This window comes from Phragmites australis, chromosome 3 (assembly GCF_958298935.1).
Source record: "Phragmites australis chromosome 3, lpPhrAust1.1, whole genome shotgun sequence".
Lineage (NCBI taxonomy): Eukaryota > Viridiplantae > Streptophyta > Magnoliopsida > Poales > Poaceae > Phragmites > Phragmites australis.
The window spans coordinates 41,852,548-42,082,389 of NC_084923.1; the positions used below are offsets into that span (position 1 = coordinate 41,852,548).

At 45.0% G+C, this 229,842-nt stretch overlaps 11 protein-coding genes, 2 long non-coding RNA genes and 3 pseudogenes across 17 annotated transcripts; 10 read left to right on the plus strand and 6 right to left on the minus strand.

The window, feature by feature from the left end:
- Window positions 1–20,679: 20,679 nt before the first annotated feature.
- On the minus strand, window positions 20,680–40,417 carry LOC133913146 (phosphatidylinositol 4-kinase alpha 1-like). Its single transcript, XM_062356210.1, has 26 exons — window positions 39,342–40,417; window positions 38,865–39,206; window positions 38,628–38,786; window positions 34,735–34,905; window positions 34,451–34,609; window positions 34,224–34,351; window positions 33,347–33,653; window positions 32,172–32,340; window positions 31,200–31,417; window positions 30,381–30,539; window positions 30,117–30,299; window positions 28,715–29,191; window positions 28,271–28,630; window positions 27,410–27,624; window positions 26,271–26,448; window positions 26,002–26,138; window positions 25,756–25,909; window positions 25,164–25,430; window positions 24,930–25,007; window positions 24,726–24,773; window positions 23,858–24,030; window positions 23,545–23,740; window positions 23,034–23,174; window positions 21,977–22,185; window positions 21,741–21,902; window positions 20,680–21,268 (listed from the first exon to the last, which is right to left on the minus strand). Exons 1-26 carry the CDS (start codon window positions 40,083–40,085, stop codon window positions 21,010–21,012), a joined length of 5,793 nt encoding a protein of 1,930 aa, XP_062212194.1. The 5' UTR covers window positions 40,086–40,417; the 3' UTR covers window positions 20,680–21,009.
- Window positions 40,418–42,914: 2,497 nt separating this feature from the next.
- On the plus strand, window positions 42,915–43,419 carry LOC133910732 (uncharacterized). Its single transcript, XM_062353025.1, has 2 exons — window positions 42,915–43,024; window positions 43,107–43,419. The coding sequence occupies exons 1-2, from the start codon at window positions 42,915–42,917 to the stop codon at window positions 43,417–43,419; spliced, it is 423 nt and encodes a 140-aa protein (XP_062209009.1).
- Window positions 43,420–48,332: 4,913 nt separating this feature from the next.
- Window positions 48,333–59,914, minus strand: LOC133913147 (serine/threonine-protein kinase GRIK1-like). Of its 2 annotated transcripts, none has more exons than XM_062356211.1 (12): window positions 59,633–59,914; window positions 58,568–58,981; window positions 56,979–57,053; window positions 56,857–56,901; window positions 56,478–56,552; window positions 55,425–55,512; window positions 55,199–55,308; window positions 50,088–50,183; window positions 49,543–49,609; window positions 49,168–49,283; window positions 49,017–49,095; window positions 48,333–48,850 (listed from the first exon to the last, which is right to left on the minus strand). In XM_062356211.1, exons 2-12 carry the CDS (start codon window positions 58,955–58,957, stop codon window positions 48,711–48,713), a joined length of 1,281 nt encoding a protein of 426 aa, XP_062212195.1. In that variant the 5' UTR covers window positions 58,958–58,981; window positions 59,633–59,914; the 3' UTR covers window positions 48,333–48,710. The 2 variants fall into 2 exon arrangements, with proteins under 2 accessions (XP_062212195.1, XP_062212196.1); XM_062356212.1 differs by lacking the exon at window positions 59,633–59,914 and adding an exon at window positions 59,367–59,594.
- Window positions 59,915–83,905: 23,991 nt separating this feature from the next.
- On the plus strand, window positions 83,906–88,984 carry LOC133913148 (coatomer subunit alpha-3). The gene is made up of 3 exons (XM_062356213.1): window positions 83,906–84,324; window positions 84,931–85,425; window positions 85,875–88,984. The coding sequence occupies exons 1-3, from the start codon at window positions 84,117–84,119 to the stop codon at window positions 88,826–88,828; spliced, it is 3,657 nt and encodes a 1,218-aa protein (XP_062212197.1). The 5' UTR covers window positions 83,906–84,116; the 3' UTR covers window positions 88,829–88,984.
- Window positions 88,985–102,999: 14,015 nt separating this feature from the next.
- Window positions 103,000–105,670, plus strand: LOC133913149 (uncharacterized). Of its 2 annotated transcripts, XR_009908996.1 has the most exons (8): window positions 103,001–103,355; window positions 103,452–103,635; window positions 103,761–103,871; window positions 104,013–104,164; window positions 104,257–104,443; window positions 104,567–104,795; window positions 104,934–105,024; window positions 105,104–105,670. It is a non-coding gene; the product is annotated as an uncharacterized LOC133913149 (long non-coding RNA). The 2 variants fall into 2 exon arrangements; XR_009908995.1 differs by having other exon boundaries at window positions 103,000–103,355; window positions 104,567–105,024.
- A 2,256-nt stretch (window positions 105,671–107,926) lies between these two features.
- LOC133913151 (HMG-Y-related protein A-like) lies at window positions 107,927–109,111 on the minus strand. The gene is made up of 2 exons (XM_062356214.1): window positions 108,898–109,111; window positions 107,927–108,787 (listed from the first exon to the last, which is right to left on the minus strand). The coding sequence occupies exons 1-2, from the start codon at window positions 108,967–108,969 to the stop codon at window positions 108,239–108,241; spliced, it is 621 nt and encodes a 206-aa protein (XP_062212198.1). The 5' UTR covers window positions 108,970–109,111; the 3' UTR covers window positions 107,927–108,238.
- A 6,533-nt stretch (window positions 109,112–115,644) lies between these two features.
- Window positions 115,645–132,832, minus strand: LOC133913152 (probable serine/threonine protein kinase IREH1). Of its 2 annotated transcripts, XM_062356215.1 has the most exons (18): window positions 132,044–132,829; window positions 130,890–130,957; window positions 130,590–130,775; window positions 129,164–130,498; window positions 121,996–122,168; window positions 121,594–121,828; window positions 120,354–120,446; window positions 120,138–120,278; window positions 119,967–120,059; window positions 119,189–119,399; window positions 119,000–119,085; window positions 118,678–118,766; window positions 117,298–117,349; window positions 117,147–117,203; window positions 116,884–117,057; window positions 116,630–116,707; window positions 116,111–116,275; window positions 115,645–116,033 (listed from the first exon to the last, which is right to left on the minus strand). In XM_062356215.1, the coding sequence occupies exons 1-17, from the start codon at window positions 132,687–132,689 to the stop codon at window positions 116,192–116,194; spliced, it is 3,801 nt and encodes a 1,266-aa protein (XP_062212199.1). In that variant the 5' UTR covers window positions 132,690–132,829; the 3' UTR covers window positions 115,645–116,033; window positions 116,111–116,191. The 2 variants fall into 2 exon arrangements, with proteins under 2 accessions (XP_062212199.1, XP_062212200.1); XM_062356216.1 differs by lacking the exons at window positions 115,645–116,033; window positions 116,111–116,275; window positions 116,630–116,707; window positions 118,678–118,766 and having other exon boundaries at window positions 116,971–117,057; window positions 132,044–132,832.
- Window positions 132,833–135,640: 2,808 nt separating this feature from the next.
- LOC133910733 (uncharacterized) lies at window positions 135,641–142,099 on the plus strand (annotated as a pseudogene).
- A 117-nt stretch (window positions 142,100–142,216) lies between these two features.
- LOC133911214 (uncharacterized) lies at window positions 142,217–143,067 on the plus strand. Its single transcript, XR_009908619.1, has 3 exons — window positions 142,217–142,352; window positions 142,731–142,797; window positions 142,900–143,067. It is a non-coding gene; the product is annotated as an uncharacterized LOC133911214 (long non-coding RNA).
- A 4,374-nt stretch (window positions 143,068–147,441) lies between these two features.
- Window positions 147,442–147,902, plus strand: LOC133910734 (receptor-like protein 35). The gene is made up of 2 exons (XM_062353027.1): window positions 147,442–147,554; window positions 147,740–147,902. The coding sequence occupies exons 1-2, from the start codon at window positions 147,442–147,444 to the stop codon at window positions 147,900–147,902; spliced, it is 276 nt and encodes a 91-aa protein (XP_062209011.1).
- A 1,007-nt stretch (window positions 147,903–148,909) lies between these two features.
- On the plus strand, window positions 148,910–150,896 carry LOC133911215 (uncharacterized). Of its 2 annotated transcripts, none has more exons than XM_062353420.1 (8): window positions 148,910–149,092; window positions 149,192–149,447; window positions 149,536–149,722; window positions 149,851–149,921; window positions 150,013–150,090; window positions 150,182–150,269; window positions 150,369–150,424; window positions 150,507–150,896. In XM_062353420.1, the coding sequence occupies exons 1-8, from the start codon at window positions 149,027–149,029 to the stop codon at window positions 150,572–150,574; spliced, it is 870 nt and encodes a 289-aa protein (XP_062209404.1). In that variant the 5' UTR covers window positions 148,910–149,026; the 3' UTR covers window positions 150,575–150,896. The 2 variants fall into 2 exon arrangements, with proteins under 2 accessions (XP_062209404.1, XP_062209405.1); XM_062353421.1 differs by having other exon boundaries at window positions 148,926–149,099.
- Window positions 150,897–154,215: 3,319 nt separating this feature from the next.
- LOC133910735 (zinc finger protein VAR3, chloroplastic-like) lies at window positions 154,216–162,914 on the plus strand (annotated as a pseudogene).
- Window positions 162,915–164,135: 1,221 nt separating this feature from the next.
- On the plus strand, window positions 164,136–172,918 carry LOC133910736 (ubiquitin-conjugating enzyme E2 variant 1D-like; annotated as a pseudogene).
- Window positions 172,919–181,258: 8,340 nt separating this feature from the next.
- On the minus strand, window positions 181,259–186,034 carry LOC133913153 (probable inactive receptor kinase RLK902). The gene is made up of 2 exons (XM_062356217.1): window positions 184,382–186,034; window positions 181,259–182,257 (listed from the first exon to the last, which is right to left on the minus strand). Exons 1-2 carry the CDS (start codon window positions 185,781–185,783, stop codon window positions 181,572–181,574), a joined length of 2,088 nt encoding a protein of 695 aa, XP_062212201.1. The 5' UTR covers window positions 185,784–186,034; the 3' UTR covers window positions 181,259–181,571.
- Window positions 186,035–201,289: 15,255 nt separating this feature from the next.
- Window positions 201,290–207,510, plus strand: LOC133913154 (phosphoglucomutase, cytoplasmic 2). Its single transcript, XM_062356218.1, has 18 exons — window positions 201,290–201,579; window positions 203,040–203,121; window positions 203,434–203,489; window positions 203,643–203,756; window positions 203,874–203,936; window positions 204,024–204,143; window positions 204,241–204,341; window positions 204,474–204,533; window positions 204,616–204,715; window positions 204,792–204,949; window positions 205,045–205,140; window positions 205,597–205,660; window positions 205,727–205,808; window positions 206,089–206,267; window positions 206,346–206,422; window positions 206,605–206,737; window positions 206,973–207,089; window positions 207,190–207,510. The coding sequence occupies exons 1-18, from the start codon at window positions 201,313–201,315 to the stop codon at window positions 207,259–207,261; spliced, it is 1,941 nt and encodes a 646-aa protein (XP_062212202.1). The 5' UTR covers window positions 201,290–201,312; the 3' UTR covers window positions 207,262–207,510.
- A 353-nt stretch (window positions 207,511–207,863) lies between these two features.
- Window positions 207,864–211,860, minus strand: LOC133913155 (glutamine synthetase root isozyme 2-like). Its single transcript, XM_062356219.1, has 13 exons — window positions 210,992–211,860; window positions 210,511–210,550; window positions 210,198–210,301; window positions 210,041–210,089; window positions 209,835–209,941; window positions 209,633–209,720; window positions 209,174–209,302; window positions 208,993–209,067; window positions 208,832–208,885; window positions 208,726–208,763; window positions 208,416–208,575; window positions 208,249–208,309; window positions 207,864–208,148 (listed from the first exon to the last, which is right to left on the minus strand). The coding sequence occupies exons 1-13, from the start codon at window positions 211,186–211,188 to the stop codon at window positions 208,030–208,032; spliced, it is 1,221 nt and encodes a 406-aa protein (XP_062212203.1). The 5' UTR covers window positions 211,189–211,860; the 3' UTR covers window positions 207,864–208,029.
- Window positions 211,861–229,842: the final 17,982 nt, after the last annotated feature.

The window sequence follows — 229,842 nt, forward strand, 5'->3', positions numbered from 1 at the left end:
GTTCTATCTGTCCGACTGAAGTGCTACTAACATAGCCTGCTGCTGCTGCTGGATCGACTGCATAGCACCATATGCTGCTCCTGCTAGCGCAAATAGTCATCTTGAAGCTTTGCTTGCATCTCTACTTGAACTGCCATTTGCTGCTGCTGAATTGCCTAATGCTGCTGCATTTGCTGAAGAATGAGAGCAAGCTCGATAGACTGAGCAATAGGAGGTACAAGAGGTGTCGTCTCGGTGCTAAAGAAAGCGGAGTTGAAGTCTGCGGTGTAGCCTGAGAGGAACCACTTGCCTCTGCGTCATGAAACCTAGTAACTGGAGGGATGTATTCCACGTCATCTGAGTCACTGTCACTGTCCAGGTCAAAGAACGCTTGGGGTAACTCTGCATAGGCCTCAACTACGGCCTGGTCCTCAACTGCAACTCTCTCTCTCTCTCTCTCTCTCTCTCTCTCTCTCTCTCTCTCTCTCTCTCTCTCTCTCTCTCTCTCTCTCTCTCTCTCTGTGACTGGGACTCGCTCTTGAGCATGAAACATAGCACGTTGACCATGACGTCTGTTTGAAGGAGCAGTAGGAATATACTCCCTGAAGTAACTCGACCACTGCTTGTATGTCTATAGGAACTTCAGGAACCCGACAGAGTGAGCAAGCATATGAGATATCAAGCGGGCATATGGTTGTTGTCAGGACATAGTCATCCCGTCTGTTGTGACATCTTCTATCTCACACAATATCAAGTCTACAATGTCGAACTGCTGGTGTGTGAGAAAAGATAGGACGAGCCACTACTGCAAGTTGGTGATCAACTCAGCATATCTGATCCGTGGCAACAAACTGTACCTCATGGACATATGAATAGCCTTCGCCTCAGGTGTAAGCATGCCTGGCAAACAAGGATAACCTGGGACGAAGGGCTGCCTAAATAGAGATCGGATCTCCTCATATGTAGGAAAGACACCACCAACAAGACCACTACAAGGGGGGTTGGCGTTCGGATGAATGACCTCATGAAGACATCTATCACTTGCCTAGACCCCCAAAGCCTCAAGAATATTGCTCCTATACAGCCTCATCTGCTCTCCCTCAAGCATGAACTGAATGAAGTTGTGCTCTGGCTCAATCCACATTGTAGCATAAAAGACTCTGACCCACTCCTCAACATTTTTCTCCACATCTGTAAGCAGAGCCGAGAGTCCCAGGAAGACATTAAAGAGAGGTCTCAAGTCAACTCCTCTTGCAGCCAACTGCTTGTAGTGAGCGTATGATGCATGAAAACTCTCATGCAAAAGGGTCCAAAACCTGAGATTTACCCCTTCATATTTGTACGATGTAAATCACTCCGTGACTGGTACAAACTTCGGCTTCTTGATCCTTGGTTACTTAAAATACATCAAGTGACGCAAGTGAATCTCGCCTTATGTTGGAGGTTGCTGCTCTGGCTGCTGTTGGGGTTGCTCCCCCTGAGGCTACTCCTCCTCATATGTCTCTAACTCCTAATGAGCCATCTTCTAGCTACCTAACAGGCTAGAAGGCGTCAAGCCCGACCCTGTGGCAGGACGAGTGCGGGTGGATCGACGCGGCAGAGAGAGATCGTCTCTAATCTAAAATCCTCACTGAGTATCAGATGCATCTGCAGTAGAAATGGCATGATCCCATTCTTTTTGTGCCTTTGACTTCTTTTTCTTTGGCTGCTCAACGGCTTTTCTCTTGTCGCATCATCGTTTGGAAATTTCCCGCCCCCTCTGAAACAAGAAGTTCTAGCCCAGGAGGTATAGTATCAATCACTTGGCGTCCATCAGACGTACCCATCTGAGATATATAATTGACAACTAGATGAGCATGTGCTTTGGGTTTTAAAGAATATTGAGTGAATTTGACCCAAATTTGAATCCTAAGAAAGAATTTCATGTGGATTTGGATGAACATGCTATGGATTCAAATTTGCAACACTAGAAATAGTTCAATTTGCTAATATTTGACTCTAGTTGCAACAAATTGATCAAATTTGGCATGAATTTAAGTGAAATTTGCAAGAAATCAACTCGGATTTGAATGAATTTGAGCAATTTAGGCACAAATTGGATCAACATGCCCTAAATTCATGACCATTGAACTAAATTGCTACAAATTAAATGAGTTTGATGTCCCAGATTTAAAGGAATAAAACTGGGCACAACACATGTATGCCAGGATCAAGTTTCTATACATGCGTTACATCATCAGTGTATGATCACAGTGTCATTATTACAGTAACATTAATAACTTATTACAAAAGGACCCGAGGGTCTAAAAGAAAACACAATGGAACAAGAGAGCTTCAGTGCCAACGGGTCTTCCATTTTCCACAAGCGTCAACCGGAGGCACACCAGCCTAGAACAGGAGCTCCGTGTTGAAGTCGTTCTTATCGAAGGATGCAGCTTCATAGATGGCTTCTGAACAACAGAAAGATGCAAAAGAGGGAGCAACAGGTGTGAGTACATAATGTACTCCGCAAGCATGAGAAAACATAAAATGGGGCTTAAGTCAAGAAAAATCTAGACATTGGTTTACTGCACTACGCAACCTTGACCTATACTCCAACAACAAACATCCTATTTACTAAGTGAAGACATAACTATAACAAGAAAGATAACTCATCGGATTCCATCCGACTACCAAGACTCACTAGGCAATCCCATTACATGGCTACCCAACCATCCAATCCAAAACCCTGATCTCAACTAATCAAGAAAAAGTCCAAGCCACTCTTGACCATGAGCACGGCTGATCTATCAGTTTTATATTCTATAGAGTTTACACAGCTTTCCCTACGAGTCATGATTCCCTTGTTGCTTCACACTTGCAGCGTGTGGAGTCAAGATCTCACTACAAGGCCTTTACAAAGCTACCGCCGATCCGTAGGCATCCACTGAGGTTTCACCGCTAATAGATGATTCCATCGCTGCAGAAGCCCCCTCTTGTTTCACTCAACCATCCATTGGTGCCCACAGAACCGGAGGGGTGGCTAGTTAGTTGGCTAGGCCGTACCCATATAGGCCTTGTGGTTGTGCAGATTAGCTAGATTACATGTTCAAGAACCGGTCCTTAGGATTCCACACTGGAACAACCAAAAACCTGCTATGTAGCACCACCTCAAACCAACCATCCAGTTAGCATCCCTATACCATGTTGCTAAGAGATTATGATACTCAATTCTTGTTGCATAAACATTAGTCAAGATTAATATTTACCCAACTATGATAGCACTAGCATATCTACCCTTCCTTAACCATGACTCATCAACGATGACAAGAAATAATCATACAAAAGTAGTAAACCCTAACATGGGATTTCAATTTTTGACAAGCATGCAATGAAGGATAAATAATTACACATGAATCCTAAAACAGGAAAAAGATGTTCAAGGGCACTTGCTTTCATTTGAGGGTTACTCGAAGTCTTCAAAGGCTTGATCTAGCAGGCTCCCGAACTTCTCACCTCCTAATCGACACACCAAAAAATCAAACAAAGAAAACTACTAAGAACAGTATACCAAACAGTACTAAAACTAGGTTAAAAAACCCTATAAAAAGATTCTACATGTCGCTACAAGAATTTGAGCACAAAAATGACCCAAATCGGAGCTACGAGCAAAAAGTTATAAGCTTTTGAAGTTCTAGGGGCTTTTTTGCAAATTTTACTTGATTTCAGAGAATAAATCGAATAAATTGTATACTAAAAATCTTAATTATGATGTCATAAAGTGAAAAGGAATTATTTTTTATTGAAAACCCCACGAGATAGGTCCATGAGACCGTGGACCAAAGAAAAGGCCCTCAGTCCACTAGTCCACGGCGGACCAGAGGCGCCGGTGGGCTCGGCATGGTGACGGGCAGCCGGAACGGTGCTCTGGTGGACGAGAAGCTTTGATGAGTGGAGGAAAAGGGAGAGGGGAGGGTAGCGAGTTCACCCTGAGCGGAAACGGTTACGGAGCGAAGGCGAGGCGGCAGGGTGGCGGTGATGGCGACGGCGGAAATCAGAGGGGCGTCAGGGAGAGCTCCGGTGGGCTTACGATGATGACGTGCCCCGAGATCAGCTTCGCAGGGCCCTACGGTGCCGAATAGAGAGTTAGTTCAGTCAGAGATGGCGCATAGGAAAAGAAGGGCGGCGGCGACACAACCTCACCGGAGTTGAAGAAGATGAGGGCGCCAATGGCAAATTCGAGCGAGAGAGAGGGTGTGAGAGGGTGGTAGAGGTGGGGAACTTTGACGAGAAGGTTGAAGGCGGCTTAAATATGTGCGAGGTGAAGCAGAGCGACCGGGCCTCGGAGTTGAAACGGGCGGCGACCATGGCCATAAAGCCAGCGGTTTCAGGATTGATTGAGGGGGTTTGAAGGCGAGATTGAAGGGGGAATTGATGGGGGAAGTAGTGATGGGCATTAAGGACCTTAGATCTAGCCATTACCGAGCGAGGGAGGCAACGGGGAGGCTCAGAATCGAGCGACTAGCGCGGAGGGGATTGAGCCAGTGGAAGGTAGGAGAAGGGGAGCCGGCTCGGGTGGGGTGGCTCGGGCCGCTTGGCTGGCTTGAGCTAGTCCTGTGTGTCGGTGTTAGGCGGCAGTGCGCACGAGGGAGGCCGGCTCGGCAGGGCGGCTAGGGCCGAGAGAGTGAGGAGGGGAAGGGAGAACAGGTTGTGGCCCAAGAGGGAAGGGGGGAGGAAAACCGGCACAAGAGAGAAAAGGAGGGAGGGGAAGAGGGGGTTTTGGGCCGAGGGAAGCAAATCGGCCTCGGAAGCTTTTGCAAATTTGAAATTGCTTTTCTTTTATGATTTTGAACCATTTTCAGAAGAGATTTTAAAAAAGCGACTTCTAGTGATCTGTTGCAAATAATTTTCAAACATAAAACCATATTGCAACTACTGCAATATGAATGCATCAAACAAGAATATAACCTATGAAAATTTAAATTTAGAAATTAATTTCCTTCTATTTGAATAAAATTTTAAACTCCTATTTATATTCTAGCAAAATTTTACACTATTACAAAAAAATTTGAGCAATGATTGAATCAAAAAAATTAGAAATTTGCAGGAATTTGAATCTAGAGCTTGCAAATTGATGGACCGACCGAGATTGATGCTCACCATGATGATCTACAGAGAAAAACGATAGTGAGGGAGGAAGATCAACGACTAGAGGTAGCTAGCGACAACGCTGAAGTGACTGCAGTGGCTAGGGCATGGCGGTGGGGGGAGCCTATGGTAGCACGAAAACAGTGGTAGACTGGCGAGGGTGACACACTGGGCGACGGCGAGACTACTACAGCGCACGATGAGTGGCAACTGCCAGTGGCGACTCAGTGGGTCAGCGGGAGGAGCTCGTGCGTCAGCACATATTGAGAAGAGACGAGACGGTTGAGCCCGAAAGATTATATGACAAGTGGGACCCGTGAAATTTGCCAGACGATCCAGTGATGCACCATTTGTACGCTGAAAATAGCGCAGAACTAATATTTGTAGAGAGCTTGCAAACTAAGCCAAAAAACCAACTTTCACACGCCAGAATGTTTGTTGATCAAAGCACTGAACGACGGACCTATTCTGAGCAAAAACTGACTTCTGAATGTCAGAAGGTCCAGTGTTAATATTTTTGTTCTCACTGGACCATTTTTCTGTTCTTCTGATTTTGCTGCCATTGACTGAGCGTCGAAAGGTCCAGTGATGAACTTGAGCTGACACCAGACCAATTTCAAGTAAACGTGCAGCACTAGGAGAGCAGAACGCCAGATGATCCGTTGAGAAGAAAGAGTTGAACGCCGGACCATCCAGTGAGAAGAAAAAGACTTTGCTGAACTAAAATCTCTCACTGAGTCAACTGAACACACAATAAAAATACATATTTGGACCAGTTTGAGTGAAGACCTTATCCTCTCAAACACTCATTTCAAATATTTTCCCAAAAAGGCTATACCATATATAGTTTTTGCAATAGGCAATAAGAATAAAAAAAGGATGGAGAAAACTCCCAGGAAATGTATGAGCCATATTGTCTATGAATTCAAAGATTAAGGCTTTAAATTCGCTAGGAAATGACTCAATAGGTACGAAGCACAAACATCTATTTAATCACACTTATAGAGGTGTATGTTCACATTGAGAGTGAACAACAATCTCAAAGAGTGATATCCTCCTTTGTGATCTCTCTACCGCCAATGCACGTGCAATGCAAAATAAGTGCATAAAAGTAAACATGAGTGCACATTATATGACATGTGAATGCATAGCATAAATAAATCTATCTTGTCATATTACTTCCATTCTCAAGCTTCTTTATGGTGAACCCAATAACATGCCTTGAGAGAAACAAGGGGACCACCATCTCAAGCAAAACTCATGTTCACTACTATCTTAAGAATGTTAGATAAGCATGTATCATGAATGCATCTATATGACAAGGCAACACATGACGTTTGAAGCATCTATCACGTTTAACTCACTTCGCAATTTACAAAATATGGCTTCATCTAGAGGTTTTGTGAAGATATCAGCCAATTGATCTTTCGACCTTACACCACTAAGAGAAATATCATTTTTAGTCACATGATCTCTAAGGAAGTGATGGCGAATATCAATGTGTTTTGTGCGAAAGTGTTGAACGGGATTGTTTGCAAGTTTTACGGCACTCTCGTTGTCACAAAGGAGTGAAACCTTATCTAGACGAACATCAAAGTCTAATAAGATTTGCTTCATATAAAGGATTTGAGCACAACATACTTTGCCTATTATATAATTAGCTTTCACTGTGGACAAGGCTACATAATTTTGCTTCTTGAAACACCAAGAAACTAGGGATCGCCCTAGCAAGTGACACCCACCCGAAGTACTCTTGTGATCCACATAGCGTTTGGCAAAGTCCGAATATGATTAACCCAAGAGTAAGAAACAAGCACTTTTGGGGTACCACAAGCCTATGTTAGGTGTATGCTTTAAGCATCTTAGGGTCCTTTTAACCGTACTAAGATGTGACTCCTTAGTATTAGCTTGAAAATGAGTACACATGCATACATTAAACATAATATTTAGCCAAGATGCGATAAGGGAAAAAGTGACCCAATAATAGAACGATAAAGCTTTTGGTCAACTAGTTTACCCATTTCATCCATGTTGAGATGTCCATTAGTAGGCATTGAAGTCTTGCTTGGCTTGCTATCATCCATCTTGAACTTCTTGAGAATGTCCTTTGTGTACTTATCTTAATGGATGAACATCCCTTCCTTCAATTACTTGATTTGAAATCCAAGAAAATAGTTGAGCTCTTCAATCATTGAAATCTTAAACTCTCTAGACATCATATCACCAAATTCCTTACAAAACTTTTTGTTAATTGAACCAAAGATAATATTATCAACATAAATTTGACATAAGAAAAGTTCATTATCGATGATCTTTGTGAACAATGTAGTGTCACCCTTCTGATCTTGAATCCTTGATTGATGAGGAAGTCACGTAGGCATTCATACCAACCTTTTGGGGCTTGCTTGAGTCCATAAAACGCCTTGTGCAACTTATAAACATGATTAGGATATTTAGGATCTTCGAAACCTAGTGGTTGTTCAACATAAATGAATTCATTGATGGAACCATTTAAGAATGCACTCTTCACATCCATTTTATTAAACTTAATGTTATGATGTGAAGCAAATGCAAGAAGGATACAGATGACTTCATGTCACATCCCAATCCCTTAATCATATCATTAAGCCTAATCATGCATCATAAGCATCATGTTCAATTATTGAGTATTGTGGATTGTTTGTTATTTCATATGGTGCTTGTTAATTGCTTTGTTTTTTGAAAATAACCGATGATAGAATTGTCGCTAGTTGATTCTCACTTAGAAGTTATAATCGTTGCACATATTTTTATTATAGTTTAGCAGCAGTTTTAACTTGTCTCTCTAGCTCATGGGACGCACCTTGGGCTGACCCCACCTTTCCTCTCCTTCCCCACCAGCAGCCCCACCTCCCTCTCTCACCCTCACTCACTCCCCCCCCCCCCCTCAATCCAACCGACCAACACAGCAGCAGAGCTACTGCTCCTTCTCCCTCCCTCAAACTTTTCCTTTCTTCACTAAAATCCCACTCGAGAACAAGGATTCGAGGTTTGCATGTTATACCACTGTCCTCCCCTCCTTAGCTTCCCATCCAACTAACTCTTGTTCGCATGCATGAAGATTTGACGGTTTGGCAACTCAAATTCGTCACCTTTCCTAACTGAAATTTCAGCAGCGAGGTTTTCTCTTCTCCGAGCATTTCCCTTTGTTTTCTTCCACACCGAAGGTCTCCGACTACAACAAGAACCTTGGGTGAGTTCTCCTAGGTTTCTTTGGTGGGAATGCACATTTTAGGATGGATGAATTCAAGTTTAGGGGCTACAAATCGGGAGTTGCAACGCACCTTATGTTCTTGATGAAATGGATATGGCAGGAGGAGAATGGATGAGATAGCTAGTGAATTGAGTGTGTAGAGTGAGTAAATTAGGTAGAACCAATGCCTTAGTGCCATTTCATGTTTATGTGGTTTAGATTTCAACATGCAAGTCAAATTGATCGACAAATCATCGCGAACTCGAGTTCTGCAGGAACCCAAAGGTTCCGGGTTGAACCCGGAGGTTCCGGGTGAGCCATTTCAAATCTACTTGAGTTTTCATGTTGTTTAGCGTGTAAATTGGGTTTAGAATCCTTATATTGGTCCTTATACATGTTTAGGTGGGATAGGTTGTTACATGCACATTGAATCGACCGAGGAAATTACCGTGTAGTTCTAGTCTGCCAGAACCCGGAGTATCCGGGTACCAACCGGAGGTTCTGGGTAACTTGTATTAAAATTAACAGAGCACCTCGCTCGGAGTGAAACTCAAAATATTCCGGCAACCCAGATATTCTAGGTACAACCCGAATATTCCGGGTTAAATCGTTTAGGATTAACCGAGAACCCTACTCGGAACCTCACCTGGAGGTTCCAACCCAACCCAGAAGGTCCGAACCTGGAGGTTCTGGCTAGACCCTGATTATCCGGATGCCTGATAGAACTTCCAATGTAGTTGTTTCGCAAACTTTCGTTGTTCCTTCATATGTCTTGCACTCTTAGCTTGATGGTATGATGTATCCACTGCTGTTATGCATCATGTAGCACATTTCATTGCATCTCTTTCATGCTCATTATTGCACGCATTCTTCTTTAGTGAACGAAGGATCTGAGGGTGACATGGGTGTGATCGAGGGCGATCCGGATTTTATTGTTGTAAATTGTGATCAAGCTGAGCACCAAAGCAAGTATCTAAGCATACTCATCCTATTACTTTGTATGATATGTTGTGTTAAATTGATAAATTATGCTATATGTATGTTTTGCATGATGGCTAGTTAAATATCGGGTTTTAGGAGTAGATCCTAATTGTTGTATTACCCTTTCTTGGTATTGTTATCTCTTGATCCATTGTAACCCTAAGTATAGCACTCAATGGTCTAACTTAAAATGAATACGTCATGATTAGCAAGGCATAGGTCATTGGTAGAAGTCGAGCGATGGTTCAGCCATCGTTTGTGATCTTAGGGCTTACTCTTATTTCACAAATACAATAATGATGATGGGATGTGTAAGTTAGTGGGGATGTGGCGAGATTCGGGCGAGCAATAGGGATGGCTCGAGAAGAGAGTCTCAAATGCTATAGGCTCGCTTGAATCAATTAAACATCGTCTGTTGTTGTAGTTGGCTTTAGCATTTTTTGTACTTACTACATGTCGATATAATGGTAGATAAGCCGAATAACTTTTGTAGCTATGACCTTTTTGCTTGTGGGCCTATGGTGTCGTGGGCATAATAGGCTTGTAGAGATATCTAGTTTGCTCGAGGATTAGTTCTAGTTACCTCCACACCTTTAGGCGTAACTAGGGTGCTCGGGGAGTAGCTCTAGTGGACCTCCACACATATAAGTGTATGTTTAAACGGTCGGGCTAAATTGGAAAAGGTTGACATGGGTGCCCCCTTGTGTGTACTTTAGCGGGTGACACAAGCCAAATGGTCCTTGTGTCGTGTGGATAAAGATGTACCCCTGCAGGTGAAAGGACAATGATGTCGCCTAGAGGGGGGGTGAATAGGCATTTTTACAAAAATTCAATCCTTTCTACCGTTGGCCTAAACTTGCAGCGGAATATAAACTAACGAGTTTTTCACAAGAGAAAAACCTAAATATGCTAGGCTCAACTAGTGCACAATCACCCTAAAGAAGTGTGGAAATTACAATCCTAAGGTGACAAAAATTACTCAATTCTAGTAAGAGATATGCAATAAAACTTAGATTGAAAAAGGCTGAAAACACTGTTTATATGCCTGAAATTACTGTTCACCAGAGACTCCGGTGTAGTCCGGATACTCCGGTGTGTACAGGTCCGGAAACTCCGGTAAAGGCCGGATTCTCCGGGTTCTGTACAGAACTGAGCCCGAAACTGAATGAAATTAATGAGTAGAGGGTTCTAGCTCAAACCAAGTGATGTCGTGTGTTTCCGGAGATGATTCCAAATAGATTCACGAAGAACCTACACTCAAATACACACAAACAAGTAGATCGAGCAATATGCACAAAGATTTGAGTAAGAACATAAAAGTAAGGAAACAAGAGAGGAGACGCAAAGAATTGTTTCCCGAAGTTCGGATTCACCACCGTGAATCCTACGTCTCCGTTGAGGAAGCTCCAACGAGCCGGGTCTCTTTCAACCGCTTTCCTCGATCCACTAGCTTTATCTCTTCCCTTTCGGAGGTGAGATCGACCTTCACAAACTTTCCCGCGGCTCACCACATGTGCGGGAGCTCACCGGGCAACACCTAGCCGGCTAGGAGGCTTCACCTCCAAGAGTAACAAACGCAATCGAACTTCTTGCCGATGAACTCGAGTGCTCAAGAATGGATTTAGCTCACTTGCACTCAATCTTCCAATCTCTCAACCCAACTCACTTTTCTTCTCAAATCACACACTAGAATGGAGTGGGAAAGGTTCTTTTGGCTCTAAAAATATGTTCTTTCGTGCCCCTTGCAGCAGCCCCAAAGGATGGGGTGAGTGGGGTATAAATAGCCCACTCCAAACAACTAGCCATTACTGTTTTTGTCAGAACTGACCGGAGTATCCGGTGAACACCGAAGTATCCGGCCCTAAATCCAAATACGGCGTCAGAACGGTCACAGAATGTGTCAGAACTAGCCGTTATGCTCTTTTCTGGACTTTTACCGGAGTATCCGGCCTACACCGGAGTCTCCGGTCGGCACTTAACCCAGAAAACAGCCCCAGAGACTTCCCGGAGTCTCCGGCCACTCCAGGTACCGGAGTATCTGGACTTCACCGGAGTATCCGGACTTCACCGGAGTCTCCGGCCTTTCCAGGTACCGGAGTATCCGACCTACACCGGAGTCTCCGGCCACAGCACAGCTGACCTCCGAAAAACGACGATAACTTTTGATCCCGGAGTCCGATTTTGACGATTTTGGACTCTATGGAAAGCTTATTCAGAGGGCTACACATCCCAACTGAATTAATGACCTAAAACACATAGGATAAAATTAGGAACACTCCAAAACCCATTTTGGACACTTCCGCACTTTCCGCTCCGGACTCTTAACAACAAACTCTCACTTTGGGTTTGGTTGAGATTTCTTGAGCACTGAGATGCGACAATTAGCTCACGTTGCATCCCTCTTAATAGTGCGGCATACCTATACTCAAATTCAAAGATAAAACTCGTTTGAACCACTTTAAGCATTTGAAAACTTTCAAGTACCACTTCTTTTTCTTTCAAACCTTGAGGGTTGCTAACTTCCATATATTCTTCACTTCATCTCTTCTTGATTCTTCATATGATTGATGTGAATCATCCATAGCTTTCCATAGCCTCGCACGGTCCATCGGCGCAAAGCCTTCACTCGCTCTTCACCACCGCCTTGGTCCTTCGGCGCCAAGCCATTTGCTTGCCCTTCACCACGAATGGTCCATCGCAGCCAAGTCTTGCTTGCCCTTCACCATCTTGCCATAGAAAACCACTTTGTATTCGATATCTTCAAGAAATTCACTTTTTCATATATGGAGTCCACTCTTGTTCTTCACTCTTGGCATATATGATTTCAATTCAACTTATGCCTTTTTATGGATCCTAACCCCAACTCAATCTCAAGCACAAAGTACATGAGTTAGTCCATAAAACCTAAATGACAATATTTATACCTTAAGTTACTTGATCTCCACAAGTAGCTTAGCATTCAAGCTTATTGCTAATCTTATTGAGCTTCTTCTTCTTCTTATGAGCATCACTAAAAGCTCATTTATTTAGATGCATATTTCTCCTCCATGCATCACATCCAAGCATCACCTAGAGCTCATTCATCTTGATGTACTTTCAATCTTCCCATTCACCTAGAGTTCATGCATGTCTCTTCTCCATGCATCACCTATTGAACAACCTACTAACAATCTCAACAACATTGTTAGTCCATATGTATTGTCATTAATTACCAAAATCACACATAGGGGCTAGATGCACTTTCAGCAGGGTGTAAGATCAATTCGAATTGTCGTGCTCTCGGTTATGAGCATGCTTCTATCCATTTACATCAATCGTAGAGTTTCATTAGTGGGATGTTGTGATGGAATGTTGGGACATAGCTGGTGATGTTGACATGGTACAAGTTACAGTTAAGTTATGTTGATGTATCAGGATACAAGGGTGTTTTTGTTAGGTGTATATGCTTGCACTTGAGTCCAAATCGCTTTTGCATATGAAGTTACTTAAGCTTTATGGCCGAGTCCTTACTTATTACCCATATGCATTCGCCTTGGAGTTGGGCTATTTATAAGTGCCTATCATGGATTAAGTCTTGCAAGTACCTTCTTATTCATGTACTTTGTTTACTTTTCAGGTAAGGAAGATTTAGTTTTTGGCCACTTTACGCCCGTCGATGTTGGCGACGGGTAGGAGCAATGTTACTCATGTGTTGTTCTTTTGGGGTGGCGCCTTAGGGCAAACGGCGTCACCCGTCTTTTGCCGTCATGTAACTTATTCCCCTGCGTAACTACTCTAATAATTGTTCGGGTTATGTATTTTGTTGTAAAGTTTAATATAGTTAAAGACTTGTAACTTAATTTAATTACTCGCTCTTTATTATATCTTGTGATGATGTGCTTGTTGTAAAGGCATATGTTCCGATCCTGGAAGTAAACACATGTCGAGACTACCAAAATAGTATTCCAGTTAATCATTGTGGCTGTGATTATGGAAAATGATTGTCCTAATAATTAGCTTGAATACTATTTGGACAGTTCCCCTCACTTCAAGCCTTGCCATGGGAGCAAATGTTTCGTCAAAATCCAAACCTTCAGCTTGTGCAAAACCTTGTGCAACGAGTCATGTCTTATTGCATACAATTACACCATGTTCATATTGCTTGTTGTGGAAGACTCACTTGGTTCCAATCACATTCTTGTCTTAAGGTCACTCTTCAAGAATTCAAACTTCATTGCGGGTGAAGTTGTTGAGTTCTTCTTACATTGCCATCACGCAATCCGGATCCTTAAGAGCCTCATCTACATGTGTGGGTTCCAAATAAGTGACAAATGAGTAATATTCATAAAATAAAGTAAAGTATATTGACAAGAGCATATTCTTACTCCACTAGATGGACTCTCAATGATCAAGTCAATGGGATGATCTTTGGAAATATATGTTTACTTCACTTAGGGTTCTTGAGGTGTGTCTTGAGGTGGTCCAACATCTTGAACTTGAGCTTCTTCTTGAGAGATGTGTACATCATGTGATGAAAGTGGTTGATCATCCTTCTCATCATCTTGATCAACTTGGGGCATCATGAAGGTGTGTGGAGTGAAAGTAGAAGGTACATCTTCATCATCCTCATTTGGCTTCATATCCCAAATTGTCATCTTCTTCATTGCATCTCTCAAGGTTCATCACCTACATCATCACAAGAAATACCTTCTCCTTGAGAGCCATTAGATTCATCAAACTCCACATCACATGTTTCTTCAATAAAACTGGTGGCATTGTTGAATACTCAATATGCTTTGGAGTTAGATGCATAACCAATAAGAAAATCAATATAACAACGACACTCAAACTTTCCTATGTGTTCTCTTTTTTTAAAAATGAAGCACTTACATCCGAACACTCGGAAGTAGGAGATATTGAGCTTCCTCCAAATAAGAAGCTCGTATGGCGTCTTCTTTAAAAGTCGGTGGAGACACACTCGATTTGATACATGACACACCATATCGATTGCTTCCGCCCAAAATTTCTCCGGTGTACCATACTCATCTAACATAGCTCTTGCAAGTGTGATCAATATTTTATTCTTCCTCTCCACTGTAGCGAAAATAGCCCTATTAGGCCATGATTGTGATTTTGGTGATTAATGACAACATAATCATTGGGACTAACATGTTTATTAAGAATATATATTAGTAGATCTTATGGATACAATACATCAAGAAGCCACCACAGTCGGGACAAAATTTGATTGAATTGGAGAAGTTCCAAGAGAATTGACCTCACTAGAGTATTATGCACAGAGGCTGATAGCCTCACCGGATAGTCTGGTGCTCTATATGTTAAACTCACTGGAGCATTTCTGAAAGAAGGGAGAAGATTGAGGACCTCACCGGATAGTCTGGTGATCTGCACTGGATAGCACCAGAACATTTCTTACAGTATAGTTGTTATCTTTTTGTGTCCTATATAGAATTAAACTTGTAATATGTGGTTATAAAATAGGGTAGTCCTTGCTCTTTCAAAGTAAGTTTATTGTTGTTGTATGTTTATGTTCATGTCATCTCCACTTGAACATGAAGAAGAAATGGTGGGTATATGTGGATGGAAGTGGCTTATATTAATTATTTAGAAAATATCTTTATGTTGATGTATGTTCATGGTTGTAAACTATACGGTTTATATTTTGGCATTTGAAGTATATCATGTGCATTGCACTGCATTCCATTTCATATGTATTGGAAGTTATGTCATCATCTTAGGGTCACGACTGTACCGATACGTATGGTACATTGCCTAAGGAGGGGTGCGATATAAAATAAGACATGCCATTGCATCCATACGCATTGTTGTATGTAATTGAATGTTTGGATATGTTGAAATTGCATTGGAAGTTTATATGAGAAGTGACACTTCTCCGTTTATGTCCATTGTGATATGGCTTCCGGGTTTATGAAGATATTGAAGTCTTATGTTGATTTGCATTGCATACTATTCATGTGCATCGTATTAATGGTGAGTTGTATGCAGATGTTTGAGTAATATTATTAACTGCAAAAGTTATGTCATTATGAGTGGGTTATTCTTGTAAAACTTTCATTTATTATTAATGCGGTTTGAGCTCTATTCGTGATGACTTGGGTATTGATATTTTATTACAAGTCCTATTTAACTCTTAGAAGTTGAAGTCAATTATGATGTTAATATCTTGTTATATGGGATATATAGTTTCTTTATCTGGCTTATGTTACAGATAAATTCGCTATGAACATGTGATTATTGATTTTTTTTTCAAAAGTAACTATTTAACTTGCTTAAAAAAATAATATGTTTTGTAATGTAATATTTTTTATACATGTTAAAGTATTAAATTGATGCTTTAAATAATTTGGTTTAAATATTTTGTTAAAGTAGTTCGCTTGCTGAGATAGTCCAATCTCACCCTTGCATTTTTCCCTCCCCAGGTTGTCCTCCTGAAGCTAGCTTGGAGGGAAGGATTTAGTAGCACGTCTTATACGTTCATGACATCACTTACACCATACAAAGTAGTATTGCAATTATAATGTAATAGATAATAGTGTCATAGTTTGACTATCTTAAAAATGCATTAGAGCGGTCAAGCTCTTGTTCTTTTCTTTTACTAGGATATTGTTAAAAGTTAGTACGATGTTCTTTCATATTTTATACCTCTATATGTTGTTGCTTCCGCAATGGCTCTCATTTCAAAGGATGTGCTGTTAAATTTTTTTTATAGATCAGTATGCTTGTAGCGTAGTTAAGTAGCATCCTAGAGCATTTGTGGGTCCTAGGGTGTTACATCCTCATCCTCACTTGTATCAATCTTCTTACTCTTGTTTTTGTTTCTCTTGTCACGATGAGGGCAATTATATAGCATGTGACCATAGTCATCATAATTATAGTACTTCTTGTCTCTGTCATCGCACTTGTCAAATTTCTTTGAGAGAAATTTGTTCTTCTTAGTACTTCTTGTCTTCGTCATCGCACTTGTCAAATTTCTTTGAGAGAAATTTGTTCTTTTTGGGATCATAGTTGTAGCCTTTCTTGCCCAACTTGGATATCATCCTTGTGGTTCTTCTCATAAGAAGAGTAAGCTCAGTATTGGATTCATCACTCTCACTTGATTATTGAAGCTTCTACTTCTTCTTGTCAACCATCTTAGTCTTGAGAGCAAGATTCTTCTTGGATGAAGATTGATCACATTTATCTCCAAACAAGAACATCTCCTGAGCACAAATATTCCAAACGGCTCAGTGACGATCATGTCATTGATGTCCCTTACATAAGGCAGAGAAATTACAATATTGTATTGTGTCTTGGGAAGCAGCATCAAGATCATATGAATGATGTCTCCTTGAGACAATTGAATAACCTCAAGTGAATTAATTTTCTCAGCAAGCATGGTCATGTGATAATACATATAATTGTATAACTCATTGACAAACATCTTAAATTGATTAAGAGCGTTCGTAAACACATGATATTTTTCCTCCCGGATTTTCCTAAAATCCTAATGAATTTCATAAAGAGCGGTCCAAATATCATGAGCGAATTCATTGCTTCTAACTCTAGAGAAAACATCTTTAGTAATCCCTCAAATATAGCATTTTTAGCTTTAGCATTCTATCTAACTTGTTGTTTGGTAAAAGGTAGATCAAACCCAATAGAAGTGGCTAGCCAAACTTCAGAAGAAATAGCCTCAAGATAGCTCGTCATACGAACTTTCTAATAGGCGAAGTTCTTTCCCTCGAACCTTGGCACACTACTTTCATTCTCGGGGGTCATTTCTCTAGGATGTTAAGCCTATCAAAAGAATAAGACTCTGGTACCAATTAAAAGGATCAAATGACTCAAGATAGGGGTGAATTGGGCTCTAATTAAAAATACTTCTACCGAATACTAACACAAGTAGTAACCTTATCCTAGATAAAATATAATGCAACTATACAAACATGCTAGAGCAAGGAAACAAAATAAGCAAGCAAAGACACTAAGCAAATTGCGGAATTAAAGCTTGCAAAAATGTAATTGCTCAAAGTAAATGCTGAAAAGTAGAAAGATAGACAAGAGAACATGGATTTTTTTTTTTTGAGGTATCGAGGAGTTGGCACTCCCCCTATTCCTCGTTGGAGCATCAAGGATATCGCTCCCCCTTGAATCACCAAGACTCAAGTGCTCCCTCATAATTGCCATTTTTTCATCTTCGGATTGGCAGATATCAAACCAACTACATCGCACTTCTCAGGGCTCCCACAAGAACTCCAAGAGCTCACCGAGATAACTCCAATCACCTAAGACCGGCTTGATGTTGTCAACTACCAAGAGTAATAATCCAATAGCTTCACTTGACCAAGATCAAACCTAAACTACAGCTAGATGCACATTTGATACTCTCTAAGCACTAATGATATCCTTAATCTTCTAATTAGGGACTTTGCAAATCACTTAAGTGCTCTCTCTTGCTTCTTGGTGGCACACAGTGTATAGGCTCCTATGGGTTGCAAGAGATCAAAGTGAGACCGAGTGATGAGGTAGTTATAGGCTAGAGATCCAAACCTAGCTGTTGCCCAACCACCCACTTTTTCTGTGAACACCGGAAGGTTCGACGTGCACCAGCTCACACATGCTAGACCATCTAGTGTGTACCTTTTTCAAACACTGCCAGTGCCAGCTATCACTAGCTATTACTATTCTGAAATGCTCCGGTGAAGTCTCCGTTATACATGCCAGATCTTCCAGTAAGTATAATCGCAAAAAACCATCTGAGAAACCTTCTCTGCAATAAATGCTCTAGTGAAGCCATTCGGTCAACGTCGGACCATCCGCGCTTCAAATCAACGCGTCAAATGGTCCGGTGCTGAGGATGAAACACATCGGAGCATCCGGCGAGTACACTTGCTTTTTCAGTAGAAATTACAGCTCTATATAAAAAGCTCTAGCATGTTTGATCCTCAACACCAGACCATCCGGCGCGTTGATTTGAAGTGCCTCTTCAGAGTCAAAACACTATGGCATATTCAACCTGCAAAGCGTCGGACCATCTGATGTTGACTTAAACTTTTTCTAACTACGTCACCAGAAAAATACTCTGGTGTTAGAACCTTTTGTGTCACCGAACCATCTGGTGAACTCAAAGGATTTTTAACTTGAACCAACAATTCTCCGGTGAGTTCAACATGTTGAACGCTGGACCATCCGGTGTATGCATATTCTTCTGAACTCGTCCAATTCAACCATTCTCGAGTTCTAACTTCTCGATATCTCATCCATAGGCTTCTTTGAGCTACATAGTGTTAGAATTTCACAAGTATGTATCCAACCAAGTCTAGACTAAGCTAGGTCAAGCTACTACTCTTAGCTCATATTCGGTCAAAAGACTAAAAAAAGAGACATATACTACTCTAAGTGTCATTCACTCTCTTGTGACACTTAAAACTAGTAGAACTTTAATCTTGATGTATATGTCCTTTGATCGTCTAAAGAATCGCCTTAGGGATCAAGAATACCCAATCATCATTATGACCTAAATTTTTGATACCCTTCGAAGCACACTTGTTAGTCGCAATAATATGATTGTCATTAATCACCGAAACACTTACCACTTAACAAGGGGCATAGATGCTAAAGCTTGTAACTAGAACCAGCATTGATACTAAGTTATGAACCGGCACTAATAACTGATCGAGCGTAGGATGTTACGAACCGGCACGGATACTTCATCAGTGCTGGTTCTATCCTAACCGACATTGATGACCTGGCTCGAATGACCCTTTTTGTTGTAGTAGCAGATGCATGCTCTCTTTTTTTGCAAAAAGGGCTAGGTTATATTAAGAATTCAGTACAATACATCCCCATTTGCAACAAGGATCCTGAAACAGAAAGAAAATACAATGAAGCACAGCATGGTCCTCTTTGTCATCTTCTTTATATCCAGCCTCCAACGCGCATCGCAGCACTGCAAAGCAGAAGTCTGCCAACCACCGGAGCCGGATTCTAGTCCAAACAACCATCTCCAGCGAGAGTTCCAATCCTATTATTGAGCTGCAACATTCATCGGTAACAAACACACTGGATTTGGCTGAGGAAGTAAAGCTCTGCAACGACCGTCCATTGACCCAACGAAACCAGCCAACCATAAATGAAGTCCATTGTCGCCGTCGATCCAAAAGCACATCCCACAAATGGGAAAAAAACAGAGCTCCATCCCATTCGCAAAAAGAACCTCCCTCCCAGCCAGGCAGAAACGGCCCACCGAGCAGGACCACGACGTCCTTCCTCGCGTGTCGATCGCCCGCACGGTGCTAGAAGTCGTGGAAGGAGAACTCACCCATAGAACTCATCTTACCAGCGCCAGGAAGAACCGTGATGGTGGCATAAACCGAGGAGAAGAGCTTCAGCTAGGGATGTCAACTGGGAATTACCCATCGGGGAATGGTTCCCCATCCCCACCCCCAAACGAAGAAAAATTTCCCATCCCCGTCCCCACCTCCGCTCGCGGGGACTATTTTCTCCCTATCCCCATCTTCGCGCGTGGAATGGGGGCCCGACAAGGAACCCGTCCCTACTAACAATTGAAGAGTCAGCGACCCACCTAGACCTCTCCTGCATCCGTCAGCCCACCTAGCCGCTGGGCCGCAGCGCTCTGGCCTGGGCCACCCTGCTAGGCTCCCCCGCGCACGCCCACCTAGACTGGGCCACACACCTAGCTCCTGTCTAGGCCAACCGCGCACGCCTAGACCACCACCACCGGGCCGAAATAGGTCTCCGCTGGGAAACAGAGATGGAGAATATTTTTCTATACCCGTCCTGGGTAAACCCAACGGAATATAATTTCTACTATTTATATCCCTGCGAAGAATAAAATCTCCACATCCTCTAATAGAGGAATTCCTCACGGGGAATCGTGGATCGCTAATACAAGAAACAAAAAAGAGCCTAGATACAGGTAAACCAAATAGGCCTCTCATCCTATTCACGCCGCCGACAAACCAAAGACAGTAGGGTAGGGGTCATACTCTTGTTTCCACCTGTCTCTACTGTAGCATAAGGAAAGAAAATATCAGGAACGGTGATGCTCAGATTAGGTATGTAGGTATCCAGATGCATGCTCTTTAATGTACCTAGAGTTCACCTCCTGGCGTGCATCTTACATACACTTTCAGGAAAAAGCTTCGATCACAATGTTAGGAATATAGTTCTTATCCATATATTACATATAGATTACTACTACTAAAATATTTATCATGTACTTTCTTATACACTGTACATATTGTCCCATAAACTATAGTTAAATACAAGTTGCTATTCCTAATAGCCACAAAGTCCACGCAACACTGCACAGTACACACGCCCAACAACACCACGTCTAAGATTGAACAATATCTCGTAATGGAAAGAAAAAAGAATTCACATCACAAATCTACGAATCATACATGATACATCATACATGTCTGGTAAAACAATGGATTCTCTGGCCGTAATACAAAACTTTATGGTCTACGAGCTACTCGCTAGGCTGTCTTACAATACGAGAAAAAAGAATTGCCTGTGCAACGTACAACCTCTGTCAATCACTTGAAATCCCTCATCCTTACCATACAATGAAACGACTCAAAAAATTAATTCTATTTTTAAAAAAAATAGAGGCTACATACAATTGATGTACACGAACATACCATTTACAAACGAGAAATGAATTACTTCTCAATACCCTGCTGCAGGTACTGAATCAGGTCGTACCCTGCAGTAGTCCACTTGTTGTAGGCATCAACACATGTTCGTACCATGAAATTAGCAGCCTCACGCTCGTTCATCTCTGGATGAAACCGTTTCCGAAGATTATTAATAGGATCTCCCCTGCTAAAGCAAGGAAGCCCACTGTCCACCATCAGGTTGACTGTAGTTAAAATCCCATTCATGTGCCTTCTTGCTGCTAGGTATCCTTTGACACACAATCTGAAAGGACAATATTCGAATCAGAACATCATACTGTACATATCACTAAAAAAACAACACAAAATGCTTGCTAAATATTTTTTATAGCAGAGAATCACTTTATATTTGAACCACAGGTGAAAAAAAAAGACGAAAACATAACCACTCGGAAGGGAACTAACTAATGATCGGTAGGTTCTATATCATTTTAAAATTTCAACCTTACAAATGCTTTCTTGCTACAAAAAGCTAAATAAAGTAATTCAAATCATGTAAATTTTGAAACAATATCACCACACATAGATCCAGAAGAGCTTGCTTTCCTTCGTTCAGTCCTAAACTAATATGGCCCAGTATTCACAAGCTACATCAACCATGTGCTTACTAGATTACAAGTGCAGACTACTAAGCATACCACAGCGACCCAATATTCCAATTCATTAAAAGAAAATGTGCAGATTACTAAGCACAAAAGTCACCCAATATGCTTTACCTGAGAAACTGGTTCCAGGTGTCACTCTTCATAGTTCCAGAAGGATCGAGCAATTGAGTCATCTCATGGCTTAGTTTGAAATGTGCACTCTCAAACCCCATGTTTCCTCCAGGTGAAATCTCCAAAATAAATCCAAAATCAATATGAACTAGCCTCCCATAACTACACCAACAAGTGAAGGTTAAGCGAAATTCTACATTCACCCAATCATTTAAAAACAACAGAGCAAGACATACCTATCAAAGAGAAGATTGCCATTATGCCGATCCTTCGGTTGAAGAAGCAAGCTAGCAACAGCATATCCAGCACTACTGATCATAAACATTTCTCGAGCAGCTTCGAAAGAAGGTGAACCTACAGGGCCGTAGTCTTGCTGAAATATCTCTAATAAACCACCATCAGTTGTTTCACCCATTTGATTTCTACTCCGAGTATTCGGGACCACCTGCAGCATGTTCGGATTAAGATAGATAAATCATGGTGGAAACCAAAAAACTAGCCAATAAGAATGCTAGCGCCGCAATTTACAAATGGATGCGCACACTGGGAAACGGTGAGTATTTCCTATTTTTGACCAATAACTCCGAGTATAGAAGGAATATTCTAATATCTCCAAGAATCCAAAAGCAAATTAATGCACAATAGAATATACTGGAGTGCTGATTGCGGTTACAAATCTAAACTTCCGGTGGACTAACTAAATGCTAAAGCTGCCACAAGAATGCTAGCACCGCCATTAACAAATGTATGGACGCACTGGGAAACAGTGCAGTGAATCTATCCTAACTTTGACAAAAACACATGTTAGTCCCGCCATTTACAAATGTATGGACACGCTGGGAAACGATGCAGTGATTTTTTCCTAACTTTGACCAATAACACATATAAGTATTGAGATTGGCCACAAAGGAATAATATCAGTACTTTTAGCACCAAAATCACTGAGATCAATCGCTGAACTTAAATCTTGGAGATCATACAATGCTCAAAATGTCATATGGTTGTGAACAGAATGTACATTTTAGTTGATGAAAAGTCAAAACATCATGTACCAACAAACAAAGTTTAATTTACTCATGAACTTAGTGAAGTTGCAGTTGCAGGGAATTTTTCTTCTATACAAGTTACTAGGATTTTCACCTCAAGCACCTAGATCTTTAGTTTTAAAGTGTCTCGCAAAATTGTTTGAGTAGAAAACAATAAATTACACATGATTGTCTAAAATCAGTAATTGGTGATTCCATAGTCCATATAGGCACAAAAGAAACAGAACAATTGCAAATGCATGCTCACCTCAATTATGCCTCGTTCAGGTCCAGTGGGCAAAACACCATAAGGAAAGAGATATAGGTTTAATCCGACAGCCTGAAATATGTCCCTTAATAGAGCAATAACTTGGAGAGCCAGCACATCTTGTCTACAGTCATCACCAACCTGTTATAGCATAGAAACCAGCTTGTGTCAAGCATACTAGATGATAGAAAAGTAACAGGCATGAAAGATAAGGAATTACTAATCTACCTAAATGAAGACAGGAACAGTCAAAATACAGTTTGGATGAAAATGGATCCAACTACAGTACGCGTTGGTGGTGGTGGTTTGTACATGTACTACAATTCTTTTATAAGCACAAATTTTCGCACCTCAATGCAACTTTTAAGTTTTGTGGTAATATCTTTAGTCCTTAAAATTAGCTAATATTGAGGATTATAGCTTCATATGTGATAAAAAATCTAGATCTGCAGGTTACAACCATGACACACATTATTTGTGTAGACTGCAATGCAAAGAATATTTTATTTACCTTAAAAATGCAAGCCTGTGGTTTTACATCATTTGGGTTCCCATCACGATCAACCACGTTAAAAGTAATCATTATTGGAACTTTTGCAGCAGACTGGAGAGGGATACCACTATCCAGTTGTATACCCCATACTAATTTGTTTGTTGCAGTAGGTAGGTAGAGGTCATCACCTGGAACCGTGATCTTCTCCAGCTCCCTGCATGAAAGAGTTCAAAATCAAGTGCCCAAAAACACAGATGACAACATCGGAAGTTTTATGATAGTAAGTTCTCAGTTCTTGAATGAAACATTACAATAGCTCTTCTAGAATTACCTTCTAATACCCGCTCTACGCTCTTCCTTAGGAAGAGGGAAAAGAACACCAGAAATAGAGGTGACCTTGTCAAAGAAATCAAACTCTCTTTCAAACATATCACGAGCCTCTGGAGTGAAACTGTCAATAATTTTCTCCCTAACGGCAGGAAGCAAGGAGTGGAATGCACTGGCCTGAAAAGAAATGTAAACATGAACATTGTACTTGTGACCTTGAAAAGGCATTGTATGACAGATATAATCAACTAAAATAATGCAGGTTTCAGTACAAACAGAAAACATCAACTATATTACAAGGAACAAAATAGTAAGTGAGAGCTATAATTGTAGTCAGAAAAGCATCAAATTGAAAAGAAAACCATGATTTTATGTTTTAAACACAGCAACAAATCTTGTGCAATTATGCAATCAACTTTTCGTTTTGGCACCAAATAAACATGAAAAAAGTTCAAAAAAGAATTTATGCTGCAGCATCTGAAGTTTCGTTGCACCCTATAAAATTGCAACTTCAAACTTGTTAGAAGAAACAGAAATAAGTTTGCTGGGAACAGTAACATTCATCATTTTTTTCCATTTATTTTGATTTATCACTTGTCAGAGTTATCTCATTTTAGTTGCTCTTCACATGAAATGAAACTGCATACATGTGAAGAGTGAACTAAAAATGTTTTCTTTTGAAATCTTTTGTATTCGATTTGGTGCCAAAACCTGCATGATTGCAGCATAAGGCCTTAAGGGTGATAGCCTGAGAGCATCTTCTATTTAAACACACCATGCTTACCATAGTACTTGTTTGCTAATGCATATTTTGACAACAAAAAGACAAGGTACGGAAGAATCAAGCTATACAAAAATAAAAGATGAAATACCTTTTGAACAACTGCATCCTTCCCAGATTCCTCTGGAACACATTCTCCCTACATTTCAAGTTCCAAGACCAAAAAACAACTCAGTGAAAGAATTTGACATAAGGAATAAGTTACAGAACAAAAACATGAAATCTTATTTTATTTGAGAAAAAAGGAGGATATGAAATTCTAGATATAACAGAGTACAAGCGAAATAAATTTCACCTGCAGATGCCATATTAATATATGAGCAAATATATTACTTCGCCGAGCAGCTCCAAGCAAATATCCTTCAACCAATTTCTGATGAGTTAAAAGGTAAGAACAATGAGATACATTCGTTAACTAAGTAAACAATATAACTTCTATAAGCAATGTTAAAGCAAAAGATCAGATTGAGACAATTTGATACTTCTCAGCTGCATTCATGACAGAAATATCAATGAAAGAAATTCTTACCCCTTCGTCATATCTGAGAGACTGTACCAACTGTGGCATAAAAAAAGTGACAGTCTCAGGAGGGTAAGTCTCCAAGACACGAAGGACATATGCCATAACACGCGGATGTCCTTTATAAGGTGGAGTGAGAAACTCCAGTGCCTGTGTAACAGAACATGGAGCCCAGTGTGGAAGTTGCTGTAACAATGCTGAATTTTCATCCACTGCCTTTGGAGTGATGAAAAAGGGTAATGCTTCAGGGATTGTACGGAGCTCCAATAACCGCGTCTACAAAGAAAAAACATGATAAGATATAGGCATATAACATATAGCAACATCAGTCAGCCTTGTCACTGAAAGAAAGCAGCAGGCAGAAGGATTTTAAACATGCACAATAAGTCGATAAATAATCAAACCAATAACACAATCAACAGGTATGGATCCTAAGTTCACTAATATATTCCGACACTATTATAACAAGTCTCTATACACGTGCTAATGGAACAAGATGCAAAGCAGAGATAGAAACAGGACTTGAATGAGAAGAGAAAAAGGAACCCAGTAGAGATCTAATATCTGAAAAGGTAGCAGCTATAGGCAAGAAGAACCATACCTGTACCAACTGAGTAATTTCGGACTGCAATGCTGAATTTGTGGGGAACCTCAAAGTCATAGAGAGAGCAATTCGAGGATCAACAGCAAAAGCAGTTCTGGCATGATCAATCCATTTATCTGAGCTAATTTTACCACGAAACGTTGCCGTATCTCTGACATATATAAATGGGACACATGTGAATTCGAACTCAATAGCACCAGTAAAATATAAAAGAAGAATGAAGAGTATATGTATTATAATTACTTTGTATTTATTGGTTGTGCCCAGACTTCAAGCCTGTCTGCCTCATGCTGAGAAAGCATCAGCAGTAATTGCTTACGTTTTTCCCGTACAGTTGCATAGTTATCAACACAGCCCCAGACAGGGTGGATTTGATCCACCTGCAACCGAAGAAAAAAGACGGAGAGAAAGGTTAGGCATTTCCAAACATTTAGTGGACATAGGTGAGAGGAATATTTAATTCTCCAAGGAGGGGAAGGTTAATGGGGACACAACCGTTGGTCAAATCATACCATATTATGTTCACTTTCATGTCCCTGTGACTTTGAAACAGAATCAACGGAACCACTGGTGCGCTCATTTTGCAGAAAATGGACAAACACTGACACTGATTGAGCCTCTCTCTGAGCATAAGTTTTGTTTGGAGATTCATACCACTCAGGTGCATAAGCAAACCATCCCAAAGCAGCACTGAAACAAAAGATGTGACAAGCAAGGTGCATTAGCATGCAACCAAAGATGGTTGGCACAAACAACAAAGATGCAAATTTGACATTGCAAAGAAGTAAGCATGAAGTGTCAGAATATGATATTATTACATAACCATACTTAATGGTAATATATAGTTGAAGCATAAAAGATATTCCGTTGCCACATAATCACTCTTAATAACAAGAGAAAGGTATCAATGATTTTCTTGATGTTGCTAGAGATGTATCAACTGAATGTCTAAAACTAAGCAGAATGAAATGAATATCACCGAGATTTATGTTACCATATCAAAAATCAGCTTTGGTAATTAGTGACATTATAAAATAAGAATATATATGTCCTGTGACCAAGCAACCAAAATACAAACCAAAATCCTGTGACCAAGCAACTAAAACCTATAATTCTAATTCAAGATATTCCAAACAACTTTGAACTTTGTGTCAAGTGCAGGCGTTGGGGGTACTGTTCATGTGACAACTTAGAGGTAAGTCCCCTTACCTATTAATTAGTTATTTGGTTTGTTACCTAAGAGGATTAATTAGAGATAACAGATAGATTAGATTTGTTATCAGCTAGACATAAGAATATATTTGGTTTCTTAGACTCATGTGAAGCCCTATAAAAGGGCAGCTGGCATTTCATTATTCATCAGGCAGTAAGAAATATCAATCAGACCCGCATCCCTTTCTCTATCACGGTCCTTGTGGTGTGGCTGCCACTCACTGCCGAGGTCGCGATGTTTGGGTTCAGGGACATCTAAACCTAGCCTATGGCATTTTGTTTCACCTTATTATTCAAAGTATCAAGATTTTGCTAATGATTAATATTTACGCTAAAACAATTCAAGATACAGAAACTAGGAAAGCGATGTAACAGACACTGTATAAGCATATCATGAAACCCAACGAGTAAATAGATTAGGACACATGGTAATTTTTACCAGTATACCCTGTCCTCTAACAATTGAAGCCCCATATTACATTTCTGCAGGTTAGATTGAGACTGGCATGAGCAAAACTTCAGCCCAAGGAGCATTGCAGTAAAGAAAGTGCCAGTAGCAGCAGGATGGCGAGAAAAATGAGTTGGCGACTTCATTGTTCCTTGCAACATCCGAACTAGAAGTAGAAGTTGCTCAATGCTATCATGCCGAACCACCTGTCAGGATAATACTCGTATAAGGCTGCTAAGTTCCAGCTTTCAAAAGATACACGAAAGATGATAAAGCAACAAAACAAGATAACACAACCTAGATAGGAACCAATCTAAATATACATCCCTGACGGGAAAAGAGTACAGTAATGCTTCTTCAGAATATTATAGAACATTACAGGTTGACTCTTATATTGGAGAAACAGTGCAAATAAGTTTCTTTCAGTTCACAGGTGCAAAAGATTTAAAAGGGATTATCTTGAGTTTTCTTATCTTAATTCTTATCTTAAAAGATATAAAGATGATTTCAAGATCTTGAAGGATGAAAGAAACAGCTATCTAAAACATAAACATATTCTGGGGATATATCACAATAGGAGTTCCTTAAACAGTTTACATATAAAGATTTATCAAGTACATGGAAGTAAATAAGATATTTTATGAAAATTTAACATAAATTCCACCATATCGAACACACTCAAATGATACAGAAAAAAGAAGAAGTGCAATTCAGAAAAAGGTTCAACAGCTGTTATATACTTATATATGAACAAATGAAGATAGGTTGTTTGCACACCGATATCTTAGTTAGGCATAGAAAGGAACTGTAACAATTCATAACATAAAGAAAACGAAAAGGTGTGATTATAACCTCAAACCGATCAATAAAGAAGCCAAGCCAGAGTCTATGGGCTATTATTGCTTCAACTGGATCCTTTTCTGGTGGTGTCTCAGGCTCACCAGCAATTAGATGTGGCCTCAATTTTGCATCAGGGCCAGAATAATTCATATCTGATGCAAACAAGCCAAGCTTTGTATCTATTGTCCACAGCCATGCATCAACAAGTTCCGCAAGCACAAGAGGACCTAAAGAAGGTGCTGCCGATACTAGCCATGTCCAGATATATATTCCAGTCTCCATTGCATCAGGGGTAGAAATATAAGCAGGACACCAGCATAGAAGCCGTACAAGCTGAGAAAACCCTTCCAGATTTCCTCTAGAATCAGACACCTATGCATCACAGCAACAACAAAAAAATACAATCAAAGGAAAGAATTAAGGAAATAACAGGCCACCAAGGTGCAAACAATTTACCATGTGATCAAGAAGTAATGCTGTAGCCTGAGAACAAGTTTCACGAAATTGTGAATTGTCTATTGGTTGTTTCTCCGCAGTAACAACAAAATTCTGAAGAAGACAAACAAATTTGGACACAAAAACTTCATCAAATGACTGAAGGGGCTGGGCAGACTGCGTACCAAGAGGAGACAAGCCCATGTTTAAGCCTCCCATAGTACTGAACAACCTTCTCATACCGGCAATCTCACCAGCATGATTGCATTTCACAGTTGCACTCACTACTGCGGTAGAGAGTACTTCCAGAGTGAAATCAGGTGCTTCTTTTTTGGCTCCTGACGCTGCTGCAGCAGAATCCATAACTGCAGGAACGTTGGCTGTCCTGATCCCATTCCAATCATTCTTTCCACTACAAATACGTATCTCAGATAAAAGTGAGACGACATCTGCTGTATGTTGTGTTCTCTGTACTCCACTTGGCTTGCAAAAATTTTCCTGATCAATGCAATTAAAACCTCTTCAGTAGCTATATCAGGAATTCAGTGGGGGGGAAACAACAATTACAAACTTCTTATCCCAGCATGATGATGCCTGTGGCATAAGTTTGTAAAATAAAAATTCTAAACAAAGGCTGATTTAGAAATGTAGTATTCTGGGGGGAAATATAGAACACACAAACAGTCAAGCACTTTCTTCTCTGATCAGATTTTTTTTTTCCAGTAAACAACAGATGATAACGATGGACATCTTTTTGTCAATAAATGATGGGATAATGAGCTAGCGGGCTGATGCAGTGATGCACCACTTACAGAAGTGTAATGCCAGTATGCCACTAGTAAAAGGTTTTCAGTAATTTCTTTCTGGCAGTAATATTGATAGTGCTTGTTTATCTCATACTGACCCGTATTAGTACAATGTGGAAATTTCACTAATCAGATAATCAAAACATTCAGTTGGATCAGATAGCAAGAAGACCTATGTTCATTCAGTTGTGGTATGGGATGTGAAATTTATATGCAATAGTCAAAGTGAAAACGCAAACTTCATAGGTTTCATATATTCTGTTCAACCAAACAATTTATAGATGATTCCTGTATTACATTCAAGCAAACAATGGGCAAATACTCAAAATGTAGCAAGTTATTTTGGTTGGCAACATTATTTTCATAGACTTCTTCAGATAGGAAAGCTAGATCCAAAGGAAGAAGTGAAGTGTAGAAAAACATATTATAAAGGATATCTAATGTAGGAAAAAGGATCTAGGCAATCAGTAACCTTAAACCTCAACCAGACAAGCAAGGAGCAACCTTAATATTCACAGGACAGTGACCATCTACTAACAAGAAATAATGCATCAGCTTCACACAACCTCAGACCAATGGAATAAAACTTGGGCTAAATAATATCATATTCACTAAACCTGTATAAGGCCTTGGGTGGTACATGGAGCGTATGAAAGAGCACTAGTTAACCATTCCCTAGCAATCTTCTGATATAGTGAGCGTACAGTTGCAACCCAAGCAGGATCACTGACTGGACCAGAAGTCAACTCATTATGAACAGAAATAAGAAGTAAATCCAAGCATGACGAGTTCCAGAGGACCTGAAAATTCAGTATACTAGTGTCCATCAGTGTCTCAAATCAATAAATTAAAACACGACCAGCCAAATCGATGAAGCCAACCTGTGGAAACTTTTCCTTCAGCTGAGTTAACAGCTTAACACTCACATCACGAACATTTTCATCCCTCTGAGACATGCTCTTTATGAGGAAGCAAGCATGAACAGAAAGAACCAACTCTCTAACATCAGCTCCTTCACCTATGTCAGATATACGATCCTCCTGGGCACAAGAAAATATAATCATTCTGGTGCACAGCTACAAGTTACAGGTTTATCATTAGCTCTGAACATGACCCAATAAAATGAATATGATGCATGGTCAATGGATGGATGATGGAATATCTAAGTTATATGGAACAGGACGCAAAGAAAATTCCTGATATATGAAGCATGATCCAAAGCAGATGTCAATAATGGAACACAAAACGCAAGTGGTAGTCAGTGCTCCATTCATACTGATCAAACAGGAAAACTAAAACATCTTTTAGTCAATGGATGAGGCCTTTTCTTGTCGGTCAATGGATGAGGCCTTTTCTTGTCGGGCACGTCTTTACTTTAAGATCAACAAAGCAACCATTTGCACACTTTTAATGTATCATTTTTCTACAACACATTTCCTAACAACTTGACAGCTCAACAAGAATCCTAGATGTGACCATGCATCCAATGCGAAATGCAAGCACCTATCAAAAGCTATCAAGACACTAGCAATGACCTCGAGTGTGTGCTCCATCTAAATTCAGCAGAAAACAACACAGTGCATAGCTTATCACTGAACATGACTTCTAGTTTGCTACATATTTCAAAGTAAATGATGGGATACAAGACAAATATCACATGCCAAAGATATTCTCAAAACATGTTCAAGTGAGGAGTGTACCAGCCATGACAGCACTGTTTCAAAAGCTCTATGCACAACAGCCGTCAAACACTGAGATACTGCTGGTGTCAAGTTGGGAGTTAGCAGATATTCAAACACGCAACTGAATGCACTATTTGATTTATTCAATGTAGAAGTAGCTGAGAGTATGCCGCCATTGCAACTAAAACGCAATATCTCCAGGAAAGCAACTGCAAGGAGATATGTAGCTTTAACCCCTGAAAATGAAGTAAACAAGGATTAATGGAATACTTCAACAAAATTTCATTTGCTTAATAGACCACTTACTCAAAGAAAGCCGAGGATAAGTAACTAACAACAAATCCAATTTAGTTCCAACAAGGAAAATGAAGTGTATCTTTTGATTTCAACGACAGCAGATTTTTCCCTGTATAAGTTGGTCCCTGAAGAAATGCACTGGTACAGAACAATGCACAACAAAGTCTAATCTTCATTCCCTCAACCAGTCCCTTTACCTCTTCCATCACACCCAGGGGAAAGGTCTCTCTTGCAAAGTGCTAAAGTGACTGCCAAGGGGTGAAGCTTGGGTGTCTTGTATTCTCAGGAAGGCCAGGTGCTCCCCAAACATTCCTCGAACACAGGATCCACCCCAACACATTTTGAATCATCTACCAACATTTGGAGGAATGCCCTTGGGCTTCCACTAACAAAATGCTTGACTACAGGAGATCTGTCACAGATATCTGTGTGAGCCATTAAAAAGCTTCTATGCTTGCATGAAAACTGCGCAAGCAGATAGATTTACATGAGATTATCTGCAGGTATAGTGACCTGCCACGAAGACTGTGAAGTTTTCGGACCTTGTAAGACAAGGCTTTAAGGACCTATACAGTGCAATCACCTGGTTCTACAGTTATGTCTGTATTTGATCAGAGGGCAATATTGTATTTTCCAGAAATAAAATAAACAAAAAATAAGCTGTAAAGAACTCAACAGAGGATAAACACTGACCTGAAATTGTACTCATTGCTGCTACATCAACTCGACCTCCCAAAGCAGCAGAAAGTGCAGTTCTTTGTCCAACAGCAGCCTTTTCATTACCATTACCACGGCGGCTACCTGGGTTGTGCAGAGCATTTAACTCTAGTTCATCTTCAAGCCATTTCACTGAACTGACAACCTGAAATCAGGAAATCATACAGGATAAACAGGGTATTAATAAGCGCAGCAAGAGTACCAGACATCAGCACGGGATGATCAACAATGGTGTATCAATCCTAATTGCTAACTTCTACATAAAAGGAGGGAAAAGATAAGAGTCAACATATTCTTAATCCAAGAACACTAATTAATTACTATAAAAAAATAGCATTAGACTTTAGCAGATGGCACTTGAAAAATGGGAAACTGGCGTAAAACTGAACAATATCAATATGAAATAATATTTAAATGATTACAAGGGAAGGAGACGAAATAAGATATTTTCTCATCCATTCAACACAATTATCAACTGTGGTAATTTTGTATTTTGTAAGATACAGAAATCCATTGGGACCAATGACAAGTGCTGCCTATCGGAAAGGATATTAGCAGCGAGCATGGTTAAACCGCCTTTGAAACCAAGTTCATAGTAGAGGGGGTATTCTAGACTTTTGGGAAGGTAGACGGAGGTAACATGGCCTATTTCCTTGGAAATTTATTTGTTTAATTAAGGTGATGTGATTACCCCGCCCAAAAAGAGTTGATCAGCTAGAGCATATGCCATTTTAATTTGTTAACTTATGTGCCACAGTCTATCATGTTTCTATCTATTTTACCAAATATTGTTATTTGCAAATTATGATAAAACAAGCCTCTTTACTGAATAAATGAACAAAATTATTTTGTAATGAGTCTTGCAAAGCATTTATAAAATAACATACTACTACTGAATTCAGAATTTTATTGGCTAAGGCAAAGTTATCAAATGAACCTCTGACCCGGTCCTTCCGCAAAACAGAGTTAAGCTACATTTGTCCCAATAAATGGTCAACATAGTGTGAAAGCCACCAAAACTTTAGGGAGACATATGGCAAAAGTATATAACATGCAGGTACAAGATTTCACAAGTCCATGGAAAAGAAGTTCAAATTTCTAACCACACAGAAAACAAACTGTTTCCGGTTCTATGCCCCCAAATAACTTACCAGAGGAGGAGTTCCTTGCGCAATACGTTGCACCGCTACACACCATTCGCTATTCCACATGTATGGTCCAGCAACAGCTTGTAGAGCTATAGAACTGATGCTCTCCATTGTGCTTAATGAAGTGGAAACTGGTTTTGTAGGTATCTGATTGCTCTGTATGGGTGGAGCTAGCCCAAACAAGACGATGTAGAACCAAAGGTTTCGGAACAATTTCAATAATGATGGCTCGACAGTGGACACTGGATCGAAATCAGAACATATTTCAGCAACTGCAGGAAGCAACGGACCCATCAAATCAGCACCACTCCTGCATTAATGAAAATATCATGCTAAGCACACTGCTTCAGCTTAATTATGACAAGCTAAGTAGTAAAATTGTATAAAATGAATGAAGACAAAAAGGATACATACAGAATCAGACAATAAACAGACAACACTACAGGATGAAGATAAACCAGCATCCATAAATTGTTGCTTTCAAGATAAATAAACGCAGGCATATGCATTAGATTCTATACAAAACAAGAAAGTGTGTTGGCAACTTGGCATCCAGCAAATACACGACGTTTTGGACAAGACACGGTCTTCAATGCATAGCTTTAACCACTATTTTCTATTATGATATGTTTATAAAATCTAATAAATTTGTGATATTGTGGAAGCATTTTTCAAGACAAATCTACACATGATTGTAATGTTTCCAAACTAAATATTTTGAAAGCTTTTGTTAGTCAAAGTTGTAAAAGTTGGACCAAACCTTGTCCAAAACATCATGTTTTTATGACCAGAGGTAGTATGTACACCGGTCAAGACCCAATAATGCTTGAGCTTCATCTATAATATAAGACTGATAGAGACTAACAGCACAGCATCTTACCTCCCACTTTTAGATTCAGCAGCTAGCCCCACATCTGAGCACAGAGACAATAGCCTATGACGATAATCAGACCTGAGTTTTGTGCTTGTGAGGTTGGAAGCGACAAGTAGAAAGCCTGCAGGAAGAGTCTAGAATGTTGTTGACCTAGTTAGCATGGAACATGGAACAGAAGTTGAAATTACAACTTTTTAAGATACAGAAAATTTCTTACAGAACTCATCACATACCTCTATTCGCTCAGTTGTCGCTTCTGATGGCAATGTGTTGTTTTCTGAAGCCCCTGCAGCTTTAACTTTATCGAGATAGCTTCTTGTCATCAAGACAATGCTCTCACGGTATGACTTTTCAAAACCCAAGCATGCAACACGAGATATTGCATCTAATAACTGCAGTTGTTTAAAGCAACTGAGTTTCGAAAGGGTGCTTTTGTTTGACATGCAAACTTGCAAGAAACATAAACCAAAATTGAAAGACCAAAGTACGTAAATCAGTAAGAGACAAAGTGCCATACTCGTAGACGCAATGAACTTGGAGATGAAGCGTCACCCTCTTCTAGATGTTCAATGAAAAGGGGCAAAGTCATGTCTACAACTTCCCATTTTTTCAAGCATACACATAACTCAGCCAGAAGGCGTATGACATTAAGTCGAATAACCGGAACTGCCTCTTTTTCTTTGCCATCCTGTAATGGATTCACAGTCAAGTAAACAACCAGGAATTTACATTTAACCAATGCTGCTTGTAACAACCCGAATTTTGTAACCTAAATTTTTTTCTTCAAGAAATAAAAAAAATGAATGAATTGTTTGCCTTTGGAAAAAGAGAAAAGAAATAAAAGAGAAAGAGAAAACAAAATCCCTCCTGGGCCCTTTTTCTCTCTCCCTCAGCCTAATCCCTCTTCCCTCCCAGCCCAACACCTCCCCCTCCTCCTCCCTCTATGCGTCCGCCTCCCCTCGGCCTCCCTCTAGCCCAGCTCGCACAGTCGCTCCCTGTCCCGCACCTCCTCCCCCACTTCGCACACTCGCCTAGCCCAAGCCGCCTCAGCCCATCTCCCACACCTCTCCCTCCTCCCCGCGCTAACACGCTCGCGCCAGCCCGCGATCCCGCTCTCCCTCTCCCTCGCTGACGCACCGGGCCCGCCCGTCGGCTTCGTTTCCTCCTCCCACCCTCCTTCCTTTCTTCTCCCCTCTGTACCACGCCCGACAAACCACGTCAATCTCGCGCCAAAGGAAGGAAAGGGAATCACATGCGACCGTGAAGATGGAAGCCCGGGCCAAAGAAATGGAAAGAGGGATCAATCGCGCGAGGACTAGGGGCCTAGATTTTGGAAAGCGCTCGCGAGATTGCCACCAGCCACCAACCTCGATTCTGTACCCTTGAGCTATAAAAGGCCCCCCGAGACTCTCCCTGCAGCACCACACGCAAGGTTTCCCCTCGAATTCCAAAAGGCAATCGTTGCCCGAGAGCCCCTTTTCGCGCTCATGCCGCTGCCGGAGTAGCACGCTGCCGCCGCGACCAATCCCCGCCTCTAGAGCACTTCACCGTCACCAAAGGGGTCCCAGAGCATCGCAAGCTCGCAAGAAGGCTCCTCGTGGCTGTCTCGCCAACCGCCAGCCACCAGAGCACCATCGCAAGCTCGCAAGAAGGCTTGCCACCGCCCTTCTCTACCACCATCCTTCTGCGCAAAGCCCTGACATCCACATGTGCCTCAATCGAATTCGCTAGCGCTCAGAGAAGCTCTTACGCCGCTCGCCGGAGCACCTCGGTCACTATGACGCCTTCTCCGCCCTGCTCTGACCATGTGCCGCCGACGTCGTCCCGAGCCGAAGAGAGAAGGTAAGCCCCCACCGTTTGATCTCAAAGCAACGACTAGGATTAGATCGAGGATACCTCTTCGACCGAAGCCCAGTCAGCGTCTCTTAATCCACGTCAACAGGCCACATATGCGCATGTGTCCTACGTGGCAGCCTAGTCAGCAAAGTCCGGTCTAGTTAGCAGCCACATCAGCATAGCCTTTCCTTTTTTCTTTAATTCTCTCACTGACGTCAGCCTTGCGCAATAATCTTCTTTTTTTAGGAAAATAATTCATAAATTTGAAAATAGGGTTTTATAAAAAAAATTAAAATTTGGTAAATTCTTTAATAATTTATATAAAGGTATTTAAATATTTTCTTTGGTAAAATAAATAGAATAAATTTTTTAATTCTGTTTAGTGTTAAAAATAATAAATAAAGTTCTGAATAATGTTTTAATATTGAATAATGTTTTTAATAAATCTGAAATAATTGTTTAATGTTTAGATAAGTTTTCTTTCATGTTTTAAATTCTGGAAAAATGGTAAATTATTATGATAAATTAGAAAATGAGTTTTCTTTAGTAAAAAATTGGAATAATATGTTTTAATTCTTTTTAGTGTTTCTTTAATTCCTAAAAATCCTTTTTAATTCATAAAAATTGCTAGAAAATCCCAAGAAAATTCCTACACCCTTCTTTCACCCTTTCCAAGCCATATTTCCGCTGTCGCAACTTCGATCCAATCGTTTCCTTCACTAATAATTCACCAAAAATCACATAGATAATAAATTGAGTTGTTTGGTGTGTTTTTAGCTCTTTTCTTGGTTCTTGATGTTTATTCCCTTGTTTTCTTTTGCTATTAGACGCCGCTGTCTCGAAGGAAGATTTGCAGGTTTCCAGTGCCAGAAAAATTTGAAGACCCCACTGTGTACAACCTCTGCAAAGTATAAAAGTGATATATCACCATATTCACGGTCTTGAGCGGCGAGGAATGTCACGCATGATTAGAATACACTGTTTTTAGATAACCTTGGGTGGATAGGTCATTCATGGTTGTGTAAACCATGTTTGAGGTGGTCAACTTCAGTTGAGGTGTTCAACTTCGGTTGAGGTCAAGAGGGTCAACTCTTGAGGATGTTTACTTTCAGTCATTTACTTTCACTTTTATTAAATTATGTCTTTATGCAAATAAACCCTTGTAAGCTTTATTATCGTAAATAACTTCATATCATAATTTACCACAAATTGCATAGGTACGAGACATACTCACACTTGCTATAACCACACTGCTCAGTCGGGGAAAATTCTGAAGATTACTCTGAGGATGAAGGATTCTAAGGAGGTACTCTACATCGACTGCATGTGGGAGACGCGGAATGAGAAGATAGCGTTAGCCGCGGTGTTTATTTGCTTTTTGACCCTCAGAGGTCCTCTCCGTAAGAACAACTTTTCATGTTAAGTTAATGGCAGTGTGTTTTGTTATCATCTGTGAAGTCTCCATATATTAAGATTGATTCTTGGCTCAATATATGGCAAGGGATATGTTTTGTCACATTAAGTAGTCCGTGAAGTCCTAAAAAGTAAGTCACATTATACAGGTCCCGACACTACTGCAATGCATATGTTTTGTCACATTAAGTAGTCAGTGAAGTCCTAAAAAGTTAAGTCTGCCAGCAGCAGCCAAGCTTAATTCTGCAATAGAATGATGCTCTCAAGTCCCAAGCATAGACATAATTTAATTTTCAGAATGATCCCACCCAACAAACAATTTAACATGCTGAATTTTGCGGTGCTTGCAATCTGCATCATGTATCTGCATGCATAAAGAGATGGAAAGAAATATGCTAGCTCTACTACAACAGGTTGAACTGTTAAAATTGAAACAAAGTCCAACCAAATGGTAGTCTCGTTGCAGCTTGAAAGGTTTCAGAGAAACTGGTAAGTGTTATCTTAACATAAAACCCACCAATGCATCAGGTCACAAGTTGGAAATAACAACAGGTGCCCTTCTAATGCAGCATAGTAGCTTCAAGAGTGTTTTTTTATCAAATTTACACAATGTTACATGACCTGATCCATCTATTTGTTCGCCAAAACATTGCACTATCAAAACACCCCTACTTAAAATTCCTTTCGTCTCTCTTCTTCGGATCCTGTATTGGGAACCATTCTTTTCCTGGTCCTTTTGCTCTTCTAAGAACAATGGTTACCAGCCATTTGTCAAGGCCCGGAATCTGCTGGACATCCCGGCGGCGGGATTGGATACCCGCATCAGATCGGATGTTATATCAATTTATCACTCAAGGCTCGTGATATGTCTGTTAGAGTTTTTCTGCAAATAGACCCTGCTAGCCGGATTGCCATATCAGCATATCCAACTAGATCTATGACGCATTATGTCATGCTTGACTGCAACTGGGATTGCCTTGAGCAAAATATTTTCACACCACACGCAGGAGCAACATCTAATAAGGTTGTTTCGTGGATGCTATCCTAATATATGGTACAAAAAAACCCCAGTTTAAAACAGGAAGACTCCTGGATCTTAGCAAATCTTCATGGAGCACAGAGTTTTCCTGTTCTAATTAATAGAAGAGAAAAAAGGAATACCTCCTCATAGTCATTCTGTTCACGAACATATGCAGCTAGCCGCATAATGAATGTGTCAACAAGAGCCCTATCTTTTGTCCAGCCAAACTCTATGATCTCACAGCTCAATTTCACCACTGCCTCGAACAAAGCCCCAGGGCTACTGCCTGTCACATTAGCCTGCATGACGGCTTCGCATTAGACCGCACCACCATAAATTTCTATAGTCCAAGCAAGAGAGGCACAAAAGAAACATGCCTGCGAACACGTGCTCACAACAAGCGGTTTTAAGGGAATCAGCAGCACCGGCAGGAGCTGGCCCCCACGCGAAACAGTTATCTGGCTTATCCCATTGAGCAGCGTGCAGAATAGCTCCTCGCAGATCTTCAGCTTCCGCCAGGATGACAGGATGCATGACTTGGTGGCCTCGATGAACCAAGCTAGAGTCTGCTGGAGCATATCCTTGGAAGACTTGCTATCAGTATCCATGGCAGAAACGCTCCGGATCAGCACCACCACTGCAGCTTCGCAACACATCAATTTGGTGTTTATCCTTGCCCTCAGCTGTGCACCCTGCTCCCTCCAGTCCCGCTTTCTAATCTGCCAACCATCACCGCAATCATGAGCAAACCGCAACAAGCATCAACATGCACAGGCACGAAACAGAGAGAAGATACTCTCAGGTGGGCACACAAAACGCAATCAGGCGCAAACAGAGGGAAGACACCATCTCACCTTGAGGAAATCCGTGAGCGACCGGACCTGCCGCGCGGCGGCATTCCTGACCTTCCCTATCTGCTCGACCCCGAGCCCGCCCTCGCCCTCCATCATATGCACGATCAACCTGAATGCGACCTCCTTCCTCTCCAGCGCTTTGACCTCCTCCTCCTCGAACCTCCGCACCACCTCCCGGACCCCTCCGTTCTCCTCGGATGCCGCGTCCTCCCTCTTCCCCTTCGCCCTAGACGGCGTCTCCTCGGAGCCGGGGAACTCGAGGAGCAGCCGCGCGGCGATGGACGCGGCATCCATGGGGAGGAGAGGCAGGGGAGCCGCCGCCGCCGCGGTGGAGAGGAAAGCGCGGGCGAGCGGCGCGGAGGCCGGGCCGGCGACGTCGAGTGCAGCGAGGAGCGCGGCGGAGAGCGCGGATGACAGGGCGGGGGAGACGGGGGCCGCGGCAAGGAGCGGGAGGAGCCTGTTGAGAAACGGCGCGGGGGCGAAGGACTGGGGCCAGAAGGCCGGGGAGAGGAAGGCGTGGGAGGCGAGGAAGGCCAGGAGCGGGGGAGGGGGCGGCGCGTCGCCAGCGGCGGCACCCGCCGGGAGGAGCCGCGCGAGGGCGAGGAGCGAATGGAGGTGCGCCCTCGACGCGCGCGGCGGGGCCGGGGCGGCGACGCAGCGGGAGGAGAGCCATGCGAGCTTGTCGGCGAGGAGGAGATCCGGGTGTGCGGCCACTAGGTCGCAGAGCTCGTTAAGCGCCTCCATCCCGGGGGGGGGGGGTTCCGCAGCGGCAATGCGGTCAGATCATGGGGCAGATCGGGAGCGGAGACGGGGCGGGGGCGGAGGCGGAGATGCGCTCCTCCCTCCCCTTGTTTCCCACTGACGCGAGAGCAACTGGTGGAGCCGGGGGGGGGGGGGGTGGTTTGGGTGGATGGCTCGTGTTAAATTTTTCGATGTTGCTAGTGCTTGCACGTCCGATCCGGACTATCGTACATCCTATTATCGTAGGATTGATAAAAAAAAATCTCATCTTTCATTAGGTGTTTATCCTCGTACTCCACTGAGTGCTCATCCTAGAGTTACGGTGATAAAAATCTTCTAATAACTTAACTTCTCCTTATATCGATGATAAAAATCATTAAAAATATATGTTACTACTGATATAAAAAATATAGATTTTTAACAACTAAATCATCCATCTACTCCCTACTCTCAATACCACCAATTGTTAATTATCGAGTTTTGCTTCTTCCACCATGCCTCAACAAAAAATAAGAGAAAAATCAAACTCACCAACACATTTAACGAGCACAACAAGAAAAAATGATCTGTAACATAGAAATCCAATGCTCTCCATCATAATATTTGATATTAACTCATGAAACAATTTAGCTTCACGTGTGCAACAGTATGAAATACAGCTTGCAACATCCAAAATTTACTGAAACAATTACCAATTAGGTAACATCTAAGTACTCGTATTGCAACTAGAAAATTACTTCTATGTAATAAACCAAATATATAGTTGCAACACCACCAAAATTACATATCTATATGGTCTAAAATACGTAATGTTGCCTCCACATTTACAATAAATTTTAATTATAACAGAGACAAATAACCACTGCAACAAATCAAAAAACTTAGTGCAACAAATGACAGAACCAAAATAAAAATACAATAAAAGAAAAGTACCCAATGTAGTATTCAGAAATACCCAATGCAACACAAAGTTAATACTAGTGCAACATATTAAAATGTAGTATTCAGAAATCTTAAGAAACAAATATAGGATAATTCAACATAGAAAAACATAGGTGATAATATTGAGAACCATAATTGCAACATATAAAAAAAGAAGATGAAATATCTGCAATAAGTTAAATCTGTAGGAGGGTGCTCGAATTGCAATAAAAGAAAAGGAGAGGACAAAAGAAAGAGGAGGTCGTTATCAGCCACATTCTTCGTCATTACAACAAATCAAAACACCAATTACAACATATCAAAAAAACTATTTGCAACATGTCTACTCGAAATATGACTTATTGCAGATGGAGTCCTGTCAAAATAAGCATATCGCGAAGCCATCCTGTGAGGAATAAACTAGTCACCACCCAAATCAAAGCTCTGTCACCCACAAAGGTGTCTTCCTGCTAGTCTGGGTCAGTCGAGGGAGATGAGTACGGGGAGGAGTATCATTATATGGATGAGAGTTGTCTATATAGTGTTTGTTTTTTTTTCTTTATTAAGTTGAGTTCAGATATGAGATGTAAATTGATTTTTGTTCGAAAAGAGTTTGAGTCTATTATTTGAATAAAGTATAGTCAGCACGGTTAGTTCCGTGATCAGCCGTGATGACAACTTCCGAACAAATCATCAACGTCTGGACGTACGAAGGGAAACATTCTCGTAATTTTTTTTCGGCTGGCAGATGTTGGGGGTGGTATAGGAACCATCATCGTGACACGTATTTATGAGATGAATGGTATACGTAAGGTTTCATGAGAATGGACATAGTTCTATGTAATTTGCTTTCGGGGTGGAGGGGAAAGGAGGAAGAAAGCGACGTTGATGCGCCAGATGCGATGCGCCGGCCGCGCGGCCGGGGAGGAGCCCGACGCGAGAGACCGTGGGGGAGTTGCGTGAAGCTGTCACGCTGCTGTCTACGGGGAGTGGTCTGGACGTGTACGAAGCGTGATTACTACACCGAATCTTTTGGTCCGGTACGCTTGTTTCCTACTTGGAGTTGGAGAATGAATCGGATGCTGTTTGGAAATTTCACTAAAAAATTACAGTACAAATCTGCTCCTGAAGTAACCGAGCCTCTTTGGCATTGCCCATCATGACTGCGATGATTAATGTATCAATGTATTTTCAATCTACAAGACCGTAGCAAACTCGTCAGCTTAGGCCATCTCCAAATAGAAATCGTAAAATTTTATCTTTAAAATACTATTACAACATTCTCTATCACTATTACAGTAACCCTCATTTCCTCCATTTCCAATAGAAACTCTATATATCATCCACTATCTTCTCTTTCCTGTATTAAAATATTATGTGCCCAATCGCCATAACCGCCGTAGCAACATCTGGTTTCACCGGTTCCCGTTGCAACTGGTATTGTTTGGCACGGTTAAAATTAGTGGTATGAAATAATTGATTTTGTTTGGGGAAAAGTAAATATTTGTTCGACATATTTTTTTTGTCGGAGCTAATTTTTTCGCCCATGCAACTACGCAAGCAAAAAAGATTGTTTGCAACGTATGAAACGGTTGTGACTTGCACGACAATTTAGCTTGCAGAGGAAGGAAGAAGCAGTATTGCTGCGGAAGCCTCACCAGTAGTGGCTTGTAGGGGGAGGAAATATGGTGGATTCCTTCAGAAGGCTCAGCATCTCACTATATATATGAGGCTGAGGTACTCTCATTTGCAAGCCACGAAATGGATACTCGTTCAGCCTGAAAGCAGTACCTGAGAGACCTATGTTTCTCCAATGATTCTTCCGATGAGGAAAATGATTTGATCTTAGCGACTCTCAGCGCCTGGCATGCGGACGGGGAGGCATCACACCGAGGGCCGTGGGGCGGCTCCATGCCGGGTCATTGGCGTATCCACCGGAATCGGCTGGAGGGCCACAATAGGTTGTACAACGACTACTTTGCGGACCCCGCGGTGTACCCCGACTACATTTTTCGTCGCACGTAAAATTGTAAATAGAGGTTGTCATGTGTAAGTGTTATGTACAGAAGGTGTGTGAGGTAGTAATGCTCGGTGTTCGTGCAGGTTCAGGATGAAACGTGACCTTTACTTCAAGATTGTGCAGGCGGTTGAGGAGCATGACCCGTGGTTCCAGCAAAGGAGGAACGCTGCAGTCGAGCTGGGGCTGTCCTCTTTGCAAAAAGTTATTGCGGCATTTCGTATGCTTGCATACGATGCTGCTGCAGATTCTCTTGATGAGTGCCTCCGGCTAGGGGAGAGCACCATCATTGAGAGCATGAGGCGGTTTGTGCGTGCTATCATCGAGGTGTTCGGCAATGAGTACCTCCGTGCTCCGAACGAGGAGGACACTGCTCGCTTGCTTGATATGAACCAGTGAAGAGGATTCCCCGGGATGCTGGGAAGCATTGACTGCATGCATTGGAGGTGAAAGAACTGTCCGACGGCGTGGTTGGGTTCTTTCACTGGCCATGTGAACGCACCGACGATCATTCTAGAGGTAGTGGTGTCGCAGGACCTGTAGATTTGGCATGCCTTCTTTGGAATGCCAGGTTCTTTGAACGACATCAACGTGCTGCACCGTTCACATCTTCTCGACAACCTTGCCGCCGGTGAGGCACCCAAGGTACAATACTCCATTAATGGACACCATTACACCATGGGGTATTACCTTGCAGACCGCATCTATCCGAAGTGGGCTACGTTCGTCAAGCCCATACAATCTTCTGTTGGGAGGAAGCGGCAGCACTTCGTGGTCCAACAGGCGGCAACACGAAAGGATGTCGAACGGGCCTTCGGAGTCTTGCAGTCCCGATTTCCCATAGTCCGGGGAGCAACGAGATTCTGGGATCAGGAGACCCTTAATGATATCATGATCGCCTGCATTGTCATGCACAACATGATAATCGAAGATGAGAGACCGGAGGAGGAAATCGAACACGTGTGCGAGGGTGCTGGTGAGGAAGTGGTGCCGTCGCACGCCGCAACCCCCCCCCCCCCACTCGAAGCATTTATGCAAAGGTATGGTGAAATTAGAAGCAGACCGGGTCATCAGCAACTCCGTGATGACATTGTTGAGCATCTTTGGCAACTTCACAGAGGGGAGTAGTATGCACCTCTAGTAGTTCGATCAATTATATGGTACGTAATATGTCCTACGGAGCTATGTCGTATGTACGTGCGTATTATGGCAATGCGTGTTATGTTTGGTGATGGAATGGACCGTGCTTCTTGTGTGTGTAAGCAATTGTACTCAATGCATGGTTGTCTTTATGGTTCGCAGTACCAAGATAGCCAGAGGTAGAAATGTAACAACAACGTAATCTGGAATGGCAGGTTCTTTGAACGACACAACATAATACGGAAAAAATAACAAATTACAAACCAAATCTACGCAGACCGCGGTTCACAGACTCAACTAGACCTTATAGATCAGCTCCTACACACAATGTTCTGAGTCTTGCATACCAATGAACCTTACAGTACTTCAAACACAAATAAAGCTCAACATGTCTTAAATCATGCAATACATGAGGCTGTCTGTTACATTCAGGAAAGCTGAAATCTCAAACTTAGTTGAACCAAGTTGACAATTTAGCCGGATGGGCCAGATGCAGCACGACGAGCAGCAATAATGCTTTGCCGGAGGCTCTTGTAGTAGGTCTGCTGGTCCTCATCCATCTGCGAAAGGTCCATGTTCATTATCTCCCTCTCCTCCTTTACCTTTTCCCTCTCCTTTACCTTTTCCCTCTCCTCCTTGACTTTTTCCAATTGTACACACTCCTCCTCTAGCCTCAGCCTCTGCTGCTATATTCTCATCATCTCAGCAAATCTCTCAGCCCTCTCCTTCTCAACCTTCTCCTTCATGGCTATCTGGCGGTCAAAAATCTCAATCATTGGCCCAGATGCTGAGTTTGAGGACGAAGAACCGCGGGCTACCTCCTTGGAGCGGTTGCGGCCTGGTGGACGTTTCGGCCGTGGGCTGCCACTAGAAGGGTTTGCGGCTACACCGTCGGGTTCGTTCACCCCCAGACAAGACTCGATGTGCTGCGTCGATGCGGGGCTGCCCACGGCGGACATCTTCTGCTTCTTGCAGGAGGCCTCGGATTGGCACTTCGAATGATGCTGCAACTCCACCCAACAAGGCAGCAACGTGAACTCCTTTTCCACAGATTGGAACATCTGACATGCCGCCGCAATCTGAAACACAAACAACTCAATACTTATTGGACACTGCAATCATACAATGGCGCTTAGCTACATGAACAATAGAAATTAAATGTACTGTGTCGGGCTCGGTCGTCCCACTCCTCTTATTACAGAGGGCCTTAGCATAATGGCCGCAGAACCTCTGCACCATCCTGTTGATGAAGGTCCACCTCCCCTGCAGAGACTTCTTGTTGCGGGTGGAATGGAAGTCTTTATGCTCGTGGAAAAAGGTCTCGATCCTCTGCCAGAAAGCCCCTATACTCTGATTCGTCCCCACCACGGGATCCATACTGACATTAAGCCATGCCTTCACAAGATGAAAGTCCTCCTACATGGTGTAACTGCATCCACGGCCACCTGCAGCTGGCACCTCTCCTGGTCCCTCGGGTTGCTGCTCTTCTGCCACATGCGACCGTGTCCCGAAGATGTCTTCCTGGGTTGGCGCCACAACATCAGCCCAAGGAATCCCATCGTCGTCACCATGTAGGAACGGGGCGTACTCCATAGAGTCCCTGCAAACCATTAGAAATGCGATGAAATACAACAAAGCAGTACGACAGGTAACCAATGAAAACGGCAATATGGTGCACAAAATTATAAGCCATTCAAACGTTATGAACGGAACGAGGAATATGTCTTATGGAGGTACCCTTACATTATTTGCGAGTAACAGAGTACAAGACCACCAACTAGTTCATGAACTAGACTCAACAGCTGTCGAACAATTACCCTACATCATAGTACATACCCTACTGAACTACAGCCTCCAAGAGTGATCGGATTCTACGGACAAGGCGTCAACTGAATCGCTGCAAAGGAGGTCATCCGAATTGGCACACAGTATGTCATCGGGGCTCCAGTCAGCAGGAACAACGTCGTCGTCGTCAACGTCCTTTGAGCAGGATGCTTCAGCTTCGACATTAGCGCCGTGACATACATGGTTGCCCATGCCGTGGCCCCTCAAAGCATCTTCAACTTGGAACACGAGCTGCACCAAGTCCCCCGCTATGTTGTCGACCACAAGCAGTGCTCTGTTCAAATCCACGTCAGCTGGGGTATTGTCCGTACTCAAATTGTCCTTCACCACGTTCTTCAACACGGTGGCCATCTCTTGCACATGGTCCTGCATTTTTGACACAAGAGTGGCAAGCGATGCGGCGTCCATCTACAAGCACGGACATGGATGCCTAAACTGAGGAACTATATTTGAGCTCAAAGTGTACACTGCTTAAGCATTTCGGAAAAAATACATATACACACAACACTACACAGTAATATATTGGCCTTAAGCCAAAATGCCGAGTAATTCCACAACTAATCAGAAGATGTCACACCTCTTATTAAACTGCCATGTTTTACACCTCTTAGTGCTACAAGATAAGGAACTATGCATCTATGGATCTTGTCTGGTTTGACATGTAATGTACTAAGCCTATGCTTAGGGTTGGCGACAATGAGACTGAGCAGTAGACAATGTTTTTCATTCTATCAAATATGGTTTGGGGGCCTAGGATAAGGAATAGAGCAACATTAGTGCAGCAGAACAAAGTTTGGATATTCTATTTAGGACTTGTGAATCAGGATTCATTACTATGACTTCATGAGTCATGATTACTTTCCACCATCCTATCATATTTCATTGTTGCACAAAACAATTATAGGCAGGAAGGAGTTGTTGTTCATTGCATGCCATTTCAATTGATACAACTAATAAGTAGTGCAATAGTATGTCCTAAAGAACACTCGATCACACATGCTTCATCAACTATGGTTGTGTCCAAAGTTCATGCCTACATTCCTGTTATCAAACTCTATGCACCTAGGTCACCCCACAACATTCATTCATAGTTTTTCCACGTTTTGCAGACCTACAAGGTGCACTCACTTGGACTACAAGCTCATACAATCACCTTGCCACAATTCTGTCGACAAGTTCATCACATTCCTTCGAACCCCAACTCCACACTAATTGACACTCCATTTGACAACCCACTGAGGAACCTAATTTCATCTCAAAGATTGCATATTGCACAGGCATCATGCACTGATAATCATAGATCTACCAAATAAATAAGGCACATTCGTATCAAACCAAAATCTAAATCTCTGGTTATTGAAGCCAGAAGAGACATTTGGGCATACACTAGCAACTACATGGATCTGGCACGCCAAATCGCTAAATCAGTCCCGCCGCCTGGCGAGATTTATCAAATAAATAAGCCACATGCGCATGCAACCAAGTAACTCACTCCGTCCGGCAAGCAGGCCACGCTCACACAACAACCAATCCCTAAATCAGTCCCGCCACCGATAGGAACAATTACTCTGGCAACCAATCCCTAAATCAGCAACCAATCCCTAAATCAGTCCCGGCGGGGCGGCCGCTGGGGGTGAGTTGTCAGCCGTGGTGAGGCCCGGCATGGCAGGCACAGTTAAATGCCAAGGCGAGGCGAAGTAGGAGGAGAGATGGCCTTAGCGTTGCCGATCACTAGAACGCGCTACCACTCGGCGAAGGGAAGGGATCTGAGACCGGAGTACTTACCACAAGCTTGGGGACGACCTCGCTCCGGCTACTGCCGCCGAGCACACGGAGGGTGGGGAAGATTCCAGTGCGGTTGCCGGATCTGCGTCGCATGGGCCGTCCGTCGCGGGGGACGATGCAAAATCTCCCGGGTACCCTGATGGTATTCGCTTCCGCCGGACTCCGAAGCCGCCCGACTCGCCGCCACACGGGCTCACCAGCTCAACTTCTGCCGCTCCGCGGGAACAACCGACGCTTCTCCACTCCGCTCACGCACAGGGATGAGGACGCCGCATCACGCCACAACTTTGCCGACACCAAGCGCCTCCCCGCATCCCTGTTCCGCTCGATACCGAGTCCGTTGGAGTGGATTGCAGCCAGCTTCTGGTGTAAATCGATCACTACAATACTTTGCGGCGCGGATACGGACTCCGTTAGATAGCACGACTATGGATGTTTTGTTTGCGGCGCGCCTTACATTACTTCAAATATACGCTTTCCCCCCATTATCCGAGTCATAATGTATAACCGTCGAAGATCAACCACATAAACGCAACAATCAATGCAATTGTGGTAAGTTCGTGACAATTTTTTTGTTGCCGATACCCATCATTCAACCACGAGTCCATGAAACAAATATACTGAGTTTATACTACATTGTTTTCTTTTTGTATGTTAGGCCACGATCTAAGCACCTTGGCTTCCAAGTTGCAACAATGTTGATCCTACACGGGAAAAAACTTAACAGGTAATGGTTTTGCTCGCACGGGGTTGCACTCTATTCTGTACCAAAAATTGAAGAAGGACGGTCATCTGAGCACCTAATAGCTCAATTGGAAAGAAAAACAAAGGGGAACAGAAGACAATAGGTAACCATTTTCAGTCATCTCACTGGCTTGCTTTGCCACACTTTATCTACACAAACATCTGGGGATGCTTTGTTATTGTACTTCTTCCTGAAAATCATTCTTCTTCTTGCGGCCAAACCCACATCTGCAAATGTATTCAGGGACTGGGCCCTTGTCTGCAGCAACCCAAGCATGCTCAGCCGCAGCCTGCAAGGTGATTCGATCACCTGGATCTGCAAAGCAACCACGTGTGAAAACCAAAAGGATGTCAGTTAACAGAGCATATCAGCCACCAATACTCCAATTTATCATAATAATAGGAGGATAAAATGATTTAGAGAGAGAGAGAGAGAGAGAGAGAGAGAGAGAGAGAGAGAGAGAGAGAGAGAGAGAGAGAACCTTTGCAGAGAAGCCTTTGGAGCAAATCAGCAAGTTGGGGGTTCATGTCACCAGGTATTTGCACAGGATCATTGACAATCTATTCAGTAGAATGATTCAGTTAGTCTATGCATTCAGGTAAAAACAAAAGGGTTTTTTTTTTTTTTTGCACCTTATCATAAGTTTCCTGCAATGTATCTCCAAGAAATGGATAGTGCCCAGAAATCATGCAATATAAAGTTACACCAACTGCCCATGTATCAGATGCCCTACCATGGTAGGCTGAACCTGCAGTGAGGTAGAGAGAAATATTTTACCATATTTAGCAAGCCTATACCCAATAGACAGAGTAATTTTGAATCAATAACAAAAGAATCGAGATTATGCATTTTTGTTTATTTGCAATTCTGCAATCATGTAGCTATGAAAACAAAACATCCATAGTCGTGCTATCTAAAAACCACTGTTATATTCATAAACAATTTGGCGACTGACTGATTTTAAGTGCATAATTTAAAATTTAGATATCAAAGGCAGCTTGTCGTACCTTGACAGCACTCCGGTGCAGTAAAAACAGGAGTACCAGGAGATCTCCAAAGCATATCATCATCATCCTACAATGCAATCATGTAAGTATCACAGTATCACTTAACCAGTAAAGCACCAAGATATGAAATTAAACAATCATGAGGAATTAGCCCCAAAAACATACACATACTTTGAAAAGATCAAGTAGATTTACTTGTGCAATTGAAGAATGAAACTATCAAACAAAGTTGTGGGCCTACTGAACAAAGAAAATACTTCAAAAAGAACATGGAAGCATCTTAGTTCATTGTCCACTCAAGTTACCTTAAAAATCCTCGGGGAGGCAGAAAGTAAATATCATTTTTTTAAAGGTGTTTAGATCAATAAAAATCTGGCTTTAGAAATTCTGAATCCCAAGATTGCATTTTGTTAGAACATAGCAATAGAAACAACAAAATAGGCACTTATCTCTTTCAAGGGTTCATTCAACTCAAAAACCATTATTTGCTGACAAGAATAATGAAATCACTAAAATACACAGAGTTACATGAGTGTAGAAACAACCTCAAAAACCTGGCTAACACTGAAATCTCCTATCTTCACATTGCTAGTACTTGTAACCAAGAGATTGTCCGGTTTGATATCACCATGAATAATGTTCTGTGTATAAAGATGACAAGATTTAGTGCCTCAATCAAGCTGGGAAACACATAACACAGTGCAAACTGCAGAACATAGAGAATCAGAAACACATGTATACCACAACATGTAAATGTGTCCAAAAATTGGGGAAAGAAACATCAGCTGGGAGTCAGGGAACGGTGGGATTTATTTTTGTAGGTAAGCACGATCTATCATGCACCTCATTGCATGTTATTGTGAACCTTGATTTGCACTGAGATTACTAACATGCAAGGATGGCCAGACAGCGTTACTTGAATTAGGTTATTACATAATTGATGTCATGGATCAGGCCCATATGGGCCTGTTCGGCCGGCCCAGCAGAGAGGCGGCAATAGACAAGGCTAGGACCGTCACCGTCAAGTCGTCGTCGAGATCGAGTCATCATTAAGTCATTTTCAGATTAGGAAATAAATATCTTTTAAATAGGAATAGTTTATCTATAGATAGGAATAGTTTGGATTTAAATTAGGAAAGAGATTGTAGTTTGCTTGGTAGTCAAGTTGAGTCCTCTTTATATAATGAGATGTATTGTATCCTTTAGAATTAAGAAAGAAAAGAGACGTTGCATCTCTTATCCTTCTCCCTCTCCACTTGCGGGTACTGTTCACTGACACCACACCTCCAGCCGCACGCCATCATCTCCCCGCCTTCTTACAGCAGCCACCACGGGACGCAAGAAGGACCCCAAGTCTTGCCCTACGACCTCCTTCAACTAGACCTCCACTACCCTCCTACAAATCAGTGTCCACTACATCTGGTATCAGAGACCATGGGCTCCGGTGATGCTGGCGACCAGGATTTTGCCAAGCTCATGAAGGAGTTGCATGAGGAGACGCAGAACAACATCCGCACATTGACGGACTCGGTCAAGGACTTACAGATTCACATGGAGCGCCAGGAGGAACGCATGAAAGATGTCGACCACGGTAAGGCCAAGGTCGATAGCACGTCGACGGGCAACAAGGTAGCCGCGAGGAAGGAGGCCGAGACCGCACGCAAGGAGGCAGCTAGGCGCGCTGCCCGTGCGGCTGTGGCGGCCTCCCTAGGGGTGCCCGACGACAGCTCCTCCGCCGACGTGATCAACGCCATCCTCACTGATTTCCCCACACACGTCACTACGCTATCGCTCGGGATGCTTATCCCAATTTCTTCCTCCACGTCGGCGCACGGCGGGCAACTGCTGCATTACAACAACTTCATGGTTCCTAAGTACCATAAGTTGTCATTCCCCACCTTCAACAATAAAGACAATCCGCTTCCATGGCTTAATATGTGTGAGCACTTCTTCAACAGGCAACACAAGCCAAATGTGGGGAGGGTCTGGCTGTCTTCCTTCCACATGATAGGTGTTGCGCAGCAGTGGTATATGTGCTTGTCCAAGGACCATAACCCTTTCACCTAGGAGTCATTCTCTCGCCTCTTCAACATTCGTTTCGGCTCTCTAACACACCATAATCCGTTGGGCAAGCTTGCTGCCCTACGGAAGACGAGCTCCATGGGTGAGTATATGGAGAAGTTCCTTGCTCTCGTTGCTCGAGCTGGGAAACTGATGAGATTCAACAGGTAAACATCTATGCTGTAGAACCGACGGAGCCCCTCAAGACGGACGTGGAACTCCAGGAGCTCAAGGACATGGAGGAGGCCATGAGTTTGGCGTGCGCCTATGAGAGGTGCGCCCATGTTGTGGCTGAGGTCGGGTAGCACGTGGCTACATCAAAACTTGTTGCCCGTCCATCTGCTTCACGCTCTACAACCTCAACAGCCAAGGCAGGGGGAATAACAACGACTGTAGGCGCCCCTGGGGGTATGGCGCCTCACTTGATGTGCCTTAGGCTGGAGACACCAACCCTAGGGTCTTCAAGAGGCTCATGTCCGAGGAGATGGCGGAACACCGCCATCTCAACCTGTGCTTCAACTACAACGAGCAGTTCTCCAAGGGGCACAAGTGCAAGCACTTTTGCCTCCTGGAACTCATCAATAGCGACACGAACGCGGAGGACGAGGGCGAGGAGTCCCTCATGATGATGAGGGGTGATCAGGAGGATCGCCTTCCCTGTGGCCGCACCATGCGGCTCTAGGTAGCCTTGCACGAGGGCTGACACCGCATTCTTGTGGACACTGGCGCGACACATAACATCATCAATGAGCCACACGCACTTCGATTGGGGCTACCAATGCGCCACATTCAAATGCGGATCACTATCGGCACTGGCAATCACATCATCAGTCATGGCCTCTACCGCGACATACCGCTTTTCATTGAGCAGGAGGTCTTCTCCATCAACGGCTACACCTTTCCTTTGACGGGCGACATCGACATCATCTTGGGGACTCCGTGGCTTCGTAGCTTGGGTCCTATCCTTTGGGACTTTCCTCGCTTGGAGATGAGTTTCCACCACAGCGACCAGATTGTTTGTTTCCTCGACATCGACACTGCACCACCTCCGCCTCCTCAGGCGGCATTCATGTCGGCGCCTGTTCCTGCCCTACAGCCGCCAGCACCTGTGCTGGCCTTGCTTGCCTCATCTTTAGCACCATCAAGTGGCCGCTCTGGTTCGTTCACTAGGGTGGGCAGCACCCGCACTTCAGCGACAACCATGGAGGTTCTCTCACAGCACCCAGACCTTCTCGACGAGGTCCATCGTACGGTCCGGGCCAACCCGGAGCGTACCAACCTCATGGTGTGCATCCGACAGGAGGAGGCCGCAGCTTGGGCAGTGGTCGATGATGTCATCTTGTTTAAACATTGCCTCTACATGCCTGCTTCGTCATCACTTCTTCGCCATCTGGTACATGCTCTCCTTCACTCGGGCGATGAGGCCCTCGTTCGTCACTTGGTTGTGGGTGTTTGTATGCCTTCTTTTGTGGGCACACACCGTGTTTTTCCAAAGTCCGAGTTGCTTCTTCAGGAGATGCCTTTGTTTTCCATTCCTACTGCTGACTTTATTTTTTCTAACCATACTGGTTGTGATTTTATCACAATTGCACAAGTCGTTTATGGAGTTTGCAGTTCTTTTGGCGCACCAGCACTTGCCCCACTTGGTGATGCTTACACATGGATGCTGTTTGGTCAATGCAGACCTTACTGCTAGTCGCCTGACTCCGATGGGCACATTTCTCTTCGGCTTGGACATGACTCTGTTGCCTAGCGCCGCCCTTCGCCACCAGTTCTTCGACACACCTCCACCAGCAGGCCAGCTCTACCACCACGTGGGTATCTGGCGTTACCTGGTTGATGTGCCTGGCACACCCGCAATGAGGGGGTACACCAGGCGCCCGACATCTCAACGCTTCACTCTTCGTGGCTACATCGGCAATGTGTCCTACGAGTTCACCCTGTGCATCGGCAACACCATTCGCAACCTCACTAATACAATGGTATGGGGCGAGTTGCGCTCCAGGGTGTAGCTTCGGGACAATTCTTCTTCAACACGCCAGAAAGACATGACCGACTGGAGCATGGACACCCAGCGCGAGGACACACTGGAATTCGAAGGCGGAGATGTCATGGGTCAAGCCCATATGGGTCTGTTCGGACAACTCAGCAGAGAGACGGCAAGAACCAGGGCTAAGGCTGCTGTCGGCCTCCATCATGTGTGGAAGGCGCAGGCGCCCTAGGGTTGGCCACTGCCGCCACATCGTCGTCGAGATCAAGTCATCATCAAGTCATTTTCAGATTAGGAAATAAATATCTTTTTAACTAGGAATAGTTTAGATTTAAATTAGGAAAAAGATCGTAGTTTACTTGGTAGTAAGTTGAGTCATCTCTAATATAATGAGAGGTATTGTATCCTTTGGAATTAAGAAAGAAAAGAGATGTTGCATCTCTTATCTCTCTCCCTCTCCACTCGCGGGTACTCTTCACCGACGTGAATAGTACCACACTCCACCACCTCCAGCCTCACGCCGTCATCTCCCCGCCTCCTTACAGTGGCCACCACGGGACGCAGGAAGGACCCCAAGTCACGCCCTACGACCTCCTTCGACTATGATCTCCGCTACCCTCCTCCCACAAATCAACGCCCACTACACAATTGAGATGAGAGAACTTGAAGGGTTGAGAGATAGCAAATAATGTAGAGACTAGAGAGATTATATCTTGCTTGAATAAAGCTCATTTACACAGCCTACTTTTATAGAGGATTTGATCTCTATCGAACTGGCTCCATCTCTAACTCTTATCTTTTTTATCTCTAACTTCCCAACTATTATCTTTACTAACTTATATGGACTCAATTACGAACTCGACTCGGCCTTCCTAATCCTCTTCCTGGGTCCTGACCACAACCCTCCTAACTCTAGCTGCAGGCTGCTGTCCATGCCCAACACGCCCACATTTTTTCCTCTACTGTATTCCTAATCTGATCTGTTGAACTAACCACATTGTTAACCACGTAAATATCTAGCAGCGTGCTGTTGCTCCTGCCAGCGCCCAGGTGTTGCTTGTGTTGCACTGCTGCTAGGGTTCAAGGACACAACTGGCAGATAAATAATTTGCATGACAGATAATTGGATATACTAACTGGAGCTTTATACAGCACCAGAAACAAAGTTTTGATGCATGCCACAATCCTAAATGTTGATTGTGCTTTGCCAAGTACTTGAGCGAGGACATTGTCAGATTTCTAGCTAAATTCAATCATTCCCTAAAAACCGTTCAAATAGCAGTCACTTGGCTGGGCCTAAACTTATGGAAGCTGAAAGCTCAAGCCTAACCATCCATACCCAGGACTCATGTGTACTTATTCATGTGCAGTAGGCAGTAGCTTGCACAAATCTGTGCTCAAATACATTTTTCAAAATCTTAGTGCACTAGAAAATTATTTTAACATGATCTAGCTTAATGGATATACCATTGTTGTAGAAAATTGTTTTAACATGATTTAGCTTTACTTATATACCAATGATATTTCTAAATTGTAAAGAATCTGACATGGCACAGAATTCACCATGATAAACCAGCTAACGGAACTGAAAAACTGAAATCTTACATGAGAGTGAAGATACATAAGACCAGATATTATGTCTCGCAAATAATTTCTGGCGGTAGCTTCTTCTAAACCATTATCACAGACCATTTTTCCTTCAACATATTCAAGAACTGCAATGCAGATGGAAAAGTGTAATTGATTATTGTATAAAACATCGATAAAAATGCAAAATACCATGTTAAAGTAATAAAATTATAAAAAAAACAGTGATAAGGTAATTATATACCCATGTAGAATTTATCTATGTTTGGGTCATCAATCACCTCAACGAGATTTACAATATTGGGATGATTCAACATTTTCATGATGGATACCTGTCTCCAATACAAAAAGAAGGGGCAAGCAATTAGATATTGTACACAGTAAGTCAATTGACACGTAAAATCAGGAAGCATGGTGCACTGCAGACACGCACAACTTGTGCTAACATAGTGCCACTGTCCAAAATATTATGCTTCCTACATTTAGAGAGGAAAATTTCCATTGATTTCTAACAACAGCTGAACCTCTAATCCACTCATATACTGGTGATGGCTCTCTATTTAACCTCTTGCAGCAGCTCGAAAGAGTAGATTTCAAATGACTTAGGAAAGGAAATGAAACCACAACTCAGCATCTTTGTGGTAGTTAGCGTGCTGGGAATTCGTCCAGCAAAAATCATATGACCAGTGAAGCTAAAAGCAACTAACAAAGGCACCAAACAGGCAACTTTCAAATAAACGAAAGATACATGCACTCTGTACCATACTCCCTGGATCCATTTCTCCTTAGAGGCTAAATGGGCTTCTATAATACAAAGAGTGTGGAATTAATTGCTTATTAATAGCCAGGAAAAATGGATTCATGGTGTGAGCGGAAGAGAACTATACTGCAAATTAGTGTTTCTGGTCACCTTTTTATCAGATAAATGCATCCCCGGTATGTGAGGTAGGCATTCTCATATGCTAAGAAGCAGGGCACCTCCCAATTAGTTTTTCTTTTGTAACCATAAGCAGTGAATGACCAAAAAACAAGATTCCCCGGTGCAAAAGCAATTTTATTACAATCAATCTAACCAAATAATTGAAAAGGTTAGCTCGTTTATCATATGCATGTATCGGACAGAAAAACATCAATTAGCATTCTCAAAATGGTTAGCGTATGCATGAATGTGTAATAGATCCTACAGAGATAGCACCTTCCAAGTGTGCACAACAATTTTACAAGAGAACTAAGTTACACATGCATGACAAAAAAAATACAAGTATTGCACTGCGAATAAGCTGACAAAGTTACTCACCTCCCGAAGAACATCTGTCATGGCAGTTTCTGATCGTACGACACGTACTTTCATCATGTAAGGCTTATTCAAAACCTGAAATAGAAGGACAAAGGCTAAAATTTTATCAGTTAGACATCAGCACACATACAAGCATTAAAAATAACAGTGCTGAGCAAAGAAAAGGAAATGCTAGACTTAACAGCTGGTTAACAATTGAGTCCTGAAGTAAGCAATTCAATTAGCAGCCGAAAAACATGCACGGGGTACAACATATTAGAAAGGGAAAAAGTATAACTAATAGCTACCAGAACAGAAGCCTGCTTATCGTGAAATTGGTTCATAAAAAGGCATTTATGTTACTAACACAAGAGAGTAGCAGAAATCCATAAAGCAATACCTTCACTGCATATAGCTTCCCATCTTTCATGCTTCTGTATAGAACCTTTTTAAAAGCAAAATAAGAAGAATTTAGACATCTATCCTGAAAAGTTAATTATTAGTACATCCAAGGTATCTTACCACTTTACCATAGCTTCCAGAACCAATCTTTCCCAGATGGACATATTGATTGATCATCTTATTACCATTTTCATCCTACACATGCCAAAAGGGATAAGGTTATTGTAGTGTTCAATGCAAAAGGTAAATGCTGCCATACAACTTTCTACCATTCACTAGACATGCAAAGGCAAATTATTAGAACTAATCTTGCAATCAACCTGGTCAAGCTCATGGATTGCTAGTTAGAACAGTAACAGCAATGCTAAATTTAGTTATTGAATTACTTTCGAATGCCTTATGTGTACCTCAACAGAGCATATGCAATGAGATTTTGCTGAGGGGTAAAACAGACTTTTGCTGTAATGCAATAACAAGGATGGATTAATTGCTGATCATTTTGGAAAAGGTGGATTGCTGATTCATCACTCCCAAATGGAAAGAAGCTGCACCGGTCAATGTCCGTTACTAGTGTTCAGTTTGTTGCTTTCCTAGCAGGGGATCCCACATTCAAATCTTAGGGCTCCTTTGGAACGCAGGATTGGAAAAACACAGGAATAGGAAAAACACAGGAATAGGATAGGATGACGGGTGGAAAACAGAAGATTAGAAAACATAGGAATTTTTCAGGAATGACAGTTTGGATAGTTTGTAGGAAAAACACAGGAATTGTAGCCATGACAAGCGTGTTTTAGTTTATTTGCTTAATCAACCATCTATAAACATCTTTTCTATTGCTCACCAACAATTAGGCCCCACTGACAAGAATTACCATTAGCTAATAGCAGCAGCATTGAGTTCCTTGTTCTTCGTGCATAAGAATTTTACCAAGAGGTTTGAGTGGATCCTAAAAATCTTATGGAATCAGTATGCAAAGGAGTGAATTACTATGTAATACTATTCATGTTTCCTGCCAGCCAAACAATATGATAGGAAAATTTCCTTTGTGAACAGTGTTCCTCCAAAAATCCTGTAATTCAAAGGACCCCTAAGTGTGAAGGGTAGATTAAATGTTAAAATCATTCCAAAAGGAAAGAAGCTGTATGAGGCATATCTGGTACTGGTATTATGCTTTTTCATTTTCTTCCTGGAAGATGCCATGTTGGAACCCTAACTAAGGCACGAAAATGTTTGCTTTGTGCATGGAGGAATAAAGTAATATCCAGTTCAAGAGAGGCAAATTGTAGGAACAATCCAATAAACTGATATGGGTATGCTTAACCAATCTAGTTTTGATAACTAAAGATGGGCATGAATAATATTTAAGGATAACAAAAGGAAACTCATTTTCTAAAAGGGTATGCTCAGGGGAAAGAACGTTCCGATAAACAAAAAAACTCTGCTTCTTTTCCCCAACAGATAAACTTAAACAAAGCCAAATTGTATGAACATCCAACTTAATGGGAAGTGTCAATTGCCTGATATGAATAGAACTCAGCTTCTTATCAGAAGTTGGACTAGCTCATGCATACAGCTTCTCAAAGTGTTGGCTAGCTTGCAAGTAAATGGTGGGTTAGGCTAAGGCAAAACCTCAATAGACAGAGCGTTAAATATGGAAATGCAAGTACACAGATAGCAGTACAAAAAATCGAAGCCTAAGAAGGTGGTACCTCTGAGCGAAATACTTTTCTAGTCTCTTTAACTGGGATCTCTCTACATGCAAAGCCATTTTGAGCTCTTGACTGTATAATATCTTCAGAACTCTTCCTCGGCGGTCCATCATCACTTCCATTAAGATAATCAGTATCATCTCTACCATAGAAGCTTCTATCAGGATCATCCCCATTATAGAAGCTTCCATCAAGATCACCCCCATTGTAAAAACTCCCATCAGGATCATTTCCAGTGTAGAAGCTTCCATCAGGATCTTCAGTCGATTGGTGCTTCAGCAAATCTTCGGATAACCTGGCATCTGCGTCCGGAGGTCGACGTACAGACACACTGGGCTTCCTTAAAAAACTAAAACAACTGCAGCAGCCTATGTCGGTTAGGTCTGCCATTCAGAACGAGTAGGCACCAACAACCTAGAACAACAAAACAAGTAAAAAAGTTAAGGAAACACCATCGGGGTAGGAAAGTTACCAACCTCATGAACTTCAGTACAAAACTAAAGAATAGCACACAACGCAAATGGGAGGTTAGCAATGGATTACTTCTCTACTATTCTCCTACAGGATCGTTTGACTACCGCGTCACCAACAGGCTACAACAGATTGTGGAAGAAGAAGAATAGACTGCTGCAGATAACTTGAAACTACGATCACAACCTCCATACGGAAATCTAATCACCAAAACTCCTCTCATGAAAACTCATTTGACCTCAAATTTCGCTAGGGTCACACTTGATCCCGGTAAATGCAAAGATTAACACCAAACGGAAGCTCTCAGCCACAACCAGCATGACCACACCTTGAATTCTACCTTCTACCCCATCTGCGCTCAAATCCTGTAAGCAATCCCTCCAGAAAACCCACCAACATCTTCGGCCGCACCGTCTCTGGCTCCCAGATGATTATAGGGCAGCAAAATTCTCCAATCGCCCGCAGGGCCAGAACAACCGGCAGTCTGGCACCCACTACATCGCGACCAACGCCTGCCCTAACCTTGCCCCCACCCAATCCCGCACCCACCGAGCAGGAATCGAGGAGGAGGGGACAGGGGCAGATCCAACGAACCTGGGAGTGGCCGGAACGCCGCGGGGCGGGGAGGGGGGTCGCGTCTCGCGTCTGCGCTTCTGCGTTGGTCTCCTCGTCGCGGTTCTGGGCTCGGACGGGAGGGAGGCCGCCGGAGCAAACAAAGCGGACCGGGACGAGTCCTCACGCACGCAGGCACGCGAGGGAGCGGGGTGTGGGTCGGGGTCGAGGCGTGGCCCCGCGTGGGGCGTCGCTGTTCTTCGGCACGGTTGCTTTCCCTTTCTGGCTTTGGAGTGAGGGTTCGGCCGGCGCGGCGAGGTGGGTTTGGTTTGGAACGTGGGGGCGTCACCGTCGCTGTTAGGGAAAAAAATATCTACGGAGCAGCAGCACCGCTCGGATTCATGCCACCTGTCCGCATGTGTGCAACTCAAAGCAGGTCTGGGTCACATCCGAGTGAGCCGAGCGCAAGCGAGCAAGCACGAGCCGAAGCCGCAGCGCACGAGCACGGACTCCAGGAGGTCGGACGGCGTGTTGCACTGCACCCGGCCACCCGCAACGCCGTGAGCTCCACGCGAGCCTCGGCGGGCGCGTTCCACGGCAGCGCTGCCGAGTCCCACATGTGGATGCGCGGCGCGGAGGGCGGCAAGTGGATGGACAACGACGCGTCGGAGAAGTGGTAGACAGAGACGAGGTTGGTGGCCATGACCACGAGCAGGATCTTGAGTTTGGCGCGCCGAGGCACCGACTACGCCGTTGACCGGTGCCGTCCAAGACGCTGCCCATCGCCATGTAGACGTGCTGTTGCGGCTGCGACGAATGGGCCCGGTGCTTGGCCGTGTACATGGCCACCTAGTGTGTGTGCGCGCCGATGATCGGCAGCAACTAGCAGCGTCCGATTGATCAATTCACCATTCGCCAATCTTCCTGTAGCGTGTTGCCTCGGCTCGGCTTGTGTTCACTCACTTGCGCTCGGCTTTTGCTGGCGTCCTCCAAAACCTGCTTTGAGATACGTGACATAAAGATAGGTGACGTGAACGAGAGCGGTGCTACAGGAGGAGGCCTTGCAGCACCACTACATAGAATTTTCCTTCCCTGTTAGACAGTTACATTGGGTTGCTACAGGCTGCACCAAGTAGAGATCGCAATGGGGGAAGGTTTTAGACCCGACCTTCCACCCAATCCTAGGTGATCCCAAATCGACAAGCCGACTCGCCACCATTTGGCCGTAGAATAGGAAGACCAAGTTTATTGAATAAATCGTGTCTCTGAAATTAAGGCCGTGTTTGGGTGTTAATTTTTTTTAAGAGTTTTAGAAAAATAGTATGGTTTTACAAAATATTTTGATTTCAAAAAATTTGGAGGTGTTTGGTTGTAACCGATCTCCTAGTTTTAAAAACCATAGTATTGTCAAAAGTATGGTCTTTTAGAGTTTTAGAAACTACATCAAGACCTCTTTTTTATAAACCGTGGTATTGCGTGACTCTGATTTTTAAACTATAATTTCTCAATATCATGTTTTTTTAAACTACGATATCCAAACAGACCATAAGTGTTGACATAGAAGCAACAATAGTGTTTATGTTTGCAAAATCTTGTATATTCGTAAATCATTGTCAATGAAGTATAACTTAAGGTGATGTTTGGTTCAGCCTAATGTAACGTGATTTGATTACAATGGTAAGTGATTAGGTTATATAGTTGTTTGTTCCAATTGCATCGCAATTGGGTACCACGTAGGCACGGATAGAGCCGAGGGTAATTTGATGCTCCTCCCAGGCAAGCGCAATGGGATATTAGTACATATCGTCGTTTCCACTAGACCTATCTCGATCCCCATCCAAGCGCAAGCAGTTGTGTTGTGAGTCCTCTCCTCCTGCACGAGCAGCTTCAATGGCGAAGAGCCTCGTCAATGGCGTCCTCCCTTTCTCATCTTGCCATCTCAGGCATCCCCCCAAGTTCCATGAACCAATACCCCAGAATCAGTCCAATGGGCTCACTGGTCTTGTAACCCCTCGCCCCTCAAGGTGTTCGCCACCGTCAGCAAACCGGTGCTCATCCACCTCATATAGGTCTCGATGCCTAGCAAGGAGCTGCAACACGTGACTGCGGTCACTCCCATCCACGCACTTCTGCTGCAAAGTTGTGCCATCAATGATGCCGGTAGCAGTTGTTGCGCCATGCCCACTACCATGACGAGCGTGCTCGATTGCTGCTTTGTTTCCATGTTTGTTTCTCTCTTGTGTCATCTTATAAATAGAAACTTACATATAATAAATAGAAAATTGTTGTAGCACTTCGTAGTTCTAATCTACTGACAATTGGTGAACTGCTGATCTTACGAGTTTATGAAATAGATACGAATTCTTTGGGCAATTGAATTAAAGGAACATACAAATGGGGTTTAGATAGGTTTAGGACTCCATTTGCATAATAATTATACATCATATTTGTCTTGTATTGATCTTAGTCTATTACAAGGGGTGCGCGACTAGTCTAGATAGATCTATCCTAGTCAACTACTTCTTTTGCTCAGCTTGTGGTGTCTTCTGGCTTGTAGAGAGACTTCTAATGACTTATCCTCTGCAGGGTTCTCTGACTTCGTAAATATATAGGGTCATTGTATGACTCATGTAGTCTTCCCTTCTTATTATTGAAGATAAACTACCATGTTTACGAAATATCCAGGCTCCTGCAGGTAGTTTGCATAATATAGGGATTCCTTTTCTAAGCATAGAGATATGCTATGAGAATATAGGAAACCCTAGGAGATCCCGATATGATAGTTTTGTACTACCCATCGTCAAGTTCCTCATCAATACATGAAATGAGGTTGTGACACATCAACAAACTTAGCCCATGTGAGGAAGATATATCGATAGGATGCCTCTTCAAGTACACGTCTATATGGGTTTCGGGTTGTCACCGGGTCATCTAGTTAGGAAATTAGGCCTTCTCCGAGTAGCTCCATGAGCTTTCAAGTAGGCATCTCATCCGAGTAGGAATTTTAGGTCAACTGATAAGCATCGTCCCAACTTCTCAGGATTCCAAGAAGGTTGGGGGAAATCTGACTCTTTGTTTAGTGGGTTTTTTTGAAAGTTGAACCGTCATGGCGGAGATTTCGTGTGATGGTGAAATAATCTTTCCTCCTTTCTGGCAAAAGATCACGATGACGCTTGGAAACTAAGCGCATTTGTCGGTGTCGTACGCCAGCTCTCAAGGTATTTCATACCAACAGCCTCCACATGCGATGGAAGAGATCCCGAACATAAAATATGGTGGGACCCCAGCACAGAATATCATAGTTCCAAGTAATACTCAGAACTGCCATGGTGGCTAGCCGGAGAATCACTGAGTCCATTTAGGCTTTATCAGTATCCTTTACTAAGGAATAGAAACTTATTCTTTTGTTAGTAAAAACAAAAAAAAAAGAACGTTAAGGAAAACAACGAGACTTCTTAGAAACTCGATATCAAGGAGATAACAACAACCTTGATGGTGATATGCCCTCGAGACAAATATAAAGATAATTGTATCATATCTATATTTATGTACTCCTAAATAATATATTATTCTAAGAATTATCATCATTTACATTGATTAGAATGTATGTGACTTGTTCGTGAAACTCTTTGTTTGTAACATGGTGTTATTCTAAGTTGGTCCCTGGTCTTACAAATCATATATCATTGTGATGATTTGTAAGACCAGCACATGTATTGATTGATAATCATGTTTCACGGATCATAGGTATAGAGATACCGAATCAATAATGTGAACATTTTATGTTAGTAAACATGATGTTGGATAGACCCACCTTGAGATACTGTTGGGATTGTTATTTATGAGGTGGTATCAGTTGTTATCTCAAATGATGTACGTGTAGGATCCTTAGACCTGAGATCGTCATTAATTCTCATAATGTGTAGTAATATAATTTGGGGCTGTCAGACGTTATTCCGTAACTAGGTAGTCATAGAGGTAGTTTTCGGGTCTATCATGAAACATATCGTGTAGTGTGAGCGATCAAGATGGAATTTGCCCCTCTTTGATAACAGAAGAGATATCCCTGTGCCCCTCGAGGTAGTTGGATTGAGAAAGTGCATGATCATGCCAATATATGATTAAAGAGTTAATCACGATGAATCTAGTACTTGATCGAGTGAATGGTCGAGCTACCCTAAGGGTGGCACGTATCTCGCCTGAAACTTGACTAATATTGTGAGGCAAAAGGATCGGCGTATGTGTATATCAAGGTTCAGTCAATATGATCTTTGTGTATATTCGGAACTCAATATGTCATGCTAGGGACTGCTATTGATTTTGGTTTGGAAAGTGTTTTCGATCTGTAGCCATTTGTATATGAACCTAATGGGTTACACATTTAATGGGTTGAAACAAAATATATGGATTAGATTCATATATGGGTTTGATTAGATTGTGACCTATGAGGAGTTAGGGTCATAAAGGGCTTCCAACGTATGAGCCCATTAGCAAGCTCTATACAAGGTGAGGTGTGGGATGAGGCAAGGGTGAGCCTATCTAAAAACCATAGCTGCAATATTTCACACGATCTCCCAAAATTCTAGTCGTGAGTGCGGTGCTGTCGGAGGATTAACTCCAGTCGCAGGGATCCCGAGAGACCCCTTTTTAGAGATTCGGCCGGGGGGATGATCCTGAATACGTTCGTCAGAGAAATAAATGGGAATGAATGCAACGGCCGGTGGTGGGGGTGTTGACCTAGTGCAAGAAGAAGTAAATGCACCGAAATTTAGACAGGTTCGGGCCGCTCGGGGGCGTAATACCCTACTCCTGTATGGATACTATAACTGTCCTGAGGAAGTCCCTCAAGGATGTTGCTGGTTACAAGAATGTTGGTCTATCTAAGAGCTTGTGGCTCCTTGTTCTTCGGCTGAGACTGGGCTCAGCCTTCCTCACAGTGTTTCCTTACGCTGTGTTCTTGTCTATCCGTTACCTCTAACCGTCTTCTTCTTTCCCGCCTCTCTTTTTCTTTTCTTTGTCTTTCCTCTTGTGCCGCCGGCTACTTTAAGTACCCGTCGGCTGCGACATGCCCCGAACGAAAGGAGGGGGCACGAGTTCCGAGATGCCATAAATAGAAAGGGCGTCATCATTTCCTCTGGGCGAAGTGACTGGGGGTGGGAAATGCGTCGCACGCCCGGTCGTCCGTCACCATAAATGCCCTGGCAACGGACGCCGTGGAGAGGGCCCACCGGGCAGCCGCAGAGCAACCCGGCGTGCCCGCCCTGTCTTGTTCCCCTGCCACAGCAGCGCGGCAGACGGAACACCTTGGTCCTTACGACGTTATCCCTAGACAAGCCGGATGGCACGGGACGGGACCCGTGCAATTAATAACCCCACGCCTCTCTGCCAAAACATGGCAGGAACTGACGCTGAGCGCGGTGGGAGCAGTTGGAGGTGACAGACCACGTACGCTCATTAAATGCGGCCTCGGGCCTTTGACTGGTTGACATCTCATCGGTGGGCCCATCGGGGGTCTTTCTGGGTCGTCGGGGTACCGAGTGCTCGGGGGGTACTGTTCACATCCCTGAGCACTCTCTCCCGAGAATGCCTTTTCTTGTCCTCGGGGTGCCGAGTGCTCGGGGGTACTGTTCACCTCCCCGAGCACTCTCTCCCGAGCACTCATGTACGGACCCTCGGGGAACCGAGTGCTCGGGGACTGCCGCACACAGCCCCGAGCACTCTCTCCCGGAACTTAGCTCTCCTGATCGTCGGGGGACTAGGGTGCTCGGGGGTGATCGTACGCCTCCCCGAGCACTTTCTTCCCGGTACTTGGATTCCGTGGATCATCGGGGAACTGGGGTACTCGGGAGGCACCGATTGTGGCCCCGAGCACCTTCTCCCGGGACTTGATATTTTCTCATCCTACAGGAGAGAATCCGCGGGATGGCGCCACGTGGCGGATGGCTGGCCTGGCCTCGGGATTCGGGGACCCCCGGTTCCTGATACACCGACAGTAGCCCCCAGGCCCATTGGCAGGCAATGGTCCAAAGACTGCGGATGGGCCCTTCATCGCGAACGAGGCCGAAGCCGGCACGGACGCCACGTGGCGAGCTTTCAGAAGGTGGTCCCTCCGGTCTGGGCCTTCGGTACGGCCCAACGGGGAGCCGAATGGACGCGCGTCCACACAACTCCCGAAGGGTATGACAACGGGACGGGCGGTGCGTGATGACAGAGTAGGCGGCACGCGCGGCAGCCGCGTAAATCGAGGAAAATACGCCTGGCAACCGCTGACACCGCACGACCTGTGGGAGACTCGCCTGGCGGTTGCGCTGATCGAGGAAACCGTCCCGCCGAGTGTGTTGTGGCAGGAGACGTTTGAATTCCCTGGGGTATAAAAGGAGGAGGGGAGCGAACCGCCTTCTTCTTTACGCCATCTCATGATTCAGCCCCTGCTTTCTTTGCGCTCTTGAGCCCTTAGACTCTCCCTAGGCGATCAGAGCATCTCCCCTTCTCCACCGTCCAAACCATCTCCCGCCCCGACGAAATGCCGAGAGCCGGAGGAAGCCGTCGCGACAGGACTCCCGACAGCGTGCTGCCGGAGTCTCGCCTGTCGAACGAAGAGGCGGCGGGGAAGATTTGGAAGTTGTTGGTCCCCGAGGGCCAGTAGGGGGCCCTGGTGGTGACGCCGGCGAGCTTCCCGTCGGCGACGACCCGCCCGGGGCGCATCGTCCTTTTCACCTCCTTTGTGGCGGCCGGGCTGGTGCTGCCATTCTCCACGTTCTTTCTTCAAATCCTCGACACTTACGGGGTCCAGCTGGTGCACCTGAGCCCCAATTCGGTCGTTATTCTGGCGGTCTTCGCCCACTTCTGCGAGATGTTCGTGGGAGTGCCGCCATCGGTGACACTCTTCCGCCATTTTTTCGCGCTGCGATCTGCCGGGAAGAAGAGGGGCTTCTCCACCGCGGATGTCGCGGGGTGCTGCAGCTTCCAGCTGCGGGACGGCCTGGGGGAGCAATACATTCCCCAGGTGCTGCAAAGCAACTGGGAGGAATGGCGGCGCGATTGGTTCTACGTCGACGTCGACCCCCACGACTGTCTTACCCTGCCGGAGGTGGCGACGGAGCCCCAGAAGGCGACTTGGGAGGTACCGCCGCCGATGGACGCGTGGCTGGAGCCGGTCTTGGAGCGCATCGGGTTCCTGCGCGACGCTGGGCTCACCTCGATGATGGTGGTGGCGGACTTCCTGCGCCGCCGCCTGGCGCCCCTGCGGGAGCGGGCCCGGCCTTGCTGGCTCTACACCGGCCCTGAAGACATCACCCAGACCCAGATCAGCGAGGACTGGGACCTGGGCACGCCAGAGTTGAGGGGCATGCTCCGGGTGGTGACCGGGGTGGATGAGCTGAGCCGGGCGGAGCTCCCGTGGAAAGAGATGGCGCTCTGCGCCAATCCTGAGCAGGTGGCGATCCAGGCGAAGCTGCCGGAGTTCGACGCCCAGGGGTTGGTCGATCGGCCGAGGTGCCGGAGTCCCGAGACCACCGAGACCCCTGGGGTGGACGAGGCGACCGGCGAGGTGGCCGCAAGTGGTCCGGCGCAGGCTGGTGGCCCGGGCGCCGCGAGCGGCGAGCCGCAGGCCAGCAGCAGGGCTGCTGCGGGCAGCAGCCGCCGCAACGGAGGAGGAGGCACCGCCGGCAGCGGGGCGGCACCGGCGCCGCAGGACCAGGGGAAGTGCCCCCGGCTCTTTATTCCTGTGTCGGAGTCCCCGCCGTCGCCGTTGCCAGGCGAGGGGGGAAGCCGGGACGGCCAGTCGTCCAGCGCGGGGCCGTCTGCGGGGGCGGCATCTACGGTTCTGGAACCGCACCTTGGTCTGCTTGGGCCCGATCTGGCGCCCGGAGACCACGGGGCGGCCCCGCAGAACCCCCCGCGGAAGAGAAGGAGGGAGGACTCTGGGCCTGCGCCATCGAGCCCGGAGTTTAGGATTCCGGCAGCAAGATGGCAGTACCGAAGACACATAACCACGTAAGTTTCGTCCTCCATTCTTTCTTGGGCGTGTCTTGCCCGGACTAAGTTTTGGATTTTGATCTCGTTCTTCTCCTGTAGGCTGCCTACGGGCGCCGCCGAGAGCCAGGGGCGGCCGGAGGCGCCTAGGTCGGCGCCAGCCCCCGAGCCGAGCGCGCCCGAGCTGAGTGCACCGGCGGAGCCAGGGCTGGCAAGCGCGGTGGCGGAGACGGGGCCAACGGACACGGCGGCAGAGCCGGGGTCGACGGACGCGGCAGCGGAGCCGGGGCCGGCGGGCCCGGTGGCGGAGCCGGGGCCAACGGACGTGGCGGTGGAGCCGGGGCCGACAGGCCCGGTGGTGGTACCGGCGGACGCGGCGGCCGAGACAGAGACGCAGCCGCTGCCCGAGCGTCCGGCGCCGTCCGAGCCCGCCCCAAGCGCGCCGAGCGCGGGGCTGGCGACCGCGTGGCAGTTTTCGGGGACCCCGAGCCCCCCGGGGGAGGCTCGCAGGGGACCCAGCGCCCAGCCGCCGCCCAGCCAACCCGCCGAACCTCTCCCGGTCGTGCTTGGGAGCTCCCGGGAGGTGATCGGGCGGCTGGAGGCGGCCGTAGCGGAGGAGATGGCGCGGCGAGAGGCGGAGCGCGCCGCTCTGGCCATGGAAAGAGCGCAGCTTGCCGCGGTGCGCGCTGCCAACGAGGACAAGTAGCGTGCCACGGAGGAGGCCCGCGCAGGAGCAGAAGGCTCTGGAGGACACCCGCGCGGAGGTCGCGCGGGAGCGGGAAGATGTCGCCCGCCTGGCTGAGGCTTCGCGGCAGCAGGCTACCGAGGCCCTTGCCAGGGAGAGGCAGGCGCACGAGCGGGAGGAGGCGGCGGTGAACCGCGAGAGGGCAGCAGAGGCCTTCCAGGCCGACCTAGCCCGCCAGAAAGGCGAAGTCGACCGGACTCGCGCCGAGCTCCAGCACTGGGCGGAGGAACTCCAGGACGTCGATGAGGATCTCCAACGCCGGGAGGAGGACGTCGCGATCCGGGAGACCGACGCCGAGATAACGGCGGCGGACTTGGGCGCCCGGGAGGACCTGTTGGCCCGCCGGGAGGACGAGGCTGCCGAGACGGCGGCGGCCGCCGCTGCTAGGGAGGAGCAGATCGCCAAGTCCGAGGTGGAGCTGGCCGCCCGCGAGCAGGCCATGTCCGTCCTGGTGGGGCAGGCGAAGCTGGCCGCGGGCCAGGCACCCGGCGCTAGCTCTGCTAGTGCGGCCGGGGGCCAGGGGCTCGAGGAGTGGCTGCGGATCGCGAAGGAGGAGCTCAAGGCCACCTCGGTCGAATGGGCCAGCCTGCAGCTGATGCTGGAGGACACCCTCCGGCGGATGCAGCGGTCCGTGACGGCGGCCGGACTCGGGCAACTCATCGTGGAGAAGAAAGGGGGAGGCCCTGGCCGGTACGCCCTAGGCTTCCAGAAGGTCTGCATGCGCCTCGAGGCGCTGCCCTGGGCCGTCCAGGAACTCGCCGCCCGGGAGGGGCGTGGCTTGGCCCAAGCAGTGGCCGAACACGTCCTGGCTTGCTACCGGAGCCGAGACCCGAACTTCCCGCTGGGGCCAGCTCAGGAAGGGGTGGTTGAAACCGAGGAGGAGGCCACCCGGGCAAGCGGGAGGTGCCGCCGCTGCCAGTCCCGAGGAGCGACAACGAAGGCTCCGACTCCTACTCCGACTAGGCTTTTTTGTAGTAGTTTTTCTTCTTCTTTTCTTTTTGACTTGATGTAAATATGGGAGTGATCCCTCAGAAACGCTGCCCCTTTTTGTGAATATAATGGAGGCCTTTCTTTAGGGTCGCAACTCCGGTATTCTTCTGAGTGCTTAGCGTAGTTTCTGCTATTTTCACTTGATGCCCCGAGGAGTACTTAGTCGGACCGACCCCGACCTTTCCTTCCCCGAGAACGAAGTCGCCTCGATCGTCCTTCTCGGTGCGTTCAGCCCCCGAGCCCTCGCGCGCCCGCAACGGCTAAGTCAAAAGACAAAGGCACGAACTTCCTTGCTCGGGAGATAGATCGATCCAGCACTGAGCACGCCATGACCGGTGAACACTTTTCCACCTTGCGACCACTCAGCCAGTAGACTGGAGACACGCGCGGGCGGGAATGCGACCAAGAGTCCCCACGGTTCGGTGGTGCCCGGGCTTAGGTCGGACCGGACCGAGCACCGATAGCCCGTCCCTGGGCCTAGGCTCCGGACTACTCGAGCAGCTCGAGCGATAGGATTACCCAAGGCACCCAGGGACTCGGTAGTGCTCGGGGCCCTAAAAGCGAACCGGACACCACGACCACCATGAAAGACTTTGATCGGACATTACCGCATGTACGGTACACCTTTCTACGGACCGTTCTGTCGTTCTAGGAAAAAGTGGACACGCGGTAGGGTTTTGTGCGCGAGGAGACCATCTCACCGGGCAGATTAAAATACGAGGGCCCCCGAGGACGACTCGGGAACAAAATTTTATTGAATGTAAATTCGTCTGAATTTAACCACTCACCGGACAGCTGTCAGCCTTTCGGCCAACCGATCCAGAGCGGCATGCGCTCCGAGCTCGGGGTGCCCGGGAACTTGGTTCCCATGTCCGGGGAGCCCGAGCACCAGGGGGCGCCTGAGGAGCCCGGGGTCGAGCGGTCTCGACCACTCACATTTGAGCAGTAGGACCACCCGAGGACCCTTGGGGCCGAGCAGCGACCTGGGCACTGAGGCCCTCGCGGTCGAGCTGCTTTTGGTTCTGATTGTCGATCTGCGACTTGAGGAAAAAATAGAGAAATTATTTGTTTGGTGCGCTCTGTTAGTGCGGTACTCGTTATAGACTGCTCTCATTTTCGACCCGAGACCTCTCGAATGCCCAGACCGGCGAACAAGAGCAGACAGAGGCATAACCCAGAGGTCCTATGGTTCGGTTGCGCCCGGGTATGACAGACCAGACCGAGCACTGACAGCCCGCCCCTGGGGCCTAGGCTCCGGACTATTCGAGCAGCTCGAGCGATAGGATTACCCGAGAACCCCAGGGGCTCGGTAGTGCCCGGGAGCCTGCCACGACACCGAACGCCACAGCCTACCACAACAGACGTAAGTCAGCGGTAATTGCGCGCGCGCATACCGATCGGGATTCTTTTATCAGCGGGGAAAAAGAGAGAGCGAACTTTTTTCGCACAATCGAGCATCTCACCAGACAGATTAAACATATGGAATCCAGAAAAACAAAATTGACATATGATTGCACATTGATACACATACTGTATTGACAATTTTTTACAAGGTTGGGTGATTTACCCAGTCAGTGGTAGCCCCCGGTCAACTTGGGCGGGGGGGAGCCCTCAGCCTGGTTGACATGAGCACGAGCGTGGCCATCTACGGGTAGAACTTGCGCAGGTGCTCGATGTTCCATAGGTTGGGGAGCGGTTGCCCATATTCTGCAGCCAGCTGGAAGGAGCCTTCTCGCGGGACATCGATCACCGTGAAGGGGCCTTCCCACATAGGGGACATCTTGTTCCTTCCTTCGCGCGACTGGACGCATCGGAGAACTAGATCCCCCATCTCGAGAGACCGGGCCCGGACGTGGCGCTGATGGTAGCGCCGCAGGCTTTGCTGGTAGCGGGCTTTTCGGACAGCGGCACGCCGCCGACGCTCGTCCAAATAGTCGACGTCGTCGCACCTCTACTGCTCCTGCTCGCCTTCGGAGTAGGCATGCACCCGAGGGGAGTCTAGAGTGAGCTCGGAGGGGAGGATCGTCTCAGCGTCGTACACGAGGAAGAAAGGAGTCTCCCCGGTAGCGCGGCTTGGCGTGGTCCAGTTGGCCCATAGCACGACAGGCAGCTCGTCGACCCACCCCTTCCCGTGCTTCGCGAGCACGTCATAGGTACAGGTTTTGAGCCCCTTCAGTATCTCCGCGTTGGCGCGCTCGACCTGCCCGTTGCCCCGAGGATGAGCGACGGAGGCGAAGCAGAGCTTGATACCGAGGTCTTCGCAGTAGTCCCCGAACAGGGCACTTGTGAACTGAGTGTCGTTGTCGGTGATGATCCGGTTCGGGACACCAAAGCGACTGGTGATGCCGCGGATGAACTGGAGCGTCGTGTTCTTGGTCACCTTGATGACTAGGACCGCCTCCGGCCACTTGGTGAACTTGTTGATGGCGACGTTGAGGTACTCATAGCCCCCGATAGCTCGGGGGAATGGACCCAGAATGTCCAGCCCCCAGACCGCGAAAGGCCATGACAGGGGGATGGTGTGAAGAGCCTGAGCTGGCTGGTGAATCTGCTTTGTGTGGAACTGGCACGCTCTGCAGCGCCGAACCAGCTCGGAAGCATCCTGGAGGGCTGTAGGCCAGTAGAAACCGTACCGGAAAGCCTTCCCGACCAGCGTGCGGAACGATGCATGGCCACCGCACTCGCCCTCGTGGATCTCAGCGAGAAGCTCGCCACCTTCTGCCCGAGTGATGCATTTCAGGAGAATGCCGCCTGCGCTACACCGATAGAGATCCCCATCTACTATGGCATAGCGTTTGGACTGCCGAGCAACTCTTTCGGCAGACGCCTCATCCCCGGGGAGGAACTTTTCCTTCAAGTACCCTCGGATGTCACCCATCCACGAGGCATCTTGAGAACAATCAGCAAGCGCAGCGCACTCGCCAAACGACGGCACCCTGACGGGGCTTCCAACTGAGGGCACCGCCGGGGTCCCCTGAATTGAGTTCGAGGTTTCCCCTTCGCCCTGTTCGGCAGGCAGGACGGAAGGCCGTGTGAGTCTTTCTTCAAAAACTCCGGCAGGGACGCGCCCACGTGAGGAGGCCAGGCGGGAGAGGTCGTCGGCCAGAGCGTTGTCGCGGCGCGGGATGTACCGCAGCTCCAGGCCGTCGAAGCGCTTCTCCAGCTTCCTGACTGCCGCCACGTACGCCGCCATTTGAGGATCCGTGCACTGGTACTCTTTGGATACCTGGTTGACCACCAGCTGGGAATCTCCCTTGACCAGGAGGCGACGGATCCCGAGGCCCACCGCAGCTCGGAGGCCAGCGATGAGACCTTCGTATTCCGCCATGTTGTAGGATGCGCGGAACTGCAGCTGCACGACGTACCGGAGTTCTTAACCCGTTAGGGAGGTGAGAACTACTCCGGCCCCCGCGCCTTTCAGCGAGAGGGAACCGTTGAAGTGCATGATCTAGTACCCGGGCGCATCGTGCCCGGGATATGTAGAGATCTCTTTTGGGACGACCTCAGGGACGGGCGTCCACTCTGCCACGAAGTCAGAGAGTGCCTGGCTTTTGATCGCCTGGCGGCTGACGAAGTGCAGGTCGAACTCCGCGAGCTCCACCGCCCACTTGACTACACGCCCAGTGCCTTCTCGGTTCTGGAGGATGTGCCCCAGTGGGTACGTGGTAACCACCGAGACCTTGTGCGCTTGGAAGTAGTGGCACAGCTTCCGGGAAGCGATGAGCACGGCGTAGTGCAGCTTCTGAGCCTGGGGGTACCTTGTTTAGGCCTCCCGGAGGACTTCACTGACGAAGTACACCGGTCGCTGTACCCGGCGGGCCCGCACTGCAGCCTCACCCGAGGGCCTGCTACAGCCCCCAGGCTCGGCGACGTGGTCGGGGCTGACCGAGTGCTCTGGCTCTACTCCCTGGTTGGGGAGAGGCAAGTGCTCGGACTCAACTCCCCGCTCAGGAGGAGCCAAGTGCTCGGGCTCGACCCCCTGCTCGGGGGGAGCCAAGTGCTCGGGCTTGCCCCGCTGCTCAGGGGGAGCCGCGAGGACGGGGGAGTGCTCGGGGGCGGCCGGGAGCTAGGACCCAACACCTGACCCCGTGCACTCATCGCGCTCCACCACCAGCACCATGCTTACGACCTGAGGAGTGGCCGATACGTAGAGTAGCAGTGGCTCATCTTCGGACGGGGCCACCAGCACGGGTGGTGAGGTGAGATACTTCTTCAGATCGCGGAAGGCCTGCTCGACCTCCGGCGTCTAGTCGAAACGACCGGTCTTCTTCAGAAGCTTGAAGAATGGGAGCCCCCGCTCCCCGAGTTTGGAGATGAAGCGTCCGAGGGCCGCCATGCAACCGGCGAGACGCTGGACCTCCTTGAGTCGAGCCGGGGGTCGCATCTGCTCGATGGCCCGGATCTTCTCTGGATTGGTCTCGATCCCTCGGCTGAAAACCAAGAAACCGAGGAGCTTGTCCGCAGGTACCCCAAAAACACACTTCTCGGGGTTGAGCTTCAGGCGGGTAGTGCGGAGACTATTGAAAGTCTCAGCAAGGTCTTCGAGCAGGGTGGCGCGGTCCCGGGATTTGACCACGAGATCATCGATGTATTCCTCGATGTTACGACCAACCTGCGAATCAAGGGTGATGCGGATAGCACGCTGGAAAGAAGACTCATCGTTGCGTAAACCAAAAGGCATCGACATATAGCAGTAAGTCCCCACCGGGGTGGTAAAAGCAGTTTTCTCTTCATCCTCTACGGCCATGCGAATCTGGTGATAACCAGAGTTTGCATCTAAAAAACACAAAAGATCACATCTCGCGGTTGCATCTACAATTTGATCTATGCGGGGCAAAGGAAAAGGATCTTTGGGGCAAGCCTTGTTTAGATTGGTGTAGTCCACGCACATGCGGAGCTTGCCGTTGGCCTTCGGGACGATAACTGGGTTCGCCAGCCACTCGGGGTGGAGGACTTCTCGGATAAATCCGGCGTCAAGGACCTTGCTGACCTGCTCTCGGATGAACTCCTGGCACTCAGGCGCCTGCCGCCGGACCTTCTGCTTCACTGGGCGTGCGTCCGGACGCACAGCCAAGTGGTGCTTGATCACCTCTCTAGGGATCCCGGGCATGTCGGACGGCTGCCATGCAAACACGTCGGCGTTAGCCCGGAGGAAGGCGACGAGCGCGCTTTCCTATTTGCCGTCCAAGTCACCGCCGATTCGGATGACCTGGGAGGCGTCTTCGCCCACCATGACCTCCTTTGTAGGAACGGAGGCATCGGTGGCGAGTCGGGGTTTGGATGAAGAGGGTCCCGGGCCCCCTAGACAGCCTTCGACCTCGGCCTGAGCTGAGACCAAGGCCAGGTATGACTGCTCGGCGCAGGAGACGGCATCGCCGTAGTCGGCGGTCACGGAGATGGGGACTGCTGGGCCCGACATCTTGACCGTGAGATACGCGTAGTGCGCAGCCATCATGAACCTTGCGAGCGCCGGACGCCCGAGGATGGCGTTGTAGGTGAGGGGGAGCTCCACAACGTCGAAGAGGACGTTCTCTGTGCGGAAGTTATCCCGACTCCCGAAGGTCACGGGCAGCTCGACCTGCCCGAGGGGCAGGGAGTGCCCGGGTGTCACCCCGCAGAACGGAAGCGACGGCTTTAGGCGCCTGGAAGGCACCTGCAGCTTTTCGAAAGCCTCCTTGGAGAGGAGGTTGAGGCCCGCGCCCCCGTCGATCAGCACCCTGCCGACCCTTACATTGCAGACAGTGGGGGACACTACCAAGGGTAGTCACCCCACGCCTGCAGTACTGGCGGGGTGATCGGCTATACTGAACGTGATCGGAGCGTCCGACCATCTCAGGGGCCTTGTGGCCTCTTCGCTCGGGGTTGCCGAGCATACCTCTCGCCGCATGGTCTTGATGCCGCGCGGCGAGGAAGGCGTATAGGCGCCTCCGTCGATGAAGGCGACAGTGTGCTCGGGCTCCTGAAAGCCGAGCTCTGCGTTGCCGGGGGCGGTCTCAATGTCGCCTCCCCCGCGGGACTCGTCGCGCTCCCTTTGGCGCTGTTCGACGAGGCCCTTGACCGTACGGCACTCCGTGAGGTCATGCCATCTGGTCTGGTGGATTGGGCACCATTTGCCTGACTCGGGCCCCGCGGGAGCGGGAACCCTCGCTGGAGCGAGAGCCCGGGCGGGGGCCGAAGCCCTTGCGGGGGCCAGAGCCCTCGCGGGAGCCGGAGCCCTAGAAGGGGCCCTGGCCGGGGCTCTCGCGGGCGCAGGCCATCTGTCGGCGGTCGCCCGGCGTTCTTGCCGGCGGTCGGGCTCTTGGGCCGGCCTATGGGCGGGGCCCTGGGCCGGCTCTACGGGAGCAGTCTCGCACCTCCTCCTCATTTTCTTTTCCCGCCTGTCGGAGCGGGAAGAACTTGGTTGATCGGTGGCGGGGCGCTCGGGGCGCGGAGCGTGCCAAGCCCGTGCCTCCGCCGCCTTGGCGCACTTGTCGGCCAACGCGAAAAGTTCTGCAGTGGTCTCAACCTCGTGCGTACCTAGCTTCTCGAGCATCCGCTCGTCACGGACGCCCTGCCGGAAAGCAACGATAACAGCGTGGGGGTTATCCGCGGGATAGTGTTGCGGACCTGGCTGAAACGCTGAATAAAGCGCCACAGCGTCTCCCCCTCCTGCTGCTTGACGGCATGGAGGTCGCACTCCAAGCCGGGGCGCGTGAACGTGCCCTGAAAATTAGCCACGAACTGGTGGCAAAGATCATTCCAGGAGCTAATAGATCCTGGGGGTAAGTTCATGAGCCAAGAGCGGGCAGAGCCCCTCAAGGCAACATGAAAATAATTAGCCATCACCTTTTCACAGCCACCAGCCGCCTGGACATCGGTGGTGTATATCTGGAGGAACTCGATGGGGTCGATAGACCCGTCGTACTTCTCCGGCAGCTCGGGGCGGAACTTGGAGGGCCATTTGACCCGTCCGAGCTCGCTTGTGAAGGCACGGCAGCCGGTGCCGTACCCTATGGCGCGGGTGGCATTCTTGGGCGGTGAACGCCGGCGAGCCGGGGAGCCCTGGCGATCATAGGCCGGCAAAGAGGAAGCCTCGTCATCAGCTTCGGCCTCCTGCCGAGTCTCCCGCTAGCGCTCGAGAGTGACACGCGCGTCTTCGAGGCCCCTCCGCTCGTTGAGACGCAAGCGGAGGTCCTGGGCTCCGGACGCGGCCGGGGGGGCGGCGCTCCGCCTGGAGGCCCCCCGACCTGTGCGAATGTTACCCGACGATGGGCCGGTTCTGGTGGCGCCACGCTGGGTGGTGGCGCGAGAACTATCGGCCAGCACCTGGCGGTGAGCGGTGCCGACCAGGGCAGCGACTTCTTGGAGCCAGCGGCCCTCCGGGGTTTCCGCCGTCGCCCGGACAGGCGGATGTCTGAGGAGAGCGTGCGCTGCCAGCAGCGCGCTCCCGGGGCTGGCCTCGCCGAAGGCGAGCCTATGCCGGAGAGGCGCCCGGCGCTGTCCAGATGCGGACCTGGCGACAGGAGTTTCGACCACCGGCTGGGGGTCGGATGGTGCACCGGCGGCGGCGGCGGCGGCCCTGCTGGGCCCAGCGCCCTGGTCCCCTTGGGAGGGAAACGCCGCGCGTGCAGATCGCGGCTGCTGCTGGGACGCAGCAGCGGCTGGGGCCTTCTGTGCGAGGGGCTGCATTTCCCCGCTGGAACTGGAGCCGGAACGCTGGAGGCGATGACCGCCGGCCATTTTTTCTGCGGAAGAAAACAAACAAACAGATTCAGGGATGCTTCCCCCCTACCTGGCGCGCCAGCTGTCGGAGGATTAACTCCAGTCGCAGGGATCCCGAGAGACCCCTTTTTAGAGATTCGACCGGGGGATGATCCTGAATACGTTCGTCGGAGAAATAAATGGGAATGAATGCAACGGCCGGTGGTGGGGGTGTTGACCTAGTGCAAGAAGAAGTAAATGCACTGGAATTTAGACAGGTTCGGGCCGCTCGGGGGCGTAATACCCTACTCCTGTATGGATACTATAACTGTCCTGAGGAAGTCCCTCAAGGATGTTGCTGGTTACAAGAATGTTGGTCTATCTAAGAGCTTGGGACTCCTTGTTCTTCGGTTGGGACTGGGCTCAGCCTTCCTCACAGTGTTTCCTTACGCTGTGTTCTTGTCTATCCGTTACCTCTAACCGTCTTCTTCTTTCCCGCCTCTCTTTTTCTTTTCTTTGTCTTTCCTCTTGTGCCGCCGGCTACTTTAAGTACCCGTCGGGTGCGACATACCCCGAACGGAAGGAGGGGGCACGAGTTCCGAGATGCCATAAATGGAAAGGGCGTCATCATTTCCTCTGGGTGAAGTGACCGGGGGTGGGAAATACGTCGCACGCCCGGTCGTCCGTCACCATAAATGCCCTGGCAACGGGCGCCGTGGAGAGGGCCCACCGGGCAGCCGCAGAGCAACCCGGCGTGCCCGCCCTGTCTTGTTCCCCTGCCACAGCAGCGCGGCAGACGGAACACCTTGGTCCTTACGACGTTATCCCTAGACAAGCCGGATGGCACGGGACGGGACCCGTGCAATTAATAACCCCACGTCTCTCTACCAAAACATGGCAGGAACTGACGCTGAGCGCGGTGGGAGCAGTTGGAGGTGACAGACCACGTACGCTCATTAAATGCGGCCTCGAGCCTTTGACTGGTTGACACCTCATCGGTGGGCCCCTTGGGGGTCTTTCTGGGTCGTCGGGGTACCGAGTGCTCGGGGGTACTGTTCACATCCCCGAGCACTCTCTCTCGAGAATGCCTTTTCTTGTCCTCGGGGTGCCGAGTGCTCGAGGGTACTGTTCACCTCCCCGAGCACTCTCTCCTGAGCACTCATGTACGGACCCTCGGGGAACCGAGTGCTCGGAGACTGCCGCACGCAGCCCCGAGCACTTTCTCCCGGAACTTAGCTCTCCTGATCGTCGGGGGACTAGGGTGCTCGGGGGTGATCGTACGTCTCCCCGAGCACTTTCTTCCCGGTACTTGGATTCCGTGGATCATCGGGGAACTGGGGTACTCGGGGGCCACCGACTGTGGCCCCGAGCACCTTCTCCCGGGACTTGATCTTTTCTCATCCTACAGGAGAGAACCCGCGGGATGGCGCCACGTGGCGGATGGCTGGCCTGGCCTCGGGATTCGGGGACCCCCGGTTCCTGATACACCGACAGGTGCTAGCACACCAACACATGGTGATCATGCCCAGTATATGTGGATATCGTAGAGACGCTGCTGCTATTGCAGTGATGATCTCCTCAGCGTGAATATTGCGACACTACTGCTCGGCTGGTCGAGGATTTGTTCAGCTGGTTGACATATCTACTTGGTGTTGGTTGCAAAGCACGACGCGACCACTCAGAATTGGTTGAGGAATACGATGCAACCACTCAGAACTGGTCAAGAACTCGATGCACCTACTTAGAGCTGGTCGAGGAGCACGACCACCTGTGCGGAGCTGATCGAGAAGCGTGACGCATGATGTTAGATTGGTCTACTCCAACTGTTTTTCCATTGCACTACACATCTAGTGATAATGATATATGATCTCCAACTAGCATAGTTCCCTGAGTGAATACAATAGAATTTTTTTATTTAGGCTAGCGTAGCCTACGCGTTCCCTTACAAACCTAACATGCCTAGTGCTACTTGTTTCCTCATTTGGCTAGGGTATGATGACTTTGTTACTAATCGGGGAACTTAATCGGGTCAACCCTAGGTTCGACGTGAGCGAAAAGCATCATAGCCCTCAGGCACTTGAGGACGCGATAGATAACTTTTGTCATATACTGCAAGGTCATAACTTAGAACATCATCTCCATGCAAAGGAAGTCGATTTGGCACACACACAATATGTTGTCCTTAGCTCTTTGTATATAGTATTCATCCAGCCCCGATATCTAGGAAGAAAACTTTGATAAGCAGTAAAAGATAATAAGATAAAAACTACTGACTGGCCATTACAATTATCTGATTGGGGTAAGAGAAAAGAATTGAACGCTTATACTTCCCCTTTGATTTTAGAAACTCTTGTTTCCTAAAGTCGATTCCTGTGTGACCTTGTCCTGGCTTATCCGGAAACGCGCGATAGGTAGAGGTATCCGGATTGCGGCTTACCGCCGATGTACCCGTCTTACAAGTGCCATACATTGAGTTTAGGGAAGACAAAAAACACAACGAGATTCAAGTGAATTTATAGGAAATATGAACATTTACTAATGTAAACTTATTCTTATTACTTACACATAAAACTTTTGGAGTTAATCGATATTTCAAGAATTATTGAAGACTCATTTGTCCTCCATTGCTAAGAGATCCAGGGCGAGTAGACTCGACCACCGTGTAGAGACCCTCACACTCTGGGGATAGTTTGTTGCTGCTACGTAGGCTCTGAATAGGTTATAGAACTAGATTCCCGGTTTGGAGGGCTTATTGTTGGATGTATTGGTCGCAGTAGCTCCAGAGATATTTAATATTCGGTTGATCATATCAACGCTTGACTCCTTTATTGGTAGAGATAGCGAAGGGGACAAAAAGGAAATTGAAGTCCATGAGAGCTGCTAGGAAGGGGCCCTGGAAGATACAAACTCTAAGTTACGAATGACCATGATAAGGGAATCGTTTGTTGGGCTTGAGCGGGTTGATGTACGTGTCTTTTGTGAATTTGACAGCTGGTACACTTTTTTATAAACTCGCTCGCATCATGGAGAGTTGTAGGCCAATAGAAACCTTATCTAAATGTCTTTTCGATCAGGGTTCGGAAGGAAACGTGTGCTCCGCACACCGTTCCATGGATTTCTTGGAGTAGTTCTCTACATTACTTCTGAGAGATGTATTTTATGAGTACTCTATGAGCACCTCTTTGATAGAGGATGCCATCCACTAAGGTATACATCCTGGATTGACGAGAAATTTGATCGGTTAGTGCATCATCTTCAGGCACAATTCGATCTTGAAGGTACTTGTGGATTGGTCCATTCACAAAACTTCGCTTTCGAGCTAATCCATGAGTTCCCCCGTAACTCCTTTTGGGGCGTTGATCCCTGACGAGCCCCCGAGCTGGTTATAGGTCTCGTAGACCACCACTCATTCAGTTGTGGCATCTGATGATTTCACATATGACTTCAAGAGCTTCTATATGAACATCCCGATTTGTCCTGGAGATCATGAGGATGTTAGGCGAGTAAGACTATCAGTGAAACAATATAGCTTCCTCACCTCTGGGAGGTAGTCTGTCATGATCTTATCCAAGGTTTGATACTCCTTGTTAACTTGTTTCACCACTAACTGTGAATTCCTTTTCACAAGTAGGCGACATATACCAAGAGCAAACCCTCATAATCGGCTACATTGTTTGTGAATAGGAGGTCAATTTGCAAAGCGTATTGCAGGCTTTCTCCTATAGGAGAGATGAGTATAATTCCATCCCTGAGTTTTGGAGCAGGGTTTCGTGAATTTGCAAGATCATCATCATGAGTGAACCGACCAAGGCCCTCGTCCCTGATGGTGAAGACTTCTCAGGGGTAATCTCCGGTGGAGATAGGATCTAGATCCATCATGCATTTGTCATAGGAGGAAATCTCTGGGTAGATATCTCGACATTCCATGTTGTCGAAAGTTGCAGGGGAAGATCCTACCTTGTGGTGAATTAGGTATTCACGATTGTCTTGGCAGCTGAGTGATTCCAACTTGACGTCGTAATCCTTGGCGCATTGATCCATAAAGCGACTTACCTCATCGCTAGAATTGTCACTGGAAAGATCTATGTCAAAGTTCACCCGATCAATCACTAGGTTGTCGGTGGGAGGGATGAAGTTATTGTAGAACCTCTCATCTGAGAAATCAGTCCTCGGTGCAAGCTTGGACGAAGTCTGTGACATGTTATGTGTAGAATTTTCATTGTCTATTGTCATGATCCCCATGAATGGTGCTAGTTATCGACGATTAGTGAACTGTTAATCTTATAAATTTGTAGAATAGACGGAGAATGCCTTGATCAAACGAATAAATTGAACGCATAGAGAAGTTTTTAGACATGTCTAGGCCTCTCTTTAGATAACAACTCTATGTCATGTTTGTCTTGTATTGATTTGAGCTTATTATAAGGGGTGTGTCTAGTCTCTATCCTAGTCGACAACTTCCTTGCTCGACTTGTAGTATATTCTGGCTTGTAGAGAGACTTCTAATGACTTGTCCTTTGTAGGGTCTACTGGCTCCGTATATATAGGATGGTCATCGTACCACTCATGGAGTCTTTCCTTCTTGCTCTTAAAGATAAATTTCTTTGTTTACGAGATATTCAGGCTTCTACAGTTAGCTTTCATACATCTAGATATTCTCTTTCTAGATATAGAAATATGCCTCGAGAATATAAGAAATCTTAAAAGAACATGATATGATAGTTTTATACTACCCATCATCACCATCACCATCACCATCTTATAAAATTAACTCTTTAATTCTATTATAGTTTTATTAATATGTTCTCTATAGAAAACACTTTGTTAATCTAGTAGGGTTTGCAATCAAGTCACTGGACACCTACGTTTAGCCCTCGTTGTCTCTTTTTCCAGTACCATTCCCTTTTATTCCGTACCCAACAGACAATGAAGGATGTGTCTCACTGCTTAAGTCCTCTCACACCATATAAGGGAAGGTGCCGTGGCCCAGCGGCAAAAGCACGCAAGGCCTCACCATGGTGCATCCATGTGATGATAACCTTTGGTCTCGAGTAATTATATTGTCCAAGCTCTTCATAAGACGTGTCTTAAGTGTGTAGGATCTATTATACCAATTAGAGGGGTGAATATACATTTTAAAAAACTAATTGTATTTTTCATTAAGAGAAAAGGCTTATCAAGAGCAACGCGATCTTAAGCCGGATTAGTGCAATGAACTATTTAATACCTCAACTCCACTAGAATAGTACTTTACTACTCCTATTAGATGTGCTCAAAACCTCTCACAACCCCCATTGGGCCCGTTCATAATCTCCTTTAAATGGCACAACGGTGCCACAAACTCCAAGCCATCTAGCAGGTGACAACCTATAAAAGTAATAAGATGATGATGTTTGCTTGAAGGATCACTAGGGTCACAAAGCTCAAACACTATAAATCAATGTACTAGATGCTTTTATACCCTCAAATATGCAATCACTAAATCAAGAGAGGAAGAGATGAATGTTAAGTGCTCAAGAGATCATAATGGACAAGCCAGAGAGCTTTCTTGAACCAACGGGGGACTATTTATAGGCTACAAGTTGAAAGATAGCCGTTACACAAAGTTTGACATTTCTAAGTCTCTAACGGTCAGACCATCACTAGCCTAATGGTTACTTTAGAACAATAATTGCTCTGATTCTGAACAACATTTGATCCGGCGATCAAATCGTGAGCCCGAACAGAGACTCCAAACTCTCTGTTCGTTGTGGCGGTCAGACCGATATGACTGAGGTTAGACCGCGAGACCATATCACTTAGTTAACCACAAAGACCTTGCTCTTGCACATAAAGCGCCCAGAACATCGACCCCTAGCGGTCAAACCGCCAGACACACAAAATACATAAAGAGCATATTTTTTATTTCTCTCAAAATGAATTCATCATTCTAATATGAAATCAATGATAAAACTAGCACTATAGTTTCACGTAACCAATCCATTTACTTTTTGATTTTTGGCAGTATTTTTATGAAATTTGGCACAATTCAGGGTATGGAAAAGATGGTTAATAACTTAATATTATATAATATCTCACCGATACAGTGGCACACCCTATCTTTTTTACTCGCTCCCGTTATACATATATATGACATTTAAACGAGCTATAGTCAAATCTTTGAAACTTTGAATATCAATAACGTATAAATATTTATTTAAAAACATAAAAATTATATATATATATATTTATTTTAAAAATATTTTCATAGTCTTATAAATTTATTATATTATATATATATTCTAGTAGAAAACGTCGATCAAATCTACATGTTGTAGACTGCATCACTGAAGAGGTACCATTAAAAACTATTTAATAATTTATCACTCTTATGGAGTGAGTGATAATAATTTCACCATCATAATCTATTATTACTGACTCAAGTGATATTACCCGTTAGTGAGAGCGAGAAATGTCACCTCACAAGAGTGTTATTATGGTTTCATTCTAGGCAGGGTGCACATTGCAATTTGCCTTTGACCAAACGATTTTAGGGTCTGTTTATTTCAATTTTGGATTGTGACTTTCAGCTTTTACAATCCGAAACTGAAACAAATAGATAGTTTTTTGTTATAGCTTTTTAAAATCTGCTGATTGGATTGTAGGAATCGGAGAAGCTGATTTTCACAATTTTTGATAGATTGTAAAAATCCATTTTACTAAACTGTTCATTAATTTTTTTTAAAATCTACCATTTAAAAACTTTTCACAATTCAGCACTATAAACTGTTTTCCGGCATTACGGCAAGCAAATGCCTCGATGACAACCCCGGTCGCACCCTCTCCAACTGCTCAGATCGCTACGCTCCAGCATCCAACGGCCTGCACACCCTCCCACCACCTCACACCGCCCCGATGCGCGTCGACCCACTTCTCCGAGATCTAAAATACACCTCCCCTCTCCTCCCACCCCCCGGTCCCCCGTCCTTCGCAGTCTCCTCTCTCCCTTCCCCTTTCCAGATCCACCATCACCACCTCCTCTCCTCCCTCCCCTTCCCAGATCCATCACCACCTCCTCTCCTACGCTCCTCTCCGCGGCTAAGGCTAGGGGGGCTCGGGCTTCGCCGCCACCGTGGCCGGGGACGCCGGGCCTGAAGGATGCTGACCAAGTTCGAGACTAAGAGCAACCGGGTGAAGGGCCTGAGCTTCCACCCGCGGCGGCCATGGATCCTGGCGAGCCTCCACAGCGGTGTGATCCAGATGTGGGACTACCGCATGGGCACCCTCCTCGACCGCTTCGACGAGCACGACGGGCCTGTCCGCGGCGTCCACTTCCACGCCACCCAGCCGCTCTTCGTCTCCGGAGGTAATCCGCTAGATCTCGCCTTGGCTCGCTCATCCTGTGCGCGATTTGTCATTTGCAGGTATTTTGTTGCGGCGCGCTGCGTGTTTAGCGCAATTCTGTCTATCGGATTGGAGTCGTGTGCTCGAGTTACGAGGCCTTTAGATGTTGTTGCGATCCGTCGATTGTATAATAGTGGACACTTAGAGTTGTCTTCGATTAGATCGCGTTTGGTGTGGAGTGTTGGTAGTCAAGGAAATATAGTTGGTAGGATGGATTGGTCGGATCTGGTGTTTATTTTCTTACCTGGGCTTATGATGATCTGTTTGTAAATAAAATTTTAGTGTTTTGATTTCATCAGTAAGTGGAGTCCCATGGATTTTACAGTCTTTTGAATCAAGAGGTACCATAGGAGGTGAAACAAGAGAGCAACACTCTCATTAGCACGCACCAAAACCAAAACGATCGTGGTGATGGTGCTGTCATTCATAGAATTGAGACTGATGAAACTATGCTCTCTTTGGTGCATTTACCATTATTGCTTGCAAAACAATGACTCATAAGCTTGAGACATGAAAAGATTAAACTTATGAATTCTTCTAAGCTTTTGGTTGCTGAGATGCGATGCAGGTGATGATTACAAGATTAAAGTATGGAATTACAAGACACATCGCTGCCTCTTCACGCTTCACGGGCACCTTGACTACATTCGCACTGTACAATTCCATCATGAGTACCCATGGATCGTAAGTGCTAGTGATGACCAGACAATCCGGATCTGGAACTGGCAGTCACGAACCTGTGTGGCTGTGCTGACCGGGCATAACCACTATGTCATGTGCGCATCTTTCCATCCCAAAGAGGACCTGGTTGTATCGGCATCACTTGATCAGACTGTACGTGTCTGGGATATTGGAGCTCTGAGGAAGAAGACAGTGTCACCTGCAGATGACATACTCCGTCTGACCCAGATGAACACTGACCTGTTTGGAGGTGTTGATGCAGTAGTGAAATATGTCTTGGAAGGTCATGACCGTGGAGTCAACTGGGCCTCATTTCATCCCACGTTGCCACTCATTGTTTCTGGGGCAGATGACCGGCAGGTGAAGCTGTGGAGAATGAATGGTAACAATGCTGCTACTTCCTGAACTTCACTGTGCATGCTCGTTTGTTTCTTTTTTTGTATATAATGTTTGTGCAGCTGAGCAATAACTATCCAAGTTTATTGGTTTGATATTTCATCATAACAGAGTTTTGAAACAATAGTTATTTTTTCTTCTCAGATTTTTTTCGGTTCTGTTCAACTGATCTTACCTTTACAGAAGAACTTTATACCATTTAATCCTCAGTATGCCTAAAATAATATGAAGTAACTTGTTTGCTATTTGCAAGATGCATGGCTCACTATTAGTATTTTTTTTTACATTATGTCTAAATGATTGCATGGAAAAATAGCAATTGGTTTAGCACACACTATTTTGCTGCATACTGATAGGACCTTATGAATACGAAGAAATGTAAATGCTTATGGAAATATTGGAATACAATAATTCTAATTTTCTCTTTATGGACAGACACAAAGGCTTGGGAAGTTGATACTTTGAGGGGCCACATGAATAATGTGTCCTGCGTGATGTTCCATGCGAAGCAAGACATAATTGTATCTAACTCAGAAGACAAAAGCATTCGCATTTGGGATGCGACAAAGAGAACTGGTATTCAGACGTTTAGGCGGGAACATGACCGTTTCTGGATTCTTGCTGCTCACCCTGAAATGAACCTTCTAGCTGCCGGTCATGATAGTGGCATGATTGTGTTTAAATTAGAGAGGGAACGCCCGGCTTTCTGTGTGAGTGGTGACACCGTGTTCTACATGAAGGATCGATTTCTTCGGTTGTTTGAATACTCAACCCAGAAGGAAGTCCAAGTGGCTCCAATAAGAAGACCTGGATCTGTCAGTTTGAACCAGTCACCCAAGACACTATCCTATAGCCCAACCGAAAACGCCGTCCTGATTTGCTCTGATGTGGACGGGGGCTCATATGAACTCTACATAGTTCCTAAAGATTCTGCTGGCAGGTCTGATTATCTGCAAGAGGCAAAGAAGGGAGCTGGTGGTTCTGCTGTTTTTGTAGCACGCAACAGGTTTGCGGTCCTTGAGAAGAGTAGCAATCAAGTTTTGGTGAAGAATCTTAAGAATGAAATTGTGAAGAAAAGTCCCCTTCCAATTGCGACTGATGCAATTTATTATGCGGGGACTGGTAACTTGTTGTGCAAAGCTGAAGACCGGGTGACCATCTTTGATCTGCAGCAAAGGCTAGTCCTTGGTGAGCTCCAGACACCAGCTGTTAAATATGTTGTTTGGTCCAGTGATATGGAGTCTGTTGCACTGCTGAGCAAGCATGCGGTGGTTATAGCTAACAAGAAGCTTATCCATCGCTGTACACTGCATGAAACCATCCGTGTGAAAAGTGGTGCTTGGGATGAGAATGATGTGTTCATTTACACTACACTGAACCATATGAAGTACTGTCTTCCCAATGGAGATAGCGGGATCATAAAAACCCTTGATGTTCCTATTTACATAACAAGAGTTGTTGGGAACAACATCTTCTGTCTAGATCGTGATGGAAAGAACAAGCTGATTACAGTTGATGCTTCAGAATACATTTTCAAGCTCGCCCTTCTCAGGAAACGCTATGATCATGTTATGAGTATGATTAAGAACTCCCAGCTGTGTGGGCAGGCCGTGATTTCTTATTTACAACAGAAGGGGTTTCCAGAGGTTGCTCTCCACTTTGTGAAAGATGAGAAGACAAGATTTAACCTAGCTCTTGAGAGCGGTAACATTCAAATTGCAGTTGCTTCTGCGAAGGAGATTGATGACAAGGATCACTGGTACAAGTTGGGAATTGAGGCTCTGAGGCAGGGAAATGTTGGTATTGTTGAATACGCATACCAACGGACAAAGAATTTTGAGAGGCTTGCTTTTCTGTATCTGATTACTGGTTACTTAGACAAGGTGGGCTTCATGTGCAAAATTGCTGGACAGAATAACAATTTGATGGGACAATTCCACAATGCATTGTATCTTGGGGATGCTAGGAAACGGGTTGAGATCTTGGAGAATGCTGGGCAGCTACCTCTTGCTTATGTTACTGCTGCCACTCATGGACTCACCAAAATTGCTGATAGGCTTGCTGCTGAATTAGGTGAAAATGTGCCTTCTTTACCTGAAGGAAAATCTCAGTCACTGTTGATTCCTCCTGCACCTCTCACGGCCAGTGGTGACTGGCCACTGCTGAGGGTTGTGCGTGGTATTTTTGAGGGTGGACTGGATGCTACTGGAAGGGCAGAGCTTGAGGAAGATGATGAAGCTGCTGGTGTTGATTGGGGCGATGAAGACTTGGATATGGTTGATGCGAGTGAGGTGGTGGCAAATGGTGGTGATGATTTTGATGCCGAGGAGGGCGAACCAAATGAGGAGGATGGCGAGGAGGGTGGCTGGGACCTGGAAGATCTGGAACTTCCGCCTGAAGCAGAGACTCCAAAAGTTGCTGGGAATGCTCGCTCCGCTGTGTTTGTCGCTCCTACACCTGGCATGGCTGTCAGTCAAATTTGGACTCAGAAATCCTCTCTGGCTGGGGAGCATGCAGCAGCAGGGAACTTTGACACTGCAATGCGGTTGCTTAGCCGCCAGTTGGGTATCAGGAACTTTTCTCCACTGAAGCCCCTGTTTCTTGATCTGCACATGGGCAGTCATACATATCTACGGGCACTTGCAGCTGCCCCCGTTATATCAGTTGCTGTTGAGAAAGGTTGGAGTGAGTCTGCAAGTCCTAATGTGAGGGGTCCTCCTGCACTTGTTTTCAGTTTCTCACAGATGGAAGACAGACTCAAGGCTGCCTACAAAGCCACAACTGAGGGGAGGTTCCCGGAAGCACTGAGGCTGTTCCTTAACATCTTACATACCATTCCTGTTGTAGTGGTGGACTCACGGAGAGAAGTTGATGAAGTGAAGGAATTGATCGAGATAGTGAGGGAGTATGTTCTTGGTCTGAAGATGGAACTCAAGAGAAAGGAATTGAGAGATGATGTTACCCGTCAACAGGAGTTGGCTGCTTACTTCACTAACTGCAAGCTTCAGAGAGTTCATATAAGGCTTGTGCTTACAAGTGCAATGAGTCTTTGCTTCAAGCAGAGGAACTATGCTACTGCAGCACACTTTGCAAGGATGCTTCTTGAGAACAGCCCCAACGAGGTCCACGCAAGGAAGGCTCGGCAGGTGCTTCTTGCTTGCAAGGATAAGGAAGATACTCACCAACTGAACTATGACTTCAGAAATCCGTTTGTTGTTTGTGGCTCTACGTATGTTCCTATCTACCGTGGCCAAAAGGATGTTTGCTGTCCGTACTGTGGATCTCGGTTTGTTCCCTCCATGGAAGGGCAGCTTTGTACCATATGCGAGCTCGCTACTGTTGGAGCAGATGCTTCAGGCCTCCTCTGCTCCCCTACACAGTTGAGATAAGTGATGATGGTAGTTAGAGCTACCCTATATTCTTTCTAGTGTCTAAAGTTCTAAGACTTTATCATATATATTACCAGTAAGTTTTGCTGATTGTAAGGAATAAGTGTTATACATGATTTTATCGACTTTTGCTTTTATCATTCTATGTTACCTTGATTTTTGTTTGCCTAGAAGCTGCTGTGATCACTTGCCATATGCGTAAGGAGTTTTGATTGACCCATTGAAGTTATGTCTGGACATTGATGTATGAGATGTTTCTTTCACTCTTTAAATTCCTTTTTCGATATCGTGGTGCTAGTGATACACTCATTCTGTGATCTGGAGCTAATTTCTAGCATTGGTATTTGGGTTTTATGTGATATCCCGAAACTTATGATTGGGTCACATAGCAAAGGGCCAAAGGTTGTTCTTACTCAGACCAGCAAGACCCATGTGCTGGCTTTGTTGTGGTCACGGAACAAGTGCCGTCTTTCATCACACGGTGTCAGGTATGTTTCATATCACTAAACGTGTCCTGGTTGGATGGGGAAATTGCCCCTATACCATCACGTGTCTCGCACTTCGCTAAAGTACCATCCAAACATCTGACCTTGTCAAAATACCATTACAAAACCAGTTTGGACAGTTTTGCCCCCAACTAATCTTCTCCGATGAACTTCCTAGCTCCTGCATCATTTGGCATATCTCGTCGGGCGTTCGAGCGATGGAACACCCCTTAATCTCCACATATGACTCCACCGCCCAACAACCACGGAGCTACTGCATCTGCATGCCTTGTCCGGCTCACTTCACACATTTTGCCGAAAATCGATGGAAAGGATAAGATAAACTAGGCAGATCGGCGCCGTACGGGTGGTTGCATCATCTTTTTATTCATATATCGCAATACGGAAGTATAATGAAGTTTGCATGGAATAACAATATAACGATACACTGATAATATCAAGTGCTTAGTACATTGTAGTTGGTATACCTGTAGCATTGTCGGTTTTAGGATGAACCTGCAATGATAGCAAGTTAAAGTGGAATTGACCGATCTAGCCTCGATCCACGGCGAGGGAGGCAAGCTTGGGTGAGGGGTGCTCCGGTGACGATGGCGGGGGAGGGGGCTTGGCTGCGAGCGGAGCTTTGCTATATTAGTATTTGCTCTTTTTCCTATTCATTGACCGCAACACATATGAAAGAAAAAGAACTGATCAAATTGAGCGATTAAATAATGGTTGCCACATATTTCATTTCATATAATGGGAAGATGAGGTAAACAGGACACAGTGCAATATACAATAAAACCAAGGGCTAAAACATATAGATAGATTACACATTTTATTATCTCTCTGATAACGCATTTTTTTAGAAATTTGGGGGTGTTTTTGTAAAAAACATGGGGCCTTTTGTCAATAGGCCCATTTGGCCCAACCGGGGATGCGTCGCGCCGTATAAAATAGGTTGGTCGGGCAGTTACGGTTAGGGTTCCCTGTTGCTTGGCCGCCCTCTTCTCTATTTCACCACCGTGCTTACTTGCCCTTGCCTCTGCCTCCGTGCTAGCCTACTGCTATCGTAGATGCGTGCTCACCGGCCGCCATAGGGAAAAGCTTCGTCTCCTGTGGCACTAAGAATATCTAGGGGTGCTGACGCCTTGAGCCCTGTCCTTTGCTCCATGCGGCGGCTGGTTGTGATGAAGGCGGTGACGGCAACTCTGCGCTTGATGGAGGCCAGGGGTGATGGGGAGGCGATGGTGGCCTCCTCAATGGACCCCAGATGCAGAGAAGCTATGGATCTGGGTGAATCTCACTGGATTCATCCAGATCTAGGGAGACGATGGTCACCCATTCTATAGTGGCACACCGGAGTGCCAAGGAGCACAACACCGGTTTCGGTTCGCCTACATCTGGGTGGCATGAAGTGGAGGGCAGTTGGCGACATCGACTTCAGCCCTGACGCGAAGAAGCCTCGGATCTAGGTGAATCTCGCTGGATTCGTCCAGATCTAGGGAGGCAGCGGTCACCTGTGAGGCCAGGGGGGGGTGGAGCTGCACTGGAGTGTCGATGAGAACAACACCTTTTTCGGTTCGCCTACATCTAGGTGGCGCAAAGTGGATGGCCGTCGGCGACATTGAATTCAGTCTCTGTGGTGCCGACCTTCGTGCGTGCGCGATTTTGTCTATTCGTGTGACGGATTGGGAGCCGACGCATTGGTGGCGACGATTAGGGTTCCAATTCTTTTTTTTTTCGACGAAGTTCTGGCGTTCATTTGAGATCCGTCGGCGACTGGAGTGGGTAGTCCGACATGTTTGCAACAGTAGATATTGCGAGAGGAGCGGCCTGAGGGGTCAGGGAAGAGAGACGTGGGCGAGCTTGAATCCTCAACGAAGGAGGAAGCACATATTTGTAGGCCACCGACTAGAGTCCGCCGTGGCATGCGCTGGATGTCTTTGGGCTTCACATGAGACGGGAGCTGACGTCGAGCTGAGACCTTCATGTCATGGATGCACTACAGGAGCTACAGTGGCGTGATGTGGTGAGCCCTCGTCGAGTCCTGGCCACTTAGTATATAGGATATATATGCATAGCTTTATGAGCAAGTAATTGAGGTAGGTACAATGGAGAGGTTCAATACTCTAACTCGCACCAACTTCAATTTAGAAGAGTAATGGCGGCGATGCATTGCCAAATGGTCAAGGATGGCTTCGCACGCAGTTGCATGGCCATCGACCCCGGGCATGCATCTAAGTCATTGTGCTCAAAATGGACGTCGAATGCTGTGGGAGACACCACACTAGAGCTCAGATTGCTTGCCACGTGGTAATGATTGGTTCAGACGGAGCCACACGAAGGGTGGAAGAAGGGTAGAGAGGAAACTTGAGGGTAAAATAGTCACATAATGGTATCACGACAAGCTTTTGGACTACTTCAGTGTTATTTTGGCTAGTGGCATTTTGATAAAGTGAGAGGCACGTGGTGGGAACTTTTTTAAATAATATTATTTTAGCATTACGCATGTCGATTGGTCATAAGGTCTACTGTCACGTAGCACGTCCGCACGCGAAATACAGACAAGTCTCTAGTTGTCACTTCGAGTATTATTTTTTTAAAAATTCCACGTGGTGGTACAGGGGCTTGCCTCCAAGCGACCATGGTTGATTCATGATCGACGAGGTGCGCATTCTATTTATTCACTGCGGCAAATGGTTTCATTTTTACAACCAATAATTTCGTTCGCTCCCTTTGCAAAAGCTGCCATATAATCCGTGTGGCTGACACATCACAATACCGCTATAAAACCAACCTTGGGAGTTGGGATGTAATATGACCTGGTTTTAACGTTTGAGGGGTATGTTCTATTTGTTTCTAGAGCTGAGGAGAAAATAACCGGAGGAATAGTTGAGGGATGATAAATAGATTTTTTCTGATTCATCGACATGGCTGTGACGAGGTAAGGATCCAATTAAATTGTTCCAATCGATACTCTTCTGCTTCAATAGTTTTAGATTACCAGCTGTGATGTGGTTTAAGCCGTGTAGTAGCAGCATGGTCTAGGGAGCATCAGCGTTTTTAAATACATATATACGAAGATGCCGCATGGCTAGTTTAACTTCGGCTGCAAAATGATTTTATGAGTGCATATATGCCTGCACAGTGTGGATGCTGTGCAGCAGAGCTGTACTAAACCGAACGGAAGCAATCTTAGATGATGGGTATTATGTGACTTTAATAATTGATTTGGTGTGGATTTTTTGTACTTGAAAACTTACTCTTTTTATAAAAAAATTACATGATTTTATTTCATGTCAAAATTGTCAGAAGTCTGTTGTGGAAAAAAGGAACCAGACAAGTATTTGTGCTTTTTCTTTGCTCCCATGCTTGTGATCTGATTTCTTTGTGAGACCTTTCATTTTCATTTTGGGCGTGTGATTTGATTTTCTTTATTAGGTCCGGGCATCCACGTCAAACATCTCTTCCATGCTGATGTGATTTGAAGATTGCTGGAAGGGAATTCATCGAGTGTACATAATATGAAGATTGAATTCGTGTGTTTTGGAGTCAGTTTCGGGGTATTATAATGATATTTGAAGTCACTATCTTGTGAGTTGGAGGCGCTTTAATGCAGTGAAAAATTGTAATATGTTCGTAAGGAGCTATATTTCTCAGGGAGCCACACAAGTTTCCGTTTTGGAACAAAATGTTGAGTGCATGCATCAAGTATACGGTCACTGTGAACCAATGCATCATATGGTGCTCTTTTATTTGGTCATTTCGCTGGTTGACATGATATTGCTCTGTATAATTTCCGTGTGTTACGTCGCTGTCGCTATGGGTTTTGTGGTAGCGTCGCTGCACACTAACAGCAACTACAACCGATTCTATAAATTTGACTCTTTATTTTCATATATGAGTTCTTTATAAAGAACCGTGTAGAGAGTATTTTAATTAATCATTAAATTTATTATTTATTTAATTATGACTTCGATGATTAATCAGAATAACGCTCTGATAGTCCCGACACGTGTTTGATAATTAAGATCGGAACATATGTCTTTTCAACATTTCACATCACAATAAAACTTAACAAAGAGCGAATAATTTAACTATATTATAAGGTCCTAAGTATCTATAATTTTTTATAATTTACAGCAAAAGAGAGATATGAAAAGACTGAAACTAATCAACTCATAGATAAAAGAGAACTATACAGTGGAAGCTAAAAATATAAACAACAAAAGGAGGATGAAACCATATACCCTTAGGCTCTATCACAAAAATACGAAATTCGAGTAGTTGACTACTAATGCCCGCCACCACTCTCGGTGGGCGTAAAGTAGCTAAGCCAGTTCTTACTGGTCGGTAGCACATAAAAAAATAACGTGAGTACAAAATACTTGCAAAATTTAATCTATATTGAGTACTTATAGATAACCTGACTCTAATGATTATGAATTAGGATGTTAGCAAGAAAACGGTTGCATAGTTAAGTAAATTTATATGTGAAAACACAATTTTGACAAAACATGTGCGAGAATCTAAACTTAACCAACACAACTATCTAACTCGTAACCATCAACTGAACATATATGTAAAAGAAAGCATAGCAATAACATCTACAAAGAACTATCTCAACTCAACAAACATCTCAAACTAGTCGAAACTCTACGAATACTGCAAATGGACAAAAGCATGCTCATGATTGAGAGCGTAACATTTCGAAATATTCTTATACCCTCCAGGGGTACAACTTTACGCATAAGACTCAAGAACCATACGGCTTGAGTGACCACACATGTCCACCCAAGAGGGTACTCGTGTCAACCTTTTCTAATAAGCCCCAACCATTTGAATTAGGTATCGCTCGATGCGGAGCCCACTTAGGTTAACTCTTAGAGCAACCTCAAGTGTCTTTTACATGCCTGCGCGCTCACACTATTGATGTGCAAGCTCAAATGATTACAACTACAAAGGTATTCGACTTATCTTACCATTAGATCGACATGTGGTAAGAACGTAAGTGCTAGAGCCAACTGTAATAATGATTGATGTTTAAGTGACGCAAGCGGTTTACGGTGTCCGAATTCCTCTCCCGATCTACCTCGAGAAACTCCACATCGGGGCAAGAGAAACACACCTAATACCGCCCATATCTCACCTCATTTTCACTACTCATTCAACCAACACTATCAACCCAACATTGTTATCAATGTGACAGTAATTAAAGCCTATAGCTTGTGAACGAGGTTGAACCACCACTCGACTTCTACGGAAGAATTTATGTATGGCTAAGCATTTCGATTAACTTTTAAACTAGATCATTATCAAGTTAAACCCCGGCTATAAGGAGATGGTTCACCAATAACTCAAGACGGGGTGTAATATATCAACATAGGTTCTACCCATACAAGACCCGATATTGACTCAACGACATGCATAACGTACATAAAGCATATTTTATCACATTAGACACATATGATCTAAATTAATAGGAGAAATATACTTAGATGCTTGCCTTACTATTCAGGCGGCTGTGTGATGCTACCCACATATAATTCATAGAACCCGTGTGGCTCGGTGTCACCTTCAACCACATCCGCATCACGCTCTGGATCCTCGTTCACTAAAGAAGAACGTATGCAATGATGCGTATGAATGAGGTGTAACAATATATGCTACAATATGCATAACAATAAGCTAAGTGCAAGACATACGAAATAATATCAAATTTTATGATCTAAACGACTTCAGAAATCTAACAGGAGGCCGAAGACTCCGGGTTCAACTTGGAACCTCCGGGTTGTACTCCGGACAGGGGTTCTCTGTTAAATCTAAATCGAATTAACCTGGATCCTCCGGGTTTAACCCAGACTATTCGGATTGGGCGGATTATCCGGGTGAGGCTCCAAGTGAGGGTGCTCGGTTAAAAGCACCGCGAATTACTTGGACCATCTGGGTTTAACCCGGACTATTTAGGTTGAGCATACTTGCACTTCACGATGATCTTCCTCGGCCGATTCAACTCGTATGTTAAATCTATCCTACATAAACATACATATACACTATACAAAGGGTTCTAGACTCAACTTGCACCCTAAACCCTATCGATTTTTCAGTACAATTCATCAGGGTTTTCACTGGACTACCTAGACTATCTGGGTTGTCTAGAGAGGTTTCTTCGAGGGAAAAAACTCGACCGATTTGATTTGCGAACCTATCTAAACCAAAGGGAAACATATTTGAGATAGTTCATAAAGTCTAGAACTCACTCAGCAACCAAGCAACACGATTCCTAGCAGATATCTCATCCGGATCCTTTCTTTTTCTCAAAAGCTCAAGAACTTTAGAACTCCACAAACTTAGCTCCAAACTTGAAATCAACACACCAATTCACACATTCTTGCCGAGAGAAGACTAAGGGACTTACCCATGGTACTTGTGGAGGTTGGTGACCACCAGGTGATGAAGGAAACGAAGAAATCATCTAGGAAGATGAGTCGAACCATGATCGCTCGTGCTTCAAGCAAACACACAAAGAATAGCTCGAATATTTCAGGAAAACAAAAATGAATTGGATGGATGAAGAGCTTAAGAGCTAGTGATCGCGTGAATACCACATGCGTACCTCAATTTGGCTTCTAGAGGGAGGAATCGAGGGAGAAAGAGAAAGAGCTTGAGAGGGGGGGGGGGAGCTGCTCAGGCTGCACGGTGGGAGGGGTAGAGAGCTGGGAGAGTGAGGGAGAGAGAGGAGTTGGTGGGGGCTGCTGCCCCAAGAGGAGATGGGGGTGGTTGGCCACCCATGTGGGTCCCACATGCTAGAGAAAGAAGTTTATTTCAACTGCGAATTCATTTTTTTCTCTCTTAATTTTTTCTCTCTCATCTAATTGACTTAAAATCAAGTGCTCTAAGGCTCCGAAACAAAAGTACTCAAAATTAAATCTAATACTTATGAAGCATGATTAGGTTTAATTACGTAATTACAGCTTTAGGGACGTGACACTCCCTAAGCTGATTCTCTCCATTTCTCAGTACGCCCTAATCGACTTCCTAAATTTAACTTTCTATACTTTAATCACCTATATATTAGTATTTTGTAACTAACAAATAGTTCTAACCATTTTATGTGGCACATATGAAAAATCACGACACAACTCAAAGAACAGATATCATAAAACACACTCTGTGTCTCATATTCTCTAATTCTCTTATTCTCTCCCCCACGGCATAGAGCATGTACACAGTGGCTAGGCAGCGTGGTGCGTGAGGGCCCTACGTGCGTGCTGCTGAGTGGGCGGCATGCTCGGGCGCGTGAGCGAGCCGATCGATGACATAGGAGGGCGCTGTACGTGAGTGGCACCAATGGGCGGACGATGTTTGATTTAACATGGGATCTAAAAAAGAGATGAGTTTATCCACTAAGTTCTATTCATTTATTTTTATTAGTAAAATATGTCACATATCCGTAGTTGGTAATAGAGGCTGTAGGATGATGTTAGATGACAAAAGTGAATAAATTATTTTAACTTTAAGAATTTTATTAGATAGGAGGAGAGTATGAGAAAATGTGACATGAGAGTCAATACGTGTTTTATATAATTGAGATTCATCCTACCATATAGCGGGCTTGGAGTGGAGTTGAGGCCGACACAGTGTCATGGAGGAATAGGATCCTCTGATTTCACTCCACTGTCCACCATTAGCAATTAGATCTCATGTGGATGGATAAGATTTGAAGCTACAACATTTTTGTAAATAGTAAATGTCACGTCCCAAAATACTAATTACGTAATTAGGCATGCATAATCATCATCGCCTGTGCTTGCACGTGTTTGTCTATAAAAAACTAGTTAAACATGTCTCAAACACTTTAGAAATGGTTTAGAGCACTTTGGATAATCCCTACATACCTTGAAGAAGAAAAAGAATAGAAGGACGATGATAAGGGGAGACTTAGAAAAATCTCAGCAAAAGAACCCCTCGCGGTCTGACCAGTGTCACCCGCGGTCTGCTGTCAGGTGCGCGCCACATGGGCTGCCACGTGGATTTCTCACGGTCTGACCGCCAGCACACAAAGGCTTGGGTTAAGTGGATCACTTTCTTTTGCTCTCTCACTCTCACTTTTCTTTCACTCTCCCTCTCTCCACCCGACCCTAGAGAGAGAAAGAGAGCTCTACTCGTCATGTTTGAAGGCCAGAGATCGGAGGTGGGAACCCCTGTCAATTCCCCAAAAAATTTCCCCCCTTTTTCTCCCTCCTCTCTCTCTCTTTCCCTCTTCTCTCTCTCCCCGTGACTCGCCGTCCCATCGCCGCGCGCAGTGCCGCTCGCCGTCCCGTCGCCACCGGCAGACCTCGCGCCCCGCGCCATGCCTCGCGCCCAGTGCCGCTCCGAGCCCCACGCTGCCTCGCTCCGCGCGTCGCTCCGAGCCCCGCCGGCCGCTATAAAGCGGTGAACAGTGCCATCCCCTTCCTCACTTCACTCTCTCTCACATCATCTCTCTCTCTCTCTCTCTCTCTCTCTCTCTCTCTCTCTCTCTCTCTCTCTCTCTCTCTCCCGAGCTCTCTGTGCCGCCGCCCTCTCTCCGAGAACCTTGCTGCCGGTGAGCACCACCCTTCCCTTCTCCCTTCCTCTCTCCTCTCTCTCTCTTCCCTTCCCCGAAGCGTACCTGGTCCTTCGTCGCCGGCCACCGCCGTTCTCCGTCGTCCGGCCGCCGCTGCCTCTCCGGCCGAAGCCGTCCTCTCTCCGGCCGCCGCCGCCCCCGGCTGGTGCCCTGCCGCCGCCGCCGCCCCGTCGCCGGCCTCCGCCGGCCCCCGCCGCTGCGCCGCCGTCGCCCCTCTCTCTCCCTCCCGATTCCTCTGTGCCCGAGCCGAGCCGGCCACCCTCTTCTCTCTACTCTCTCTCTCTCTCTCTCTCTCTCTCTCTCTCTCTCTCTCTCTCTTTTATACTCCCCTCCTGTGTGGCTGGCATGTGGGTCCGGTTAGAGCCGAGCCGACTCCACCGAACCGAGCCGTGAGCCGAGAAACCGAGCCCACCGACAGCAGCCGAGCCGAGCCCGAGCCGAGCCGACCCCAGAGCCGAACCCGAGCCGAGCCGCGAGCCGAGTCCAGTCCGAGCCGACTCAGTCGAATATTCCTGGAATATTCTCCCCTTTTCTTTTTCTGATTTTTCTCCCGGCAAAACTTCCGAAGCCCGTTTCTCCTCCGTCCTAACTCCGTTTTCGTCGATTCTTCCACCGATATTCATCTAAATTCGAGATCCATCCAATCATGTCAATTTCATAATTTTTGTAAATTGTTTGGTAATTATTTTAATTGCTTGTTTGATTGTGCCTTTGTCGTTGTTGCGGCTATTAGAGGAAGGAGCATTCGAGGACGACCCCGAGGACCCGGAATTTGAAGGAGCAGGCGAGGACTTCAACGAAGGCAAGTCCTACAACCGTTGACCATGTTGATCCTATGTTTTTAAACACAACCCGTAGAGCCATTGTTTCAAATAATAGGAGTATGCATGTTTAGATTAATAGTTATGATTCTTAAAGAAATGCTAGAATAGTTATAACCCAGCTTGTTTATCCCATGTCTTGTCATTGTTACCATTATTTCGTTGAAACCCTAGAAGATTCCCAACATCAACTATAATGATTGTTTGGAAGATTGCTTGTTTACTAGTATGCTTAGGATTGCTTTGCTCAAAAGAAAGAACTAGATTATTTACATGTGATAATCATGCTTTACAAAATGAATGGTGTGTGCTTGGTGCTTGGTGCGTGTAAAACTTGTGTTCTTGGGAAAACTTTAGAGTAGTGTTGACGAGGGTGAGTAAGGTGCTCCACAAAGGTGGGAGCCACCTTGGAGCAAGGTTCGCCTTTGGGGTGTTCTTGCTGGGAGACTCTTACCTCGGTCATATAAGGACCGGTTCGCTATGACATCTCACCTAGTATCCACTCGTACAACCACATGGCCTGTATGGGCAGGACTTGACCTAACCCCTCTGACTTAGTGCGGTACCCACCCGGAGGCCGGTAGTGGCAATGGGGACCAGGAGAAGACTTGGGTAGTGTGTAGCCCAAGGTCCGACTGGTGATATTGTTGAGGCTAAGTCAAGCCTTGAGATTGCTAAGTGATCTTTCCCGTAATTCTTCTAAAGCCCCTGGTATCTTAGTGCCCCATGGGTGGATATTGTGGCTTTGTTGTGAGGTCGTTACGTCTCGTTATGACGGCTACACCAGTTGCTAAGGTGGGAGCCTGTGCATATCTTGTGGGTAAAGTGTACAACCTCTGCAGAGTGTTAAACCTATCTGGATAGCCGTGTCCTCGGTCAAGGACATGCTATGGTTTGGTCACAATGATTAGCTTTTTGGCGTGAGTAACTCCTTGACGTGTGAGTGGGCTGTGCGCCCGTGTTTTCTAAAAGAATGGTTTTGGCTTTGTGCCCTAAGCCTCCTGGACTGTGTGTCCGCTGGCAAAGTCTTGTGGGAACTGGCGGGACGGGCGTACCTCCCCCAGGGCCGCCAACCCCCATAAGCTCAACTTATGAATTTCTCTTGAAAGTGTTTTTTTTATTAAAAGTTAGTCTTTGCAAAATGAACCCTGCATCAATAAAACTAGCTTTCCGCAAAACCTAAAAGACTCTACAGCCTTATCCTTGAACTACCCTTAAGCATCTAATTTCTCCCCTTGAGGTAGGACTTGCTGAGTACCTTATGTACTCATACTTGCTAATTGTGGATCCAGATGATCCAGAGGCCGACTTCGCCGAAGAAGGAGATGAAGATTAGAGAAGCCAGTTTCGTCTGCACTCAAGCTGCCTGTAGGGCTTGGGTCGCTTTTGTGTGTTTCCGCTGTGTTTTGAGGGTTTGTAAGATTATGCCTTCGGGCTTCTATTGTAATGAACTCTGTAATGTGCTTTATTATCGTATTTATCCGATGTATGACTATGATGTCTACTTTTGTTGGAGTTCGTGCGTACCAGCTACTGATCCAGGGACTGGTATGAGCTACACGAGGTGACCCCAAAGGAGGGGTACGACAACCCCCAAGAGCTTCCCGGAGGACTTCCCCAAGTCCCCCCTTCTCCCTCGTCGAAGACCCATTCATCGACCACAAGCTTCACCACCACTACGGGAGCCGATCTGCGAAGCGGAGCCTCCCTGAAGCATTTTAATTCAATAGAAAGCTTCTATAAGCTGAGGTGAGCTACCCCCTACTATTTTCCCATTGTTTCTGAGCTTGATTCAACTCTCATGTCGTTTAGACCCAAGTTAAACCTAGCCTAGATCTAATCAATGTGGTATTTTTTAGTTTAGCTTGGTGAATGATATTTAAATTACTTTAGGAACACTTCACTAGTCCCATATAGTATTTTGGTATCCTTTGTTGTTGAAGGTTTCACCGGAATCCTTGCCTGCGACCCCGCAAAGGCGCTATCAGTAAGGTCTAGTGGTCTGACCGCCGCTAAGGCCGGTCTGACCGCCAGTTGGGACTAGAGAATCTGAGTCAAAAACTTATACAGGAGTCTAACCTCCACTTGGGCTGGTCTGATTGTTGGTGGGCGATCTGACCGTCACTATGCCTACGGTCAGACTATCAGAGGCTAAAACTTTCCGTTGGCCGTCGGTCAGACCGCCATCTCTACGTCAGTCTAACCGCCAGCCTATTAAAGCTAGATATACTTGGGTTACCTTGTTCGTAGTTTCAAACTTCGAAACCATAATCATTTAGCGGTCTTTCGCAACCGATTTTGAAGCTCGACACTCTATTATACTTTAAGCATGTATCATTTGTACGTTTTTTCATCGTTCATTTGTTTATGCATTGTATTTTGATTCGTTTAGAGGGCAGTGTGCCGCTGGACCAAGCGAGTGAAGGCGACGGTAACCTTTCGTAGTTTTGCGAGTGTTGTGCGGGAAGTGTCAAGCAAACCCTAAAGAAGTAAGGCAAGCATCTAAGCATATTGCACCTTTCGATTTGAATTGTGGAGTCTAAAATTGATAAATTATGCTTTATATAAGTTGGCATGTTCAATGAGTCGATATCAGGTTTATATGGGTAGAACTTATGTAATGCATTGTCCTACCTTGGTTATTTGATGATCCATATTCTTATAGCCTTAATAACATTATTGATGTCTAACTTGAAAGTTATTCAAAATGCTAGCAATACATAGGTCCTTGGTAGAAGTCGAGCGATGGTGCAACCATTGTTCGCGAGCTTAGTGCTTACTTATTATTCACGAATATTGATTATAATGTTGATGGTTGGTGTTTTCTGCCCCAGTGGAGTTCCTCGAGGTGTTTTCATGCATCATAGACCGTTTTGCATCGATTAAGCATCGTTTGTCAGTGCAGTTGGCTTTAGCACTTACCGTACCTATCATATGTTGATCTAATGGTAAGGTAAGTCGAATACCTCTGTAGCTGTGATCATTTATGCCTGAACATCGATAGTGTGAGCCTGAACATCGACGGTGTGAGCGGGTGAGCTTGTAGGGACACTTGTGGTTGCTCCGGGAGTTAACAAAAGTGAACTCCGCACCAAGCGATGCATGATCCAAGTGGTTGGAGCTTATTAGGAAAAGTTGATATGAGTACCCATTGTATGGACCTGTGTGATCATGCAAGCCGTATGATACTTGAGTCTTGTGGGTAAAGTTGTACCCTTTGCAGGGCATAAAAATAATTCTAATTATCGCACTCTCGGTCATGAGCATGTTTATGTCTATTTGCATCGGTCGTAGAGTTACTAATGTGGAATGGTGGTATGGATAGTATGTTGGGAAATGTTGATGATTGGCTATTAATGTATTATTATGATTTCATTTACATTTATATACAGGTTGGTAGTTACAGGCTTAAAATGATATGTTGGTTAAGTCTAGATGCTCACACATATGTGTCTAGGTCGCAGGCGTATATGTTTTAATCAATCTTATGATCTGTTTCCTTGCTAATGGCCCAATGCATATTCCTTGGAGTCAAATTATTTATATGTATTCTATATGTATTAAGTCTTGCGAGTAACTTCATACTCAGCTGCTCTACAGGTTTTACAGATGAGAAAGAGCCTACTTCACGCATGTCGATGTTAGCGGCAGAAATGAGCCTCAGAGGTCGCGCTTTTGGGGTGAAGCATAAGGGCATATAGCTTCACCCATCTTTTGTTCTCTTTATCTTTTGTTTCCGCTACGTATTTTTCTATATTGGATAGGAGTTGATCAATTTTAGTATCATCTTCGATCTCTTTTACTGTAAATTGTTAAATTTGTAAATGTTTAAGAACTTGTAATATAATTTAATTAATCATTTTTATTAAGCTTAGTTGTGATTACTTATGTTGGAAATGTATGTGTTCCGATCTTAAGCACAAAATATATGTTGAGATCGGAATGATATTCTGATTAGTAATTGAAGTCGTGATTATGTAATAATCGACTTAGTGACTAAGGTCCTATTTATTTGCTCATGAATCGTAGATTGTGGATTATGTAAACAAATGACCAGATTCTGTAAGCAAATTCTACAAATATATATTTGTATTATACCACAGTCCATTTAAGATGAGTTTCTATAATCCACGATCTGAAATTCATGAAACAAATCGGGTTTAACTAAAATATTATTGATAAGATTCTCCTACAGTAAAATCACTTCATCACCGTTGGGACCGTATCCAACGCCAGGACACTGTTCGTCACTCATGAATCACTGTTGGCATCTGACAGCCGTCGTGGAGCGGGACAGAATCCTATTTCCTGGTCTGCACATCAGCCCTCTCCGCCGGCGTCACCGGAACGTCCAGGAGGACTGGAGGAGGATGGAGGTCGAGGCCCCAGGTCTCCAAGGGATCGTCTCCTGGCGCAGTTTCGGCCCAGTCTTCTCGGGTGGCGCTGACTCCAAGGGCGGCGTTTTGCATAGCATGGAGCTCGAGGCCTCGTTTGTCTCTTGTCCATGGCTAGGGAGACCCTCACGGTATGGGTCGAACAGTTTGAGGCGGCGAAGAAAGACTCCATCAAGTTTTACGAGATACCGCCGTGGGTGATTGTCAGACACCACGGTATGCCCTGGCCTCTCACCTCAGCCTAGTTCGTCAATTTTCTTTTCGATCTTCCGGGAAATTGGATTGAATCCCTGTAATCTTTGGCAAGTTCAGATCTTTTTGAGAGGGGTATGGGGATGGGAACGGCTTTTTCCCGTCGACGACCTGAAATACCTTGAGGAATACTACCGGCGAAATGCCAACGCCGATGCTACTCAATCTGATACAACTGCTGCCGTCGGGCAACAGCAAGCCATTTTTCCATTGTTACTTTCCCGGTAACTCCAGTTTCTACCAGGTACTAGCTTAATTTACAGGCTTCCAGGCTAGGTTAGGGTTGCATTTGTTGATTGCTTCGCTAGGAATTATCTTTACTCAACACGCCAATTGTAAAAACGTTCTGTTATTTGCTTGCTTTTCAAGCGTCGCGATAAGAAGGTTGCCAATGCTACTCTATCTGATGCTGTCACCGGGCAACAGCAAGTCAATTCTGCCAATGGCGATGACTACTTGGTTACTACTGTCGTCTATCTGGTAACTCCAGTTCCTGCCAATTACTAGCTTAATCTGCAGCCTTTGAGGTTAGGCTTGCGTTGATCGATTGCTTCGCTAGTAATAACAGTAACTTAATGCACACCAATTATACATTGATCTATTGTTCGCTTACTTTTCAAGTGCCGCGATAAGGAGGCTGAATTGGTTCCTGAGTGGATGAAGTAGGGGTAAGTGCTACCTCTGATGAGATCAGGCTGAGCACCAAGATTCAGCAGAAAGTCTTAAGTCTTGTGCTGCACAAAAAGGATAGACCTATCACCCCTGCTGTTATGGTACATGTAGAAACAGCTTCAGATCAGTTTACCTTATCCACTTTATTTATCTGGGAGCTGATTCCTAGTGTTATTATTTACTCCACTTGCAGCATGGTTGTATCAAGTGTATCATGAAGGAGGCCGAGTTGATTCGAGCGGTTGAGGAAGGGGTTTAATGCCTACCACCATGACAACACCTTGAGCCATGACATTCGTGATCAGGTGTTTCGTCTCATGAAGAAATACTTGCGTGCAGATCCGTGCTCTGCTTCTGTTGCTACCCGTGCTGTCCTGTTGGTAAGTATCGGTGCCAGACCAGAAACGACCAACTACTAGTTAATCGTTTGCTCTGTACTTGTACTCACTGTTTGATGGATGGTTATCAACTTGCTTGTAAAAATTGCAAACAACAATGTCAAGGGAACCACGAAGGAGGCTGAGCTGATCTGCGAGAAGCTGAAGCGAGAGGGCCGTGTGCCCGTGTCTGCAATGGAGAGAACGCCATGAGCAGAATCATCCGCTTGTCTGCCTTAGATATGTTGACCAGCGAAATGGATGGATATGTTTTCGAGAGGGCCAGAACTGCTGGCTTTTGCTATTGGGACCACTTGACCCAGCTGTAACAGACATACCTGCATGATATGATCTTGTAAATATTTTTTTGTTGCTCGCTTCACATATATTGGTGGATATATACTTCATTTGATGTGAGAAATAATTTATTCATAGTATGTTTTGATCGATGAGAAGCATACCAATATCATTTTCCTCTACCTACTCTCTCCAGGCGTAAAAAGGAACTAGCAGATGCCGAGGCTGAAGTGCACGTGAGTGACTCACATGGGTTAAGTAAGGCAAAATATTCAACCAAAGAAGAGGTATAACAATGACTCTGCACAAATTAACTGTTTTTGTTTCCCGTTTGTAACTGTTTTACTGACTAGAACTGTTTGCTAGTTGGAGAAGAACTTGATAGCCCTCGACTTAACTGAAGGTGCCTGGAGGGAAGACTTGTATCCTGAGTGGAGTAATTAAGAAGATTAGTGGTAATTACATGAGAATGTTGTGAAAGTTGGCTTTCATGCATGTATATTTCAGAACCTTGGGTGAGGATATGGTTTATTATTTATTTGAGGAAGTCGGAGGGGAGGCCCTGTATGTTACATGCAAGAGGAGCGGGTGGCGGTGGGTTAAAACTAGTGAGCATACGGAGGTGCTAATAAACTTAATATGGACGCTCGCAGGCGCCAACAAAGCCAAGAGAAATTTCAACGTTTAGCTAGAAGTTGCCCATCTTTGTAGTTTCGTCATCCATGATGCAAATACTTTGTTTCTTCCTCTCCTGTTGGTTCTGTGCAACAGGGGGTCTATACAATTGTCTCCAACTTGTTCCACCCGGTAATAACACATCATCGAACACTTTACACTTTCATGTTTCTGGCCAGACAAATATTCCAAATAAGGGCAATGAAAACCGTTGGCAGTTCGGTTTTGTCTCAGATTGACTTAATTTGCGGTCCATGTGAGGTACCGAATTAATGGATTCGGTGCCTACGGATTCTACTATCAGTATCTCCAATCTTTAAAGAAGTTACCAAGAATAACACTAATTAACATGGCACATCCTGGTACGTTCCCAAGGACTGAAAAAACTATTTTTTTGGAGTTCATTTTGGTGTTGTTGCACTTGTTTTAATTGACCGTGCCTAGATGTTAAACAAGTGCTCTTCTTAGGTGTTCGTTTCCGTGATCAGATAAATTTTAGGCGTCCATTAACAAAGGGATCATACAGTGACCGACTTACATACTACGCTGCTATTATCTTTGTAATGTTTTTCTGAGTTTCTTTTAGTGTTTATGATCTCATCTGCTATTTGCTTATGCTTTTTCCCAGTCTGATGACATGATTTTCGTGTTAGTTCATCCACTGTCACCATGGATGATGATGTGTTGGGTAGAAGCAGAAATGACATGGAGCAGGAAAGACGAGAAGATGGCAGGGTTACTTCTTTAGTTTTGTACCTTTCAGAGGTGCTGAATGCTGTTGTAACCCCGGTCCTTTCTCCCTGATACTTCTGAATACTCCAAGTTCCAATGTACGTTTCCTTGGATGATCAACACGTGGCCGAGACATGGAATACTGCAGTTTGCCACGTTCTGCGCGACGGTGCTGTTCTGGAATTCATCAGAAGTTCACTTCATGGTTCGTGTCTCTGCAGATGCTGTGCGTTTCCTGGGTAGCGTAGCGCATGTTGTGCGATGCTTTTTTAGCCCATGACTGTGAGGTGCTGGAAATGCCCGCCGTTGCTAGCTGCTACTGCTCAGCAGCCAGCAAGTGCTGCTTGCCTAACTGACGAGCGGAGGTAGGCAAGAAGAGGGATGCAGAGATCAAAAGTTATGGATTCAACTGGGATTCTCAAATATTCACTTGCGATGTTTAGCTGAACCAAACAAATTTCATAACGTTGCAAAGACGGATCTTGCGCCTTTCGGTACCAAAGAGATCACATTTCTCAAAACGTTGCTTTCCGATCAGATTGCTTCAACAGAAAAGAGATGGTACCGTGGCATCTCTTTGGTAAGTCAAAGGGAATCCGAACCCGATAGGCTAAACCTGACTAGGGCAATATTCAAACTTGGGAACATATGCCACTACATCCATTGCCTTTCTGCACTTTGTTCATAGTCTTACGTCATATTTGTTTTTTATTTTAATTATAGATTATAGCTCAAAAGTAAAATAAAAAACAAACGGTTATAATATAAAAACTAATTCTCATAATCTATGACTATAAAATCTCACAATCAATAATCTGGTAGGAAGGAGTTTCTACGGATTTTATAAATTAGATTAGATTCTCATAGCCTAAAACTAAAACAAACAAACACTTAGACAACAGCTCAATTGGACATTGGAAGGTCGAAGTCAATACAAGGTTAAGAAACAACACATTCTAGAGAACGCTGAACACAATATAATGAGTGAACCAGTAGCAACATCGAGGATGACGCACAAACAGTCTGCCAGTGCAGCCAGGACGAAAATTCCCAACAAACTCCGTTATTTTCTAGGCGGCCAAGACTGAAGACATTTACCCAAGGAAGACTAATCATAATCTTCATCTTGACTACACGAGAAGAGCCCAGCAGCAGCTGGAACAAATATTTCCCAGTATATAAGTTGCGTAACTGATAAGTATCAAAACGTGCCATGCTGAGGCACCTACCCACCTACCTCAGTCTTCGATGCAACAGCCTCTGCTGCACTGATGGCACCATGAACCTAGGGCTAGCCAGTGCCACCATCGCCAGAACGACATCTGATCATCGGATCTGGTGGGGCAGTGATCGGTTGATCCTGTCATGGGAGGCTTCTCTACATCAGGAGATCACACACGTTTGTCCCAACAACAGCTTAACAATCGCGGCATCATCTGTGCGACAGCACAGGTAACAATAGGGTTCAACAGTCCATCTACTACAGCACCAGAATGCTGCAACTTGGTAGATGAACAATTCGACGTCTTTCCAAACGCCATAGATCAGGACAAGAAGATTAGGAGCTCGAAGCATGCTAAGCAAGCAACGATCTTAGAACACTTCAACAACAACAGAAAGACTACATCTACAGAAGAGGATGATATGCAATTACGCAGTAGCATCAAGCACCCACCAGCAACAAAAGGCACCACGAGATCACTGCAATTCTTGCCTGATAGCAACCGCTGGGCTGTTAGCTGAGCTAAATAAAAGCAGATGAGTGACGGATCAAGACGAGACTGGCGAATGAAACGATCAGACTAACAGCATTGCATTGCGCGCGCGCGCGCGACAAGGAGATACAAGATACACCGCCGGAGCCAAACCCGTCCGGCGACCACCGGAAGTAGGTAGCAACACCACGAACCACAACACACCACCGGCCACCACCGCTGCCGCCCCGCCTCGACTCCTGCAGTCCTGCCCCTGCACGCTCCCCGGATTAGGCAACAACACGAACTGAGGAACCCCACACCAGACAGCAGCTGGAACGATGGCAAATGTTAGCAAGCGCTTGCTCTCCGCAGCCCCGGTCGGTGGAGAGACGTCACATCACACGAAGCCGACCTCAGCGAACTGCGGGCGCGACTTAGCCGTTGTCGGCGCGCCAGGGCGCGGCCGTGGAGCCATCCCCTCCGGGAGCGGGTTCTTGCGCGGTCGGCCGCGCGGGCGCGGGATCTTGGGCGGCGCGTGCGGGTCCTGCGGCTTGGGCGGGCGGCCCCGCCGGCGCGGCGCGGCGGCGGCTCCAGGCACGCCGTTGGGGGCGAGACCGGCAGCGGGGAAGCCCAGAGGCCGCACTTTCGGGGGCCGGCCGCGCCCGCGCTTGGCGGGCGGTGGCACCGGCAGCGGTGCCCCTTCTTCGGGGCAGTCGTCGTCTTCGTCTGGGGAGTCCGGCGCCGGCGGTGGGGGTGGCAGCGCGTACTTCCCCCCCGCGACGGCGACGAGCTCCCCGGCGGCGGACATGCGGGAGAGGTGCGCGGCGACGAGCGCGGGGTGCGAGGCCGGGAGGTCGCCGCGGGCCTCCGCCTCGATGCGGCGCGCGATGGCGGCCTGGCTGGAGCCGTTGTCCTCCGCCAGCGCCGCGATCGCCGCCGCTATCATCTGCAGCACCAACAGCCCCAAGCCAGTCACTTCGGCAGATCGAGAGGGAGCTGCAGATCTGGCGGAAAGGAGCAGAGGAGGTAAGGTTTAGATGGAGGAGGGAGGCTTGCCTCGGGGTAGGATGGGGGCACAAGGTCGGAGCCGGCGTGGGGCGAGTGGTCGCCACTGGACGAAGTGGCCATGCCTTCCTTCCTGGCTGCTGGCTGGCTGGCTGTCGCTTCCTCTCCCTCTCGGTGCGTGGGGGTAGTGGGAGGGGTGGGAATTGGGGGCGCAGCGCACGGGAGGAGGGACGGGTCCGCGACGCGGGTGGGGGGGGGGGGGGGGCGCTGCGGGAAGGAATGCAAGTACAGTGGTAGACAAGGAATCTGTCGGGTGGTGCGATACCGGCCTACCGGGGGCGACCCGGCTCGCGGCCGCGGGCACTCGCCGTACAGCTCAACCGTTTTCGCCGTGGACCGTGGTGGCTGACCAGGTCAACCAAGAGTGTCGTGCAAAACCGATGGTGCCAATGAGCAGAAAGGGAAGTTTCTGTATGGATTCCAAGTTTCTAACCATTGGAGAAGTCGTTTCAACGCGAGGAGATGGAAGTTTCTATGTGGATTATAAGATTGTAACTATTGGAGAAATCGTTTTCAACACGAGGAGACGCAAGAATTTCTGTTGATTCGAGGCGTGTAAAGAAACCGTGGTGGTCCACCTCTGCAGCCGCCGGTTTTTCACCTTCTAATCCGTATGTTCGCACTTTATTTTGTTTGTACTGTTGTTTCTTCGAAGGTTTTATGATTGGTAGGTGACATGTGTTGTCTCCTCTAGGTGATATGGTGTGTGAAGATGTTGTTTAGATACAGTTGCTAATGTGCTCTATATGGATTAATAATATGAAAGAGATATGATAGGAGGTGTGAACATGCGATGATAAGGTCTGACAATAATTCTTGTTACTGAAAGAGATATTGTTATTGGTAGAAACTATTATGGTTGATTGAGAAAGAGATGAGGGCAGTGAGACAGGGTATAGGGGTCGGGAAAGAGCCAGTTTCAATGGTGGTTGTTGGTTTGGGTCATTGAGAGAGATGTAAGGAAGGTGGTGGAGGAACTGAAGACAAATGTTTTGCTTCAAAATCTCAATGCATTAAATAGCTTGAAAATTAGTAGATAATTTGTAGAAAAAGACCGTCAATAATTCCACTTCCACTAGTTTCAGCGGCATGCTGGTTATTCAACTGCACCTGAAGCTTATGCGCTGATTTGACTGAAAACAAGCCTTTCGAATCATAATGCCAAGCTAGGAAATCATCTATACCATCACGAAGTGGGATCGACAAAATAACTTCAGCATCATCCAGCCAAAAAATAGAACGTACCAGGTCTGCATCCCATGTACCCGGATGCGAATTGATAAGTTCATGAACCATTGAAACAAGTGTCTGACCTCTGTATGTACATGGCCTTCTTGTTTTACCTCTTGGAATCCAGGGGTCTTGCCATATATTAATTGATTGTCCATTGCCTACACGCCATATTAAGCCTTCTTTAAGGAGATCAACTCCTTTTAGCACACTTCGCCATGAATACGAGATACCTTGACGAGGAACAGCTTGCAACAGACTGCCATTCGGATAATATAATGCTTTTAATACCCTAGCACATAAAGAATCAGAATTTTGTAAAAGTCTCCAACCTTGTTCGATAGCATTGCCATGTTAAACGCATATAGATCTCTAAATCTGAGACCTCCCTCTCTTTTGGGTTTTGATTAAGTTTCCCAGGATAACCAATGCATCTTGTTTTCATTGTCCATATGGCTCCAACAATACCTACACATCATCGTATTAATCTCTTCACATAGGCTTTTTGTTAAATCAAAATAGGACATAGCGTAAGTAGGAATAGCTTGTGCTGCTTTGATTAAAATCTCTTTTCCAGCTTTGGACAACATTTTCTCCTTCCATCCTTGTATGCGATTCCAAATTTTTTTCCTTGATATATTGGAAAGCTTTCTTTCTTGATTGGCCTATATATACGGGTAAACCAAGATATTTCTCATTTCGGGCTTCTGAATTTAATTGCAAAGTCTGCATCACAATACTCTTCACACTAGATCTTGTATTTTTGCTGAACATGACACTAGTTTTCTCCCTATTGATAGCTTGGCCGGAGTTCACTTCATAAAGGTCCAAAATACCTTGAAGTTGTGAAGCACTTGCTTGGTCAGCCTTCAGCAAAATTAAAGAGTCATCTGCAAAGAGCAAATGTGAAACACTTGGTGCAGTGCACTAGGACATAGCTTTACACCTTGAATCAAACCGAGATGTTCTGCATTCTGTAACAGCGAGGAAAAACCTTCTGCGCAAATTAGAAATAAGTATGGCGAGAGTGGATCGCCCTGTCTAAGACCTCTTTGCGGGACAATAGTTTCTGAATATTGGCCATTCACTTTGATTCTGTATGATACTGTGCGGACATAATTCATAAGCAGTTGAACCCAATGTTGGTTAAGACCCAATTTTGATAGCATTGCTTCCAAAAAAATCCATTCAACACGATCATATGCCTTACTCGTATCCAATTTGAGAGCCATGTAACCATCCTTTCCAAATCTTTTGTTTTGCATAAAGTGTGACATCTCATAAGCTAGCAAAACATTATCAGTGATTAAGCAGCCTGGGACAAAAGCACTTTGATTTGGAGAAATAACATCGTCTAAGAAAATCTTCAATCGGTTTGCCAAAGTTTTGGACACAATTTTATATAGCACATTACACAAACTGATAGGCCAGAGATCTTTTATTCTTTCAGGATTTCTCACTTTCGGAATAAGCACCACATTAGTTTCAGTCCATCCGGATGGAAAGTCCCCACCATTTAGGACAGTAATTACCTCCTGTTGAACCTTTTCTCCTACTACTTCCCAGAACTTTTTATAAAAAATGGCAGGCATACCATCAGGTCCGGGTGCTTTAAGATCTCCCATGCAGAAAAGAGCTTCTTTCACTTCCTCAGCACTGAAGGGAGCTTGCAAAGAGTTGTTCATAGCAGCAGTAAACTTTGGCAACACATGATCAAAAGCATGCATGTCGACAGGAACTTTACTTGAGGAGAATAATGATCGATAATATGTAGAGACATGGTTTAATAACTGGTTTTTTCCTTCCACAACAAAACCATCATCTCTTCTTAGTCTTTTAATTCTATTGACTTGTTTTCTTTCAGAAGCACAATTATGAAAAAAAAATCAGTATTTTTATCACCTTTTTTTTAGCCAATCAACATGTGCACGCTGCCTCCAATACAAGTCAAGTTGTTCTTCAAGTTTGCCTAATCTGTAGCAGAGTACATGTTCCAAATGCACTTGTGAGTCCGAAAGTGGTTGCTTTAAGCACCTGAGCAGCTCCTGTTTTAGCTTCTTAATTCTTTTTTCAAGATTTCCTAGTACATTCTTGTTCCAGTCACTCAAAGAACCAGCCACCTCCCGACGATCACCACTGACCGAACTGGCACCTAACTCAAATGCATGGTTCCATGCTTTTGGCACAATATCAGCACATGCCTCCTCCTGTAGCCATTTTGCTTCAAATCGAAAGGAATTCCAATTTTGAGCAGATCTGAATGCCTCCATTTGGTCCTCCAAACATACAATAAGCGGCCTGTGGTCTGAATGACATGGGTCTCCATTGATAACTCTATACATTGGAAACAAGGATCGCCATGCGTTATTAGCCACCGCCCGATCCAATCGCTCACGGATATATCGATCTCGGCGATGACTGTGATTTCTCCAAGTGTATACATCACCCTCATAACCAAGGTCACTCAAACCACAATCTTCAAGGGCTGTGCGGAATCGATCCATACACACCTGCGATCTCATTGCACCACCCTCCTTTTCATGAGCAAACAAGATTTCATTGAAATCACCAAAACAAAACCATGGATGGTCCACCCTACTATGCAAGTCACGCAATGCCTGCCACGTCAGCTCTTTATTTCCTTCCTGTGGTTACCCATACATACCCGTCAACCTCCAAAACGCACCACCACCATATTTCACCTCAACATCAATGTAAAACCTGGAGACCTCCAACAGATCTACATCAATGCCAAAATAGCGCAAGACCACCACTTAACCCTACACACTCCTTTACCACCATTTTAGTCAAACCCAACATCCACCGAAACTTTTCCAATCTCCGTTTGTCCATTTTTGTTTCATACAAAAAGAGAATGTCAGGGTCCTCCTTCTGGAGATCCAGAAGACCACGAACTGCCGGCCTGTTCCCCAAACCCCGGCAGTTCCATGCGATGAGCTTCATTTTGTCACAGCCTCGCCATCTCTAGGTTGTTATAAAACTCATTGTCCGACCCCACACCAATGTCACCATGTGTACGTTGCTTTTTCCCAGATTGGTCATGTTCTTCACAATCCATTTCATCAGCACCCCTTTTCTTTATGATTTGATTCGGATCCAATAGAGAAAGGGGTAAAACCCTCCTATCCAGTTTCTTAAATGCCTGGCTTCTTCTTCTTTACATTACTCTTTTCTACTTTCTCCTTCTCCCTTTCCTCAACCTGCATGACATTGGGATCCTGGACATGTGTATGGTCAGGAAGGTTTGTCTGCTTGATGTTCTTATTGCCCTCTTAGACCTGGACTTCTTTCTCTACTGTAGCCTTCCCCAACGCCTGCTTTTCCTCCTCATGCACATTCATCAACTCATTTGCCATCTCATCAGTATTGTCCATTGATTTGTTCTGCAGCTAGGCATCAGTTTTACCTGCGCTATTTCCTGAGATCAACAAAGATGAGCTGCCAGTTCTATTCTTCCTCCAATCCTGCACCTCACTCCGCCCACTAGCCTTAGAAGTACCAGAACCTTTCAATTCCCCTCCACGAGATTTGCCCGCATCCACTACCTTTTTCTTGGCCGGCACAACTCGGAGATCACCACCATAAGGCCTATCACTAGATCTCCAATTCCCGGTCTTACATCTTTTATCTATGTGCCCAATAATGCCACAGATGTTGCAAAATTCTGGTAAGAAATAATATTCTATGGGACACCACAGACAACGCCCATCATCACCTCCATCAATCAAAACTCCTCTCAGGATCGGAACACGAATGTCAAGCCGAACCTTGATCCGGAGAAAGCAGCATGCAGCCGAACCATTCGCATCCTCATCCATGTCAATAAATTTGCCCACCTTCTCCCCAATCTCCTCTCCCATTTCCCGATCCATGAATCCCATCGGAAGCTTGGTAACCAGAATCCAAGTAGGAATATAGAACTCGACATCATCCACTCGCTTACCTCCATCGAATTCTGTCAGCACCATCAGATCACCCACGGTCCATCTTCCAGTGCCTTTCTTTTTCCTTCCAGATCCTTGAAATGAAGAAGGAAAATGTTACCTCCCATCTCTTTACAAATCAAGCCTCTGTCTGGAACCAAATTCGTCCTAGCGGTTGTGTTATAGCATCAGGGTGAATGTTCTTCTCCGCCAACACCTCTCCCACAACATGCCAGACAAATTCGCCCGATCGTGATGCCGCCTTCTCCCTCCTCCTGATGCCAGTTCTTCCCGCTGCAGAAAGCTTCAAACCTTTCATCATGCCATCCAATTCAGACGCATGATCCCCCGTGATCAGACCACCAAACAACCACCAAACGTCGCCTAAACTCCGCCGAGAAGCCTCTACAACCACACGTGGATCACCGGGCAGAAAGCCCTAAATCACACGAGGGCAGCAGAAATGTGGATTTGGAAAAAAGCTATGGAAATTGTGTGGAAAAAAACCGATCCGGATCTGTAGGAAAACCAAGGATCTGGCACTTTTCTCGAGTCGCCCTCGAACCGTAAGGTCGGTTACGCCGAGCACTTCTATTAAGATGGGATAGGAGAATGTTGCGTAAACTAATCCAATGTGAGGTCGGCTGACACTTGGTAACACAGTACCCGTCTCGTGAGGTAACCTTAGCTATTACACCAACAAGAACTTTCTGGTCACTTTTGCGAACATGGCTTAAAAGAAATTTCATTCTTTGACTCGACGAATGATGTTAAAAACAACAGTAGTTGCAATCTTTCTGCACGTATCAAATATTAGTGTTACATGGATGAGCACATCCATGCTTTGTGCCAAACTCTTTTGGACGGAACCTCTGTGTATTGGGATTAGATCATTTCTTATGTAGCTTATTTGAATGCGCACATAGCCATAGTACGTGATATTACTTTCTAAACGTGATTGACCTGAAAGCTGCATTTTGAATCAGGTCATTTTCATTGACATTATCTATTGGTGCTTCTATGTCCTGAGCTCCCTTCTTTTCAGTATTCAACTTGTCCTACAATTCCTCTAAAAAAACACTTGTCCTACAATTGATCTATGAGCTAGCCTACCCGGTGTATGGCTTTTGAGTTTGGCTGTTTTGATGTGTATGGATGACCAACAAACGTGCCTCGTTCTAGGTCATAGTAGGATCAATACGCTGCAGTATTTTGAATGCGATATTATCGCGGTTGACAAACTGTTACAGAAACATCAATGCTGCTCTACGTAATATTTATCGAGACGTTGGATTGTTCCTGCCAGGTAGTCAGATACATGACTGACTTGCATGAAATGCTGGTAAACGGTAACTATTCTTGTAACGTCAACGGTCAATATATTATTATAATGCCCCTCATTCTATGAAGAGATGCTGAAAGCATGGAGCAATATACAGCGTTAATACTAATGGAGCAATATACAGCGTTAATACTAAGTTACTAACGGCAAGAGAAGCAGAGAATCGCCATCTCTTTTGACCAGTTCCACGGCCAGCAAAACGTTATTGTGAACAGTTCTGGCTCCTGAAAAACCTGCCAGCCTAATGAACCATTATCAATTATATGCCAGAATGGCAATTTTTTTAGACCATCTACATTTCAGTCCATTGTCAATTATATGCCAGAATGGCAAATTTCTGAGACCATCTACATTTAAGGGGGTTGTATTCTGAATACAGTAACCTTGACCAATCTTGCGCACCCAAGGCTGATAATGGGACTGAAAAAAGAAAGGGAGAATAAAAAACAGCACTCCTAGGTCTCATCTCATGCATAATTTGGTCAAGGATGATTCACTGACAACAGCGGCATGACAATTGTTATGAAAACAAGGTAACAGCAAAATTGTACTCGGCTCCGCGAGATGTAGGAACAGCCTCAATAGGAATAGGCCATGCCTCACACTTTCATCTGCAAAATTGGTAACTAGATAAAACATCATTACAGAGGAGTTAATTAAGTGCAAATAGAACAACTAATATACTTACATGTACAAGACCTGCATCAGACGAGCACCTTGTAAACTGTTCGATTACTTCAAATGAATCAATCCAGATTTAGATTGACTGCTACGTTTCATATTTCGGTGGTTGATCATCCTTCAATCCTTTGGTGAGCAAATCGTAATTGATGGAAGCAAGCTGTGACAGATTCTGCAGCAAAAATAAAGTTAGATGAAAATTGCACAGAACCTAGGCAAGATAGCTATCTCTGGCATCAGTAAATATAACTGTGATACTACGATTATAGTAACAGTGCAAAGGGTGATATTAACTACTTAGTTGTGCAGATATTGATTGCTTATCTCTGAGGAGATATAAGATAAAGTGAACTGTACGGTGGGTAAACTTGGGCATCCATTAAGTGAAAAGAACAGGCCTAGTGCATTTTGTTTTGAAGAAGAAACTGATGTTGCTCCACGATAATTCAATCATGTAAATTGTCATGCTTCAATCATCGTTAAGATATGATAGGAAAGCAAATGCCCAGTGTAGCTGTAGTCTTACCTTGAATGAGAAGTTGCTGAAAGAATAATTGACATTTGTGCTAGATTCAAACTCATTGAGGCCACCACAGTCCACTCCCTATTGCACAATTTATGGAACAGTTTAGCAAAGGAACTAAAGAACATGAAGGTAGATCAGTTATTAACAATGCAATATTCTTTTGAGTTTTCTTTTCCTCTACTTTTTACGACTACTTAAAATACTAAGGAATGTTTTACTTGTTGCTCAGCAACTGACTAGAAAATTATTCGTACCATGTCATCCTGGCGATTGCTCACACAACTACTGCTTCCACTAAGGCTTCCATTATCACTGGAATCCTCAGACTCGTATGCTTCGTATACGTTTTCATCTGATGGATTCCAAGAATAACGACTGGTGAAGTAGCTAGTATCAAATGCACTATCTGAGGAGGGAACAAAGGCGGCCTGCAAATGATTTTTTGTTATCCCTGTCACACCTACAGAAAAGAGATGGACTACAAGAAGATTTCAAGTAATTGTTGACCCTTTCTTACCTTCTGCCTAGCAAGGGTATCCCAGCTAATGTTTTTAAAGAATGGATGTTGTTTAACCTAAAAGAAAGATTCCCAACATCGATCAGGTCTATTTTATAAGATTTTAAAATAAAGTTACCAAGAAAGAAGTCTCAAGCATCTTCAGAATTACCTCCGAGGCACCATTTGCTCCTAGACGTTGATGAGGATCTTCTGTCAATAATCTGGATGGAGTTGTTGTATGACCATCAGATTAGTTTTACACAAACCATATCATAAATTAACTTGCTCAATAAATTGCGCATTTAATAGCTGGGTAGAATTGTAGTTAGGATTTGCACAGTTAACGCCATGCCTATGCTAAGTTACCAACATACAAAGATCCCAACTCCTCCTTGACTTATATGATTTTGCGACAATACACTTCTAAAACTTCTGAATAAATTTCAGAGTACTGATGCTCAGTTAGCTATTTCATTAGCACTTCATTGTTCGTTTATGTAATTTTCTTCCATATATCTCCCTTTGTTTTTCTGTTGAAAAGCCAGAAAGAGCTCATCACTTATGTATTAGACTTGGATGTTGCTTTGTGTTTCCAACAAAAGGGGACAGAGGGGTTTAACCCTTGGTCGGAAAAAAAATGAGATCCCAAAATACATACTAGTAAAAACTTGTACCTTTGAGCTAGCAAACCAGAGTACTTCGAAACCACAGAACACAATTGAACGAAGAGAGCATATAGGGTACTATGCCACCATTATCACAAAAATAGAAAGTGGAAATGACAAGCTATCTGGCAGGCAACTATAACATTTTGCGACAAGGGTAAGAGTGCAAGAGTACCGTCTAGTTTAACCCACAAGCCCGATTGACCCCAACGGTCATTTGGATCAATTTTGTTGAGGGAAATATAGTAAGGGAGGCCCCCGTTGTATATATAAATTATACATACATATATTTGAGGAAAAAGTAGGAACAGTACAACAAAAACTAAATTTTGTACAAGATCTGAATAGGTCCAAATAGAGAGCAACTAAAGGAACTGAGCTAAGCTAGAGAATTATCTATGGAATAAAGTTGATGAACGATGATGGATCACGGATAAATTTTCCATACTACTAACAGTCATTTGGATTATTTGGGACCAGTGTAATACTTTTAACAATCTGATCCTCATTCTCAAAATCTAATTGATAAAGTTGATCTGAAACAACTTCTCAGTACTTAAATGATGACTCAATAGTTGAAATATGGAAAATCATATTTAAATTTCTCTCTGAAGCATAGTTAGTGAACAGTGATGGATCACGCATAATTGATAGTCATGCAGGGAATTTGATGTCTGAATTACAACAAAAAGCAGAAAAGAATGCAGCAACTGAAAAGAACAGTGCAGTACAAATACAAACATACAAAAAATATGGTATAATTAAGCCCTAAATTACCTGTGTTATAAAATACGTGCAACCTAGCACAATTAGCTACCAGATAAACATTTGAAAGCCTATATCACAAGCAATTGAGTGCTGAAATGGTTTGAAATATTTCTTACTTGTCAATTAAATCTTGCGCTTCAAAACTCATCTCTTCTGGGAAATGTGGCCAGGGTATTTTACGATTCAGAATATTGTCAAAAATTGTCTACGGCAAGAAGTAGAACAACAATGTTAAGTAACGCCAGATTTAATTGATCTCTATAAAAGATCTAATAGTATGATGATGAATATTTGCTCCAGATCAACACATATTGATAATGAAATTTAATTTCTACCGGCTGCTCAACTGTGTTATACTGATAATCTGACATAATGATCATGTAAAAATTACAGGAATACTGATAATCTGGTTGCAAAGATTCATTTAACGTAACATACCTGGGGGTGTTCTGCATTGAATGGAGGTATGCCAACAATTAGCTCAAAAAGAATGACACCAACAGACCACCAATCCGCACTAGTACCTGGGAGGATAATGCACACAACAATAAAGTAATTAGTATCAAACAGGCAATCAAAATGAGAAGGCTTACCAAAGTTGAAAAGATGACTTTGTTTAGCATTTACCATGTCCTGTCCCCAAAAGGATTTCTGGTGCTAAATAATCAGGAGTTCCAACAGCAGAGCGATTTTGTCTCCGTGCTCGGTGATCCATTTGCTCGAGTTCGCTCATCTGAGGCTCATCATCTCCGTAAAATGAAGACCCACTAACAGCAGGAGCAGACAGATCATCTGTGCTGTTGATCAAGCCAACCTTGGACAACCCAAAATCTGTCAACTGAAGAGAATGAAGATAAATAAGCAGCACAAATAGAAAACACATTAGTAAAACTAACCATGTCCGATTAAGAACAAAAATGACATTTTGCAGTCCATAAAATGTAAAAAGAAAAAAAAATGGAATTAGCGCCCTGGTGGACCAAGAGAAAGAACGACCCGGGGGGGGGGGTGTTCTTCAAGACTCTCCAAGATTCTGAGAATAATCTTATACCATTCAGGATCTAAACTCCAAAAGAATATGGAGCCATCTAAACCTTTCTAATCATCCATCATGATCTCCAAAATGAATCCCCTCAACAGTCACATGCAATTGCTGACTATGTTCTCTCGTTACAAATCTAGGACATGTTGTTCTGGATCTGCTTTGAACAAATATCATTATCTGTTTTGTTTGCATGAACAAAATATACCAAATTACTGATAATCTTCCACCAACCAGCTTGCATTTGAAAGGCATGTGGAATAAACTTTAGTTTGTCTATATCTAATGTGAAACATAAAATAAACAATAACAACAGAACTAGAGAAGGTTTGATGAGTAATGACCATTCGCATGCCTCAATACCTTAATATGTCCATCATGGGCTATCAACAAGTTGTCAGGTTTTAGATCTCTGTGAACTATCTGCATAGAGTGCAAATATTCCAAAGCTAGTACCTGCAGGACAAAAACAATTATAAAACAGTGGAATGAAAAAGATAGAAAACTAATAAGTACTAGAAAGTAGAAACTTACAACTTCTGCAAGATATACACGAGCGACATCTTCATCCAGGCATCCTAAATTTCTCAGTAATGAGTACAGGTCCCCTCCGTTAAGGTACTCCATGACCAGATACAAATTCTCCCGAGAGGTAAAAGAATAGAAAAAGCGTACCTTACAAAACCACAACAATTTTAGAATCAAATTATAAGTATCCAAATCACGGCTAAGATTTGCAGGTTCACTTACCACAAAAGGATTCCGGACTGTAATCAAGATATCGCGTTCAGCCAATATACTCTCAACAGCATTTTTTCGAATCGTATCTGCCTTCCTAAGTACCTGCTCAAAACGAAGAAATCTTGTTAAATCAGCAAAAAAACTGCAATATATGCCATGAAATGAAAGGAAGCTAGGTGCACTGAAGCATGTGTGAGAATTTGCTACTATGATTATACATGAAAATAAGCTGAGAAATGTTAGTAGTGAAATTAGTGCCATGGTATTGCTACTTGCTAGACATCTCAAAACTATAATGTTCGCCAGGAGCAAGCAAGATTGTTATATATGTTCAAATTACCACGCCAGAAGCATTACCACTAGCATTAAGTAACTTCATCGTAAAAGCTATCATGCAAAAGTTATCACAAGAATAGCACAAAGCCACCAACGTCACATGACAGGGTGCAATATGAATCTATAGTAGACTAAGTACCAATTCTGAGCTGTCAGATGATATACAGTAGCGATAAGAACAAATTCAAACCTGATACGGCGATACCATGTCCAGATAATGCCATTTGCCTTGGTCCAGAAAACACAGTTACCGACTTACAGCATAAGAATTGTAATGCTCAATGGATGGTGTAAAGTGATCTGTAGGATCAGCTTCCCAGCTGGAAGATTTTTTTCCCTTCTGAAAAATGTGTTCCATGAACAATGGTTACTGGGTAGGCTCATCAGTTTAGCAGTTTGCCAGTGTTGCCTGGACACCCGTGTCCAATTTTTCTTTTTGCCGAATCGGACACCCCGAATCCGAGTCGGATTCCGATACCCGTGTCAAATTCCGAGTTGTATTTAGCGTGCCCAAATTTTCTTTGCCGAGTCAGACACCCGAATCCGAGTCGGATTCCGACACCCGTGTTCATGTCCAGGTAAGACTTTGGCTTGAGTCTAATTTCTTGTGTGTGAACTGTTAACGATAATGATGGTGTAGGCACCAGGCAGACTCACATAGTCACATTGTGGATCCAAAGGTGACACGGGGTAATCAAACTAATTGGGTAGGAATAAAAAATATATGCACACAATTTAAATCAAACAAAGTAATTGGATGAACCTGATGATATCAAGCAATACAGAAAACACTGACTTGCAGGGCTGAACCATATATAGCACAAAAAATTCTGGGGTATGAACCATATGCCCAGGGCCTAAAGAAAGACATGCATGGTTGCATAAAAGAGCAAAAACATCAGCCAATAAATACCTTTATAGCAAAGAGGTCTCCAGTAGTTCTTTTCTTGGCCAAGAAAACACGTCCAAATGCTCCACGGCTGATAGGTTTTATGATTTCAAAGTCATCAATTGAAGTACGATCCTTGACTGGATGGACAGGACTTGCTCGTAAGCTACGGACAACATCGTCTTCTTCGTCCATTATGGTACTTGCCGAATCAACCTTGTCCATATCGACCGAATCACAAAGCTGCAGATACTTCTCCCTAAAGGATTGTACAAATGTGAAGGCCAGACTAATTAAAGAGTAAAAATGGCAAGTAACATTACTACGTTAATCAGTCTCAAAATGAAGTGACCTGCAAGAGTTATTTTTCTTATCTGGTAAGGGTGTCAATTAAAATAAAAGGCCAGGTCTACAGAGGACTCTCACCGGTGTAATTTTTCTATACGTGTGCCAAATGTCTGCACTGTGAGGGCCTCATGCTTCCTGCGATTGACAATTTCTTGCAGATCTTCTATGCAGGTAACCATTTGGGACAATGCACTTTCTTCATCCAGAGGAGTATTTGCGATGCATCGTGCAATATCAGCAAGTTCAACAATCTGCGCAAGTTGAAGGAAATTATTATAGCAACTCAACAATTTGATGTCGAGAGTCAAGGTTGAAGGGAAATATCCTGAATAAAATTGTTAGCAACCAAAATCATTGTCCTTACAGGGAAACGAGGAATAATGGGAATGCAAGAATGAAAACCTTTTCGACTACCACTGACTAGAAAAATATAAAGTTTATCCTTGAGCTAGCAAGGCCTGTGAAATTATCTTCTCGGATAAATCATCATTAGTGCATGGCTTATTTGCAGTATAAGCAGATTGTTGACATCTAAATCCTATGAACTCTAGCATAAACACATATTACAGCAGTTTTTAGATCTGTTCTTTCAGTGCGCACTCCCACCACTGCAGAACACATTTTATACTACCAGGCTACCAACGATTCACCATGTCACAAACTTCCTTAAAGTACTTCTCAGTATCCTGAAGTCAGTATTACAGTTTACAAGAGTCTGGTGAAAATTTACCGCTCCCACCACCATAACACACTTCACACTATCAGGGTACTGATTCACCATGTTAGAAACTTCCATACAAATTCATCCATATTACAATTTACAAGACAAGTTATTGAAACTTCATAGCAAGGCGTAGTTCCATTGTCTCCTGCAGTCCTCACAAAAAAAATATACCACAGGAGAAGGGAAATTTTTAGGAATTCCACTCAATGCCTCACTAATATGTGGGTCCTGGAGCCACATGTCAATGAGTCAGTGGGGCAATGGAATGGTATGGCGTGAAATGCCACCGGATAGAGTGGTAAATCCTTTATATTTCCTAGGAGAACTATTTCAACCATCAAAGAATTGCAAATCTCAAACTTTCAAGACGGAAAAGGTGTGCAAACAACATGGTTGTCATGACGTCGCCATATCGTCGCCACGATATGGCAACGTGGCGGTGGTTTGGGCCTCGCCACGGCGCCGGCATCTATGGTGTCCACCATATAGGCATGGCATCGTCGTGGCGCCGATATGTCGTCGTGTGGCATCCGTGTTCGTGTGGCGGACGCCGTACCGGTTGGGCGGAGGGGATTAGAAGGGGAGGAGAGATCGAGTGGGTCACAGAGGAGCGCCTCACCTTTACCCACTAGCGACTGGTCCAGTGGTCCTTGTCGATCCCCGCAGCCGCCGCCGAGACGGCTCCTCGCCAACACGCCGCCCTCAAATCCGGCCAACGCGCCACTGGCCGCCCTCAGATCCGGTCGTCGTCCCCGTACTCGTCGTATCCGCCAGCCGCCCTCAGATCCTGCCTGTCTCCGACCACCGTCCCCTGATTGGAAGTCAACCACCCCCGTCGCCCGAGCCGGCCGCCTCCCCCGCCTAGAAGTCCGTCGCCCCCGCCGCCTGAGCCGGCCACCCCCGCCATCTGCTCTCGCCCAAGGTATGCTCTGGCTCTCTATTCTCTCTACGTTGTGAGCCTCTGCTCTTTTATTTGGTAGATGAGCACATCTGTGAGCACAGCACATACTGATTTGAGCCTATGTGATCTGTTAGCACATCTTCTGAACATGGTTGTGATGTTAGGCCATTAGGCAGTAGACACATCTTTTAATCATTGGTAGTTAGCACTAGTTCTTAGCTCTTGTAGTCTATTGTCAATGATTAACAGCAATTAGAACTAGTTCTTCACTTCTTCTGTTAGCATTTCGCAATATTCTAAGTTGTTGCCACATTTTTTTCAAAACATGGCTACTCAAGGAACTGGAAGTGTGGAGGCTTCGGACGCTGCATCAAAGTATGATCCAAAGACCGATCCAAAGCGGAAGCCGATAAGGTCAACTGATCCGGGGTGGAAATATGCATTTTGGCTGACAGAGATCTCTTGTAGTGTTGCTTGTGTGATAGAACTGTAACTGGAGGAATTACAAGGCTCAAGGAGCATCATGCGGGTGGTTAAGAGATATTCTGAAGTGTGCCAAAACCACATCAGCTATCGCTCAAGAGATGCAAGCTGCTTTGAAGCGTAAGAAGAGACCACTTCCACTTGATGATAAAGGAGGGCTTCAAGGAGAAGATGATGATGTGATTGATGTGACAGAGAAGTCCCAAGATGTTACTAGAAGCATTATGCATCCTAGTTCAGGTACAGTTGCCAAAAGAAAACAATCTACCTTGAAGTTCAGAGCACCAAAAGAGCCCAACACAAAGTCAGTTGGTTCAATGCTTAGGAGAAAGCCAAAAGAGGTAGTGGCAGAAAGACATTCGAAGGGTTCTTCTCAAATCAGTATCCAAGCTAGCAATGAGGACAAAGGAAGAAAGAGATGCTGTCAACTTGGAGTAAGCCAGGTTCTTTTATGAGTGTGGCATACCATTCAATGCCGCAAATTCTAGGCAGTTTGAGATTGCTATAGAGGCCACTGCACAATATGGTTCTTGGTACAAGCCTTCTACCTACCATGAGCTTAGGGAGCCATCGCTTGAGAAGGTTGTGAAGGAGACAGATGATTTGAGGAAGAAATATGAAGATGCATGGAAGCAATATGGCTGCACATTGATGACAGATGGATGGAAGGATAGGAGAGGGCACCATTTGATTAACTTCCTAGTCAATAGTTCGAAGGGGACTTTCTTCTTGGAGTCAGTTGATGCATCAGCACAAGTTCATGATCTAGTGATGCTAGCTGATTTGTTAGAGAAGAGAATAAGGGATATGGGAGTAGATAAAGTTGTGCAAGTTGTCACTGACAATGGGGCTAACTATAAGGCAACGGGCAAGCTTCTCATGGAGAGGTTTCCTACACGTTATTGGACACGCTGCACGTTGCTTGGATCTTATGCTGGAAGATGTAGGGAAGTTGAAGGAATTCAAAAAGCCTATCTCACGTGCTCGACATGTTACTACTTTCATCTATAGGCATGGAAGACTTCTTAGTGCAATGAGGAAGAAGACAAATGGTAGGGATCTTGTGAGACCAACAGTAACTCGGTTTGCTACTTTTCTCACCTTGCAGAGTTTGCACAAGCACAAAGATGCACTGAGATACCTGTTTACCTCTGATGATTGGACTAGTTGCAAAGAGACCAGGAAAAAGGTGTATGATATTATGCTTTCTAGGGAGTTCTGGAACTCCGTTGAGGATTGCCTTAGAGCTTCTCTACCACTTATCATTGTGTTGAGGGTGGTTGATGGTGATGAGAGGCCTGCCATACCAGAGGTTGCTTCTCTCATGAATCATGCAAAAGAGAGGATAAAGGTTGCCTTCTGTACTGAAAATAAGAGAAGCTTGCTCAATAAGATCTTACTAATTATTGAGGGTTGTTGGGATAGGCAAATGGACACCCCACTCTATGGTGCTGCTCTCTTTTTAAACCCAGGAAAATTCTATGCCATCCAAAAAGAGAATGATGAATATGTTGGACACCTAAGGGGTTGTTTTAATGATGTGCTTGAACGAATGGTGGAAGATGAGACCATTCGAAACTAAATTGAAGAACAATCCATGCTCTACGAAGATCAACATGGAGTTGCATGGCCCTCAAAACTATGAAGTCAAAGAACCCCCGTAAGTGATTTAAAATTGTAATTTCAGCATGTTATTTAAGGCATAACTCGTAATATATGCAGGTTTATTGTTAATTTAGTTGGTTGGTGGCGTGCGTATGGTGGCCGATCTATTGACTTACAAAGATTTGCTAAACGTATTGTTAGTTTTTGTGCTTCATCATCCGGTTACGGGCGTAGTTAGAGCACTTTTGAATTTGTAAGTGAAGTACTCAAGTTCCACATTTCAATTAGCAAAATTAATAATATATTTTTATTAACTTTACTTGCTTTTATGGTTGCTTGTAGATTTATACTAAGAAGGAAAACCGGCTAGAGCGTAAAGATTGAATGATTTGGTTTATGTTGCCTACAATCGGAAAATGACCAGTAGGTTCCGAAAGCGCCGTGAGGAAGCGGGTAAAAGCTATGACCCTTTGGTTATGGAAGACTTTGATTGGGAAAATGAATGGGTTAACCCAACGGCCCAACCTCAAGGTACTAGTGGTTCGAACCTCACATGGGATCAAGTTGATGAAACAATTGGTGCATCACATGAGTTTAGAGGTCGTAACCTTCCTAGGACCTACGCTCGTCGTGCAAGACATATATCAAGAGTGGTTGAAGACGACGAGGAGAGGGGAGGAAGAAAATATCATTGTGGATGATGTTGATGTTGATGATTTTGGTGACAAACCAATGGATGCAACTGAAGATGGTGTGGAGAAAGTGGATGCTTCTAACGATCTAGATGAGTTTGCATTGGATGACTTTTAAGAGATGAGAGATTTGAAACTTTGAAAGATCAGAGTGTTCTAATCTTTTGTGCTACATTTACATTCCTATTTGTCTTTTGTGCTGCAATTACATTTCCTAATATCCTAAACTATAATTGTTGAGCTACATTTACATTGCAATCTGCTAATATCCTAGACTATAATATGTGTATTCGCCACGGTGTGTATGGTGTCGCCACGCCACGCGCCATGTCGCTGTAAAGTTGTGAAGGTGGTAGGTCGCCGCGCCTCGCCACGCCGTCGTAACAACCATGGCGAACAGAGTTGCATAACATGGTCATGCTAGAGCCCTACGCCCCTACCAATTGTGGCACGCGACTAGAATTAGAAGTTTAGAACTCAATCTTTGGTGATAAGGTCACGCTTAATAAGTGAGATATCATAAGATATTCATCCATATCTCACACCTTGAATTAATTAGTTTGCATATTTGCAACAGCTTGAAACTAAAAAGGGCAAGTTTACTAAAATGAACAGTAGCACACATGAGATATGGCATACTGATAAAAACAAACCAGCAATCATAAATTGTTGTTAGAATGGATGTTCTGTAGATGCATGTAGAAATTTAATTGTCGCAAACAGTAGATAAATAGTGTTAGGAATAGCAACTTATATTCAATGGTAGCCCCATGGAGGCAAATATAGAGTACATGAGGAAAACCCTACGACTAGGAGATTATCGTAATACACTTGACTATTATACCCTTAGCACCCTCCTAAAAAAAAGCATATGCAATAGCATTGCATTTGAAATAGTGAACACCAAGTACTAAACTTAGACAATAAAACTAACACATCCAAAATCTATCTCTTCAAAGCCATTGTAGAGTAGAGCGTTGGTAATCCTGTCAAATCAAGCCGAAGAAGTGCAAAGCGAAACACAGAAGTAGAGTTGTGATGATGACAACAACAACAAAAATGCCCTTGGTCAAGAATCATAACAAAGCGACGACGAGTAGCAAGAGACAAACAAAATTGTCGCTAAAGCTACAGAAAGACCAAGATGACAAGAGAATGTCCTAGACCAAGAATTGCAAACAAAGCAATGACGAGTAGCAAGACAACAAACAAAGTTGTCACCAAACCAATGGAAAGATCTAGATGGCACTGTTGCATCAATAACGGGAAAAGATTAGCTAAACCAAGACAATATTTAGCTAACCACAAAAGAAAACGACTAATTGACGAGGGAATATGTGAACTTACACGGCATAGACAAACTCAAAGAGAGATTGAGACTTGAATGTGGACGTAACGGAAAACAAATATTAAAGTTAGACGCAAAAGAAACTAGCAACATAGCACCAAAGCACAGCCTAGCAAAGCAACACCACCATACAACAAAGCAAAAACTAGCAGCCTACCAGACCTAAAGCAAAATCCATATGACAAACAGAGCGTGTGGTGACAAGTAAGGACATGGAGCTCCCGGCAGCGACACGAAGATCCGTGTCAAAGGAAGACAATGGGAACCAAAGGTGCATGAAGACCAACGGGAAGAGAACAGCCTTCAATGGATCCAAACTGGAGCAACAACAACGGATCCACTGAAAAAAAGAGCAGAGCAGCTACAAGTCGACGGGATGAGGAAGGGGGCAACGACGAGTCCTGCAGGAACGAGCAGCACAACGGTCCAATCGAAGTTGACGACACCTGATCCAAACAAAAATTCGGCGATGTCGGCAAAGATCCACGATGGATGGCGCCAACAGCAAGAGCAACTGTTGGTAGAGACCCCTGGCAGCGGCACGCAGGCCGACTCGACGGAGCATGTCGGCAGCTAGGGAGGCACCATCCCCGGGCCTTCGATCCCAAGCGACAGAGACGGAGAGCGGGCGAGAGGTCGAGCAGCGAGCAGCGACTGGTGCGCTACGGAAGAAGGCGACAATGGCACAGAGAGGAACCCAACTAAGCTGAAGAGGAGGCAGGCAGCAGAGAACGTGGGGAGCCATGGCTGCTGCAGCAAGGGCAGCCTCCCGATAGAGCCAAAACCCGTGAAGATCCCAACGAAGGCACGTGCTGAGGAAGATCCGACGGAGCGGGGTAGATCCTGGCGATAGTGGCAAGAGAAACCGCAGTGGTGGCGACGGGATGAGCCGCGACACCGCATGCGAAGCAGGACAAGCCAGAGACAGGTAGAAGACGAGCTGCATAGGGCGACGAACGCGCAGTAGTCGAGGAGAGTCGCGCGGGCGCCAGCATGCGGTAGCGGAGGGAAGCTACCAACGATGAAGATTCGACGACGGTAGAGAGTCCCAGACGGCATTGAGCATAGAGTGAGGAGAGAGCCGACAAGTGGGTGGGCTAGATCCAGACAAGTTGTGGCGTCCTAAAAGAAAACTTAGCTCTAATACCATATTAGGAATAGCAACTTGTATTCAACGGTAGCCCCATGGGGACAATATATAAAGTACATTTGGGAAACCCTAGGACTAGGAGATTACTATAATACCCTTGATTATTATACCCTTAACAAATATAACGACATCATCTGACTATTATACCCTTCACAAATAGAAGGGCATCATCAGTTGGTTTCAATTGTGTCACTAGCTTTGTACATTACAGCAGTACAAATATTAGACATTGATATTAAGTTTTTAAGTCAGGTCATTTATTAAAGGGCAAATTTATAACAAAATGATCAGCTATCAAAAGTGAAAAAAAAACAAGAAGAATCATGCAAATTGTGTGCCTTACCTGCGGAAGATCATCACTCTCATTAATTGCATTTTTACCAGCTAAAAGCATGTCTATATGATTTGATCTTGGAGTCGTTAATGGAGATCTAGGTGTCATACTTCCTGCAGATGATGTAGCCATACCATGATCAGATTTTGGCCCGAAACGAGTCTTACATGCCATTGAAGGAAGATTTTTTATGTCATCCAATGAAATGGTGTCATCAGGCTCTTGGAGACAGTCAAGCATATCAGCCAATCCTCTTCTAGACCAATCAGAGAGTTTTGGAGAGGGACCATCAGATTCTTCATTGATGCTTGAATTTGAAACTTTTGCAACATCTGGGCTGCCAGCAGCATTTGGAAGGTCTTTCTGCGAAAAAAACTCTAGCATCTTTTCTAGTGTTTCCGCAACTCTGATTAAACGCTCATCAACACTAACACCTTTTTGATCGCACCTGTCAGCAACTGCACAGACCCTTGAATGATCTTCTACATGATGTGTTGGGACATATTCTTCACATATGCGGCACATTATTGAACCCTCTTCAGAAATATTTGGCTGGTCAGACCAGTGTCCCCATGAAGTCTTATGTTGATGTTTGGGAAGAAGCTGTTGTTGTGATATAGATTCTACTGGACTGGTTGATTCAGCACGGCTACTGACTGTAGAGAGTACATCTGTTTTCTTATTAGGTGATTCCTCTTTAGTAGGGGTAGATTCTTTTGGAGACTTTGTAACAGGTGATGGAAAAGGTTTCCAAGAAGAAATCCGTTCTTTGGGTGGAGAATCGACCTCTTTCTTAACATCTGTATCAAGAGGTGGAAGAAGCTTAACAGGCTTTATCTCTTGGCTCCTTTTCCATTTCAAATTATGCTGCTCCTGACTGTATGATTTTCTTGCGTCACTTTTACTAGCTATGGTTTTTGTACCAGCTGCACCTGGTTGAGCTAAAATCTGCCTATCCGCAGATTGTATAACTACACGCTGATCAATAACAACTTCATCCTCTGCAAAGCCACTCTCCTTGTGGAACTGGAGCAACCTTGTACATCTTGTAAGGATAAAAAGCATCCGGGTGTACAGCTTCCTAAGCACACCCATTGGGAGTTCCTGACGGTGATCATCCAAATCTTGCACTATACCTTCACATTGAAGCCAAAATTCCCCAGGTGTCATGACACAGCAGCTACGTGCAAGTATTAGCAAATCCTCCAAAGTTTCTTTCCACTCAGGATGAGAGTCTGCGTACTTTTCCATTACACTAACCAAGTCTCCAGCAAATATTGCCAAATCTGAATTTACCTCTTCCTTTGCCTTCTCAAATCTCACCTGGATAACTTTTAATACCTCCTGCGTAAACAACAGAAGACAAGATTATTATTCCTTAATCAATATTAAAAAAAGATGTCATAATCCCACACAGATCGAGGACTAAGATTACCTTTAAGTTGTAAATGCCCCGAGGTTTCCAGAAAGGAAATGGTCGCACCCCTTTGGAGTTCAACTCATGCGAAAAACTTTTTATATCTGCAGGGACTCTCTTCCTCGGTGCACTGGTAGCCTGCATAATGGCTTTAAAGCGTGGAGACTCGGATTCCTTTGGTGTCTCGCAAGGATCATATGCACACTGCGAATGAATGTCAATGCAGATAAGTGTAAGCAAAAGAGGTAAGGATGGGTTAGTCATAGTTTACTTAAATGTAAGTTGAAGAAAAGAAAGACCATATAGAAATATCACTACCGCAGCCTCTGGTATGTGAGTAGGAGTCCTCAAATCTCCAGAATGATTCCGTGATGCACTAGATTTAGCTGTGTATGAGATGGATTAGATGCCCACGTATCAGATCTGGCTGTTAAGACAAAAAAAAAAAGCACCAGTCTAACATAATGCACAAGACCAGATGAGATCGTTTTTATTAGAATAAAACCCCAAAAGAAAAAAAGTAATTAGTTTCATGGATATTTTCATAACAAAGTGGGGGGATTGGAGAAAAGAAGATGTGCACACACAAAGAAGATATCTCACACTACAGAAGCCTCATGTGACTCCCATTTTTACAGAGGAAATCTGCTATTGATAGATATTGTCCTCTGGGCAGCTCAATGGAGCAAAGTAAAATGCTAGCAAGCCTAACATAATGCAGTTTCGTATGGGATGTGCAGAACTATAGAAGCATAGATCACAAAATTGATCGGCCAGTTGAAACAAATGGAGATATATCGTTGTAGTAAACTTTCTCATTCACTCACAAACTAGCATCCAGTGTACAGAGAATTCCAAACAGTTTGATTTTATAAAGCATAAATGGAACTTTAGTGAATCGACTGATAGAGCTGTCTTGTACACGCATTGATAAAGTGTGGAGGAAGTCAATGTCTAACGCATGCCAGAAGAAAACCTCACTCAAGCATACATCCAATGAACTGTGTATATAGAACTAAACAGGGCTCACAATTAACTCATAAAGAGCTCACTAGAAATGCCTTAAGTTCAAGCATCAAAAAGAGCAACCAATAACTAACTCTACTTACAAGTCATGATTCTCTCCTACTTGCCAGTTTCACTTTCAATGGCTAAAATCTTCCTTCCTTTAGCACCACGGAGCAAGATGAATCATTCAATCTCAACTCCCAACAACTTAACAGGTTCATGGTGAGATTATTAAGCCTCTACAGCTTTTTTTTTTCAGAAACAGTCAACTTAGTAAGCACTAAAGGGAGCATGAATAGCTGGTGCTTGTTCCCCCATTCCCTGCCTATGCAAGCGCTCAAAACGACGAAATTCCAACCCCTAGCTTCGACAAATCAGTAACCAGCTTAATGGATCATGCAGCAAAAGCCCTAAACAAGCTTTACAAAAGATTAAAAAAAAAAGAACAGGGACAGGATTGCTACCTTTTACAGTGCTGTTTCCTTCTGCTCCCAAGCTCGTCCCTGTCGCACTCCGCATCGGCAGCTCCGCCGCCCTCCCCTTCCCCCGGTTGCTACTACCACTGCCACTCAAATCTGCCCACGAGCTCCTGCCCTTCCTCCCGCCGCCCACGCCGGCCGAAGCAGCCGGCGGCTCTGCCTGAGCCTGACCGCGCGAGAGGTTGCTGCTCCCGAGTGCGGCGGCGATGCGCTGCCCCTCCTGCGGCAGCGGCCCGGATCTCGTCTTGATCCGGTTAAGCCCCAGCGAGGACGCCAGGATCGGCGACAGCGAGGCCGCCGACCCGCCGCCCCCGCCGACGCCCGCGTCCCTAAGCTGCGCCACCGAGGACCCCTTCCTCCCATCGCCCGCCGGGTTCGACGAGGCCGACGACGCGGCGCTCTTGGGGGCAGCGGCGGCAGCGACGGCCGCGGAGCCGAACAGCTTCTCGCGCTTCCTGGGGGTCTCCGATTTGGTCTTCTTCTTGTCGGATCTAGAGGAGGAGGAGGACGCCGGCGATGCCGCGGAGGCCGGCGCCGAGGTGGGCGTGCGCGGGCTGTTGCTCCCGTCGGGGCTGGACGAGGACTCGGACGACTTGTGTCGCGACGAGAAGAACCGGCCCTTGAACACCATCGCGCGCCCCGCCCCTCCCCGCCCCGCCCGCCGGGGAGGAGTTCGGTCGAACAGATGGTGGGGGCGAAGCGAGGGAGCGGGGACAGGGCGGGGGAAATGTAGGGAAGGGACTAGCAAGTGGGGGTGGACGACTGCGAGACGATACGAGCCGCGATGCCGATGGGTCGGTCGGTCTCGGCTGACGGACGGGCGGCTGCCTGGGCTGCGTAGTGCGGAGACGAGAGGAACGAGCCGGGGTGGTGGGGGCGCAGCAGCGGCAACCGCATGGTCCGCGACTGCGTTTTGACTGGGAAGTGGGACTGCTAGTAGTAGGTCGGCGGCAGTGGGCCGGTGGTGATGGAGTGGTCACGAATGCTGAGTTTGTGGTGGGCCGGCGGCTGTTAGGCTTCATCTGGAAACGTGCCGTCCGTGCGGTCCAGTTTGGACACTGTTAACGGTCAGACATCCGATCTGGATACAGTATTGGACGGTTCAGATTAAAGGAGCAAGGTAGTTAATTGCCCATCGATAAAAATAATTTCTTTGGACATCTATCAGACTAATTAGTGGGTTGCGCTTTCAATCTATGCCTCTCTGTTTCTATTTCTTCATGTGTCCTCCCTCCCTCGCACTCCACGTCGCTCGTTGCTGCCGGATCCGGCAGTCCTGAACCGCATTGCCTTCGGATCTGATGGTCCTGAGCCGTGTAGCCTCCAGATCTAACGATGCTGGTGCTCCTCTCGAATCACACCGTTGCGCCAAACCAGCTCGATGATGCCATCTGTCGTTGTCCTCTTCATCAACCAGGAGACAGGGCTTCTTCTAAAGACGCCGCTTCTTTTGAAGACACCGTCATTGGATCTCCATGCAACACCACGTTGCTGTCCACCTTATAGGTCTGGCCGCGTACACGCACAAGAAAGCCTGGAGTTAGAAGCCACTCTCATTGGCCAAACCTGAGCTAGGCAATGCAACATCGAAAGCTAATTAATACAACATCAAAAAAGAAAATCGAAAAGTATTCACCGCGACATAAAAATGAATTGATACAACATTCTAAACTAAAGACTGCAATATCATGTATAAAATGAATCGCTGCAACAAATTAAATCGAAGGACTGCAACATTCTTATCACAAAGGGGTAGGAGAAGACGACTGCCACATAAGGTGTTTTGCCATAGAAATGAGAGGTCATCACTGCCACTTGCTGAGGTGCTCAGAGCAGGAGGAGTCATAGCTACCGCTAGAGGAGTCACCGGTGCCACACTAGTTGAATAGCGCGGATGACGTCAGGGCCATCGAGTTCCCAGCCTCACTCCCCCCCCCCCCCCGGACGGCGCGGTAGGAGGTCGGATTGAGTAGGGAGAGTGGCGGAGGAGGCGAAGGAGACTAGAGCAAAGTGACGGGGGGTGGGGCCGTGGGGGGTGATACAACCGGTGTTAATGATCGAGAGTAGACTGGGCTAATTATCGATGATAGGTTGCAGCCTGAGCGTGCCGTCTGATACGTTGAACGTCTGAACATTATCATTTTCGATCTAGTTTTAATTGGCAACGGCTGGCGGGGGCTGGGGCGTGGCAAGGATCGGACGAGTGGGTTGCTGTTGCTATGCAGGCTAGGAGGCTTGGTGCACATATTCCCCACCGGAGAAGCTGCTGCTGAGATCCAGTCTCACCTCCATTGCCATCAGATTTGCCGATCGGATGGGCCAAAAAACGCCTTCAAACAAAATCCTTTTCCAGCACTACAAGGATGTGGTGGCAGCCGACATAGTGGTGGCGATCAGCAAATATGAGGTCCTCTCTCTTCTCCCCTCAACACTTTTCCCAGAGTATGAATGTGGGCTCGAAGGGAGGAAAAGAATAATAAAATATAAGAAATAGTGTAGCTGCTAGAGATGAAAAAATAGATGATATTGTAATAATGTTAAATAATATTATAATAGTATTATAGAAGATAAACTTTTAAGTATCTGCTGAAGATGATTTTAACATACAAGTCTATCTATGTTCCAACTCCGCTCTACACAGGTGTTCACCTGCCGTTTGTTATTTACGTTCACCGTAGGATTAGATTTTAAGTTACGAGTACACATGTGTGTGCGTTCAGGGATATTGCATGTTTCTCGTGCTTTGAAAGGTCGTCGTGCATGTACCCTTTCAAAATAAAAAAAGATACTATTAGGGCCCGCTCTGTGAGGATCAAAATTTCCTGCTGTATGATATGAATTGAGATGTTATTCTTTTTTCTCACAGACAAATAAACATATCCATGGCATTAGGGCGAGCAATGATATCAATTGTGGGATTTTGAGTGACATGGATGAGAGAGGAGAAGTAAAAATGTTTTCTATAATTAACAGATGGTCTATTAGATGGTTCGTTAATATATAATCATTGTATATGTAGTTATTATTGTCTATATATTTTATGTGCGTCTTCTATATAGCTTTTATAGATAATTTATTGTACGAGTTATTTTTAATACTATTTATAAATAACATGGATGTGACATATATATAACCGTGGTCTAAACTACTATGCATATACATGTACATGTACATAGTGATTGGCTCTTCGGCGGGTTTCGAGCAAGAAACCCCCTAAATCAGCACGACCATTTTGATTTCATGATACGTGGCGAAATGTTTATGGTTCGAAATGATACTTGTGGTTAAACCTAGTTGAAAATGCAGCAGCAGCCTGATGCCATGATCCAAAGTGAAAATTAACTCGTAGAAGAACAGTTGCACCAAATACCTCGACGCTTCTCATCTAGAACCGTCAGATCTTGATTCCTCACATCTAGAAGCTCGAATATTCAAACTCCCCTGTTCGTTCGTAACCTCGTCGTCTCCTTTCCCGCGTGTTGAAATCAACTCCCCTTGCCTTCCACAAAGCCTCTCCCTTTCCTTAATCCCTTGCCCCCTAAGAATGCCATTCCAGTTCCGCTTCCACGCCGCGCGCGCGCCATGGCCGCCCTCTCCTGCGCCGCCGAGTGCGTGCTCTCCGTTGCATGCGCAAGGTGGGCGGTCCGCCGCCTCTCCCTCTCCGGCGCCGACGACAGCGCGTCCTGGCCCGCGGCCTGGTCCGCCTCCTTCGCGCCCGTCCAGCGCGCCTGCCGCGCCGCGCTCGCTGTCTACGAAGCGGGCGACGAGGAGCCGGCGCTCTGCCCTCCGTACCGGCTCCTCCACGACCGCGCCCCGCGCGGAGGTCGTGCTCGCCGTGCGCAGACTCGGCCTCGCGCGGCCCGAGGACTACCGCGTCCTCCTCGACGCCGGCGGGCCCGAGCCCTTCGCGGGAGGGCACGCGTACGGCGGGCTGCTCCGCGCCAACGTGTGGCTGCTCGATCGGGAGGGCCCCGCGCTGCGGCGGCTGGTGGCGGAGGACGGGTGCCACCGGCTCGTGTTCGTGGGCCACTCGCTCGGCGCGGGCGTCGCGGCGCTGGCGGCCGTCGTGGCCGTGAGGTGCTGGCTCGGGAGGCTCGGGCTCCGCCGCGGCGACGTGAGTTGCTACGCGATGGCGCCGCCGCGGTGCATGTCGCTCGGGCTCGCCGTCGAGTACGCCGACGTTGTCCATTCCGTTGTGCTGCAGGCAATTCTCCTGAGATTCTTGTCTCTTGTTTCTTTGGTCTCAAACATCCATTTCTTGCGTACGACAACACTAGAACAAGAAGAGAAGTCTTTGACTCTTGATGCAGCAGAGTTGCAAATTTGCAATTGCAATACCCATTCTCATGCAAATACAATAGAAGTAGAGGAACTCACCGCATGATGATTTCTTGCACCATTACTTACCATGACTACACCGTTCTTTTTTATTCGGCCTTATTGTCTTTTTATGGTTTTCAAGATGTCTTTAGGCTACTATTTTTGATAACATTGTATTAATTTTTATATTTACTAATTGGAGACTTCTTTGGAAGCTCCACGGTGATTGTAGATGAGATGCACTTAAAAAAAGATAAATCCTAGAAATTCTAACAAAAAAAACAAAACATCCAACCATTAATCTAGTAGACTAATAACAATGACTATTGAATCTAACTTGCATCTAAATTACTCACCTATGTCATTATAAAATAATGACCCAAAATATCCTCTAAATCAGCTTCTAAATTAACCACCTATGCCATTATAAAAAAATAACCCAAAATACCCCCTATATGTTTCTAAATTACACATATTTGCTATTATAAAAAATCAAACTCAAAGTATAATGTATCATGCGGGCCACCATCATACATGCATGCCGCCATGAATACACTGTGGTTGTACCAGGCTGCCAATGAGATTAGGAGGGAGCGATGTGAAGATCGATTTCTAGGTTTAGTAATCAAGAAAGAGGTTTCTTTAATATTAAATAAGAATCATGTAAGTTTCTACTCTAAATTAATTTATTATATTTTGACCAAAACATTATATATATATATATATATATATATTGTATATATATTCTACAGGTATGCTCACCGTAGTTCATGTTTGCGCGCATCCACAAGTTGTAACTCACAATATTTCGGGTTGTAACTCATAGTTTTTCGGGTTGCAGTACGAATAATAAGTTATAACTCACAGAATTAACTTCTCGTGTTGCAATTATGCATTTATAGAAGTGAAGTTGTAACTGGTCTACCTAACAAATTGTAACTCACAATGTTTCGAGTTGTAATTAGGAGATATGTGCAGTACAAATAACAAGTTGTAACTCACAGTGTTAGTTTCTTGTGTTGCAATTATGCATTTCTGGATGTGAAGTTGTAACTGGTCTACCTAATAAGTTGTAACTCACAGTGTTAGTTTCTCGTGTTGCAATTATGTATTTCTGGACGTGAAGTTGTAACTGTTTTACCTAACAAGTTGTAACTCACAGTGTTTCGGGTTGTAACTGGGGGATATGCGCAGTGCGAATATCAACTGCGCATAGGCGTAGAATAGCCTTGCCGTGTGTGTATATGTATACATATAGTGGTGCTGGCTGAAGTGCATGTTTATGCCATTGCAATAACTAAGGATGCAATCTATAAGCTGGAATTCTAATTTCTTAATAAAATTTAAAGAGAGTGGTGCAACAAGAACTAGGGTTTCAACTTAACATGCAGAGGGAAAAAATGTTTTTACAACTGCAACCGTTAAGAATAAAATTAGGAAACCAAAATGTGGATTCATGAAATCACGATAGATAAACTGTAGCTGAGAGCTGACAGAGCCCAAGCTAACGTTTAAATGAGACACATGTCGAACTCACGAGTAGGTGCAATGTGAAAGGACAAATGAGAACGACTAACCCGTGTAAAAGCACTGGTTGATGGACTAGAATATATTAATAGAATTATTGTTTTACAAAAGTTTTTTAAGATAAATCTAGTTATATAATTTTTTATATAGCCAACCTTAATAGTTTCAAATATATTAGTGGTCAATTTAAAAGTTTGATTGCATGGATTATAGAAAGACAAAAAAAATGTATGGTGATCGGCAACGCAATCGTTCATAGTAACCGTGCGCATTGGCCGAACGCATTGCAGGATGATTTCTTGCCCAGAACTCCGGCGCCCTGCAACACATTTTTGGATCAATTTTCTGGTAAGGATGCTCTGCTAGCTGCTGGTCAATTACATATTTCTTGAGCGCTAGTTAGTGGAATGCTCTTGTTCTTTAACTTGTTCAGCTTACATTTTTCTTACTCGATTTGCAGTTTGCCGTGTCTGCTATGTTTCATTTGCATGAGAGACACGTTTATCTCAGAAGAGAACTTTACCGATCCAACTAAACTCTATGCTCCTGGCAGAGTATTCCACATCGTGGAGCGAAAGAATTGCAGGTATTCCTTTTGAGGCTTCCTTTGTCAACTGTAAATCTGATACTCCTTTTAGAGCATCTTAAAGAGATCAAGAGTTTCCCAATCACACTTATTATAATCAATGCCCCTCTCGCTAGCTACTTGTGGGGAGCGTCTCTCGCTCCCAAAATGCAAGACCGCCCTCGGGCCCACCCCTCGTCCGTCCGCCAGGAGCTTGACCCCACCCGCTGGGAGATCAGATCAGCCCCACACTGCCCTGCTCAATGAAAACAAGTTGCTAGTAGTTGACTGCATTACGCTGCCGCCATCGATGATCGATTGGACGAGCCAGAGCTTGTCGTCGATCTCCAGTGCGAGCTCTTCGTGCCGCTGCCGTCGTACAGGCAAAGCACAATGCCCTTGGCACTCTTGCGGTGTGTCCGTATCTTCGACCCAGCCGCGTCGCCTAGCAGGAATGAGAGATGGAATGGCGCGGGATGGCACCTTGGGCACGGCGGTGGATCTGCAGCTGAAGGAAAGAGCGAGAGAGAGGAGCCTGGGGAGCCATGGGTCGGAGGCGACGTTGATGGCGGCGATTGCGGTGGACGGGCATCAGGAGGCGATGTACTCGCTGGCCGTCATCCAGTTCAACGGTAGCGGTGGCAGCAAGGACGATCCTGACCTCCACGCAGGGTGCGGTGCTGCGCGCGCTCGGCGTCATTGGGTCACATGGACGCGCTCCACGAGCTCAGTCATTGCCTGCAGGATGGCTATGGCGTGTTCCGCTCCATGCTAGATGCGCGTTGCCTCCTCATCCAGGCCAACACCCACGAGCTCGCGGCTGCGGTCACCATGTCAGCGTCGTTTCTCCCCACCGGCACTAGCGAGATGTGGCTCGCACGCATGCTAGGCACTGCACTAGAAGATGTCACCATATGGTGATACAAAAAGAAAGGGAGAGATGAAAGATATGACAACTATGATCCACTCGTCGGTGACACAAGAGAGTGAAGAGACTCTGATCTGTTGAAATATAGGAAATATAGTATATTGAGTTGTTGGAGAGAAAGAAGATTTAATGAGTAATTTTTTTTAGGAATGCTCACTATATGGTGATATTGAGAGTGAGTTTTGGGGCATCTCTTGAAGATGCTCTTAGGGTCACTTCGATAGAACTGGATCATTGTTTGCTAGACAGCTCGAGTAATGCTGCACACAAAATAGATATCGTTTTAGAATATACATAGTCAAACTTAAAAAGCATTGATCATTAATACATATAAAATTGCTAAGCTTCAATACATGCAAATGATATGAGTGAATTTGTCATGGAACATACTTTTATATGATTATATATTTAACAAAATTCACTAAGATTAATTATAAAAAGTAATGTTAAAATATATGTATCAGTGATCATGTCAATGTCGTAAACGATAAATCAAAAAGAACGGAAGTAATATATCTTTATTGATCACTTATGTCTGATATTTTACTTGAACACTTCTCCACTCTCGTTCATATTTGGGAAAAAAAAGAGATTTTAACAGTAACACTAACAAGCTTCTGAACGATCATACGTTCTAATTCTATGTCCATGGTATAATTCAAAAAATTTAGAATGGCAGTCACTTAGCATTGCAACCATTTTTTTATGCAGATGTGGAAGATTTCCGCCACAGGTCAGGACAGCAGTCCCAACGGAGGGCAGGTTCGAGCATGCCGTTCTGTCGTGCAATGCCGCGGCGGACCACGGAATCATTTGGATCGAAAGAGAGGCTCAAAAGGCTTTGGATGTGAGTTCATCTCGTTGTGCTCATCTGTCTTGGGCACACCTTGCACATGTGTTGTCAGCGGCGGATCTATAAGGTTCCATACTGTCAGAGGACAACAATAGAATTTGGTAATCTTCATAAAAAACACATGTTTATTGGTGCTCATCAGATAAGATGATATGTAGTGATGGTGACATCAACTATTCTTTTGTCTGGATCCGTCCTTATGCATTGTGACAGTACTATTTCGCATGTTCTGACTATCATCAGCTGATGGAGCAAGGAGAAGAAGAGTCTACGTCATCGCCTCCAGCACAACAGACGATGCTGAGAGCTCAAGCCCTCGTTGCAGAGGGAGCAATAGGCCTTCCTAGTATGGAGCACCTGCTATTTCTCTACGAGGATACTTCGCAAGGTGATGGTTGCTCCTCACCGTTGGGCTTTGATAGCCCTAGGACCTCAACGACATCGTGCAGCACTTCATCGTGGACGAGGAGCCAGCAATTTGAGTGGGATGAGCTTGTGGATGCCTTTTTGGGTGATGATATACAAGATGGTGACCAAAGACGTGGCGATGGGAATTTTTTTTTAGTATTGTGATGGATTATCTGCCTTCTCGTTGTAAATAAGACTACAGGCAACGTAACTAGCCAATGTATAGTTGGTTATATACTCCCCTCTGGGCAAAAAATACTTGATGTTTTAGGTATGTTATGGTCTTCGATGTATATCTTTAACTGCTATTTTTAACTAGAATATGTTTATATAATCCAATAAATTTATGATATTTTAAAAGTATTTTTGAAAACAAATCAGCACATGTAATTTCAATATTTTAAAACTAAAAATTTCATTATCGATGGTCAAAGTTTTAAAAGTTTGATTGGATCTTATTCAAAACATTGTGTATTTGCAATCAGATGGAGTATTAATTAAATTCATTGTCATAATACCTTATATGAATGGGGGAAATAAGTATTCACAGTTAGACTACTCTTAATGGGAATTTCATTTTCATTTAATGAGATATCATATCAGTATTTTTTATTATGTGGTAAGATAATTAAGAAGAGAGATATCAAAATAGTTTCATCTAAATGAAATCATCTGGATATAAAATTCAACACCTAATATGTCTTGCATGAAGAGTATATAAAACAACAAAATAAAACTATATATTAGAGAAAAGTGTTTTCAGCTATCAATTTATTACTATCTTATTCACGTGGCACTCTTGAAAACAACGTTATGAAACTTATCATTGGGAATAGTCTTATATTTCGAATAAGTAAATTCACCGTTTCCAACAATTTGATCGGAAATAAATCCGTATCTACACCATTACTTGTGCACCGAGGCACGCGCTTATATATCTCGCCACTTTCTACCGTTTGCATTCAAAATTCAAAGCCCTGAACCAGCAGCACGCCCTTCGCCCCGAAGCAACCGATCAACCGATTCCAAATCTTCGCAAGCCGGTGGAAGCCGCCGCCGCCGCCGCCGCCATGGGGAAGCGCGGCGAGGAGTCCGACTACGAGAGCCTCCGCGACGTCCGTATCTCCGAGAACAAGGTAGGCGCACGCATCATCATCTCCCCAGCCTCGATCTCCATCCATCGGACGAGGAGTTTCTCACGCGCGGCGCCACTGATTCTTGGGAACCCGGCGTGTGCAGGCCCGGATGGAGATGCTCGGTTTGCGCCGCGCCAAGGAGGAGCTCACCGAGATGGCCGCCGCCGCCACCCCCGCCCGCCGCTCCTGGACCCACAAGCAGTACGCCACAGGACCGCCCCGCCGCTCGGCGCGGCTGAACGGGCACGCTGTGAAGCACAAGGCGCTGCCCCTGACAGGTCCGTTCGCCATCTTGTTTGGGTAATCGCGCGTTCGCTGCTTCTCCGATCCGTGGCTGTTCGGGATTGTCTGAGATAGGATGGGTTTCTTTTGTTGTCTCGTAGGACTTCTGGGCAACGTGACGGCTGTGGCGGTGGAGGAGGAGGAGGAGAAAGATGAGGAGCACAATGCGGCGGCGGTGGTCGACGAGGAGATGGTGCCGGCGCTGCAGGAGAGTGACGGCGAGGGGATGGGGGCCGTGTACGACCCTGTTCATGGGGAAGCTGCCAGTTCTGCAGGTACACATACCATTACTACTACCATTTGTATCGCTGATTTATTTAGTAATTTTTAAGTAGCAAAGATGATCCTGTTCTTGAGCAAAAAACGTACGGAGTTAGGGCTAGTTTGGATTGAGCCTAGAGCTGCCCTGCCAATTTTTTGGTGTTGAACTGTTGATCATTCTCAGTGCGGCTGTTTGGATTCGCACCAATTTTGGCTCACCCACGCTCATGTTGGAATTTCACGCCAACATGTAGGCGAGACGTGAGCTGGGAATCATGAGCCAATTATTTGGTGAGCAGATCTTTGGCAGGCGAGCACACGCACAATCCAAACAAGTCCTTAGATCCTTTGTACAGCTTGCTGAGAAAACTTGGTTGTGTGATCAAATGCAGAAGGAACCGTGCGACGAGGATGACTGCAAATGCTGCGTTGAATGAGACCCGAACCAGCCGTGCATAGGTAAAAACAAGCAGCAGCAAAGATCTCTCCTTATGTTTGTTCCCCAATCGTGTAAATCTCGCTCGCCTGATAATAACCATCACTTTGGCAAATCTTTGACAGGCATGACGGAGTGCTCATCTTGCCACGCTTCTGTCTCCATCTTCGTCTGAATTTACGTACAGCCGCGGGTTCCATCTGCATCTAGCTTCGAAGTACCTAGACTCCAAGCCAGTTTGTCGCATGGTCTCTGGACACTGTAGCGGAGTCTGTGCTGGACTGTTGTAATGAGTGTGCGGTGCAAACAATTCTGCAAAGTAAGCAAATTTTATAGGACTTGATTCTACAAAATACTATCTCTCCTATGATGATATGTGTCCACTTTTTCTCTTCTTCAGCTCAGTCATCGAATTACGGAATGAATAACATGAATGAGATCTCACGAGAGTCATTCTGGATAGGATCCTATAAAATTTGCTTACTTTATGCAAAAAAGCCAACCGTATGAAATCACATGTAGATGACACGTGCCAGCAACTCCGAGATCTTGTACAGATGACACGTGCTAGCAACTCCGAGAAGGAGAACACCATATGAGATCACATGCAGAACACCGTATAGGATCCTGTTCTATAAAAGACAATCTCTTTTATGATGATACATATCTACTGCATATCTCTTCTCTTTATCCTAGCCATTGGATGACAAAACGTAGAGCATAAATATGGTCTCACAAGGGTCCTATAGAATTTGATTTACAAGATGAAGCCCTAAAAATTTGAGTGCATATTTTAATATATTTGGAGTGAATATATTTAGGATTAGATGATGTATAAGGGATGAAACTAAATTACTAATAACGGAGATTAAAATTCTACTATAGCTTCGCACCTGATCATATGACGGGAAAGTATTTGGTCTTGTGGATATAGATAGATTTGAGTAGGTGGATGCGGCTAAAGAGCTGCTAGTTGCGCTTTTGGATCGATCAGAAAAAAGTTGCGCTTTTGATATGAAATTGTGAAGTGCTACTGCCCCGGTTTCTTCCTTTTTCTCTCCTTCGATGAGTTATCATTTATCAACGCATCCTAACCCTCCACTTTCCCTTCGCTTCAGATGCGATGTTTGTACATAGCACACTAGGGCTTCCATGTCAGATTTGCATCTCGTATGATCAAAGCAAAGCCAAAAGCCATCTAGAATGACAAGGACATTATGAAGAATAGATTGTGTAGGATGAATTGTATCGAGCCTCTCGAGTGGTATAAATAGAGTATAGAGATTTAGGGGGCAAGAAGCCTCCCGGATATATATGGTAGTACAATATTGCAAATTCTAACTACCAAATATACTCTAACATCCTCTGTGGTCGTAACGGAAGCATCATAGACGGTCAGACTGGAGAGGAAGTCGAATGTAGCAAGCCGACAGACTGATATCCCCCTGCAATCGTAATACCACCGCATTACGGGTGTTGCAACTGGAGTGGAGACTGGCGAGGAGCTCATGCTTATGGTTGCCCTTCTGTTGTTGAGGTAGCCAAGAGTGGTGTGTCATGGACGTTGCCGTGGGAGAGGGGTGCAAGCTCATAACACCAACACACGCGCATAGGTACACAAAATTAGTGTGATCTAGCCAACGACTCGACTAGCGGTGGCAGTGGCCTGGAGTTACGGCAGATCGATGCTGACTCGGACTGACGTTGGTGGTGGTGGCAAGGATGAGCAGGTGGTGACCACGGTGACCACACCCGAAGGGTGGTGCCGAGTGGCGATGACGACGTGGCCACATGCGTAGGCGCTCGGTAGTGTGATGGCTCGATGGTGTGGATGACACGCCGGTGATGATGATCCAGCGTGACGACGGCAGGCTGATGGGCGCTCAAACACACTGCGACATCGTCGGAGGGAGGAGGCATCGGAGAGGTCGAAGCCGAGCAATGTAGTTCGAAGCGTAGGTGTAGCGAAAATGACCCTATTAGACTATGATTGTGATTTCGGTGATTAATGGCAATATAGTCATTGGGACTAACATGTTTGTCAAGAATATATGTTAATATGTCTTATGCATGTAATACATCAAGAAGTCATCGTAGTCAGGATAAAATTTGGTTGAATTGGAGAAGTCTTATGAAGATTTGCCTCACTAAATAGTCGGATGCTCAGCGTGTTGCATTCACTGGAGCATTTCCTACAGAGAAGGTTGTAGCTATTGAGGACTGCAGAGCAACCCACTGAATAGTCCGGTGATTAGCTTGTGCGCATCGAATGATCACACCGGAGCATTTCTACCAAAGAGACTGTAATTGTTGAAGAAGATGGATGAACTAATCAGATAATTCGGTGATCACAGAGAAAGTTACACCAAAGCATTTACAGGGAAAAGAAGAAAAGATCCAACTAACTGTATAGTCCGATGATGAGGAAGAACAACACCCCTTAGCATTTCTTGTAGAGGCATTTCTGAGTGCTGAAGGATGAAGAACAATTGACCAGACAGTCCGGTGTGAAGAGAAAGTGCACCAGATGTTTGCACCAAAGCAATTTACATAGAGAGACTACAGAGGTTTAGATGGCTTAAATATACTCACCAGATAATCTGGTGATGGAGATGAAGTATACACTGGAGTGTTCGGTACTCACAGAGACTTTGAGTAGGGGTTTCAACGACTAGTTTCTGAAGATCTACTCACCGGATGATCCGGTGTTAATACTACTGTACTCACCTGATTATCCGGTGTTAACAATTTTTCTGAGCTGTTGGCTTAATGGCTAGTTTGAGGGTTTGAGCCTATAAATACCCCTCCACTCAGTCATTTGAAGGTGCTGGAGTTCAAAGAAACACATAGACACTTGAGAAGGCATCCAAACCATCAAAGTGCTTAAAGTGATCATCCACGGGGATTAAGCACAAGATTAGAGAGTGTTTAATGCTTATAGACATATAGTGAGTTGTATCTAGGTGCTACAGCTTGAAGAAGGGATCAAGAAGTGATCCTAGCTTGTACCAAATAGTACGTTGGCGCTTTGGAGTCTTAGTGACTCGTCAGCAACTTGAGCCGGAGTTGCTCAAGCTTGTTGATCCTCCAACCTGGTGTGGAGCGACGGTTAGACACATGTACGGAGACGCAGAGACCCTTGTCTTAGTGGCTCAAGCTTCGAAGTGATCACGATGGCAAGTGACCAGAAGAGAAGCTTGCAGTGAGGCCTTGCCTTGGTGGCTCATCTGGCTTGTGGTCTTAGTGGCTCAAGAGCCGTAAATGGGTACTGTCCGGGAGCATATCATTGTTGGAGCTCCAACATAGACTAGGGTGACGTTTATGTCATCGATACCACGGGATAAAAATCTCTTGTACCAAGTTTGCTCTCTCTACTATATTTACGTTTCCGTATTTACATTCTTACAATATACCTTTGCGTAGTTATCTTCCTAAGTAGTTTGCTAGAGCACACTAGATAAATCTAGAGCACATTTAGATAGGTTGTAAAACTCTTTTGAGCGGTAGAGTAGACACACTAGATAAAACTAGAGCATATTTAGATAGAAATTAAGATAGATTCATCTTTTAATGTTTTTAGAGCCGGTTAGTTTTCTAAGTATCCCGGTTCACCTTCCACTTAGGACGTTACTGATCCTCTCAGGAGGAGAGGTTGACGGATCGATAGAGCGACACTACCCAATCTCTTATTAGGAAAAAAGAAAAATAGCAATAGTAAGAGGCAACCAGAGCGCATATTGACGGCTTGACTGAGGAGCCCTACTAGGCTGGACGACACAAAAAACGATGGTGGATCAATAGGATTGGCCACAAAAACCTAGCTACGGGTTGCGCAGCCCCTGGCGGAGATCATGGAGATCGATCTCCCTAGGGGCGACACAGCAGAAGCGGTGGGTTTAGGGTTAGTACCGAAACATAAACTGATACCATATAAGAAAAGTAGATCGTGTGGGATAAATTGTATTGAGCCTCTTGGACGATATAAATAGAGTATAAAGGCTTGGAGGGCAAGAAGCCTCCCCGATATATATGGTAGTACGAGGTTACAAATCATAACTACCAAATATACTCTAACAAGAACCTTGCTGTTGTATTAAGTACACAAATGAAATTCAGCTCAAGGGAAAAAATATAGAATACTTTTACAGTACACCTAAATGAGTGCATGTCGTCCATTTCCTTCATTTGGTCATCCAGATTGGTCCAATGATACTCTTTCGTCCACTACTATTATGGGTATCATTAAAGAGTATCATGTGTATCATAAGGGTAGAATTGAAAAAAAATGATGGCAAACTTGTAAATTATATGTTTAATTAGGGAAGGTCAAAATGTTAGTTTATTCTTTGGCCGGCTCGTCGTCGAAGTCGTCGTCCAGGTCATTGAACTTGATGCTTCTTCTTCGGCTTTTCGCCGCCACCGACATGCTCTCCATGGTCATGGTCGTTGCCATCGACACGACTGCAGTGGCCGTGGCCGTTGTCGCCAACATGACTGTCGTGACCGCTAACCTTGTCGGGCTTAGGCGCCTTGGTGCCGTGCCTCTGGTTCCCTTAGCCAGCGACGTGGATGTCAATGATTACCTTGCTGGCGTCGGAGGTGAGCCTGTCGATGACCTCCTCGGCATCGAAGGGCCCGCACGAGGGAAAACTAGTAAGTCGGTCTGCATGGAAAACCAAACGAGTCGTCTCCGCCTTCACGACACCTCCCTCCTCTTCCTCCTCCTCCTCCTCGTACACACCATGCCGGCCGACCAGGCCTCCGCGCTGCTGCGGCTGAAGTGATCCTTCCAATAGTCGCACCTGCTATCCTGGTGTGCATGCACGGATTGCTGTCGTTGGGAGGGCATCTCTTGCGATGCTGCCTCGAGGCGGTCGCCGCACTCGACCTCGATGTCCATGTCCTGCAGAGCCACTGCGGCCTCAATGGCTCCCTCTTCCAGCTTGTCACCCTGTGGAGCCTTAGCCTCACAAGCAACGACTTTTGCGGTGCCAGTCTCCCGCCGTCCGGGTTCGAGCGGCTCGTCGAGCTCACCCACCTTAACCTCTCCAACAACAGCTTTGCCGGCCAGGTACCCGTCGGAATCGGCAACTTGATCAAGCTCGTGTCGCTAATCAAGCTTGTGTGACGTCATAGGAGATCGTCCAAGATAATTACAATAATACTTACTCAAATAGACGGTTAGATCACAACAATGATACTCTCCCCATCTAGTATCATGGTGTACTGTAAATGTTCTCAAAATATATACTAAGTGGAATTTGGTGAGGAACTCCCATTTACTTGCGGTGCCACTTCAAAGGATTTCAACTAGCAAAACAAAATGAAAGCTAGCAACTGCAATAGAAATATTGGAGTATCAGAGTAGCAACTTTGTTAGAAATCAAAGAAGCAACTCAAAGGGTTAGGGGAAGAAATCATCTAGCAATGCAATGTAAATGATGGAGCAACTCAAAGTTGTGGAAAGATCAGCAGCAACTTCAATAAATTTCTAACAACTGCCCAATTGAATTCTGTAGCAATTCAAATGGATACGTAACTGGAAGCTCTACATATGTACACCTCTAGTTGAAAATGATGCACAATTCAAAGGTATGGGGAAAAAATAGGTCTATTCTCACACACACAATAAAAAACAAGGTGCATCGGAGGGAAAACAAAAAGGGAGAAAATATCCCCTCGCTAGTGTGGTGTCGTCTCTAGAGAGGTTATCTTAATTGACGTTAGTAATACACTTTGACATTATTCTCACTCAATGTTGCACATGAAGATAAGTTGACAACAACGATTCTCTCGCTCGATGTTGCCTATAAAAGATAAATGTCGAACAAATCGATGCTAGGCATTGAGCCTAAGTCGGTGATAGGCACTAAACATCGTCAGGTAAAAAGACAAATGAGTTGGGCGTTAAAAACCGACGAAACCTATTTGCGGTTATTTTGTTTTGATGAATTGGTTGGGGTGTAAAATGCCCACGGTCTGGAGCCAACCGTAGCCCAGTATTTTGCCATTTTATTTGTTGGACTTGAATTCGCTGCCTTGACTGCGTGATGGGTAAAATGTAAAAAAAAAAAAAAACGCTCTGCCAACACTGCAGACTGCACACAGCATAGAGCCGTTTGTTAACCTTTTTCATTCAAACTTCACATATAGCCGTTGGTCAGCTGAGCCACCAGACCCTTTCCCTGAATCAACCAACCATCACAGCCAATCTTTGCCAAGCCGTCCGCCGCCGCCGCCGAAGACGCCGCCATGGGGAGGCTCAGCGCCAAGTCCGACTACGAGAGCCTCCGCGACTCTCGCATCTCCGAGAACATGGTAAGGCGTAGGTATCTTCCCCAATTTCGAACTCCATCGGACGAGGAGTTTCTTGCGGCTACCACTGACTCTTGGGAACCCGGCGAACCGTGCGTGCAGGCCCGGATGGAGATGCTCGGCCTGCGCCGCTGCGCGGGGGAGCTCAGCGACATCGCCTCCGCCTCGGCCTCCTGCCGCCGCGCGGCCGGGAGCGGCAGCCCCCGGAAGAATCCCAGGCCGCGGGTCATGAGCATGACCCCGCTCCGCCGCTCCAGCCGCCTCGTCGCTGCGACGCCGACCGGCTCCGCGTCCACCCACCGCCGCTCCGCGCGGCTGAACGGGCAGGACGTGCAGCACAAGGCGCTGCCTCCCAAAGGTTGCCGCTTTCGCTGCTATTCCGTGGATCGTATCGTGTTGTATGTGACGGGAAGCAACTCAAACAAGTTTCTTTTGTCGTCTCGTAGGGGCTTTGAGTAAATTGGCCGCAGTGGCGGCGGCGGCGGAGGAGGAGGAGGAGTCAGAGGACGAAGAGAAAGCAGTGGTGGTGGTCGACAAGGAGAGGGTGCAGGCGCTGCAGGAGAGGCGGTGCGACAGCAAGGGGAGAGGGGGCGTGTACGACCCTGTTCTTGGGATCTGCTGCCATTTCTGCAGGTACAACACGCATCATTACCGACATGTATAGCCGATTAGTGTTCCTGATTGCGTTCTTGAAGAAAGCTCGCGCGGGATTAGCATCTTTGTGCAAGTATTTGAGAAAACTCGTTCTTTCGCGATTGTAGGCAGAAGAAATTGTGCGGAGAGGAGGACTGCAAGCGCTGCGGGGAAGGAGACCTGAAGCAGCCATGCTTAGGTAAAAAGAAGCCGTGAAGATCTCCCATTTTTTCCCCAATCGTGTGCAGCTAGTCTGATCATAGCCAACATTATGATAAATCTTTTGACAGGCAAGACGGAGTGCTCATCTTGCCATTCTTCGCAAGGGATACTCTGCCGTGCTTGCCTGAAAGTGAGGTACGGAGAAGGTAAGCAGAATTGCTCAACGCTGTCAAGGGATGCCACTGTTCTTGGTGGATTGTATTGGCACGCCTACTGAATTTTGAGCCGTGGTGGCAGAGATGGAAGAAGTGAGGAAGAACAAGAACTGGATGTGTCCTCACTGCATCGAGGAGAAGGGTATCAAGAAGTTCTGGATATGCAACAGGTAAGTGTGTCTCTAAATCTGGCTCTCTTTGGTTCTACTATCAGTGCTGTCAGAACATGTAGATCTTTTGAGTTAACCTGTTGTCAAAAAACGATGCAGCTCCATCTGCTTGAAGAGGAAGAAGATAGCACCGACTGGGATTGCCATATATGACGGTAATTCTGGTTCTACGTCTTGTTCAATATATGTGATACATGCTGTTCTTCCTGATTGTAATTTCTATATATATGTCAACAGCAAGGGAGCAAGGATACGAGTCAGTTGCTCACCTTCTCATGGACAGGCTAAAGCGCCAAGCATTCTGATGACAGCGACTTCGGTGATGATGGTCGAGAATGTAACGGAAGACCCGTTTGATTAGTAGCAATTTAGATGATAGATATCTTAGGAGAAATGTGAAGCTTTTGTGCTCAAGAATGTGAAGCTAGGAACCCTGTATCTCCGATTTTTCAGAATTTGACAGTCACAGTGATCATCTTGATGATAGCTTGTCTATTCACTGTCATCGCACTCTGTCGAGGATCAAAGCAAGGATTATACACAGTCTGTCTGTGTTATGGATCAGAATGTAAACCAAAATCAAATGTTGTTTGTCACGAACTCAATGAAAATTGTCATTTTACTGTGTTTGAGGTAGAATCAGCTTTCTGTATCAATATAATTTTCTACTGGCCTTGAATTATGTGCTGTCTAATCTTTGCAATTGCAAGGCAGATACACCAACCAATATGACTCCGGTTAGCATATATTGTGCTATAATATGTAAACCTATGTATCTGTTTTAATTTTAGCATTTTATTTTGTCAAATCCCTAATTTCTTTTCTCCCTTCCTCTCTCTCCTTATCTCTCTTCTTCCTCTCTCTTCTGTCTCTCCCGTCCCCTCCCTGTGACCCCGTCGCCTGACGCATCGCCGCACCGGCAGACCTCGCGCCCCATGCTGCTGTCTCGCACCCCGCGCCGCCTCGCGCCCCGTGCCGCCTCGCCCCGCTCGCCCCTCCCGCTCTATCGCCGGCCTTATAAAAGGAGGTGAACAGTGCTCCGACCCCCCCATCCCCTTCCTCACATCCACCATCTCCCTCCGAGCACTCCGCCACCTCCCTCCGAGCGTCACCGCCGCCGGTGAGCCCTCCCCCGGCCCTCTCCTCTCTCTCTCTCCCTCCCCTCCCCCTTAAGACATACCTGGGCCACCCATCATCGTCGGCCGCCGCTTCCCGTCGCCGGCGGCTGTTTCCCGTCGCTGGGCCGCCGCCTCCCTGTCGCAGAACGCCGCCCCGCTCGCCCGCCAGCTGGATCCGACCAACGAGGCCCACCGCCGCCCCCCGTCGCTCCGCCCTCTCCCTCTCACCCCTCCCCCTCGTCCTCCCCGTCGTGAAAACCCGGGCTGAGCCGGCCCTTCTCCCCCCCTCTCTCTTTTATCTTCGTAGCTGACAGCTGGCCCCACCTGAGCCGACCGACAAAACCGAGCTCGAGTCGAACCCAAAATAGAGCCGAGCCGCCCTCTAAGCCGAGCCGCAGAGCCATGAAATCGAGCCTGAGCCTGAGCCGAGCCGTGAGCTGACCCAAACAGAATATTCCGGGAATATTCTCCCCTTTTCTTTTTCTGAATTTCTCTCCCAGAAAAACTTCCGCAGCCCGTTTCTCCTCCGTCCTAACTCCGCTTTTAACGATTCTTCCACCGATATTCATCTAAATTCGAGATCTACCCAATCATGTCAATTTCATAATTTTTGTAAATTATTTAGTCATTGTTTTAACCGTTTGATTGATCGTGTGTGCCTTTATCGTTGTTGTGACTATTTGAGGAAGGAGCATTCGAGGAAGACCCCAAGAACCCGGAGTTTGAAGAAGGAGCAGACGAGGACTTCAACGAAGACAAATCCTACAACCGTTGATCATATTGATCCTATGTTTTCAAATATAACCCGTAGAGCCGTTGTTTCAAACAATAGGAGTATGCATGATTAAATTAATAGTTGTGATTTTAAAGAAATGCTAGAATAGTTATGACCTAGCTTGTTTATGCCATGCTTTTTTATTGTTACTTTTATTCCGTTGAAACCCTAGAAAGTTCCCAACATCAACTATAATGATTGTTTGGATGGATGCTTGTTACTAGTATGCTCAGGATTGCTTTACTCAAAAGAAGGAACTAGATTATTACATATGTTAATCATGCTTTTCAAAAATGTGAAGTGATGTGTGCTTGGTGCGTATGCGTGTAAAACTTGTGTTCTTGGGAAAACTCTAGAGTAGTGTTAACGAGGGTGAGTAAGGTACCCAACAAAGGTGGGAACTATCTTGGAGCAAGGTTCGTCTTTGTGGTGTTCTTGCTGGGAGACTCTTGTCTCGGTCGTATAAGGACCGGTTCGCTGTGACATCTCACCTAGTATCCACTCGTACAACCATATGGCCTGAATGGGCAGGATTTGACCTAACCCCTCTAACTTAGTTCGGTACCCACCCGGAGGTCGTAGTGGCAATGGGGATCAGAAGAAGACTTTGGTGGTACGTAGCCCAAGATTCGGCTAGTGATATTGTTAAGGCTAAGTCAAAGCCTTGGAATTGCTAAGTGGTCCTTCCTGTGGATCTTCTAAGGCCCCTGGTATCTTAGTGCTCCATGGGTGGTAATTGTGACTACGTTGTGAGGTTGTTGCGTCTCGTTATGACAACTCCACCAGTTGCTAAGGTGGGAGCCTGTGCATATCTTGTGGGTAAAGTGTACAACCTCTGCAGAGTGTTAAACCTATCCGGATAGCCGTGTCCTCGGTCAAGGACATACTATGGTTTGGTCACAATGATTAGCTTTTCGGCGTGAGTATCTCCTTGGTGTGTGAGTGGGTTGTGTGCCCGTGTTTTCGAAAAAAAGGGTTTTGACTTTGTGCACTAAGCCTCCTGGACTGTGTGTCTGCCGGCAAAAGACTTATGTGAACTAACGGGATGGAAGTATCTCCCCCAGGGCTGTCAACCCCCATAAGCCCAACTTACGTGTTATCTTTGGAAATATTTTTATTAAAGGTAGTTTTTGCAAAATGAACATTGCATCAATAAAGCTAGCTTTCCGCAAAACCTAAAAGACTCTATAGCCTTATCCTTGATATACCCTTAAGCATCTAATTTCCCCTCTTGAGGTAGTACTTGCTGAGTACCTTATGTACTCACACTTGTTAATTGTGGACCCAGATGATCCAGAGGCCGACTTCGTCGAAAGAGAAGATGAATATTAGAGAAGCTGGTTTCGTCTGCACTCAAGCTGCTTGTAGGGTATGGGTCGCTTTTGCGTGTTTCTGTTGTGCTGTGAGGGTTTGTTAATTTATGCCTACGGGTCTCTGTTGTAATGAACTCTGTGTTGTACCCTATTATCGTATTTAATCGATGTATGTTTGTGATGTCTACTTCTGTTGACATTCGTGCGTACCAACTACTGATCCATAGACTGGTATGAGCTACACGAGGTGACCCCAAAGGAGGGATCCGACATATTCCTTGAAACGCACCAAATTTTGCAAGCGAAATTCCTACCTCTAGTTAGTATGAAGTTTCCCATGTTCTAAACTATGACCACCTTAACATAATATCACACCCGTGTTCTCTTAGAGAAAAAAAAATCTTGAGAACTTATCTCTCTCTTTCCCATCCCCGTGACCCGACGCCGCCTTCTGCTCTGCGCCGCGCGTCGTAGCCATCCTCGCACTCCACGTTGCCTCGCACCCCGCACCGCCGCCACCTATAAAATGAACAGTACCCTCTTCTTCCTCCTCCCTCCACAACACCACCTCTCTCTCTAACTCACCTCCACCTGAGCAAAGCACTACTGCCACCACCACACCGAAGCCCACTGCCGGTGAGCTCCACCCCCTTCTCCTCTTCCTCTCTTCCCCAAACGAAAAGCCCCAAAATCCTCAAATCCAACCCCATACCTTAGCCTCGTCATGAGCCGCCTCCATCATGGTAGAGATCCGGCCATCCTTGCACCGTTTTGCCAGCCACCGGAGCTTCTCCTGCCCCGATTCGTCGCCGACCCTCGCCCTCGCCCTCGCCCTTGCTGGTCAAATCCGCCCCCGCTCGGGCCGGATCCGGCTACCGTCACACTACCCTGTCGCTCGTCGGAGCCGACCGCCGCTCTCCATAGCCGGCGCACCGTTGTCCACCGCCCCCATCGCCTCTCTTCCTCCGCCTCCACCTCTCCCTCTCGCTCTCTCTGCTCAATCCGCCCGAGCTGACTGCCTCTCCCTCTCCCTTATCCTCTCTCCCCCTCGCTGACAGATGGGCCCGCCACTTAGCCCCGAGCCGCCCTGAGCCGAGCTGAGGAATATTCTGAGAATATTTATTTTCCTTTTTCTGATTTTTGCTCCCGACAAAACTTCTAAAACATGTTTCTCCTCCGTCCTAACTCCGTTTTTGACTATTCTTCCATCAATATTCATCTAAATTTGAGATCTACCCAATCATGTAAATTTCTTAATTTTTGTAATTTAATTAATTTTTAATATAATCATTTGATTGATTGCTTGTATGTGCGCTTTTGCCGTTTGTTGCATTTGTTAGAGGAAGATGCGTTCAAGGAAGATCCAGAGGATCCCAAGTTTGACAAAGGAGTGGACGAGGACTTCAATGAAGGCAAGTACTACACTGTTGATCATGTTGATCCTATATTTTCAAATACAACCCGCAGAGCCATTGTTTCAATTTATAGGAATATACATGCTTAAGTTAATAACTATAATTTTTTTAAAAATATGCTAAAGTAGTTATGACATAGTTTGTTTATGTCATGCCTTGATATTGTCACCTTTATTCCGTTGAAACCCTAGAAGTTCCCTAACATCAGCTATAATGATTGTTTAGATGAATGCTTGTTTACTAGCATGCTTAGGATTGATTTGCTCAAATGAAAGAATCGGGATAATTACATATGTTAATCATGCCTTTTCAAAAAGTATGAAGTGTTGTGTGCTTGGTGCGTGTAAGATGTGTTCATGAAAGCTCTAGTGTGTTTTTGACGAGGGTGGGTAAGGTACACATAAAGGTAGAAATTAACTTAGAGTAAGGTTCGTCTTTGTAGTGTTCTTACTCGGAGACACTTGCCTCGGTCGAATAAGGACCGATTCGCTGTGACATCCTACCTAGTGTTCAATCATACAACCACATGACCTTAATGAGCATGACTTGACCCAACCCCTTTAACTTAGTTCGGTACCCATTCGAAGGCCAGTAGTGGCAATGAGGAACAGAAGAAGACTTGGACAGTGCGTAACCTAAGGTCCAGCTAGTGATGTTGTTAATGCTATGTTAGAGCCTTGAGATTGCTAAGTGGTCCTTCCCGTGAATATTCTAAGGCTCCTGGTATCTTAGTGCCCCGTGAGTGGATATTGTGGCTATGTTGTAAGGACGTTGTGTCTCGTTATGACAGTTCTACCATTTGCTAAAGTTGGAGTCTGTGTAAATCTTGTAGGTAAAGTGTATAACCTCTACAGAGTGTTAAAACTATCCGGATAGCCGTGTTCTTGGTCAAGGACATGCTATGGTTCGATTACAATGATTAGCTTTCCGGCATGAGTATCTCCTTGGCGTGTGAGTGGGCAGTGTGCTTGTGCTTTCAAAAAGTATTGGCTATATGCCTGGAGTATCCGGGACTGTGTGTCCATCGGCAAAAGAAGTGTGGGAATTGGCGAGATGAAAATATCTCCCCAGGGTCAACAACCCCATAAACTCAACTTATGTGTTTCCCTCAACAATGTTTTAAGATAGCCTTTGCAAATTGAATATTGCATCGAAAACTAGCTTTCTGCAAAACCTGAAGACTCTACAGTCTTATCTTTGATATACCTTTATGCATCTAATATCTCTCCTTGAGGTAGGGCTTGTTGAGTACCTTATGTACTCACTCTTGCTATATATGAATTCAGATGATCCAGAGGCCGACTTCGTCGAAGATGAAGAGGAAGAATAGAAAAGATGGGTTTCATCCACACTCAAGCTACCTATAGGCTTAGGTCGCTTTTGCGTTATTTTTATTGTACTGTGAGGCTTTGTTTAATTATACCTACGGACTTTTATTATAATGAATTCTGTATTATTACCTAATATCATACTTTAATTGATATATGTCTATGATATCTACTTTTATTGAAAATATGTGCGTACCAGCTACGCACATATCCAAGGACGCACGGTTCATATCTAGAGATGGATATGAGTTGTACAAGGTGACCTAAAGGAGAGATCCGACACATAAAATTGTTTAGGTAGGACTCACATATTGCAATCTCAATAAATCCCAATAAACAAAATTAGTTAGTTGATTGTGCAAGCTCTAGTGCTCTAGTTGGGCCAAACAATCCCTATTAAACTGGGCCGGACTTACAGGCTATTGCGTTTGGTTGGAAAACTTGAGCCTGACACGGCCTGGACCTCGGCACTTCGCACTTTCGCGAGTTTTTTTTAATATTTTTTTAGTTAAAATTTAAATAAATAGATTACGGGGAAAAATATTTACAGAACTAGGCGCCCGCAGCCCTCTCAGGGGGCTGCAACCCTCTGAGAGGGCGGTTAGGGGTCCTAACCGCCCCCTGAGAGGGCGGTAGGCCTACCCGCCCCCTCAGAGGGCGGCAAAAGGGGCTAACCGCCCTCTCAGGGGGCGGTTAGGCCCTGAGGGGGGCGGTTAGCCCTAGCCGCCCTCTCAGAGGGCGGTTAGGGCCATTTTTTTATTGTAAAATTAATTTTTCCCCCATTTTATCCTCTAAAAATGTATTCTTTGTTTTTAAACTGTCTGTAGAAGTTCGCACCCATATGACGCATTCATCACCTGCTTTTGAGATCTGGCCACTGTACTGGTACACCCCGTCGCACGCTACCATGTTGCATATCCAGCAAAGCCTGCAACAATCTTGCATGTCTATCATGAATGAGACACACATCTGGTCAGTCAAGAACAATTGCATGCTTCACCCGCTCTAGGAACCAATACCAGCTGTCCCCGTTCTCACTCTCCACGAACGCAAACCCTAGTGGCAGGACTTGGTTGTTACCGTCGACCCCTATTGCAGACAAAATCTGCCCTTTGTACTTTCCAGTCAGGAATGTTCCATCTAGGCATATGACGGGTCGGCAATATCTAAATGCTTTGATAGTTGCACCGAATGCAAAGAAAGCACGTTGCAACACTCTTTTTCCGCTGTACTCCACATCAGTAGAGGGGTAATGCTTAATATCATAGTAGCTGCCTGGATTTCTTGCACAAATTGTGGCTAATTGACGAGGTAGATTGTGATACGAATCTTCATATGTACTGAACCTTATCTCAATAGCCTTTTGTTTCGCCCTCCATGTCTTCGCATAGTTTATTGTGTACTGGAACCTTTGCTCAATAGCACGGATTATTGATCGTGGCTCATACCTTAGGTTGTCCACAATCTCTCCGTACATAACATTTGCAATGAAAGCAGAAGACAGGTTTCGGTGGGCGAACTCTATTTCCTCAATGTGACAATTATGTTCCTTAACTATTGAGCATTGCCAGTAGTCTGCCCATTTTCCTCTGAATGCGTGCACCCGCCAAGGGCACTGAGGAACCAAGCACTTCACATCATACTCTCTTTTATTTGATTTAACAACCTTGAATTGCCTACGAAGAGACAACGACCAGAATTTCACTGCATCAATAACTGTCTCTTTTGTAGGGTACATAGCACCCTGTGACACCTCATTCTCATGGTACTGCCACGGTGTCTGGTCAGCCTCGCTAACCACCAACTTCAAAAATTCTTGATCCCGCCACTCTGCAGGAACTGGAGCATTAGCCTCCTCATCAGACGAATCCCCATCGGCAAGGCCTTCCTCCAACTCTTCAGCCTCCAAATCCATATCTTCAATGATGCTAGGGATGTGCTCCCCTTCATCAGCTATACCCATCGGCTGCAGCTCTGGAACATCACCATCCTCCTCCCTGGACCCTACATTAGCCGCCTCTGACTCATCTTCTACTGCCTCACTTGGTCCTGCTACTGCTTCTGCAGAGTTCACCTCATTTTGATCTTTCAAGTACGCCTCAGCTAATAAAACAAGCGGCAGGCCACGTTCACAGCATATATCTACATACTGCCTCCAAGTTGATGTGGCTTCGATGGGAACAAGCTCACCAATGTATCCCTGACTAGCACGGCTCAGAACAGCTTTCAACTTCAGCTCATATTGCTGCGGATCCAGTTGGAAAAACCGCATGAGCCATTTGCATACACCCACAATAGTCCTCTCATTAGCCTTACTAAGTCCCTTCATGACATGACGAAATCCAGAGAGATCTACCCGTTGGGACCGTACCTAATTTCACCCTCACCATAATATATCTGAAAAATTAATTTATCTGCCATCTCTGGAAACACCCGCAAATATAACCCATGTTAAGACAACAAACTATATTTCTGATTATCGGATACAATAGTTTTAAATGGTACCCTTTGTTCGCAAATTATTATCAAATGTTGCCTCATACGTCCACAGGTACAAATAATATACTAAAAACTATATACTACAAATAACATACGGAAAATTATATACTACAAATAACATACTGAGAATAATATACTAAAAATAATATTCTATATTTAACTGCTATCGTACCATTTTCTAACTAAATTTGACAATTTTCTAAACCCTAGGTCATAAATGTCTACAATCTATGTCATATACTACTACTGAACTAATTAACAAAAATAAAAAGGAAAAAAAATTACCTGAACTTTTTCTTCAAATCCACAGCCCAAATGCAGCAGGGCTTCGCCGACCTCTCTTCCTCCCCTCTCCTCTCCTCTCTACTTCCCTCTCTTATCAAATTTCACTTTTTTCTGAATTTTATGAGTTTTTTTCCCATTTTTTTGGCTATTTATAGCCGAGAGGGCACGGGGGGCTGGTGCGGCGCGGCGGGGTGGGCGGATCCCTTACCGGAGCTCTACTCGCTCCCTCAGGGGGCCCCCGAGCGGGAATGCCCCAGCCGCCCTCTGAGGGGGCGGGTAGGCCTACCGCCCTCTCAGAGGGCTGCAACCCCCTGAGAGAGCTATGGGCGCCTAATTCTGTAAATATTTTCCCCCCGTAATCTATTTATTTAAATTTTAACTAAAAAATATATATAAAAAAAAACTCCACTTTCGCAATAGCCCGTCCCTACCCATGAAAGTGATGCACCGGCGCGTCGCCCTCCGGGCTCCGGCGGCTCTGGCTCGCCGTCCAAGGACACCAACCTTGTCCGCAGCGCCTGCCTCCGCTTTGGTCGCGAGCGCCCGGAGCTTATCAGGTGAGGTGGCTGAGCTCGGAGGAGCCGCTGTTGGGGGTGTGGGTTCTCGGCCTGGCCGCCTGGGTGGCTGGGTTGGTGTGCGTGTTGAGACCATTTTCTATGTTGGGGCTGTGGTTTTCGCTGCACGCGAGGTGTTTGTGGAAATGTTCCAGCCATTTGCGCTGCCTTCTAGTTCTTCGTCAGGCGCTCCGGTGCATGCGAGGTGGTTGTGTATTTACCAGAAAGGCGCATACATTGGCAGTTGTTGAAGCATTTTTGCTAATGCCGTGTGTCCCAAAGCCATACCAATTGACAGTGCGCAGTTCAATAGCACCCTCTCGGAGAACAGCTGCCTAGTAGTAGTGTCTTCAATGGGTTGGTAATCAGTTCAAAATACCCTTTTGATATTCCACAAGTTCTATCGATGCACTACAAAGGCGCTTAGACGCAGCAGCCAATATGTGCAATTTGAAGGCATGGTTTCATTATGTGTAGTACCGCGAAGTACCCTTATGGTGTTCCACTGTTCCACAAGTTCTATCACCGCACAAAGAAGACGAGTAGACACATCAGCCGATACGTGCAATTTCGAGGCATGGTTTCAGGATGTAAAGTAGCACAGTTATCTTTTTGTTTCCTGAGCCCCAACTTTCAACTACAGGGACTTAAATGGATGCAGTGCAGCTATATGATACCCCTATACCATGAATCTAAAGTTGAAAGTCTTTCGTTGCAGGCATATATATCAAGATGGGATATTCAGGTTGCCCTGTGATGTGGTTGCCCCAACATTGACAGAAAAGTTGTTTATTCTGGGAAGCGATTGCGGGCTCATGTAGGCCTTGATGAAGGAGAGGTAACTACATGGAAATGTGTAAAAAAGAGTTGTTTTGATGCACCGTATTTTTTTCACTTCACTTTAATTTTAAAATTACCTTATAGTTTTAATATTCTGAATAAAAACTCAATGTCTTGGGTAGGATCTACGTGGCAGTATCGAAATTGTGTACAGAAAAAAGAGAAGGAAACTAAGCTCTTGCACAAATAAAATTTTTTAGGCTTTGCCGAGTTCATGACCTTTCGCCGAGTAGTGTGATTTTAATCTGTTTGCTTATAAAATTCCACGTTACAAGTATTTGACTGCAAATATATGGTGAGAAGGAATAAAAAATTTAACCTGTTTGTCCTCATAAATAACCCTTCTTTCACTAAATCCAGTGCACATTATAATCGTACATGAAAAGCTGAAGCGGCTAGTGTGCTGATTAAGCTGAAAGGCTGTTTGTTACAGCGCTTCTCCATTCCTATGCTCGATCAAAGATGACAGACAAAGCTTGTGTGCATTACGATGTGGTACTCTTGGCAAACTAGCAAGTAGCAAATATTTGCAATTTGGATTTTACTTGTTCCTTTCCTGAGAACTAGAACCTTGACATTAATCATATATCTTTGCGAAAAAAGGGGAGAGGTTCACTTTGCTTGCATGGAACTGGGCCTTCAGTTGCCATGCTGCATTGCTGCTGCTGCAGTCTAGTTTCCCAAACCTGTTGGATCCTCAATTTGTATATTGTAATTTCAGTAATTTCGTTTATGCTTGAAAAGTGCTTTAAGTCTGTGCCCTTAATTTTTGTAGCATTTAGCATATCTCCAGCATCAGCTTATGCTGACCGAGTGACAGATTTGCAGCCAATGCAATTTAAGGGGAAGTTGCAGGAGGGCCTACGTAAAGGCTAGAAAAGAGGAAGTTGGAAGAACAGTGGATGTTATGCGCATCCTTTTGACTTATGGTATTGATGCCATTACTGGCAATGTAGAGAACAGAGTGTGTCTGGACAAAACTGTCAAGGAATCAATAAAGAACCTACTGAACGAAGTTGTCGAGGTCGATTCTAGGGGACCTGGTTCCAGCTATGTGAGAGCTGCACAACGCAAAGGTCAATCTGCTGTACCCATGAAGCAGGGTGATTGGAATTGTCCCAAGTATCTTATATTTACTAATTGGAGGTTTTTTTTGGTGCCTCCACATTAATCTTAGAAAAATCTTAAAAATCCTCATAGAAAAGCAAAATATCTAACCGTCTAATTGATTGATTGACTAACTGTAATCATGGATCAACAACCGTACGAAACAATATATAAGATTAAAAAATAAATCATAGAGTCTAGTCCCAAGACTACTTCTTGCCTTACTTTTTCTTTCTTTTTTTGTTGTAGATACCCTTTGTCTAACAAAGTTACGTTAGCAAACTCCAACTTAATTACGTTAGCAATCAACACACTTTTCCAAATCAATTAAAATATACCAATTAAATATGCGTGTAATCAAACATTACAAAATTAAAACAACAGAACGCAAACTATTACGGATTATCACATAAAAATAATATCAAAGAATTTATAAATGAGATACGGTGACGACATTAAAAATAATAATAGTTTCAAAATGAAGAAACAAATAAAAAATCAATTTGCATAACACATAAAATGATAATTATAAATTAGATCTATTCACAAATAATAAACATGATTCCAATATTATGAAAAAAAATTGTATTTATATTTTACATTCTAATATTTAAATATAAATAACTAATGTATCTTAGCATACAATCATTATTAACATAAATATCTATAATTCAGCTGTAAGCTAAATTTCTAGCCTGTGCAGTCGCACGGGTTGATACGCTAGTGTTGGAAAAATTATTATTTTTTATTATCTTTTTAATTAGATTTTGTAGGTTTCATCTCTAGCCTATCCCAACTTGCTTGGGACTAAAAAGCTTTGTTATTCGACCACCTATCCACTTGGTCATAATGCCTTGCATTTAATTTTCAGATGCGACTTCCTGAACTTTGCAAAGAATTTCAAATGTTTGCGCTGCAATGGAGAGTTCCAAGAGAGGTCTCGGTTGCTGCATGAGGACCAAGAACATCTACCTCTCAAAAAGGGTGACTGGATATGCAAAGAGTGAGCGTGCTGATAGCTCTAAGAAGACTAACTGGAAGTAATGTTTTTTCTCTATCTTGTACTGAGCTTACATTTTCAGGTGCAACTTTTTGAATTTTGCAAAGAATACAAGATGCTTGCAATGCCATGAGAAGCCAACAAAACGTTTCCTCAACGCAGGAGAATGGGAGTGTGTCTCGTGAGCGCTTATTTCCAGTGCATACCATTATACCTGCGCCCGTAAGATGATGTTATTTGTGTGTGGCTAGCCTTGCACCGTCGTGATGTTAACAAGGGCTTCCAACAGAAGATTGACAAGACAGTAATCAAGCATTTAGCCATGTCCGTCTTCCAAGAAGCATGGACCTGGTTGACTCCGATGATGATATCGCGTCATGGTTTTCGGGTGGGGCTAATAAGAAACTTGGAGAAGGCATAACCTGATTCCTGTAAATGGTGGTGACCTGTGAAATTTCATCTGTAAAATTTACAAATATTTACAATTATTGAAGTTCAGGCAAAAAAAAAAAAAAAAAAAAAGCTCACTGGAGAACTGTACCATTGATGTTCTGTAGTTCTGTTATGTGCTGCTCAGAGATGACATGTTATGATTTTGCAAGGGTGCTTATGTGGTGGCTGCTTCCATGCAATTTTCTCTTCAGTGATTGAGCTGCACGGAGTTGCCATTTCCTTGTTCCTCTGGATTCCTGATGAGTACATCACTAATAATAGTAATGACTATCGGATCAAAATGGTACTCTAACTACTGGGATTGCTTCAAGTTGATTCCCAAAATGAATGGTTGACATGGAGAATACATAGGCGAGTTCTAATTCCGTGAGGCCGAAAGGAGGAATGAGTGGGAGTCAACTCATCACCATCTTCGGCGCTATACATTAGATTTTGCAGATGCTATTAGACTACGTGGCGCAAAGTGACATGGTGATGGACTAATTGGTGTGGACACGTGCAGCATTTTTTTTTCACGATGCTGTTCTTGTAAGTGTGGTCAAAATATTCGGTGGAATGCACCTTTTTATACTTGTTTGGAATGGAAATTCTTAATAGCAGTTTGATTCCTGTATGAATCTTCTGCTTGTCAGCTCAATCATACCTTATATTTTCTCTCAAGCTGCTGAAATTCTGCCATTGCGCAATGCTTCAGATTTTTATTTTTATTTTCGAGAAGTGAAGCACAAGTTGTGACAAACAAATCTCTCTCTCTCTCTCTCTTTTTGAAAATTTACAAACAGCCCAACTGGCCTCTTACGTCTTACTCAGAACTTTATCTCCATCACTAACCACTCCACTGTATAATTCTTCTAACAACATGAGGAGATAGAGGTTCTGGGTTTAGAACCGGAGGAGGAAGAAGGCATAACAGAATTCGTTATCATCTTTGGCCATGCCTCGCTCCGGCGCTCCTTCCTCTACTTATCATGTCCACTCGTTACATGTGCCAAGCCTGATAGTATCTTGCTAATTCTAGTTAGGCTCCGTCTAGCGTGGGTTGGCCTTCGGTGTGCCTCCAGACCGTCTAGGCTTGTTCTCGGTCATCTTCCTTTCGGCGGCGTCCTAGGCAGGTGCGCTGACATCCCCTCCTCCTCGACTGCTTGCTTTTCCCCAAGCAGGCGTCATGGGAAAGCGTTGATGCAGCGCCTCCGCGTCCTCCATGTGGTCAGCACCGCCAGTGATGAAGACCACTTCACCAGAACTTGCATGACCGTCGATGCTCCATGGGTGATGATGCGGTGCTGCAAGATGAGCTCGGGTACTTGGAAACAATGGTCAGTGGATGGCAATTCTAGAAGTAGCTAGGTGTTGGGGCCGATGGCTGCCTTCAATTGAGATACATGGAAGATTGGGTGCATGGTGTTGTGTGATGGCAACTCCAATTTATAAGCAATATGTCCAATTTTCTCCAAGACCCGATATGGTTCAAAGTACTTAAAGGCGAGCTTGTGATTGGCGTGGGCGATGACAGACAATTGCACATAGGGATGGAGTTTCAGGAACACCTTATCGCCCACCTTGAATGATCATTCTGTGAGCTTCTTGTCTACTTGCAACTTCATACACTGTTGGGGCGCAGGAGGTGCTGATGCAACAGCTGATCCATGAGTGTGCATTCTTCCAACCATGCGACTAGCTCAAGTACTAAACATGAGTCCACCGATGCAATTCCCAGGCGGCGGGGACTGGTGCCATAAAGAACTTCAAAGGGTGACTTGTTCAGCGCCGAATGGAAGTTGGTATTGTACCAAAACTTCGCTTGAGCTATCCACTGACTCCTTCGAGTTGGGCAGGCATTGACGAAGCATCGCAGGTACGTCTTCACACATTGGTTGAGACGCTCTGTCTGGCCATCCGTTTGAGGGTGGTAGGCAGAGCTCATGCAAAGCTTTGTGCCAATTAATATGAAAAGCTCTTGCCAAAAGTGGCTAGTGAAGATGTGATCCTTGTCGGAGATAATGGAAAGCGATAAACCATGCAATTTGTAGACACAATCCAGGAATACCTTAGCGACTTGTGCGGCGGTGGACGGGTGAAACAGTGGAATGAAGTGGGCGTATTTTGTGAAATTTTCCACCATGACCAACATAGAGTTAAAGCGGCCGGAATGAGGAAGACCTTCCATGAAATCGAGCGAAATTATCTGCCAAGATTGAGTTGGAACTAAAAGTGCATCTAGGCCCCATATGTGGGTTTTGGATAATTGATGACAAACGATTAAAGGACTAATGACTTTATTGAGGTTATGAACATGTTTTAGTCCCATTGAAAAAGTTAAATGACGTTGGTGTCCCTCAAAAAGAAAAGAGAAGCAGGACGTAGTCACTCAATAGATTTAATTTAATTTTATGTTTTGAATTTGAGTATAGGTGTGCCATTTTATCAAGAGAGATGCGTTTAGATTGACTTGAAAATGTTTTAGTACTTAAATAACTCTTTTAGACCAAAGATGGGTGTCACAAATCACCCCACGAACACCGGGTAGTTCTTAGTCTTTGTCTGGACCTGGAGGCTCTAGGTTGACTCGGATACTCTGGGTTGACCAGAGTCTCTGAGTTTAGCTTTGGCAGGGGGTGTTCAGTTTGGTGTTGGAGTCCAACCCGGAGTCTCTGGGTTAGCCTGAATACTCCGGGTGGTCGGAGTCTCTGGATGCTGCTTCTATAGAGTTGCTCGGCTTGAGTCAAAGTGTTTCACCCGGAGTTTTCGGGTTGACCTGGATACTTCGGGTTCTGTTGTCTATCTGGAACCTCTGGGTTGGGCTCTGGATAGGGCTCTCGGCTGAGCGGTTTAGTACAAATTCGGAGTTTCTGGGTTGACCCGGATATTTCAAGCCAGTATAAAAAGTACTGTAACGACTAGCTTTTAGGGGATGGGTTTAAATACCCCCTCACCCCTCCTTCATTTGCTGCTAAACCAACTTGAGACAAAAGCATTCAAAGCCTCTTTAGAGTCCTCCCACTCCTCTAGTGTATTAAATTTTGCAAGGATTTGAGAGTTGGGTTGGGAAAGTGAGATTGAGTGCTTATGATTATAAATCCATCTTTGAGCATTTGAGTTCGTCATCAAACCGTTGATTCGTGTTCTTTACTCTTGGAGCTCCGTGCTCCTAGACTGATAGGTATCATCCGGAGAGCACCCAAGCTTGTTGAGTGCCCTAGGAAGTTTGTGAAGGTCATCCTCGCCTACGTAAGGAAAGAGAAAAGTTGAGTAAGCCCCGAGCTTGATTTTCGTGGTCGTTCGATGAGGATAAGGGTTGAGAGAGACCCGACTCTTTGTGAGCACCTTAATGGAGACGTATGATCATTGGATCCAAACTTCGGGAAACAAATTCGTGTCTCCTTTGCTTTCGTTGTTATTTTAGTTGATTTTGGATGATTTACCCCGATCTACATGATTGTGTGTTTTTAGTTGCAGGTGAAGTGTCAAAAGGCTTACATACGACCTTAGGAACATATGGTAACACTTAGAATTAATTAGAATTGCTTAGGATTTCATACCTTTCCATTTCTTGTTTTTACCCGGACTATCCGGGTTGTGCCCGGAACCTCCGTACTCCGAAGTATCCAGTTTGACCAAGAATATCAAGACTGTTTAATCTGCTACAAAGTTTTAATTTTTAGGAAACTCCTATTCACCCCCTCTAGATGACATCACTTACATTCAGGGTCTGACAATGGTTGTAACATACCTGGGTATCTGGTCCTTTCCATCTTGGCTTGTTGACAAATGGGGCAAGCCTTCACCCAATCGTGAATTTGAACTTTCATGCCGCGCTAGGCGAACAACTTATTGATGTGGTGGTAGGTGATCGGGAAGCCCAAATGACCACCAATGGTGTTGTGTAGTGCCTGGATTGTCTTTGGTGCAATTCGGGAGCGTGCCCAACCTAGATTCATTGATTGTAGCGGATAATCCCTCGCTGAAGTGTGTAGCCGTGGCATTCTGATTTGGATGCAGCAAGTTCAACCAACAAACGTTGTGCACCAGGGTCTTGTGTGTAGCTGGCTAGAACTTCCGTAAGCCAAGTAGGCTGACAGGAGGATATGGCATTTAATTCCATAGTATCAACTGGTCATTGAGACAAGGCATCTGTAACATGGTTTATGGATCCTTTCTTGTATACAATTCGTAATGTAGACCAAGTAACATGGTTTGCAGATGATTCTTGCGCAGACGACCAACTGTAAGAGGGATGCCCAGGTACTAAATTGGAAAGGCCGATAAGGCACAAGGAAGAAAGTCCCGTGCGGCTAATAGCTCCTCCTCCGCGCAGCATATGGGAACAACCACACATTTGTCCAAATTCGTTTTGAGCCCACATGCTGCACCAAAGAACTGTATGATTTGCAAGTGAGCTTGAATGTCCATTGAAGAAGGCAACATGAACAGGACAGCATCGTCCGCATAAAGGGAAACACGGTGCTGAATCGAGTCAATGATGCCGACCGTTCCAGCCTTTGTAATGAGACGAGCAAGCGTGTCCACCGCCAGGACAAAGAGGAAAGGAGACAGCAAGTCCCCTTGCCAAAGCCCACGAGCATGACCAATAGTTGGACTGAGATGGCTATTGAGAAGAATCCAGGTAGAGGAGGAACCCAGAATCACCCCGATGCAATTACACCACCGATTGCCGAAACCCCATATACGAAGAAGATCCAAAAGGAAAGCCCAATTCACAGAATCAAAATCTTTAGAAATTTCCAACTTGAAGAGGATCTTTGGCTTCTTGATTTTCGTAAGCAACCAAGCAGTAGAGTGGACCAATTTGTAGTTTTCACAGATGGATCGGCCGGAGATGAAAGCACTCTGGTAGTTCGTGATGAGGGGGCTTAGTCGCGGAGCATGCCGAAGAGCTAGAACTTTCGTGATTATCTTGCCCACGCTGTGGATGAGGCTAATTGGGCGAAAGTCTGAAGGTGACGAGGCCCTAACCCTCTTCGGAACCAATGTGATGAAGGCGTTGTTGAGACGGTCCAGTCCCCTCCGATCACCAATGGTGAAGGCATGGATGGCCAAAGTCACGTCATTGCTGATCACCGGCCAGGCGGCCCGGTAGAACTCCGACGTGAAACCATTAGGACTCGGGGCTTTGTTGGATGACATCGAGCGAATAGCTCCGAAGATCTCTGTCGTCGAAAAAGAAGCGTCCAGCGCCTCAAGGTCCTGAGGCATAACTCCAAGCTCATGCAGGTCAATGGAGAATTCACGTGGGGAAGACGCACCGAGGATTGAGCCAAAGTGATTGAACAACGCCTTTTCCATATCATGGTGGGAGGAGACAGAGCCCCCATCCGTGGCTAGGGAAGAAATGTGGTTCTTGCGCGCATGGTAGTTGGCGAAGGGCTGAAATAACCAAGTGTTTGCATCGCCGTCCCGAAGCCAAGCCGCCCTAGATTGGCACCTAGCGGTCGTACGCTCAATGGAGGCTAGGCCGAGGCACATAAGCTTTATATGTTTGCGTAGGACCGATTCAGTTGTTGTTAGTGCCCTGCTTTCTTGTGCTCTGTCGAAACGAAGGACAACCTCCCGTGCCATAAGCAACTGCTCCTTGATATTACTAATGTGTCTACTATTCCGTCGTTGGAGCTCAGTCGCAGTCGCCTGAGCAAGGTATCCAACCGGAGAAGAGGAGGCAGCGAGAACTCAGAAGGCTGCAACCTCCAACCATACTCTACAACGGAGAGGAAGTCTGGCATCTTCGTCCAGAAGGATTCAAAATGGAACCGGTGCCACCGAACAGTCTGCACCGAAGTAGATAGCAACAACGAGCAATGGTCTGAAGAGTTCAAGGACAAAGCTTGTAAGAAGGAGTCTGGAAACTCCTCGTCCCATTCTGGAGAAGCCAGGGCTCTGTCAAGCCTCACAAGAGTCGGTGAAGCTCTCTCATTTGACCATGTATAGCATCGGTCAAACATATGCAAGTCGCAGAGCTCTGTGGCATTGATAAAATTATGGAATCTTGAGATAGAACGCCTATTTAGCTTGCCGTTACTCTTATCCTCCGCTGAAGAAATCATATTAAAATCACCCATGAGCAACCAAGACCCTGGCAGCAACGCACGAACACTAGAGAGCTCGGTGAGGAAGGCCTCCTTTAAGGACTCGTCAGTAGGGCCATAAACGGCTGTTAAGCAGTATGAACCCTCCAAGCTAGAACAGATGCGCACGGTAACAGAGAACTGTAAAACGTGGACAACAACAAGGGAAAGTGGCGAGCTACAGGCTACAAGCACACACCCCTTGTCAGCCAGAAGGAAGGAGTAACCAGCGAAGGCTGGGCCACAAATTTCATTGACTAGGAAATGGTTGATTACATCTAGCTTAGTCTCCATCAAGCAGACAACTGAAGCATCATGGTCTGAGATCATAGTTCTAAAGACATCCCGGTGGGCTCGGCAATTGAGCCCATGGACATTCTAACAAAGAATGTTGTGGCTATCCATGAAGAGAGACAACGACGTAACACTCCTGCTAAGCAACCCGTGATCAACAATCTGGGATCTGAGCTGCGGCCAAAGCTACCGCGGACGCCTATCCAGGGAAGAGGTCCCGGAGCGCTTGGAGATGCTGGTCCGACAGCGGTTGGTCGAAGTTCTGCAGATACTCCTGACGAAGTTGAGGAGTAACGTTCTCACCCTCCTTTAGGAGACCCAGGTGGCGCATGAGCAAATACTCACCGCGTTTGGAAGGGCGGACCGCTGTTTTGCATTATTGTAGCTTTCAAGTGTCAAAATAGTTGTTGGAAGGCTGAGTTCAATGTGCTTAATAAGTTGATTGGGAATTATATTGTTGGTCCTTCATCTCCATTTTAGGGTAGCTACTTGGGCTGAACAAGATGGACCATCTGCCACTTGTTTACAACCTGACCAAAATCTCTTCTATATTGCTTCTAATATGAAGCATGGTATTTATGCTACTGAACTTAGTCACTTAGCTCTCACGAAAAGTATGCTTAGAAAATAGTCAACAAAGGAAGGATGTGGTCTATAGGTCGCACAGTCTTCTTGCATTATTAAGTTAAACCATTGTTTGGTGTCTGTTATTTACGGCACCACATTCCTAAGAAAACACTGGAATACTTCTGCTACTTACACAGATAAAGCGGGCTCAGTTTAATGCATCAATATCTGCTATACTCTAATATCACAGAAATCTAAAATATGAATTGTTTTGGAATTCCAAGTCTCATGAGTACAATTTTAGTAAATTATGAAATTTTATTGCTATTTTATATTATTCATAAGCACAGCAATGCATTTGGATTCACAATCACCTCACAACAAGTTGCTAGTTACTAAAAATAATTTAGTACATACTTTGTTGTACTAAGTGTTCCCAGAAACTTTAGACTGCTAGAAGAGCTTGAGCGGGGTGAGAAGGGCATTGTGATGGAACAGGGAGCCATGGGATGGATCACGCTGAAGTCATCTCTAATAGATATTTAAAAATTTATTTTATATAATACTATTACAGTATCCCTTAACACTATTATAGTATCTCTTATTTTTTTATCTCCAGCAATTACCCTATATTTTAGGAAAAATACACCCCTAAAGTCACTTGGATTTTTACTCCCCCTAAGAAGTTGTTTTGTTGCAAAAAAAACCCCCAAAATTAAAAAAATAAAGAAAATTGCAAAAAAAATTCTAAAAAAACTAGAGACAATTCTAAGACCTTCTGTGATTTTTTTCTTTCAAAAATAATATCCTTAGCATCATATTTTATGGAGAGGAAGTTTGAAAAAAGAAAAAGAAAAATGTGCCACTCATTTATTAACTCATGTTATTTTAACTTTGTCATGTCTACCATTATTTTTTCTACACAAATAATTGTTTAAGTAAACTAATAAAAGTGGTTGCACTAATTTTAGGGGTGTTATGGATTAGTTATAAATTAATCTATCTGCAATACATTTACTCAATTATGTATGTTACAATAACTATTTCAAGATTTCATGTATTTTTAGAAGATAGAGGATCATGTAAGAAGACTAAAAAAATTAGTTTCATGATTTTTGGATTAGTAAATAATTAACTATGTATTTAACTCGAATTAATAAATGAGCTGCACGTTTTTCTTTTTTTTTCAAACTTCCTCTCCATGAAATATGATGCAAAGGATATTATTTTTGAAAAAAAAATTCACAAAAGATCTTAGAATTGTCTCTAGTTTTTTTTAGAATTTTTTGTGATATTTTTTAAATTTGTTTTTGAATTTTTGGGGATGTTTTTCAACAAAACCAAATCTTTAAGGTTTTTTTTTCAACAAAACAACTTTTAGGAGAAAAAATCAAAATACAAGTGACTTTTGAGGAGTTTTTTTATTTTTTTTATATTTTCTACTTTCTATTACTCTACTCTTCTCTTTAAATCCATAATCATACACCACAACAATAATATGGGAGCTCTATTAAGGACAAATTTGCTCTTCTTCCTGTACTACAGTGACTCGCCCTCATCACTGTAGCACCATAAACGGCCGCTGTTGAAGTAGCGATGCGACTACCCATCGGCATATCCAATTGGTACAGTGTTTTACCTGAGCTGGAGTTGGCCTGATGACATATATATGCGGTCCTGGACAGGAACTATCATTGGTCCTCCCAATGTATTCTCCAGAAATAGTGATAACTAGATACAGATTGCATGTGCTTTATTATGCTCAAACCAGAGGAGTTACTCATCTTTTTTCTTTTCTTGCAGACTGTTCACGAGGGAAGGATCTATCAATTGAAGCTGTTCTGTGATACAGATTATCCAGATAAACCACCGACTGTTCGATTTCAGACTCGAATCAATATGACATGTGTGAATCAAGAAACTGGATTGGTACTGATGCATTTATTTTTATCTGTGCCAACTTTTGAGGCAGTTTATGAACGATGGTAGGCCTAGTACTTAACTAGCAACTTTATAGGTTGAACCAAGTCTATTTCCCATGCTTGGGAATTGGCAAAGGGAGTGTACAATGGAGGACATCCTAACCAGCTTGAAAAAGCAGATGTCAGCTCCTCAGAATCTTAGGCTGCACCAGCCTCATGAACGTATTTTCCTTTTCATTGCTTTGGTAACTGATATACAGGGAATGATATCAACTGTAGCTACTTGGAGGAAACGATCATAAAAATCTGAAATCCCTTGCTGCGAGTAGCTTTTTTTTAAAACACGGGACCCTTTTTATCCGGAGTCTTCATTGGAGGCCAACAGGAGACGCTGGGAATTGAACCCTAGCGGGCTCAGCTCTACTACTGAGCTTTGTCACTGAGCTCCTTGTCCGTTCGCAAGCTGTGAGTAGCTTGTGAAGCCATAACATAATTTACTTTCTTTGAAATGATTGCAAACATCCCTGCTTGAAATTTTCTAAAGCTAGCAATTGTTGCAGATTTTGTTGCATGCTCTTGCAATCATGGCCATCTGCAATCCTCATTATGCGCTTTAGTAAATAGTAATTGGTTATGAAACTCTGGGATGAATCTATGAAATATACAGTTCTCTTCCATGTTAGTGAGTGCTCTCTGTTTAAATCACCGCTGATTCTTAGGCCGTGTTTGTTTGCTGCTTCTGGTTCTGCTTCTGCTACTGGCAGAAGTCAGAAGCCAGAAGCCAAAACAAACGAGTTCTGGAGAAGTGGCTTCTGGAGAAGCCAGAAGTCTACTTCTGAGGAAAATAAACTAAAGCTGAGAAACTCGCTGAGATGTGCTTTTCTGAGAAGCTATGTGCTGAAAGCCAAAAATTTATTGTAAAAGCCAACAGTCTATTTCCAAAAACAGTTTTTCAGACAAGTCAAAAACACAGTTTTTCAGAAAAACACAAAAACAGAAGCTCAAACAAACACGACTTTAGTCTACTTGTCTTTCTGCAGGTAACGAAGACCAAAGAGTAGACCAGAAAGGGCTAGCTCCTAGATATGTCATCATGTAAGAGATGCATTGTAATGTACAGTATTGAATCGAGTAGCATGAGACCCGGAAGCGAGGAACCCCGGAAATCCTGTAATTTGGTGGCATTCGATCCTAACAGTGCCTTTGTCACAATAAAACTTCGATAACTTTGTTAAATACCTGTGTCTGCTGTTTCACAGAGGCATCTCTGCTAAATCTTTCTGCCTGTTGTTACTCTGTACTGTTGGGTAATCTGTCCAGGCCTGGTGAGTTCTCCAGGAACAATACAGTGTATGATGTCAGAGGCATCCGTGTTATTTTGTTCTTTTGACCCTGTCGCGAAGAGATCTGCGTTATGATTAAGCTGCAAAATATGATGCTCATCAGAAGCAGATATGTTTTCGGAAGGAGAGGCAACACCTTCAGAGTCATAATCAAATGCATGCTGTGAGAGGAGAATTTCATCACTGCACACACCATATTCAGACGAGCTGTTTGCATAGACCGGAACCCAATTTCAGTGCAGTGTCTATGCTCAAGGTTCTCTTGTAGGCAATCTGCTTGTCCACTTCCACTTCCATATAGAGACTCATGGCATTTCAGCTTGCGAAAGTTCCTCTCATGAAGACAGGGATGGAGAGGAGGAAGAAAGGGACGGTCCTTTGAAAAAGGCGACCCTGAAAGGCAAGGGGACATGTTGCAGTTTGCGCCAAAGCCAACAGCACGAGCAGAAGAAAGCGACATGCTCCCCACTGTTGCTTCCCCATCTTCTTGCTTTGCAAACTGCGAAGCTGACAGCACATCCCATCCTTTGAGCTTTGTCTTTCACACAGAACAATTGGCAACGGAAGCTATGGCTGCAGCGTCTTTCACACAGAACTGTGCTGAGCGTGCAAGTAACCCTCACATTTTCCTACGTGGTTAACCTCCATGGCACCTCATCAATACTGCAGAGAGCGCTACTAACCAGGTAGGTGATCAAGAATCAGGTCATTTTTCAATTGAGTGCTGCATTGAAGTAACGACTGCGTGATTCAGAAGTGACAGGAGCCATTATGGGCTCCTGGCACCTGTCATCAGACATATACCACCGCCCACACCGGTACCAATCACCATCTGCAAATCTTTTTCAAGCAGTCAGAAACTACGGTACTGATCAGATGGGTTGGAGAGGGACCACTGACCCAAAATAAACCACTGACAAGGTACTGAAATTGAGTAGTGCTAAGAACAAACCCCAACATATCCAGAGCAAAATTAGCAAAGCTCTCCAGTCCCCATCCATTCATACTAGCTTTTCACGCGTAAATCTTTTTCAGAAGGCACTAGCAACTGTAGCCTTCATCTTTGCAAGACCAACCCCAAAAGTCATCATCGCCTTAGCTTCCATGGTCCAAACTACTACTGTTCTATGCGAGAGCTGCATGTTTATTGCTATTTTCTAGAGCGTCTTTGAGACTTTGACACAGGCCGATGTGGCATGCTGGAAAAGCATGGCCTCTGTCGCTCTCAGCTTAGCCTAGGAGCGTCACCTTTGGCCAACAACATCCTCGCAGCTCGGTGGCCGTCTCGTCAGATGCTTCTCACTTTGACATGGTTTTTCTTCCATTCCTGTTGGTCGATTTTGAAGCTTCTAAGTTTCTAACTATACTGTGACCGGCATATGGACTGAGGTTTTGAAGCACTTGTTAGAGGGTCAGCATTATGGTGATCGCTATAGTTATGTAAAAATAATATTATTTTTAATAAACGAAAAATCACATTCCTTTGTAGGTCAATTATACATATACACATTGGCTTTGTATTTAGTGTGTGCTTCAACAGACGGACTCTCAAGAGCTGATAGCTACGGTATGTATGCGATTGGAGGAGACATCAGAACGTTCTTCGCCAGACGTGAATAAGGTTCTATACGATCATAAGTCCACCATAATGATACTATCGGCTTTAAGTTCTCCCCCCATCAAATGAGTTTTTGTTTGTTTGTGGTGTTCTACTTGTCTTTTGGTTGTGTGCATCTTGGTGGTATAGAGGCATAGAGCGAATTCTTATGTGGTCGTATCTCGTTATTATAACGATGAGAGATAATAAAACTTCTGTAGGACCTCTTCTTCAGGTCACCTTATATAACTCATACCAGTCCCTGGATCAGTAGCTGGTATGCACATATTTTCAACAGAAATAAACATCACAGATATACATCGATTAAAGCACGATATTAGGATACAATACATAGTTCATTACAATAAAGACCCGTATGCATAATTAAAAAAAGTCTCACAACACAACAGATACATCGCAAAAGTGACCCAAGCCCTACATGCAACTTGAGTGCGTACGAAATCTCATTTTTCTATTCTTCATCTTCACATTCGACGAAGTCAGCCACTGGATCATCTGAATTCACATATAGCAAGAGTGAGTATATAAGGTAATCAGCAAGTCCTACCTTAAGGGGATATATTAGATGCATAAAGGTAGATCAAGGATAATCCTATAGAGTCTTTAGATTTTGCAGAAAGCTAATTTTCGATGCAAAGTTCAGTTTGCAAAGACTATCTTAATTTTTTGAGGGAACACATAAGTTGAGTTTATAGGGTTGTTGACCCTGGGGGAGATACTTCCATCCCACCAGCTTCCACACTTCTTTTGTCGGTGGACACACAGCCCGAGATACTCCAGGCACATAGTCAATATTTTTTTGAAAACACAGGCACATTGTCTACTCACACTACAAGGAGATAAACATACCGAAAAGCTAATTATTGTGATCAAACCATAGCATGTTCTTGACCGAGGACACGGTTATCCGGATATGTTTAACACTCTGCAGATGTTGTACACTTTACCCATAATATATGCACATACTACAACCTTAGCAACTGGTGAAACTGTCATAACGAGATGCAACGTCCTCACAATATAGCCACATTATCTACACACGAGGTACTAAGATACCAGAGGCCTTAGAATATTCACGGGAAGGACCACGTAGCAATCCTAAGGCTTTGACATATCCTTAACAATATCACCAGTCGGACCTTTGGTTACGCACTGTCCAAATCTTCTTCTGGTTCGCGTTGCCACTACCGGCCTCCAAGTGGGTACCGAACTAAACTAAAGGGGTTGGGTCAAGTCCTGCCCATTCAGGTCACGTGGTTATTGTTAGATATATATGTATATTTGTATTTCCCCATTGTATAAGGGGTTTTCTGCATATTTGCATAATCCTGTACATGTATATATTTGGGCCCTGAGCCCCCATTATGAATACAAGTGCTATTCATAACATGGTATTAGAGCCTAAAACTAGGGTTAGGGTTCGTTCTCTCTCTCCCTAGCCGATTTTTTTTCTCTCTCGCACGTTGCACTTGCGTGCTACTGTTCCGCCGGCTCGGATCTCGTCGTTGCCGTCGGCATCCGTCCGTCGTTGCTGCAATCGGGCCGTCGCCGGACTCCACAATCCTGCCGCCGCCCGTTTGCGTCGCTGCTGGACGTCGCCGCCGCTGGTCGTCGTTGCTGCTGGACGCCCGTTTGCGGCGCTTCGTTCCGTCACCGCCACCGAACGCGCGCCACCGACCTCGCTTTGCTCCATCCCGCTGCCACTGACCGCGCGCCGCCGCTGCCCGACCTCTCCAGTACCGCGCCGCCGGCCTCTTCTCGCCCTCCGCCGCCGGTATCTCGCCACTGCGTCGGGGTCCGTCGTGCCTAGGTTTCCGCCGTCGGGAACTCGTCTTCGCCGCTCCTCGCCGGACTCCGCCGCCACCGGACTCCAGCTCTGCATGGATTGAATACTAGTTAGAATGTCATAGCGAACCGGCCCTTATACAACCGAGACAAGTGTCTCCCAGCAAGAACACCACAAAAACGAATCTTGCTTTAAGGTAATTTCCACCTTTGTGGGTACCTTACTCATCCCATCAAAAACACACTAGAGTTTTCATTAATATATCTTACACACACCAAGCACACAACACTTCACACTTTTTAAAAAGTCATGATTAACATATGTAATTATCCTGATTCTTTAATTTGAGCAAAGCAATCCTAAGCATGCTAGTAAATAAGTATTCGTCCAAACAATCATTATAGTTGATGTTGAGGACCTTCTAGGGTTTCAACAGAATAAAAGTGATAATATTAAGGCATGACATAAACAAGCATGCATATCCCTATAATTTGAAATAATAACTCTACGGGTTGTGTTTGAAAGCATAGTATCAACATGATCAACGGTGTAGCACTTATCTTTGTTGAAGTCCTCGCCCGCTCCTTCTTCAAAGTCTGAATCCTCTGGGTCTTCCTCGAACACGCATTCCTCTAACAAACGCAACAAACGATAAAAACGCACACACAAACAATCAATCAAATGATTATATTAACAACTAATTAAATTACAAAAATTATGAAATTAACATAATTGGGTAGATCTCGAATTTAGATGAATATCGGTGAAAGAATTATCGAAAACGGAGTTAGGATGGAGGAGAAACGGGTGTTTGGATCTTGTCGGGAGGTAAAATCAAGAAAAGGAAAAAGAATATTCTCATAATATTCCTTGGCTCGACTTTAGCCGGTGGGATCGCCTCGGCTCAAGGTGGATTTTGGCTTGGCTTAGGTCGATATGGCTCGGCTCGGTTTCAAAGGCTCGGGCTCATTTTAAGTGGCTCGGCTCAGTTCTTTTTCTTTGGCTTGGCTCACATAGGGAGGTGGCTCACAGCTTGGCTAGGAGGCTTGGCTAAAGTGTGGGACCCACATGTCAGCGTGAAGGGATAAGGAAGAGAGAGGCGATGGTCATTCTGTGGCTCCAAACAGATCGAGAGGGAGACGGAACAGAGGGAGAGAGGGGCGATGGGGGCGGCGGCCGATGGTGAGTCGGGGTGGGAGAAGCTTCGGTGACTGGCAAAACGGAGAGGGGATGGTCGGATCTACACTATGGTGCAGGCGGCTCGTGGCGAGGCTAAGGTATGGGGTCGGATTTAAGGATTTTGGGGCTTCTCATTTGGAGGAGAGAGGAAGAGGAGAAGAGTGGTGGAGCTCACCGGCGGCGGGCTTCGGGTGTGGTGGTGGCAGTGGTGCTTTACTCGGGTGGAGGTGAGGGAGAGAGAGAGAGGGGTGGTGTTGTGCGGTGTGGAGGAGAGCAGGGAAGAGGGCACTGTTCCTCTTTATAAGGGGTGACGACATAGGCAAGGCAATAGTGCGGGGTGCGAGGCGGAGCTCGAGGCTCGAGGAAGCAGTGTGGGGCACGAGGATGGCTGCGACGCGTAGCGATGGGATAGGTGCCATGGCGCAGAGCTTTGGCACGTGCAGCGGCAAGCGGCGCTGGGTTAGGGGATGGGACAGAGGGAGACAGGGAGAGAGACGAGATTTTAAGATTTTTTTCTGAGAAAATACAGGTGTGACAGCTTCTTTATTGAAAAATATGGACTGTGGTTTACAGGTGGCGGCAAATATGAAAGTGCTAAAAGATTCCTGCTTTTTTAACACCTTTTTCTTGCAAGGAGGAATTCTAGATGATGTTGATACGTTCCTAGTAGTATTCTCTACATATTTTTCCATAGACAATGGGTAAAATACAGGAGGATTTTGCTCACCTGTTTGAGAATTTTGGGTTGTTTGGTGCAGCTAGAAGGGAGGAAGAGACCATGCTTTTGTTGTGAAGTCAAGGGTCAAAACAAAGGGGTTAGGTTAGAACTTTGAAGAGAGAAGGATCTGAACGGAAGTTCACTTGTTTAAGGGAGTGTTGCAAATCTTACCCACTGAATATTGCTGGAACATTCTTTGTGTGGTACTTAGTCAATAGAGGCATAAAGCACGGTCAAAGTCACGGTCCTTAATCTGAAATCCTGAAGTGTTTGGCCGAGTTCTAACAACTACGTGTTCAGCAACTGACGATACAGACGTCATGCTGAACCTATGACTGGTGAGGCTGCCACAGCCCATAGAGAAACTGCAACACCAACAAGCTCACCTCTCTCTCCTCTACCTCATCGACGAAGATGACATGACGGGTGTTTTGCCCATTATTGTTGGACTTGCTCTTACCTGCTTCAAGTTGATTGATGAATGTAAGGTTCGATTTGACCTGGCAAGGTTTTCCAGAGTTTACCGTTAAATCCTCCGTATTGTTGGAAGCCAAAAAAACGAAAGTTTAAACCTAAAATCAGCCCAGAGAATAGGAAATACTTTTCATGTGAACCAGTTCAATTTCCGCATAAACGTAGGAAAATCCAAACAGAGTCGCTAGTCCACCCACTGCAAATTGGCAATATGGCGTGCTCTTGAATACCGAGCTCGGTCGGTAGCGCTCGTTGTGGTCGAGCGGCCGGATGCGAGTTCGATCCCAGGGACCTTACTTGCGTGCATCACTAGGTTTTTCCTCACTTATCCTTTGGGATGAGTCTCGAACAAGTTTTAGGATACACGCTTGAGCGTTTAACGAGACTGTATGTTCCCTGTGCGCTTGAGGGCTTAGGGTCCTCCTCTCTCCTTTTTAGCGCATGTACTCATGTATGCGCATGAAACGTAAGTGTGATATATATGTGTTGTGTGTGTTTTGATTTGTATTTTAAAAAAAAAGATAAAATCTAAAAATTGTATGCGCATGAAACGTAAGTGTGATATATATGTGTTGTGTGTGTTTTGATATGTACTTAAAAAAAAAGATAAAATCTAAAAATTGTATATGTATACTTTAGTCTTATAGTATACGTATCTGTTTTTCTAAAAGTACATAAAATTGCACGCGAGTTTGAAACAATTTGCTTTTCTAAAATTTGCTTATAGCAAAAATTTTACAAATTGTTCTATTTTTATTAAAATATATAGTAGCTGGATCTAATATTTACATTTAAATGGTTCTAATTTGTTCATAAAAATTATTGAACACCCGATTTGAACTGTCTTAATTTATTTATTAAATTGCTCATGGATCTATTTAATTTGCTTACGATTTTTCATAAAATTACTTACATAACTGTTGTTAAGAGGCAAACGAATAGATGAATTTTTTCAAATGTTTTCACTGTTTTTTCGCCAAGTATTGAAGTTTGTCATATATAAGTGAAGTCTAAAGATTAAATAAAATGATCATATTCAGATTTTTTTTATTAAACATAGATGTATATACTACACGTCTAAAGTATGTATATGTAGTTTTTATATATGATTAAAAAATGGCATACTCTTCCCTCTCAAATCTCACTAGATTTTCGACGACACTAGAGCCTTTAGAGGCAGGCACAACTCACGCATCACCTGGGCACGAGACCCGTAAGGACAACTTGCTCGCGTATCAAAGCCAAGAGCTTGAGGTGATAATGAGACGGGTTCCCCGAAAACTACTGCCGGTAGAAGTTCCGTCCGGCTCCCTGGACCGGAGACGAGCGCTGCTGCACGGCCGGTCCCGACTCTCGGATCGATCACGTGAGCCGAGCCGATACGGGGTGTGGTCGCGCCGAGCCGATACGGGCGAGGCCCACGGGGAGGAGGCTCATCATGTGACGCGGCAGCGTCGTCTACCTGGGATGGGACATGGGAGCACGGGACTGGGGATTTTCAGATTTGGAGGGCTCGCGCCTCGCGGCGGCTCGCCTGGTCCACGCCTCCACGCAGGACAAGAGATGCAGGTGACCTACCACGGAAGAACGGATCAGTTCCGGCCGTCTCGTGAACAACACACACTTGTAATTCTGGTGCTCATCTTTCAGAAAAAATCGGAGTTGTTTGCTGACCATTTCGACCCACCAGATTGAGAGAGAGAGAGAGAGAGAGAGAGAGAGAGAGAGAGAGAGAGAGAGAGAGAGAGAGAGAACTAGCCACGAGCACTTGGGAATAGCCTAGAGCTTTTTTTCGGCTGTTTCTTCAGCGATTTCGATGCGTACATCATCCAGTCTTGGAACGAAAATTCAGGACGTGAGACGTCGCCCCATTTGGCAATGACCCCATTGGAGCCGCTGATACCTCGTAGTTTTCTGAATTCTTTGGGCAACGCATGCTCACCCGTTTTGAATTATCAGCGAGTACCATGGCAGCTATTGATGAACAACACCTAATAATGCTCGGCGACAGGCACATCACTATACACATCAAAGCTATCCAATCCAGCCAGGCCTGCAGACCGACCAGCACTCCAATTTCAAAACAGTCTCACCGAGAACAAGATGCGTGGCACCAGATCACGACTCATGAGAAGGTAGCTTTCAAGGACTGATGACAATGCCGGCGGCATCAAACAGCTGCCGCCGGAGAAGTAGATACAGTATACCACCAGACTTCCCAAAGCATGAACCCACGAAAATCACATCGGCCATGCTTATCGCTCATCAGCTACCAGAGCAACAAACACAATAATTTCGGCAAAAAAAATCCAAACACTAGATGGGCCGAGTAATTACATATGGAGATAGCCGAAGCAAAGCAGCTACAAGCTAAAGCCAACCTGATCAAGGCTCGAATGAGCGCAGCAATTAAGCAATCACACTTTTGACACTGGTCCCTAAACACATCACCAATCACCTTCCGCAGCACAGCGTGCCAAGCACCCTGTGCTGCCGAATGACAATCAGGTTAACGACAGCGTTAAATTCAATAGGCTAAAAGATGAAAAAAACAGTTGACTCAGTCGAAGATAGGATTCATCAAATGTATGAATCTAATGCGGGCTAGAGTTATAGCCGATTCCTCTCTCAAAGTCAATCGAGATTAGGAGCAAAGGGATTGGTTGGAGCCTTGATAGATTCAGCCCTGGAAGATTGATCATCGCCTTCTTCGATGTTCGAGACCTTCTGCTGCTGTTCTTTTGCTTCAGCGCTTTCGTTTGATTTCTTGATCTCCTCTATCCGCATGACAACATGCAGCATTGATGGCCGAGCCTCTGGTACTTGAGCAACACAGTCTATAGCAAGCTGCAGAAGCTGAACCATCTGTTCCTCAACATTCTGATGTCTCAGGAGCTCCATATCAAACACCTCTGAAGTCCACTCTGAGCGAACAACCGACTGCACCCACCTAGGCAGGTCAACACCCTCATCGTTGAGAGCAGCCTGACTGGGGGCCTTGCCAGTGAGCAGCTCAAGCAACAGAACACCAAAGCTGTAGACGTCTGCCTTCTGGGATACCCTCCGGGAATCCGTAACCTCAGGTGCACGGTATCCAGTGGTGCGAGATGGTGTAGATGATGGACCAACAAGAGTGGTAAGCCCATTGTCTGATACACGTGCTTGATATGATTTGTCCAGGAGGACATTAGATGACTTGATGTTGCCGTGGGAAGCCGTTGAGCTCGTTGAGTGGATGTACTCGATACCACGTGCTGCAGCTAGGGCAATGCTTGATCTTGTTTCCCAGTAAAGCTGTGTACGACCAGAACCTCTGTTCCCTGTTCAACCAAAAAAAAATCAGATGGTGTGAGACTGAGACCAAGACAGGGTCTTAACCACCTGCATCTTGATGGTCAACTGTCACAATTAAGATGACAATACATTAGACAATCAAGAAACATTTTAATAAATAAACTGCCATCCCACTAACTACAATGACTTCAAGGGACTGTTTTCTGTAATCAATCCAGAATATTCTACTAGCCAAGCAGGGAGCAAAGAAACTTAAAATGAAAAATTCAAAATGACTTTTCGGAAGCACAGAGAACCAACCAAGGATCACTAAGTAATGAATTGTTTTGAACTTTCTCAACTTAATAAACAATAAGAAACCAATGACGTAAAAGGGGGAGTTCGATCTGATTACAAATATTCTCAGAAAAAGTCTTTAGTGCAAACAAGCAAATGGGTGCAAATTAGTTAATGTTGTCCGTCTGATCCCCATTCGAAGGCTATGTTTGATCTCACCATCCCACCAATGGAAGGGTTGATTTGCAGAAAACCCCCATGCGGCTATGAAATATTGCAAAAAAACACCTCCACTAGTGAGATGGTCGGATCAACCATAGCCTTCGGGTGGGAATCGGACGGTCGACATTCACTGTTTGCACATTTTGCACTCATTTGTTAGCTTGCACCAAAAATTTCCCCATATTCTCATCACAGAGCATCTGCCCTCAAATTACCGAAGTTCATAGGTAAATCAGAGTCAAAACTGAATACAACTTCAATAACAATACCCAATAAATAATCACCCAGAATTCAAGCACTTTGGATGTCAACCAAATAAACAACACCTCCATCAAAACTGAATTTGACCTGGTCTCCTTAGACTAAGACAAAAATCTAGAGTCCACCACCACCACCCAAGAATAATGAAAAAAGGACAACAAATTTGTAACTAGTGTCATAATCAGGGTTCAGCTCGAAAATCGCGGTAACCGAGGTTACCGTTCCGCATCGATAAGAGAAACTGACCGGTTTTCGAATTTGAATTAAAAAAATTCAAAAAAATCTTTAAAAAATAGAGACAATTCTAAGACCTTCTGCGATTTTTTTTCCCAAAAATAATGTTGTTTGCATCATATTCCATAGGGATGAAGTTTGAAAAAAGAAAAGAAAAAAGTTAAAGCGTGCAGCTCATTTATTAACTTATGTTACGGAAAAGCTTAACATATAAACACATATTTTTCTTGTGTGGGAAGAATCTTAAGAGGATCTTTAAATTGGTTTCACTTCATCTAGAGTTTTATTAATTTCTCCATGATTTTTACAAAGTTCACAAGCATAAAGTGAATATGTTAAGAAACAACACTGGAATTAATTTTTTCATGTCTACTATTATTTTTCCTACATAAAGCATAGTATAAGTAAACTAATAAAATTGGTTTCACTAAGTTTGGAGGTGTGTTGGGTTAGTTATGAATTAATCAAGTTGCAACACATTTACACAATCCTGCATGTAACAATAACTATTTCATGAGTTCATGTATTTTTAAAAGAGATAGGATCATGTAAAAAAGACTAACAAAATTGGTTTCATGAATCTTGGATTAGCAAAGAGTAAACTATGCATTTAACTAGGTTTAGCAAATACATTTTCTCACAGAAAATATTCAACTTTTTTATGAGCATAAATATTTTTATCATGTAGATCATGTTACAAGAAAACCAACAAAATTTGTTTCACTTGATTTGAAGCTCAGATGAATTAGTTATTGATTTTACAAGGTTGAGTCATTTTTTGGTTTTTTTTTTTGTTGAACTTCACTAAAATTCGAAATCGCTAAAACTGAACGGTTACCGACGAATTCGAACGGTTACCAACAATTCGAAAAATGTGAAAAAACCGCTCGATAAATCGCTAAATGCGGTCGGTAACCGTAGCAAACCGACCGATTACCGTTCGGTTGATTCGGTCCGAATTCTCACTGAATTTCAAATTTGACCGAGTGAATTTTGAGTGAATTCTCGCCGAATTTTGCCCAGTTATCGCGATAACCACGATTTTCCGGTTACCGCTGGTGATCGGTTTCCGGGGTCCAAACGGTTTTGTGAACCTTGGTCACAATCAGATAAGATGCAGCAAGAACTTGAGAAGAAAAAAAGAACACAGATCTTACCGTGCAGGACTGCAGAAAGGCTGCCCATGGGCATGAAGTCGTATACAAGTAGCTTCTCATCTTTGCTGTAGTAGTAGGCGTGGAGCGGCACGATGAACTCGTGTTGAAGCTCACCAATCTCAGCAATGCGTTCACGGAACTCAGGCTCAGATAGAGTCACGTCCTTGAGCCGCTTCACCGCCACAGTCGCCCCAGACTCAAGCACTGCCTTGTATGTCGTCCCAAACGCTCCTTTTCCGAGCACCTCAGCCGACGCGCGCAGCAGGCCCTCCAGGTCGAACGGTGCCACGGCGGCCGCTGACCCAAAGAAAACCAGCTTCTTCCCGGACGTCGACTGACCAACAGAAGCATGTACGTGGCCTACGGTTGTCAACGGCGCTACGACCGCGCCACTGGTCATCTCGGGAGGTTTCCGGCCGCCGGCAACAGCGACCGGCGTCGGAGAAGGAGGCGGCATCTCCAGAGACCGCGTCTTGGTGCGTCCCGACCTGCGGCAGAGGCAGACGAGGAGGAAGAGGAGAAGCGCGGCTCCCAAGGCGGAGCCTATGGCGATTCCGGCAATGGCACCGCCAGAGAGCTTCTTGCTCTTATTACCACTTCCTCCCCCATTTCCACCTTCGCCGCCGCCGCCGCCGCCGCCACTGGGCACAGGTGTCGATGAGGTCGGCTGCCCCGCCGGAGCAGGGGATGGCGAGGCCTCACCAGGGCAAGGTCCCAAGGGCCCGCCGCACAAGTCCGTTCCCAGGAAAGACGAGCGTGGCATGGTCCGAAGCCCAGATGGGATGGATCCGTTTAACTGGTTGAACGAGACATTGAACTGCTGCAGCTGCGGCAGCTTCACATCCGGAATCTCGCCGGAAAAGCGATTATTCTCGAGGAGCAGGGCCCTGAGGCTCGTGAGGTTGCCAAGCGCCGCCGGGATGGGGCCCGAAAGGTCGTTCCCGCCGAGCGCGAGCCTGACGAGCCCCGGAAGCGCGAGAATCGCCTGCGGGAACTCGCCGGACAGCCGGTTCCCGTTGAGGAAGACGTTCCTGAGCGAGGCCGCGGAGGCGAGGTCGGCCGGGAGCTCGCCGGAGAGCGCGTTGAGGCGAAGGCTGAGTGTGTGGAGTGCCGTAAGGTTCCCGAGCGTCCCCGCGGGGACCTGCCCCGAAAGCGCCGCCCCGGGGAGCCGCAGCACAGCCACGCGGCCGCCTTCGCAGGTGACACCTGTCCACGAGCACGCACCTCCGAGGTCAGTGCCGTTCCACGCCAGGTGCCGCCCCACGGCATCCCGGAACGCCAGCAGCGCCCGCGCGTCGTCCGCGAGGTCGGCCCCCGCCCGCGCCGCCAGCGCCGCGAGCAGCAGGGGGAGCGCGAAATGGAGGAGGCGGGGCCGCCACGGCGGGGGCGGCGGCGACCGCATTGCGGCGGCGGCGGAGAGAGCCCGGGCCGTGGCGAGACGAGACGAGGCAGGCGGAGAAGGGTGGCGTTTTGGGGGGCGGAATGAGGCGAGGCTGCGTCTGTGTGTGTGGGCGGAGGTGGCGTGCGGGAAAAACCCTAGAAATTCCCGTGCGGGTTTCGTGGAATGGGGTTTGTGGGAGTTGGGGAATTTGTGGGGCGGGATTTATTCCGGGGGTTGTTGGGGGAGCGTTGGGGTTTGGTGGGACTGAGAGGGACGGGAATGCGACAGGCGGCGGAGGAGGGTTCTGGCCGTCTGGGTCGGAATGGGATTATGGGAATATTGATTTCCTTTCCTGGGAGGGGACGGGAGGGGATCCGATGGGGACGGGAGTGGGAATGGGAGCACGGTGGTGCGTGTGCGCTGCTGCACGGCAGGGGCGGTTAGGTTGGGTTCAGACTGCCTAGGGGACGGTGCCGCGGTGGTGCGTTGGATTCTGGCCGGGCTTTTGGAACAAACGAAACAGATGCGCGTTGTTGCGCGTGCTGGTGTGACTGACAGACAGGGCCCACGGGTGAGTAAGATAATCGACCGGTTTCATCTGCCAGGTTTTGCTGGTTTGGGAGTGCTACCTCTTTTTTAGCCGAGTGAGTAAAAAAACGACTTCTTGCAAAATGGTGGGCCCTAATGATGGTTAGATGATCATCACCCTTAGTTTCGTCAAGCACATGCTGCTGTACTTCGTTGGTACGAATGGATTATGGCACTTGGCACGCGCCTCCTAGAGCCGCAGATTTGTGTTGGTCTCAGCCCGTCAAGGTCCCATTCAATTCCTGACGTTTTGTAACAGTTGTATTTAACATTTCACATTACGTGTTTTGGCCTGCATATAGCACTTTAGCAAATCCGATGATTTATAGATCTTCTTTAACTTTTGTTTAACATATCTCTTATGGTATATATCTTTTAGTGACATTATCTTCTTCTTCACCGCTCCAACTACGTTCCCCACAAATCCCTCCCTAACCACTCATCCCCTCTTCTCTCTCCACCCCCACCACACACGCATTGTTGGCACTATTTATCGCCCACGACACCGATGTTGCCACTGCCGAACCATCTCCCACGTTAGTCATTGGTCTCCCTTTAAACCCAGTGGCCAACAGAACTCCAAAACCCCCTCTACTAACTTGTCAGAATAGCAGTCGACTAAGATACATCACAATTTGAGTCGCTTGAAGCATCTAAATACATAGAAGTAATAGTGGTCCTGTTGGCAGTTGGCTGCATTCAGTAGTAGAGCTAGGATTTTTCTGTTAGGTGTGCATTCTAAATTTTCATAAGACTGTCAATGTAATATACAAGTTTAAAGTTTACCAAAATATAACACAAATATATTAAAAAGGTCTCACAATTCATAAATTAAAAAAAAACTTTAATATTTTGAAAAATTATAATATAAATAGTTCAAATATGAGATAAGGTCTTACACAAATACAATTATTACACTACTACAATAAAGTGGCTTTATAGAAATTTCCCCCCGAATTAAACTAAACTTGGAAAATAAAAAGAGTAATTAGAAATAACTAAAAGAAATTTCATGAGAAAAATGTTTTTAGAGTGTTCCTTATGTTCCAAATAGCCCTCCATAATTTTTCAAGAATTAATTGAAGTATTTTGGTATTTCTTTAGCCTTGCTTTGATTTATGGAATTTATTGATCAATTGGAAAACATAATAGAAAAGGAAAAGAATAAAGAAAACTTAGAAAAAAAATTCGGACCAAAACTCTAATCTTTTCTGGGTTGAACTTAATTCTCTTTATCTTTTTCTCGTTCTTTTCCTTACTGTCTCATTTCTTTCTTGTGCCTCTTTTCTTTCTTTTTTATGCTTTCTTTTCTTCTCTAATGTATATACTATGAAAATTTTGGATAAAAATTTTGGTACTTCCAGAACGACGCGGACACCCACTAGCTCCGCCCATGGCTGCATTGGCATTTTCTCTGGGTAAAGATCATTTCAAGGCTCATTCTGGGACTTCCTTCTCCCGACTCCCGTAGTAACTTGTTTGCATTTGACGTTGTCTTGCTGAGAACTAATCAATCGTGTATCCTTTTTTTACACAGTAGAGAACTAATCAATCGTGTATCTTTTTTTTTTACACAGGAGAGAACTAATCAATCGTGTATCCTTTTTTTATACAGGAGAGAACTAATCGATCGTGTATCTTAATTGCCAGCGAGATGAAATTTCGTAAACACTTCTTTTAGCGAGTGCGAAAAGTTCGTAACGAAAAGGATGGGAGTGAAAAGCACCGACATAGGGCCCAGTTCCCGGTCATGCACTCCACAATGGGCCGCCCACTACAACGAAAAATTGGAAACAGCTCTAGTGCGAGGGAGTACTCTAATCTCCCGTTCCGGGCTTCCGGCACCTGCGAACCAAAGCCTTCGTGCCGTCCACCCGGCGCCGTTCTGCCGCGGGGACCAACGTGCGCGGTCCAAGCAGGACGCCCGGCGCGCGCCTCGTTCCGCGACACGCCCCCTCGCGCGGGCTCCTCGTGCGGACTGCGGGGAGGCTAATCAATTGGCGGTGTCGTGCTGAGTTCTGAAGTGAAATTTGAGTTGAGATTATGATTATGAATAGATGAAAAATTATATGATAAATAAGAAAATAAATAGATAGTTGAATATCATATGAGTGAAATGAACAACGAGATATGTCATATGTATAAATGTAGAGGTGTATATAAAGTTGTAAGGTCATCTTCAGCAGATACTTTAAAAATTTATCATTTATAACACTATTACAACATCTTATATTTTTTGCTATCTCCAACAGCTACTTTATTTTCTACCTTACTTTATTCTCCTTCTCTTTCAAACCCACGTACATACTCTATAAACAGTATTACGGCATCCCCTATCTATCCGCAATTTTACAGCCACAACACGTCATCCGTATCACTGTACCGATAGATAAAGGCTCCACTGGAACCGGTTTGTGAGTGAGCTCGAGAGGCAAATCAGCGTGAAAAGGGATACTGACAAGAAATGCGGTCTCTACTGGAGCTACCCTAAGATCATTTACAGTCGATACTTTAAAAATTCATCTCCTATAACACTATTACATCATCCTTAATATTATTACAGTATCTCCTATTTTTCTTATATTCAACAACTACCCTATTTACTACTTTTTTTTACTTTATTTATCTCTTCAAACCCACGTACATACTTACAAATATTATTACCTATCCACAATTTTACAGCTAAGGTACAACCCACAATCCATATCAATGTACCGACAGATACAGACTCCGCTGGAGCCTCCTTGTGGGTTATCTCGACGGCAAATCAGAGTGAACAGAAATACTGACGGGTAATGCGGTCTGCACTGGAGCTGCCCTGATCCGAACAGGCGGCGTCTGGGTGCCTGCTCAATTCCAAAAGTTTAATGGCGGCGCGTCGCTACTACGTCTTTGCAGCCGCCGGTCCGGTCCAACCCGGTGACGGACGACCTTTTTCTGGGTTGCCTACCGGGAATGTTTCGTGCACTTTGCTCCGTGTCTGGATAGTTCTTGTGCTCGCCGCTTGGTTGGTGCGACAGAAGGATACCAGTGCACAGAGTTTGTAGTCGTGTTTCATTAGTCGGCATGCCACGTACCAAGGGCCTCGTGCCGTGAGGCCCCGGCCGGCCGGTGCATCCCGGCTGCCAGGCACGACCTGCGCGCCTTCGCGTGCCGACTTGTTACGGCGAGCTGCGCCAAAATGCGCGGTTGCGACCGTACGCAGACGACAGCGACGCTGCGTCCTTCGTGCACGGGTAAAGGGCAACAGGGCTCGTACGGGGTGGTACCCGAGGTCCGGCTATTGGATGTCGGTCTGCTTTCTTGGACTTGGCAGAGTAAAACTGGAGCCGTGCCATGAAGTAGTGGTGCAGGATGCAATAAGGGCGTGTTTGGATATCCTGCTGAGCGCGTGCATGCACCAGCAGATGCAGAGCGGAGCAGAATGCGCGTGTTTGGTTGGCGTTCCTGACTGCACCCGCTCGTGCAGCTGCATCCGCCCAGCCAGGCTCGGGGAAACGTCGGAATCGGCCGTTTCCGTCGGGCCTGGCTGGGGAGATGCAAAAATACTGTGCGTACGATTTTTTTTATTTAACTTTCGATTTTATTTAGAGGTCCAAAAATTCTAAACATTTTCGTGAGTAAACTAGAGCTCATTAGCAACCCATTTTAATTAATTTAATCCAAAAAATCTAAGTTAATATTTAATTAAAATTCTTCAAAAATCATTAAAAATTGACTAATATTCTTATCCTGTGATGTATTAATTTATAAAAATATTTCCAACCCTAAGTTATTTGGTAAAAAAGTGAGTTTCTTTGTAATGCAACGTATACTCACGCGGGCAACCAAACACAATCTTTTCTCAGCCAGACTCAGCACATGCAGCCAACCAAACAGACCCTCATGCATCAACTCAGCCTGACTCAACTCAGCCTGCATGACTCGTACGAAACAGGCTGAAGACATTCGGGCAACCAAACACACCCTAATTGATTTGTCGAGCCGCCGAGGCTAAGGTGGAGAAGTGAAAATCCTTATCAAGTTAGTATCATTGTTTTAACGGGTGTTTGGTTTAAAAAATGGGACGTCCGTGAACTATTCGATACTTACTCTGGGTCTAACATTTATGTCTTTCTTGAAAAATATAGTAGCTATGCCAATATCAACTCATTTCACATGACCACTAATTTAATATAAAAGCGAGAAATTGTGTTATCCCATATAACGTCATGGGATGGATAATCTCATCTACGGTGAACTAAATCCTTAAACTAAACATTTCTTAAAACATCGAATGTAGTATTGCTCTTGTGTGTAAATAGGTGGTGGGCACTAGAAATTTGGTGCCCCATAAAGGAAATCACGCAATAAGGCCATCTTCAACGAATCGTGTATTGAGCACAACAGTACATTTGCCAATCGATCTTAGTCCGTATCGCTGCTCCAACAGGTGCTCTATTTGCTTGGATGCCGGATGCCTTTTTCTTGACAGTGCAGAGGCAAATTTGCAAAAAAAATTGGATCCTGTAATATTATTCACAGAGTATGTTTGTGGATCCGAGGAGAGAATGAGAGTGATAGAAAGTAGAAAATAAAATAACTGCTGGAGATTAAAAAAATAGAGGATACTGTAATAATGTTATAGGAAATATATTTTTAAATATTTATTAGAGATGGTCTAACAAGAGAGTTTGACAAACACCCGACAAAAGATCACCGCTGCTGAGCCTCGGTGGGTGGAGTGCACCATTCCCCGAGGTGATTCCCTGTTGAATGTGCATTATATTCCCTCTAGCAGTATGTTTCATAATCGTCCTAGATTTCATCCAAATTTCTATGTATTCGGGTTTGGTGCTGCAGCTTGGTTAGGGTGCTGCAGCTTGGTTAGGCAAGCACCATATGTACATTGTTCAACTCGTGATCCGAAACCTGAAGCCTGAAGTAAAGCACCACTTGTTCATTCTCCATTTTTTCTTAATTGAGTCATCACCTGTTTCTAGATATGTTAGAAATGTGAATTGATCATAGCTCAACTGTATCGGAGGATTGAGTAAGGAGACGTCCTAACTAACGGGTCTCATAAGGGGTATGACGACCGACGAGGGATATTCTCTGAACCCTGACCCATCACGCGACCAGATTAAAGCTCGCTCGACCAGCGCGAAGCTTACACGACTAGCCTCCTTACGATATATTGTGATTCCGCGACCAACCATTGCTAGTCGTAGGACGTCTATACCTAATATATCGAATCGTATTTATCGATTTCTATTCAAATGTCTTTCTTCCTTAGACATCTTCCTTTAGCAAATAAAGTTATGATTAGCGTAGATAGGCAGTGCCACGTCTCATAGCATTAAATGCTACATAGTGGAGTTTGCAGACCGACTTGGCGTCGTGCGACAAATAAGACAGGATCTGCATAATGATTAGTCAAGTGAATGAGGTCGCAAGCGGGCTCACGGAGGGTTGGAACGAAACGACTTGGCAGATAAGCTTGCAGCTCATGACGAGGGGACAAATGGGGCTACCGAGGTAAAATAAAAGTAGAGGCGTCCATGGGGATTGGATTTGCTCCGTAGTACCACCGGCGCAAGCTGTATCGCATGCGCCCTGCGTGGTGATGGCATGAGAAAAAAATATCTAGCTAGATATAGATCTACGGAAAGGGATCTACCTGTAAGTTCTCTTTCTCTGAGGAGAACGGGTCTAGAATTGGAAGAGGATCTTATCTGTAATAAGTTTAAAAACACTCATAACAAAATACATAGAATATAGGCTTGTTATCCTTCGAGAGGCTTGAACCTCGATAACCCTGATGTTCTTGAGTTTTAGCAGATACACACCCGTTCAAGATGTTGATCACGCGTCCGTCGACGATATATCCCAGAATTATTATCAATGACTAACCCTCGACAAGCTACCCATCCGAATTCGAGTTCTAGACTTAGTACAAATATTCACATTTATAAAATGACTATATATATATATATATATATATATATATATATATATATATATATCTTTAACATATTAATGTCTTGTCGGTATGGAAGCCATAAATGGTATTTCCTCTTCATTGAAAAAACAGATATGCTGGAAATGGGCTCTTCGTGATCTGATAGGTATACTCTTCGGTCTTCCCCGTGATAATCTTGTTCGTTTATTAAAAAACCTCATCACTCTTCACCGATGGCTTCTTCATTAGGCTGCCCATGTTTCATGAGCCTGTAGTAGCTTTGGGCCTCCCATTTGGTGGACCAGGCCTACGTAAAGCAGTCTCTGGTTCGGCGACTAAGGGCCACCGGCCTGCTTCCTACCGGGACCGAAAGGCGGGGAGAATCACGTCAGACCGCGAGTTTTTTTTATATTTTTTATTAAAATTTTAAATAAATAGATTCCTCGTTGGAGAATTTGTAAAACTAGACGCCTGCAACTCTCTCAGTGGGCTGCAGCCCTCTGAGAGGGCGGTTAAAGGACCTAACCGCCCCCAAGGGGCAGGTACAGCCTGCCCGCCCGAGCCGGTCCCTTACCGGGTAGAGGTCCTTACCGCCCTCTCAGGGGCCTCCCCGCCCGCCGCGCTGCGTTGCCCTTCCGGCCGCTCTCTCCTATAAAAAGGCCGAAAAATAGGCCAAAAATTCATTAAAATCCGGAAAAAGAAAAAGTTAAGAAGATGGAGGAGAAGAGAGGAGAGGAGAGGGGAGGAAGAGAGGTCGGCGAAGCCCTGCCGCATTTGGGCCGCGGATTTGAAGAATAATTTCGGGTAAGTCTTTTTTTTCCTTTTTATTGTTGTTAATTAGTGCAGTAATAGTATATGATATAGGTTTTAGGCATGTATGACTTAGGGTTTAGAAAATTGTCAAATTTATTTAAAAAATGGTACGATAGCAGTGCAATGTAGAATATTATTTTTAGTATATTATTTTTACTATATTGGGGTTGTACCTGTGGACGTAGGAGGTAGCAGTATATGATAATTTGCGAACCTAGGATAGCATTTAGAAATTATTTTATCCAATAATTAGAAATATAGTTTGTTGTCTTAACATTGGTTATGTTTGCGGGTGTTTCCAAGGATGACAGATAAATAAATTTTTCAGATATATTATGGTGATGGTGAAATTAGGTACGGTCCTAACGGTGTAGATCTGTCTGGACCAGGTTTCCAGTACTCCCCTTCGGACATAGCCTACGCAGGACGAGGCCTCGACACTGGTGGTCCCTACTGAGCCTATCAGACACGTCGGTCCACCCGACCCCCTCACCTACTCCAGGGGTCACGTGAAGCTTAACCAGCGGCATCGGCATCAGGACCACGATGGGGCGCACGGGCGATGGCAACGAGGGAGGCAGCAGTAGATTTTTACATTTTATGTAACTTACATATGCATATTCGCTTCGTGGTGTACTCCTATGGATTCAGACACGTTTACTTTGTATGGTCGACTTAGCATTTAACTATGATCAATGAAGAAGTGACCACACTACTAAACTTTAGTCATGACTTGACAACACATGCCTCCTTACGCAGGCTTTAAACAAGACATGACAACACTACTGTCGGAGGGTTAACTTCTGTCGCAGGGATCCTAAGGGACCCCTTTTTAGAGATTCGGCCGGGGGGATGATCCTGAATATGTTCGCCGGAGAAATAAATAGGTATGAATGCGATGGCCGGTGGGGTGGAATGATCTAGTGCGGAACGGAGTAAATGCGCTGATGTTTAGACAGGTTCGGGCCGCACGGAGGCGTAACACCCTACTCTTGTATGGATACTATAAATGCCCTGAGAATGTCCCTCAAGGATGTTGCTAGTTACAAGAATGTTTCTCTATCTTGGAGCCAGGGGCTCCTTGTTCTTCGGTCTGCGTATATCTGCTGGCTTTGGGTGCTCTCGATCTTCTCTTCTCTTCGCTACCTCGAAAAACTTCTGTCTTTGAAACTTCTTCCTTTGTCCGCGCTGCCGGCTGCTTTAAATACCCACCGGCAGTAGCGTGCCCCGAACAGAAGGGGGGCACGAGTTCCAAGACACCATAAATGAAAAGGGCGTCATCATAGCCTCTGTGCGAAGTGACCGGGGGTGGAAAATGCGTCTCACACCCGGTCATCCGTCACCATAAATGAACTGGCAACGGGCACCGTGGAGAAGGCCCACCGGGCAGCCGCAGAGCTGCCTGGTGTGCCCGTCCTGTCTTGTTCTCCTGCCACAGCAGCGCGGCAGACGGAACGCCTCGGCCCTTACGACGTTATCCTGAGACGGGCCGGATGGCACGGGATGGGACCCTTGCATTTAATGACCCCACACCCTTCTGCCGGAATATGGCAGGAACTGACACCGAGCGTGGCGGGAGCAGTTGGAGGTGACAGGCCACGCGCGCTCTTTAAATGCGACCTCGGGCCTTTGACTGGTTGACATCTCATCAGTGGGCCCCTCGGGGGCCACTGTCAAGGGGCTATCTGAGTCGTTGGGGAACCGAGTGCTCGGGGGTTACTGTTCACCTCCCCGAGCACTCTCTCCTAAGAATGCCCTTTCCTGATCCTCGGGGAACCGAGTGCTCGGGGGTACTGTTCACCTCCCCAAGCACTCTCTCCCGGGCACGCTTGTACGGATCCTCGGGGGACCGAGTGCTCAGGGGCTGCTGCATGCAGCCCCGAGCACTCTCTCCTGGAACTTTCTTCAGTGGGTCCTCGGGATACATTTCTCCCGGTACTTAGTTTTCCTGATCGTCGGGGGACTCAGGTGCTCGGGGGCCACCATATACCTTCCCGAGCACTTTCTTTCCGGTACTTAGACTTCGCAGATCATTGGGGAACTTGGGTGCTCGAGGACCACTGACTGTGGCCCCGAGCGCCCTCTATCGGAACTTAATCTTCTTTACCTCGCGGAGGAAACTCCACGGAATGGCGCCACCTGGCGGATTGCTGGCCTGGTCTCGGGATTCGGGGACCCCTGATTCCCGATTCACCGACAACTACCCAGGTTTTTCTAAACAATAAATGACAACATGGGTACCAATAAATAAGGTCATCTAACCACCCTCTCAGAGAGCTGCAGCCCCCCTAAGAAGGCTGTATGTGCCTAGTTTTGCAAATTCTCCTGCAAAAAATCTATTTATTTAATTTTTTAATAAAAAATAAAAAAAACTCTCAGACGGCCACCTTTGGCAGTGCTCCGCTCCAGCCTCCAGTCGACCGACCAGGCCAGCACCCAGCCTGACGGCCTCCATTCTACCATGCTCCACGTCCACGTGATCGCGACCCTCAAACATCCGGCTCCATCGGCTCCCGACGAGCACGGGAACACGTGGTGTCGGTGCCTGCCGAAGCAGTGCGTGGGTCACCGTCGAATCAGATGTTGCGATGATGCGACGCCCAGGTCATCAGCAGCGGCGGAAGAGCTCTCCCTCTTCCTTCTCTCTTTTCTTCTTTCCCTTGCTCATCCATGATAAAAAATATTGAATGGACTCAGGCAGCTCCATTGGCTTCGAAGCGGTATGCCCCCGACCCCCTATCCGCCCCTGGTCATCAGCTAATCAGACGCCACATCTACGTGTGCTTCGGAAAACAAGCAGGTATCTGCAAAACAGTGTTCGCGACCGCAATCGGAATTCTTCTTCTTTTACATCATCGCGTACTCTGATTTCTACCTCATTCGATGGCACCTTGCTATTGGTTTATTAATAAAATGGGATGCATAGCTACGTGCTTTTGCACTAGAAGAAAAGGCGATGTTTCGCAAATCGTCAGGGGTGTGGGTCGTTAGTATTTTTCGCAGTTCATCGCCATGCTGCTTTTGCCTTTTGCGTTTGCCCATTTCTTGCCTGCTGAAAACGCAAGCAGCAAAGCACGGCTAGGTGCAACTTGGTCTCACAAGGAGAGAACCTCGCTTCCTTTCGTTGGAAGGGTAGGCCACAACGCAAAGTACAAGCCATTTAGGCTTTTGTTCATTATGCTTCACAGAGGTTTATACAACCTTGGTTCAAAAGTATTTAGAGCTAGGCAGGGATCAAAGACCCTATATCTAAAAAAAAGTACTTAGAGCTGGCGAGGATTCGCTTTTCTAGCCAGATTAATCTTTCGTCATGGTAACAATATAATTTACTTAAGAAAAATAACTATATAATCCTATTAGTATGTATATATATCGCGTTGAAGATTTCATCTTATTACATCCCATGTACTTATTTTACCTACAGTAACTCCAAAGATTATATCTGCGAGGAATCGTTCAAATTCTATTCGAATTAATCATTAGAGCAATCAATTAATAAGATGAGAGCTAGCATACGATCTGTGCCTGACGTGCCACGTGCTAACCCACATCTTATAATATCAATCGCAACCATCAATAATTAACACGAATCTAATCCCGGTAGTCTCGGTATGAGTTTTATGTCTAAGATCAGAACACACATCTTTACAACAAGTTTTATCACATTAAGGCATAATAAAGAGCGAGTAATGTAAATATATTACAAGCCTTTAGATCGTTACAAATTCAACAATTTAAATATCAATGAACGCTAGGGAAACAATATACAACAGTTTCAACTCCTAACATGGTAGAGTTACTACACAACGGAATTAACGTCTATAGATATCAAAAGAGATGTCATCATTTGCCTTAAGACACCACTGTGTCACCACGAGTAGCCCACCACTACTCTTGTCTGTCACCGACATTAGTGGGTATAAAGTAACCGTATGCTATCTCATCCTCACCTACAAAACTCAACAAAAACAAGGTGAGTATGAAGGTACTTATAAAACTTATTTTATAATAAGTACATATAATAACCCGACTCTAAGGATCGTGCATTTGGAGATATATAGCAAGAATTTGGCTACAAAGTTAAATAAATTTATATGCAAAAGCATTTGCCGACTCAAGAGTGTGAGCATCTACATCACTTAACAATTGTAACCTCCTATCTTGAGATCTTAAATACAACCATAACTGTCACTTGAACAAACTTATCTCGACATATACCATCACTAACTACTTCTCAACATACCATAAACAACACAACATCGGAACTCTACGATTGATGTGGATGAGCATAAGTATGCTTATAACCAAGAGCGTGATAATTCAAATTGATCTTACACACTGCAGGGGTGCAGCTTTACCCACACTATTCAGGTTCATCCTCTTAGCACCCAAGACAACATTTTTCATATCCGAAACTACCCATTTGTGTTTGCCCCTATGGCACCAGGATTATTGCGAGCGTATCCCGAACACCTCCGACTTCCAGTCACCTTTCTTCTCCTCATTATTTTTCTCTTACGCATCATAGGGCCATAAGTCAAGTGTGTAGCACGGCATATGGCAATCGGCTCATTCACATATTTATTGAATATGTGGAAGTATTGAAAGTGCTTATGCCAACGGTAAACAACAGTTGATACTTAATTGATGCAAGCGATCTATGGCATCTGGGTTGCTCTCCTGATCTACCCCTAACATCACCCACATCTTGTCTCATCCTCACTAACTCTTCATCCCAACATCATTTACATTGTGAAATACCTTTAAGCCCCGAATCTCGCGAACGATGGGCATATCACCGCTCGACTTCTACCGATGACCTATGTATTGCTAAGCATATCAGATAAAATTATATCCAGGTTACAAAGATAGGCAATCGTTAATAATCAAATGTAGGAACGCATGTATCAACATATGTTCTACCCACAAATCCTGACATTAACTCCTAAACATGCACAACATACATAAAATATTAATTTACCAAATTAGAAACCACAATATCCAAAGTAAAGGTGAAGTATGCTTAAATCTTTGTCTTGTTTCTCTGGCGCTTCGGTCACGTACATCTTCGGGTCGGTATCGACCTCGACCGCTTAAACCGTCAACGCGTAACTCTCAAGCATTCGGACAAAACTGAATTCATTACCCCTTGTAATGTGGCTGGGTCCCCAGTTAGTCCATAAGGCATGACTTTGTATTCAAAGTGGCCATTGTGTGTTTGAAAAGTAGTCTTGGATTCTTCATCTTGAGCCATTCTTATCTGATGATATCCAGATCTCAGATCTAAAGAGGTGAACGAGCAGGCTCCATGCAATTCATCTAGAAATTCATGTATCATTGGAAGAGGATATTTATTCTTGATGGTCAATGCATTCAATATTCTATAATCTACACACATTCTCCATTCTCCTGTCTTATTTTTGATCAGCAATACTGGTGAAGCAAAAGGATTGGAGCTCACTTATATCATCCCATTTTGCAGTAATTCCTTTACTTGCTTCTCAATCTCATCTTTTTGTGTTGGACTGTATTTGTAAGGCCTAAGCCTAAAAGGTTGAGCCTCTTGCATGAGAGGTATGGTGTGATAACTGGTTCAGCTTGGTGGTAATCCCTTTGGTTCCTGAAAAAGTTATGAAAACTACTGAATGAGTTGTTGGATTTTAGTAGGAAGATCTGCTGAAACTAGACTATGTGAGTTTACTATCTGGAGTTGAACCACATGTAAGAGACCATCAGTTTTTTTGCATAGCTTCCAATTGAAACTCACTGATAGGAGCTTCTAACTTGACTCCAGTTTGTATTCCTTGAAGTTTCACTGTCACACCCTTATGCTTAAAAGTCATCCACTTATACATCCAGTGTATTTTCATGGGACTATGAGCTTCTAACCAATTCATACCCAAAATAATGTCATAACAGTTAAGGTGTAAAATCTTGAATTGGTTGCAAAATATATGGCCCTAGATGCCCCAATTTTGGTCTGGTAGCTCATGTGTGCACAAGAGAAGGCCCCTAGTTGCCACTTTTACCTTCATGGGTTTATCCAATGCCTTCCATCATGGTATCTCAATGGCCAATCTCACTTATAAAACAGTGAGAACTACCTGAATCAACTAACATGATAACATCACACTTTGCTATATAACGTTGCATCCTCACTGTTTTAATCCTTCAGTACCATCCATGGCTTGCTGTGATATTGCCATTAAGTCCTCTTCTGGCATAGATTCCACTTCACTTGATGTTTGTTTTGGACTTCTGGTCCCTTCATCATACAATTGCCAAATTTCTTCTACCACATCCAGTGATACTATGGATGCACATTTATGATTAGTTCCTCACTTCTCACCACATTTGAAACATAACCCTTTTACTCTACGGTAGGATCTCAATGCCGATAGCCTATCTTCACTGCCAGCAGTTCTTGTAACCACCCCAGATCCTTGATACTTTTTGTCATCAGAAGGACCATTACTAGCATTGTTCGTAAGAGAATAAGATGCTATGTTCATAGATGATCTAAGTGTATCCTTGAAAATAGGAGATATTTCTTGCATTCTACCATCCTTCCTGGGAGAGTCCTACCACACTTCCTCCTGCAAAAGTGCCAATGAGCCAGCAGTATCGAGATCCATGGGTCTATTACTAACACTACTGCTTTAATATCCTCTCTTAAATCATCAATAAATCGATTAGTGATGACATATTTACTAATGGTGGAGTCATGCGCCAATAATTGATGTATCAACTCATCAAACCTTTGTATGTAGTCCGCTGTAGTGCTAGTTTGATGGATGTGAAAAAATTGAATCAATTGATTGTCTTTATCTCTTTAAAATCTACCAACTATTGCCAAGCATAACTCTATCCAACTACAGTGAGACACCTTAGGCTCGGTGTATTGCAACCAAAAGGCTGCAGATCCCATGAAGTGTAGTGTGCATGTTTTAACCCAAAGATTAAGTGGTATCTCATATACTTCAAAGAATGTTTCAGAATGCTTAATCTACATTTTAGGGTTAGTTCCATCAAATTGCAGAAAATTCAGTTGAGGAAGAGTCGTTTCTAGATTAGAATTGATGCTCATGGCACTCTGATTTGGGGATTCTCCTAATTTGAACGGGATGGAGGGGTACTGCGAAGAATTGATCGCACCTGTGACCGGAAGTGGTGTCAGAGTGGCATGCACCCTAAAACAAAACCCGCGGTGTTGTAGTGCAGAGCGGTGGCCGATTGGCCCGAACGCCGCCTTAGACGAGGAAGCCCCCAGGTGAGCGGTGGCCAGCGCTCCAGTTGGATTCATTGCCTCCGCTTCCGAAGCCCGGACAAACGAAGTCTTGGCTGTCACTTTACCGTCAGATCCAGGCATAGAATGGAGTTGTTCCACTTGCACATGAAGATCGGTGAAACTCTCCTGTAGATCCAGCAGATTGATCTCAACCTGTGGCTTTCATAGCTTGAAATCTCCCTTGGTGACCTTCAATTCCTCCATCGCCGCTCTCATTTCTGAGAACCACTATTGATTATGCACATGTTGATCCTTCAGCATGGCGATCAACTCCGCGCAATGCTCGTCGGTCTTCATCTTGATCTGGAGTCAGGTCTCGTGGTGGCGATGCGTCAGGATCGATGCTCTGCTACCAAATGTTACCGAACTTGAGAAACCGAGGGGTAGAGAGATAGAATTTCCAGAGCAATAGCTACATGATGTGCCCGAGTTCGTGGTTCTTCGTCATTAATCAAGTTCGAGTTCTTTTCTTATAGCCAACATTTCTATTCAATATAACTTTCTTCTGAAAAAACAACCCACTAGGCTCTATTGGGCTTGGCTCTCCCACTGGACTTTTGCAATTTTGCTTCCTCTAACGAGCTAGCCACTTCCGCCGTTCTAGCGCAGTCCCCTCTTGATCAGGTTAGTGACAGCGTACACATATGTTTATACAATAATTTGATCGCACCTCCTAAATTTTAGATATTTGAAAATTCAAAAGTGTGAAAAAGAAAATAGGATCATAAATTCACGACTTCGTAAAGATGAAAACTAACACCTCATCAAAGGTTGAAAACCAGTCATATATGATCTACGAAGGAATTCAACGGGGAAAACCGCGGCCCCTTGCCACAAATTACATCAGCCCAATTCTCCCATCGCATTCTTCACGTCCACAGGCACAGTAAAACTGAAAAAAGAGAGAGGAGAACAACCGAATGATCCTCTTGTGCTCTCGTCCCTCCCCACCCGCTATAATACCGCCACGCCCTCGTCGCCATCATCACCACACCACCGTTCGCTTCCCTCCCTCTCACTCCCGATCTCTCCACCACCACCCCTGCCTCCTCGCACCTCTCCTCGCCTCGCACGGCAACCGGCGGCGGCTCGTCGGTGGCCCAGCCATGGTACTCTTCACGGTGACGAAGAAGGCCACCACGCCCTTCGACGGCCAGAAGCCCGGCACCTCTGGCCTCCGCAAGAAGGTTTCCCTACCGCTCTCGGCTCTCCCATTTCCGTTCCTATTGCTCCGATCCGGATCTCTATGTGATGTGTCGGGCTCGTGGCTGGGTCTGGTGCCTCGGATCTACCGCGTGCATTCCCTTCCCGTCGCCTCGCGGATCTCGCCGGGCGGCTGCTCGCGCGGGATTTCGGCCCCCCTGTCCGATCCGTCGTTTTGGTTGGATCTGCTCGGAACCCCGATGCCGTGATTGTGATCCGCGCGAGTGCATTTGCGTGCTGTTATGTGTCGCGGTTGTCGGATGGGTGTGGTTCGGGCCGTTTATCTGGCTTTGGATCCGTTGGTTCCTATGGAACGTTGGACCTGTACGGGTTTCGAATGATTTGAATTGTATGCTCGCATGGGCTTTGATCCATAAGATTTACACTCGCATTGATCAGCTCTGGTTAATCGTTACTGGATCTAGCTTAGTAGTCGGTTATTGTCGTGTTGGTGGTTGGAGAAGATAGCGAGGCCTCTGTTTCTCTAGTTAGTGCATACTGGCTGATATGGTTTCCGGTCTCTCAGTGTTTACTCACTGCGAGAAAATGCTCACATGAAAGTTGTTCTGGCATGTTTTGCTGCATCTGGTTGGGTCAATTTGACGTTCACTGGCTCCTGGCTAACACGTCTTGTATGCAGGCTCATGCAATGAGTTTGGATCCTGGCTCTATTGGCTATAGTGCGATTCGTGTTTTCAAAATGGGACGAAGCTGAGGAGTTTGATACTTGTAGTTGATACCGTCGGCTAAAATGTGTAGTTGGTGTTGTAAAGGGGGAAAGTATATAGCAAGTAAGTTAAATTCGATCTGGCGGCTTTTTGTTGATTGGAAGTGGCACGTTACTTGGCCTGACCTGAGTATTTTGTACGCGTGTCTAGGAATCTCCAATGTGGTGTTCCTGGTGGTTGGATTTTGTGATCGTGGTGAAAATGGTCCATACTCCATAGGATATTTTATTATTTTTTAATGTCTCAGTGCAATGTTAATTGGTGTTACATGGTTGTTTCTTCGTTTGTAGTTTGTAATGTACAGTATTAAGTAGGAAAGCATTTCATGAATACGCTTTTGTTATTTAGCGACGTTCTACGAATTATTCCTCCAGCCAAGGCAGCCAGTTCTGTTGTATTTGTATGTGCAGTTAGCTTCAACTTATAGCGTTTATATGTTTATTCGCATACTTAGTTTTACTATGATCCTATGCATTCCACCTAGTTCCTATCCTTCTCTTCATGGGAGGTAATAAAAAGATTTTAATAGCTATGGTTTTACTACTACATCATCAAGAAGAAAATGCATGACTGTGATCAGTGATCACTGATTGCTGATGTTAGTGATTCTCTCATTAGATATTTTCTGTCACTTCAGTACTTTTAATATTATCAGTAGCACAATGCAATTCATTATGGCTATTATCTTTTGATTAATTTATTGTTAATATCACCAGGTTACTGTATTCCAGCAGCCTCATTATCTGCAGAACTTTGTCCAATCAACATTTAATGCCCTTCCCGCCGAACAAGTAAAAGGTAATTGCTTATCAGATAAACACCAGTCCTGCTTCAAACATACTTCCCCTTTGCTTCTCTTTTGTTCATCTAATACAATGCAGTTAGGCAACTAAACTGTGCACTAACTGATTATTGGGCCTAACCAATTTTGAGGATGCCACAAAGTTTTAATAAATTATGATTGAGTTGTTTTTATGCATATCATTCTTTGTCATTTGAATTGTTAATGGGAAATGTAGTTGCCATAGCCAAAATATTTCATGGGACATGAACTCCCATGTCCTTTTCCTGCAGTTTTGGTTCATGTCTCCTTCCGTCCTTTCTTTACAGGTGCAACCATTGTTGTCTCTGGTGATGGCCGCTATTTCTCAAAAGATGCGGTTCAGGTGACTCCCGTATACTCTTTTTAACACTATTTTGTCATGTTTATAATGTTTCAATATTGTTTGTTGCAGACTTCAATTCTAATATTGATAGTCTTAGTGTTTATCTACTATAAAAGTTGTGCTTAGAAATGACATTTCTTTGTTTTTTTACAGATCATAACAAAAATGGCTGCTGCCAATGGAGTAAGGCGTGTTTGGGTTGGACAAAACAGTCTCATGTCTACTCCAGCTGTATCTGCTGTCATCCGTGAAAGAATTGGTGCAGATGTAAGTTTGATTTCCGAGCAAGGACAACTTATAGCAGTATAAACATGGTTACTGTTGCTCCTTTTTGTTACCGTAATAAATTACCTGACTACTGGTTTATAAACACGTTGACAATAGGGATCAAAGGCTACTGGTGCCTTCATCTTAACAGCGAGCCATAACCCAGGTGGTCCGACCGAGGTACCAACTTTACTGCTACTATCTCTGTTGCAAATCAAGTGCCACTGGTGTTCTATGTTATTGAATATTTCTCATTGAACTTTCCAGGACTTTGGCATCAAATACAATATGGGAAATGGCGGACCTGCCCCTGAATCCGTCACTGATAAGATTTTCTCTAATACAACGACAATTACTGAATACTTCATTGCTGAAGACCTTCCAGATGTATGATTCTGTGACATCTTGCTAAATATTTTCTTGCTGTTTCTTTTGACCTAAGTTATTGAAATATTAATTTGCTCCTTTTATTTTACCATTGCAGGTTGATATTTCTGTTATCGGTGTCACTAGCTTCAGTGGACCTGAAGGCCCCTTCGATGTTGATGTCTTTGACTCTTCTATAGATTACATAAAGTTAATGAAGTAAGTAGTTTCCTGTTAGTTGGTGTTTTCTTTTACTGAAGTGAGAGTTTCCATGCTTTGTACATTGCTAGGATTTTATTGTGTGAAAAAGGGAATCTGATGATTTTGTTATTATTGTGTATTCAATACCAGGACAATTTTTGACTTTGAGGCAATAAAGAAGCTGTTGACCTCTCCAAAATTTACATTCTGGTACTTATGTTTGCAACTATGTTACCGTCATCCTCCTCTTAACATATTGCAGCACATCTAAAACCTTGTGTTGCACCTTCAGTTATGATGCTCTTCATGGTGTTGCTGGAGCTTATGCCAAACACATCTTTGTGGAAGAACTCGGTGCTGATGAAAGCTCACTGTTGAATTGTGTCCCAAAGGTAATTTGTTCTTCAATTGTCACAAGTAGTATTTATAATTTGGCTTGGTGTTAATTCATAACTTATGTTTTTACAGGAGGACTTTGGGGGCGGTCATCCGGATCCTAACCTCACATATGCAAAAGAATTGGTTGAACGGATGGGTCTTGGGAAGTCAGCCTCAAATGCTGATCCACCTGAGTTCGGTGCTGCAGCTGATGGAGATGCTGACCGCAATATGATTCTGGGCAAAAGGTATCATCTATCTTGGTATCTTACGTAGAAAAATGCTTTTGGAATCTAGAAAAGCACCATAAGGAATTCATGATGCGCCCTTTGTCTTGTTCTAGATTCTTCGTGACACCATCAGATTCGGTTGCCATTATCGCGGCCAATGCTGTTCAATCAATTCCTTACTTTGCTTGTGGCCTGAAGGGTGTTGCCAGGTAAAAAGCTCCTACATATTGTGCTGCTAAGATAACATCCAGATATTCTTGCTGTGAAAACTTCTCATTATAGTTGAATTAAGGCTTTAAGCGGCAAGCTGCACTGTTGCCTGCAGTAAACATGCATATTTCCTTCCACAAAATGTTCTGCATTTGAGTAAGCTTGGCACGGTTTTACTTCTCCGATTTTCAGGATCCCAGGTCCAGCCTTGGTAGCCAGTTACTGTGATTTTATGGTTGACTTTAACAATAAATCTTATGTAGAATCTTGTGTTTATTCACCCTGATATAATCCTTCAACAATGAATCTGTTAAGATAGCAGCAACAGTACAATGAATCTGTTAAGATAGCAGCAACAGTTTTGTCATCCCTGCCTGACATGCAGCCGTAGAATCATAGATGCATCTAAAGTTTCTCTATACCTTACATATGTTGATCTGTTGGTGGAACTGCAGGAGCATGCCAACATCAGCTGCCCTTGATGTTGTCGCGAAGAATTTGAATTTGAAGTTCTTTGAGGTAAAGTATTAAGACCTTGAATCACAAGATTTTGGACAAATCAAACATATAAAAACCATGCTTCAGGTGCCTACTGGGTGGAAATTTTTTGGGAACTTGATGGATGCTGGAATGTGCTCAATCTGTGGTGAAGAAAGCTTTGGCACTGGTAATGTTTGGAAACACTCGTGGCTTATCATTTATATATGTCCCTATCACAGTAATAAACATATCAGCACCTCTTGTATTGGCATGTTCCATGAATAAATGGGTTTCACTTGTGGTAAAGGAATGGAGCAAGAGGCTTAATGTGTTCTGAGAATGAGCTTTGAGCTCTCTCACTTTTTTCTTTAGTTGGTGATTTTCACGAATTATTTCGAGTCAAGTACTCGGTATTTGCACCGCAGCATAGATGTGATTGAGATGTTTATATCTACTACTTTGGATAGGATCTGACCACATTCGTGAGAAGGATGGTATCTGGGCTGTGCTAGCATGGCTGTCTATTCTTGCTTTCAAGAACAAGGACAACCTTGGAGGAGGGGATAAGCTTGTCACGGTCGAAGATATTGTTCGTCAACACTGGGCCACCTATGGTCGCCATTATTATACACGCTATGACTACGAGGTACTTCATTCTTTTGTCATGCATCATGCATGTATGTAGTACCGATAGCATGCTAAATGTACATGTTTGTTTGTGAAGAATGTTGATGCAGGGGCTGCTAAGGAACTTATGGCAAACCTAGTCAACATGCAATCGTCACTTTCTGATGTTAACAAGTGAGATTCTATTGAATTTGATATGTAGGAAAACTAGTACTTTTCCAGAAGTTTTATGCCAGTGATATTTTGAATTGTTATCCCAGAGTTACTTAAATTAAGTATATTTAGTTCTTAATCAGCACAGAGGATTGCAAACTTGAACTGTTTGGTCCCATGTCTAAATTATCTCTCGTCCTCAGGTTGACCAAGGAGATCCGGTCTGATGTCTCTGAGGTAGTTGCGGCCGATGAGTTTGAGTACAAGGATCCTGTTGATGGCTCAGTCTCCAAGCACCAGGGTATCCGATATCTCTTTGGAGATGGTTCACGACTGGTACGTAGAGTCAATAACTGTGCTGTTTTTTGTTGGGAGAATGTCTTCAGATATCCTCCATTTTATTTCTTGAACCAAAGCAAAGGAAGTAGCATAAAAACCTTTGCCCACAACTCCACATGCAACCATTGATTTTTGCGATATAATCAGTCAGTGCATACTGCATAATAGTGGCTGAGTTTGATCCTTCTTAGGCAAGATGCTTGTGAGCTAACATAGATTCTCGACTTTTTAGGTGTTCCGTCTCTCTGGAACTGGTTCTGTTGGTGCCACCATCCGTGTCTACATTGAGCAGTACGAGAAGGATTCCTCCAAGACCGGGAGGGACTCACAAGATGCCCTTGCTCCACTGGTAAGATATCTCCCCTCTATATTCGCCTTGCTTCGACTACACAAATGGATGTCACGTCCTTTTGTGAGGCCGCAGTCACTGATTTGGTGTTCCATCCCAGGTTGATGTGGCACTCAAGCTCTCAAAGATGCAAGAGTACACCGGCCGATCTGCCCCCACCGTGATCACATAATTTTTTGAAGAGTCCGCGTTTTAGAGAGTTGTGGCACTTACAAAAACTCTCATTCCGGCCTCGCTTGATAGCTTTTTTGTTACATCTCACCACTGAATAAAATGTATGTATCAGACTCTCCCTCTCGTTTTATTGCCCATACTGCAGACTTGGCCGCTGGCACAGCATGCGGTAATAATCCTGTCACAGTGCTGTAATTTGGAGCGTGTTTCTCCTTGTAACATATCGATGTGTTTTTGCCTTGTTTGAGCATTGAATTGATTTGGCCTTTGCATCAATCGAGTTGTTACGTTCTCGAAAAATCAATTCGATTTATTACTTCATCGGCACGCGCACATTCATTTCAGCTCCGACCCCTGTTGAGAAGCAAGAACAGGGTACTTAATGGCATTGAAACCGATAGTCCTAATGCATGCTGTGTTCTCGTGATTGTTCACAAGAGCAGATGCTCCGAACTCCTTCCCGTCCTATTTTTGACTGCTTTGAGACGCATCGATTTCTTTTGACGAAGGCGGCATGAACCAGGCAATCCCCGATCTGTACCACCAACATAAGGCGATGAAGAGAAACCAGAAGCCCGAAACCAACATGAACATGATACGTATCAGCGACCACAAGCACACGAGCTACGAGAACGCGCTCGGTGCGTTTATTATTGCCATTCAAAGTCTCTGACAGCGTCAGTATCATTTCCCATCCCTGCAACACGGCTCACACACGCACGGGTACAGAACAAGCTGACCCCTTGACGCTCGGTCCCCAAGAGGATCAGGGAGCCACGGCGCCGTTGGAGTGGCTGGGCTTCCAGAGGATGGTGGTCTCGGCGATCAGCGAGGTGACGACGTAGGGGTCCATGTTGGACGCCGGCCTCCGGTCCTCGAAGTAGCCTGTGAAACAAACCCAAAAAATCCCACACGGTTCAGCCGCACGAACCCATCAAAACTTCGTGAGCCGCACGCGAAAATTTCGAGGTGACCTCTCTCTCACCTTTGCCTTCCTTCTCGGTGTCGCGGCCGACTCGCACCGACGCGGCGCGGTTGGCGACGCCCTGGCAGAGAGAAACGGACTCGTCTTGTTATGGAGGAAGAGGAGCAGTGTCGTGTGATCTGACTGAGAGTGCAGATGTGGTGGTGTTGCGGTATCGTCATGCTCACCCAGATGAAGGTGTTGATGTCGGCGGTCTCGTGGCGGCCAGTGAGGCGGCGCTCGTTGCCGTCCCCGTACGCCGCGATGTGCTCCTGGTGCCGCATGCCTAGCTTCTCGATCGCCTTCTTGATCACCTCGTACCCGCCGTCGCTCCTCATCGACTTGGTGCTGAAAGCACAACAGGAGCACTTCTCCGGTCACAAAAGAATGCACATCGACATGGTCTCCAAAATGTAAATGAATAATCTTGACTATAAGAAGCTTATAAAACCAAGTAAAAATGTAATGTTACGGCAGTATGAACCTAGCCAAGTATACCTGTAGTTAGTGTGAGCTCCAGCACCATTCCAGTCTCCCTGCAGTCACATGCACACGTCATAAGACTAGCAGGATAACATAAAAAAATTGGCAGAAAAATGTTTACCGGAATTGGCTTGGGGTCGAAGGAGACGACGACTCCAGCAATCTCAGCGATCCTCTGCCGACCACAGGGAAAGAAAAACACAAGTCTCATCAGCCAAACACTGCAGACCATGTCTCAGCATCTCATTCGACATGCATGGCAGAAGGAGAACGCAGCTCTACCTCAAGAATGTAGCGAGCCACCCAGAGCTGGTCGCCGGCCGAGATGCCGACGGCAGGGCCAACCTGGAACTCCCACTGTCGATACAAAACTCCATCAGCAGATGGCACGAAATCGTCGAAAACGGCGTCGAAATAGCCTTGTGTTAGCAAGTTTGCAGTGGAAGTAGTATTGCACATTTACCTGCCCTGGCATGACCTCTCCGTTGATCCCACCGATGTTGATGCCGGCGTAGAGGCAGGCCTTGTAGTGCGCGTCGACGATGTCCCGCCCGTAGGATTTGTCCGCTCCTACGGCGCAGTAGTAAGGTCCCTGTCATACAATTTTTCAGAATTCATAAAAAGTATTATTTTGATACGGTTAGTAGCAAGAAATGGCTCATGAAACCTACTAAAATTCATTTCTATCAGCAACAATTGATTACTCAAGCTTGACAGCTCTGACATGGTTAATTCCAAGTTATACTACATAGCAATGCCAGGTTATCAGGAATTATTGGGCCAGCTGCATTTGCAACTAAGTTTCTTTTCTCTTGATTGTGCTGACTTGCTGAAGAGTAGTCTTTCATTGCAACGTGGGAGAAAATAGGACCTTTGCCAAGATTAGTTGCTGCATGCAGTGTTCAACAACATGTCTAGTTACCTGAGGGCCAGGGTAGCCACCCAGTGGCCACCCAAGAGGCCAGTTGCTGTCCTTCTGAAGAAGGGTGTACTCTTGCTCAATCCCGAACCTGATTTTTGTGCGCAATAAGAAGTACTATTAGGTTGAAACAAAGAGTTGTGCACAAACACTAGTGCATTGATTTGTTCAGAACTAGAGGTATGAAAGGACTGGAGATTCAGACCATGGTTCTTCAGCCTTGACATCAGGGTGGCTGAATATCTTGTCCGCGCCATGCCGCTTGTTGGTCGGGATCGGTTCTCCGTTTGGCGCATAGCAGTCACACATAACCTGCGCACAGCTCAAAATTGGATCAAAGTCTCAATACCCATGATCAAAATTCATGCAGAAATTCTGCAAATATGAATAAAAGAAAGGAGGATCTGTTACCAGGATGTTCTTCCCCCTCCTGAACGGGTCCCCAAAGATGGCCTGAGGACTTGATGTAAAAACAAGATGTGAAGGTAAATTAGCTCAACACTTCAACTTCAGGGCGCACACATCAAAGCCTCAAAGGTGAATCTGAAGAGTGGACTCAAGAACATACCAAAGGATGACCTCACTGTCGTCACCCGTGGCTTGGCTGGTGCTGGAGCCGTCGAAGTTCCATTTTGGGAGCTTGCTTGGGTCATCAACAGGTCCAGACAATGTCTATGAGTAAAGAAAATCATATGAGCAGTCAGTCGCTTAAAAAGTTATATTTCCGAGGGCTGCGTAATTCATATTGACAAGGCACTTGAAAAGTTATCACAAGCCACAAAGCACACACTTGCATAGTTGCATGACGCATATCACTCCAAGAACAAGTGTACCAAGATAAGGATTCATGGTTATCAGGGTGCGAAAAAGGTGTACTGTACCCTGGCTTTGCTCCTCACATCCATGCCAGAACCGCCAACCCTGCAGGATCAGCCAAGGTGGATTAGTACGGCCTAAAAGTAACGTAAGCATGATGATATGTAATCACTGGAACAGGGGAACAAGTAAGCACCCGCATTTTGGAACAAATGCAGAAATCATCAAAATAGCATTGCAATCTTCAAAATACCATAATAAGATTAACGAGCTGTAGTTCATAAAAGTCTTCCTAAAACTTGAAAACTTTGTTTAGAAAGCGTATTAACGCAGCGTCTGAAAGACAGACACGCAATTCGTAACCATGGTTCTTTTCTCCTACAGATCGAGACCAGAATAAGATTTGCTAGTTGCTCCTTAATCCCAGAGGCATAAACCGCATTACTAAACAACACACCAAGATTTACACCATGCAACGGATGAAGAAACATCAGACGGCGGAGCAGTGGTGGAGACGAACAGGAGGAAGGAATGAAGCGATCTCACCATATGTACTCGGCGATGATCTTCCCGGTGCTGTCGGACAGGTCAAGGTTGATGAGATCAGCGAGCAGAGACATGGTGGTGGTGATGACGTCTTCCTCTCCTCCTCCTTGACGAAGCAGAGAGCACAAGCAAGACTCTAATGGCGGCCTCTCTTGGAGCTGCACGGGGAGAGCGAGTGCGATTGATGTGTGTGCCATAGTAGCTGGCTACCCCTGTATAAAAAGAGGCGAAGCAGTACAGAGGGTGCCAGCCAGCCCCCCGGTGGTTGGTAGGCTGCACGCGCCTTGTGCAAACTGCACTGCTGCCTTTGGCTCTGGAAATCTGGAAGGCTCCGTGGTACGGTTGTCCTTGGCCGTGTCCGTTTCTCGATGCACTGTCGCGCTGCGGGACCCAGAGCCTTTGCCTTTTCGTGCCCCCGCCCCAAGCGTCGCCAAGTTACCAGCGCCCCTCCTCGGCGCGCGCCGCCACCAGAGCCTCACCTCCGTGCTGCTCCTCGCACCGATGCGGCACGGAGCTCCGCCACCACCCCTAGCGGATCCCGGCAACACCACCGCCACCACCCGACGCCGTCGGCCGTCCCGCCCAATGCCACACCCGCGCCGCGTCCTCCGCTGCTATTCCGCGCCCTCGGCCCCTCGCCCAGCCGCCCCATCGGAGAGGAGGAAGAAGCAGTAGATCTGGGGGAGCTGTGGGCATGTGGAACATTTGATGTGGATGCCTAGAACAATATTTTTTTCCTACTGAGTGTGACATTTTTTGTTTTGATTGGAACATTTTGGTATGAGAGCGGTTTCTCGCCGGAGGGTCTTCACCGGCGTTGGAGACGACTCCGATGAACGGCAGGAGAGTGTGTGGGTGCAGCTGCAGTGGCGATGGCAACGCTGGACGCTGGTGGTGCCTTCCCGATGGAACTGGGCCGTCGGGTGGGGTGGTTCGATGGGCCGTGGTAATTTCCTTTGGTGGGCAGCGCCAGAGGGTGCAAGGACTTTTTAATTTTTATATTTCGAAAATTAAAAAAATGTAAACTAGACATTTATTTGAATTTTTTTTTGCAGAACCAGGTCACTGGCGCCTCTTAGAATGACGATAGTAGCTTAGTTTTATAAAAAAAAATTCAAACAGGTGTCTATTTTGGTAAAAATTTTATTTTCGAAATATAAAAAAATCGTGTGGAAGCGGGTGTGCGAAAACCTGCTAACTGTCCCGAAACACGAAGTGTAATAGTGCCCCCGGTAAGACCGTCATGCTGTGCCTGTGGATTTACATACTTTGTTAAAAGTAAATAAATGGATGCTTTAGATCAAAAAATAAAAATAAACGGATGCTTTAGATAAAAAAATAAAATAGATGGATGCTTTCTAGAAGGGAAAAGTTGGATGCAGGGACGGTAGATGGTTTCAGATTTTATACATCAACGACCTCGAGAACCGGGTTAAGAAATGCTGAGCCTTGGTCCTTCTTACAATTAGAGTGGTAACAACATGACCCGATCCTTTGCAGTAGAGAAGACAATGTATTTTACTATTTATCGGTTACTGTAATATCTGATCTAATTCATTGATTTTGATCCGATGGTTGAGAAGAGATCCTAATGTATTTTACTGTAGCCCTCTGCTGCAGAGGATCTCGATCGGTAACAACACACATAAACTAGCAAATTAAAAAAAAAAGAGATCAACCTAAGAAGAACTTAGTGCATTATATTTAGAAAAAATAGACATTCAAATTTATGTCGAAAATGACTTGAATTTATATATATCTACACTCAATCAACCCAGCTAAACTTAGTTCTTAAAATTAGCAAATTAACAATAACGGAAGCAGCAAGATGAAAAAGAGTACTACACCAATGCAGCATGATGCGTCCACTCGATCACCACCACGGCTAGCGCCCTGAGTCTCAGGGAAGAAAATTATATGGGATCCTCTGCAGAAAGGCCTCCGTGAGATCCTGATCTACGTCGTTCGTTCTGGATCCAACGGTCTGATTGAATATATGTGATAGAAGTACAGGACACGTGTCACGCAGAGATGAAGATCTTTCTGTGAGACTCGGTCTCATAGAATTTCTTTCCGAGTCTCGGTGTTCGTTGAATCCTTTCCGAATTCTGATCCAGTGGGGGGCGAGAAAGGACAATGACACTTGGAACAAACGAAAGCGAGTCGATAAGCTTCTCTCGACCGTGCCGTGCCACTGTAAAGAAAAAAACTTTTTTTATGAATTGACAGAAGAGCTATTAATTATATTAATGAGAAAAAGCTCAATAAACTGACATGCTCGATTAATTAATAAAAAATCAAATAAAAATCATAAAACACAGGGGGGCTAAAAACAGATATACTCGCTAAACTACACATGGTGAGAAACGGCATGCACGTCAGGTTCTATGTTTCTGTCCGGAGGAGAGGCGAAGCTTGCACGAAAGAAGGAGATCGAGGTCGAAGAGACACGTCTCATGCCTACCAGGCGTAGCGTACAGGCGTATCATGATCGAGATTATGCCATTATGATCATGATCACGGAAAGAATAAAGCGTACTGTCGTACGTGGAGATCGACATGTATGCACGCGAAAGATGAACCGGTCGATCAAAGATAAGGATATCGCTATCTTATCAGCATTTTCTTTCTTTTGGCGCATGCCATTCTTTCCAGGTATTTTGTGGTGTTTGTTTGGGGAAAAGGACGCATATCGATCGGCAGTTTGATCGAACCTAACTTTTGCTAGCATTGATCCAACCTAACTTGGGTTCAGAGATAAGAGGTTTGATCGAACCTGTTAGACGGAGAATCCGGCCCTTGCCACTCTTGTGCGCATGCATGGCATGCATGTCACTGTGCGGCTAGCATGGCTCCGGTCCTGCGTGACCGAGTCCAGTGCCACCAGGATCACGCGTTAGCACTAACTAGTTGAGTAATTGTATGTTACAACAGGAACAAAAAATTTAGAAGATAATATCAAACATATATAAAAGCTATTGCTTATATTAATGGAGACAATCACGCGCTTGTCTTTCACCCCCTGAATTAACCAAGCAATACATTCACTGACCATCCAATTAAACCCTATTGTATTTGGAATTCATATCTGTAGCGAACAAACAACACTCATAAAAACAAGGCACAACAACCAAGTAGATTGAGTGCCTAAAATTTGCATAAAATAATATTGTTGATTGGATAAAACAGGACCTAGAAAGCAAAATGAACTCTTTAACCCGTCTCTATTGACCGAAAAGGCTTGAAATTGTTGTACCATGGCATATTTGTGACACCAGGCTAGATTAAATCATCAGGTGTACCACAAAGCTCAAAAAATTTATTTAGCTGCTCTGGCTGCAGGAATAGTATATAATCAAAAGGGAGATACAGTTCTAAATACAAGCACAGCTCATGATGAGTGAAAAATTACTCCACAAACAAATTAGAAGTGAATGAAGCAAGGGTTCGCAAAAAAGGAAAAAGGTTAACGCACATGCCAATAAACGGCATATGTATAATAACGAAAAAAACTTAACACGTCTGCAGATAAGTCACACATGTATGTGATCAATGCATCACGAATATCCGTGATCATGCATCAGATCATTGGACGAACATAGTAGCATGATAGGTGGCAGCTTATTTATCCATGGGGAAATGTAGCGAGGCTCAAGAAAACATGTACATGCAGAGATCTAATACAATTGGGAATAAATGAAAAATATAAAAAAAGAAAAAATAATACAGGAATGCAATAAATGCTTTGATTATTTGTTTAATGGTTTGAAAAATATACCTCATTCTTTCCAGGCAATATTGGCTTCCCATTGAGAAGCTTTGCAAAAATACAGCCCACTGACCACATGTCAACATCTGGACTATATTTTGTGCTTTTGAGTAGTAACTCTGGAGGTATGTTCAAGAAAACAATAAGAAGCTTGCATAAAAAATGTAAATGTAATAACAAACCTATGAGAAGAAACAATACCTATACCACAAAGTGATCACACAGTTAGTAAGGTTTCCGTTACGATAACTCGAGAATGATCTAGTAAGCATGCACGTATAACACACATTAATTAATAATATTGCGGCAAGAGCATGCATATGAAATCAGTAACATTGCAACGAGAGTCGAAATTTTAAGCAAACTGAGGGAGCTGCCACACTTTGTTGATTTCCTTGCCGCGCGCCGCGCTATCGAGACACTTCATCTCCATGAATGATGAGACCACCATCGCGAGTACCATGAGGAGTCGTCCGGCGCCCATGCACTGCAACTACGACGGCTCGTTATAACCACCGGATGAGAAGCCTCTCAGCGCTGGCATGATCATCTTGCTATAAAGCAGCACCCATGTCAAGATGTAGATGACCTTGACCGAGCCTATCAAGAGAGAACTGCGGACCACAAGTTCATTGTCTTGTGCCGGGATAAGGGTCATAGGGGTGGCAGACGTGAGCACCATGTGCAAGAGTGCATGCTTAGGAATGAAACATGCGTATGTTCATGCCAGAAGCCACAATGACTACACAGGTCGTGCACACACGTAATAGCTGCATGTGGGGAGTCTAATATGCTACCCTGACAATATGTTTCCCGCTACTTTATGAAAGATCATATATTGAACACATGGAACCATGAGCTTTATGACTATGACATTGTTGATACGTTACAAGTGATCCAAGTCCCTCGCGAATCTACATGCCAGACTTCGAGAAGATGAAGTACAAACCGGGACATCAACAAACTCAGTTGATTTGGAATGACATGGATAAGTCTGAGGTGGGTCCAAGGGTGAAACGATGCAACAAGTGCGATGAAACTGGTCACATATGCAAAACTGTCCAAAAAAATACACCTTATGTATAGATGTGGTCATGACGGCAGTCAAGTGTGAATGCGTTTGTCGTATCTGGATATAATTTTTGTGAGGTTTTCGCCTAACCTATGTACGCTGTGTTTGGACCTTACATTTGTATCTGATTGTGGACATTACATTTGTATCTGTAACTGTGTGTAAATGTAATTTGTTCATGTAACTGTGTGTACATGTATGTTCTACGCTGTTCATGTAATCGTGTTTATATGTATGGTACAAACTGCTTATATTTATTTTCAATGTAGATATGACGCACCCACCGATCTTCGAGCTTTTTGACCCTATAGTGGACAAGATGCACCGCATCTTCTTGTCTACTGTTCACCAGCAGAGTTAGGAGTTTTTCGATCACGTGGCCTCGAGGAGCTTTACGATCGATGATCGTTGGAAGCACCGATATGTCACGAGTTAGCTCCGTATATTCATGATTATTTATTTGTTGCATGTTCTACATTCATCTAATATTCCAAATTATACCGATTGGCAGCATTTGGAGTCCTACCGCTGTGTCGTTTGGTGGAGACTCGAGCGCCATACAACCCTGAGGCAGCCGTGAGACCATTCTATTTCGACTGCTAGCTGATCGCTGCATTGGTCAACTAGTGGAGGCTTGAGACCCACACTTTCCACCTCTCTTGCGATGAGATGGCTCCGACATTGCAAGACATAGCTTACTTGATATGCTTACCTTACGCCGGAGCCGCCATTGGAGTTGTCGACCTGGATCTAGACTGGATGAACGTCATGCTCGCGCGATTTGACCCTGTTCAGTGGAAAGACGAAGAACCCACCTACATGCTTGAGTTCCTGTCAAATCCGTGTGGGCCCACGAAGAAGTGGATCCTTTAGTTCCAGGTGCCTTGCAATTTACCTTCCCATTTTCTTTACGATGTTCAATATATTTTACTCATCATGATTTGCATTACTTCAAGCCTGCATACATCCATCGAACGACAGTGTGTACTCGATCACGAGGCACTTGGAGTGCTACCTACTTTGGTTGTTCAACTGGATTATGTTCACTAGCAGCCAAGGCCACTTGGTGTCGAGGACCATTCTTTCGTACGCGATGAGGATCGCAGATGCGGAGCCCAATAAGGTCCCCCAGTTACCTTTTTTATCTCACATATGCCTATCTCCCTCGATGATGTGCCTTTGTCAGCTACGTGACGAAGAACATATACGACACGTCTAGTCTTACATATTTATACATATCTATTTTTTATGTATTACATGTTCAGACATTACTACTTATCGTGCTATTAATGCATTTTTTAATCTCATGTGACATCACACTACTAACTTCTCAGAGTGAAGTCACCTCTCGTTGCCACCTTTTCAGGGAGATGCGACCCCTTGCCGTCAGTGTTTCAGATTGACGTAACTGCTCACTACCTCCTTTTCAAAGCGATATGATCGCACGCTGCCAACTACTTAGAGTCCAGTGCGGTGCAGCAAGGCATCCGATGCATACACTATCTCTAAATTACATACCTACACTATCGACCCCTGCATATAAAATGTGAGGCTAAGGCAACGAGAAGGTCATGACATCATAATTTTATGAAACAACACTAGCATCTGATAACTAATACCACACCATGGCTACCTCCTCAAATAGACATTTCTTATGAACATCCAAATGCTCAATGATAGCCCTACAGACTATGAGGGAGACCCAGACATAAGGTGATAATGTGTTCAAGGAGGAGAATCTGAACAAAGTGCTGTCGAAATAGCAGACCATGACCCATTGTCCCAGTTTCACCACGGAGGAATGGTGGCGAATGATAAGATCTGTGACCTCCATGGACCTTAAGATGCACTTGTTAGAGTGCCATCAGAGATATATCAGAGTGTGTGAACTAGCCGATATAGCAAAGTATTTTAGCAAGCGATCACACACTATATTTATGCACCCTCAACAGTATGATGAGCATATTAATGTACATTCATCGTTATTATATGTCCTAGTTATTTGTTAGGTTGCACTTCTAAGACATATTTATATTTTCATATGCTCTTTTGTATACTATGTATTCCCTCGTGATAAAGAGTTGCTGAACAAATCCATCGAGAACTTTTTAGGGTTGCATCTGCTCTTCGATGATGGCTGCCTACTCAGACATAACTAGAGACGCAGAGGTGGTCATTCAAGACCTTCACATCGTTGCAAAAGAGACGGTGCTTCGAACCGCCGTGAAAGAGGTGGTTGTTCGACAACCACCACAAGAGGATGTACTTCTACCACTTCCGCTACAACCAAATTGGTTAATTCTGATGATGATGACTTCGTGCTTACTCCTCAGAGAACTGCACGTCATTGCGAATTCTCTAATGATGGGGGCAGATTGTTGGATCCTAATTTATTTTTCGTATACACCAGCACCACATAGACCAAAATCCTCAGAATATGATTACCATTGGATGGCTCAGGAGATAAGACACAGACAACTTCAAGGGATATTTTGTCTGTAATGTTTATACTACTAATTGTTATACTTGTTGAATTTAAGATGTTTCTATCATTTTTAATCTATTACTTAAGTCATGTATATATCTTAGATATAGCCTACATGCTATTAGTAATGTTTAAATTCGATGTACTCATATCATGTACACATTACATCTAATATTCAGTGTGGTTTTATTATTTCACATACATATATTTATTCTATATTTACTTAAATATTTTTTAGGAATTTTGTTATTTTTATCTTTACATAGCTTGTGGTATTTTTGTTTTTTATTAAAAAAATTGGGCTAACCACCCCTCGGAGAGCGGTGGGCATTAACCGCCCTCTAAGAGAGCGATAAGGGGAGGATGCGTGACGGGAGGCTAACCACCCCTTTAGAAGGTGGCAGAGGCGCTAACCGTCCTCTGAGAGGATGGTAAAAGAAGTACGGTACGGTAAGGTAGGGGCGGAGTCTAACCGCTATCTCAGATAGCGGTAAGTATATCAATGCCACCATGTTATACTTACCGTGAGCCCTTTCAAAAGATAGTAGGTATCTATTTTTTAATTATTTTTATAAAAATCTATTTATTTAAATATTAATGGTAGAAAATGTAAAAAAAATCCCGGGGAGTCTGCCCCTGCAAACCGATGGAGCCAAAGCATTAGGTTACGCGATGGAATACTCTCTGGACCGTGCATTTGGCACTCGTGCTGGCCCATTTTGGAAAAGAAAACCGGTGCAGGCTCTGGACTTTTTAAGCTGTCGGCTTGAACTGTGGGAGGCTCCATGAGGATCTCAGTCTTGGGTCGGTCCAATGGTTTGCCACATTTTAAGCCTTCACGATAACTCTGCCAGAGCATACGGCCCATTGCAAATCACACCCCACCTGGCCGCCTATCAACAAATCAGCCCGCTCCGCGTCCCGGCTAACGAGCCATTCCACAGCCGAACGATTTTGCCAACGGGTGCAAATGCCTCCCATCGGTCCGTTTTCCGGTTACAGGTGGAGCGGTGTTTGAGATTCGTGCAAGGGCTCGGAGCAGAACTAGTCTTTGTCTAAGACTCGGATCATGTTGAGGACTGAACACAGGCCGCGACCGGTGGCTCATAAGAGCTACAGAAAAATAAAGGATAGAATTCGGGTTATGATCTAGATTACAGTCTTAGGTGTCTCAGTGAGAGCTTCGCCTCTATATATGGACGGTTGAGATACAGACGTGGACCAGATGTGAAACGGACATATACGTCGAACTGGAAAGGACATATGCCAAGTTGAGGAGGGATGAGTGGGTAGGAATTTTATTACTATTAGAATTCAAGATTAAAACGTGATTTTTTTTCTCAAACGGTAAGTCCGTTTGAACTATAGCGTTGTTTACAACTAATGCATCAAAATCAGCCCACTACATGGCACGGCTCTTTAAAAAAATAGCTTCACTTATTTAACGCTCTGGCCTACGGTTATTAACTTAAACAATCACAAGTTTCATTGACATAAATAACCGTAAGAAGTAATAGCACTTTCAGATTTAATTTAATTTATTTTTTATATAAAATAAACAAGAACATATACAAATAATTAATAACGGCTCTGTTCCGACTAGCTCCGATTTAATTCGCCTAACATCGGGTAATTTTTTACAAGTCTCAACACACCTCGACTAGATCATATCCTCGACAAGATATTTGACTAGGTATTCGACCAGCAGATGTACTAGACTAGGTACTGAAGTAGGATTTACATACGTACCCGATGACGATATGAGATGCAGACGCCCCCGTGGTGTTGATGATTGATGCAGTAGATGATAAAGAAAATGAAGTAGTCGATGCAGAGGCTACCGTGATATCGATCCAGTAGGCGATAATAAAGACGAAGTAGTCAAAATAGATAGCGATGATGTAAAGAAAGCAGATCGTGAGCAGTCGCGATGAGCACTTCTCAAAAAACCTTATTCGCCATCTTTCGGTGCAGGATCCCAAGGGTGACAGATTTCGAAGACCCGCTCTCCCGTTCGTCGGTGCATGCTAGTACAGTGGGGTGGAGTAGAACACGTGTGATGGCGCAGCAGAGAGCAATTGGCAAAACCCTAATTGCGCGTGGTGTCTCTTGTCTCTCCTTTGCGTGGCTGCTGACAGATATATATAGAGGGGAAGTCGCGCTGTTGAGACGCATCACGATTGGGGACGATTACGCCACCACGATCAGAGTCTTGACTAACACGATTTTCATATATTTATCTATTTGCCCACACAACAAAAAAAAGAAATCACAAAAGGAGGCCGGACCTGCGTAAACAATTGGACCCGATTTTGACGGACCATTCACACAGGTACCGTGCACCCGCACCCTCCGCCCCTACCCTGGCCCCGACCATGGCCCGGCGAGGAGAGCGAGCACGTGTGTGTTTTTCTAGTCCTCTCATCCACACATGGTAAGTAGATAAAGTAGAGAAACCCTTTTAAGTTGGTCTTCACCCCCTTCCATTAGTAAGATGAGACTAAAGAATACACACCTCTCTCACATGGTTGGGCATTTGAGATTTATTTGAAATTATACAAATATAATAGGCTAAGCCCATATATTATAACAATCCCTCACCATATCTCAAATTTCCACAAAGATTTGCCTTTTTCTTAATACTATTTGATATACCAGTGTTTTAATGAAGACTGTTAAGTTGAACATCCACGTATAACATTAAACTATACTCATTCATAACTTGAACAATGGACTAAGCCTTGAATTGCAAGTCTTGTGCAAACAAGTTTCACTTGAAGTCATAACTAAACCTAGACTGGCAGTAGGCTACCCCACGGGTGGAGCATATAAGTCATACTCTATGGTCTCTTCATAAGTTTATTAGAGATCACCCAAGTCTCATACACTGCGATCAACAGTCAGGCTCATATAGGTATATTCTTTCAAGAATGTGATGTAGGTTAGCCACTTCACTAATTAAAGCCAACAGAACACATTAAGACAATAACCAACCTACCTTACAGATTTCGAGAGTTTTACATCTTTACTCGAGTGGGTTATGTGATACTCTCCTTCAGTTAACCAATAGCTTATCCTTCTTAAGTCCTAATTCACGAGATCTTCGATCACATAGGTTGTGTGACCACTACTATATAACTCACATGGGTCTCATACCCATCTTCTTCAATGCGTTATCTATCACATTTCATGATAGTCCCTTTGTAAATTGATCTTCTAGATTTTTAGCCATTTAGATATAATCCAATGCTATCACTCTAAGATTTCTCAATTTTCTGATAAATTTCAATCTTCTCTTTACATGTCTTGAGGATTTCATATTATCCTTAGAATTGTTCACTTTAAAAATAAATGTTTGATTATCATAGTTCATAAGGATAGTCGATATCGGTTTTTTCGACCACTGACAAATCCATCAAGAGTTCACGCAGTCATTCTGCATCAATAGTGGCTGCGTCTAACGCTGTGAGTCCTGCTTCCATGGTTGACCTCGTCAATATGGTCTATTTGCAAGACCTCCATAAAACAACAACACCACCAAGAGTGAATACATATCCACTCATGGCTTTTATCTCATCAATATCAGATATCCAATTTGAATCACTATAACTCTCCAGTATTGATGGGTACCTAGTATAATGAAGTCTAAAATTCATAGTACTTAGCAAGTAGTGCATGACTCGATCAAGCATATGCCAATGATCATCACCTGGTTTAGAAGTAATACGGCTCAATTTGTTCATAGCAAATGAGATGTCATGCCTTGTAGCACTAGCTAGGTACATGATTGATTCGATTATTTGGGACTATCTCAGTTGATCCCTAGCAATGATCATAATGTGTTGGAGCGATTTTACTGTCCATGTAGCCAAAGCGGCTCAAGACCTTTTCCACATGATGGGATTGTAAAAGTGTAATTCCATTCTCAACTCTAATCTACTTAATGTTAAAGATCACATCAGCTTCTCCCAGATCTTTCATATCGAAATTTCTACACATATATGATTTGACCTCATTAATCACATCAAGATTTGTTTCAAAAATTCCATGTTCCTTACAGAATAAGTCGAAATCACTCGAGAAGTACTATCCACCATGATTCGACCTAAGTCTTTTCATTTTCCTTTCTAATTGATTTTCAACTTCTATCTTATAGATCTTAAAGTATTCTAGAGCCTGATCTTTCGATTTCAACAATACACATAATAAAATCTAGATGCATCATCAATTAAAGTCATGAAATATCTTTTTCCACCCTCGTCAACACACCATTCATCTCGCAAAGATTTGAATATATGAGTTCTAACGTTGCCAAATTTCTCTCATCGCCTGTCATGTGAGGTTTACGAGGTTGCTTAGATTGCACATAACTTTGGCACTTAGAACCTTTGATAATAGAAAATTTCAAAATTAAATTCAAGCTGGAAAGTCAAGTCATATAACTAAAGTTTATGTGACATAACTGAAAGTGCGTCTAGCCCCTATGTGTGATTTTGGTAATTAATGACAATACCTATGAACTAACAATGGTATTGAGTTTGTTAGTAGGTTGTTCCATAAGTGATGCATGGATGAGAGATATGCATGAGCTCTAGGTGAATGGAGAGAATAAAAATGCATCAAGATGAATGAGCTCTAGGTGATGCTCGGGTAAGTGATGACAATGTTTATAGACTAACAATCATATTGAGAATTGCTATTAGTTTATTCTATAGGAGATGCATAAATGATGAAGCATGGATTCTTTGAGAAATGCCATGAGTCCAAAGAATTGCATCAAAAGTCATTGAGATTTTAGTGATGCTCATAAGAAGAAGAAGAAGCTCAATAAGACTGGCAATAAGCTTGAAAGCTAAGTTACTTGTGGAGATTAAGTAACTAAAAGTATAACTTGCCAATAGAGTTTTATGGACTAACCCGTGTGTTATGTATTTAAGAATGAGTGGGGTTAGGTTCTATATGAAAATTGACAATATGCATGAAGGCTAATAAGTTACTTGTGGTGATCAAGTAACTTAAGGTATAAATGTTGCTTGTGGAGATTGACAATATGCATGAAGGCTAATAAGTTACTTGTGGAGATCAAGTAACTTAAGGTATAAATATTGTCATTTAGGTTTTATGGACTAACCCATGTGCTTTGTGCTTGAGAGTGAGTTAGGGTTAGGATCCATAAGAAGGCATAAGTTGAATTAAAATCATATATGCCAAGAGTGAAGAACAAGAGTGGACTCCATATTTGATAAAATGAATTCCTTGAAGATGTTAAATACAAAGTGGTTTTCTATGGCAAGACGGTGAAGGGCAAGCAAGACTCGGTTGCGATGGACCATCCATGGTGAAGGGCAAGCAAATGGCTTGGCGCCGAAGGACCAAGGTGGTGGTGAAGAGCGAGTAAAGGCTTTGCGCCAATGGACCGTGCGAGGTCATGGGAAGCTATGGATGATTCACATCAATCATATGAAGAATTAAGAAGAGATGGAGTGAAGAATATATGAAAGTTGGCAACCCTAAAGGTTTGGAAGAAAGAAGCGATACTTGAAAGTTTTTCAAAAGCTCAAAGTGGTTCAAACGAGTTTTACCTTTGAATTTGATTATAGGTATGCCGCACTATTAAGAGGGATGCAACATGAGCTAATTGTCGCGTCTCAGTGCTCAAGAGTTTCCAACCAAACCCAAAGTGAGAGTTTCTTGTTAAGAGTCCGAAGCGGAAAGTGTGGAAGTGTCAAAATGGGTTTTGGAGTGTTCCTAATTTGATCCTACATGTTTTAGTTCATGAATTCAGTTGGGATGTGTAGCCCTCTGAAAAAGCTTTCTATAGAGTCCAAAATCGTCGAAATCGGACTCCGGGATCAAAAGTTATCGCCGTTTTTCGGAGGTCTGCTGTGCTGTACTCGGAGACTCCGGTGAAGAACGGATTCTCCGGTACTGGAGTGGCCGGAGCCTCCAGTGTAGGCCGGATATTCCGGTAAAGTCCAGAAAAGAGCCTAACTGCTAGTTTTTTGAAGTGGGCTATTTATACCCCACTCACCCCATCCTTTGGGGCAGCTGCAAGGGCACGAAAAGAACATCCTCTAAAGCCAAAAGAATCTCTCCCACTCCATTCTAGTGTGTGATTTGAGAAGAAAAGTGAGTTGGATTGAGAGATTGGAAGATTGAGTGCAAGTGAGCTAAAATCCAATCTTGAGCACTTGAGTTCTCGGCAAGAAGTTCTCGAAGCGTTTGTTACTCTTGGAGGTGAAGCCTCCTAGCCGGCTAGGTGTCGCCAGTGAGCTCCCGTGCTTGTGGTGAGCCACGGGAAAGTTTGTGAAGGGCTCGATTTCGCCTCCGCAAGGGAAGAAATCAAGAGTGGATCGAGTAAAGCGGTTGAAAGAGACCCGGCTCGTTAGAGCTTCCTCAACGGAGACGTAGGATTCACGGTGGTGAATCCGAACTTCGGGAAACAAATCTTGTGTCTCCTCTCTTGTTTCTTTACTTTTGAATTCTTGTTCAAATCTTTGTGCATATTGCTCGATCTACTTATTTGTGTGTATTTGAGTATAGGTTCTTCGTAGATCTACTTGAAATCATCTCCGGGAACACATGATATCACTTGGTTTGAGCTATAACTCTCTACCCATCCTTTATATTCAGTTTCGGGCTCAGTTCTGTACAGAATCTGGACTTTACCGGAGATTCCGGACCTGTACAACCCGGAGACTCCAGTCTTCACCGGAGTATCTGTATGAACAGTAATTTCAGGCATATAAACAGTTTTTTCAGCCTTTTTCAATTTAAATTTTATTGCATATCTCTCGCTAGATTAGAGTAATTTTTGTCACCTTAGGATTGTAATTTCCACACTATTTAGGGTGATTGTACACTAGTTGAGCCTAGCATATTTAGGTTTTTCACTTGTGAAAAATCCGTTAATTTATATTCCGCTGCAAGTTTAGACCAACGGTAAAAGGGGACGAATTTTTTTAAAAACGCCTATTCACACCCTCCTCTAGGCGACATCATTGTCCTTTCAATAACCATGAGTGTCAAGCACTAGCCTCATCTCCATTAATATTGTCATAAATATGATTCACAGATTTATGGTAAAAATCAGAAAGAGAAAAACAGAACAAGTCTTCGCACTCATAGCCTTTACCAATAAAAAGTTCATGTTTCGACAGAACCACTTTATTGGGCTCGAGTACCACCTTAAACTTGTCTCTACAGAGAAGGGAACCGATAACTAGATTCTTGTATATTAAAGGGACATGATGCACGTTCCTCAGCTGTACAATCTTTCCCGAAGTAAACTTCAAATCTACCATGCTAACACCATGAACAGGAGCATGGGACCCATTTCCCATTAAGACGGAAGAATCTCTAGCGATCCTATAAAACAAAACATTGAACTATCAGCACATGCATGTATATTAGCCCCAGTATCAATCCACCATCTGATAGAATGATTCACTGAAAGAACAATAGGTAAATTACTATACCCACTAGTTCCATCTCTAGTGTTGTCAATGGTCACATTGACAGACGTGTTGTTCTTCCCTTGATTAACCTTTCTTCCTTTGCAGTCTCAGCAATCTTTGGCCGAATGGCCAACCTCGCGGTAAACGAAGCAAGGTTTATCATCTTTGTTCATCATCTTCTTCAAGTTGGTGGTTTGTTTGGCCTTGTTATTTTTTCTTTGTACTTGTTATTACGGGACTGTTGGACCACATTTGAGCTAGACTGTCCATTACCTCCTTTGTTATGCATATTCTTACCTCGATCTTTCTCCTCAACATCAAGAGACATGATGAGACTCTCAACAGAGATATCTTGTCTCTTGTGTTTTAGAGCAGTGACAAAATTCCTCCACAAGTGAGGCAATTTGTCAATGATGCCCCCAGCCACAAACTTGTCAGGTAAGGTACACTTTAGGAGCTTGAGTTCTTTTACAATGCACTGAACGTCATGAGCCTTCTCAACTACCAACCGATTATTGACCTTCTTGTAGTCATGATATTATTCTATGATATACAGTTCACTGCCTATATCTGACACATTAAATTTTGTATTCAGTGTGTCCCATAACTCCTTTGCGTCCTTCATATGCATGTATACATCACACAGATGATGAACAAGAGCGATAAGGACACATCCTACAAAGAGGGTGTTGGCTTCCTCAAACTTCTTCTCTAAAGGGATCGGTGATGTCCTGAGAGGGGAGGGGGTAAATTAGGACACTTAGAATCTATTCGGCTCTAAAAACTACACAAGATAAACCTATATCGATTTCTATCTATATGTGTTGTAAGTTTATCTAGTGTATCTACTCTACCAATCAAAGCACTTGCAACCTATCTAAGAAGTTAAATTGCAAGAATGTAAATGTGAAAACGTAAATGAGGTAGAGAGAGCAAACTCAGCACTAGAGATTTTTATCCCGTGGTATCGATAGCATAAATGCCACCCATAGTCTATGTTGGAGCTCCACAGAGGATATGCTCCTGATCGGCACCCGGTCACGGCTCTTAAGCCACCAAGTCACAAAGACAAGGCCTCCACCTGGATGAACCACCAAGCTACCAAGACAAGGTCTCATCACTAGCTTCTCTTCCAGTTCCTTATCGTCGTGATCACTTTGGAGCTTGAGCCATCAAGGCAATGGTCTCTGCGTCCCTGTACACGCTTCTTGTTGCCGCTCCACACCAAGTCGGAGTGTCAACAAGCTTTTTGACGAGTCACTAAGACTCCAAGGTGCCGGCGTACCACTTGGTACAAGGTTGGATCATTCCTTGATCCACTCTCTAGACAAAAATCACCTAGCAACACTCTCTCAAGGCCTATAAGCACTAATCACTCACTAATCTTGTGCTTAATCATATTGGATAATCACATTAAGAACTTTGGTGGCTTGGATGTCTTCTCAAGTGTGTATGAGCTTCCTCTAGACTCCAGAAGCATGCCACCCTTCAAATAACTGAGTGGAGGGGTATTTATAGTCTCAAACCTGCGCACTAGCCATTAACCCAATGACTCAGAAAAGTTGATAATACTAGATAATCTGGTGAGAACAATAGTACTAGCACCAGATCATCCGGTGAGTACACTCTCACAAACCAGCCGTTGGAACCCCACACAAGCCTCTGTAAACACCAGACGTTCTGATGTATACTTCATCTCCATTACCGAACTATCCGGTGAGTTATCCTGAGCCATCCGAGCCTTTACTTCTTCTCTGTATAAATTGCTCTGGTGAAAGCATCCAGTGCACATCACTTCATTACCGAACTATCTGATGCCTTAAACTTCATTCTGCCTCTTTACACTATTCATTGTTCGGTGTATTTGGGGATCTCGTGTAATCTACCGCTTGAGCAAAGAGTGGTCGGGACCGCCTAGACCCCAGGGGTGGGTTGTCGGTGCTCGGTCTGGTCAATTCTGTCTTGGGCACCACTGAACTATTGGACCTCTTGGTTATGCCTCTGTCTGTACACTTCGCCGGTCCGGTAATCCTACTGCACTAACAGAGCGCACCAAGCAAAGAGTCTTTTTCTATTTCTTAAACTTACAGATCAATGATCAAGAACCACGCAGCCCGACCGCAAGGGCCTCAGCGCACAGGGTGTTGCTTGAACCTACGGGGTCCTCGGGTAATCCTACCGCTCGAACATGAGTGGTCGGGACCGCCTAGCCCCTGGTTCTCTCACCGGTTTTCCAGTACTCGGGTGCTCTGTGCGAGGGAACCAACGTTCCCGGGCGCCCCGAGCTCAGGACTTCTACCCCCTCGTGGATCGGCCGGCCGGAAGGCTGACAGCTGTCCGGTGAGTAACTGAAGTTATATGAATTTCCTTTCATACATACACAATAAGCTATTATTCCCGAGTTATCCTCGGGACCCTTGCATGCTAATCTGTTCGGTGAGATGGTCTCCTCGCGTGTAAAACCCCGCCCACGTGCTCGCTTTTCCGGAACGACAAGAACAGACAGTAGTCGGTGTACCGTACAAGCGGCGATGGCTGACCTAGGTCCTTTACGGTGGCCGTGGTGCCCGGCCGGCTTGGCAGTACCCGAGCACTACCGAGTCTCTAGGGTTCTTGGGTAATCCTACTGCTTGAACAAAGAGTGGTCGGGACCGCCTAGACCATAGGGGCGGGCTGTCGGTGCTTGGTCTGGTCAGTCCTACCCTGGACACCACCAAACCGTGGGGACTCTTGGTCGCGTTTCCGCCCACACGTGTCTCCGGTCTGCTTGTTTGGGAGGTCGCAGGGTGGAAAGTGTTCACTGGTCGTGGCATGCACCGTGCCGGATGGACTTACCTCCCAGGCAGGGAAGTTCGTGTCTGTGTCTCTGACTTAGCAGCTGCGGACTCGCGAGGGCTCGGGGGCTGGATGCTCGGGTGGTTCCACTACTCGTACGATGAGTGGTCGGGGCAACCTAACTCTTGGGGAAAGAAGGCCGGGCTCTGTCCGGCCAGTGCCTCTCGGGACATCAAGCAAAAAGCAAGACAACATATAAAGACAAACACAGAGCGGAGTTTCGATCCCAAAGAAAGACTTCTATTATATTAAAAGGAACCATTCAGGAGGGGATCACTCCCGTATTTACAACATTCCAAAAACAAAAAACCTAACTATCTACAGGCTCAGGCGGAGGCGAAGACACGTCGCCACTCGGTTCCGTCTCTGGCTCCCGCACAAAACATGCCGCCACCTCGGCGGTGACGTCGCGCACGGCTTCCCGGGCGGCAGCTTCCTCAGCCTCGACCATGCCTTGCCAGACTGGCTCCAATGGGAAGGCAGGGTCTCGGCTGCGATAGCAGGCGAGAACGAGCTCGGCCACTCCTTGGGCCAGAGCACGCCCCTCCCAGGTCGCCAGCTCCTGCACGGCGTCTAGAAGGGCCTCGAGGCGCCGGGCGATCTCCGCAAACCCGAGGGCGATGTGACTAGTCGTCTCCTTCTCCAGCGACTACTCGCCCACGAAGACGCGCCACAGTCCGGCCGCCTCCATGGAGTTCCGTGCCTGTTGAAGGATGTCCCGCATCATCAGCTTCAGGTTAGTCCGCTCGGCGATGACGGTCTCGAGCTCGTCCTGTGCGTTCTTCAGCCGGTCCTCGAGGCTTGTGCCGTCGGCGGCACTGGTAGGGACGCCCCTCGCCGATGGGATCTCGGTCTGAGCTCGCTGCAGCTGCTCGGCCCGGGCCTCGACTGCTTGCTCTTGGGCAGACAGGTCGGTCTCCTGCTTGGCAACCAGCTCCTCGGCGGTGATTGCCGAGGCATCAAGGGCCACCGCCGTTATTTTCACGTCGGTATCGCGTACCGCAACCTCCTCCTCCCGGCGGAGGACTTCAGCGCGGCCACGCTCGAGCTCGTCGTTCTGGCGGGCCAAGTCCGCCTGAGCAGACCGCACGGCCTCCTCCCTTCTGCTGGCCACCTCCTCCCAAGACACCAGCTGCCGCTCCCGAGCAAGCAGCTCTACAGCGCGCCTCCGGGATGCCTAGTCGCGCTCGGTCGCGAGTCGCTCCATGCGGCTAGCCTTCTCCTGCGCGGCGA

Bases quoted from the DNA above. Each gene is read 5' to 3' on its own strand.
- LOC133913146 (XM_062356210.1), bottom strand. From the start codon at position 40,085: ATGGAGGCGCTTAACGAGCTCTGCGACCTAGTGGCCGCACACCCGGAT. The intron at 28,631-28,714 runs GTAAATTGTTTG...TGTGATGCATAG, and splicing joins CATTACTTCTTGATCACATG to GTGTCTGATTCTAGAGGAAA. The intron at 25,431-25,755 runs GTATGGTTCTTC...TTTTCTTTGTAG, and splicing joins AAATTACTCAGTTGGTACAG to ACGCGGTTATTGGAGCTCCG.
- LOC133910732 (XM_062353025.1), top strand. From the start codon at position 42,915: ATGCCGGGTCATTGGCGTATCCACCGGAATCGGCTGGAGGGCCACAAT. The intron at 43,025-43,106 runs GTAAAATTGTAA...GTGTTCGTGCAG, and splicing joins GACTACATTTTTCGTCGCAC to GTTCAGGATGAAACGTGACC.
- LOC133913147 (XM_062356211.1), bottom strand. From the start codon at position 58,957: ATGGCAGACCTAACCGACATAGGCTGCTGCAGTTGTTTTAGTTTTTTA. The intron at 49,096-49,167 runs GTGCAAAAAAAA...TCTACTGAATAG, and splicing joins TGCAGGAAACTTATGATAAG to ATTGTCAATGATCCTGTGCA. The intron at 48,851-49,016 runs GTTCTCTCTCTC...GTTGCTTTGCAG, and splicing joins CCAAAGGCTTCTCTGCAAAG to ATCCAGGTGATCGAATCACC.
- LOC133913148 (XM_062356213.1), top strand. From the start codon at position 84,117: ATGCTGACCAAGTTCGAGACTAAGAGCAACCGGGTGAAGGGCCTGAGC. The intron at 84,325-84,930 runs GTAATCCGCTAG...GATGCGATGCAG, and splicing joins GCCGCTCTTCGTCTCCGGAG to GTGATGATTACAAGATTAAA. The intron at 85,426-85,874 runs GTAACAATGCTG...CTTTATGGACAG, and splicing joins GAAGCTGTGGAGAATGAATG to ACACAAAGGCTTGGGAAGTT.
- LOC133913151 (XM_062356214.1), bottom strand. From the start codon at position 108,969: ATGGCCACTTCGTCCAGTGGCGACCACTCGCCCCACGCCGGCTCCGAC. The intron at 108,788-108,897 runs GCAAGCCTCCCT...TTGGTGCTGCAG, and splicing joins TGCCCCCATCCTACCCCGAG to ATGATAGCGGCGGCGATCGC.
- LOC133913152 (XM_062356215.1), bottom strand. From the start codon at position 132,689: ATGGTGTTCAAGGGCCGGTTCTTCTCGTCGCGACACAAGTCGTCCGAG. The intron at 130,776-130,889 runs GTAGTGATATTT...ATTCATTCGCAG, and splicing joins CTCACATACCAGAGGCTGCG to TGTGCATATGATCCTTGCGA. The intron at 121,829-121,995 runs GTGAGAGTCCTC...ACAATCCTTTAG, and splicing joins CGTATAGAAAAATTACACCG to GGAGAAGTATCTGCAGCTTT.
- LOC133910734 (XM_062353027.1), top strand. From the start codon at position 147,442: ATGGAAAACCAAACGAGTCGTCTCCGCCTTCACGACACCTCCCTCCTC. The intron at 147,555-147,739 runs GTGATCCTTCCA...GTGGAGCCTTAG, and splicing joins TCCGCGCTGCTGCGGCTGAA to CCTCACAAGCAACGACTTTT.
- LOC133911215 (XM_062353420.1), top strand. From the start codon at position 149,027: ATGGGGAGGCTCAGCGCCAAGTCCGACTACGAGAGCCTCCGCGACTCT. The intron at 149,093-149,191 runs GTAAGGCGTAGG...CCGTGCGTGCAG, and splicing joins CTCGCATCTCCGAGAACATG to GCCCGGATGGAGATGCTCGG. The intron at 149,723-149,850 runs GTACAACACGCA...TCGCGATTGTAG, and splicing joins ATCTGCTGCCATTTCTGCAG to GCAGAAGAAATTGTGCGGAG.
- LOC133913153 (XM_062356217.1), bottom strand. From the start codon at position 185,783: ATGCGGTCGCCGCCGCCCCCGCCGTGGCGGCCCCGCCTCCTCCATTTC. The intron at 182,258-184,381 runs GTAAGATCTGTG...TTGGTTGAACAG, and splicing joins CCTTTCTGCAGTCCTGCACG to GGAACAGAGGTTCTGGTCGT.
- LOC133913154 (XM_062356218.1), top strand. From the start codon at position 201,313: ATGATCCTCTTGTGCTCTCGTCCCTCCCCACCCGCTATAATACCGCCA. The intron at 203,757-203,873 runs GTAAGTTTGATT...CGTTGACAATAG, and splicing joins GTGAAAGAATTGGTGCAGAT to GGATCAAAGGCTACTGGTGC. The intron at 205,809-206,088 runs GTAATGTTTGGA...TACTTTGGATAG, and splicing joins TGAAGAAAGCTTTGGCACTG to GATCTGACCACATTCGTGAG.
- LOC133913155 (XM_062356219.1), bottom strand. From the start codon at position 211,188: ATGGCACACACATCAATCGCACTCGCTCTCCCCGTGCAGCTCCAAGAG. The intron at 210,551-210,991 runs GTGAGATCGCTT...CTGATCCTGCAG, and splicing joins ATCATCGCCGAGTACATATG to GGTTGGCGGTTCTGGCATGG. The intron at 209,942-210,040 runs GTAACAGATCCT...AGCTGTGCGCAG, and splicing joins GGAGGGGGAAGAACATCCTG to GTTATGTGTGACTGCTATGC.